This window comes from Cetorhinus maximus, chromosome 19, assembly GCF_964194155.1.
Source record: "Cetorhinus maximus chromosome 19, sCetMax3.hap1.1, whole genome shotgun sequence".
Lineage (NCBI taxonomy): Eukaryota > Metazoa > Chordata > Chondrichthyes > Lamniformes > Cetorhinidae > Cetorhinus > Cetorhinus maximus.
The window spans coordinates 36,284,274-36,511,778 of NC_135897.1; the positions used below are offsets into that span (position 1 = coordinate 36,284,274).

The following is a 227,505-nucleotide window of genomic DNA, read 5'->3' on the forward strand; positions in this document are numbered from 1 at the left end:
TGTACCAAAATGGTTTCTTTAACAATAATAATTAATATCCCTTGTAAACAATATCACCTATGAGCTTTTCCATGGCCAATTTCTTAAAGGTAATAGAGACAAATAGCATAGATACATTTAAGAGGAAGCTAGATAGGTGCATGAGAGAGAAAGGAATAGAAGGATATGCTGATAGGGTGAGATGAAGTAGGGTAGGAAGAGGCTTGTGCGGAGTATGAACATCTGCACAGGCCAGTTGGGCTGAATGGCCAGTTTCTTTGCTGTAAATTCCATGTAATTGAATACTGCTGTGAAATGGCATTTAATACCTCACTGATCACAATTGTGCAACTGGGATACATCATGCAAGGATATTTCCTGTTGGCCTTTTGCCAGGTCAAACTGGGAGAACTCACGGGGGACCTGGCAACACTCCAGCTTTGATGCCACAACAGAGGGAGTGGGGGCAGGAAAACATCTGCATGTTTCCCTATTTCTCCTCACTGCAATTTCTGAAAGTGGTTCGAAATGAGAAAAGACCCATATGAAATGGGGATACCCAAATTCCTCCACTGCTCAGTGTGTGCCTATGTCATGCCCAAATGAGGCTGGAATATCAAAGTTTTAGACTTAGTTTTTGAATTGTAACACAACTCCTACTCTTCAATGTCTTTTTAAACTGGTTTCAGACTACAACCAACCTCAAATGTCTGCCTAATAACAAGAAAGTTCTCTGATTAATTTAGCCCCATCAGTTTAGTTACATATGCTTTTAATGCTGTTCCACAAAAACAGTTCAAAAAAACCAAACTAAATTGGCATTTCTGCTGCAAGCTGTTTTAATTGGAACAAGTAAATGCAAACTCATTTTCCCAGTTCTATGTCTACACCAAAAGGTCAGAAGTCCATGCACCCTGGGAACTGATGTTTTGCTGTTACATGTCATGTTGCTGAAGAAATGACGCAATGCACAAAACATCCAGAACAATGTGAAAAATATACATCCAGCCTTGCCAGGGCCATTAAATCACCAGATTGTAATCAAATACGACTGATGAAGGCTGTGTTTAACATTGATCAGAACAGTAACCTAGAGAGACTGAGTGCACAGTGGGGTAGAATGTTCTGTTTTCGTTGCTGGGTTTGAACCTAACCCAAACTGCTGAACTGGAAGTCTAGTGCTGCAAGCTGTAAAAGTCGCCAAATTAATTTGGGAAATCTGAATTCATACCATATAAGTTATCCTTAATTGCCACTAAGTTTGTATTATCCCTTAGATGGCAAAACAAAAGAGTAGTTGATGTGGAAATGTCATAATGGGCTGGATTTTGCAGCCATAAATTGAGCAGACCAGCCCCCACGCAAACATAAAGTATGACATCGGGCTGGCATTATAAATCAAAAACAGAATTACCTGGAAAAACTCAGCAGGTCTGGCAGCATCGGCGGAGAAGAAAAGAGTTGACGTTTCGAGTCCTCATGACCCTTCAGCAGAACTGAGTATAGTTAGGAGAGGGGTGAAATATAAGCTGGTTTAAGGTGCGGAGGCGGGGCGGGGGGGGGGGGGGGGGGGGGGGGGGGGGGGGGGGGGGGGGGGGGGGGGGGGTGGAGGAGAGGTTGGGGGGTTTGGGGTTGTAGGGACAAGCAAGCAGTGATAGGAGCAGATAATCAAAACATGTCACAGACAAAAGGATCAAAGAGGTGTTGAAGGTGGTGATATTATCTAAGAAAAGTGCTAATTAAGAATGGATGGCAGGACACTCAAGGTACAGCTCTCGTGGGGGTGGGGTGGAAAGACTGACAAGGTATTAGTTGTAGATTTAAAAATAATGGAAATAGGTGGGAAAAGAAAAATCCATATAAATTATTGAAAAAAAAAACAAAAGGGAGGGGGAAGAAACGGGGTGGGGATGGGGGGGAGGGGGAGTTTAAAATCTAAAGTTGTTGAATTCAATATTCAGCCCGGAAGGCTGTAAAGTGCCTAGTCAGAAGATGAGGTGCTGTTCCTCCAGTTTGCGTTGGGCTTCACTGGAACAATGCAGCAAGCCAAGGACAGACATGTGGGCAAGAGAGCAGGGTGGAGTGTTAAAATGGCAAGCGACAGGGAGGTTTGGGTCTTTCTTGCGGACAGACCGCAGGTGTTCTGTAAAGCGGTCGCCCAGTTTGCGTTTGGTCTCTCCAATGTAGAGGAGACCGCATTGGGAGCAACGAATGCAGTAGACTAATTTAGGGGAAATGCAAGTGAAATGCTGCTTCACTTGAAAGGAGTGTTTGGGCCCTTGGACGGTGAGGAGAGAGGAAGTGAAGGGGCAGGTTATAACGTCATCATGCCAGAAATTACAGAAGGCGAGCGAGCGCTGAAATTGGAAGCCCGCCATTTTGAAATGACCAATTAACAGGCTATTAAGCTTGTTAAAGAGCCACTTGAACACAATTTTTTGTTGTCAGCTGCATTTTTCAGACATTGGATGGGAAACATTTAGCAGTGCTTTATGTCTGGCATGACAAAGCAGCACAAGGATGGAAGAAAAGGCAGCATCTGCATGATTTTTCAGTTCATTTACTGACTCTTTTGAACCTTCCACAACAAATAAAAACACATTCAGAGAGCAGGGGTCCTTTAAATTTGTAGCACTGACCAACTTCCTGTTTGCAGCATAACCCCTCTGCTGCATGAGCTAGATTGGGCCTCGACTCCTGATTGAGCAGGGAGCCCCTCCCCCCTCACTTTTACACTGCTAATTGGCCGTCTCCTACTGGGTGGCCGCTAATTGTCTGTCCCACGCTTGATTCGTCGTTCTGAAATGGTGGGGGCAGGAGCGGGCGGACCACTCACTTTCTGTTCTGCCTCCCTCACCCTGCCCAAAAATGTAAAGTTCAGCCCTATGTTGTAGAAAGGGATGGCTGTGTTTTTGAGGCTGAAGACATACTGGGGGAAGATTTTCTCTTTGTTTCAGTTTAATTTTTACTCAGGATAACACTGGTGCTGGCAAAGCCGAGTTTATTGCTCATACTTATCTTGAGGATACGGTAGGGGTCACCACAGAGGGTATTGAGAGTGAACTATATATTGTAGGATTCACAACATGTGTGGACAGACTGATTTGGGATGATGGAGGTGAAGGACATTTGTAAGCCAGTTTGAGTTTACAATAACATTTCAGCTTTTAATGGACAAATTCTCGACATTGAAACAGTATGATTGCTGATATAGAATTAGAGTTGTGGGATTGGTGGATGTTTTTGTGGAATCATCACTGAGTTCTATTATAGCCTGCTGAAGTGCACAAAGAGCCCCCTACAGTTGATAGCTCCTCTCATGTGAATTTATCCTCACACTCTCCATATCTGGCAAGCTCTTCACTCCTCCTTGCCAAGGAATAAGCGATTAAGTAGGCACGAGGAACACCTTGGCACATTCTCCTAAAAATGCATCACTTATTCACTGAATAAGAAAATAGTTCCTGTCACTGTAAATTCTTCCAAGGATTTAATTTAAAACTCAGTCAGTGCCAGTTACAGTCTTTGTAAAAATTAAATTGAAACAAGAAGAAAATCTTCTCCCAGTCTTAGCTTCAGCCTCAAGAACACAGCCACAGTTGAAAATGGCAATTGGCAATACCACATTTTCAGACCATTCTGTAGTATCTATATTGCAGAGGTCATCCTTCTGAGGAATCTCAATATATCAGATCTCAGAATTTCTTTTAAAATTGGGACATATTTCAGGATATTAATGCCCATAGGAAATAAATCCTGCATTTTTAGAAGAATGTGCCAAGGTGTTCCTCGTGGCTACTTAATCGTCTTGGTGTTCCCCCGACATCCACAGCGGAGGTGGAGGCAGCCCTGTCTGTGATGACCTTGGCGGGCGTCCTCTGATGGGCTGAGACCTGGAGGGCCCTGGCCTGCTTTTGTGGTCCTGCTGTGTGGCAGTAGCACCCTCTTTGGCCTGTGGAACCGGAGCTGCTCATGTCCCAGGAAAGGGGGATTCGGATGGGCTGGACACTCTCGGGGTCACCTGGTTGGATGGCCTCGGTGGAGGGGAGCACCTACTGATCCTCCTCCCTATGGGTGCCCAAGGGCCTCTTGCTGACTACATGAGGGGAAGTGGTAGCTGGAGTGAGATCGAGTTGCCCCACAACTCTTGCATAGACACTGTTGGAGGCCAACTATGGCATCAGCAATAGAGTTGACCCCGCACAGCAGTGCAGGAGCGACGTCCTGGACCAAGGTCTCCATGGCGCCTGCCACCCAACCAGTGTTGACCTTGGTGCGTTGGCATGCCAGCACTATTACCTCAGCCTGAAGGTGGACGGACTCCTCCATCGAATCTGAGGAGTGCAGCGGACATCCCTTCCTGATGTTCCCGAGCTTGCCTTTGCAGCTCCAGCAATTGTGACACGACCGAGTCCAGAGGCTCATCATCTGACTCGGACTCAAAAGATTTCAGGCCTCCAGCAGTCCTCCGAGTGCCGGGGTCCTGGGAAGTCCTGCCACTGCCTGCTGTGGATCAGAAAATGCGATGTGTTCACCAGATTGTGATCCTAAAGCTGTTCTAAAGCTAGGCCCCACTGGGTCTGTGTTTCTGCGCTGGTGGAGGGTGTGGGTGAGCGCTGTGACGGGTCTTCAGGGAGGGTGCCTTCAGAGTCCTCTTCAGAGGTTCCTTTGGGGTTTATTTGGAAGCCCTGGGCCATGGACTCCGTCAACGGTTTCCCAGATGTGCCTGCAGAAGCAAGGAGAGATAATTAGTGCATGGAAGTGGCCTGTGAAAGAGGGCACATTACGCATGGCATGGTTGTCTGATGGATGTTGCATTGCTGGATCCTCACTTGGTAGAGCACCGCCAACCTCACCGTCAGCACAGGAATGGTCCAGATCATCGCTGGCCAGCTGGATGGCTCTATTTTCAAAGTTTGTGAGGGCGTTGATTTCAGGCACTCCTCCACCGGTCTGTGACTTCTTCCTCTTGTTGTGTGCCAGCTTGTCCTGCATGAATAGAGATGGAGAGAGTGTAAGCAGGACGCCTGCCAGGCCAGATGATAAGTAGGCCTCCCATGTGTGGGAGGTGAGTGGTCCCATGGATGGGACGAGGTCAATGAACATCTGTATGAGACAGTGAATGGTGATGTCCCCTGAGTTGGCAGGGAGTGAGATCCCTGTGGATGTGTGATGGGTTTGTGAGTGTGTGAGTTGAGAGTGATGAGAAGAGTGACTTACCCTGGCGGAATGGAAATCATTCATCCTCGTGCTGTGCTCTTTTGAAGGGCGTTGGCACTGACCACCGCCTCCCAAGCCTAGTTGGTCACACCCATCCTGCCCATCCTGCAGCTAGAGCGGGGGTAGACTACATCGTGGCGGGCCTCCACGGCATCCAAAAGCTGTTCCAGTGACACGTTAATAAACCTGGGGGCTGCAGTCTTTTTGCCTTTTGTGGACATCTTTCCTGCAGCAGCCGTGGGCTGGAAGCACTGAGATGAGTGCACACGGCTGGACTTTAAATATGGCACCCGGCGTGCTAAAGCAGAGGGGTGATGGTGTGGCAGGCGAATGAGAGCCCGCCCGCCTGCCATGGAAACGGCGTGTTTCCCGGGAATGCATAAGTAACGCGGCATGTTATTGACAATATGGCGTGAAAACACTGGGACAATTTTTCCCCCTCTCTCTCTCTCTCCTTTTGTCCCTCCCTCTCTGGCTTAAAGCTGACAGGATTTTATATCCTTCTTTGCTTCAGGGTTCCTTTCTTCATGTCGGCAGGATTTTGAGTGACCAAAGTGATCTAATTAGTTGTTGGGTGACCGCGCCCATTGTGACCACCATTCACTGTGATCTAATTAGTTCAGTGCTTCAGCAACTTATGCACTGGCCTTTATATTTGGGGAAAATCGATTATTTATGGTAATTGGGCTCAGTAACGGCTGAAACAATACAAATATCAATGTTTGATAATGCTAAATGATTCAGCAATGCCCTTTTGTTCTGGGGTCAAAGTTCCTTCTGCAATTTGCTGAGGCTAGCTAAATTGTACCCAGATTTAAATAGTTCATAAACGTCGGTGTAAGTTCATTGAAAATACAATGGTCTCCTGCATCACTTGTCTGACATAGAAAACATTAGGATGTTAATAAGGGAAGTATTTTGTAGGCCTGGGTGTGTAGCTGAGTCCTAAGAATACTGAAATTGAGTGGCTTTTGATCAAATGTGATTCTTCTGGTTAAGATAATCCTCTGTCAGCACTTTGTGATAACAGAGAACTAAACATAACCACAACAATTTGCAAGTTGAGGTAAGTTGGTTTTAAGAAGTAGCACAAAATGGGTGATAGTGAATCGACTGCCTGTTTTACACCCTGTCCAATTTTCTTAATGGGGTGAGACAGAGGAGTGGGGGGAGGTGCAGGTGTAAAACTGGATACCGATTCACTATCAAACAAATTTCGCCACCAATGTGTTTGTGTGCTGCACAATTTAGAAAACCTGCTCTTGCTTTATCAATTCAGTCAAGGGATAAAAATGCCATAGCTTTAACAGCTTTTACTTTGCTAAGTACCAATGTATTTAATCAGCTTTAATCCATAACTCCAAACTACCTTAAAACATAGCACTGAGAATCATTGATTCACCAATCTCTGGTTACCATCTCGGGTTAAAAATTAAAGTGGGTACTAGCAAAGTTGTACACAATCTGAAAGAAGACCTAAGCGTTAAAGATAAGGACACATAGATAAATCATATTAATAAGGTTGATAAAGGGCCAACTCCTGTCAGTAGATGTCCAGCATGCTGATTGCCTCTTCTGAGTTGATTGGAATTCACAGGTTAGCAGGCCTGATTTTAACTTGATGGATTTACAGCCCCTCATCCACACTGAACAGTCATTTCTTCTATGCACTAGACACAAGTTAGTTAATTAGTCTGGGCCTCTATTGCAGTTTGCCGTTACGCATGTGACAAAACTAATAGTTTCTGCTGTCGAGATTTCAATTATAAAAGTCACAGGCACAGTAGAAGCATCTCTCCTGAATATTCCGAATATTGTCCCTATTATTGATATTTCAGGGACTAATCAGGTGCTTCAGGATACATTGTAAATGAAAGCAGCAGCCTTCTGTATCCTCCAAACTTTTAAAGTTGGCTTTGTCCAGCGTCTCCTGTGCATTTGCAGTGCCCTCTTTTGCTGCATCTATGAGATACTCAGCAATGCGTGACATTGGGCAGAAAGCACTATTGTATCATTTATTTCTTTTCTGCTCTATGAAGTGCATAAATATGAGAACTGTTCTGGAGTTCAATATGCACTTTTTTGTTCATCATTACAATAGTGTAATTGCTCACAAATATTTTCTTGGTTTACTTTAATTAAACATTCATGCTTTTCTGGTGCTTGCTTCAATTTTGAATCTGAGACCTTACCCAGAGATTGGTTAATAAGTGTGATGCCATTTTTGGAGGGATAGCAATCAGAGTTGCAATAAATGCATATATACCAACATGTCAGGTGAATTTTCTGTTCCTGCCAGTAACAGGCATCGTGGCGGGCAGGACCAGAACATTTAGAGTGCGGCCAAGTGTCAGTTTCCCACTGGCGTGTGAAATAGATTGCAATTTTCATGGAGGGTTGGGTTGCCTGCTGCAACATGTCGGGGACCGCATTTACATGCCTTTATATGTCCTGAATGCTCATTATAAACCCAACTTGCTGGAATCACGCCCCCCACTTGAAAAATCCAATGGCCATGCTGGCGGCTAATTAAACCGGCGTGAATTATGACCAGATTAACTGACTTGTATCTGGTAAGCAGCACTTCACTCGTGACTTTGAGGTTTGTGTGTGCAATGGCCACCTACCTTTCACTGCGTTGTGTTCATGGTTGCTCCGACTCTGTGCCAAGGCTGCATAGCCTTGTGATCTTAGACTGTAAGGCACACGTTTGACTGGGGGTGGGGGGAGGGGGCTGGTGGCGGTGCTGGGTGAGACTAGATAGAGGCAAGGGAAGGTGCTGGAAGGTACACACTAGACTGGCGGGTTGCCTGACTGGAGCACATGAGAGAAGGGGTAGACAGAGATACATGACAGTTGGGGGAGGGTGAAAGGAAGAGGGGACATAAGTCTGAGGCATTCCTGGGGCAGTGCGCACTATGCTAAAAGGCTGTGCCTGGCATGCATGTCCTGGTCTCAGCCATGGAGGAGAAGAGCCCAGCCATCCTGTGTCAGCCGTGCATTGCATGGTGTGCCTCATGCATTTTGGTCCTGGGGGTAGGTGGCTTGGTGCTGGGCCGCAGATAGCACAATCACAGTCAGGAGTGGCATCTGCAGCCTGTAAATGGGGAACTGGTAACAAAGAGGGGGGCACTCAATGGTTTCATGGGGGAGGAGTCTCAGTAAGTCACAGTGCATAGAACCTCAAGATGGAGAGGGGTCAGGTCGACATGGGGTATGCGTACATCAACAGAAAATGGTTTTAGGGAGGACAGGGATATCAACCAGAATTACGATAGGCTCTAGGGTTAGAAGGGGAGGAAGGAGAGTGATCGGGGAAGGGAATTTGCACATGATGCTCTTCCAGGGTGATAGGAAGAACTTGGATGGTCACAGGGAGGTGTTGGAAGCTGGTCTCATAATAGAAGGGGAGCAGCACCATTTCGCCAGCTGATGGAATGACGCAGTTGAAAAATAACCTTGGAAAAAATCGCCAGGGGTTGGGTCTGAGGGTTTGTGGGAGGAAGTGACTGCTGCACTTTTGGGCCGATTGAAGAAGCACCCAATTAATTTCCACTTCAGGACATGGAGAGCAAGACGCAGGTGAGACATGTTAGGAATAATCAATTGAAGGATTCGGGCACTTTAACTCATGTTGCCTATTCTGGCGAAAACCCATAGCAGCTTGGGGCCAAATGTTGACGTGTTTGAACATAAGAATATTTAGAAATAGGAACAGGAGTAGACCATTCGGCCCTTCGAGCCTGCTCCACCATTCAATAAGATCATGGCTGATCTTCGTGTGCTTTGGTTCCCATCTATCCCCGGTAATCTTTGATTCCCTTGCCTAACAAGAATCTATCTAGCTCTGCCTTAAAAATATTCAATGACCCTGTCTCCGCCACCTCCTGAGTTCTAAAGTCGTACAACCCTTTGAAAGAAAAAATTTCTCCTCATCTCTGTCCTATAAGGGCGACCCCCAATTTTAAAACAGTGCCCCTAGTTCTGAACTCACCCACAAGAGGAAACATCCTTTCGACGCCCACCTTGTCAAGGCTGTTCAGGATCTTATTTCTTTCGATCAAATCACCCCTCACTCTTCTAAACTCCAGTGGAAACAAGCCCAGTCAGTCCAACATTTCCTCATAAGACAACCCACTCATTCCAGGTATCAATCTAGTAAACCCCCTTTGAACCACCTCCAATGCATTTACATCCTTCCATAAATAAGGAGACCAAAACTGCACACATTATTCGAGGTGCATTCTCACCAATGCCCTGTATAACTGAAGTATAACATCCTTACTTTTATGTTCAATCCCTCTTGTAATAAAGGACAGCATTTCATTAGCCTTCTTAATTACTTGCTGTAGCTACATACTAACTTTTTGTGACTCATGTACTAGATCCCTAGATCCCTCTGCACCTCAGAATTATGCAGCTGTTCTCCATTTAAGTAATACTCTGCTTTTTTTGTTCTTCCTGCCAACTTCATATTTTCCCACATTAAACTCCATTTGCCAGATCTTTGTCCACTCACTCAACCTATCTATATCCATCTGTTCAGGATCTGCGATCTAATTGCAACGCCATGGCATACAAGGCTATGTGCCTAGTGCTGGAAAATTGAATTAGAATAGTTAGGTACTTGTTTGACCAGCGCAGACTCAATGGGCCTTTTCCTGTGCTGTAGACCACTATGACTCTATGACTCTATCTGCAACCTACTCATCTCCTCTTCACAACATACTTTCCTACCTATCTTTGTGTCATCTGCAAATTTAGCTACCATGTCTTCACTCCACTCATCTAAGTCATTGATGTAAATCGTAAAAAGTTGAGGCCCCAGCACAGACCCCTGTGGGACTCCAATTGTCACATCCTGCCAATCCGAAAAAGATCCATCCATGCATATTCTCTGCTTTCTGCCAGCCAGCCAATCTTCTATCCATGCTAATATGTTACCCCCTACACCATGATCTTTTATTTTCCACAATGATGTGGCACCTTATCAAATGCCTTCTGGAAATCTAAGTACAGTATGTCTACAGGCTCCCCTTTATCCACTGCGCATGTTGCCCCTTCAAAAAAACAACAATAAATTGGTGAAACTTGATTTCCCTTTCACAAAACCATGCTGACTCTTCCCGATTGCCTTGAGCTCTTCTAAGTGCCCAGCTATGACCTCCTTAATGATTGATTCTAACAGCTTCCCCACGACAGATGTCAATCTAACTGGCCTATAGTTTCCTATTTTCTGCCTCCCTCCTTTCTTGATTAGAGAGGTTATATTTGCTACTTTCCAGTCTGATGGAGCCTTTCCAGAGTCTAGCGAATTTTGGAAAATTACCTCGGCTACTTCATTAGCCACCTCTTTTAAGACCTTAGGACGTAGTCCACTGGGACCCGGAGACTTGCCAGCCCGCAGCTCTATCAATTTGCTCAGTACCATTTTCCTAGTGATTTCAATTTCACCAAGTTCCTCTCTCCCGTTCACATCCTGATTTGCAGCTATTACTGGAATGTTTTTTGTATCATCTATAGTGAACACAGAAACAAAATATTTGTTCACTTCTTCCACCATTTCCTTATTATCTACTATTAACTCCCCACTGTCACTCTCTAAAGGACCAATACTCGCTTTACTTACTCTTATCCTTTTTAAACACCTGTAGAAAATCTTGCTATCTGTTTTTACATTTCCAGCTAGCTTCCTTTCATACTCTAATTTCTTTCTCCTAGTTAACCTTTTGGTCATTCTCTGCTGTTCTTTATATTCTGACTAATCATCTGTCCTGCCACTCATCTTTGTGGAGTTGTATGCCTTTTCCTTAAGTTTGATGCTTTCCTTAACTTCTTTAGTTAACCACAGATGGTGGGTCCTCCCCTTAGAATTTTTCTTTATGCTAGAAATGTACTTATTCTGAATACTCTGAAATATCCCCTTAAATGTCTGCTACTGCTTCTTTATTGATCTATCCTTTAGCCTAGTTTCCCAGTTCACTTCAGCTAGCTCAGCTTTCATCCTCACTTAAGTTGCCGTTATTTAAATTTAATATATTAGTCTTAGACCCACTCTTCTCCCTTTCAATCTGGATGTAAAATTCAATCACATTGTGGTCGCTGCTACCTAGGAGTCCCTTTACTCTGAGGCCATTAATTAATCCTATCACATTACACAACACCAAGTCTAATATAACCTGCTCTCTGGTTGGTTCCAGATCATGCTGCTGTAAGAAACTACCTCGAAAACATTCTTAGAGCTCCTCATCCAGGCTACCACTGCCAATCTGATTTTTCCAGTTTATGTGCAGATTAATATCACCCATGATTATTGCCATCCCTTTATCACAAGTACACAATATTTTCTCTTGAATATTTGAATATTTGTCCCTCTCAGAGGAATGTGCAAAGGTTTGAAGGATCCAAATGTAAAGGGCAATGGCTAAAGAGCCTATGCAAAATTCTACAAAGATGCCTGCACATTGCAGCTGAGAGGTTCAGGCTTTACACTCTTCAATGATTACAGTCATTTCATTAGTCCAGGGCTAGGCACTAGTCTAATCCAAAGGAGGCAGCCTGACAGTGCCCAGACTGAGGTTGATAGCATCTAACTGTACTCATCCAGATCCAACCCCCTTTCTGAAAATGCTGTCATGCCTGGGGCATTTGGGTGGGTGGGGTGGAGGGAGGGGGTGGGTGGGTTGGGGAGGGGGGGGGGGGTGGGTGGGTGGGGGGGTTGGGGGGGGGTGGGTGGGCAGTGGTGGTGATTCTTAAGGCTGTGTGACAGCTGCAAGGGAGGACTTGGGGATGGAATGCTTGGAATGAGGGCAACTCAAGGGCTTCATAATGACTTCCTGGCTTAGCAATGGAAGGTGATCATTGCAGGGTTATGTTAAATCATGTCTCTGATCAATTTTCCCACAGAGATGAGGAGAAGTGCACAATGGAGGCAGCAGACAATGCTGCCTTTTTCATGGGTCTCATGCAACTGAGGAGGAGAAGAAGGGCTCGTTGCCATCAGGCTGGGCAAAGTGAAGAGCCACACTCTGAGGAACATGGGACAGTGGAGCCCCATGAAGACCCATTCCTTGGAGGTGTTTGGTGCGACCCAGGGTGTATAGAAGATGCCGCTCATACATGCAGATGAGCGAGCATCAGTGCAGTAGACGCTGTTGTGGAGTATCTAAAGACACTCAACACAGCAAGGTAAAGCAAGCAGCAGTTTATTCAATACAAGCATAGTCATTTGGTAGTATAGAACTTGAGTATTGCTAAAAAAAAAACCTTTTTTATCAAAGCTTTTTGTCTTGCACTCATCAGGACAATTCGCAAGAAAATACCACTGTCATGACACTGGTTCATTGTCATGACAAATACCATGACATTAGTACTTTCTTGCAAATTGTCCTGATGAGTGCAAGGTGAAACACTTCGACAAAAAAAACCTCTTTTCTCAGCAATACTCAATACAAGTATGCATACAGGGGAATGCTCTCTCAGAGTGCTCTAAGAGGCAATTCAAAGATATACAGTTTCCGTCAGTTGTTTATACCATCTGTTTGCTACCTCATCATTAACTCACAATGCTCTTATCTTGTACATATAGTTCGGTATGTCTGCAATTACAGATAAGTTTACAAAATAACTATGGAATTACCTGACCTTTAGCACAAATGATGCCCAAGGTTTATTCCAAAACACAAACTTTGCTTATCTATCCTGATGTTTGACTGCAATGCCCAGTCATCTGTCATCTGCATATCTTAGCTTGACCCTGAAGTCAGGCAATCAGTTTTATCACAGTAAAACTCATAGACCATTCATCAACTTATTCTATCCTGACCCAAAGGCCACATTCCTTAGCTTATCATGGACTGTCCCATAGGCTAGACATCAACTTTCTGGTCTGACCAAAGGTCACATTCCCTACTCCATCCACTCTAGTGATTTTTTACTGCAAACATTTTGAAAACTTGGCCAAGCCTGGGTGATCACACGATACATCATGATGCACTACTTCAGTCCCCCCTTTTGGCCCTTGGCTACTAATCCCTAAGATAGCCAACTAACACTAAACTATCCTGTTCTCCTCACTTCATCACTGCTGGCCAGGCAGGCGGTTAGATTTGCATCGTTGTATCTTCCTAAACTATATGTAGCATGCTCTATTTCTCCCTAGGCTTGCGCACTGCTTCGGTTACTACAGTAAAGGCTTGGTTCTTGTGTTGCCGGCACTGGGTACAATGTTCAATCATGAGTCTGATAGCAATTCGCTATTGCATTACCATCAAGGTTGAATGTCCACCCTAATACCCCAGTACCAAATCATCTGCCACCATGGTGCATCCTCCAGTTTGGTTTTCACATCCTTTCTCAGTTGCTTGATTTGCTGTTGAATTTGGTGACACTGCTTCATTGCGGCCAAGGCCTCTTTCCTCAACTTCAATAGATGTTCTGGCAACTTTTAGATTCGCTTGCCCTCAGGAAGCAGCTATCTCAGTAGGTCTTCCTTCAGATCATCTTTATATCCGTCCACTCCTTACGAGAAGGCCAGATGTGGGTTATTGCTGAATGTCTAATTGTTGTTGGTGTCCAGGAGTGGAAGCAGAAACTAGAGTTGATCACTGGGCAGTAGATGCTACTGTACTTGTATTGAGGTTCACTGGTGGTCACAAAATTTTCCCCTTCTGTATGATGCCCCTTGTGTCAGTTCATGGCGGGTGCTGGAAATTTCAAGGGGACAGTTTAGGGTGGTGTTAAATCCACACATGGCTCTCGTCCCCATGCTTACAGGGTGTGGGCAGACAATCCCCTCTGAGTTGCACAGATTAGTACATATGATTAAAGTGATAGATTATGCATGGACTTAAAAATTTCTCCAGCTCTCTCTTCACCTGTATCCACCTTGTGGATAATGTTATTAAGTATTATTTCTTGCTAGCCTTCAATTGTCCCAATACAAAATTTATTTTACTTTTACACTCTCTGACCATTACCATCTCAATTGTTCTTAAAGTCAATTTTTCTATAGAGTATGTGTCAATACCTTGATCATTTAAAAATGTTTTCTTACTCTTCAGGCCATATTAGCAAGTCTGGGACCCATTCTACAGTGCAGCTGCACCATGTCAGTTTGCTTCACACATTACCAATCACTTCTGAACACTCACTACTGGTGTCCCAATTCCTTCGTCTGCTGGAATTTCACATTCATAAGTCATCTTCACATGTATCCCTATCTGTTGGATGTGGTCTTCAGTGCTTTTTTTCCTGTCCCAAATTCCCTATTCGGGCAGTGTTCCTTCCGCTACTCGTCACTTCATAGCGTTTGTGATAATAAAGCTGCCCTTTCCCACAAAGCCTTGTTTTGCTTTTGTGAAAGATTTATCAGGTCCTTAGAGATCATGCTGTGTATTTTGCCAATCAACTTCATCATTCGGGATTTCACTGTCTTTAAAAGGACACCATTCGATAATTCTTCCTGACTTTCAGGTAATCTTCTCATAGGATCGAAGAGAGGTCTCATTCCCAGGATCTTTGCTTGTTTCCCCCATGCAGTCCCAATGTCTCAGGCGGTGGCCAGATTATCAGATTGAGTTTTCTTTAAAAGCTCAGAGGCAAAGACACAAATATCTCTAAGAGAAAGCTGCCACCTTATTCATCTCATCTACACTTTCACTAGAATGTACATCAATACCAGATTGATATATTCAATTGAAATACACCCACGGTGAGTTATTCCCATCCCCATTTACTGTTGTGTCCTTTTTTTCCTAATCCTGTCTCCTTCCCTCAATCATTTCTTCATATTGTCTTACACATGCAATAGTTGTGATCTTGTCTCAAACATGAGCCCTGGAGAAACTTTACAGTCCAATAACCACAACAATGTTTATCTTTTTCTTTTATAAATCAAACATTCCATCTCATTCCAGGCCTTAACATGTCCTATTCACTTGTTCATTTAATTCCTTAGATAATAATTCTTTCTTTTGTCTTTGTCGCAGCTGTGGAGATCCAAGCTGATTTAAAACGGAAGCTGGACTCCCTCATAGTCCAATTAACTCTTACCCCATCTTTGCACATTCATACTGTAGAGGAATGTTTAACTCTCACGAGGATTACTTTAACCATTCAAAAAAAAAACATTCTTAGAAGCTCTAGTTTCCTGCAGGACAAGATCTTAGTCCTCCATCGTCTTGTCATTATTGTTGACAACTCTTTCTTTTCTCTAGTTCCTGAGTAGTGTGATCTGCACAAACTTTACATTTCTATTTTTTTCAAAAAATGAACTCGGTCTGCATACTATAATCCCAGGCCCAACCTCACTGCAAATCACCTCACTCAACAACATCCCTTATTCTTACAGGAATACTAATTGCTAATTCCCAAGCTATTACCATATAAGTACATAAAATTAAAACAACAGATTATACATGTTTGCCTGTTCTTTACCTGAGATAACATTTTACTAGGTAACGCACCAAATCACACTGGTTACAATATATTGCTTCTATGTAACTTGTCCCAAATTTAAACAATAATATCGTTGTCTAACAATATGTTCAATTTATTTCTCTTCAAATAAAAAGATTCTTCCTTGAACCACTGAGACATTTTTATTAACTTTTCCTTTAAAATTAGAAATTCCATTTATCCCTTTAAGCTCAAATAAATTCCCTTTTCCTTTGATTGCATGGAACAGCAACTCATGTCAATTTACATTTCAAAAATGACCAGGCTTGGTGGTTTTAAAATCAACTTATCAGAGACAAATCTTTCTACAGTTGCAGGGAAGTTAACTACAACTGATTTACAAACACTTTAAATCTCGAAAGATAACAAATAGTAACAAATCTGAATGATTTTGAAGCCAACTCGTTTTTTTTAAAGAAAGGCAAAGCCTTCAGTTCAAACTATCACAAAACTGTCATAAAGTTCTTTGATCTTTACAGATGTTACAGTTGCTTGCTGTGCTGATTGCAGTTAACCTGGTAAAAAACAAATGCAAGATCCATTTGGCTTGAGGCCAAATCAATTAGTTCAGTCCAAATATATCTTATCAATTTAAAAAGTTAAAATTCTATATATCCCATGCAGCAGGTGAACTCTGCACTGTTAATGGGGCTGGAGCTATTCAACTCAGACAATTTTCAAATTGTCTTTTTTTCAACTTATAAACCTTTTTTGTAAATTATCCATTTTGGCAGCTTGAGCTTAAAACAATCTGGGGTTGTCCTTTTTTTCAATTTGAAAACCCTTTTTTTTAATCAAATTATCATTTTCTTGTCAGTCTGAGCTTAAAACAAATAGTTTATTTTAAAGTTCCAATTAACCACCCCCAAACTTAAAACTAACTCACATGTGTGAACCTATGTCTGGATTAAGCTTCCCACATGTTTAACAAAATAAATTTTGAATTGTAACCTTGATCAGAAATGTCAACTTGAATTTATAACTTTAAACGTTTACTTTGTTTCAATTGCTTCTTCCTTAACAATTCCCATTGTGAAATTCCTTTAAAACTCAAAAGTGCTGAAACAAAACCTAAAATACACATCATCCACAGAAAATCTTTTCTTTTTTACATACGCACATTCTCTCTGGAAGCTTTCCACTCTGTACCTGGTATTCTCCATTCACACACTTTAACACCTGAAAACTAAATCTAAACAGTAGAAATAGCATGTGCTCTTTTTCAAAAAGAAAGCAAAGGAATAACTTAAACCCTGAGTCTCAGTTCTTTCTCCTTTAACTCTTCTTTCTTCGAGGTATCTTTTCAAACAACTCTGAGTAAAAACTCAGAAGAAGTGACTTTAACAGCAGCCTCACACAGCATAGGGGAGACAAAGGGAAACTTAAAGAGTTTACTTACAGAACAATCAAAGCGACAAAGTTTACAATAACAGCCACACTGCCCCAAGTGCCATTGCTCACTAAACCCCTAGTGGAGTCCCATCTCTCTCTCTCTCAGAAAAAACAATTGAATTCATTCCTTAACCAACAACTGAAAACAACATACAGAACCAGACAATGTAGAAAACCAGACAGACGCAAGAATTACAAATATCCCTACAGCAGACGCACACACAATTTCCCTTTTTTCATTTTCACATGCACAAAACTCACCGTGGGTTGTTCCCAACTCAACTTACTCTAACCATTATCTTTAACTTCAAAGTTTACTTTATTTTCTCACTTTCTCTGTGTACACAAAAAATACCTACAGCTGCAAAACTAATCAGTTTAAAGTTAAAAACATTAAACTGTAACACCCGTTTTACGTGTTTACTGAATGAGTAACTACTGATAACTATAATCATTCTTTTTTCTTCCTTGTTCTGGCATCTCACCACCCCTTCTGCTTAGCCCGAGGGGGTCTTCTGGATTCTATCCTTTCTTACTCATCTTCTGTATTAGTTTCTCATGTTTATCTGTTATAAATTTGGTTATCGACTCTTCCGGTCCCCACTCATTCTCATCTACTCCGGACATAGTTATATGTTACCTCGCCTCTGGCCTGCGCTTCAGTGTTTCTGATTTGCCTGTCTCCTGGTGTGGCTCTCCCAGGCCCGTTGCCTAGGGATGGTTCTGACCTACCTACAGGCGGCTCACAGCTAATGGTACTCGCCTCTGGCCTGCGCTGTGGTGGTTCTGACCCGCCTGTTTCCAGAACCAACCCCAACCCTCATGTTTGGGTCTCCACGAATTGTATCACATGATTGTTGGACTTACACCCTAACTATGGGTGGCAAAATAAAAGTTCTCGCCCGCCTGGTACATCCAACTGATTGGTTCCTCATTGCTGATGGAGACCCTGCTCATAGTGCCAATTGTTGTGCAGTATCTAAAGACACTTGACACAGAGCCAGCTTCAAGTAAAGCAAGCAGCAGTTTATTCAATGTAAGTGTGCATACAGGGGAATGCTCTCTCAGAATGCTCTAAAGAGACAATTCAAAGATATACAGTTTCCATCAGTTATTTATACCATTTTTGTGATGCCTCATCATTAACTCACAATGCTTTTATCTCATATGTCTAGATTGGTACCTTTGCATTACAGATGAGTTTACAAAATCATCACAGAATGACCTGACGTTTGGCACAAACGATGCCTAAGGTTTATTCCAAATCACGAAATTTGCTTATCTATCCTGACATTTTACTGCAGTGCCCAGTCATCTACATATCTTAGCCTGACCCTGAGGTCAGGCAATCAGTTTTATCACAATATAACTTATAGATCATTCATCAACTTATCCTATCCTGACCCAAAGGTTGCATTCCTTACCTTATCATGGACTGACCCATAGGCTAGTCAATAACTTCCTGGCCTGACCAAAAGTTCACATTCCCTACTACATCCACTCTAATGTTTTTTTTATTGCAAACACTTTGAAAACTTATATCCACAGCTTGGCCAAGCCTGGGTGATCCAATGATACACCACTTCAACATCTTGGCTTATCAAGGCACATGGTGGCCACGTTCTTTGGGAGGATCTGATGCCGCACGGTCCGGGAGGCCATCCATTGCCAAAGGCTGTAAAGGTGACTGTCACACTCAACTATTTTTGCAAGTGGCTCGTTCCAGGGCTCCACTGGGGTCCTCTGGAGGATATTGCAACCTTCCGCTCATAAATCCATCTAAGAGTTAATGACACCCTATTCAGTAAGGCACATAATTACGTCGAGCTTTCCCTGGATGAAGCCAGCAAGGCTGTCAGTGCAGTGGGGTTTGCAGCGATCTCCGGCTTCCCACAGGTGCAGGGTGGCATCGACTGCTCACGTGTGGCATTAAGAGCTCCCTGGCAGCAGGCACTATTCATCAATAGAAAAGGCTCTCTCAACGTGCAGCTGATCTGTTGCCACCAGAAGTAGATTATGCAGGTCTGTGCGTGATACCCTGGGAACTCACACGTCTCTTACATCTTGAGACACCCAAAAGTGCCACAGATCTTTGAGGGCCCTCAATGCATTCAGGGTTGACCGATTGGTGACAAAGGCTACCCCCAAAAGGTGTGGCTAATGAAACCATTTTGGAGGCCACAAAGTACTTCAGAGGAGAGGTACAATGCGGCTCACTCCGCAACATGCTCCTTGATTGAGCAAACCATTGGCATGTTGAAGATGTGTCTCAGATGCCTAGACTGGTCAGGCAGTGCTCCCCAGTACTCTCACAAGATGGTGTCCTGCATCATCGTGGTTTTCTGAGTTCTATACAACCTGGCACTCCAAAGGGGGATGAGCTGCCAGAGAGGGCTGGGCTCAATGAGGGTAAGGATGGTGAGGCTCCAGAGGAAGAGGCCATAGCATTGGCTAATTGTGGCAGATGTGCCCATGAGATCCTTATAGCCACAAGTTTCCAGTATAATGAAGACAAGTTGCTCATATGAGCCTCTTTCACCTGTGCCCTGCATGCAGGCTCAACATTAACACCTTCTTTCCTGTCCTCAGCGCCTCAATGAAGGAAATCAATCTCAGAATGAGTAGTCACAGTCTTGCCTGATGAAGGCCTCATCCTTGGAAGACTAGGCAGCCTCTGGAACACGTGACCATTCTGTTATTGGATCAGAGCTCCATCAGCACGCACTATGAAGAAAATAGACATGCTGCTGTCTTTTCAAGCATCCTGCCAACATTTCACTGCATATAGCATCCTTCAAGAAGCAGGAGCAGCACTGCAAACCTCAGTGCACTCATGGCAATATGTCTGGAGCGTTGCAAGACACCTCAATGAGGACAATCATCAATCACTGGTTCTCGCGTGAACATCTGAGGACTGATCTGAATCTGGACAGTGGCATCTCTCTCCAAAGGCTATCCATCATGCAGGAATAATATTCTGGCCTCATCCTCACACTGAGTTCTCAGCATTAGATCATTCTTTAGGATGTAGTGACCTCAATTATGGATGCAAGCCTGTGAGTCAGAGTACTTTTGTCTGCGCAGAGAGAACTTCAGCAGCATCATTGTCTGATCATTGACAAGCACTCATGACCCAGCCTTCGTATGTAGCTTTCCAAGTTCACGGCCAGCATTGCCTTAGCTACTGTGGTCCAGAAAATGTTGACACTGCATTTAGGCATTACTTAGCAACTTTGTTAATATAGAACAGCACACATCAGATGCACTTGAGCTTCATCCTGCTCCTGTTTGCGTCTTCAACATTTTCATTCCAGCAGTTTCAGATATACACAAGGAAACCTGGGACACTGATGACATTGTCACGATCAGATTACCATGTCGATTGCCCATTGCAGAGCTGGCTCAGGGATTATGTCAAGCCACGCTTGCCAGACTTTCAGATCCAAAGCAACACCTTCCCATTTAATAGTCTGGCATCTGGGGCATAGGTATACACCTCTGCATTACATAGTCATAGCCATCTAGCAGACATTTCAGGAGTCACCAAGTGCTATCTAGGTCCATAGCTCTGCATCATGTAGGTGGAGATTGGGAACTACTACAGGGGTGATGTCTAGCTGTACATGTGGTCATGACATCACGCTTATTCCAGGCATTCCATCCCCAGATCCTCCCTTGCAGCTATCGCACAGCCTTAAGGATCACTGGAAGCTGATCCCCACCCCCCAAACGCACCAGGTATGATGCTTTCACAAAGGGGGCTGGATGTGAATGAGTACAGCCAGGCACTATCAGCCTCAGTCAGGGCACTGTCAGGCTGTCTCCTTTGGAGTAGACTCGAGCCCAGCCTTGCACTGATGTAATGACTGTAATCATTGAGGTGTGTAAAGCCTGAACCTCTCAGATGCAGTGTGTAGAGGTCTTTGGAGCTTTTTGCATATTTACTTTAGCCATTGTGCCTTTATAGTTGGATCCTTGTAACCTTTGTGCATTCCTATGAGAGGGACAAATGGTCATCCATACCCAATCAACATTTGGTCCCAAGCTGCAACGGATTCTCGCAAAAATGTGTACCATGAGTTAAAGTGCTCAAGTCCTTCAATTGGCATGAGTGTTACTAACATGTCTCAGCTAAGCCTTGTTCTCCATGTCCTGAAGTAGAAATTATTAGGGTGCCGCTTCAATCAGCCTAAAAGTGCAGTCATCGACTCTTCCCACAAGCCCTCAGACCGCTCCCCTGGTGATTCTTTTCCCAAGATTATTTTTCAATTTGATCATTCCATCAGCTGTCGCATTGGCACTGCTCCGCTTCTATTATGAGACCAATTTTAAACAACCCCGCACCCCATGACCCTCCAAGCCCCTCCCATCATCCCAGAAGAGCATCATGTGCAAGTTTCCCTCCTTCTGACCACTCTCCTTCTTCCCCCTCTAATCCTTGAGCCTATAATAATTCTGGTTGATATCCCTGTCTTCCCCCAGAACCATTTTCTATTGATGTCCTGATGCCACATGTTGACCTGAGCCCTCCCCAGCTGGAGGGCCTATGCACTGTGACCTACCGAGACCCCTCCTGCCCATGAGACCACCGTGTGCCCCTCTCTTAGTTACCAGTTCTCCATTTATAGGCTGCAGATGCCACCCCTGGTGTGATTATGCCACTTGCAGCCCAGTACCAAGCCACCAATCCTCAGGACCAAAATGTGTGAGGGGCTGACCACACCCTGCACACCATACTGTACGCAACTGACACAGCTCGGCCGGCCCTCCCCTCACTGGCTGGGACCAGGACATGCATGCCAGGCACAGCCTTTTAGCATGGTACGCAGTGCCCCAGGACCATCTCTGCTTTCTGGCCCTGACTACATGTTGTGCCCTGCCCCAGGACTACCCAGAGCTATGTCCCCTCTTCCTTTCACCCTCCCCCGTCTCCCCCAGTCATGTGTCTCTGTCTACCCCTTCCTCTTGTACTCCAGTCAGACACACTCCAAGTCAAGTGTGTGCCTTCCACCCCCTTTCCTTGCCTCTGTCTAGTCCCCCACTCAAGCGTGTGCCTCACAGACGCCCACCCCTTGGCTTTCCGCTGATCTTGCCTGAGCAACCTTGGCAATGAGTCGGAGTGGCCACAAACACCAAGCAGTGAAAGGTAGGTGACCACCGCATGCACAGTCGCGAATGAAGTGCGGTTCACCAGGTCCAAGTAAGTTATATTTGGTCATGATTCATGCCAGTCTAATTAGCCGACAGTGTGGCGATCTGATTTGTGGGGGCAGCGGGGAGGTCATGATTCTGGCAAATTTGGTTTTTAATGAGCATTCATGACATGCAAATGCATTCGCCGACATGGCACGGCCCAACCTGCCATGAATGTGGGGAATGGAAAATTAGAATCCATTTCGCATGCCAGCAGGAAACAGACTTTTGGCCGCAGTCTGAATTTTCCAGTCTCGCCTGCCACGATGCCCGCTGCTGGCAGGGCAGGAAATTCGCCTGTTATGTTGGTATTGAGACATTTATTGCAACTCTGTTTGCTATCCCTCCAAAAATGGCATCACACCTAATCTCTGGGTAAGATCTCAGATTCAAAATTGAAGCAAGCACCAGCAAAGTATAAATGTTTAATTAAAGTGAACCATGAAAATATTTGTGAGCAATTATACTATTGTAATGATTAACAAAAAAGTGCATATTGAACTCTAGAACAGTTCTCATATTGATGCACTTCATAGAGCAGAACATTTTGAAGTGTAAGTACACCAGTAAAATAAATAAATGATATAATAGTGCTTTCTGCCCAATGTCACTGGGTACCTCATAGCAAAAAAGGACTCTGGGCAAAGCCAACTTTAAAAGTTTGGAGGATACAGAAGGCTGCTGCTTTCATTTATAACATATCCTGATGCACCTGATTAGTCCCTGAAATATCAATAATAGGGACAGTATTCAGGACATTCAGGAGAGATGCTTCTACTGTGCCTGTGAGTTTTATAATTGAAATCTCGACAGCAGAAACTATTAGTTTTGTCACACGCGTAATGGCAAACTGCAATAGAGGCCCAGACTAATTAACTACCTTATGTCTAGTGCATAGAAGAAATGACTGTTCAGTATGGATGAGGGGCTGTAAATCCATCAAGTTAAAATCAGGCCTGCTAACCTGTGAATTCCAATCAACTCAGAAGAGGCAATCAGCATGCTGGACATCCACTGACAGGAGTTGGCCCTTTATCAACCTTATTAATATGATTTATCTATGTGTCCTTATCTTTAACGCTTAGGTCTTCTCTCAGATTGTGTACAACTTTACTAGTACCCACTTTAATTTTTAACCCAAGATGGTAACCAGAGATTGGTGAATCAATGATTCTCAGTGCTATGTTTTAAGGTAGTTTGGAGTTATGGATTAAAGCTGATTAAATACATTGGTACTTAGCAAAGTAAAAGCTGTTAAAGCTATGACATTTTTATCCCTTGACTGAATTGATAAAGCAAGAGCAGATTTTCTAAATTGTGCAGCACACAAACACATTGGTGGTGAAATTCGTTTGATAGTGAATCGGTATCCAGTTTTACACCTGCACCTCCCCCACCACTCCTCTGTCTCACCCCATTAAGAAAATTGGACAGGGTGTAAAACAGGCAGTCGATTCACTATCACCCATTTTGTGCTACTTCTTAAGACCAACTTACCTCAACTTGCAAATTGTTGTGGTTATGTTTAGTTCTCTGTTATCACAAAGTGCTGACAGAGGATTATCTTAACCAGAAGAATAACATTTAATCGAAAGCCACTTAATTTCAGCATTCTTAGAACTCAGCTACACACCCAGGCCTACTAAATACTTCCCTTATTAACATCCTAATGTTTTCTATTTAGAGCGAGTGACTAATATGGTATTTACTACATTACCTAAAATATAACCGTAAAGGTCGCATCACACATGTACAATAATATGACCGCAAAAAATATGTAGGTTTTCAGTAATTATCTTGCTCCCTTGAAATTATTCCCGACAGCACAGAACACCATTAAGAAGTAAGCCTATAAAGCAATACTGTACAAAATGTTTGCTTCAATACAAGACCTGCAAATGCTTTATTTCTGAAATTATACTGGACAAATAACCCATCACGTAATCGTTATCTCATTTGGGTACCAGGATTATGTAGCTGCTGCTGAGTTGTATTATAGCCTGCTGAAGTACACAAAGAGTTCCCTGTAGTTGATAGCTCCGCTCATGTTAAGTTAAAGAGAGAATAAAGAGAAAAGATAATTAGTGATTGACTGGATAGTCACCTTCATTAAAGAGCACTTGCACAGTTTCGGCAGGTGGGTGAAGACTGGTGGATGGACCCTCACTGGCTTGTTGGGAGATGCCGATCTCACCTTTGGTGAGGGAATGGTTCCTGTCCTCCCCGGCCAGCTCTGCCACGTGCTCTTCAAAAGGGGTGAGTGACCTGAGCTCCGGCAGCCACTCTCCACCTGGAATCTCTCCTTGTTGTGAGCAATCTTTTCCTGCATAAAGATGGACAGACAGTGAGCAGGACGGATGCCAAAGCAGACGATAAGCATGCCAGCCTTCTGTGTGTGCTGAGTAGACATATGTAAGGGCTGAAGACGTGACTTGTGCAGGATGTAAAAAGAGATGAAGATGTGACAATGTGTGTGAGAGAATCATTGGTGATTTCCCTTGCGCTGGTAGTGTGTGAGATCCCTGTGGAATGTAACCCTGTGAATGCCTGATGGCCTTATGAGAGCATGAGTAGACTGAGGAGTTGACTGACCCTGGCGGAGCGGATGAGATCATCCATCCTCTTTCTGTACTAAATAGCAATACTCTTCTGCTGACTGCCCTGGTGACCTCCTGCCAATCCTTGGTAGTGAGGTTGGTGGACCGCTGGCTCCCATCACAGGGGTAATGGACCTCCTACCAGTCGTCGACTGCCTGGACGAGTGCCGCCAGTGCCTTGTCGCTGTTCTTCAGGGTACAGCGCTGGTCTCGGGGGCCGTCACTCATCACAAACAAGTCCTGGGCTGCAGAGAGTGAATGTGTGCGTGGGTGCTGTTTAAATATAACACCCGAGAATATGAGCTGATGAAGTAACGGTGGGGCAGATGAATCCCAGCCCTCCCCGCCATGAAATACATGCTGCTCGTTTATGCATACATAATGAGGTGCAAAGCAAATAATCTGGAGTGGAGACCCACCACACTGGCTGGCGGGAAGCACATCAACTTTCCCGCCTGCCACCGCACTTAGTCTCTGGAGCAGAAAATTCCACCTGACATCTTGCTTCACTTCCCTTTTCGGTAAAACAAGCAGGGAAAGGAAAATATGGGATCCGCTTACAACTGTACCTGGCACTGTTAGATTTTACTATATATCCTAATTAAACTCAATTATATGATCCTTCTGGTTATTGTTCACCATGCTAATTGACATTCCCCAGGAGTCTGCAAATATCTGTCTTTGTTACATTTTTGTTTGCAGTTGGAATGACATATAGTTGACTGGATAAATTAGTTTTGAGTATAATTATTGACCTAAACAAGGCACTTAAATCTTCTTCTATTATATAAAGAAACAGAATGCAGCATCACTCTGGTTTACAAAATGAAAGCTCATTCTTCCACTGAACTGGTTAAAAGGCAAAACGATTCAGAATATTCATGATTTTTTGAGTATATTATCTTCAATCTAAAATAAAAAGTCAAATACATAAAAACCTAGTAAATAATGCTTGATATTCATTACCTGTCAGAGTTTACCAGTGACCCTCTGTAAGGATGTGCAGTTTTATTATCTCTTATAATGTGATATAATTTAATATATTGCACCATTAAACCTCAACTAAAAATGAACAGCTGAGCCAATTTGGTTTCGGCCGCAGTGCTGTCCTCTGCATTTATGTCTCCCCTCAATTTATCTCAGTTTTGGGTGATACACTCTTACATTCGCTCACACAAAACAGAGGAAACAGGGGCCTGAATTTTCAGGTCAGTGGGCAGGCACAATCGGCGGGCCTGGGATCGGCCGGGTAATGGGCCACCACCCACGATTGGCCCACGATTGTGATTTCATGCTGGCTGGCCAATTAAGGTCCACCCAACGTGAAACATGGCTTCCCAATGGCTGAGAAGGGCCAGGCGTGGGAGGGGCGTGTTGTGCGCCGGGCCCAATGGTGACGCGGTGGGCAGTTTAAAAACGGTGCAGGCAGCTCCTTGAAGGCTGCTGGTGAAGAAACATACAGTCTGTGTTGCAGAGACGGTACCTATGGCCTCGACAGTGGCTGGAGACACCGGGCGGAGGCAGGTCGGGTGGGCACTCGGCTCCCCGCTTTTTGGACGAATGCCTCGCCGTGCTCCTGGAGGAGTTGGCTGCCAGGAGGGACACCCTTGTACCAAGGGACGGAAGGAGGAGGCCACCACACCTGATGAAGAAAGCCTGGGAGGAGGTGGCAGCCCAGGTCAGCAGCCATGATGTGGTGCGGCGCACATGGGTGCAGTGCCATAAGAGGTTCAATGACCCATTGCACTCAGGATGGGTGAGACCCACGTTGGTATGGATCAGTGTGCAGAAGTGTTAAGGGCTGGCTGTACCACCTGTGGAGCTCAGGGGTGTTAGAGTCTGAGTGCCAACTGTCAATGACGCTGGAGCTGGCCAAGGGGGTGAGCCCTGGCTGCTTGGACTGAGTGCCTTGCAGCTCGAGGGCCATGACTTGGATGTGCCCTGGGAGGTGTTCCTCAGCTGGGGTTGGCCAGGTTGCAATGGCGCTGCAAGTAGAGAGTAAACTAATCAATGCTCCTCTGTACTTTCAGGAGAAGACAAGCCATAACCAATTGGAGAGGTTATGGACAGGCGGAGATCTGTCCAACCTACTGCTGCTCACCAGGTTTGAGCAGAACGCCTTGAGCTGGAGAGCCGACATGCTCCACGTGCAACCGGGTGTGGAGAGGCTGGGGTGTCTGAAGAAGGTAAGAGCGCAGTGCACAGAGGTGAGAGTTTCGGATTGTGCAACCATTCTAGTGTAGTCTCTTCATTGATGTGAGCCTCAAACCTGGAGTCCTCATTGATCATTGAAAGACGATGGCACCGTGATGCAGATCCCCATTGTCTCACCAAGGTACCTGGTATGTGCAGTGACAGTGTGATGACTTTAACTAATGACATGTCCTTGTTCTCCCTTAGATTCGCCAGCATGAGCTCGATCGCATGACCCTGAAGGGCCACCCCTGACGCCAGAGAGGCTGCCGGGCTTCATCTGCACCTGCATCATGCCCGCTCTCTGAATTAGATGCTTGTGCCTGCACCTCTCCTCCCACAGGTTGGTCCCTTGCACTGGGGCACTTGGCCTCCTCTCCCTTCTGTCCCTCACTTCCTCCTTAGACGAGGAGCCACCAGCGGAGACCACAATCCCCATTACCAGGCTGCCTGATACCTGGAAGTGTCCACACGGTCAAAATCCTTCGGGGGTCTTGGAGACACCAATAAATCCTGAAATGAAGCCTAGAAATGCTAAGAATGAAACTCAGAACAGAGATCAAGCTGTCAAGTTCAAATAAGCAACCAGCAGCAAACTATCTCCTAAACTGCTCACTATTCACACTGGCAATGCTGCTGACCCTTTTTATTCCGTCCTTAGATGAGGTTTTGCAAATGTGGGCTGCCCACCTGCCCATTTTGCCCGTGCGATGAGCGGGAAATTGCACAGGCATCATAAAATCGGGATCAATTGGGTTTTAATGGCCTTAATTAGCCTATTAACTGATGGCGAGTGCGGCTCTGACACTCGCGCGCCTGGTGACCTGAAGATTGCACGCATGTGGGATGATGTTGGAACACGTGCCCGGTGTCTTCTCGTGCTATTTTACGCCCGATCAGGTCAGGCGTGTGCCTGCCTGCGAGACGTTAAATTCTGCCCATAGGGCCAGAAGCAGGACAGAAGGTGTAACGCCAATGGTTGGCAGCCGCTAAATTTGTAATTTTAAAAGTATTTTACAAACAAAATCAATATTCATCCCAGCTTGTCAAGTTCAGGATATCGTGTGAGGTACAGGCCTCTACTATTACTATCACTCAACCTGAGTGACTCAGCTAAACCACATATTGGTCACTGGTTCTTCCCTCATGCTTTGTGAATTCATCTCAACTCCCTGCAGCTTTGCCAACTATCCATTTGATACCATTTCTATCACCTCTTCCAACATGCTAACCACCATTCATTTTTTTTCGACTTTCAATTCTATGCCCTCCAAACAACTTTCGCCCTTAATATGGAATAAAACTCCATTCAGAGCCACCATATCTTTCAGGCTCTAGTATTTCAGCTGCTTTCTACGTGCTAACATTATTTCAGATTTTCACAGCACAGTCAGCACCACCTAGTGGACTTATTTCAGTGTTTATGATGAGAAACAACATTCAAGTTATTCTCTGCCATTGTCACCTATCCACATCAGATGCAATTTTTCAGTCTTTAGAAGACTTTATAATTTGCCTACTCCTCTGTTCCGTTCACATTATATTCTTCATGACCCTGATGTCAAAAACCTAACTGGGAACAAATTATTTTCCTTTACGCTTTTAGCAGCTGCAACTTGGGCCGGAATTTCCCGGCCCAGTTGGCATCGGACGTCATGGTGGGTGGTGTGGGGGGAAAACAATATGGCAAGAAGGCCAAATATTGGTTTTATGCCGTTGTGAAACCACTTTGCGATTGTCCACTCCACCTGTCAATGGCGGACCTCGTTTCCTGCTGTCCAATGTCGGGAACATCATTTTAATACATTTGCATCTATTTATAAGCCCTGCTTGGAAGAATCACCCCCCCTCCACACCACGTCAAATTTACCGCTCATGTCGGCGTGACTTCAGAACGGCGTGCTTCACAACGTGTGCACCTGGTGACCTGAACTTCGAGGGGAACTCGGAGGTGAGTGCACGCAACCTTGTGCAGTGCACGTGAACATCACCCGTAGGACATCAAGGAAGAGGAGCCACACATTCATGGAGGCACAGGCAAGTTGCTTTTACCCGGCTGGCTTTCAATGCGGTGCCGGGACAAGGGCTCCAGTGTGGCTCAGACTGGGAGGTGAGGGGGCGTGGGGTTGCCTGTGGGAGCAAGGCAGCACAGACTGGAGGAAATACTCAAGCATATGCCGGGGGGTTTGGTGTGAAAGGGGGTGAGGGAGACAGCCACACACTTGGAAAAGCTTGTCAAAAGTGAGCATTCCTCTGCAGCTGAGACCGTTCAGCTGCAGCTTTATTGACATGCTTGGAGTGGGGCCTCTGACGTTTTTCTGCCCTCTCAAGCAATGCAAAAGCTTGAAAGTGACACCAAATGCTCCAAAAACTTTCACCCCTCTGGCGCCCCTCTCTCTGATCCTGCAAATTAATTTGCATTTTAGGGGGCAGCAGAACAACTGGCTAACTGATCAAGCTGTACAATCCCCTTGTGAAATGTGGCCATGGCACAGTCGCTGGTGGAGGCGCTCAGAGCCTCTTGCAATGTCTTTATTAAGATTTGGACCAGTATCCACTATGGTTCAGGCTAACAGCACAGCCTTGCAGTGTGGCTTAGGAGAATGCCAGCGCCAGGGCCAAGAACACAGCATGCAGTCCAGCGGCTGAAGCTGCCGCCAATCGGTCAACTGGAGGGAGGTGGAGGCGGGTGGGGGTTCGGACAGCCAATGAGCGCAGTACACACTCGCTATCCAAATAGTGTTCAGCACTCTCCAGCATGTGTGAAGGGGCCTTCAGACTTAACCAAGAAAGGTTCTTAGCACACCCATGCTAACCCACGTGCCTCTTTCTCTGATCCTGCAGGAGGAGAACATCAGGATCATGGAGCCTGGTGATTTAGCGGTATGCCTCATGGCTTACAGAGAGCAGAGAAGAAGAAGAAGAGAGGAGCCGAGGACCCTGACTCGGCAAAGGGAGGAGCACCTCCCTCAAGATGAAGGGGCGGCAGGGCCTGCTGCACACACAGCTGCAGATTCACAGTGAGCCGTTGTTTGTAGGCACATTGCTAGACCCGCGGTCTATAGATGGTGCCTGTCATTCCTGCAGATGACCGAGAACCAGTGTTGCCGAAGACTGCACATGTCTAGGGAATTGGTTGGCCACATATGCTACCAGCTGTGGGATTTGGTGCCACGGGGACATGGAGGGCATCCACTGCCAGTGGCCGTGAAAGTAACTGTGGCGCTCAATTTTTACGCTAATGACTCCTTCCAGGGCTCCACAAGTGACCTGTGTGGGATCTCACAAGCCTCCATGCACAAGTGTATCCAGGCAATCATGGACACCATCTTTGCAAAGGCACAGAACTTTGTGCATTTCGCCTGGGATCAGGGAAGCCAGGAAGCAACAACGCTGGGATTTGAACAGATCTCTGGTTTTCCACAGGTGCAGGGTGCCATCGACTGCACTCAGGTGGAGCTTAGATCTCCATGACAACACACAGTCAACTACATTAACCGCAAGGGCTTCCAGTCATTGAATGTTCAGCTGGTGTGCGACCACCACAAACACATTCAGCAGGTCTGCGCATGATTCCCTGGGAGCGTTGACGACTCCTACATCCTTAGCAGGTCTCAGGCATTTTGAAAATGAGGTTCTGGTGCCTCGACAGATCTGGTGGATTACTGCGATACAGTCTCCAGAGGGTGTTACGCATCATTGTCACTTGCTGCGCACTCCACAACTTGTGCTGCAATAGTGGAAGAACCTGGCTGAGGAGGGGATGGAGGAGATGCATGTATCTTCTGATGAGGGGGATGGCAATAATGAAGTCCTTGAAGGCGAGGATGCCAGCGATAAGTACATTGCACTAGCTAGACAAGGCAGGCGTGCTCGGGAGGCCCTCATATCTGCAAGATGAGGATGATGATGAGATGCAGTGAAGAAAGTCCTGACATCCTCACCTTGCCTCTGTGAACATTTGACTCCTGTGTGGCCGATGGCAGCGCACAACCCTCAGTGTTCAGGCTCATGTCATGGAGACGCAGCAGAGGCCCTAATAGCCACTAGATTCCAGGAGGATGATGACAACATGCAGTGAGAACACTCCATAGATCTTCACATTGCCTCTGTGAATGTCTGACTCCTATCTGGCTGAGGGAAGCTCGCTCGTGCTCTGTGATCAGGGTCATATCATGGAGACACAGCTGTGAAACTTTAAATGCACCTGATCCTTCATCAACCTTTAGCACCTGACTCCTTCAGGAGCACACCATCACCAGTCGCAGATGTTGGGGGCCACACAGATGTTGAGAGCACACAGAGAAAATGATGGAACTCTGTGACTCCTGCCTACGACATTCTGGCAACAATGATGAGCACCATCGAGGTGCAGGCATCACTAATGTGTCCAGGGAGTGTGAAGCCGGACCAGCACTTTGGGCTGAAGGTTACACACTGCACGGGGAAGAGGCTCTGAACTGACTTATCTTGTGCAGGAACCAAGGTTTCACTTTTGAGTGACACAAACACTGCTCATCATAACAAAGAGCTATTAACAAGGAGACATTCTTGGGAGTTTATTTACAACAGTGAACATTATGTATAAGTGATTAACACCCATGCCCAGGCTGTGCAACTAATTCTTCTTAACCGTGCCCGGTGGGCACCATGGGGGCTGGGGTGGCTTTATCAACCCCCTTAATCACATTTTGATTTAATGTTTGTAAGTTTCCTTTAAACTTTGTCTTTGGTTTTACAGCTACCCTAATTTAGGGGCTGTGTTTATTTTATCTCTCATTTTGTTAATTTAGTTTATTTGGTTGGCTTTAAAAGAGCTAATTCTTCTTAACCGTGCCCGGTGGGCACCATTGGGGCTGGGGTGCTTTATCGACACCCTTAATCACATTTTGATTTAATGTTTGTAAGTTTCCTTTAAACTTTGTCTTTGGTTTTGCAGTTCCCTAATTTAGGGGCTGTGTTTGTTTTGTCCCTGATTTTGTTAATTAGTTTATTTGGTTGACTCCAAAAGATTTAATTCTTCTTAGCCTTCCTAACCCTGCTGCTACGTCTTGGTGCTCCCCCGACATCCACAGTGGAGGTGGAGGCAGCCTGCTGACTGAAATGCCCTGCCTGCGATGACCTTGATGCGCATCCTCTGGAGGGCTGAGACCTGGAGGCCCCCGGCCTGCTTTTGGGGTCCTGCTGCGTGGCAGTGGCACCCCCTTCAGCCCATGGAGCTGGTGCTGCTGGGGTCACAGGAAGAGGGAATTTAGATGGGCCGGACACTCCCGGAGTCACCTGGGTGGATGGCTCTGGGGTGTAGAGCTGCTGATCCTCCTCCCTATGTGTGCCCGATGGCCCTTGGCTGACTCCTTGAGGAGAAGGTCAAGCTGGAGTGAGATCGAGATGCCCAGCACCCCTCTTGCATTGACACTGTTGGAGGCTGTCTATGGCATCAGTGATGGAGTTTAGCCCACGCAGCAGTGCAGGACGACATCCAGGACCAAGGTCTCCATGGCGGCCGCCATCCTACCAGTGTTGCCCTCTGACTGTTGGCATGCCGGCGCTATCACCTCAGGCTGATGGTGAATGGACTCCTCCATTGTGCCCTGCAATCTAAGGAGTGCAGTGGACATCCCTTCCTGGTGTTCCTGAGCTTGCCTTTACAGCTCCAGCAACTGAGGTATGACCGAGTTCAAAGGCTCCTCATCTGATTCGGACTTGGCAGGTTTCTGGGCCCCAGCAGTCTTCCGAGTGCTGGAAACCTGGCAGTTCCCTGTTGCCATCTGCTGTGGATCAGACAGTGCGATGTGCTCACCAGATTGTGATCCCGAGGCTACACTAGAACTAGGTCCCACTGAAGTGTGTAGTAAGGGGTGTGGGTGAGCGCTGTGGTGGGTCATCAGTGAGGGCATCATTAGATTCTTCTTCCAAGGTGTCTTCAGGGCTTGAGTTGAGCACCTGGCCTGTGGACACCCTCAGCTGCTTCCCAGATGTGCCTGCGAAAGCAAGGGGAGATCATTAGTGCATGGCAGGGGACTGCGGAACAGGGGAACTGACTCACAGCATGGTTGTGTGATGGAAGTTGCACTGCTGGATCCTCACTTGGTTGAGCACCGCCGACCTCACCAGTGGAACAGGAACGGCCCAGAATGTCGCTGGCCAGTTGGATGGCTCTGTTTTCAAAGTCCGTGAGGACCTTGATGTCAGACATTCCTCCACCAGTCTGTGGTCGCGCCCTTTTGTTGTGTGCCAGTTTGTCCTACATGAAGCAGATGGAGCGTGTAAGCTGGACACCTGCCAGGCCAGATGAGAAGGATGCCTGGCATATGTGGGCGGTGACTGGTGCCATGGACGGGATGAGGACATGATCCGCAGGGCAGATAAATGTGTGTGTGAGAGAGTGAATGGTGATGTTCCTTGAACTGGCAGTGAGTGAGATCCCTGTGGATGTGTGATGGGTTTTTGAGTGCGTGAGCTGAGAGTGATGAGAAGAGTGAATTATCTTGGCAGAATGGAGGAGATCATTCACTCTCTTTTGCAGTGCATTGGCACTGACCACCACCTCCCATGCTGGATGGTGACCTTGCTTGCTGGCCTTCACCCAGAACAGGGATAGAGGACTTCACAGCGGCCTCCACTGAGCCCAGTAGGTGCCCGAGGGAGCTGTCACTAAATTTGGGGACAGCATGTTTCTTCCCTTTGGCAGCCATGAATTTACAGCAACTTCTGATCCCTTAGAGAGTGCTAGCTCAGTGCAGGGGCACCCTTTAAATATGGTGCCTGGATTACCGAAGGTCTGAGGTGACGGCAGGGCAGGTGAATCAGAGAGTGCCCCACCAGCGATCCGACATGTTTCCTGGAAATGAACTGTTAATGAGGGGAGATGTGCCAGGAATGGGACAATATAGTGCAAAAACCCGCTATTGCGCCCAGTGGGTAAAATATCCTTTTTCCCGCCCGGTACTGCACTTTGCCCAAATCTGGGATGATTCCCCCCTTGGTTTTATTTAAGTTCTTCCAGCACACACGGTTGTGGCTCAAATTTAGCGAAGATAAACTTTGCATTTTGTGTTTGTGTTTATAATCTAAGAGGCCCTGTTTTATCATGTCATTTATCTTCCTGTCTCTCAAACTCTCTCTCCTCCTTTAAGATGCTCCTAAAAACCTTCTCTTTTTATCCAAGCTTTTGCTTACCTGTCCTAATATCCCCTTATCTGGTTTGGTGTTAAAATTTTGTTTGGTAATGTTGATTTGAATTATTTTAGCGTATTAAACTGTGTTAAAGGTGCTATATAAATGCAAGATATTGTTATTGTAAGTGTTGACAAAACAAGGCAAAGCTTGATAGAGTTAACCTCACCCTGCCCGACCTCATGTTACAGGATGCCAGTCAGTTCACTGCCTACTATAAATTGTTGTCAAAGACTATGGCAGAATTGTCTGATCCTGTTGGCAGTGGGTGTCATGGCGGGCATGGGCAGACAATATGGTGAGAAGGCCAAAAATCGGGTTTCACGCCATTGCGAAACCAGTTTGCGATCGTCCGCTCTGCCCATCAATGACGGTCCACATTTCCCGCTGTCCAATGTCGGGAATTTAATTTTAATGCATTTGCATCTCATTATTGTGCCCTCACGCCAGAATTATCCCCTCAGGTCAAACTTACCACCCACGTTGTAGGGACTTTATAATGGCGGGCTTCAAGACTGCCTTTAAAAGGCGTGCACCTGGCGAGCTGAACTTTGAGAGGAACTCGGAGGTGAGTGTACACAACCTTGCACAGTACTAGTGGACATCGCCCGTAGGACATCAAGGAAGAGGAGCTGTGCATTCGGGGGGTGGGGGGCACAGGCAAGTTGCTTTTTCCTGGCTGGCTTTCAGTGCAGTGACAGGGCAAGGGCTGCAGTCCAGCTCAGGTCGGGTGGGGAGATGAGCGGGTGGGCAAGACAGTACAGACTGAAGGAAGGGGACATGCTGGAGGGGACGTTGAGGGGCAGGTGGGAGGGGGGGGTGTGGCAGTGGTGAGGGAAGCGGCCACACACTTGGAAAAGCTTGTCAAAGGTGAGCATTCTTTCTCAGCTGAGACCGTACACCAGCAGCTCCATTGATATGCTTTGAGTCAGGCCTCTGAAACATTTCTGCTCACTCAAGCAACACAAGAGTATGAAAATGCCACAAAATGCTCCAGAGATTTTCACCCCTCGGGTGCAGAGTACAAATTAATGTGTGTTTCAGGGGGCAGCAGAATAATTGGACGACTGGGCAAGATGTAGAATCTCTTTGCGAAAGATAGCAATGGCTCAGCCACTGATGGAGGTGCTCAGAGTCCCTTGCAATGTATTTATTAAGGTTTGGACCAGTATCCCCCATGGTTCAGGCTAACAGTACAGCTTTGCAGTGTGGGTTAGGAGAATGCCTGCGCCTGAGCTGAGAGCACAGAATTGCAGTCCTGTGGCCAAAACTGCCGCCAATCGGTCAAGTAGAGTGGGGCAGAGGTGGGTAGGGTTTCGGACAGCCATGAAGTGCGCTACCACTGGCCATCCAAGTGGTTGCCTGCACTCTCCTGCATGCATGAAGGGGCCTTCAGACTTGACCAGGAGAGGTCCTTAGGGCACATATGCTAAGCCATCCTCTCTGATACTGCAGGAGGAGAACATAAGGATCATGGAGCCTGGTGATTTAGTGGTATGCCTCATGGCTTACAGGGAGCAGAGAAGAAGAAGAAGTGTGGCGGAGGCTCTAGGTTTGGCAAAGGGAGGAGCATTTCCCTCAAGATGAAGGGATGGTGGGTCCTGCTGTGCACGCAGCTGTAGATTCACAGAGAGCTGTCGCTCGTAGGCACCTCACTAGACCCAGTGCCTATAGACAGCGCTTGTCATTCCTGCAGATGACTGATAACCAGTGTCACCGAAGACTGCGCATGTCTAGGGGACTGGTTGGTCAGATATGCCACCTGCTGCAGGATTTGGCGCCAAGGGGACATGGAGGGTATCCACTGCCATTGGTCATGAAAGCGACCATGGAGCTCAATTTTTACACCAGTGGCTCTTTCCAGGGCTCCACAGGTGACCTGTGTGGGATCTCACAAGCCTCCACGCACAAGTGTATCCAGGAGGTCATGGACACCTTCATGAAGGCACGGAACTTTGTGCATTTTGGGATCAGAAAAGCCAGGAAGCAAGAGCGCTGGGATTTGCACAGATCTCAGGTTTTCCACAGGTGCAGGGTGCCATCGACTGCACTCACTTACCACTTAGATCTCCATGGAAACAAGCCATCACACTGGCCAGGCAAGGCAAGCACACTTGGGAGGCTCTCTTAGCTGCACGATTCGTGGAGGATGATGACAAGATACTGTGAAGACAGTCCTGACACCCTTACCTTGCATCTGTGAACATTTGACTCCTGTGTGGCTGATGGCAGCGCACATATCCTCAGTGCTCAGGCTCATGTTGTGGAGATGCAGAAGAGGCTTTAATAGTCGCTAGATTCCGGGAGGATGATGACGACATGCAGCGAGGAGACACCATAGATTCTCACATTGCATCTATGAACGTTTGACTCCAGTCTGGTTTAAGGCAGCACACGTACCCTCCGTGATTTTCTCCAGTCATGGAGAGACAGTGGACACTCCATAGATCTTCACATTGCCTCTGTGAATGTCTCTCTCCTGTCTTGCTGAGGGCAGCTCATTTGCACCAGAGATCCCTTCTTGATGTTCCTGTGATTGTCTTTGAAGCTCCACCAGTTGATTGAGGACCAAGTCCGGGGACTCATCATCTGACTCGGACTCAGCAGATTTCTTGCCTCCAGAAGTCTTCCAAGTGCCAGTGACCAAGGATGTCCCTGCCTCTGCCTATTGTGGAACAGATTGTGTGGTATGCTCACCAGATTGTGATCCCAAGGCTGCTCTATATCTAGGTCCCACTGCACTGTGACGGGTCTTCAATAGCGCTGCCCTCAAGGTCCTCATCCGAAGTGCTCTTGGCGCTGGAGTCGGGGTCAAGGTTGCCTGAGGGCAATGTGGTAAATGTGCCTAGGACAGATAGTGGAGATTATTGATGCTTGGCAGCTGCATTGAACACAGAACAGTCGACTTAGAGTAGAGTTGACAGAGGGACGATGTGGTGCAGAATCCTCAGGTGGGTGTTCACTGCCGAACTCACCATCGTCACAGGAATGGTCCACGTCTTCTCCGGCCAGCCCCAACACGCGACTCTCAAATGGAGTGAAGGCCGTGATGTCCGGCACTCCACTCCCAGTCTGGGACCTCTCCCGTTGATTTTGCGTGACCTTGTCCTGCATTAAGACAAATGGAGAGGCGGTGAGCAAGGCACATGCCAGGCCAAATGAGAAGGATTCCAGGCATGCGTGTGTGCTGAGTGGAGCCATGGATGGGATGAGGAGGCGATCTCCAGAGGAGATGAGGTCAGATGGAGATGTGAGGGTGTGTGTGAGAGAGTGAATAGTGATGACCCTTGAGCTGGCAGTGAGCAAGATGCCTGTAAATGTGTGATGGGCTTGTGAGTGTGTGAGTTGAGATTGATAAGATGGTTCACTTGCCCTGGCAACACATATGAGATCATTCATCTTTTTCTGCACTTGATGGCTGCCCTCTTGTGTGCAGCATTGGCACTGACCACCTCTGCCACCACCTCCCAAGCCGGAGTGGTGAGACTGATGGGCCTCCTGCAGGCAGAGCGGGGATAGAGGACATCATGATGGGCCTCCACATTGCCCAGATGGCGTCCCAAGGATGTGTCACTGAATCAGGGGGCTGCAGTCTTCCTGGCTTTTGGGGCCTTGTCTTCACCGGAGCAGTCCTGGGCTGCAGGCATTGAGAAGTGTGCGTGTGGCTGCAGTTTAAATACGGCACCCGGTGTGAGGAAGTGGCAAGGTAATGGGCGGCGAGCAAATCAGAGGCCACCCACCAGTGATTCAGCATGATTCCCGTGAACGCATAATTGAGGCTGGCAGGTAAAACGTCTCTTTTCATGCCCGCTACCGCACTTAATGAAAATCTAGGACAATTCCACCCTATGACCAAGAAATCTTCCATATGCAACTTTTTCTTTCTATACCCAAGCATTCTCTTAAGACTGATACCATTTTGTAACTTAAATTTAATCCTTCAAAAGCTTTGGCTCTTCAATAGCTGGATATTCCCTTTCTGTTGCATTCCCATACTTCACACATTTTGGACTTTGTTCTTGCTTGTGATCTAATCAGCTCTTGCTTCATTTTCCTTTAGTTGAGCATTTCCAACAAGAGGGGCAGGTGATTGAATTGACATCACAATTGAACAAATCTTGTATTTTTTCCAGCAATTCACAAAATCACCCTTGGCATCACTGCAGGTACAATAACACTTTATTCCAATTACATAGTGCAACATTTCAGTTCAAATCGTGAGCTTCAATAGGAACAGCTTGCTGTCTGTATCTGCCCCTCTGATACCTGCTGTCAGCAAAATCTCACCAAGAACAATAAATGCCATTTACCTATATCATGAGCAACAGAGCTAACTGAAGTATGTTACAATTAGAAAAATATTTGGAATTCAGAATGATAAGTCATTGGAGTTTTGGCCTTCTAGTTTGTCCCCAAGATGTTTTACTCCTTTAACCTCTGTAAGCTACTAAAGCATTTCTGCAAATTACCTTCTCAGACTTTTGGGGGAATGAGTCAATTTTTTTCCATTCTAATAACAGGTAGTTAATAGATTCAGTGATTAGTCTTCCTGTTTCCTATTCTAACACACTGCCTCAATTGCTTTATTTACCTTGTTTTTATTTAGCAATACTGCTCGTAACCCTAGCAACCAAAGACCTGCAATGCTACTTCTGTGAATTTTCAAAATTATGTTGCCATAGCAATGAGATGTTGGTTTGCACCAGCTGTGTTGCAGAGCTAAGCTTTTGTGTATTTTCTACAATTATCTACAATAGTATTAACACAGTGTAGTAGGCCCTTGTGTTAGTACATAGTTGTGAGTTTAATTCTGAGCAATAATTGGTGATTGTAGATGATGAAGCAGTTAGTGAACTGACTGGCACCCTATAACATGAAGTCGTGGGTGGATGGGTGGGGGGAGGTGGGGTGGTGGGGAGCGTTAACCTCTATCATTTAAATTTTGCAATATTGATTTCCGCCCTAAACTAGTGAGAGTTATGTGGGTGGGACTCAAAACTTGCGGAGGTTTAGTCCATTGTCAGGGACTGACAAAGTAATCTCCAGCAAGGTAGCTGAGGAATGGGTAGTTGCGATGGTGGAGTGGTGGAGAGGATTGTCATCCTAAGTCATTCATCTCACCTGCATCAAAATATCATTTTTCACTTTATATTGTAGATTGGGTAGAAATTTACCAGATGGAAACTATTCTCCCAAGGTTAAAACTGGATGAACATGAACTGAACTTTCACACAATGTGAGAGAGTTTCACTTTATAATGAAAAGAATGGAGGATTCACACCTTCCATGACCTCAGGATTTTCCAAAGAGTTTTGCAGACAATGAAGCACTTTTGAAATGTAGTTGCTGTTGGAATGTAATAAATATACCATCCAATTTTCACACAGCAAGCTCCCTCAAACAGCAAATTCAATAAGTATGGTTGAGGGATAAGTGTTTACTGGGACCCTGGGACAATTCCTCTGCTCTCCTTCAACTGAACTGAATTGGGAGAACAAAGAGATGTCTCATAGAGCAGGACAAGCAGCAAGAGAGAGGAGGAGGAAGGGAAGCAGGGCATTTGGTAGGAGTATTGGAAAGGATGGGATCCAAGCTACGGGCAAAGATCCATACCCAGTTGGAGATGGACTCCTCCATGCCACTTTCCGTTGTATCAAACCTTTGGTTGTGTACACCCTTCAGCCTTCTTATGTAGCCTGGGCCATTGAAGTCCTCATTTGAGTCCCCTGCCATGGAACTAATATGCAACATTACTCACTGGTGAGCTGGCACCTGCACTATCCTTTCCTCCTGTCCTGGCAAATTCAAACTGCTACCTTGCAACCCAATGAGTGGATGCAGGCCAACCATGTACCACAATTCTTGAGCCCATTTTCAGGGGTTAGCCAATTAAATCACCTTCGCCTGTGACTGGGGTGAAAGGAAAAGTATCTGACCCATGGGGGGAGAGGTTAGAGGGGCAAGTGTGAGAACTGAGATAGCATTTGAAGAAGTGATTGTTCTGTTTAAAACTCAAATACTACTTTTTCCTTTTTAATGAAAAACCTATTAATCAAAATGTAAAACAATGTTTAAAATGAGCCAGAATACAGCACTTTTAATGTAAAAATTCTCAATTTTCCAAGGGAGAATGCTTTGAGAAACCCATTGAAAAATACAGCATTCTTTGTTGGCGGAGGGGTTAACAGTATTTGGAAGGAATGTGTAAATTCAAAGTTTCCTATCAATAGTAAGACTGGATTTGAACTCCACGTTTGCTATTAGGAATTTCTTTTTCACAAAAAAGATGAAACTATACTTTTTTCTGGGAAAAGGTTATCTGAGAGAAAAATGTTTTAAAATAGAAAGAACAAGAATGCATTGTCAAGTCATGAATAGTACTTAATTTGCAAAAAAAATCAGAAAATCCTCCCCTTTTTAGATTAAAAGAAAACAATGGCAAATGCACCCGGTTAAAAGGTTGTTCTTTAGCTGCTCCACTGCCTGCTGAAATAGTCACTCGCTGGCCCTCTCTCCACCTGTCACATGTAAATGCCAGTGGCTAGGTGGTTTTAAGACAAAATGTATCATTTTCCTGCTTCCTGTTGAATGCTTGGGTTGTTGAGTTTAATGCCAGTGGCAGTGGCCTCGACAGCAGGCTGGAAAGCCAGGGGCGACCCCACCATGGCCATTTCCAGGAGCCCAAGTTAACTGCCTGGCATCAGGAATTCAGTCCCTTTAAGGGTGAAGATCCCACTTCCAAGAGCCAACCAGGACTCTTCAGCTCCAGCAATGCTATCAGGATTAACCAACCGGGAGCAGCATCATGGAGCATGCCCCGGAACAGAAGTGACTGGGATCGGGCTCACTGGGGCCAGTCAGGCAGGCCTTGGCGAGTGGCGGTGGGTGGATGGTCATTGGTGAGGGCAAGGGGGTGTTTCTGTGGGAGTGGCCCACTGCTAATGGGCCTTCCATGGGCCACGGTGTGCCCGATCAGGCTGGGCCTCCCCTCCACTTCCCTCCGCAGGCCCACAGGCAGATTGCTAGCTTTTACTGGGTTATGTCCTCACTTGGTGGAGAAACTCCTCTGTTGCTAATGGAATGTCAGCAATGGCAAAAAGAGGCCCTCAAGTGGCTCTTAATTAGGCACTTAATGGCCTCAATTAGTCTCTGAGTGGAAATGGCACTCTCAACTTTCCCTGCTACTGACTGAATTGGAAGGAGTTGGGAAAGTGATGGGCGCTCCACGATTCACCTTTCCTCCCAATTTTGTGGCACAGCCCACCACCCCTAACTCCCAGCCCACTCCCGTGAACCTTTGGACCTTGAATGCTGTCCCTGCTAACTCCAGAGACAGCCAGAAAAAAGGTGATTATAGGAGTTTTGGGGCAGTGTTGGGAGTCACTCAATGCATGGAAAGGAAGAGGTTCTATGTCCCACTGCACTTTCAGGGTAGAATTTAATCTGGCCCTCAGGAGCAGGTAGTGAGATGAGGGGGTGGAGGGGCGTTGGTGGCTGTAGAATTGGGAGGGAAGCAGAGACAGAGTGGGGGTGGTGGGAGTGACCGTGGCCTTCCTGACACTGTCCATTTCAGTCAGCGGCAAGGATGGCTGAGGGCTTGGTGGGGATGGGGCCCTTTTGATCAGACACACTGTGGCAATACCTGTGGAAACAACGCCCACCCCAAATGCTCTCAGAAGCAAACAACCCTCCTCACAATCTTGCTAGAGCCTGCCTGCCTGACTCCAGCAATCCTTACCCCACTCACCTCCATTCCAAGGCCTACTCCATGATGTAAATCCTGGCCGATTGCAGTTCCAGAAGTGATCACCATGCCTGGTTGTGCTGCTGGAACTGAAGACCTGCTGGCCCTCCAATGGCCCTCCAATTGGCTGGCAGCTCCAGGGGGCAGGATCTCCATTTTAAAGGGAAAAGCTCCGGCGCTAGGCAGCTAATTGCCTGATTGCCACCGAGTTTTGTTGAGGCTTCTGGAAATGGCCAAGGTGGGGCTTCCACTGGCTTTCTGGCCCACGGTCAGGGCCACTGTCATTGGTATTAAATTCAGTCCACTATGTAATTACTTTTTTTGATATGTTACAGGTTTAGTTTCAGAGCTGTTTGAGCATGATGAGCTGTTTTTCCCTCCAGCATTTTGAAGTTGATCAACTTTTGCTAGTATTCCAGAGTGGCATATATGTATAAATTTGTACCTGTTAGGTTTGAAAGCAATAAACTCCAAGCAGATGGACTATTAATCAATTTTAAATAGATCAAACAGTCATTTAAATAAATAGAATATGACATTCCAAAATTTCATTGCTGCAATTGGGGCTTAATAAAATAAATTGCAATTGAACAACTAAATCAGTCTTGGTATACAAATGCTGGATGATGATTTGCTTAAAAGATATAACATTACCTTGAACTTTATAGGTAGCTCACTGGAAATTCAATAGTATAATGTTACTTAATTTATCACAGCCACATTGTTGATATAATTTCCTATTTTTAGCAAAAACCCAGAGATTTATTTTCAGAATCTAGATTGATCTCCCTACTCTGACAAGTGACTCCTGAGCCTGACCAACTCTGACAATTGATCCACAAGCAGGATGAGTTTTGGTTCTGATGAAAGTCACAGACATGAAATGTTGGGCCAGATTTTTGATGAGTCGTGGAGACGCTGGAGACTTTTAAAAATGGTGGATGAAACCTGGACCCAGAAGTCCCAACCCCATTTCTGAAAGATTCTATTTTCCTTGGGGGTGGGAGGAATGGGGCAGGAACTCAGTGCTCAGTTCAAACATACCCCATTTTTGTTGGAGCAAGGGCCTTACCCTGCAGTGTGTGAGTTATGAATCTTTAGAGAGGTTATAAATGCTCACGACGTGTGGTTAAGGTCTGCAGAACTGTCAACCTGTCAAGTTATTTAAATAGCCAGCCCTTTAAAAATTGAAAAAAATCTGCCTCCTCGTGTCTGAGAGTTGAAAAATATCTGTTCTAACAGTTTCAATACCTGCTTGTTGACATAATCTTAAGTGTTATCATTATAGCATTATTAAGACTTGGCTGCTTTCCACAACCTATCATTATCACTGTTTGCAAGTTCACGGTTTGATTGACAGCTCAAAGAGGTGTTATGATGTGGCAGGTGATATGTTCCAGGTGGACCAAATCCACAAGGGAAACTTAGCCATGCTATTAAAACAGTTTTGCAATTTGTATTTATTATGAGAAGATTTGTGCACTGAATCCAGAAATAATGAGTCTACTAAAAACTTTAGTTATTTTAAAAATTAAATTAAAACATTTATTAATAAAACAGAAGAATTCAAACACATACTTAAGATTACATTTACTTAATATTATAATGAATCTCAAAATTCCTAATTGACTCCCAACTATACACCCCCTTTAAGGCAATAGTCCAAAATAGATTTTAAATTTAAATAGACAACCGAGCCAGGTTACCACAGAGCCCACTCGACAGTAGAATTCCAAAGGCTTTTTAACACAGCTTTAGTCTCACTTATTTTCCCAGTTGTAAACATTACATCGTCCCTTTGAAAGTCAAACAATCCCTTCACTTATCTAAAAATGCAAATTTACTTCACACTCTATCTGTGGAACCCTCATCCTAGCTTATCCATCACCATTTCAAAAGTTTGCTTTACACCTAACTTTTTTGAAAATTTCAACCTTGTAGTCTAAGCATCTGTAGCCTAATTAAATTAGTCACACAGACAGAATGATCCATACTCACACCCATAAGCCTACAATAATATTATGAAAAATATGATAGTTTTGTGACAATGGTGTAGGCAGGATGAGGAAAGAGGCTGTGCATAGTCAGTATGATGAGCTAGGCACCAAATTAAGAAGCAGAACCTAAAAGGAAATAGTTTCTGTATTATTACCTGAGCCACGTGCAAATTGGCACAGGACAAGTAAGATTAGAGAAATGAATGCACGGCTCAAAGACTGGTGCGGGAGGAGTGGATTCCAGTTTGTGGGGCACTGGCACCAGTATTGGGGAAAGTGGTATCCATGCCATTGGGATGGTCTACACCTGAACCATGCTGGGGCTTGTGTTCTCGTGAGCCACCTACCTTGGGGAGTAGAGAGGGTTTTAGACTGAATAATGGGAACAAGGGATCAAACTTGGGCAGATGTGGTAAACCAATGAGTAGACACAAGGTAAGAGAGACAGGTATTAATATGGGAAATGATAAACAGACCATGACAGGAAGGGACAAAGAGTACAAATCTAAGAGTAAATCAGCAGATAAGGCTAGATGCTTCAAAAATAACAAAAGGACAAAACCAAAGGCTCTGTATCTAAACATATGTGAAACAAAACAGATGAACTGATGGCGCAAATAGAAAAAATAAGTACGATCTGATAGGCATTACAGAGACATGGCTACAGGATGACATATATTGGGTCCTGAATATTGAAAGGTATGTGACATTTAGGAAGGACAGAAAGTTAGGAACAGGTAGAGGGGTGGCTCTGTTAATTAATGATTGCATTAGCACATTAGAGAGGGATGACCTAAGTTCAGGAAACCAGGATGTAGTAGTTTGGGTTGAGATGAGGAATGATTAATGCAAGAAGTCACTTGTGGGAGTGGTGTACAGGCCCCTAATTGTAACTACATGGCAGGACAGAATATAAAAGAAGAGATAATGGGAGTTTGCCAGAAAGGTACAGCAATAATCATGGCAGATTTTAATCCACATATAGACTGGAAAAATCAGATGGGCAAAGGTAGCTTAGATGAAGAGTTCATGGAATGTTTTTGGGATAGTTTCTTAGGACAGCATGTTCTGGAGCCACCAGAGAGCAGACTATACTAGACCTGGTATTGAGCAACGAGATAGGATAATTGATAATCTCCTAGTGAAGGCACCCCTAGATAGCAGCGATTATTATATGATTGAAGTTTACATTCATTTTGAGGGAGAAATGAATGCGTCCAAGGCTAGTATTTTAAACCTAAATAGGGGTGATTATGAAGGCATGAAAGCAGAGCTAGCTAAAATGAATTGGCAAATAAGGTTAAGGGATATGTTAATAGAAGTTCAGTTGCAGACATTTAAAGGGATATTTCAGAATACACACATTCCAATGAGAATGAAAATTTCCAAGGGGAGGACTCATTATCCGTGGTTAACTAAAAAAGTTAAAGACAGTATCAAACTTAAAGAAAAAGCATATAATTATGCTAAGGCGGGTGGCAGGTCGGAAGATTGTAAAGAATATAAAGAACAGCAAAGAATGACAAAAAGATTAATAAGGAGGGAAAAATTAAATATGAGAGAAAGCCAGCTAGTAATATAAAGATGGATAGTAAGAGTTTCTATAGATATTTAAATAAGAAAAGAGTTGACAAAGTGAGCATTGATCCTATAGAAAGTGGGTGTGGGGAATTGATAATGGAAAGTAGGGAGATGGCGGATGAATTTAACAGGTGTTTTGCTTCAGTCTTCATCATAGAGGACACAAGTAACATTCCAGAAATAGCTGTAAATCAGGAAATCGAAGGGAGGAAGGAACTCAGGAAAATTACAATCACCGGGGATGTGATATTGAGCAAATTGTTGGGGCTGTGGGCTGACAAGTCCCCGGGTCCAGATGGACTTCACCCTGAGGTCTTGAAATAAGTGGCTAGTGAGATAGTTGATGCACAGGTTTTCATTATCCAAAATTCACTAGATTCGGGGAATGTTCCATTAGATTGGGAAATAGAAAATATAATTCCTTTATTCAAAAAGGGAGGAGACAGAAAGCAGGAAACTATAGGCCAGTTAACCTAACATCTGTCACAGGGAAAATGTTAGAAGCTATTATTAAATATGTTATGGCAGGGCATTTAGAAAAATTCAAGACATGGGGAAGAACTTTCCCGTCGGCGAGTGGGGGCAGGGCCCGCTCGCCAATGTGTGAAATGACGGGCAGTGACGTCGGGGTGTATCCCAAAGTCACCGCGTGTCATTTAGATTGTCAGTTTGGTGGGCGTGCAGCTGCATCGGCTGCGACCCTACCGAACTGTCAAAGGCTTATTAAGGCCATTAAGAAACTAATTAAAATTGTTAAGAATGCTGCCCGTCTAACCTTAAGGTTGGCGGGCAGGCAAGGAGCCCAGGCGGCCTTCGCATTTTTCATGGAACCTCATCTACGGGCGGGAAGAGGTTTCATGAAGGGTTTATTAATAAACTAAAAAATTTTGAAAAAATTAATGGACACGTCCCAGCTCATGTGACAGTTTCACATGAGGGGACATGTCCTTAAAAAATTTTTCTCCTTTATTAAATTTTCCAGAACTTAAACTAATCTCCCTGAGACACCTCCGTGCATCAGGGAGATTTCTGCGCTCTTTCGTGCGCATGTGCGAAAGGGTACAGGCCCCGACTCAGGGAATCCCCCCTCGCCCGCACAGAGCACTTTCGGGTGTGCGTCACACTGGGCGGGCCTTAATTGGCCTGCCCACATAAAATGGCGGTGTGCGCCCGATTGGGGGTGCTGATCGGGTTTGCGCTCGCTCCCGCCCGCCCCCTCACAACCCCCCCAATGGGGGGAAAATTCAGCCCATGGTTTTGTAAAAGGGAAATTGTGTTTAACCAATTTATTGGAGTTCTTTTAAGGAGTCACATGTGCTGTGTTTAAAAGGGAACTGGTGGATGTACTGTACTTAAATTTCTAGGAGGCATTTGATAAGGTTCCACGTCAAAGGTTATTGCAGAAAATAAAAGCTCATCGTGCGTAACATATCAGCATGGATAGAAGATTGGCTAGCTAACATGAAGCAGAGAATTAGCATATCTGGATCTTCTTCTGGTTGGCAGGATGTGATGAGTGGTGTGTCATAGGGATCACTGTTGGGGTCTCAACTTTTTACAATTTATATAAATGACTTGGCTTAAGGGACCAAAGGGATGGTTGCTAAATTTGCTGATGACACAAAGATAGGTAGGAAAGTAAATTATGATGAGGATGTAAGGAGGCTACAAAATGACATAGGTAGGTTAAGTGAGTGGGCAAAGACCTGGCAAACAGACTATAATGTGGACAAATGTGAAATCATTCATTTTGGCATGAGGAATAAAAGAGAAGCTTATTATCTAAATGGTGAGAGATTGCAGAGCTCTGAGATTCAGAGGGATCTGGGTGTCCTAGTGCATGAATCGCAAAAGGTTAGTATGCAGGTACAGCAGATAATTAGGAAAGCTAATAGAATGTTATCATTCATTGTGAGGGGAGTTGAGCAAGAATGTCTTCCTGCAGCTGTACAGGGCATTGGTGAGACCACATCTGGAATATTGTGTTCAGTACTGGTCTCCTTATTTAAAGAAAGATATAAATGCATTAGAAGCAGTTCAGAGAAGGTTTACTAGACTTATAACAGGAATGGGTGAATTGTCTTATGAGGAAAGGCTGGACAGGTTAGGCTGGCATCCAGTGGAATTTAAAAGAGTAAGAGGTGACTTAATTGAAACCTTTAAGATTCTGAGGGGTCTTGACAAGGTGGGTGTGGAGAGGATGATTCCTCTTGTGGGAGAATCTGGAACTAGGCGTCACTGGTTAAAAATAAGCGGTCACTCATTTAAGACAAAGATGAGTAAAAAAAAATTTCTCTCAAGATGGTTGTGAGTCTTTGGAACTCTCTCCCTCAAAAGGTTTGGAAGCAGAGTCTTTGAATATTTTTAAGGCAGAGCTAGATAGATTCTTGATTAACAAGGGGGTGAAAGGTTATTGGGGATAGGCAGGAATGTGGGGTTGAGGTTACATTCAGATCAGCCATGATCTTATTAAATGGCAGAGCAGGCTCTAGGGGGCGAGTAACCTATTCCTGCTCCTAGTTCATATGTTTGTATGACAGAGGTTATTAAAGGATTAGTTGTTTTTGATGTGGGGTTATGAATACAAATGTTGTTTCTATAAGGGATTAACTATTTGAGGGATTTAAATATATTGAATGGGCTTTCATGAATGGGAATTTTTTTTAATATAGTGAACTGTGCAATAGATATTTAGAACTTTATTTTGTTCCACCTCATCATAGCTCCTGAGGCCTGCCTTTGGTGGATACTGGGTGAGTTGGCCTGGAGGGTATAAGGGAAAAGGGTGGTGGGTGGGGGGGCATAGGTTGGCATGTGTTGGCACTAAGTTGTTATAGGGACTATAAGGTGCCATGGGGATGGGTGAGGGGGTCATGAGCTGGAATGTATAGGCACGCAGAGCGGGTGGATGTAAGGGGTCAAGGGTTATATGGCCGAATGTTTAACAAAGCAACTTGGATGAAATTGCAGAGAACCAAAGTGGACATTTTAAAGAGCCTGCCTTGGCACTCAGCAGCTTCTGTGGCTGCCTCTGATCTGCATTGGGCGGTGGACCCAACTCCATTCCACACCCGACTCCCAGGAATGAAAAATGCGCCATTTGAGGCACTTTTTTCTGAGCTGGGAAATTTCCCAACTCTAGGTACTCACCTTGGGCCGTTAACTCTGTTTTGTTTCTCTCTCTACAGATGCTGCTCTACCTGTTGAATATTTCTAGCATTTTCTATATTTTGTTCCTATTTCCCCATCCACAGTATTTTGCTTTTGCTTTTTAATTTTAATCACGTTGATTCAGAGCGGAATGTTGGACATTTTCAAATGTGCCTTGAGATGATTTATTCCCAACTGACGTAGCCGAACATTAACTAAATGTTTCATCTGCAGGGGGCACCTCTGAGGCCTCCTTCAGTACTGCATCGTAATGCCATCTTAGATTATGAATTCACCATTGGCAGGAATTGAACCCTTTCACATAAGGCGTTGGTGAAAGCGAATACACATCAGCCCAGTGTGGGATTTTTCATGCTGAATATTTGTTTGAAAAATCCTGTCCTAGACAATGAAGGAAACAAATGGCAGGAATTGCTTACCTTGAATTGACTTGAATACAATTTAGAGACTTGTTGGATAAGGCTGGTAGCATGGCAATTATATTCCCAATTTAAACAAAATGTCCACAGCAGCCTTAACCTCATACAGTTAATATTGCCAATCGTCTGCAATGGTAATTTTCATATCTAATGTTAGAGTTATTGCAAAATTAGCAGACTCATTGCCCCAGTGTTAACGGGGAAGGTGCAGGCTGATATTGTGCTATGGGGTCAATCTGACAAGGCTGGAGACATGAAGGCCCTGCATTTAAATGACCTGTTGCAGATTCCGTCCGACAGCCGGCCAAATTGACAGTGGGTGAGTGCGTAAAAATGGGTGGGAGACTGCAGCTGGGAAGCCAGGAACACCGGTGGTGGGGGGCTGTGGAACATCGGAGCCACCATTGGAGCTAGGGGTCGAGGCCAACGGCTTCCTTGTGAGATCTCAGTGGAGGACTTCTGGCCCAGAAGGAGCATTTAATAAAAGGCTGATTTTCAGCACTTACCTCAGCCAGTTGGCCCCTCCAGTCTGAGATCTACTACCAGGAATCCCACAGCTCAGGCCTCCCTCTCACTCACTATTAAATTTAAGCTGTGGCACTGAAAATTGTGAGTTAATTTAGCCCCACCTGCCCTTGCCGATGGCTTGACTTCTGTTTGTTAAATTTTAAATAGGTGGGAAATATGGTCGTATCGGGGTCAGGTTGCTCTATCTTCATATCTTAACTCCCTCCGACCCTTTCTCGCTCATTGGGGATTGGGGTTGTTGTGGTTAAATTAGAGGCCATAGTTTTTAATAATATAAAATCATAACCATGATATCTAAAAGAATTTTACAAGTGCTTGAAGAATTGCAATAATTTGTACATTTTATCCAATTTTAACATAACCATTTATACTTAGCTAGTTTTCAACACAGCTTAAAATCAATTCTAATTCTAATAGCCTACGACTGCAAAATGCAGCCATTGCTTTAGTTGATGAAACGATGTATCTTTATAATATTACATAGTTAATTTGGCAACTGTAAGATTCCATTATCAAGAAGAAACACAGTTAAAATCAAAAATTGCTGAGCAAATTCAATTGCAAGAAGTAAACACTTTCTAACTTTTAGTAATTTTAGCCACTTTATTGTCCTCTCCATATTCAGATTAAAGATCGAATTCTGCTAGTTTTTGCTTGGGAGGGATTCTGTACCTTATTTGATAGTTGTCATATAAGAGATTTCATTATGCTTACATAAAGGGGAAAAGCTAGTAATTATTTGTATTGCAATATTGATTACATTTGGTATTACAGCTTTATTTCTTAAGTCTTGGTTTCATTAAAACTTGTGAAAAATGACCTGTAATTCACAAATAAATCATCTGATGCAGCACTCATTAGCGGTTGTAACCTTTCTAGAAAATTAGGCAATCTGATAACTCCTCAGGACAGTGAAGATGTCTCTTTAGTCTTCAGATAAACTGGATATAACAATTTCTATCATCCAGGTACTAATCTTTATAGCCTGCCTTACGCTAGAATTTGCTAATTGTTTTTAGATTTATTACAGCTACTTCTTATCTGTTTCCATCCTTAATCCTAACAAAAGGTAATCTGGTAGAAAGGGAAAAAAATGTTCAAACTGAACGAGATACATTGTGAGGATATATTAGGAACAGTGGACCCTGATACCTCATGGGGACCTTGATGTGTGATTAATTAGGGTAATGCGGGCAGCAAACAAACTTTGTGCTTCCTGCTAATTTAAATGACAGTGTTGTGCAGCTCAATGCTGGACATGCTGTTGAGCTGCCTGCCTCAGCAGATGTCTCAAGTTCATGTGAGGCTAGCATCAATTAAAGCTAGTTTGCACTACTTAAAACCAGCCTGCAGCTCATAATTGACGGGTGCATTTTGGCTGCAGCAGGTGCTGGAGGTCATTGTAAAAGAATGTCAGACCTACAGGAAGTGTGAAAATGGTGCACTATGGCAGATGCTATGTATTCGCTGGTTTGCGGTATACCTTATTTATCTCAGAGCAATGCAGAGATGACGCTAGTTCTAAATCCATACAGTTTATTTACAGAATTATAGGACACCTCAGAACTTACAGGTTTCCAACACACTCATGCTCACAGCTCAGAGCCCAGATCATTTCTAGAACTTTCTCAGATTCTCTTAACCTTCTAGCTCCACCTACAGGCTTAAGCAGCTGGGCAAGTGTACATGGATCAGCTACCAGACTAGCATGATCAAACACAGCTGAAACAAACCATTGAACACTGCAGCAAAGAGTGGGCTCCCAGATTTCCTGATGTAGCATTCGAGGCCCTCATGCAGGAAGCCCTCCATTGTTTAGAAGGGAATGGGTGCAGATAACCATGGAGGTCAACATGAACAGTGTCGTCCTGAAGATCTAAATGCACTGCTGCAGACCTCACACCAATGGTTAATCTGATTGAATTTATCTTCAAGTGCCATATCCTTACAAATGAACCACTAGCCTCACACACTGCTCGATTCACCAGCTGCCCTTCACCCACCAACACTCTTTATCAAGCATGATTAAATCTCACATTCATAGCATCACCTCACTCTCACAGACTTAACACTGCAGTTCACAGACTCACATGCACATCCCTCAGCTTGCACACACTGCCACCTATTGAACCATGACAGGCACATCACCCAAACACATTGTACCACACTCACTAATACACCTCACTCTCTCTTGCAGAACAAGGTGGCACATAACCACAGGCAGTAGCACCCAACTGCTGGGGAAGAGGCATGGATGATGTCCTAACCCCATGGAGGAGATGGTGGTCAACAGCATTGGAGCTGCCTTTGCTGAGGTGATGGTCAGCGACAGGGCTGAGACTATGGAAGATGATGGTATGTTCACCTAATGCAACTTCTCACATCCCACTTCCCACTCATCCCATAATCTCTTCCGAAGTACAAGTTGCAGATGGTGTAAGTAAGCAGCTCTTTTCCCTCCCCTCCCTCACCACAACCCAATCCTTGTGCCTTTCTCCTTTCAGATACTCAAGTACTGCCACCTGGTCAAACACTGGTGTGGGAGCATGAAGCCTAAGAGGAGCAGGGACTGATGATAAAGATCACTCAGTCTCACACTCATAACCACCAGCTCAGGTAATGGCACTGCAAATTGTTTAGAAGGGGACACAGAGGTGGAGTATTCATGTGGAGTCATTAGGCATGGGTGGCCTGTTGGGGGAAAGTACAGTGAAGGTACCAGCTCACCAGAGGGCAAGATGGCATAGGTATTCTGCTGTAGGGGACTCAGATGAGAACTCTGATTGGGCATTGCACAGAGGAAGGCTGATGGGCATACATCATGAAATGCTTGGTGTGCATTGACAGGCCTGCCAGGAAGCCTGCTATCATTGTCAAGGACCATTAAAGTCTGGCTCTATCTTGACACATGGCTTTACATGGAGCTTGAAGCCTAACTTTTCCAGAGTGGTAATATTCCATACACTCCTGACTTGGGCCTTGTAGATGGTGGACTGGCTTTGGGGAATCTGGAGGTGAATTGCTCTTGTAGAATTCCCAGCCTTTGTTCTGCTCTTTTAGCCATAGGATTTATTTGGCTAGACAAGCTCAGTTTCTGGTCAATGGTTACCCCCAGGATGTTGACAGTGGGGGATTCAGCGATGATAATGTCATTGAATGTCAAGGGGAGATGATTAGATTCTCTCTTGTTGGAGATAGTCATTATCTGGCACTTGAGTGTTACTTGCCACTTAGCAGCCCAAGCCTGAATATTGTGCAGGGCCCGAATCTTCTGGTCGGCTTGCGGGGGTGGGCCCCACTCACCGACATGCAAAATGATGCACAGTGACATCGGGCGTGCGTCCCGACATCATCCCACGTCATTCCGATCCTCAGTTCGGCAGGCACGCAGCGGAGTTGGCTGCGTGCCCGCCGAACTGTCAAAGGCCTATTAAGGCCATTAATTAACTAATTACACTGATTCTCAGGGCTGTCCGTCCAACCTTAAGGTTGGCGAGCAGGTGAAGAAGAGTCCAGGCGGCCTTTGCATTTTTCATGGAACCTCATCCATGAGTGGGATGAGGTTTCATGAAGGATTTATAAATGTAATAACATTTTTTATTAAAATTCATTGACATGTGCCACTGTCGCATGATGGGACATATCTGAATAATTTTTTTTTCAAGCTTTCATGTTCAAATTAATCTCCCTGAAGCAGCTCCGTGCCTCAGGGAGATTTCTGCGCTCTTTCGCGCGCATACGCAAAAGAGTGCACACCCCAACTCTCTCTCCTCCCCCCACCCGCACAGGGAGTGCTCAGCGCTTCCGGGTGCGCGTCATGCTGGGTGGGCCTTAATAGGCCCGCCCACGCAAAATGGCGGCGCACAGCCAATCGCGGGCAGCAATTGGCTACGTGCCCACCTGTGCCCGCCCCCGAACTGCCCACCCGACGGAGAGAAAATTCTCCTCCAGGTCTTCCTGCATACAGGCACGTTTCTTACTAAAAGTGAGGCATATTGTAGTGATAGTGTGGAAAGATTTAGCAGAGATGCATTAACAAAACCTAAAAAGTACACTTACTGAGGATATAAGTGAAATCATCTTAAAGGAGATGATAGGAGAGTTATTTACTATTGCAAATGGTAAAAAAAAACCTCTGTTCCATTGAATTAGCTGTTATAAATCAATCCAAAAAATGAAAACTGTGCTGCTCTGAATCATCACTTAGTAACAAAAACATCTCTGTTTTCAAGGGCACATCTGTATCAAGAGAATAGGCCATGAATCATAAAACAAGCATTTCAGGAAGCAATTGCTGAAAGGCCAGCTCAAATTTCAAAATTGTGGGGAGATGGAATATGTATCATTCAGGGCTATGAGTCACAGCATTGTGACCTATAGTTCCCTGAGGGGTACTTTCTCAATTTTGGATGTTCTTCTCTTTTACCCATCCTGAGTTTTCAATCTGTCTGACCTGGCTGCTGTTTGGGTGGCCATATCTGATGTGTTCTTACAAGCATGCCACCCCTTCCTCAAGTACTTAATTGAGCCATGGTTTACGATGGGATCCAAAGGAGGATGAAATTTTGACCCCATGATATTGAGGTACCTACATTGGGCTGGACATTCTAAATTTAGCTTTTAAATACAAATTCTTTACTTATTTTTAAATTGTGTGCGCACGTATGTGTGTTTTGAGGAAAGGGGACCATCTCAAAAGCAGGCCATATTATCCATTACATTTCCCTCTTGACTGGTTTCCTAAATAACAAAGCAGTTTCTCCAAAAATAGTGGAGCCAGCAACATTAGAATGCCTGTGCAGTCATATCAGTTGTTGTTGTCACTTATGGCTCCACTATGTTCCTCCAGGATTCTGATATTGAAATTTTCTCTTCTGACCTCTCACCCCTAATCTAAAATTGGAGATAAATCCAATGGAGAAAAAGAAATTTTGACATCAATAGTGTGAGTTAGGGCCAAAATTGCAATGAGAGAGTCACCACCTAAAAATAATTTTTGGTTATCACTCTTTCTTTCATGTGGATAACATTTTTATCCATTGTCCTATGGCAGCTACATTTCTGAAATAAACATAATCGTGAAAACATATGGCAGTAAAATCATCAAGTCTGAGTTTGAGGTAAGCAGGGTATTCTTGGCACCGAGACTCATTCACGATCCACAGATAAATATGTTTAGTACACTAACTTCATCTAATGTTTATTTATTTAGACTTAGTGGCTCCCATGTCTAGAGATGTATGAGGCTGACAAAGCACTCCAGTTTCTCCTGTCAATGTTCTTGTGTTATCGCTCCAGCGTCTGTTGACCAGCTGTAGATTTCTATTGACAGCCTGGCACCAGTTAATTTCATGGGTCACCCTCTTCTTCTATGTCCAGTTTGAAGCCAATGCATGAATTGGTGGGCAGGCCGCAGTGACAGAAGTCAGGTGGCATGGCCAAGCCAGCTGAGCTATCTTTTGCAGATGATGGATGAAACTGGAGGCTGTTCGGAGTGTTTCCTTCCTTCAGCGTTAGGTATAAAATTGCATCAGTGTATGTCTAGAATCCTTCAACAACATCTGGTATCCAAGGCATCCAGTTTCTTTGCTTGGCAGGTTTTCAGGTTCCAAGTTTCACAATGATCTATTAATTGCATGAAGTGTAAAAGCCTTCTGAATATCTATTATACACCATTAAATTTGGTAAGTACTTGGTCGGAATCGTCCCAGATTTGCACAAAGTGTGGTAGTGGGCGGGGAAGAAGGTTGTTTTACCCACCGGCCGCAAAGGCAGGCTTTCGCGCCCTATCATCCCATTCCCGGCGCGTCCTGCCTCATTAACAATGCATTCCTGGGAATCATGCTGGATCGCTGGTGTGGCAGCCTCAGGTTTGTCAGTTCCACTGTCACCTCAGGTCGTCAGTAATCTAGGCGCCATATTTAAAGGGTGCTCCTGACAGACCTAGCACTCTCTAAGGGATCGGAAGCTGCTACAAAGTCGTGACTGCCAAAGGGAGAAAATATGCTGCCACCAAATTAAGCAACGCCTCCCCCGGGTGCCTACTGGGCACAGTGGAGGCCTGCGTGAAGTCCTCTAATCCCACACTGAGCAAAGGCCAGCAAGCTGGGTCACCAATACAGCTGCAAAAGAGGACAACACCCAGTGTCGAAAGAGGATGAATGATCCCCTCCGTTCTGCTAGGGTTCTTCTCATCACTCTCAACTCACACACTCACAAACCCATCACATATCCACTGGGATCTCATTCACTGACAGTTCAAAGGATATCACCAGTCATTGTCTCACACACACCTTCATCCGCTCTGCAGATCATGTCCTTATCTCATCCATGGCACCACTCACCGCCCACACATACCAGGCATCCTTATCATCTGGTCTGGCAGGTATCCTGCTTACACTTTCTTCATCTGTCTTCATGCAGGACAAGCTGGCACAACAAAAGGGGGAGGCCGCAGACCAGTGGAGGAATGTCTAACATCAAGATCCTCACATGCTTTGAAACCAAGCCGTCCAGCTGGCCGGCGAAGATCTGGACCATTCCTGGGCTGATGGTGAGGTTAGCAAGTGAGGTTTCAAGGAGTGCAACATTCACCGGACAACTATGCTGTGAGTCAGTTCCCCTGTTCCGCAGTCCTCTGCCGTGCACTAATTATCGCTCCTTGATCTTGCTGGCACATCTGGGAAGCAGCCAAGGGGGTCCACATGACAAGTCCTGGACTCAAGCTCCGAAGACACCTCAAAAGAAACTGATCACATCCCCGTTGAAGACCCATCACAATGCTCACCCAAACACCAGCGCAAAGACTCACACCTCGGTGGGACCTAGTTCTAGAGTAGCCTCGGGGTCATAATCTGGTGAGCACATCGCACTGTTTGATCCAGAGCATGTGGTGGCAGGGATTTCCCAGGTTTCCAGCACTCAGAGACTGCTGTAGGCCAGAAACCTGCTGAGTCTGAGGCAGATGAGGAGCCTCTGGACTCGGTCATACCTCAGTTGCCGGAGCTGCAAAGGCAAGCTCAGGAACATCAGGAAGGGATGTCCGCTGCATTCCTCAGATTGAAAGGCATGATGGAGGATTCCATCCAACTTCAATCTAAGGTGATAGCACCAGCATGCACCAAGGTCAACACTGGTAGGATGGTGGCTGCCATGGAGACCTTGGTTCAGGACATCACTCCTGCACTGCTGCGTGGGGTTAACTCCATCGCTGATGCCATAGTTCGCCTCTAACAGTGTCAACGTGAGAGGAGTGCAGGGCAGCTCGATCTCACTCCAGCTTTCCCTTTTCCTCAAGGAGTCAGCCAAGGACCCTCGGGCACCCATAGTGAGGAGGATCAGCAGGTGCTCACTCCAGGGCTTTGCACCCAGGTGACTCCGGGAGTGTCCAGCCCATCTGAATCCCCTCATGCTGTGACCCCAGTAGCTCTGACTTCAGAGGCTGAAGAGGGTGCCCCTGCCACACAGCAGGACCCCAATAGCAGACTGGGGCCCTCCAGGTCTAGGTGATCCAGACAGGGCCCTCCAAGGTCATCACAGACAGGACGTAGCAGTCAGCAGGCTGCCTCCACCTCCTGGGGTTGTCTGGGGAGCACCAAGACGTAGCGGCGGGGTTAGGAAGGTTAAGAAGATGTAGTTGCAAAGCTTGGGCATGGGTGTTAATTACTTTTACTTAATGTTCACTATTGCAAATAAACTCCCCAGAATGTTTCCCTGCCTATGGCTCCTTGTTCTGATGAGCAGTGTTCGTGTCACTCAGATGTGAAACCTTTCGGCACAAGATAAAGGCAGGTGTCTCAGTCCAGGGTCTCTTCCCTGTGCTTTGTGCAGCCTTCAGACTAAAGTGATGGTCCAGCCTCACACTCCCTGGACACATTACTGATTACTGCACCTCGGTGGTTCTTGTTATTGCTGCCAGAATGTCGTGGGCAGGAGTGACAGAGTTTCGTCATTCTCTCTGTGTGCTCTCGGCACCTGTGAGGTCAGGCTGACCCCAAATCTCTTCAGCATCTGTGACCGGTGATGCTGTGCTCCTGAACAGGTCAGATGGTGAAGGCTGACAAAGGATCAGGTGGATTTAAAGTTTCACAGCTGTGTCTCCATCATATGCCCCTGATCACAGAGCGGAAGTGAGCTGCCCTCAACCAGACAGGAGTCAGACATTCACAGAGGCAATATGAAGATCTATAAAGTGTCCTCACTGCATGTCGTCATCACCCTCCTGGAATCTAGAGGCTATTAGGGCCTCTGCTGCGTCTCCTTGACATGAGCCTGAACACTCAGCGTATGTGTGCTGCCATCAGCCACACAGGGGTCAAGCATTCACAGATGCAAGGTGAGGATGTCAGGACTGTCCTCACTGCATCTCATCATCATCCTCCACGAATCTTGCGGCTATGAGGGCCTCCCGAGTGCACCTGTCTCATCTGGCCAGTGCGATGGCCTCATCGCTGGCATCCTCGCCTTCGAGGGCCTCATCATCGTCATCCCCTTTGATGTCCTCATTGGAGGATACGTGCAGCTCTTCCATCTCCTCCTCAGCCAGGTCCTCCCCCTTTTACAGCACCAGGTTGTGTAGCGCGCAGCAAGCTACGATGATGTGAAACACCCTCTGGGGACTGTATTGCAGGGCCCCATCTGTTGCTGCACCAAAACATCATTTTCAAGGTGCCTATCATTTGGTCCACCAAAGTCCAGGCTGCAGAATGAGCCTCGTTATATGGTCGCTCTGCTGCAGTCTGAGGCCGCCCGGCCAGCGGGTAGCCCATGTCTCCAAGGAGTCAACCCTGCAGCCTTTCTGGACCCTGGGAGATATGGATGGATCTGACACCTACTAAGGATGTAAAAGATGTGGACGATCACTGGGAATCGTGCGCAGGCCTGTAGGATATGTTTGTGGTGGTCGGTGAGCTGAACATTCAACCCTTTGGTTGACATAGTTGGCAACTTGTTGCCACGGAAATCTAAGCGGCACATGAGTGCAGTCGATGGCACCCTGCAACTGTGGGAAACCAGAGATCTGTGCACTCGAGAGTGCTCTCACTTCCCGGCTTGCCTGATCCGGGGTGAAAGAGAAAGATGCGTGAGTTAGCATATGTGTCCTAAGAACCTCCCTTGTCTGAAGGCCCCTTCATGCGTGCAGAAGAGTGCTGGCCACTACTTGGATGGCCAGTGTGTAGTGCACACATTGGCTGCCTGAAACCCCACCCGTCTCCACCTTACTTCATTTGACCGATTGGTGGTCAGGTTCTGTGCCTTTGTGAAGATGCCATCCATGACGTCTTGAGTACACTTGTGTGTGGAGGCTTGTGAGGTCCCACACAGGTCACCTGAAGTGCCCTGGAAGAAGCCACTGGTGTAAAAATTGAGCACCGCAGTCACTTGAATGGCAGTGGATCGCCTCCATGTCCCCGTTGTGCCAAATCCTGCAGTAGTTGGCAGATGTGACCAACCAGTTCCCTGGCATGCGCAGTCTTCGGCAACACTGGTTCTCGGTCATCTGCAGGAATGACAGGCATCCTCTATAGCCCCTGGGTCTAGAGAGTTATCTATGAGGGAGGGCTCACTGTGAGTCTAAGCTGTGTGCACAGCAGGCCCTACTGCCCCTTCATCTTGAGGGAGATACTCCTCTCTTTGCCGAGCCAGGCGCCTCCACCACTCTCTTCAGATGCTCTCTGTAAGCCATGAGGCATATCATTAAATCAACAGGTTCCAGGATCCTGATATTCTCCTCCTGCAGGAGCAAAGGGAGAAACTCATGGGTTAGCATGTGTCCTAAGATCCTCTCTTGGTTATATCTGAAGGCCCTTTTACGCATGCAGGAGAGTGTTGGCCACCACCAGAATGGCCAGCCTGTAGTGCGCTCATTGGCTGTCTGAAACCCCACCCACATCCGCCCCACTCCACCCGACCGATTGGCGGCAGCTTTGCCCATTGGACTGCATGCTGTGCTCTCAGCTCAGACGCAGGCATTCTCTTAACTCGCGCTGCAAGACTGCGTTGTTAGCTTATTTTTTAAATCATTTTTTACAGGATGTGGACATCACTGGCTAGGTCAGCATTTATTGCCCATCCCTAATTGCCCTTGAGAAGGTGGTGGTGAGCTGCCTTCTTGAACCGCTGCAGTCCCTGTGGTGTAGATACCCTCGCAGTGCTGATAGGGAGGGAGTTCCAGGATTTTGACGCAGCCACAGTGAAGGAACAGAGATGTGTTTCCAAGTCAGGATGGTGAGTGGCTTGGAGGGGAACCTCCAGGAGGTAGTGTTCCCATCTATCTGCTGCCCTTGTCCTTCTAGATAATAGCGGTCATGGGTTTTGAAGGTGCTGCCTAAGGAGCCTTGGTGAGTTCATGCAGTGTATCTTGTAGATGGTACACATTGCTGCCACTCTTTGCCGGTGATGGAGGAAGTGAATGTTTGTGGTGCCAGTCAAGTGGGCTGCCTTGTCCTGGATGGTGTTGAGCTCCTTGAGTGTTGTTAGAGCTGCACTAATTCAGGCAAGTGGAGAGTATTCCATCACACTCCTGACTTCTGCCTTGTAGATTGTGGACAGGCTTTGGGGAGTCATGAGGTGAGTTACTTGCCATAGGATTCGTAGCCTCTGACCTGCTCTTGTAGCGACAGTATTTATATGGCAAGTCCAATTCAGTTTCTGGTCAATGGTAACTCCCAGGATATCAATAGCTGGGGATTCAGCGATGGCAATGACATTGAATGTCAAGGGGCAATGATTAGATTCTTTCTTGTTGGAGATGGTCATTACCTGGCACTTGTGTAGAGCGAATGTTACTTGCCACTTGTCAGCCCAAGCCAGGTCTTGCTGCATTTGAACATGGACTGCTTCAGTAACTGAGGAGTTGTGAATGGTGCTGAACATTGCACAATCATCAGCAAACATCCCCACTTCTGAACTTGTGATAGAAGGAAGGGCATTGATAAAGCAGCTGAATATGGTTGGGCCTAGGACGCTACCCTGAGGAACTCCTGCAGTGATGCCCTGGAACTGAGATGATTGACCTCCAACAACCACAACCTTTGTGCTAAGTATGACTCCAACCAGTGAAGTGCTTTCCCCCTGATTCCCATTGACTCCAGTTTTGCTAGGGCTCCTTGATGCCACACTCGGTCAAATGCTGCCTTGATGTCAAGGGCTGTCACTCTCACCTCACCTCAGGAGTTCAGCTCTTTTGTTCATGTTTGAACCAAGGCTGTAATGAGGTCAGGAGCTGTGTGAAGCTGGCAGAACACAAACTGAGCATCAAAGAGCAGGATATTGCCAAGCAAGTGCCGCTTGATGGCAATGTTGATGACCCCTTCCATCACTTTACTGATCATTGAGAGTAGACTGATGGGACAGTAATTGGCTGGGTTGGATTTGTCCTGCTTTTTGTGTGCAGGAAATACCTGGGCAATTTCCCTATTGCTGGGTTGTTGCCAATGTTGTAGCTGTACTAGAACAGCTTGGTCAGGGGTGTGGCAAGTTCCAGCGCATATGCCTTTAGTACTATTGCCGGAATATTGTCAGGTCCCATTGCCTTTACACTATCCAGTGCCTTCAGCCATTTTTGATATCATGTGGAGTGAATTGAATTGGAGTGAAAACTGTCACCTGTGATGCTGGGGACCTCCAGAGGAGGTCAAAATGGATAATCCACTTGGCAGTTCTGGCTGAAGGTTGTTCCAATGCTTCAGCCTTATCTTTTGCACTGATGTGCTGGGCTCTTCCATCATTGAGGATGGGATATTTGTGGAGCCTCCTCCTCCAGTGAGTTGTTTAATTGTCCACCAGTATTCATGACTGGATGTGGCAGGATTGCAGAGGTTAGAACTGACCCATTGGTTGTGGAATCGCTTAGCTTTGTCTATCACTTACTGCTTATGCTGTTTGGCACGCAAGTAGTTCTGTGCTGTAGCTTCACCAGGTTGACACCTTATTTTTAGGTATTCCTGGTGCAGCTCCTGGCATTGCCCTCCTGCACTCTTCATTGAGCTGGTGACTTGATGGTAATGGTAGAGTGGGGGATGTGCCGGGCCATGAGGTTACAGATTGTGTTTGAGTACAATTCTGCTGCTGCTGATGGCCCACAGAGCCTCATGGATGCCCAGTCTTGAGTTGCTAGATCTATTTGAAGCCTAATCCATATAGCACAGTGGTAGTTCTACACAAAATGATGGAGGGTATCCTCAATGTAAAGGCAGGACTTTGTCTCCACAAGGACTATGCGATTGTCACTCCAACTGATACTTCATGGACAAATGCATCTGCGGCATGCAGGTTGGTGAGTATGAGGTCAAGTATGCTTTTCCCTCATGTTCGTTCCTTCACCACCTGCTGCAGACCCAGTCTAGTAGCTATGTCCTTTAAGTCTTGGCCAGCTCGGTCTGTAGTGCTGCTATCGAGCCACACTTGGTGATGGACATTGAAGCCCCCACCCAGAGTACATTCTGCATCCTTGCCACCCTCAGTGCTTCCTCCAAGTGGTGTCCAACATTGAGGAGCACTGATTCATCAGCTGAAGGTGCGGGGGGCGGGTGGTGGGGTGGGGGTGGTACGTGGTAGTAAGCTGGAGGTTTCCTTGCCCATGTTTGGCCTGATACCATGAGACTTCATGAGGTCAGGAGTCAATGTTAAGGATTCCCAGATCTACTCCCTCCTGACTGTATACCACTGTGCTGCCATCTCTGCTGGGTCTGTCCTTCTGGTGGGACAGGGCGCATCCAGGATAGTGACGGTGGTGTCTGGGACACGATCTGTAATATATGATTCCATGACTAATACTATATCAGGCTGTTGCTTGACTAGTCTGTGGGACAGCTCTCCCAGCTTTGGCACAAGCCCCCAGATGTCAGTAAGGAGGACTTTGCTGGGCCAAAAGAGCTGGGTTTGCCGTCGTCATTTCTGGTGCGTAAGTTGATGCCGGGTTCTCCATCCGGTTTCATTCCCTTTTAATGACGATTTAGCCTGAATCATAATGGATACTGGTCTAAACATTAGTAAAGACATTGCAAGGGGCTCTTAGGGTTTCCATCAGTGACTGCACCATGGCCACCTTTCACAAGGGGATTGTACACATTGCCCAGTTGGCCAATTGCTCTGCTGCCCCCTAAAACACACAGTAATTTGCAGTTTGTGCCCAAGGGGTGAAAAGTTCTGGTGCATTTTGTGGCACTTCTATGCTTTTGAGTTGCTTGAGGGGGCAGAAAAGCTTCAGAGGCCCACTCCAATCATATCAATGGAGCTGCTGCTGAACGGTCTTAGCTGCAGAAGAATGCTCACTTTTGACAAACTTTTCCAAGTGCATGGCTGCTTCCCTCACCCCAGCCAGAGAAAACATCATCCCTGCATCCAGTCAGTCCATCCCTGTCAGAATTTTCTATGTTTCAATGAGATCCCCTCTCATTCTTCTAAACTCTAGGGACTACAGGCCTACTTGGCCCAATCTCTCCTCAATCGACAATCCTGCCATCCCAGGAATCAGTCTGGTGAACCTTTGCTGCAATCCCTCTATGGCAAGTATATCCTTTCTTAGGTAAGGAGACAAAAACTGTACACAATATTCCAGGTGTGATCTCACCAAGGCCCAGTATAGCTGCAGCAAGACATCCTTGCTCCTGTACTGAAGTCCTCTCATAATGAAGGCCAACATACCATTTGCTTTCTTAACTACTTGCTACACTGCATGCTTGCTTTCAGTGATTGGTGCACAAGGACATCCAGGTCCCTTTGTACATCAACGTTTCCCAATCCATCACCATTCAAATAATACTCTGCCAAAGAGAGACAGAGAGAGAAACACAGAAAGGGGGAGAGAGAGAGAGAGAGGCACGCACACACGGATAATACACTGAGGGAGGGCTCTCCCCACCCCAGCGTAAATGTTGGGGGTAAGCTCACCTTCACTTGGCCAGTTTTTGCTCCGCTTTAATTTTTCAGCTGACAGGCCTTTAATCGTTATGAAGTGAAACCTCCCCAACTCTCCAGGAGGAAGTCCTGTTTCACCGGACTGCTGGCCAATTGGAGGCCATTCTTTTTCCTACTGAAGCGGATAACTTCACAATTATCCATGTTATACTGCATCTGCCATGCATTTGGCCACTCACTCAATCCGTCTAAATCGCTTTGAAGTCTCTTAATATCCTCCTCACCACTCACGTTCCCAGCAAGTTTTGTGTCGTCAGCAAACTTGGAAATATTAGTTTTGGTCCCCTGTTCTAAATCATTGATATATATTATGATTATGGGACCCAAGCACTGATCCCTGCGGTACCCCACAAGTCAATGCCTGCCACTCCGAAAAAGATCCACTTATTCCTACTCCCTGCTTCCTGTCTGCTAACCAATTCTCAATCCATGCCAATATTTTACACCCAATCCCATGCGCTTTAATTTTACACACTGACATCTTATGTGGCACTTTATCAAAAGCTTTCTGAAAATCCAAATAAGCCACATCCACTGGTTCTCCCTTATCTATTCTGCTAGTTAAGTCCTCAAAAACTCCAGTAGGTTTGTCAAACATGATTTCCCTTTCATAAATCCATGTTGACTTTGTCTAATCCTGTCGATATTTTTTAAGTGTCCTGTTATCACATCCTTTATAATAAACTCTAGCATTTTCCCTACTACTGATGTTAGGCTAACTGGTCTGTAATTCACTGTTTTCTCCCTCCCTCCTTTTTTAAATAATGGGGTTACATTTGTCACCCTCCAATCTACCAGGACTGTTCCAGAATCTATAGAAGTTTGGAAGATTAGAACCAATGCATCCACTATTTCCATGGCCACCTCCTTTAGTACCCTTGGCCGTAGATTATGAGGCCCTGGGTATTTATCAGGTTTCAGTCCCATTAACTTCTCCAGCTTTTTTTTTCAGTAATACTAATTTCCTTCAATTCCTCTTTCTCACTAGACCCTTGGTTTGCTAGTTATTTCTGGGAAGTTATTTCTGTCTTCCTCCGTGAAGACAGAACTAAGTAGCTGTTTAATTGCTTTGCCATATCCTTATAAATTCTCCTGTTTCGGACTGTAAGGGACCTACATTTGTCTTCACTAATATTTTTCTTTTTAGACACATATAGAAGCTTTTAAAGTCCTCTTTTATGTTCCTTGCAAGTTTACTCTCATACTCTATTTTTCCCCTCTTAATCAATCTCTTGGTCCCCCTTTGCTGAATTCTAATCTGCTCCCAATCCTCAGGCTTGCTACTTTTTTTACCACCTTTATATGACTTCTCTTTGGATCTTATACTATTCTTAATTTCTTTTGTTAGCTATAAATTTATTTTGTTAGCCATAATTTCTTCTGTTAGCCAATTGAGAGGAGGCTGATGGGGGTGTGGTTGTGTAAGTGGTAAATGGTCGGATTGGATTTGTCCTGCTTTTTGTGGACAGAGCACACCTGGGCAATTGTACCTATATAGCTATATTGGAACAGCTTGGCTAGGGCTGTGGCTAGTTCTGGAGCATCAGTTTTCAGTACTATTACTGGGATATTGTCAGGGCCCAAACTCTTTGTGGTGCCCAGTGCCTTCAGCCGTTTCTTTATATCAGGTGGAGTGAACCAAATTGGCTAAATGCTAGCATCTCTGATGCTGGGAACCTCAGGAGGAAGGAGAGCTGGTTCATCCACTTGGCATGTCTGGCTGAAGATGGTTGCAAGTGCTTTAGGCTGGTCTTTTGCACTGGCATACTGGACTCCCCCATCATTGAGGGTGGGGCTATTTCTAGACCTTTCATCTCCCATTAGTTGTTTAGTCATCCCCACTGTTCACGAATTGATGTGGCAGGACTGCAGAGCTTTGATCTCATCCGTTCATTGTGGGACTGCTTAGCTCTGCCAATCGCATGCTGCTTCCACTCTGTGGCATGAAATTAATCCTGTGTTGTCAGTTCACCAGATTGACACCTCATTTATAGATATGCCAGGCTGCTCCTGGCATGCTCTCCAGCCAATTGAACTGGGGTTGATCCCTTGTCTTGATGGTAATGGAAGAGTCAGGGATGTGCCGGGGTATGAGGTCACAGATTGGTTGAATACAATTTTGCTGCTGCTGATGACACACAGCACCTCATGGATTACCAGTTTTGAACTGATCAGTTCTGAATCTATCCCATTTAGTTGGGAATAGTAAGAGTATCTCACTCTTATCTCCTCACTGAGAAGGGTATAATAGCCAGCGCTAGCTCAGCACAAAGTGAGATAAAAGCAAAAAACTGCGGACGCTGGAAATCCTGCTGAGTTTTTCCAGGTATTTTTATTTTTGTGCAGCACAAAGTGAGTCTTGGCTATTTTCAAACATTTGCCAATAGGCAGAAACATAGGCTTGGATGAAAGTCTCTCACTTGTCACTTTTTGCGAAAGGCCAGTAGGCTATTATGGCCTCTGGCGCTCCCTTGCAGTGACCAATGATAAATGTTTTCAGCATGAAAATACATTCACAATTTCTCTTTCTTTTGAGAAAAGCATTCCAACACAACCTTAAAAAACAGCCCTCAGAAGCCTGGAGCCCAACAAGAGTTGAATGGCTCAACCCTTAGCCCTGAACCATGTCCAGGCTATCTCAGATTCCCACTCCCAGATGTGCATAACCCACCCCATTGAGCAGGGAAACCGCTCTCACAACCAAGGAGCACAGTAAGAGTATTTTACTCTTCTCCGCCCAGTGAGAAGGGTATAAAAGCCAGGGCCAGCTCAGCAAAAAGTGGGACTTGGCTATTTCCAAACATTTCTGAATAGGCACAAACATAGATTTGGTTAAAGGTTTTTCACTTGCCACTTAATGCAGTAGACCAGAATTTCACACCACTCATTGCATTGGGAAGTATATGAAAGCCTTGCAAATTGGAAGATATGTTTAGCAAAAGGGATACTTAAATATCTTACGTACTGATTCCATCTTTATTGATTTCTGTATATTTATATTATCTGTGTCTTGCTATGTTTTTGCATAATCTCACATAAAAGATCTGATTATAGCCATGCTATGCATTAAAATGGGAAAATAAAATTCATACTGCAGATATTGGAAATCAAACAAGAACAGAAAATGCTAGAAACACTCAGCAGGTCAGGCACAGCATCTGTAGTGAAAAGCAATAAGTCAATTTTCCAGTCATAACACTGCCTGAAATATTAAATTGCTAGATCTCTTCACAGATACTGTGCTTGATTGTTTCCAGCATTTTCTATTTTTGTTTCAGTCTTATGTATTGGCCTGACATACTGTTGGAGTAGACAGGAGAATATGTCAGCATCTTATGTTCTCCCTGGGGTGTTCTATCATAATTATGGAATTATGGGATAGTCCCATGGTATCCTATTCCACTCATGCAATGCATAAGGGTTGCAGTTTTCACTTCAAGGAGACTTGATCTGTTTATGAAAGTTCCCTTTCTGTACATGTTTGAAAAAAGCTCAAACCATAAAAAGACTTCACATAAAATTCTAGACACAAGGCAACATTTTTAATCTCAGCAAATCAAATCAAAGTCATGTGTTATTCATGAAAGCAATCTTTCAGTATTACATAGTAACACCAGTCCATGGATGTGCACAGTTTTACTTATTAAAAACAACGTGAATAAGTACAAAGTATCACTGATTTATACCAATCATGGGGTAATTCAATACTTCCAATTTAATTGTCATTGTTCCCTCAATCATATGTGAGACAGATGCTTCCTTGACTACTCCCTAGATGCACAGATAATTTACAGTCAGTTAAAGCCCACGACAGTTCTTGTTAGATTTCATTGGATTATTAGTCAGTCAAAAGAGTGAAATTATTATTAGTATTCAAACAGTTTAGGTTTAATTCAAAGCTTCCTATTATAAGGAGTTGCTCGGGAGAAAATGGAGAATGCCCGAATAATATTCACTGCAGAATGTTGTTGCTTGGATACATACATGCACACCAGTCTAGTTACCATGGTGGCCATCCTGCACTGATGCTGATCAAAGTGTCCATGTACTTCTCAAAGGAATAATGCATTCTCACAGAAACCCTCTGTTCTGTTTCTAGTTATTTACTTAAAACCTACTTATACCACATGAATATATTTCCTGTGGGAACCAGCCATTGTGATGCAATATGAGAGACGTTTCTGTGGGAATGTGGTGTTGCTCAAATATAAACTTCTGGTAAATTAAATAAGTAAGTGCTGCAGAGATTTCATAACAAAGATAACAAGCTCCTCGATATCTCACTAAAACAAACTAAAATTGGGCTAATCAGAAAGCCTTTCATATTTTTAGTTTATCCAATGCACTTTGGAGGTTAGAAAGTTTGCATCTTCATTAAAAAAATAGTCTTTATTTCTGCTTTGTGTCCCAATTTAATGGCATAGCTATCTCTGGTGAATATTTGGAGTTGGCCATATATTTCAAACTGATCAAATTGTTTCCGCTTAAATACAATAGTAAGGAATATCTTTTAATGGCTCAGTAAGTTTATGGAAAGGCACAAAAGGGTGGGAAGATTCCATGTTTTATTCCCAGCCTGTGCTGTGTTAGCTGATTCAATTTGGGCATGGAGGGAACACTGAAGTTGCACTCAGCTCCCTGGATTTAGGAAAGAGAAAATTGTCTAGTGTTTCTATTTCTGAATGCTGTCCTTGTTAGAATTGTAACGTGCGTGTGTTGGATGATGAGAGGATTGTCCTTGGTTCTGATGTTTCTTGTCATCAAATAACCCATTTGTGTTGGCCGTCAAGGTTCATATATGAATAATGGCCACTTGGATGAGGTACTGGAGGAGCACTAATGACCCTGAGCAATGAGTGGACCCCATTAACTGTCTGTGAAACTACCTCAGCAAAGAGTCAATGCCTTTGTGAGAGGGCAGAACCGTCAAAAATTAGCAACAAAAAGAAAGGGGGTGAAATTGGATAGATCAGTCATCATTGTTTTAATAAAGGTAAGTTTAAATAATAGTATTTTCCTTGCTTTAGATTGGAAATGTACAAAATGGATGCCTTAGTGATGCCTGATATACAGGAAAAAAAAGCAAAATTGTGTTTTGAAGGTATGGCTACTCTCTATAGTCCTATAGTTCAGGGCACCGCTATGCAATGACACACACAGCTTCTAACCACAGATCTGATGAGGTAGACTCATTGCTCAGGGTCAATTTTGAATGAACCAGATGAATGTTGAAGCAGAGATGTCTAGACAGATCAGTGAGAGTAGGTGCTACAATACAGCCCAACCAAAGACTGCTGCACGATGCACAACTTTGCAGTGCAATTAGAAATCATCAAGGAGCATCCTGGAAGAAGACAATAAACAGCAGCAAAGAGACAAGGTATCTTGAACTTAAGGGCTTGAAGCTATACACAATACCACTTTCACTAGAAGCATTCAATAGACTCTCACTGATAATGTCTTCTCCCATTTATCTCTTTGACCCTTGGCAGAAGCTGAGCTCCTTTCTTCGAAATGCCCTCAATAAATAATTCTATACCTACATTGCCTTAACTTCATGTTGAACAATCAAATATCACCTGCTAACATGATATGCAACAACTTAACAAGAACACGCTCTGCATATGGTATAACTTAAGGATAACCAGTTTTTAATTACACTACCTATGGACTGTGTGCCTCATTACTGTGATCTAGCTTAAATCTTTTGACACAGTGACAATATTGTGTGGTTGAATTTAATCTTGTACTGCTTCAATGTGCTCTGCCGATGGCAAGAATATGTGAGATGGCAGGTTGCTGCATGCTGAAGAGACGCTCCAGTGATTGGCCTGTGTAAACAGGGTCCTGAAGTTCCCCTGCAACTGGAGGGGCAGCAAAGCTGCCAGTTCTTCTCAAATGTGCAGTGGGAGGGGAGTTGATAATGGGTCTGGAGTTGTTGTCATTTTGGGGGACAGTAGTATCACCCATGCCCATTCCATACATTTTGAGCTTCTGAACACAACCTTGCAATTTCCACTGATCTGCATAACAACATGACAGATTGAGACTGTTGAAACCCCTATGAAGTGTTCCCTCTATCTGATCAGCAAGCCTGTTGAAAGAAGGGAAGAACATGTTGCACGTTGAAGCCTGAGGTCTCTTTGGCAGCAGTCTGATTCATTTGAGATGCAATGATTGATTGTATGGCCTAGGCCTTGGAGGGCTGTGCTAGAGATGTTCCTGGTGTTGCCAGATGCTCTCAGTGAATTTCAGTGATTTCATATTTTACAGCAATATACCTTTGAGATGGGTCTCTACTCCTCCACACTATGGGGTTGAAATTTATGCTGGGGGTGTTTCTCCTGACAGGAAAGTTGAGTTGTCATTCCTGCCCTTCTTTAAACCACATTTCAATCGTATCTATGATATCAAATTTCCAAGTGTCTATCTGTGCCCTCAGCTTATTTGCCTTATTCACTAGATTCCTTGCACTAGAGTATATGCCAGTAAGCACGGCCAAGCTCCTTTGTTGTTTAGTTACTAGCCTTTGTTTCCTATACTTCTTACAATTGTTCACTAATTTTCTGCCTTTCATTTCAGGTAGCTCTAAAATGAACAAAGGACTTTTCTTTAAATAGTCGCTTGGTAGTACAGATCTTGCATATTCTTGAAAAAAGAGACATGCTGTTGAAGGCTTTTGTCTTGCATTCATCAGGACAGACACAAGAATGTCAAATTTCAAAGGGAGCAACATTTTATATTCCATGAGCAGTGTGAGCATCAGTACCCTGTCTGTCTGTCTCTTTTATCTTTCTTTCTCTCTTAACTCCATCTGTCTTTCCCAATCTTTATTCTGCTTTCTTGTACACGATTTAAATCTAATTTAAACTTTCTGCTTTATACTGCCTGTCTTAGACTCTGCATGGCTCAGTGAGGATTCGTCAATCTGATTGGTCAAAGACACATTGTTTCTTTCTTGCTGATGGATGCTGCTGCTGTCCTGTGGCAAGTGCTGCACTGAAACAGATGCCAGATTAGCGTAAGTCTTCAACTCTAAAGCCTGAAAAACCTTTTGGACAGCTGTCAGTGAGGAAACTGGCAAGCGCCATTCCTTCACTGCTGATTACAAAATCACAGAATCACAGAATCACACAGTGCAGAAGAGGCCCTTCGGCCCATCGAGTCTGCACCGACACGTGAGAAACACCTGACCTACCTACCTAATCCCATTTACCAGCACTTGGCCCATCGCCTTGAATGTTATGATGTGCCAAGTGCTCATCCAGGTACTTTTTAAAGGATGTGAGGCAACCCGCCTCCATCACCCTCCCAGGCAGCGCATTCCAGACCGTCACCACCCTCTGGGTAAAAAAGTTTTTCCTCACATCCCCCTAAACCTCCTGCCCCTCACCTTGAACTTGTGTCCCCTCGTGACTGACCCTTCAACTAAGGGGAACAGCTGCTCCCTATCCACCCTGTCCATGCCCCTTATAATTTTGTACACCTCGATCAGGTCGCTCCTCAGTCTTCTCTGCTCCAACGAAAACAACCCAAGTCTATCCAACCTCTCTTCATAACTTAAGTGTTGCATTCCAGGCAACATCCTGGTGAATCACCTCTGCACCCCCTCCAGTGCAATCACATCCTTCCCATAATGTGGCGACCAGAACTGCACACAGTACTCCAGCTGTGGCCTCACCAAGGTTCTATACAACTCCAACATGACCTCCCTACTTTTGTAATCTATGCCTCGAATGATAAAGGGAAGTGTCCCATATGCCTTTTTCACCGCCCCTCTAACATGCCCCTCTGCTTCCAGAGATCGATGGACACACACACCAAGGTCCCTTTGTATACCCAGGCATATTATTGCAAGAACAATAGTCAGAATTTGAACGCAGACACAAAGCAGTTCATGGGTTTACCAGATGATCATGGAATAAACTACTGACAACTTGAAGTAGTGTTGCAGATACCCAGCCAGAAGAGCAGGCATCTTTAATTGTGGGTGTCTTGCTTTACTGGGGTCTCCAAGGTTATATCCATTTGCAAGATGCTTGAAATTTTACTACTTTAAAAGCCATAAATGTACGGAGGAGGTTTAGGATTAGGCTCATCTAAAAGCAAGGCCAAAAGTGAACATTACATTCAACGCTGAGTGAGATGGATTTCTGATCTACAAAGGAGTCAAGGGTTATGGAGGGCAGGCAGGAAAGTGGATTTGAGGCCATGATCAGACCAGCCATGATCTTATTGAATGGTGTAACAGGCTCAAGGGGCTGATTGGCCTATTCCTGTTCCTATTTCCTGGGCAGAATCTTCTGGTTGGCGTGCGGGGGTGGGCCCCGCATACCGACGCGTAAAATGACACCTGGTGACTTCAGGCGTATGTCCCGACATCACCGCGCGTCATTCCGATCTTCAGTTCGGCGGATGCGCACCGGAGTTGGCTGCGCGCCCGCCGAACTGTCAAAGGCCTATTAAGGCCATTAATCAACTAATTGAAGTACTTGTCAGGGCTGCTTGTCCAACCTTAATGTTGGTGGGCAGGCGAAGAGCCCAGGCGGCCTTTGCATTTTTCATGGAACCTCATCCACGGGTGGGGTGAGGTTTCATGAAGGGTTTCTAACTTTAATAAAAATTTTTATTAAAATTTGTAGACATGTCCCAGCTTATGTGACACTGTCACATGAGGGGACATGTCTGAATATTTTCAAAAAGTCTTTTTTACAATTTTTCATAATCAAATTAATCTCCCTGAGGCTGCTCTGTGTCTCAGGGAGATTTCTGTGCTCTTCTGCTTGCGTGCGCAAAAGAGCACAGGACCCGACTCTTCCTCCTCCTCCCACCTGCACAGGTAATGCTGAGCCTTAATTGGCCCACCCACATAAAATGGCGGCACGCAATTGATCACAGGCGGCAATCAGCTGCACGCCCGCCCGCACCCACTCCTGCTCAGCCCGCCCAGCGGGAAGAAAATTCTCCCCCATGTGTTCTTATGCTCATTACTTATGCTAGCAGAAGTAACTCCCTGGGCAGTGTGAGAAGACATCTGGGCAGCAAATGGGGAAGTCTGGCTCATCAAATGGCTTTTTCTGAAGCAGAGATAAGAACCTCTTGTAAATTGGTGCTGAAGATCTTTCATGATAGCAATATAAGCACATGCGTGAGATTCAGTATTAGTTTGAAGAACCTATTTTGGTAGATCCACTACATATTTCCAAGAAATTTCTATATTGGAGATTGCATTTTAGATAGATGGCTATGCATAATTGGGTTGTGGATTTCTCCATAAAGGAAAATGCACTTGGGTTTTGTTATGACTTCCTATAACAAATCCTTCGATCAAGATGTCAATGGACCAAAAGGTTCAGTCACAGTAGAATTGGTTTCCTACTGGATATGGACATGCACAGTAAGCATTCAAAAGGCTTTACAATAGCCTAACTAATTACGCAGAGCAGCAGTCAATTTGCAATGGAAGCATTCTGTGACACATTTACTTTGCCAAACTACTTGTATAAGGTAGGTAGCATTATCTTAGCTGACTCCACTGAATGGTTCAGATTGCACTGAGACTTTGTGCCACCTCTGTATCATTTCCCCATAGGAAAGATACCCTGGAATGTCAAAAGGCACAAAGCAGCAGTGCAGACTTGGAAAATTAGGGGACTTGCCAGTGCTCCATTATAAATCTGTACTGAAAATAATCTTCTTCCCAAAGTTTGCCCGGAATAATGAATTCTCGCCCCCCAGAAACAAATCTAAGAGATCCCAGTAATTGCTAAATAAAATGACATTAGATCAAGTGAATATATAATTAAGTCCAACTTTGGAAGGTGCATCAAGATTGGACATGTCTTGGGGATGAGCGCAAAGTCTGTACCACACTTTTTCGCCATCATAAACACTATGGAAAATCTCCTCTTTTATTTGTCAGCTAGCCACATATGCTGTAAATCTGATAGAATTTGCAGGATTCTTATCTGAATATTCCTCTATTAAAATGTGAATTAATGCAGTTTCCTGGATGTCCAATTACTGGAGAGGCAGGTCCACTAGGGTGCAGCTGCTAATGCTTGCAGTAGTTGTAAACCATTTTCCTGATGGTTTATGTTTCTGTTGCCCATGGTAACAATTTGTTCCTTTGGACTTGTTTTGCACTGGCCTGTAGCTCCTGAAATTTTCCTGGAGAAGCTAGTTGCTGTTGTTCATTTGTCTTGGCTTCTTGTTGTTAGTGGCTTCTTTCTTAGCTTTCGCTGTCGTGCATGTCAGCTGGTTAGGTATGTCACCCTGTATGAGGACATGAAAAGGAACAAAGCTTTTTCAGTTAATGCTGCTAATGAGAGTGCCAGTGATTATTCCAAATTCCATAAAAGACCTGCTGTGCTTTTGGGCTGGATTTTACTCAGCCCCCCTGGAAGGAAAGTCAACCGGCCCCTACACACCCAAAAGAAGCCCATCCCGCAGCCATAACGTGCTCCGGGCAGGCTAAGCAAAGCGATAGTGGGACTTCCACCCCGCAGAGGGAGAAAGTCCCGCCCTTGAGAGCTGTCAGTCAATCGGTTTGACTGGCAGCTCCAGCAGTCCTGGCAGTGCCAGAGCTCAGTAGTGGGCACTGCCAAGGGACTGCAAGCAGGTCGAAGCAGAGAGATGATGGATGCAGGAGCCAGTGACAGGCTTTTTTGGGTGGGAAGGGATCAGGCAGTTTAGGGAGGAGCCAAAAGGGTTTGGGGACACTGGTTTTGGAGAACAGGTGGGAGGGAATAAAAGGGGGGAGGTAAAGCTTTGGGGGTGGTGCCCCTGCTGTACAAAGGACATCCCCCCCAAAGGACCTCTCTGCCTTCCCACCTTTTAAATACTTGTGTTTAAAAAACAGCCTGCCAACTCCGGCCTGCCTGCCCACGCCAACCATATTAGGGAGTGGGCAGGTATATTATCCTGGTCAATTGACTTGTTATCAAGCTCAACTGGCCCTTAATTATTTATTTTAAAATGATGGGCGGGCTGCCAGTGTTAGCGCCGCACATCTACCATGTTATAGGAGACAGCTCAGGGATGGGTGTGAAGGTGTGAAAGGTGTGATTGGCTTGCCACCCAATGCATTTTATATGCCACCCCCCAACTCCCTGCCAAAAACACACCCAGGCATACAATCCAGCCCCTGGAATAGAATGTACCACCTGATAAATTTAATTGGGAAAACTGGCATGTTGTAGAATTACTGACCAGTTGGCTTTCTACAATCTAATCACAAAAATGGGAGAAGAATTGTTCTGGTTGCCAAGCGCAACAACATATTCTTTTTGATTGCACTTACAATTTCATGACACATTGGTCCCTGATTTCCTCAGGAGTTCCAGCACTGTAACTTTGAAGAGAATTTTCCACTGAGAATGCAGAATCTCTGCTTCTTGCAAGGCCAGTGACATCTCTCCAGTGTAGAGCCAGGATGTGAGCAGCATGCCTCATCCAAAACAAATTGCACGCACATTTTATGTATATATTGATGGCAGCTCTTACATGTAGGAGGGTCTTCTAGTGGAAGCAAAGAGTTTCTGTGCGTTGAGGTCATCCTCTAACTGGCACTGCCACTGATCAGAGGCTAAGGGTTCACTTAGGATTCCTGAATGAGTCAGGAACACATGCAATTGACTGGAATGAATGCCGTCCCAGGTACAGAGCATCATACAGTTACAATTATGAGGTTTTTAAATTGTTACGATCTGGGACTGTGTCTTTAAGTTTAAGGTAAAATAAAGGAGGTCATGTGACCTGTTCTGAAGTCTGCCTGACAGTAAACCTGGCTGGTTTGATTGGTAGTGATCATAGGAAGGCTTATGTTATTCTACTAGGAAGAAGGTGCAAGGTACTTATGCTTAGAGATAATGGCAGATAAAACAGGTGTGGACAGAGAAGTGTGAGATTAGAAACCTAAACCTCATTTGCTAGGAGAAGCATTTGAGTCCAGCATCTGATTGATCCCTGCTAATAGGATGTACTAATCAGAGCAATATTTTTATTAAATGTCTAGGTATCTTTATTATATAATATAAATTATGATCTCGGTAGAGACCAGTAATGCTTTTTTCTTAGATCTGAAAACCTAGGTATTTATTGCAAGAATGAAGCCACAAGGTTCAAAGTTTAAAACAAAAACATTTTACTACACCAAATATCAAAGAGCATGATTACTAACAACTACAGTCTATCTTAAGTAGCCTGTTATATAAAATATATTGAAAGCACAATGAACACAGATACTTATACTTTACACCAAACCTTAACTCAAATTTCCTTCTACACCCATTTGACTTACACCCCAATAACTCAAGTCAGATACTTATCAAACATTGGAAGATTGCCCACTTGGTCTGAGTACTATTTCCAAAGATTCGTATAAGGGCTGAGATTTCTCAGGCCTTTTGCTTACTTCTGGCAATGTTGTCCATTCAACTCTCCATCCAAATCTCTTAGATTCCCAGTTCAACACAGCTGTTGTTAACATCTTAAGCATAAACACCGCAGATCAGAACTCTCCTTGGCCTAATATTCTTCTGCTCTGGAGTCTTGCATCTGAAGCTCTCTCTTCTCAGCTTCACGATCCCAGAAGTTCACCTCAATGTTAGCAGAGTCCCTCAGTTACCAAGATTTATACACCCTTTTAGCCAGCATACACAGAATTTCAATGGAACTCTGCTTGAAAGACATGTTTCCTGCACTCAGCTTGTTTTAAAACAAAAACTCTACTTGGAACCTGAGCCACACCCACAATCTACTCTCCCTACAATTGACTTCTTGTTGACCCTTTCTCTACTGTTTATCTCCCAGGCCACATGATCACTTACTGGAAGCCCGGTGCTTTACCTAGAGAAACATAGTTCTTAAAGCGACCATGATTCCAACCTAAAATATAGGGTTTTTTCCCCCAAAAGCACATGGATCATCACAAAATGTGTTAATTAATCTTATAAATGCCTGGTATCATTGAATGATGTAGGACACTTGAAGTAATGAGGCTCATATGAATTGAGAAATGTTTCTGACACCTTATTTTTATTGAATTAAAGCAAGGGGAAATGTTTATTTCAGTTGGCTATCATGGTCATTGTTATTTCGCAGGAATGTAATTGACTGCAGTGAAGGTGAGTGATTCTGAACTTTAGTTGGTTTTCAATTACTAGCCTATACCTTTTGACTGATTCCTCACCACATTAAAAAAGAAAGCTGCATTTTAAGTGAATAGCTCAGGATCAGTATTGAATGGATTTTGTTGACTTCTTTGAGGCTTTTTACATGTTATTCACATCTGTGATGATAATGACTTGTGACTTTCCACAAACACAGAAACAGGCTCTTACTGCTTCAATACAAGTGTAATACACTTAGTAGCACCAAGACTCTGTAATACATATTGTAGCAGGATTAATTTTTAATCACTTTTTTTGAAATAGGGAACAAAATGGCAAAAGTAATCTGAAGATAATTTGAATTAATGCTATCAACTAGACCAATTTTGTATGAATTAATTCACAAGAGAACCCTCCTGACAAGTATAGATGCAATAATTATGTAGGGTTACATAGGAAGTGATATGAAATACATCAAATACATCATGAGTTAAGACTGCACTTTAATCAAGGATTCAACCTATGTTGTAAAGCACTGAGTGGTTTATGGGCATCATGTTGAACCTTGATTAAATCACATTCAGGAATCTATGATTTTTAAAAATACCAAAGAAATTCAATTGGTTGTTGTGCCTGAAAATTTCAGGTGCTGACCTCTTGCGCCCCATCTACTGCAAGTAATTGGGTCTTGATATTAGAAGCAAACTCTTTGCATGTGTCCACATCATCTACCTGAAAGAGACATTAGATCCCTTATATATAAAAATCAAGGCCATAGAACCCTGGTATAAAATTTGAGTACAAATGATCAGAGCTTGCCTCATGCATGTTGTACTCTGACTGAGCAAACTAACCGTAATTCTTAAATGGATGACCGAAAGCTGCAATGGCCAAAAAACCTTTAAAAAGTTACATTCCTGCAGAACCAGAAGGAGCAAGAAGCCACTTCGACTTCCCACCTCTACTTTACCTCCTCTTCCCAGAACCTACCTACGGGTTGGTTTGGAGTGGAAATAGAGGGAACTCATCTTCTACCATTTGGTGAGCAATATTTTTATTATTCATTTTAGGGATGTGGGTGGCAAAACCAGCCCATCCCTAATTACCCTTGAGGAAGTTGTGGTGAGCTGCTTTCTTGAATTGCTGCCATCCATGTGGTGCAGGGACACCCATAGTGCTGTTAGGGAGGGATTTCCAAGATTTTGACCCAACAGCAGTGAGAGAATGGTGATATGGCTCTAAGTCAGAATGGAGAGTGATGTGGAAGGGAACTTGCATGTAATGGTGTTGCCATGCATCTCCTGCCCTTGTTCTTCTAAGATGGTAAATTTTGCGGGTTTGGAAGGTGCTATCGAAGAAGCCTTGGCGAGTAGCTGCAGTGCATCTTGTAGATAGTATACACTGCTGCCACTGTGTGTCAGTGGCCAAGTGAGTGAATGTTTAAGATGCTGATCAGGCAGGCTGCTTTGTCTTGGAAGGTGTTGAGTTCAGAGTACTGCTGAGTTGCATTCATTCAGGTAAGTGGAGAGTATTCCAACATATTTCTGACTTGTGCCTTGTAGTTAATGGACACGCTTTAGGGAGTCAGCAGGTGCTTGGCACAGAATTCTTAGCCTTTCACTTGCTCTTGTAGCTACAGTATATATATGGCTGGTCCAGTTCAGTTTCTAGTCAATGGTAACTCCCAGAATATTAATAGTAGGGGATCCCGTCATGGTAATGCTGCTGAACATACAGGGCAGATGGTTAGTATGTCGTCATTGTCTGGCACTTGTGTGGTGTGAATTTTACTTGCTATTTATCAGCCCAAGTCTGAATGCTGTCCAGTCTTGCTGCCCATGGACACAGACTGCTTCAGTGTTTGAGGAGTTGCGAATGGTACTGAAAACTGTGCAAGTCATCGCCAACCATCCTCACTTCTGACCTTATGATGGAAGGAAGGTCATTGATGAAGCAGCTGAAGATGGTTGGGCCTAGGACACTACCCTGAGGAACTCCTGCAGTGAAATCATGGGCTGCTAATAATGTGCCATACTAATTGACTTCAGAAATGTTACCTTCTGAAAGTAAACTCAAAGTTCATCAGTTTTTCCTAATTACCTTTCTCAAAACATGCCTATCTATTTAAAGTAACAGTTCCTCTATTGAATCCCTTTTAGATTTATGAACATATGAACATACAAATTAGGTACAGGAGGAGGCCACTCGGCCCCTTGAGCCTGCTCCGCCATTCAATAAGATCATGGCTGATCTATTGTGACCTCCCACCTACCCCCGATAACCTTTCACTCCCTTAGTTACCAAGAATCTATCTACCTCTGTCTTAAAAATATTCAAAGACTCTGCTTCCACTGCTTTTGAGGAAGAGAATTCCAAAGACTCGCTACCCTCTAAGAGAAAAAAATTATCTTCATCTCTCTTTTAAATGAGCAATCCCTTATTTTTTAAACAGTGACCCTTAGTTCAAGATTCTCCCACAAGAGGAAACATCCTTTCCACATACACACTACCAAGACCCCTCAGGATCTTATATGTTTCAATCAAGTTGCCTCTTACTCTTCTAAGCTCCAGTGAATACAAGTCTAGCCTTACCAACCTTCCCTCATAAAATAACCTGCCCAGGTAGTAGTCTGGTAAACCTTCTCTGAACTGCTTCTAACACATTTACATCATTCCTTAAATAGGGAGACTACTACTGTACACAGTACTCACCAGTATTCTGTACAACTGAAGCATAACCTCCCTACTTTTATATTCAATTCCCCTTGCAATAAACAATAATATTCTATTAGCTTTCCTAATTACCTGCTGTACCTGCATACTAGCCTTTTGTGATTCATGGATGAGGATACCTAGATCCCTCTAAGTCCCAGAGCTCTGCAATCTTTCACCATTTAGATAAAATGCTTTTTTATTCTTCCTGCCAAAATGAACAACTACATATTTGCCCACATTATACTCCATTTGCCAGATCTTTGCCCATTTGCTGACTTCTCTCCCCAAACTAAAGTTGGGCAGGATTTTCCGTTCGTCAGGTGGACCCAGCAGGCAGGCTGGCCTGGGAGCAGCCGGGAAAAGGTCCACTGCCCGCGATCGGCCCCCGACCGTGAATTCACACTGGCTGGCCAATTAATGGCCAGCTAGCCATTAGTAAAAGGCGAGCTGAAATGCCCAGCGCTGCCAGGATGGGGTTGGGAGGAGTGTGAGCGCTGAAGCCTGCGCATGCACAGGGACCGCGTGCTGAAAGCTTCCTGAGGGCATAGGGCTGCCTCAGGGAACTGAAGAATTGTGTAAAGGAAAATAAAGATTTTAGAAATGATATAAACATATCCCCACATGTGACTCAGTCACATTAAGAGAGACATGTTTAAAATGAAGTTGAACATTTTTTTCTGGCTTTTTATTTACCGTTGGAAACCTTATCGTGCCCATGGATGAAGTTTCATGAAAAATGCAAAGGCCACCTGGCCAACTCGCCTGCCCACCAACCGAACGGGCAGTGAAAAGTACAAATTAGAGTAGGGCCCATAAGGGACCATGGGGGCAATCTATGGATAGAGCCAGATGACATCGCTAGAGTGTTGAATGAATACTTCACATCCATCTTCACCCAAGAGAATGAGGATGAAGGTATCAAACTCGGGAAGAGAGACTGCGAGGTTCTTGAGCAAATTGATATAGGGAGTGACAAGGTATTGGAGGTGTTGGCAGGCTTAAAAGTGGACAAATCTCCAGGTCCGGGTGATTTGTGTCCCAGATTGCTGAGGGTGGCAAGGGAGGAGATCGCAGGGGTACTGACCCAAATTTTTAATTCCTCTCTGGCCATGGGGGAGGTGCCAGAGGACTGGAGAACAGCTAATGTGGTTCCGCTATTTAAGAAGGGTTGTAGAGATAGGCCAGGGAACTACAGGCCAATGAGTCTCACGTCAGTGGTAGGGAAACTATCGGAGAAAATTCTGAAGGAGAGAATCTACCTCCACTTGGAGAGGCAAGGTTTGATCAGGGATAGTCAGCATGGCTTTGTCACAGGGAGGTCATGCCTAACAAATTTGATTGAACTTTTTGAGGAGGTGACCAGGTGTGTAGATGAGGGTAGTACACCTGATGTAGTTTATATGGATTTCAGCAAAACCTTTGACAAGGTCCCACATGGGAGACTTATAAAGAAGTCAAATGCACATGGGATACAGGGTAAGGTGGATTCAAAATTGGCTTAGTCGTAGGAGACAGGGGGTGATGACAGAAGGATACTTTAGTGACCGGAAGCCAGTGTCCTGTGGCGTACCACAGGGATCTGTGCTCGGTCCCCTATTATTTGTCATCTATATAAACGACATAGTTGACTATGTGGGGGATAGGCTTAGTAAGTTTGTAGATGACACAAAGATTGGCCGGGTGGTTAACAGTGAGGTTGAGTGTCTTGGGCTACAGGAAGATATAGACGGGATGGTCAAATGGGCAGATAAGTGGCAGATGCAATTTAACCCTGAAAAGTGTGAGGTGATACACTTTGGAAGGAGTAATTTGAAAAGGAAGTATTCAATGAATGGCATGACACTAGGAAATTCTGAGGAATAAAGGGACCTTGGCGTGTGTGTCCATAGATCTCTGAAGGTAGAGGGGCATGTTAGATAGGTGCTGAAAAAACCATATGGGACACTTCCCTTTATCAATCGAGGCATAGATTACAATAGTAGGGAGGTCATACTGGAGTTGTATAGAACCTTGGTGAGGCCACAGCTGGAGTACTGTGTGCAGTTCTGGTCGCCACATTATAGGAAGGATGTGATTGCACTGGAGGGGGTGCAGAGGAGATTCACCAGGATGTTGCCTGGGATGAAACATTTAAGTTATGAAGAGAGGTTGGATAGATTTGGGTTATTTTCGTTGGAGCAGAGAAGACTGAGGGGTGACCTGATCGAGGTGTACAAAATTATGGGAGCAGCTGTTCCCCTTAGTTGAAGGGTCAGTCACAAGGGGATATAAGTTCAAGGTGAGGGGCAGGAGGTTTAGTGGGGATATGAGGAAAAACGTTTTTACTCAGAGGGTGGTGACGGTCTGCAATGCACTGCCTGGGAGGGTGGTGGAGGCGGGTTAGCCTCACATCCTTTAAAAAGTACCTGGATGAGCACTTGGCACATCATAACATTCAAGGCTATGGGCCAAGTGCTGGTAAATGGGATTAGGTAGGTAGGTCAGATGTTTCTCAAGTGTTGGTGCAAACCCGATGGGCTGAAGGGCCTATTCTGCACTGTGTGATTCTGTAATTCTGCGAATTACTTGCCTAAGGGCCTTAATAGGCCTCTGAATTGTTGGCGGATGCGCTGACAACTCTTGCACGTGCCTGCTGACCGAAATGTTGCAGGAGTGCACAATGACATCAGGATGTGTGATTTTATGCCCAACTGGGTTGGGTGCACTCCCGCCCTGGGACGTAAAACCCCCCTTGGTTTTTCCACAACACAGCAGATGGCAGTTTTAAGATGACATCAATAAGAATTCACTGGACTCTTGTTTAAAACTGAAGAAAATTTTCTGACTTTTATTCAATAGCATTCTCACCGGTATGTTGTAGATAGCATGTTTTAATCCATGCTGATACAATAAGATGCTGTGTTGGCTGAGCATGAAGTTCAGATTAAAAATTGAGATAAACTGCTGGACCTTTTGGTACTGATGATAATGGGTAGTCTTTTTCCTGCTTTATGATGTGTACCCTAGTCCTACACCAAGATCCTGGATGGCAGCTCACTGGTCTCTTGCAATATTCACCACTTACAATTATTGTTACCGTTGTTGTCATTGCCAGTGCCACTCAAGTCTCCTATTCCCTAGGTCACTGGCCCCCACAGTCATAGCTATGTTTTCCCTTTTTCCCCACAATCTCATTTGGCCAGGAGCAGCCAGAAATGATTCAGAAAGCAAAGGAGGCAAATACAATGTGCTATCAAGTCACATAAAGCTTTTTAATATGGGACAATGCAAATGGATCAACACAATACCAAACTCCAGAATTTGATTTGAATTTGGTAATGTGATTTATTTTTTGAAAATAATCAATGACATCTGTTTATAATCTATATTATAACATAACCTGTTTGATTCTGGAGATCCTCAAAAAATTCTCGTGTACCAAAGGATAAGTGTCAGATTAACATCACCCGCAAAATGAGATGTTTTTCTCACTGCTAACCTGAACATCATTCGATTGCCTCTCTTGTTGAAAATTCCTTTCCCCGAACTTGATACTGCTCTGCATCAGAGATGTTCACACAAAGCCCTGGGCAGCAGGGGAATTGCCCATCAGAAGTTGAAATTTTCCAGGCAACCCCCATGTGGGTCAACACATCAGGACTTCCATAGGTTCCCGACGCACATCTCAGTCGTATGCCCGATTTCTGACGATCCTGAGGCCAGAAGGTTTGGGCCATGATAATATATCCGCTTCCTAGTATTTGTACACTCATTTCTTACTAAATTATATACAGGCTCCTCTCAGGGCGCTCTGAATGATGGCTGCTAACCAACCCTGCCACCTCCTCCCATGCCCTCTTAGTGAAGTGTGGTGGCCTTCTCCTCCCATCTCTGCAGACAAGGGTGTCCCTCCTGGCAGCCACCTCCTCCAGCAGGATGGTGAGGCACTGACCTGAAAAGCGGGAGGCCGAGTGCCCACCCGACCTGCCCTCCCGCCCGGCGTCTCAAGCCACACTAGACTCCATTGAGACAACGCAGAACAGGCGTCCTTCTGTTGTAGCCTTTCTGGGCTGCCTGGGCCGTTTTTAAACCGGCTTCTGGGTCACCATTGTACCCGGTGGCCAACAACTATCTGTCCCCGCTCAGCCGTTCCCGACCAGTGAAGTGCCGTGTTTCACACTGGGCAGGCCTTAATTGGGCCGCCAGCGTGAAATCGCAGTCGGAGGCTGAGCGCGGGAGGCGGACGGTTTCCTGGCTGCTCCCGGGCGCACTCACCACGCCCACCCAACGACTTCAAAATTCTGCCCTATGTATCTATATTAAAATGTTACTTGTGAGGGGTCTCACCAAATGGCTTCTTGAAATTGGATTACATAACACACAATCCATTTTCCTATTCTACAGTCATGACAACCTTTTAAAAATCTAATACTTTTGACAGGCATGACTCATACTTCCTAAATCTTTGCAAATGCTCATCTATCATGTTCAATTTAGGCAAATGTCCCTGAATTGCATCACTTATTATTGGCCTCCAATATCTTCCCTACAACTAATATAAAGTTAACAGGTACATACCAGTGAGGGTCATGCTTCAGTTCTTTCATTAGCAGCGAACCTATAAACACTATTTTCCCTGATGGAAATCTCTGAGCCCCCCCATCTCTGAGATTACTGGCAACTCTCCCACTGTTTCCACCTTCATATGTTTTTTTACATCTTTTGATGTACTGTGTGAGTTCTAAGGGCTTAATTCTTTCTTAATTTCTGTAATTAATCATGTGCCATCTGTGACTTTAGATTCAGTCAGTAAATCTGACAGGCATCGCCCAATTTTTTATTGGAGGAGTTGAAATAATAATTTTTTTGTGAAGACTGGAAAAACAATATATTCCATTCTCAGGTACATGCCCTGTTTGCTGTTTTTTTTAACTGTAAGAGGTTTGATCACCTATTTAAGCCTTGGTATACAGTATTTCATTGTCAACTTGCAGATTTTAATTAAATTTCTAACGGTGGCTTTAAGGGGATTTCAGAAAGACTGCTTCAACTTTTAGAAGATGATGCAATCCGTAATTGTTGTTTATATGCAATAGAATTACATTACATTCACCAAATATATAATGTAAGACCTCTTTTAGTCCCTAATAGCAGCACAATGAATTACCTTTTCTGCTTTACTGTTTTCTTTGTTAATTAAATTATTTACCAATTTTACATATTCCAAACCCCATCACTTCCTGATTTCTTAATATTTTCTTTCTTTTGCTGAAGTTCAGGTCTAGAAGTTATCCACTTGATTCTTGTGGATTTGCCCACAGCAAATGTTCTAATTTTCCATATTTTATTAACTGTTACCTGGCTAATGTAATTACCCAGAATCTCAATTATTGTATGGCTACTCTTCCCATTTTGAAAGTGGATCGTTCACATTTATTAATTGGGTGGATACATTCCATCTTGTATAACTTTATCAATATAGACAACTCATTAAAAAAATCTAATAATGTACACAATGCTGTATGCATTTGAACTTTTAAGTACAAACTAGTAAATCTCCTGTTGTGTGGCTCACAGGTATCCTGAGACCTGAAGTGCAGTTTCCGATGTTTAACATGCTCCCCTGCAGGAACTTTTGCATGTGACTACCTTGAGGTAAAATGTTACATTTCTAACACTAAAAAATACACGGATACCTTTCTCTAGTTTCTCTCCCAACATCCCTCATCTTGTCCATGAAACTCACCTCATGCTCCCTCAACCCAATTCCCACGAAACTACTGACCAACTTAACTCCTCTCCTGGCTCTCATGTTAGCTGATACTGCTAATGGTCCTTTCTCCTCAGGTGCTGTCCACCCTTCCTTCAAATTTGCTGTCATCACCTCACCCCTCGAAAAAGAAACCTTGACCCTTTTTCTTATTAAACTACCGCCCACTTGCAATCTCCCATTTTGCTCCAAAGTTCTCAAATGTGCTGTTGTCTGCAAAATCTGTTCCCATTTTCCCAGAACTCCGTGTTTGAATCCCTTCAATCAAGTTTCCATCCCAGCCACAATTCTGAAATGGTTCTTGTCAAAGTCAGAAATGACATCCTCCTTGACTGTGACAAGGCTAACCTAGTTGTCCTTGTCATTTTTGACCTGTATTCAGCCTTTGACATGGCTGATCACACCATCCACTTACAAAATCTCTCCATTATTACCCAGTTGGGTGAATTTGCCTCGTTTCATTTTTACCTATTTAATCATAGCTAAAGAATCGCTTGCACTGGCTTCTCTTTCCCCTCTCACACTGTTACCTCTGGTATCTCCAATGAACTACTCTTGCTCCCCTTCTATTTATCATATACATGCGGCCCTTCAGTGACATCATCTGTAAACACATGGTCAGTTTCCATGCATGAAGACCCCCAGCCCTACCTCACCACCACCTTTCTCAAACCCCTCTACTGTCTCTATATTGGCTGATTTGTTTGACTTTTGTCCAACATCCAATACTGGATGAATAGAAATTTCCTCAACAAAATATTGGAAAGACCAAAGCCGTTGTCTTCAGTTACCACTACAAACTCTGGTTCCTAACTACCGAATCAAGACCTCTTCCTGGCAACTGTCTGAGGCTGAACCCAACTCTTTACAACCTTGGTATCATATTTGACCCTGAAATGAGCTTCTGGCCACATAGTTGCACCATCAGTAAGATTGCCTACCTCTTCCCCTATAATGTTGCATGACTCCACCCCTGCATCAGCTCATCTGTTTCTGAAACTCTCAATCATACCTTTGTTACCTCCACACTTGATGATTCCAATGTACTCCTGGCTGGCCTCCCATTTTCTGCCATCCCTTTTTGAGGTCATCCGAATCTTTGCTGTCTGTGTCCAACTTGCATCAATTCTCATTTACCCATCAACTCTGTGCCTGCTGACCACATTGGCTCCCAGTTAAGTAATACCTTGCTTTTAAAATTCTTATCCTTGTTTGCAAATCCCTCCACGGCCTGGCTCCTGCCTATCTCCGTACTCTCCTCAACCCCACAACCCTCCCAGATGTGTGCTCTCCTCCAGTTATGTCTCTTAAGCATCCCTGATTTTAATTACTCCAGCTTTTATCAGCTGCCAAGTCTCTAAGCTCCGAATCCTTCCCTAAATCTCTCTGCCTTACTTTCTTCCTTTAAAACATTCTTTAAAACCTACCTCCTCAACTCCTGTGAAGCACATTGAGAAATTTCACTGTGGTAATGGCAGTTTGTTGATATTATGACCCTGATATTTACAAGGGTTTGGGTGAGAGTGAAAACAAGCAAGGAATGCTTGAAGGCTGAGGATACAGAGGTCCCGCCCAAGAGGCTGAGGATACAGAAATCCAAGAAGCTGAGGATACGGTGTTCCTGCCCAAGAGGCTGAGGAGACAGAGGTCCAAGGGACTGAGGATGTAGAGGTCCTGTCCAAGAGGCTGAGGGTACTGAGGTCCTATCCAAGAAGCTGAGGGTACAAAGCTCCTGCCCAAGAAGCTGAGGGTACAAAGCTCCTGCCCAAGAGGCTGATGATGCAGATGTCCTTCCCAAGAGGTTGAGGATGCAGAGGTCCTATCGATTTTAATGGAAGGATCTCATTATCATTTTGCTTTCCTGCCACCTTGATAGGCACTGTTATGACCCATGTGGCAGTTGGTAAAGCGGAGTTATTTAAAAATTCTGGAGAGAAACTTTAAACAACTACCATAACCAATAATTCTGAGTGTTATGTTTGAGATGCAACTCTAAACTCAGGAATCAGACTATTAGTTCCTGAGGCTTTACATTAACTAATTGAAACATTTTATTAATTTACACGAGTTAAAATATATACACATGGCTACAAATTACTACTATCATAACTTTTAACAAATTCCCAAACTAATCTCCATTAAGGCAACAATAATCCATGGACTAAATCAAACACCAGGCAAAGCATTTTCACCTTACAAATTCAAAATGAGGTTCTTTTCACTGTGGAGCCAATTGGACCATTTGGAAGCTTAGAGCTGCCTTTTGATCTTACATTGCCTCTGCCTGCACACCCAAAAACGACTGAAGTTATACCTACCACCACTGATTGAATTCAAATTCTCATTGTCTCACCAGCCTCTTTGAACTTTATCTTTTAACAATGAAACCCCTTTCATTGTACCAATTTTATTAGTAATATGGCTTGATAGCTGCCAGAAAAGCATCAAGTTTTCACCCCACTTCTTGAATGCTCTTTTCAAAAAATGCAAATGCACGCTATCTTTCTTACATATCTCAAACTAGCACATATCAAAGTACCCAGACTAGCTGGCTTTAATCCAATTAAGACATACCCACAGACCAAACCTCTATTTTAAAATAAAAATATTTTTCAAAACATTATATATATATTAATAGTTTCATGACAGGCACATGTACATTTTTTGACATTATCAAATCTTTCAATGACCATTTATTCAGTCTTATCTAGGTTATTATAGTATCTTTAATCTTATTGACTGTTAACAACAATATTAAAAATGAAACAAATGCAGATATCTGTAGAACAAATTTCAAATGATGAAGTGATTAAGAAGTGCTGCCTACTAGTTTTTAAGCTTTTTTTGCCACTAGGTATATAATTACCAAATATATCTGGATGACATTCCAAAGCCCTGACCGCCCTCCAAAACATTTTGGATGTAGCAACATTATACCTGTCACAGTATTTGGTCATTTGTCTTGGAAGTTACTTGTATGGTTAAATTTCTGAAATGATGAGGAAAAATAAATTGCGTGCAGTAATGTTGAACAAAACATGTGGTTGCCAAGGTTATGTGGTCACAGGATGAATTTTGCACTGTAAGTTAAAGAGATTCATGTCTTGTTTATGTGAGTCACTGGACCAAATAAAGGTTATTTAGTTTAAACAACCGAGCTATGGCTTATTAACAATGTATAAGGATGAGTTTTTTTCTGGTTGGCAAGAGTGGTGTGCCACAGGGATCAGTGCTGAAGGCTCAACTTTTTACAGTTTATATAAATGACTTGGATGAAGGAACCAAACGTATGGTGCTAAATTTGCTGATGACACAAAAATAGGTAGGATAGTAAGATGTGAAGAGGACACAAGGAGGTTACAAAGGGATATAGATAGGTTAAGTGAGTGGGCAAAGACCTGGCAAATGGGGTATAAAGTGGGAAAGTGTGAAATTGTCCAGTTGGCAGGAAAAATAGAAAAGAAGCTTATTATCTAAATGGTGAGAGATTGCAGAGCTCTGAAATACAAAGGGATTTGGCTGTCCTAGTGCATGAATCGCAAAAGGCTAGTATGCAGGTACAGCAAGTAATTAGGAAAGCTCGTATAATGTTATCATTTATTGCAAAGGGAATTGAATACAAAAGTAAGGAGGCTATGCTTCAGTTATACAAGGTATTGGTGAGGCCACATCTTGAGCACGTGTATGTTATTGGTCTCCTTATTTAAGGAAGGATTGTAAATGCATTGGAGAGAAGGTTTACTAAACTAATACCTGGAATGGGTGGGTTGTCTTATGAGGAAAGTTTGGTCAGGCTAGGTTGCATCTGCTGGAGTTAGAAGAGTTAGAGGTGAGTTGATTAAAACATATAAGATCCTGAGGGGTCTTGACAGGATGGATGTGGAGAGGATGTTTCCTCTTCTGGGAGGATCTCGTACTAGGGGGCCACTGTTTAAAAATAAGGGGTTGCCCATTTAGGACAGAGACGAGGAGAATTTTTTTTTCTCAGAGGGCCATGAGTCTTTGAAACTCTTCCTCAAAGGCGGTGGAAGCAGTCTTTGAAGATTTTTAAAGCAGAGGTAGATAGGTTCTTGATAAGGAAGGAGGTGAAAGGTTGTTGGGGGCAGGCGCGAATGTGGAGTTGAGGTTACAATAAAATTAGTCATGCTCTCATTGAATGGCGGAGCAGGCTCAAAGAGCTGAGTGGCCTACTCCTGCTCCTAATTCATATGTTCATATGAATTAAGATGAACTAATAATTACAGACCAATTCCCTGGAAGAACACACACATTATTCAGGATGTAGTTCCTTCACACAATACATGCATAATTAATAAATGGATAAAGGAGCTCCATTAATTGTTTAAAAAATGTATTACTACTGGGAGGATGGTGCTGCAAGATTTCACATCTTCAATGCACTAAAGCTCCTCTCCATGGGATATTTGCTAATATTGCAGCGTTAAAAGCATCTATTATCTCACAGAAAATTTCACTTTACTGACAAAAGCAGATTGCCTCACTTTATCACCAACACTAATACAGCACAATATTGAAAAATTGTGGTTATGTAGTGAAAGGTCAGGATGATAGAGAACATGGGAAATGCTTCATGTTAATAGCATGATAAATATGATTCATTCCTTAAATCAGCTGCCTTTACTATCATGAATGTGGGGCTCAGTTAGCTCAGTTGGCTGGAGTGTGGTGTGATATGATGCAAATGGCTTGAATTCAATCCCTGCACTGGCTTATGGTAATTCATGGAGAACAAAAATAAAATACCTGGAAAAACTCAGCAGGTCTGGCATCATCCGTAGAGAGGAACACAGTTAACGTTTCGAGTCCGTATGACTCTTCAACAGAACTCATGGAGAACAGAACAGAATTCATGGAGGCCTGCCTTTTTGCCTTGTCCCAGGCTTGGTGTGAAGTGGTGCTCCTCAAGCTGTATAACCACTTGCCTTTCCCTAACAGTGAGAGATGCCCATTGTCCCTCAAGGAATATGGCCAATTGCCATAACTTGCTACCTTCAGTGGATATCTCCCACATTTTAAAGGACTGTTCAGCTTTTAAGGAATATCTATGTGCCTAGTATCAGTTCATTGTATGCATTCACTTTTTTTTATATTTGTGGAAATATCCACAGAGAAATAGTGCAATATTCTCAGTAAACAATTAAAACAGCATCTGCAAAAGTAATGGCTGGGGAGCTGTTTGTTTCTCATAAGGATAATCTCCCTTAAACAAGTGCTACACACCAGATACTTCCAGAACACATTTCGGATACAAAGATTTCAATAAGTATTTTGTGGCTTCCAATTTTCCCCAATAAATCAGAGTATCCTGATAGAAACCTCTAGTGCCCATCTTATGTGGTTTCTTAGCTAATCTAGTGCTCTTATGAGGTGCTGGGCCAATGGCAGCAGCACAAGCAGTTGCTGTACCTCAGTTGAGGGCTCTTGAGATGTCTGTGGTTGGTGTCCTCTAGGGGCTGAAGCCTGAGCAGGCTCAGCTACAGATGGCAGAACCTTGGCAGTTGCCAGGGCAATCTAAACCAGTGAGCTGGAATTCCAGCCCCCTCGGGGGTGAGCCTCCTATCGATAACACGAATAGTGTGGACTGCCCATTGTTAGAAGAAGACTTTTACTCATGATCAAATATTCTATCTACTTCTCAAGTCAATAAACTTCCTACTTGGTCAACATTCGTAGTTTGTTAGGCATTTAGCACATGCTTAAACATACATTAAAAAGGTTGTACTGACAAGCACATCAGGTCATGGATGAGTTGGAGACTCAAACAAGTTGCACTTCTGAGTTCAGCATCTTAAGTCTTTACAAATCCAAGTATTTACTACAGTCTGCCACATTCTATACATTTCTCTCAATCCAACCGTGTGATAATTCTGCATGTGACAATAAAAACGTCAAAATACAACTCCTTATGAGGAGAATGTAATTGAAGTTGTCCCACCAATAATTTTAATCAATAAACTGGTTTCTTTCTCCATTGGACTAACAGGATCTACTCCCTGATTTTGTTATCAATAGTTTTGCATGTTACTTATAATTACCATCATCCCAATAATAAATGTGTCTTTGATTCTGTATGATTCTAAATATCCTTATTTTATAGAAAAATATGATGAAGTCTAAACAGGGAATGCTATTGTAGGATTGCAATTCCTCAAAGTAGGGGCTCCAATTCCTCTCATTGCAAAGGATGAATATTTTATTATTCACACAGCACTTCAGAGTGACAGGGCAATGACAGGAAAATAAAGATCTAACCAACAGTGTCTATGTTATCAATACTAATATGTCTAATCCTCTCCCCAGTTTTCTTCCTCTGTTCTTCCAAAGCTACAAATATATTGTCCTACATACTCTTCCTGCTCCCTGAATCATCACAGTATTGAAAACAAGTCTTACCCATTTCCTTCCAAAATAATTCTTTCCAAAGAGTTCATCCCCCACCCATTCCCCCCTCTCCTTCAGTCTCATAAAACTCCAAGCTTGGTTTTACTTACTTACTAGTCCTTGAATTATCCTGTCTTCTCATCTGTTTTCAATTTCAAGTGTCCTGCACTTCTTGTTTTTGCCTTTCTCTGATTAGAAAAAGCAAGACTCCTCAGCAGTGTCGAAGTTGCCCATTCTCTCAATTCAGAAATTAGCACTCGCAATTCTGTTTAAAATTGCATCTGTTGGAGTTCTGGGCCACATTTCATAAGGGTATTATATATTCTGTCGTTGAATATAATGTGTAGCATCAATCCAATTTGGATTGCAGCATACCTGTAAAAGATTACACTTTTTTGCTGTGCTGTGCCAAGCCTCTTCTCTATTCTATTAATTCTGAGAGCCATTTTCTATGCCCCATTTAATAACATCTTTGCAACCTCTCAAGTTTCTACAAACCTTTCAAGAATTATCTGAAAAGTTTTCACTACCATTTTTATTACTTCTATCAAAAGTACTAAATGCATTAGAATTGATCAGTGCTTTGTCTTGCACAATGCTAAGTTTTATCTGTGTCCTGATATAGTGATCAAGGCTACCACCACAGTGGTCGCCCATTATCTAAGAAGAAAAATGTTTCACCTGAAACATAGTGCAAACCTGGGACAATTCCGCCCTAAGTGTGGTAACGGGTGGGAAAAAGGAGGTTTTACCCACCAACCGCAGTGGTGGTTTCTCGCGCCGTAACGTCCCTTTCCTGGCACCTCATTAATAATGCATTCCCGGGAAATACGTCTTCGAGGACCTATGTACCCTCAACCCGTTGATGTCCTCCTCATCGGAAGACACCTCCAGCTACTCCATCTCCTCCTCAGGCAGCTCCTCCTCCAATTGCAGCTCCAAGTTGTGAAGGGCACAGCAGGCAACAATGATGTGTGAGGCCCTCTGTGGTCTTTATTGCAGGGCTCCACTAGACCCAATGGTTTGCTCCACCAAAGTGCGAGTTGCAGCATGAGCCTTGTTATACCTTTGCTTTTCTGCAGTCTGAGGCTGCCGCACGGGTGTCATCAGCCCTGGTAGACGTCAGGGATCTGAGACCTTCTGAGACTGTAGGCAGTGTGGGCACTCCAAGGGAATCGCACACAGACCTGCAGGATGCGTTTGTAGTGGTTGCATACCAGCTGAACATTCAGCGAGTGGAAGACCTTGCAGTTGATGTAGTTGACCGCTTGCTGCCACCGAGGTCTAAGTACCACACGAGTGCAATTGAAGGCACCCTGCACCTGTGGAAAACCAGAGATCTGGGAAAATCCCAGTGCCCTTCCCCCCTGGCTTGCCTGATGCTCGGCAAAATGTACAAAGTTGTGTGCCTTTGTGATGATGACGTCCATGACCACCTAGATACGCTCATGTGGAGGCTTGCAAGATCCCGCACATGTCACCTGTAGAGCCCTGGAAGGACCCACTGGCATAAAAATTGAATGCCACAATCACTTTTACAGCCACTGGCAGTGGATGCCCTCCAAGTCCCCGTGGCCCAAAATCCTGCAGCACATGGTATATGTGACCGACCAGTTCCCTGGATGTGTGCAGTCTTTGGCGACACTGGGTCTTGGTCATCTGCAAGAATGACAAGCGCCATCTGTAGACCTTGGGTCTAGCTAGGGGTCAACCCTTGAGGGCTCGTTGTGGCCCTTTAGCATTGTGTGCAGGATGCCCCGCTGCCCCTTCATCTTGAGGGTGCTGCTCCTCCTTCTGCCTAACCAGGCACCTCCATTACTCTCTTCTCCTTCGTCTCTGCTCCCTGTAAGCCATGAGGCACACAGCTAGGTCACCAGGCTCCATGCTCCTGGTGTACTCCTCCTGCAGGGTGAAAGTTAGGGACGTGTGGGTTAGCATGGGTGTACTAAGAACCTCTCTTGGTTAAGTCTGAAGGTCCCTTAATGCATGCTGCAGTGTGCTGGCCACCAGTTGGATGGCTAGAGTTTAGTGCACTGCATGGCTGCCCAAGACCCCACCCATCTCCGTCCCACTCCACCGGACCAATTGGTGGCAGCTTCAGTCACTCAACTGCTTGCTGTGCTCTCAGCTCAGGCGCAGGCATTTTCCTAACTCGCACTACAAGGCTGCATTGTTAGCTTCAATTATGGGGGAGACTGGCCCAAACCTGAATGAAGACATTGCAAGGGGCTGTGAGCACCTCCACCAGTGACTGCTCCATGGCAGCTTTCACAAGGAGATTGTACAACTTGCCCAGTTGTCCAATTGTTCTGCAGTCCACTAAAATGCTCATTAGTTTGCAGTCTGTGCTTGAGGGACGCAAAGTTCAGGAGCATTTGGTGGCACTTTCATGCCTCTGCGTTGCTCAAGTGGGCAGATAAGCTAGAGGTCGACTCCAAGCATGTCAATGTAGCAGCGCCTGAACTGTCTCAGCTACACAAGAATGCACACTTAATACAAGGTTTCCCTAATGCGTGGCTGCTTTCCTCTGACCCAACCGGCATGTGCTTGTGTACTACTGTCAGTCAATGCTGCCTTGCCCCCCAACCCTTGCCCCAACCGCAGCACAGCCCTTGCCCTGGCATCGCACTGTCAGCCAGCCAGGCAAAAGTGACTTGCCTATGCCCTTGCTTGAATGCGCGGCGCCTCTTCCTTGAACTTGAACGGATGACCCTCACAAACGCTGCGCGGAGTTAGTGGGCACTCACCTCCGAGTTCCCCTTGAAGTTCAGCTCGCCAGGTGCATGCCTTTTAAATGCTGTTGTGAAACACTGACGTGCCCAGATGACCCAGTGTAGGGGGGATGATTCTGGCGGGCAGACAAGATGATGGGATGCAAATGCATTGAAATTCGGTTCCCGGCGTTGGATGGCAGGAAAGATGGCTCACCATTGATGGGTGGAGCAGACAATCGCAAACTGGTTTCACGATGGCGAAAAACCAATTTTTGGCCTTCTCGCCATATTGTCCGCTCACGCCCACCATGATGCTTGACGTCAATAGTGGCAGAAAATTCTAGCCATATGTTCACACTGTCCTGTTGGAACTATCAAGGGATACAACAATGAGTCATTATTCCCCAGCCAGAACCATTTCTATTTGGCATTGTAAAAATGTTGATATTCCCTCTGGGCACAAAGCTCTCTAACCTTAGCTTAGAATTGGCTTACATTACTTGACCATTGGTGCATGGTGTCAAAATATTTTTTGACTTTGCAATTCAGTTTATGTATCAAATCTAACCTGGTATTAGAAAGAGAACAGTGATCAATATCTTTGAAAGTAATTCGTGCATCTTGGCTACAAAATATTTAATGCAGTTCATTAGGATAAGATCTCTTATTAAAAGAATAATTCATCATGGCTAGCAATTCAGACACAATTGAGCAACATGTATCAGTTATGACAGGAATTGAGTATCTTAAATTGCCTGCCTACAGTAAGCTTGTTAAATGCTATCCATAAAATGTCACAACTTAACAGGAGATGAAGTCTGGAGTTTTCATGAGATCCAACCATTACTTACTTGTGCAACATCATTAAAAATAATACATGGGTGAAACTAAAGGTCTTGATTTACACATCTTTTTTGCTCAAGAACATGAGTGAGCCAATGCTTATTTAATGCTCTATTTGCGTCATTTTCCAATCTAACTATTGTAACTTTTTAAAATTACCACCGGAGTAAAAATTTAAAAGCATTTTCTAATATATTCATGCTTTAAATAAATCTAAATTCTTACATTGTAAAAAAAAAATCATTTGTATGTCTAGGACAATCTATTTTTTTCCACAGTTACATTAGTCTTTATAACTAGAATTCTGAAACATTAAATATGAAATTAAAATAAATTTTCCATGAAATCCTATGTACTCACTGAAGATTATGCACCTGGTTTGTTGCTAGTGTACCTATGCCATTGTAGGCAGATGACAAGACAGAACTAATTTTTTCACACAAAGTTGGAAGGAATATTAGAATTAATCTCTCACATCTCATACAGAGCAACGATAGAGCATCTCAGCCTGCAGTTGGGAAATGTCTTTGCTGAGGAATGCAAGCCTTTTATCCTCTTTTGCTACTTGGTGTGAACACACGGCATTCTAAAGTTCGTTTGGTATGGCATAGCCTGCTCAAAAACAATGTCTCAGTTTCAATCCATAAAGAGCATTCTCCCCATCCCACCAGTATGAATTTCATAGGAACAAGGGAACAGAAGTGTGGCCATTTAGCTCCTCAAGTTTATTCTTCCATTCAATGAGAACATGGTTAATCTGTGAGCCAACTCCATACGCCTGTCTTTGCCCATGTTCCTAAAAACCTATTAATCTCAGATTTAAGATTAACAATTGATCTAGCATCAATTACTGCTTACAGAAGAGAGTTGTAAACTTTTAGCATTCTTTGTGTGCAGAAATGTCTCCTAATTTCACTACTGAAAGACCTTTCTCTATTTTTAGACTATGCATTCCAGTCCTAGGCTTCCCAACAAGCAGGAATAGTTTCTCTCAGTCTAGCTAGGGGTGATGGTGGTGCAGTAGTAATGTTATTAGACCAGAGGCCCAGGATAATGTTCTGGGGTGAAGGTTCAAATCCCACCATAACAGCTGCTCAATTTAAATTCAATTAACAAAATTTTGGAATTATAAAGCTAGTCTCAGTAATGGTGACCATGAAACTAGCATCAGCCATTGTAAAAACCCATTTGGTTCACTAATGTCCTATAGGGAAGGAAATCTGCACCTTTACTTGGTCTGGCCCATATGTGACTCCAGACCTACAGCAATGTGGTTGACTCTTAACTACCCTCTGAAATGGCCCAGCAAGCCACTCATTTCAAGGGCAATTTGGGATGGGCAACGAATGCTGGCCTTGCCAGTGATGCGCACATCCAATCAAAGAATAAAGAAAAAAATACCCTAATTGTCACCCTTAATATTTTGAAAATTTTGATCAAATCACCCTTGAACTTCTAAATTCCAGGGAATACAACCCTAGTTTGTGTATAATCTCTCCTTATAATTTAACCCTTGGAGTCCAGGTATCATCTACTCTGCACTCCCTCCATGCCAGGTGCTAAAATATGTACTCAATGTAAACATCAGGAGCGTTGGCCTGAATTTTCAGCCAATTAACAGCCAGCCAGCGTGAAGCATGCGCTGATACGATCAGCGCTGCCTGGGTTGGGAGCAGGAGGGGTGTGAGCGCTGAAGTCAGCCGGGGCGAGGGGGAGCGCAGAATGAAAGCTCCCTGAAGGCAGAGAGCTGCCTCAGGGAGCTGACGAATTTGAATACAAAAAATAAAGATTTTAAAAACCAGGAAAAAATGCCCACACGTCAGAATCAGTCACCGCAACATATACAACATGCAAATTCTGCCCAAACATTTTTTTAAAATTTTTTAATTTAACGATGGAAACCTCATCCCGCCCTTGGATGAGGCTTCCTGAAAAATGCAAAGGCCGATTTGCCTGCCCACCAACCGTAAGGTTGGACGGGCAGTGAAAAATCCCAGTTAATTGCACCGGTAACGGGTTTAATAGCCCTCTTAATTGTCGGCGGATGCGCTTCCGACTTTAGCATGTGTCCGCCAACTGAAATATCGCGCGAGTGTGCTATTTTACACTCGAGTGTGGTGGGCACGTGCCCACATGCCGAGTGAAAAATTCTGCCCCTTATTTGTAGAAAAAAACAGCAGTTTTACAGGATGGCAATTTTTTTGAACATTGGGCTTTTCAAAGGGAAGTCCGAAGGCACTTGTGGCGATTTTCAGTTTAATTAGAAACCCGACATAAATTCAGCTTTGAGTAGCAATCTGGCCCAGTGCTGAGCCTGTTCTGGTAATTGTTCTGGTGTTGGGTCTCAAGAATAAATCTGTTGAGCTTCGAGTGGGATTTCATTTAACCTTAGTCAGTCAACCCATGGGAGGGAAGAAAATTGCTGTTAAAGGCTTCAGGTACTTTCAGCTATGGGTCATGGATGGCTTTTTCCTGAGAACAGGAACTGCGTTCAATATATGTGAACCCCTATGAGGGCTGGATGCTAAATTTTAAAGCCATATTTTCTAGCTAATTTTTCATAGCAGCACTATGGGCTGAATTTTCCCCTCGTTGAGGGGGCTGTGCGGGGGCAGGCGGGAGCGAGCGCGAACCCGATCGGCCAATTAAGACCCACCCAGCGTGACGCGTGCCTGGAAGCGCTGTGCACTCCCTGTGCGGGCGAGGTGGGATTCTCTGAGTCGGGGCCTGCGCTCTTTCGTGCGCATGTGTGTTAAAGAGTGCGGAAATCTCCCTGAGGCACCTCTGTGCCTCAGGGAGATCAGTTTAAGGTTTTAAAATTTAAATAAAGGAAAAAAAAACTTTTAAAACATGTCCCATGAGCTGGGACATATCAATGAATTTTTAAAATAATTTTTATTGAGTTTTAAAGCACTTCATGAAACCTCATCCAGGAGTAGATGAGATTTCGTGAAAAATGCAAAGGCCGCCTGGCCCATTCACCTGCCCGCCAACCTTAAAGTTGGACGGCAGCTCATTTAACTGTTTTAATTAGTTTTTAACAGGCCTTTGACAGTTCGGTGGGTGCGCAGCCTACTCGGCTGCGCGCCCGCTGAACTGAAAATCTAAATGACACGCGATGATGTCGGGACACCTGCCCGATGTCACCGCGCATCATTTTATGTGTTGGTGAGTGGGCCCCGCCCCTGGTCAGTGACCGGAAAATTTTTCTCTATAAGCCAATACCATTGAGATCTCTCTTAATTGTTGATGTGGTTGATGGCATCCCAACATTACCTCCTACTTTGAATATATCCAGCCATATTTAGGTAGGTGAATTTAATAGACATTGTCTCTTCTAGCAGAAAATCCCTGAAGTGGTCCCCATCAGCAAGGGACTGGCAGAATGGATCTCCAAAGATTGCCACCCACCTGCACAAACTGTCACATTGGGAGGGTTGGGACTATTGACTTTTAGCCAACATACCACGTTAAAAGCCAGCTACAACCCTAGCTCTGCATCTATAGTTACATGTGGCAAGCTGTTATTAAACTTTCTTGTGATAAAAAGATTATGGTCTGGATTTTATGGGGTACCATACTCCTTGCCACCCCTGACTGAAAAGCCAGCCCACACACCCAAAAGCCAACTGCCCTGGAGTCATTTGACGCTGGGAATAGACTTAATTGTTTCAGGGTAAGACCTCCACCCCCATCTGCGAGCTATCCCCACCTTAGAGAACTGTCGGCAAATCTGATTGGTTGGCAGCCCTGTAGTCCCAGCAACACCAGGTTCAAGCAGTGGTTGCTGCTACAAGTACAGGCTGTCCCCAGGTAGAAACAATGGAGCTGGACTTCAAGGTAAGCCTGGGCTTTTGGATGGGCCTGGCTGGCAGACCCCAGTGAGATGGCTGCGAGGTGTGGGGGACCAGGTTTGAGAGGCCAGGGGAGGGAGGGCTAAAGTAATGGATGATCTTGGGGAGGGTGCCTTCAATGGACAAATGGAACCCCACAAAGAAAGCCCTCGCTCCTTGCCCAACAGCAGTCCATGCAGCAAGAGTTGCTGGGCTACCAGCCTGGCCTCCGTCTTTCCCTGCAGAGGGTAAAATAGCAGCGGAGTTGGAATGGGGCCCAAGGGTGGGAGGTCTGCATGACGCCTTCCTCATCCACCGTAATATGGGTGACAGGTCAGAGGTGGGGTGGGAAGGCGATGGAAAGGCTGTAAAATCCAGCCCTAACTGAGCTAAATGGTCAAGTACCATATTGCAGGATTCCACAGAACTGTTTTTTCCTATCTTTTTAAAAATTTTGACCAAAGTTGCTGATAACTTTGTGTTTATCTATAGTTGAGCCATTTGCACAGTGATTGATTACACCACTACTGCAATTTTAACTTGTAACTGAGCCGGGTTTGAAATTTGTATTTCTTGGCAGCTTCATCCTTTTGCATTATATTTATGGTTGTTGAGAAAAAAACAGGATCCAAGATGTCACCCTTCTTCTTGCGCTCTTTCCCCTTGCCTCCTCTCGCCTGTCCCATCTCCCTCTCTTGCCACCCACTTCTGTTTCTCCCATCTTCCTACCAATTATCCCGCCTTCTAAATCTGCTTGGCCCATATCGTACAATTGGAACTTCAATACACTCACCCAGTTGGAACAAGGTTTGATGCCATTTAAAATGGAAAATTCAACTTTACCATCCCATTCATGCTGGACCCCATTGACTACTATTTAAATTTCACCCTGCAGTCCGATGGCTGAAGAACCTGCTGGAAACAGGCGTGAGTCTCATAAATCAATAAAAATCAGGGTACCATTATGTCAATGGGACCTCAGTTGCATTTTAATTAGGGCTTAACAGGGGAATGCACTGTGCAGCTCTTGTTGGGTGAAGGCAGGTTGGCAGCTGTCAAGAAAATGAGGAAGTTCTCCCCTGAGGAAATTTGTGGCCTCTCCTGCCCCAGACTCTTGCTCCCCACCAACCCCAACCTGCAGCCACCCCCCCACCCCCACCTTCCCTATCATGAGACCCTCTCCCCACAACTTAGCATTTTGCTGGTGTGCCTACTTTTGGTGGTCTGCCAGATTCTTGCAGGCTGCCACAGGAGGTATTAGCAACATCAATTATTTTGCACGTCCACGTGACTCATGCTGCTTGTTAGAGCAAACAGTTTTAATGCTTTCCTCATGAACATTCAGAAGTAACAAGAGAAAGCCTTTCAATTTGCATAGATTTGACACCCCAGCCCCCCACCCCCATCCAAGTCCAGAGTGTCATTATTTGCATATTGCCCTGTGGGCTCTTTCATATGACCCCATACCAATCATGAAGAGCAACAGCTTCCACTCCAGTAGTGTATCCTTTTTCTTAAATGCATTCACGGAATGTGGGCTTTGCTGGCTGGGCCAACATTTATTGTCCATACCTAGTTGGCCTTGAGAAGGTGCTAGTGAACTGCCTTCTTGAACCACTGCAGTCCATGTGGTGCAGGTACAGCCACAGATCCAGAAGCACTGCAACTGCTGCCCTCATACCTATTGCAACCTCTGCATGGTCAGGTTACCAAATCCTTTTCCCCCACCGTGAGGATGCAGAACTCCCAGCCAAATCCAGGAACTCAGCACAACACCTCCTAAAATAATCCACCAGTGCATTTAGAATTTAGTGTAAATCACCTTACCTTCCAGATGGGTACCTGGCCCTTTAAATGGCACTAGTGGTGGGTCTCACTTGCAGCCGTATCATGCTCTTTCATAAGTGACAGGTGTTATGGTCCCCACTGAGGCCAATAATGTGAAAGAACCAAAATTTCCAACAGAAGAAACCACTGGATAAGATTTCACGTTTTAAAACTTTTACTGTAGCAATCAAACCAAAATCAACAAAAATTAAACATGAACAAGCAAATTGTATTTAGTAGAAACTAAACATCACACTCTAAATAGCTGATATAACAAAAATAAGTCTCATAAATTTCTTATGTAGCACTCTTAGCACATATGTGGTAGGTACTACATGCTGTCCCAATGTCTCTCACAACTCTATCTTCCTCTTGTAGATGTCAATCACTCTTCATCACACAGGACCTGATCTATAAGTAGCCATCCGAATTCCATGGATACAATTATTACCAACAAGGCACATTTCTGTGGAACTTCCTTCACTTGGGTCATGACAGTTCTGATGGCATAGCTTTCCCAATGTGATCTTCTTCCAACCACTTAGTAACACCCTGATACATGGTATGGTCGGCTCTGGTAAATACCACCCAGCTCTTCAGCATGTCTGGATGGCCCACACAGCTTTTTTAGCATTCAGTCCTTTCAGCTGGCTAATACACACTGTTTCATTGTCACACTCCTGTTCTGACCCAAGCTGAAATCTGATCTCCCTGCCTGGTTTATTCTTTCCAATTACCTTCTGTTTCTTTAGCAACCAAATGCACAGGCTCATTTGTCAGAAGCCTGATGTCACTGCCAAGTTTCAAATCCCTCTCCCCAGAAACATGTACCTGGATTCTATTTCAGTTAGGGACAGTCTTAAAAAATACATGCTTTGAAACTATTTCATCACACAGGTCAGTAGGTTCGATGGGACTCCGTGTTTGTAAATCATGTGTCAAATCAGACAGTAGGGTTGTTCGACATCAAATTTTGGCCCGTTAGGAAGCTTCTGCAGTATTCACAACTTGCCAGGGCAAGCGCCCTTCCTCGAAAGGGACAGAATGCAGGCCGTGCCAGATGTAGTTGGATGCGCTGCATGCCCCATTCAGAAGACCTGTGGCTTCCTTTGCACCAGCTCTAGCTGCATTATGGATCTGAATTTCACGCCCCGTAAGCTTGAAGAAGTCAAGGCAATTTACATTGAATCACACTTGCCAATTATTGTAGCGTCATAAGAATGGATTAATTTTTCAATAAATGAACTAGTGTTAACAGTGTTAACTAAAGTTAGAAAGCCCACCAGCACCATTCTCCAATGATCCAATTTGCAGTGGTGATTTAATTGACATTTGTTTATCAAAATTGTGATTGACATTGATTTAAATTGGAGCAGAGTTATCGTAATTAACTGCTCACTGTGCAGAGAGGGTAACAGTGGAGTAGGAGAGAAACCCCAGAAATTATGGCATGGTGTAAGTAATAGTGTAAATAACTTATGCCCCCATTTCCTGGGACTTTGGTGCCATTCTATGTTGTATGACACCGTGTCATACTGGCATGAGTCTCCAGGAAATTCTGAGCCATGATAATGAACAAAACTATTGCGGCTTTTATTTTGAAAGCCCTTACAGTGCAAAGATGAAGCCCATGTTGGAAATTAAGAATATTTGTATAGAAAATTAAAAAGATTTTTATCATTTTAGTCACAGCACTGAAATCTTATTTTTATAGATTTTAAAATATACCTTTTCACTCATGCAAAAAAAAATTTCTATGAATTGTCAACAAGTTAAAGAGAAATATTATTGATGTACTGACAAAAGGTTGATCTGGTCTTGATTTATTTTTGGCTCCTACTGTAGACAGCAATGCTGTGCACTTTGTACAAGCCTGCTGAGAAAGACATTTCATATTGAAAGGTCAAACAAACAGTATCACTGCAGATTTCCAGAGTGAAGTTGTGTAAATCTGTGCCTTTAGCTTTTTGAAGTACAATTACCTCTTAGTATCCCTTTCCATCACAATTATCCTCACATTTTTCAATAAACATGTTATTTCCCAGAATTCTGATTTAAAGGAAGAGATTTGGAATTTCACTACACATACATTGCTGTTGATTATAATATTTCATACAAATTTACAAATGGCAACAGTAATGGATAACAGTGCAGAAATGAAAATCAAAATGCTAGACTAGGTCACATGTTTTAATATATGATACATTACAAAACATATTTGTTTGAGTAGTACATGACTTGTGCAATGGGGAGCTGCTAACAAGCTGAAGTCAACTGTTACATCTCAGTTCTAATGCCAACTCTAGCTAGAGATTTGACATGAGCAAGTGAAGTAACTGATCTAATATTGTGCCAACGCATCTCTCAGTATGAAGCTTCCTAAATTCAAATTTTATATATTTTCATTCCTTTCTTACCAATAGCTCATCTTCTCTCCTGTCTTAAAATAATTGATTTCTTGCTAGGGCACCATTACACTGATGGGGATAGCTTCTGGTATTATGCTCTGTTGCCTGTCATTCCTGGATGAACATCACAGGCTCTTTGAATGTAGAGGGTACCGTAGCTGGGATTGGCCCAGTGCTCATTGATGCCCACTCCAGCAGGAACCAGATGCAGGAACCCTGAACAGTTTTTCTCTTCAGAACCCCAGGGTGCTAAACCCAATCATGCCTTGACTGCTACTGTGGCTGAGATCAGTTAACAGTTTTTGGCTTTGGCCTTTAATATTCAGATACACCCTGAAATGGCTGAGCTATCAGCAGAAAGATGCACTTTCTGTTTTTCCTAATATGACAGTGTTGAGATAATTTGACCAATTGATTGTTGTTGCATATCGCAGTGATACTTTTTGATGACTCTGAGATTGGTGCAATCTGCCGCACATAATTCCCCTTCCACAATCACCAAAACTGCTTTCATTTTTCCTTATGAAAGAGAAGACATAAGGTGGAATTTTCCATCCCCGTTGGCGTCGGGCGTCATGGCGGGTGAGAACGGACAATATGGGAGAAAGGCCAAAAATCAGTTTCACACCGTCATGAAACCAGTTTGCGATCGTCCACTCCGCCCGTCAATGGCGAGCTGCACTTCCCGCTGCTGCACATCGGGAACCTAATTTTAATACATCTGCATCTCGTTATAACCCTTGCTTGCTGGAATAATCCCCCATGCTGGATCATCCGGGCACATCGACGTGATTACATCCCGACATGTTTTACAACTGTACATAAGTGACGTGCACCTGCGAGCTGTACTTCGCTCAGGACTTTGAGGCTTGTTTGCCTACATTTCTTTGGGTAGAACTTGCGGTCATTAGCGGCAGGCTTAGCAGGCAGCACAACATCACTTTTAGGGGGGCTTACAGGCAGGTCTCTACCTACCAGACCAGCTGTAACGCAGGGGTGGTTTTTCAACAGCTGCAGGGCTAGGGCTTGCTTGGGGAAGGGCGAGAAGTGACCTAAGGCAAAGAAGAGGCTGCAGGGCGAGGGCTGTACTGGGGAAGGGGGGTATCCCATGGTGTGTGCGGGTGCATGTTGATCTGTGCAAGTGGCCTCAAGATGGTGAGAGCTGAGGAAGTGGTCTCCAGAGGAGATGAGGCCAGATGGAGATGTGAGGGTGTGTGTGAGAGAGTAAGTGGTGATGTCTCTTGAGCTGGCAGTGAGTGAGATGCCACTGAATGTGTGATGGCCTTGTGAGTGTGAGTTTAGAGTAATAAGGTTGTCTTATCCTGGCAGCATGATTGAGATCATTCATCCGTTTTCTACACTGGATGGCTGACCGCTTTTGAGCACGTTGGCACTGACCACCTCTGCCACCCTCCCAAGCCAGACTGGTGAGACTGATGGGTCTCGTCTGGCCAGAGTGGAGGTACAGGACATCATGGTGGGCCTCCACAGTGTCCAGAAGGCGTCCCAGGGATGCGTCACTGAATCGTGGGGCTGCATTCTTCTTGGCTCTTGGGGCCATGTCTTCACCAGTGCCATCCTGGGCTGCAAGCATTGAGAAGTGTGCACGCAGATGCAGTTTAAATATGATGTCCTGCATGAGGAAGCAGTGAGGTAACAGTGTGGTGGGCAAATCAGAGGCCACCTACCAGTGAGACAGCGTGTTTCCTGTGGCTGCATAATTAATAAGGTGGGAATACGACAACACGGCACGGAATCCTGCCATTGTGGCCAATGGGTAAAAGATTTTCTTCCTGCTCACTACTGCAATTTGTGCAAATCTGTGACGATTCATCCCATAACGAAAAATAATTTGCAGAATCCTAAATAGTACACAATATAAAGAGTAAAATTGATTGACACTGGTGTCAGCTGCCCAATCTCACTGGTTCGAAAAAGAACATTGGTTACAAGCAGTCCTGGAAACAAAATTTGGAGCAAATGGGTAAAAATGTAATTATTTCACCTTTAAATATATTATTCAGTGCCAATAAACATTCAGATCGTGTTATCTGAAAATACAAACAACAGTACTGAATGACACTAATATGAATGGACATACAAGAATAATTACATGTGATAAAGTGCCATCAATTTAAAACTCCAAAAGAATGTGGCAAGCGGTTAGGAGAAATGTATTTTTGCAGTGTGATAGGACCATAGCATGTTGTGCCACGGCAGGTAGTTGTGTCAGAGATCATTACATCTTTTAAGGGAAAAGTAGATAAACGTTCAAAGCAGAAAATGTGCAGAGCTATGGGGAGAGAACAGGGCAGTGATATTAGTTTTAGTTTTACATTGCTCTAGCAAACAGTTGGCACAGACACGATGGACCTCCTTCAGTGCAGTAAACTTTAATGGTACAATGGTCCATTTTATTAATGAGAAATCTAGTTTAGAAAGGAACATACTAAAGTATTGAAGCATTCAAGAAGATCATGATCTCTAAAAGAAATACTGGTTATCATGTGATTAAAAAATCTTACCTTTTAATATAAAAATCAAATCTTAACTTTTAATGTTTTTTAAATTATTTTAATGTATTATGCCAGTTTAAGTGTATACTGTTTAAATTTAAAGCATAAATATCTATTTTTCACATACATTGATGTGCAAATTTTTATATCAATGTCAATAGGAAACAGCATATAGGATGCTATCAAATTCTCATTCCCTGTGATGTTTGAGATGATTTAGAATGCTTCTCCAATAAATGTGAAAATATTTAATTGAAATGTTAGCCATCATACTTACCCAAGATTCTGCCTGGCTCAAGAAATATTTAATTATGGGCAGTCTTGTCTTTAGTTGCGGTACATTTCAACATCTTTGCTCAAACCCATGTAGTTCAACTTTGCAATGTTACATTAGATCATCAGTGAAAGAATACCAGTGCTGTGATTTGCTATTGCAGCAAACTCCCAGTACACAATCATAAAATTACATTGAGAGTAATTTATTCTCAACTGCAGATGTAATCTCTTATGGTGATGTTCTGCATGGCAATTAAACCCCAATGATAACAGATAATTAGTTAAAATACACTTAGCACTGAAAGAGCAAATGGAATGATCCTGTTTTGTACTACACCTAGGGCTCTGGGCTGGTTGATTTCAACAGTAACATTTAAATATAATACAACCGTGAGTAACATTTCTTTCTACCATTGTCATTATTGTACAAAAAGTCATTGCCAAAATCATTTCTTTCTATGATGTGAAGAATCTACTTGCTAACGTATTATGGGTAATTTTCTAGCCTTAAATGTCCTTTATTAGCTGGTGGTGAATGACAATAAATAATCAGTGCATAATTATAATTTTTTAATAATGTAAATAAATCAATGCACTCTTATAAAGGTTTTATCACAATGTGTAGTAAGTGCTAAACATATATTTGAAAAAATATCAATATAGTACAATCAATGGTAATAAAACTAACAATTTGCGAATTGCAGGGATGCGAGCCTTCAGATTCTGGGTCAGGATTGGCTTTGTGCAATCTTTTGAACTATTTTTTCCCCCAATTAAGAAACCCCAAAAATTTGATTACGAATCCATGGCTTCAAGGATAGGGTGGCAAAAGCCTATTAATCCAAAGTGTTCTAGGGTTCCTGAATGTGTGTCTAACATTTTATTAAAGCTCTATCAAATTATAATTTGTTCAGCAGTACATTGATGGAGATCTGCTGAGAGGAACTCAAATGTGAGAAAGACATTTTGCAACCAAATCAATTGATTGACATAAATTGGAAACATCAGGGAGACAAAAAAAACTGGTTGCAGCTGTTCACTGTAATCGAAAAGTCTGCCAATAATGGCTCAGAAAAAGAAAATTTGTCCCCAGGCAGATGGTCTAAATTTCTTGTGGAGTGGATAGTTTGAAAGACAAGTTGTTAATTTGCCATTCTTAAAGATTTCAGACACTCGAACTAACACCATGATAGCCATTAATGTTGTGTTTGCTCACTTAACGCTAGAAAGCCTGCACTGAAAGCTAATCTAAAATAAAAGCAAAAAACTGCGGATGCTGGAAACTGAAAACTAATCAGCTGCAGGATTAACACTACCACTGCTGTTATCTTGTCCCTTGTAGGATGTTCAGATGATATACATGATATCAATTAGAAGGAAGTGTGGGATGTAACAAATCTATCTGGAATAAATAATTTGGCAAAATCCTGTGAAGTTACTGAGTGGAAATTTTTTACTCAGACTAGATTTTATGGATACATAATCCCAACACTACTTTGAAGCCTCCAAACCAAATTACTGAGAAATCCACATCCTGACATTTCTGTTAGACTGATATGGAATATGTACTGCCTGAGGAGGGACACATGCCATTTACTTAAATTCAGAAGGCTTAGGTGCAGATTGATGAGGTAGCCCAAACATTCTTAAAAGTAAGGCTGGAGGTTAATCAAAGGCAACTTTCCAGTTTACCAGTACAGTTAAGCTTCCTGCTGCTTGTCTAGATAAGCACATCTAATCTATTTGGACATTGGCAAGTCTTTCATTGTATACGAACATACGAATTAGAAGGCTGACCTATTTGTGGCCTCAACTTTACTTTCTTGTTTACCCCCAATATGCTTTGACTCCCTTGTTAATCAAGAATCCATCTAACTCAGCCTTACAAATATTCAATGACCATGCCCCCATTGCTCTCTGGGGAAGAGAATTCCACAGACTAACAAACCTCTGAGTGAAAAATGTTCTCCTCACCTCCGTCTTAAATGGGAAATCCCTTACTTTTAAATTGTCCCCTAGTTTTAGTCTCTCTCATAAGGGAAAACATCCTCTCAGCATCTACTCTGTCAAGTCCCCTCAGGATTTTATGTTTCAATAAGATCACCTCTCATTCTTCTGAACTCCAATGGATACAAGCTCAACCTGTCAAACCTTTCCTCATAAGATAACCCTTTTATTCCATGATCAGTCATAATTGCTTCTATTGCAATTATATCCTTTCTTAAGCAACGTGATCAAAATTGTACACAGTAGTATACTCCAGTTGTGGTACAAATGTAGCAATACTTCCCTACTTTCATATTCCATTCCCCTTGCAATAAACAACAGCATTCGATTTGCCTTCCTAATCACTTGCTGTTCCTGCATACTAAATTTTTGTTATTCATGCTCCAGGACACCCAGATCCCACTGTACTGCAGAGTTCTACATTCTCTCACCACTTAAGTAATGTGCTGCTTTTCTATTCTTCCTGCCAAAGTGGACAAGTTCACATTTTCCCACATTATACCAACTGATAATTTTTTGCCCACTCATTTAACTCATTTATCTAAGTGTTGACTTAGGCCTGAGTCAAGTTGACTAAACTCGACCCTTCTTCCAACTGCAGCCCAAAGCCTTCAGGCCAATATCACCACAATATGGCTGAAAACACTTACAATCCCCAGCATGGCTGGTCTGTCTGCTGTAAAATGTAGGCCTGAGTCAAGGTGCCCAGCCCTAACCCTCGTTCCAACTGCAGCCCAGATACTCAGATCTGCTCTTCTTTTATAATAATTTAACTCAGACATGTCAAAACATATTTCCTGTTGTTTCAATATCCATTTAGTTGTATCCACGCAAAGTCCAGACAAATGTCATCAACTCCTACTGATTGAAACAATAAAGGGTCTTCTATGGAAGATGCATCTAGACGTGTATTATCAGTTCTGATTTTGTGAGCAATTCTCCTGCTGTTTGTGGTGGCACAGTAACAGCACCTGGCTCCAAAGTTAATGAGTGTTTGAATGATCTTATTCCAGTACTATTGTCTGTGGTGCAGACCTTAGTTTCATAATTCCTTGAGTGTATTGTACTGATAATATGTCATTTGTACTATTGTATTGTGTAATCAGGCCTCTTGATTGCACTAGTCAATGTCCAAGACCTTTTGATTAGTCACTGCCCAGCTCTCTACTGATGACTGCATTACATTACAAAAGATAAGCATCTTTTGTAATGTACAGTTCTAATCATGAGGTCAAAACATGTCTGGGAGTTTGAAATTATGTTCCATAAATTTCCAGTTGGAGAGAGGATTCCAATCCTACACAGTCTATGTAATCTGGTATCTAAACTAGGCATGTCTGTAATACTCCAGACTACTATGGATGATTGACCACTCGGTCTGCCTTCTAAAAGGGAGCTGCAAAGAAGTGGCTGCAGAGATGGTAGATGCATTGGTTGTAATTTTCCAAAATTCCCTAGATTCTGGGAAAGGCCCCGTCAGATTGGAAAATAACAAATGTATCTCCACTATTCAAGAAAGTAGGGAGACAGAAAGCAGGAAACTATGGGCCAGTTAGCCATATCTGTCATAGGGAAAATACTAGAATCTACTATTAAAGAGTTTATAGCAGGGCACTTAGATAATCTTAATGAAATCAGGCAGAGTCAACATGGCTTTGCGAAAAGGAAATCACATTTCACTAATTTATTAGAGTTCTTTGAGGAAGTAACAAATAACATTGATAAAGAGAAACCTGGGCTTGGATTTCCAAAAGGTGATCCTGAGGTGCCACATCAAAGGTTACTACACAAAATAAGAGCTCATAGTGTAGGGGGTAACAGATTATTATAGATAGAGCATTGGTTAGCTAACAGGAAGCAGAGAGTGGGGATAAATGGGTCATTTTCGGGTTTGTAGGCTGTAACTAGTAGAGTGCCACAGGGGTCAGTTCTGGGGCCTCAACTGTTTACAATCTATAGAGATGACTTGGATGAAGGAACTGGATGTATGGTTGCTAAATTTGCTGATGACACAAAGATAGGTAGGGAAGTAAATTGTGAGGAGGACATAAAGAGTCCACAAAGGGACTCCACAGATGCTGTCAGACCTGCTGAGTTTTTCCAGCATTTTCTGTTTTTGTTTCAGATTTCCAGCATCCGCAGTATTTTGCTTTTGTCTCCCTGGTCATTCTGTTCAAGCCATACACTGCGAATCTGGTGTTATGAACTTGAATGTGAGGAGGGTTTCTGAGGGAAAAGGGAAACCCATACAACTGCCTTGAACGATTGATCCAGTTCCAATTTTCCATCACAGGGTGTGTCATGAAAACAACTCGATCCCGAAGGGATCCCACCTACCTCCTCCCACACTGAGGATAGTCACTAATTGATCATTAGAGATGTAACAGATTGAGATTTCATTAGGTGATCTGCAGATATCAGGAATTTCTTATGGATGGTTTGGTACACAACACAACTCACCATAAATTGAACAAACGCATTAACACCAACAATAGCTAGGGCACACCTAACTGAACCATTTTTTGGAGTCCATGCCAAGCGTGTTTATGGGCCTCATTATCCCTTTTTGATTTAAGTAAGCCCGATGACAAATTCCACAATTTGCTGTCTTCTTCGATCCCACCTGTAGCACTCACTTAACATCATCAGTCGGCTATCATTGGAGCTCTAATGATTGTCCTCCACACCTCGTTAGGCTTGGATTCTGGTGTCATGTTTGGACTGCCCATTGCTATTTTTCATTAACTCATATACTGCAGCTACATCATAGCTTATAGGTTCCATAGTACAACTCACCAATATTACAAGAACTCTTTTGCGTTTTAGGTGTGCCTACACCAGATGTACTGTAGTGGTTCAAGGAGGCAGCTTACCACCATGTCCTCAAAGGCAATTACGGATGATTAACAGCAATGATCATGTCTTATGAAAAAAACAAAAATAGAGCAACTACACTTCAAAGTATTTCATTGTCTATAAAGTGCTTTGGATGTCCAGGGGTTATGAAAAGTGGTATATCAATGCAAGTTCTTTCTTTATATGTAAAGAATGCTTTTGTGCTTTCATGCTCTAAACTTTAGATATTACATTCTTAAAGCTGCCATTGATAGTTTGGGATATTGTTGCAAGTTTGAACAATTTTAGTGCAGTATGCTGACTCTTCCTGCAAAGGTCTTTTCCAATGACATTGTTGTTGTTTCCTCAGCTTTGCGCACAATGACCAGTCTATATTCCCCTTGTGTGAACGGATGGCTATACAGTGCACAAATACTTGGAATTTGCATTTTGGTCTGTTGGCACAAAATGAAAAATTTTACATTCAAACCCTTTCTCTCTGGCATGTGCAAAGTAAAGAAAGAGTTATGGAACACCTTTCATAACCTCAGGTCATAAAGCACTTACAGCCAGGTAAATATTTTTTTGAAATTTAGTCACTCTTGTTTGAATGGAATTTTGTGCATAGCAAGATCCCACAAACAACAGTGTGATAATGACTAGATAATCTATTTTAGTGATGTTCGTTGAGGGGCAAATATTGGTGAGGAAAACTCTTTGAATAGTACCATGGGATATTTTACATCCACCAGACTGGACAGACATGGCTTCGGTTGAAGATCTCATCTGAAAGGCAGCACCTCCGACAGTTTAGCACTCCGACCATCAGCCTGGATTATGTATTCAAGTCTCTAGAATGGGAATTGAATCAACACCCTTCTGACTCAGAAGTAGGAGTACTACCTACTGAGTCAAGGCTGAGGCATTAAGTATAAGAAGAAGCATTGCAGATATAGAAAATTATGTGTGCAAGAGACACGTAATTATATTTTCATGCCCTGCTGTTGGAGGCTCGGTGCTAGTGACATGCATATTAATTTGAGTTTGAAAACTAGAAGCAGCCTTACCATGCCACTTTTCCTCTGTCAGAAAATGTTTTTCTTATCTGCTTCCACAATCTATGAACATGGAATACAGCATTCATTTTCTTCACTACCTCCTGCCATACATGTTGCATGTTGTTTGAAGAGGAACACACCCTCTATCTCAAAGATAGATACCCTCCTCAGTCTCACTTTTACCAGAATGTTGAATTTCTCCTCAGCAGAAGAGTGTATTTCTGCCCATTGTTTAAGTTCCCTGAATTAGTCAGGTAAAACAAGCAGCATACTTTGAAAAGAGCAGCAGCCCTTTAGGAACTGATATTGTCCCTTTTTCAACCACAAGCAGGCTTAGCATTCCCTGCACTCATGAAAAAAAGGGATGTGTGTGAATTATTTTAATTTATTGACCCTGCCAAAGATGATTAAGTTTAAAAGAAAAGTTTGACTTTCACAATTAGAAGTCTCAGCAAATGGACACATTATAACCAATGCATCTACTTCTACTATCTTAAAAGTAAATCTCTTCCCAGAAGGAAAAATTGCTAAAACTTGGGGAGTGACTGGTACTGGTCCAAACTGGAGTTTCATTTTAAGGTATACAAGTCCAGTTTGGGCCAGTACCTGTCATTTCCCAAGTTTTACTGGTTTTCCTTTCTCAATTGTGTTGCCAAGATAGAAATGATAGTCAAAAATGAGGATCAAGACCGTGATCATAATACCTAACAGTGCATTGTGTATTGCACTGAGTAAGGCTAACACATGCTCAACTGAAGGCAGCCATTGGGTGGAATCGTCTGGTCCCACTGGCGGTGGGCATCATGGCAGGGTGGGGAGGGACAATTCAGCGTGAGGGGCAGAAATCGGATGCACGCTTGCATGAAGTCACAGCGGGATTATCCGATGGTGTCCGCCGTGGTGGGAATGCCAATCCTGCTGGAGGCCGGTGTGAACCCGATTTGCATCCTGGTAATGGGATGCAAAGTAAGGCCCAATCAGAATTGTCCCCCATGCCTGATTTACCGTTACACTGGCGGGAAGATACACCGGCCCAGGACTCATCTGGACAAGTGTGACATGCAGAAGTTGGGACTTATTCTTAGGGCCTTGCTCAGATTGCAGACATCCGAAGAGAAGAAGATGCTGTGGCCCTACAGCTACTGGACCCCGGAGGAACATGTGCATCGCATGCTGGGTGGATCCTCATGCAGATGGCTCCACTGTGAAGCAGTTCTCAGAAGATTGGAGGTCTCCGCTGATGCTTTGGGCCTGCCTCAGGAGATCAAGGTCTTGGCCATGGGCTGCTTTGGATGATTGGTGAAGGAGGGGGGAGAGGAAGGTCTAGCTGTGAGTGAGAGATCAAGGTGTACTGGGGAGGGGGCAGTGGTGTGGAAAAGGAAGGTCTGGGTGTCACTTGGAGAGGAAGGTGTACCAGGTGAGTGGGGGGGTGGGGTTGAGGTTGGGTGGGGGGAATGAAGGTGTCGGGGGGCAGTGAGGTTGGGGGGGACTAAGGTGTTGGGGGGGTGAGGTTGGGAGGGGGAACTAAGGTGTGGGGGAGGTGAGGTTGGGGGGGGTGCGGATGGAGGTGTCAGGGGAGTGAGGTTGGGAGGGAGGGTTGAAGGTGTCAGGGAGGGGATGAGGTTGGGAGGGGTGAGGGAATATGGGGGGGGTGGAGAAGGGTGTAAGGGGGGGAGGAAAGTGTATAGGAGGGAGTTTGGAGAAGGGAAAGTGCCCATGGGGAGGAGGCAGTTCAGAGGGGGGAAAGTGTCCAGGGGGAGGAGGGAGTTTGGAGAGGGGAAGGTGTTCGGGTGGAGGAGGGAGTAAGGGTGGAAGAGGGAATAAGGGGGTAGGATGTCCAGGTAAATGTGCAAGGGACGGGGTCTGTGGAATCAATGACTGCCTCCTGGGGAGTGAACTGAGGATGGGCAGGGTAGGAGGGAATGATGCGTATGTGAGGGGCCAGAGGAAGAGGTGGGAGGGTGAGTGTGCGTCGGTAGCGGTAGAAGGGACGGCAAGCGTGATTGGCGGGGACTCGGAGGCAGACACAGATCCTGGGGGTGGGAATGAGGAGGTTATGTAGGTCAATAAGGATGGGGGTGGGATTCTCAGGGAGGTAGAGAACATGCACATTCACCTGGACATCCTGGAAAAACAACAGTTCGAGTTGGTAGGTGATAATAGGAAGGTGAAAGGTGATGCCGGGGGGGCCGACAACGATGGTGGAAAGGACTTAGGTAACTGGAGGAGGGGAAAGGATGGGGGAGTTGATGATATACTTGACCACAATCATCATTGTCCAAATTGAAAGCGAGTGGAGCCTCGTGTCGGACAGGCACAGGTGCTGCATGGGAGTGCATTCAGTGTGTGGGCGGAGGTGCAGGTCAGCTCCGATGAAAGACAACCCCAGCCGGCAGCACTGAAAATTCTCGGGACAGTGAGATGAGTGTGATGGATGAACGCTCCATGTGCATGGGACAGTGCTTGCACGAGGCTCTGAAAGGCCCTGTCACACACACACTTCTCCCTCCAGAATCACTTGTTTCAGATTATGAAGTGACAAAATGTGTTCACCCATGCAGCCAATGAACAGAATTTCTTAACTTTTCTATGCCTACCACTTCTTCTAGGTGCTGCCCAGACATCTGCAACAGGGGAGGAGGCAGCCTGTGCAATGGTTGGCCCTGTTGCTTCTGATGACTTTGGTGTGCGTCCTCTGGAGATCTGAGGCCTTGAGGGCCCCAGCTTGATTTGGCTGTCCTCCTGTCGGCCAGCTGCTGCTCTGCAGTAACAGAGGACGAGGTTGAGCTGGTCACAGGCAAAGAGGACTCGGAGGGAGCGACCAGCCTCTGAGATTCTTGGATGACCCAGAGGTGTCCAGCTGCTGCTCCTCCTCCCTTCGGGTGCCTGAGGGCCCCGGCCTGACTATTTGAGGGGAAGGAGCACTGGAGGGACATCGAGGTGCCCCATTTCCCTCTCGCGTTGCCACTGCAGGAACTCACCAATGGCTACCATGATGGAATGCAGGTCTGCACGCATTTCCACATTGTGCTGGACCATGTCGTCCACCATCCTTCCCATGGACGCCTCCATAAGCGCACATGTGGGCACCACTTCATTAAAGAGTAGACAGACGCACTCCTGCAACTCACATGCCACTCTGCTGAGGGCTTCCAACAGCTCTGCATGATGTTCCCCCACCTTCTGCTGACTCTGCACGATGAGTTGGAAGGCCGAATCCAGAGGCTCGTCATCTGACTTAGACCTCACAGATGCCTCTTCCCCAGCAGTCCTCTGAGTGCTGGGGAGCTCGGCTGAACCTGCCTCCTCCTGCTGCAAACAGTGTAGTGACCCACAGATTGTGAACCTGACCCTGCTCTAGATCTAGGTCCGACCAAGAGGTGTGTCTTACCACCTGGTGGAGGGTGTGGGTAAACACTGTGATGGGTCTTCCAGGCTGCTTATTTCCAGCTCTTCAATGGAGGAGGTGTCCTCTTGGCTCGAGGTGAGGACCTGGATGGAGCTGAAGGACTGACTGGCTGAGGGTGTCGGTTGCTTAGCAGAGTTCTCTGTGAACCAAAGTAGAGATAATTAATGCAAAGCAACAGAGTCAAAAGCAGGAGAGAGAGAGCATTCACAGTTGTGTTGAAAGAGGGACAATGTGGTGCAGGATCCTCACGTGGGTGCTCGCTACCGACCTCACTGTCGCCGCAGGTACGGTCCATGTCCTTACCAGTCAGCACAATGGCACGCTCCTCAAAGTGATTGAGGGGCCTAATGTGGGCCACTCCACCCCTGTTCTGGGATCTCTCCCTGCTGATGTGAGCCAGCTGCTTCTGCATGAAAACAGATGGACAGAGTGTGAGCAGGATGCATGGCATTGCGTGGAATGTTTCTGCAATGAGTGGAGTCATGGATGGGATGAGGATGTGAGCTCTAGAGGATATGAGCCTGATGGAGATGTGAGGGTGTGTGTGAGAGTTAGTGGTGTTGTCCCTTGAGGTGTGAGACCTCTGGATAGCTGATGGGTTTGTGAGTGTGTGAGTTGAGAGGTGATGAGGTGGTTGACTTACCCTGGCAGAATGGATGAGAGCATTCATCCTTTTCTTGCACTGTATGGGTGACCTCTTCTGTGCTCCGGTGGCCGCATTGGTAACTGTGGTGGACCTTCTGTGGCCAGAGTGGGGGTGGAGGACATCACGGTGGCCTTCCACTGCGTCCAGCAGGTGCTCCGGAGAGGTGTCATTCAATTTGGTGGCTGCCGTCTTCTTTGTTTTCAGGACCATCTGTCGCCTGGAGCAGTCCTGATCTGTAGACATGAAGTCAGCTGAGCTCTGGTGCGCTTTAAATATGGCGCCGGGGTGAGGAGGCACTGAGTCCACAGCGTGGCGGGCAAATCTGAGGCCGCCCGCCAGCGATCCGGAGTGTTTCCTGTAAATGCATTAATAATGAGGCGGGATGCGCCCGGAAGGGGACGGTATGGTGCCAATGCGTTTCACGCCCATGACCACACTCAGTGCAAATCTGGGACGATTCCGCCCATTATTGAACTAACTTCATTTACACCTCCCCAACAGAGAGGGCAGCTCTAAAAATATACTGCACACCCCTGCTGCTGCTAAGGATGGTTCTCCCTTCTTTGAACCAAATATGATTATAAAAGCTTGGTGGTCAGTTAATAAAGTCAACTTCCTATGATACTGGTAATTGTGGGACTTTGTAACACTATATATAGTAACACCCCTTTCTCAGCTTGTGAGTAATTTTGCTCTGACTATGTTAAAGTACCTGAAGAAAATGCTACAGGTTTCTCCCACACTGTCTTATAACATCACACCTAATAACTGTGGTGAGGCATCCACACTAAAACAAGTTTTTTTGGGATTATAGTGGGTCAAAACAGCATCACTGGTCAGCACTTTCCTCATATGATGCTTTCTGAGACTCTGTACAGTCCACTCCCAATCTATTCCATCTTTGAGCAGTTGATACAGCGAAGTGAATGTAAGCTAAATTAGGGATGAACTTGGAATAATACACAACAATACCTATAAATGTTCTAAGCTTTTCTTTGTTCTCTGGTCTCTTTGCTTTCAAAATCCCTTCTGCTCCATTGGGTGCATACCTTCACTATCTATCTGGTGACCCAGCTATGTTACACTTGACACTATGAAGCAACATTTGTGCTTTTTGGCTTTGATGCCACACTCTTGAAATCAACCGAGGACTTTGTTCAACCTTACAATGTGCTCTTTCTCTGTCTTACTGATAATTAGAATGTCATCTAAGAAGCAGCACACTCCTTTCATCTCACTTAGTACCTGATCCATGACACTCTGGAACACTGTGGGAGCAGTAGATACTCCAAATGTACTGGTACAAACCTGTGTCTGTATGAATGGTCAACAGTTCTTTGCTCTTGTAAGTTAATTCTAATTGTAACTATGCATTTGACAAATCTATTTTATTGAACATCTATCCATGGGCTAAATTAGGAAACAAATCTTCACTATCAGGCAGTGGGTAAGTATCATTCTCAATCACCTTATGTACCGTTTGCTTATAATTTCCACAAAACTGAATGGACCCGTCTGCTTTTTGAACTACCACAATGATTGTGGCCCAATCATTGCCCTTCACCTTCTTAACAGCCCCTATTCTTTCTAATATATTCAGCTCTTTACTTACTGCTTCTGACTGTACATAAGGCACTGACCTAGCCTTGCAAAATGTCGGCTCTACAGTTTTCTTTATCTTAACTTTGGTCTTGTGATGCCTAATTTTATCATTTAGTTTTCCTTAATCAAAGACCACTTTGTGCTTTCTTATCACTCTCTTAATGTCAGGCGTATTCTTCCTGATCCTTACCTCAAATAACTCAGCCAGTTTAACCATATTGTCAAGGAGCTAAGACCTCACACTCTGGGCAGAATTTTCTGCCTACCGGGCGGGCGGGCCCGACCCAATCTCCTACGGGCAGGGAGACGATCCCCACCGGAGAGGCAGGCCCCGACGCCATTTTAAGTGGGTGGGCCAGTGAAAAGTGATGCCTGGCGGATAGCGCTATGCGCTTCCTGTGCGGGTGGGGGGGATTCCCCAAATGTGAGAGTGCGCTCTTTCACGCATGCGCACGAAAGAGCACACATCTCCTTGAGGCTAAGTGCTGCCTTAGGGAGATCGCTGAAAGGCAGTGAAACATTAAAAATAGAAAAATAAAAAAATCCTTAACATGTCCCCCTCATGTGACAATGAGATAAATTTCACTAAAACTTTATTAAAGTTTTTTAAACCCTACACGAAACCTCATCCCGCCCGTGGATGAGGTTTCATGTTTTTTCAGAAGCCCGCCAGGGCTCCTGGCCTGCCCACCAACCTTAAGGTTGGACGGGCAGGTCCTTTAATTATTTTAATTATCCTGTCAATGGCCTCAATTGGCCAATGACAGGTTGGCGAGCGCACAGCTGATTTTGCTGTGCCCCCGCCTTCTTGAAAATTTAAATGGGGCAGGGTGACGTTGGGGGTTCTGCCCGATGTCATCCCGCATCATTTTGCGCGTCGGCGAGCGGGCCCCGCCCCCTGCTCATTGACGGCAAAATCCAGCCCTCTATATTTTTATAAAATATATATAGATATCCTCATAGCTAATTTCTAAAATTTAAAAAACTGGACAAAGACTTCTTTAAAATGGCTGAAGCTATATCTGTCTGTGACCCTCAAACAATAGGAGCTAATATAGCAGTTTCACAGAAACTGACACTTCATTATCTCTGGAGACCCAAGCGACCTTTCGGCTGTAGTCACCAAATTCAAAGGGAACTATACAAAGGCCAGCTACATTTCATAAGCCAGGTCTGGCCAATTGGAACTGATATGTCTGCTAGGACAAAGGACCCCGCAAACTCCTGTTCAAGACTTAATGGTTGGCAGATTAACAATCTCAGGGACCCAGACAAAGGGATGCACACCCTTTGTCAAAGCCAGAGTGGAGAGATGGGAGTCATGTGACATGGACCCTTACCTTGTGGAACCAGCCTTGTGGTACTAAGAAACATCAGTCTGCCGTTTTACCATCTACAAGCAACAGCATAGAAAAGGGGTTCTGCCCAGGTTTAATACCTGGCCCCATTTACACTGTTTCTACTCAAACTTCTGTAACATCTTCTACAAGACTCATTTATCTTTGTATGCCTACCTCATTGTAGAAGTGAACTCTACTGGAAAAAATAATTATACAGCATTGGCATTTAGCCTGCAGACCTCCGCGAAGGGATACCTCATTGGACTTTGATTCTGGACTCTGGACACATGTGAAATAATAATTCTTTTCTCTGTGGTCTTTTCCCTGTAAATCTTTCTTTCTCTATCCCTCTTTTACTGTATGAATGCACAGGGGACTACGTAGCCACCTCCCTCCCATGTTTTGAGTGTTTGCAAATAAGCTAGCCCTCTGAGTTCACCCTATCTCAAGTTTGCTGTGGGGTTATGAATAGAACATTGGATCTCACCAAAATTAAGAGGTTGGGAAACACACCACTGCTTATAAAACGGGGAGCAAATCAAAACACATTTCTGTTTATGGACGGGCAGTAAGAGGAGGAATCAGAGCTGTTTAAATTGATCCCCCTCCTGTCTGCAATGGTGTCTTCTTAAGCCAATTTCTTCCCACCAGGGAGACTTCATTCCTTTTTATTACTACTAATAGCAAGTAATAACATCATATTCCACTCTAACACTAATTTCATTTAACATTGGAATATTGTTATTAGATTAACAGGTCAATTTCACACCAGTTTTGCATGAAGTAATGTGGCTTAGGGACTTCTTGTACTCTCCTTCCAAGATAATAGACAATGCTGCAGCTGTATCAATGATGAGAGTAAGTTGTGAATCTCTGACTTTCATTTTTTTTATGGGTGCTGGCGTTATATCTTCAGCCCTTTTACTCTTATCTTCCATGTGCTGTTTTTCTTGTTCTCTGACTGAATCCAACTCCTGAGCTTCCTGCTCCATGACATCAACTTCTGTTTTCACATCTATCAGATACACATTCAAGGATTTCCAGACTCCTGAACTAGCTTTAGATCCACCATGACCTCAACCTGGTGCATGGCTGCAACCTGGAGCTTCACCATGACCTGGAGCATTATTGTTTCTTCTACTCCTGCATGCTGTCTGAATATGACTGACTTTCCCACAGGCATAGCACTTTGACTGGAAATGGGAGCATTTAAATGTTTGATGGCTACCATCGCAATGGTAGCATATACATTTCTGACTCTGAAACTGTGAACTTAGCGGCAGTGGCCTGCATCATTCTGAAATCAGGTGGACCCTTCCCACCTTCCCATCCCTGCCAGTGCAGGAAAAGAACTCACTTGCAATTTGCAACTATCTCTTTCTGTCACTTCAATGGCTGTGGCCTCATCTCAGGCTTCCTTCCACATCAGCTTATTGTCTTTTCTCAAAAGCTTGGCTTGGATTGTATTGTTCTTTAAGCCTCCTTTGAACACAACTCTAAAGTTGATTTCTAAGTTTGTGCCATACCCATAGTGATGAGAGAGTTTCTTTAATTTGAGAATATAGTCTGCAACGTTCTCGCTTAATAAATGTTTCTTTTCATGGAATGCAACTCTCAGTGCAACTTCATTCTTGGTTGTGCCATAATATGAGTCCAGAATCTCATTCATTTCAGAATACTATATAGTACTGGGGTCTCATGAACAACAAGGGTCAGACATACCTCTAAAGCATCTGGCCTCATCGTGGTGAGGAAAATATTTACTTTATCCTCATCTCTTAATTTATTTGTTTTCAGCTAAATGTGTAACCTTTGTTTGTGATTATGCCAGTCCTTTTTGTTTGGGTTGAACTCCCCCATTGTCCCCAAATATGCCTTCAGTACCATTTTTTCATTACGTACCGTGCTGACTCACTATATATCTGAACACGATTTGCACATACAGCAATCTTTCTAGTGGCTCAAACTTCCTCAAAATCAACTCTAGAAATTCCAAAAATGTGACACTATGTTCTTTAGCCCTTAATTTCTCAAATGAAATGTAAAATAAAACTCCACCCCAGCATCATCGCCATCTTTCTGTTATGTATTGCACTGAGTAATACTAATGCATGCTCAACTGCAGGCAGCCATTATTGAACTAACTTTATTTACTCTTCCCCAACAGACAGAGCAGCAGAGAGGGCAGCTCTTCTAATATATGGCAGTCTAAATGCATACGCTCATTTCTTCAACAATTAAAAATGAAAACAGGCTTGTTTCTTAAAAATGATCACATTCTGTATGTTGATGCTCTGAAAACTACATTTCTGTTCCCTTTCCTTACAGAGAGCACTACCATTACAGGATGACTGAACAACATTGGCTGAACATTTGTTTGAAATTCATACCAATGATATGCTATTTCTTTTAGCGTGTGGTTGATGGGGAAAAGGGGAGGACACACTAGCAGACTTCTTACACTTTCCAAGAGGTGCACTTGTTACAAAAGCAACTTTCTGCAAAGATTTAATGTTTGTTTGAAGGAGGCAGTAGAATTAGGCATCATATTTATGATAAAGGCAACATGGATAAGTGATGCAATGGGTGTTATTTCAGTATTTTCTTCTGCTTGCTATTCACTCTCTCTTCAGGTACCATACCCTAAGAGGGCATCGGCAACCACTGACTTCCATGTGTTGATCCATAGTTAAGTTCGCCAAGGCACTGCAGTGGTTTGCCATTGCCTTCTGTAGATTCTAGCTGACCAGAAGACTCTCCGGCTCTTACTGCCTGATATGTCAATCATCACGGAGCCCCGTCTTTCCATGGCTTTTCAATGTGCCCTGGTTTGGACTTTTGAAAGTCTGGTCACCCTATCAATATGGTGTGCATTCTGTTTGATTACTCAAGGAATAATTGAAACAACTAATTTACAGGTTCGAAAATAAATTGTCAGAATCGGGCAATTTAATACTTTTTTAAAAATAGCAGAATCTATGTACATAAAACACAGTCAGTGGCCATTATACATAGCTCAATATTTGACATCCTGGCATTATAACCGTATCAATATGAAAGTCTCCACCGGGAAGGGCGGTGCCACGGGCCGCCACCTGTGTTGTTTGCGTGGCATTCTTCGATATCAACAGAGGAAAGCCAGGCACCAGCTCACATTGCTGCCTGCACCCGGGGATCAGCTTGAAGTGATGCTATGCAAAATAATTTCACCGCTTCCACCTTCCAAATCACCATTATTGATGCCATGGCAGATCCATTCATCTAAAATAAAGGAAAACACTAAATTTGAAGTGCTCCCCAACTAAAATATCTGTGCCCTGTGCTTTTGTGCTGCCTTTCTCTGAATTGGAAGGGTCAAGATCACAGCACATAGAATACTCTGCAGTATACTTCTCTGAGAATATCCCACTGGGGGCCATAGCACCAGAGACATTCTTAAGGACTCTAACTCCACCCCTTAGAAAAAATTTGGCGAGTCTAATATTGATGGGTGCTGTGTGGCTTACAAACTAGATGTTGTATCACGCTCTGTGAATGGCCAGTAGTATTCATGAGATTTTTTTCATGCTTTAATGCCAGCACCACAATTTTCTAGTAGGCAAATATTTTTCTCCCACATAATGCCTTTTGATTGAAAATCAATTGCAGGGTCTCTCTTCATAGTTTCTCCCTCCCTGATCCCAGACAAGCCCTACTCTTGAAAGCACAGCAGTTTTTGTTTTAAAATGCTGCTCTTGGTATTCAAACCAAAATCCATACTTTACTCTACCAAGTTTCCTTCTGTGCACCGTTCCCTATAGCCATCCCAATAAGCCCTGTTGTTTCTGCTGCAGCACAGCGTGGGAGTCATATTAAATACCAATAGCTGCACTCCAGATGTCAGACTGCCTGTGAGTAATACCATGGGAAATCAACTAGTGCATTTGAAATCTGAGTTCACACATTGACTGTACATCAGTTATGCTGGTCATTGAAAGTCTAGTTATTTACATCTGAATATTGTCAATGGGGTCATGTCAGTCCCTGTTGGACCTTTTAGATCTGAGCCAATTTCTGAGTACATTAATGAGTTAAAAATTATGTTCATTACTAAAAATAATTGTTAGAAACTAAAGTGTCACTAATTGAAAGTAGAATCCATTTTATTATTAATGATGCAGAATGGAAATTAACTTGACTAGTTTAGCATTTCATGACACAGTAAGTTTTAAGGAGCTTGGTCATCCTACCTACAATGCATAAAAGTCTTGTTCTTCAATGTGCTTTTAAATTTTTAATAAATCACCTTGAAAGCAAAGGTCGCTATAATATAAATTGTAATAGCTCTTGTAATATAAATTGATCACCACTTTCGAAACTTTGCTTACATCCTTATGTTTAGTTTCCTTTAGTAAGCAGTTTATCATCATTGTTTTTTAGAAGTTCAGAAATTGTTGCAATATTATTTCCTGCTTAATCAAATTTTCTGGGGAAACTGTATTTCTATCAGGATTCAGATTTTTTTTAAAAAGATAAAAACATAAAACGCTGAAAACACTCAAGAACTGATGAAATATCATTGACTTGGAATGCTGACCCAGATTTTACTGTGAATAATGAAGCATTGGTCTTTGCCATTCAACATTCACCTTCTGTACAGTTACCCAGAGACTTTGTGCAGTATGTCAGTAGCGATTTCTAGTAATCAGGCATCTCATCAAGTGTTATGTTCTCTAGAGGAGATCTGTGGCATTTCTGGACAAATCGGAGGCTCTTCAGCTAAACAGGCTGAAGAATCCTCACTGAGGCACCATTAAAACAGGAAGTAAAACAGGAAATATTTACATTTAAACCATTAATCAAGAAATACAGTAAAGATTGGGACATCCATGTGGGACTAAGGGGGACATAAAAGAGAAAAACAGAAAAATAAAAAATGTATATTTTTTAAAAAACTGCAGCATTAATGTTCTTTTGATGAAATGAGATTCCACACTTGCAATTTTTTTCAGGGCCAGAGAGGATGTTCAGCTATAGTTATCACTTATTATGGCATTAAAATCTCAGTTACTTCTGATTGCACAAGTCCTAACTTGATCTGTCTTTAGTGCAAGACCAGTGAGTAATTACACTAAGTTCTCACGATTACAGTGATGTCTGTACAGATTCATGGGTGAAGACCACAGCAGTGCAGTCTGTGGAGAAGTAGGGTATCACCTACACCTTACTGACATCTGTGTTAAACTGCATATGTGTGGGCGCCTGAGGTTGCTTTCAGTTTTACCCTGTAATAATGAGCAACACTGACAGCATCACTGTTATTAGTACTGCAAAATCTGAGTCATTAATTCTGTTTCCCTTTCCAAGATGCTGTTTGACCTGTTGAGTGATTCCAGCATTTTCTATTTTATTTCAGATTTATTCTTCTCTTTTTTTCTCTGCTATCTTATTTGCCTTTTTCCAGTCCAGCATCCATGCCTTTGACTCTTTATTATTCTTTTCAATTCTTACATGAATCTAACAATGTTATGGGGCAGAATAATGCCAGGTTTGCACCATCCTTCCCATGGAGACCTCCTTACACGCACACGTGGGCACCACTTCATCAGAGAGCAGGCAGACGCACTCCTCCAACTCGTGTGCCACTCTGTTGAGGGCTTCCAACAGCTCTGCATGATGTTCCCCCGCCTTCTGTTGTCTCTTCACAATGAGTTGGAAGGCCAAACCCAGAGTTCGTCATCTGACTCAGACCTCATAGATGACTCTTCCCCCCTGACACCCTTGTTCCTCCCCCGCAACCTCACCCCCGACACCTTCGTTCCCCCGCTCCCAACCTTACCTCCCCCGACACCTTTGTTCCCCCACTTCCAACTTCACCCACTGACACCTTTGTTCCCCCAGTCCTAACCTCACCCCCTGACACCTTTGTTCCCCCACTCCTAACCTCACCCCCAACTCCTCTTCCTCTCTCCCAGTTTATCCTGACCTTCCTCTCCAACCCCCAGTACACCTTCCTCTCCCAAACACAGTCGGACCTTCCTCTCCACTCCCTCAACCATCATCCATTATGAGCAGACCCTCAACTGTGTTTTTCCACCTTCTGTGAGCTGCTGCACAGCAGAGCCATGTCCATGAGAATCCACCCAGCATGCCATGGATGTTCCTCCAGTGCACCAATGCTGTTGGGCTCCAGCATCTTCTGCTCCTCGGATGTCCGCGATGTGAGCAAGGCCCTGACTTCTGCACATCACAAATGTCAAGACGTGTTCTGCACCAGCGTGTTTTCCCGCCGAGGTGGGCGGACGATCCAGCAGTGGGGGCCTTTTAATGATTATGCAGATATAATACAATGAGGTTCCCGACATCCAGCAGACACGGAAATGGCCGTCCATGGTTGCTATTTTTCAGCAGTTCTCATTGAAACCCTGCCAGTTATTTGATAACCCTGTCATCTAGGGGTTTTTTATACAAAATAAAAATACTGTAGATGCTGGAAATCAGGAATAAAATAGAAAATGCTAGAATCACATAACAGGTCAGGCAGCAGCTGTGGAAAATATAATCTTGAAAAATTCTGATTACCTAAAAGTAGAGGGAAACTGTGAGCAGGGCTGTAAAAAAACTTCAGGAAGACCTTGATCAGTTAGTAGATTGTCAGGTGGCTTGAAGAGACAATTTCATGTGAATAAATGAGATAAAACACTTTGGATAGTAACTACAGGAATTCAGAATATCAGCTTCATAAAAAGAAGCTGAAGGGTGTGGATGAACTGAGATAACTAGAGGTTCAAATACATAATTCCATGAAAGTACAAGGAGATAAATCCATAAAAGAGTCAGCAATTTTTTGTGTTTTACCAACAAGGTATAGAGTAAAACATTAAAGAAGTAGTGATGAATTTGTCATTGATTAAGCTACGGTCAGAATACTACACACATTATGGGTTCCCTAATATAGTAAGGAGCCGAAAGATATGGAAAGCATATAATGTAGATTCAACAGAAAAGATGCCAGAGATAGAAAAATATCATTAGGAGTAGAGACTTGAGATACTCTGAATATCTTCACTAGTGCCAAGAAGGCAAAAAGCAGATTTAACAGAGATTTGTGTGTATATAAATATAACATTTAATTGTGAGTCTCTGTTCTTATGCTCAGTGAAAACAAGTTTAATAAGTATATGCATCATAAATGATAAAGTTGGGGATTAAGTGGAAGGTGGGGGATTGGTGTTTGTCATGAAAATGTGTATCTGGCGGTGCCATGAGCAGATGAGGGTATATTAAGGGGTTTAAAGGCTGGTAGGTATGGACGTTTAGGGGAGGCACTGATCAATGGGATAGAGGGTGGTGGTGGTAGTAGATGACAAGTGTTGAGATGTGGTACAGGTTTGGGAAGGAGAGGAAGAGGAAGAAAGTTAGCAATTCAGGGGAACTCAAAGACAATGAATAGTGAAGTGAGCGCAGAAAATTTGGTAGGGATGAGTTATGAATGGAGTAGATGGCTGCAGATGGTGATTGAAAAAGAGTGAAGCAGAGTTTGAAATGGATATATTTATAAATAATGGCAAGGAGGGTCTTGAGAGTTTGGAGTTTTGTGGAAAGCAGTGGGGCGGGGGTTCCCACCAGGAGCCTGACTAAAAAAGAACACAAATTTTGGGAGAGAGATTAAACACAACTCTACAAATGGGACTTATCAAAAGAACACACATAACATGAATGGGAGTTAAAAGACATCAGAATTGGAGTGGAACTGAAAGAAACACAAACATGTAGAGTGGAATTTTACACTATCCTGCCAGCAGGTTTGAAGGCGGAGGGGAGGGGGGCGCATAAAAAGTAGCGGTGGCCTGCCCACAACCTACCTGCCCATCCTGACCTGTCCCTCATTTTACAAGTCATTATTTTACCCACAGCAGAGGAGGCCCACAACAAGTGGGTAGCCCGGCAGTTTTAGCTGCGTAGGCTGGTATCAGGCATGGGGGGGGGTGCCTCTTTCGGGGGTCCCCTGTGCCCATTGGAGGCACCCATCTTCAAGATCATATCCCCCCCTTTAACCCTCCCCCAACTGGCCTCTCATACTCGGACCCCCACCCTACCACCCCCCTCACCTCCTTGCTTGGGTCTGCCAGCCAGGCCCGGCCGGAATCCCAGGCTTACCTTCAGTCTGTCTCCATTTCCTCCTCTTCTTCGGGGAATGCCTGTAGCGGCCACCACTCAACTCTGGCACTGCTGGGGCTACAGAGCTGTCGGCCATCCAATTGGCCGGCAGCTCTGTCAGATGGGACTTGCTCCCCAAATGGGGGTGAAATTCACATCTTTAGCCAATTAATGCCCCGCTGATCGTTAAATGGCTGTGAGGTTGGCAGGCTGTGTTCCCACCAACTCTATGCCAGGAAACCCAGCCTTTGGGGAAAAATAAGGAAATGGTTGGGCTCTGGAGAGCGTCAATAAATTTATATTTTAATAAAACCAATTTTCAGGATATGGTTGTTGCGAGCAAGGCCAGTATTTGTTGCCTAACCCAGGTTGCAAATTGAATGGTTAAGAGTGAAACATGTTGGTGTGGTACCGGGGTTCAATATAGGCCAGATTGGGTAAGGACAGCATGTTTCCTTCCCTAACAGGTATAAGTAAAGCAGTTGGGTTTTTATAACTTCACAGTTACTTTAACTGGCTTTTCATTTTCAGAGTCTTGAAATTAAATTCAAATCCTCAAACTGCCATGATGGCATTTGAATTCACATTTTATGAACTATTAGGCCAGGCCAAGGGATTACTAGTCCAATAACATAATCATGACATTACCATACACCTTGTTGATTGGTAAGTGCTAAAGAGATTTGGAAGGAACGTTGGAATGTCTCGGAAAATTTGTTGCTGGTGAGTTCATGTTCGTGCCATGAAGTCTCTGCAGAAAAACAAAGTGTTCAGAGTTCAGTTTGGAGCTCTAATGTAATGTTAAATGATCCAACATTTTATTAACATCTATCATGCAACATTATACTTACAGGGTCACCTTCAGGCTAAATGCCATTGGCACCTTGATGTCAAAATGCCAAATTCGATAGATGAAGTTGACATACCAAATTGATGTTTTTAATTTCTGTGAGAAAAACCTCTACCAGTTTGTTTGGCAGATTGTTTTTAAGAATGATAGAAGAAGCAACTGAAGGTTAATTAGCAATAAGCTGAAATAAACAAAAAAAGCGCCACTCCAATATAACTAGATGTGAATGAATAGAAGTATTGTTCCTTAAAACCCCATCTGTTTGTCGAAAGGAAGCCAATTTCAACATTTTTTAAAATCAAGAGACAGAATGTGTCCAACAGTGTTGCCAAATTAGCTAAAAAGTGACTAACTACAGTAGAATAATTCAAAAAAGCACTAAATCCTACATCATAAATTAACCTTTATCTTAAGATTTCCATTTCTCTTTGTATACATGTCCTCATCCTAGTAAGTGCTGTATCATTTATATCCAGTGATACAATAGATGTGCCCAACTTGGAGTGAAATAGAATAAGCTTTATGTTATCTTGTGTTACGGACCATGATGGGAGGAGTGCACAGTTAATTTTATCTCCACAGGTTGAAACAATAGTTTAAATGTTTAATTCACCCATAAAGCTGGCCAATTGTTTACCCTTTGATACTGTTATTTCCAGCATAAAAATATTCTAACCAGACTTCTTTCACTAAACACAAAAAAATTAATATATTAGAAGATAAACTACTTTTTAAAACAAGTTAATAAACTGGTTAACATAAGAGTTGTAGTTTAGGAGTGTAACTATTTTCCCCTTTAAAAAAAACCAGATATTCAAACCCCACACACTCACACACAAACACAAAACAGGACAAAACAAACAGTCCCCTGCAGAGGCTGGAGTATGGGAAAGTTTCTTTTAAAAGGATAAAATTCGAAGAGATCTCGATGCTGTTGACCTAACAGAATTCTGGTCACAATAGGTCTGGAAGTTCCTTCAGATGATTTTTTTTTGGTGAAACTATCTTTACTGACTCTTAATTATCACAACTTTGCAGACTTTCAAATAAAACAGGTGACTTATTCCGATGAGACGTTTCTGAGGGAAGTTTAACACAAAGGTGGGGCAGAGAGAGGGAAAGAGAGAATGGCATATTCACAGCCTGGATTAATATTGCAAACTTTTAAAAACAAAAGAGGAAGAATGTCCAAAATACAATGATCTTCAATTTTTTCAAAAACAGGTTCCTCACAGTCGCCCTTAGATTGTATCCTTCTCATATTCAAGGCTATTTACTATTATGCTAGTCATTATTTCATAGATTTAAACAGAATTATTAATGAGAAGAAATGAAGTAGCATTAAGCAGGCTTTTTTCTGCCACACTTCAATCAATTGCTTTTGTAAACAAACATCTTTTTAAAAATTTGTTCATGGGATGTGGCAAGACCAGCATTTGTTGCCTATCCCTAATTAGAGCAGCTAAGAGTCAACCAACATTGCTGTGGGTCTGGAGTCATATTTAGGTCAGACCAGGTAAGGATGACAGATTTCTTCTCTAAAGGACATTAGTGAACGATTAGTGATGGGTTTTCTCAACAGAAAATGCCAGTTTCTTGACCATTACTGAGACTAGCTTTCAATTCCAGATTTTTTTTAATTTTGAAATTTTAATTTCACAATCTGCCACAGTGTGATTTAAACCCATGTCTTCAGAATATTACATGTCCAGTGACATTATTACAAGGCCACCATCTCCCCATTAATGCTGCCTGCTATGACTAACTCTCCTACTTTGAAAGCTGGGATTCGGGCAGGTCATGTCAGTATTTGAAAAATTTGGGCACTCAAGACTATTGCTGCTTAACTATCCCAATCAGGATTTCCCTAGGATCACAGCTACTCCCTCCTTCTCTGCCCACTGCTTGCAATTGGCCATGAGGGAAGGTCCAGGCCAACACTTATTTGTTGAACATGTGTGCCTCAGATGATGCCTTCAGTGGGATAATTGGTTTGATCTTCAATGTGTGATGTAATGCAATTGTCCATAGTCCACAAAGGGCTATGATTACCTCTCTCTATTAGAGCGAGAAACAATTGGTTATACAGGACATTCAGGGTGGGTATGGCGACGAGGCCTCCATGAACTACCACAGCTAGTACAGGGATTGAACCCATATTATTGGTGTTATTCTGCACCACACTCTAGTCATCTAGCCAACTGAGCTAACTGACCCCCTGATTAAAAGTCCTTGCTGGCACTTCTGATAATGCAGTGACCTCTTGCTGCACTACAGTGTACAATTCTGATGTGCTAGCTGGCCTCCTCTTGTAGGCACCATTCCTCAAACTGAGGCCATTTTGAATCACAAATGAGCATGCAGCAGAATTAAGAAAAGGCTCATTGGGCTGCAGATCCACACACACTTGATAAACATGAAAAGGAGGTTGTTGTGGAGGAAGGTGATGTACAGACTGATGATTGGTGCAGCATTCAGTGATTGAAAACCACTTACAGTGACTGATACTTACTGCCACTGAACAACCTTGTCATTGCTGCAAAAATTCACACATTGTTGCCCCAAAGATGAGCCTGCACTTTACTGAAGCTGATGGGCCATCTTTCAATCCTCTGTCATTTCCATGGTCCAAACATGGCCTGCACTAAGATACAATATAAAGATCATTATTTGGTCATTGTTTTTACGAAAATTTAATCCTCTACATCCTATCGTCATTACCCTTAAGGATGCTTATCCAACCACCTAATCTAAGATGATGGGCCGATTCTTCACAGAGTCAGGAAGATTGCACGGACCTTTAAAACTGTGGAGCAAGATCTGGATGCAAAAATCCTGCCCCCATTTCCAACAGATCTATCTTTTGTCGGCAGGGGGAAGAGAGTGGAGGATTCACACAGGAAGGAAACCCAGATTCAGCAGCACCATTTCAACTTAGTTCAAACAGACATTTTGGTTAGTCAAAGGGTCTTAATCCGCAGTTTAGGAGTCACAAGTTGACAGAGTAGAGGTAAACACTCTTGAAAGGCAGATAAGATCTGTTTAAGTGTCATGACCTGAAGTTTTTTAAATCCCCTGCTCTTTAAACTTGAAAAGGGGGAATGGGGAGGTGGATGGGGGGGCTTCAGCTGGCAAGGAGGGGCCATGGGGGTTATGGGTTTGGGTGTGAAGGTGTGTGAGGGTTAGGGCTAGAAAGCCTAATGCACCTTGGCTCTCGCCTGCCCTCATGGCCACCTAGAATTTGCTTCCGTGGTCAGCAATCTCGACTCATCCCTGAATCCAGCTCCCCAGAACGAAGATTGGGTCCCCCAGACCATTAATACAGGCAATGAGACTCACACAAGTGGATATCCAAGATTTTAAGAACATAGAAATATAGGAAATAGGAGCAGGAGTGGGAATAAATTCTCTTTTTCAGAATGGCAGGCAGTGCCTAGTGGGGTACTGCAGGGATCAGTGCTTGGGCCCCAGCTATTCACAATACATATCAATGGTTTAGATTGGGGAACCAAATACAATATTTCCAAGTTTGCTGACGACGCAAAACTTGGTGGGAATGTGAGTGCTGAGGATGTTAAGAGGCTTCAAGGCAATTTAGACAGATTGAGTGAGTGGGCTAATGCATGGCAAATGCAGAATAACGTGGATAAGGGTGAAGTTATCCACTTCTGTAGGAAAAACAGAATGGCAGAGTATTATTTAAATGGTGATAGATTGGGAAATGTTGATGTAAAAAGGGAGCTCGGTGTCCTTGTAAACCAAGCAAGCATTCAGGAGCAGCAAGCAGTTAAGAAGGCAAATGGTATGTTGGCCTTCATTGCGAGAGGACTTGAGTACAGGAACAAGGATGTCTTACTGCAGCTGTATGGGGCCTTGGTGAGACAACAACTGGAGTATTATGTACAGTTTGGTCTCCTTACTTAAGAAAGGATATACTTGCCATAGCAGGAGTGCAGCAAAGGTTCACCAGACTGATTCCTGGAATGGCAGGGTTGTCATATGAGGAGATGTTGGGTCGATTAGGCTTGCATTCATTGGAGTTTAGAAGAATGAGAGGGAATCTCATTGACATGTATAAAATTCTGATGGGGCTGGATGGACTGGATGCAGGGATGATTTTTCCTTTGGCTGGAGGTTCTAGAACAGGTGGATCACAGTCTCAGGATATGCGGTAGGCTATTTAGGACTAGAAGACGAGAAACCTCTTCACTCAGAGAGTGGTGAACCTGTGGAATTCTCTACCACAGAAGGCTGTGGAGGCCAAGTCACTGAATATATTTAAGAAGGAAATAGATTTCTAGACTCTGAAGGCATCAAGGTGTATGGGGAGAGAGTGAGAGTACAGCGTTGAGATAGAGGATCAGCCGTGATCATATTGGATGGCGGAGCAGGCTCGAAAGGCCGAATGATCTACTCTTATTTTCTATGGGCAGGATTTTTAGGTCTGCTTGCAGGTGCAATCGGTAGGCCCGGGAGCAGCCGGAGAATGGACCGCCGACCGCGATTGGCCCCTGACCGCGATTTCATGCTGGCTGGCCAATTAAATGCTCAGCGCTGCCGGGGTGGGGGCAGGAGGAGGGCGGGTGCTAATGTAGGCGCGGGCATGGGCGAGCGCGGAATGAAAGCGCCTTGAAGGCAGACAGCTGCCTCAGGGTGCTGAAGACTTCAAAAGTTTTAAATAAAGATTTTAAAATCAGGACAAAAATGTCCAAGCATCAAAAACAGTTACCTGAACATATGCATTATAAAAATTCTGTTCATAGATTTTATTTTTATTTAATAACGGCAAACCTCATCCCACCCTTGGATGAGGTTCCATGAAAAATGTAAAGGCTGCCTGGCCAATTCGCCCATCTGCCAACCGTAAGGTTGGGTGGACCATGAAAATTTGGAGACAATGGGCTGAATTTTCCGGTCGGCATGCAGGAGCAGGCCTGACACGCTGACGCGTGATGACATCGGGCATGCGTCCCGCCGTCAAGTCGATATTTCATTCGGCAGGTGCGTGCCAGAGGTGGCTGTGTGCCGGCCGGACTGTCAACAGCCTATTAAAGCCATTAAAAAAATAATTAAGCTAGTTAAGTACACAATGACAGCCTCTACAGACCTCTGGAGTAGAGAATTCTAAGGATTTCCCACCCTTTACATTAACCTTTATCTTTATGAGAAAATCAAATTGTGCTTGTTTACTTTGTGCTTTGGGATTTCCTTGCAGTTTTCTGTGTAGATGCCACTCATTACGTGGTACTCTGTACTTGTCTAAACCCTTCACATACGGTCACAATGATTTCAAAAATAGACATCCTCCATCAGCTGCTGTTTGCTGCTCATGATGGACCGAAAGGGCCTCATAAAGGCCTTTTGTTTCTGCACTGCTGCTTATGAAATTTGCTTGAAAGGATCAGTAGCAATTCAAGGCTTTAGTCTCCTTAGCAACCAATAGCAGCATGACCCCATTCATGGAACTCAGCTGAAAGCTGCTGGCTTAAGGGGATTGGATATTTCTCTGTAAGATGACTTCCTGGGATATGTCCAGTCACCTTGGCCTGTGGACAGTGATGATTGGATGGGTAGAGTGCAGCAAATCCACCTTGCATATAAACACATCTTTCTCTTGCCGCTCCTCAGATTTTCCTCTAAACAAAACAAATTGAACACCAATGGGAATGCCCACCTTCAGAATTGTGTTTGAGGTATTTTACATTGCAGCTGCTGGAACAAGCCACTGTTGGAAATTCAAGAACCACTGAAAAAAATCTAAAATATGCGATAGCTTAGGTCACAACCAAAACTAGCTACGCCTGCGAGTAAAAGCTAGCCGAATGAACAGGAAGTGCTATAGGAAAGTTTACAGGTAATAAATACTGCTTCAATAGTCTTGTGCCCAAAATGGCTAAAAGAGCTCTAGTAAGTAAGAACAACTGCTGTACATTCCTGGTGCTGAAAATGTGAAATGGCACCAAGAGATATTTTCAGTTTATTTGCATAATTTTTCTAAGCTAAATGAAGGGAATGGAAAATTGTCCCTCATTCTCCTGACCGTTGTGGATTACTATTGGTGTATCTGTTCACATTATCTGCTCTAATGTCTCCAAGATTTACAAGAATGTTGCCAGGGCTTGAAAATTGCAGCAATGAGGAAAGATCGGATAGGCTGGGGTTGTTTTCCTTGAAGCTGAGGAGGCTGAGGGGTGATCTGATTGAGGTGTACAAGATTATGAGGGGCTTAGATAGAGTAGACAGGAATGCCTTGTTGCCCCTAACAGAGGTCAATTACCAGGGGGCACAGATTTAAGGTGATTGGTAGAAGGATTAGAGGGGACATGAGTGGTGGGTGTTTGGAATTCACTGCCTGGCATGCTGGTGGAGGCAGAAACCCTCAACTCATCTAAAAGGCACCTGGATCTGCACTGAAAGCACTGTAACCTGCAAGGCTACAGATCAGGCGCTGGAAGATAGGATTAAAATGGGCAGCTAGTTATTTTCCTTTTTTCTTTTTTGGCCGGCGCAGACATGATGGACCAAATGGCCTCTCTCTTTGCTGTAGCTTTTCTATGATTCAATGGTTCTATATTCCCTCTGGATCACATAAATAAAAATTACATTTTGACATTATTTCAGATTGTAGTTTCATCAAAGCTACATGTGTGGTACGAGCTGTGTAGCATTATAAATTATTACAATACTATGAATTAAGTAAGATTTCTCCAGATATCAGGGTTAATAATTTTTCAGTGAAGTATTGGGGTTTTTGAAAAAGTCTATTCCATGTACTTTTGTTTGGACACAAGCTATCTTGATTGTTTCTCAAAGCGTCATTTTATAATTATTCCTGAAGAACATGCAGTTGAAATGAAAATGAATGCTTTAAGCCAGCACAGTTAACTAACCTATAAACAGTGACATTTTAAATGAAAGGGTCTAATTAAAAATTCTTTGTTTTTAAATCATTGTCTTTTCAAGTCTTAAAGAATGTAATATCTTAGAGGAACAGAAGGAACAGAATGTTTTGTTAAGTGGGAATCAATAATGATAACTTCGTAAGTTTCTTGAGGGCATGGACATCGACATGTACTTCATTGGAAAGCTTGGTGGAAAATGAACTGCCTGCAGTCTGTACAGCCGGAGCAGACAGAGCAAAGCCACTGGGACAGAAAGGATCATTTAGCTGTCCAATTGAGAACAAACGCCTACAGAGAAAGACAAATGCTACAATGCATGGTTGTCCTTTACTTCAAAAAGTTAGAGGAAAATTGTTTAATTTCATCTTGTTCATCATTTCTCCAGTTTCCATGTTGAAGCGTGATCCATGATCTTATTGCATAGCGGAGCAGGCTCGAAGGGCTGAATGACCTACTCCTGCTCCGAAGTCCTATGTTCCTATGTTTCACTTCCAGCAAACCTGTTGACCATCTTAAAACTTTAGGTTCGGCCTGCAAATCTATATTTTTTCCCACTCATCTCCTTTCTGCAGTTTTGCTTCAGGCCCTGAGCAATTAGTTCCAACCTTTAAAAAAAATGGAGGCAGAGCTATATTGGGAGGACAAGGCTGTGGAGTGGAGCTGCTCACAGTGGTCACTTCTCATAGGCTAAGTCACCCATATTATATAGCAAGTATATATCCAATTACCTTTTGAAAATTACTATTGAATCTGATTCCACCACCCTTTCAAGTTTATTATTGAATCATATGGTCTGACTGTTTTATCTGGTGGACACAAAGGTTGCCTGTGTTGCCATTCTGCTGTCCACAAAAGAACATTAGAAATAGGAGCAGGACTAGGCCATATGGCCTCTCAAGCCTCTCTCCCATTCAGTAAATCATGGCTGATCTGATCTTGCCCTCAACTCCACTTTCCTGTCTGTTGCCCATAACCCTTGACTCCCCTATAGTCAGGAGTTTAGTGCTGCCAGAGCACACTGGACCGCTGCTCTGGCACCTCCTATTTAATGGTTTTAATATTCGCCGCTGGATGGTAAACTCTCCTTTACTAATTGCCACCCGTTATACGTCCCGTTTGATTTTTCTTACCACTGATCTCAGTGGAATCCACTCCATTAATTGTCTGACTGGATTTTAATCCTCGCTGCCCACAATATTGAAGTTACTTGTTTCCGGGAGTAACACATGCAGGGGGATTTGGCTCATTGATGGCAACAATCAGAACTGGAGGGAAATCCTCTCACAGCCACGTGGAGCTGTGTCACTTGTGATGCAGAAACGGTTGGCGTGGGGACCATGTGGAGTGATTTCTACCTGCGTTATTATATGGGGCACAAGGGCAAGTTTGGCCACAAGTTCCTGGAGTTTGAGTTCAGGCTGGATGCCAAGAGTTAACCGAAATGTCCCAAGCTCATGGTGGCTGTGAATCCAGAGCCTGGAGAAATTAAAGGTGGCGGAGGGAAGGCCAGGCCCAGGGTTCTGGACCTCACACTGCCACTGCTGAATGTTTCTGAGTCACTGTACAGCAGCAGCAACAGCTGTAACCCTCTTGTACAGCTCCCTGACTGTAAAAGAACAGACACCTTACAACTGCCTGCACACAGCTTTGTCACAGACAGACATTTCAGGATCTTTGAAGCTCATGGTTGCTAGAATCTAAAGCAGCATCAATATACCCAAACACCCCGCTGCATTTGCCTATTGAATATTAATTCCTTGACTGTGCTGGCCTGAGGATGTGAAATGCAGTATAGCGTTTGTATTCCCTGCTGGCAGCTTTACATGGAATTTACAGCACAGAAACAGGCCATTGGGCCTACCTAATCTATGTTGGTGTGTATGTTCCACACAAGACTCCTCCCACCCTTCTTTATTACACTATCAGGGTTAACTTTCAGCTTCTTTCTTTCTCATGTGTTTATCAACTTACTTGAATTATACAAGAATCATAGAATGGTTACAGCACAGAAGGAGGCTATTCGGCACATTGTCTCTGCATCAGTTCTCTGCAAAGGCAACTCAGCTAGTCCCACTCCTCGACCTTTTCCCTGTAGCCCTGTAAAATCTTTTCCATTCAGGTAATTATCCAGTTCCCTTTTGAAAACCGCAGTTGAATCTGTCTCCACCACACGCTCAGGCAGTGCATTCCAGATCCAAACCATTTGTTGCATAAAGAAGTTTTTCCTCTTGTTACCTCTGGTTCTTTTGTTAATCACCTTCGGCTGCTCAACCTTCTGCTGTTGGGAGTAGTTCTTCCCCCTTTATGCTATCTAGACCCCTCATGATTTTGAACATGTCAAACAAATCTCCTCTTGACCTCTTCTGCAAGGTGAACAGCCCCAGCTTCGCCAATCTATCCACATAACTGAAGCCTCTCATCCTAGGAACCATTCTTGTAAATCTTTCCTGCACCCTTTCTAAAACCTTCACATCCTTCCTGTTGAGGCCGGACCAGTATTTTATGAAGGTTCGTAGTTTGCTTTTGTACTCTGTGCTCCTATTTATAAAACCCAGGATTCAGTATAATTTATTAACTGCTTTCTCAACCTGCCCTGCCACCTTCAATGATTTATGCACATGCACAACCAGGTCCCTCTACTCCTACATTTCCTTTAGAATTGTACCCTTTATTTTATGTCACCTCTCCTCGCTCTTCTGGCCAAAATGTATCACTTCATGCTTCTCTACATTAAATTTCATCTTCCATGTGCCTGTCCATTCCATATCCTCCTGAAGTCTATCACTATCCTCCTCGCAGTTCACAATACTTCCAAGTCTTGCATCATTTTAAATTTTGAAATTGTACCCTGTACACCCAGGTCTAGGTTATAAATATAAATCAAGAAAAGCAGTTTCCTCTCTGTATACCATCCCCCAGTCAGAAGTAAGTAAAGTTTTCTGTAATTCATGTTTTTAATAGGTTTGAATTAAATAAACTGTTGCATAATGAAATTCTAGCTATGCTAAAGACTAATGATTCAAAATGTCACATGGTTTGAAACAAACTGCCTACTAACACTAAGATAAAAACAAAAAACTACTGCGGATGCTGGAAATCCAAAACAAAAACAGAATTACCTGGAAAAACTCAGCAGGTCTGGCAGCATCGGTGGAGAAAAAAAGAGTTGACGTTTCGAGTCCTCATAGTGCCTACTAACACTAATATTTTCACATAAAAAGCATAGTTTACTGATGTTTGGGGGCTCAAATGATTAATACATAATAAAACATAATAGTAGATTTAAAAATGAAATAGCACATTTTCTTAGAGCTCCTGCACCTCCAAATTTGGCACTACACACCTGCCTATATAGTTCAAGAAGCTATCTATCTCAACCCTAAATATATTTGATGACTCAGCCCCCACAGCACGCTGGAGCACTGAATTCCAAAGATTTATGACCATCTGAGAGAAGAAATTCCTTCTCATCTCCATTTTAAATGGGGGACCCCTGATTCTGAAACTGGGCCCCCTAGTTATAAATTCCCACACAAAGGAAAGCATTTTCTCAGCATCTACCCTGTCAAGCTCCCTCAGAATCGTATATGTTTCAATAAGATTACCTCTCATTCTTCTAAACTCCAATGATTATGGGCCCAGCCCGTTCAATCCTTCCTGTTAAGACACCCTTTCATCTGAGAAATCAACCTAGTGAACCTTCTGTGAATTGCCTTCAATGTAAATATGTCCCTCCTTAAACAAGACGACCAAAACTGTGCACAGTGCAGGAAAAAAGTGTAGTCTTGGCAGTGCCCTGTAATTAAAACGAGATTCCTCTAATTTTATATTCCATCCCCCTAAAGGCCACATTCCATTGCCTTCCTAATTATTTGCTGTACTTGCACGCTAACTTTTTGGCCAGGATTTTATGGGCCCCCCAGCCCGGTGGGATATTACAGTCTCTCTGAACTGAATGGAGATTTAAATGGCTCGCCACAACCACCAGTTGGAGACATGCCGTGGCGGGGCTGGAAAGTACTGGCCTTTGTGTTTCATATACGTAGACACCCAGATCTCTCTGTATGGCAGCATTCTGTAGTCTGTCTCCATTTAAGTGATATTCTGCTTTTCTATTCTACAAAAGTGGATAACCTCACATTTTCCCACATTATACTTCATCTACTAATTTTTTGCTCACTCACCTGACCTATTTATATCCTTTTGCAGACTCTCTGTATCCTCCCCACAACTTGCTTTTCACCTATATTTGTATCATCAGCAAATTTTGCTACAGTATAGCCAGTCCCTTCATCTAAATCATTAATATAGAGTGTAAATAGTTGAGGGCCTAGCTCTGATCCCTATGGTACCCACATGTTACAGTTTGCCAGCTTGAAAATGACATTTATACTGACGCTGGTTAACGAAAAGGAAACAATGCTAATATATTACCTCCAACACCATGAGCTTTGGTGTTGTACAGTAACTTTTTATGAGGCACCTTATCAAGTGCATTTTGGAAATCCAAATATACTGTATCTATTGGTTCCTCTTTATCCATCCTGATTGTTACATCCTTAGAGGGTGGTGAGAATGTGGAAATTATATGGAACGGTTGAACTGAATGGTATGGATCCATTTAAAGATCAAGAAGCTGGATAAGTACGTGAAGGAGAAAGCAAAAGTAATAGAGCTGAAGTAAAGCGGGAGGAGGATCATGTGAAGTCACAGTAATAGACCTTTTGGGCTGACTGGTTTACATCTTTGCTGTAACTTCTATGCAATAAAAACATGGATTATAGATGTCATGGCACACTTTGAGCAGAACTGAGAAATACTCACAGGGTTGTGCTGAAGACAGGAGTTTTGTGGGTAGTTAGCTGCTTACACTGCTAATTAACTCACCCTGGAAATTTCCAGCACCCCCAAACCCCCATGCTGGTGCATAGTGTAATTTTCCAGCCTAAAAATGATTAAATATGATAGAGCTTATATCAAGGAAATCCAGGGGCATGGTGTTTGAGCTGTGGGCCAGTGAATTGATGGTTAAGCATTTCTAAGGAAAATTGAGGAAAGAAACTAGCAAAATATATTAGAAAGTTAAGTAAATATAAATACATTTAATGGAAGCAAATACTAAACCGATTGAATTAATGAACCAGTTTAAGGCCAAAAATGCATTGCAAAGCGTGTAAAATGCAATTTTAATTTCTACTCCTGAGACAGCAGGTTGTCAGGTCTGTCTTATTTGCTGAAATAAAAATTATAACTTAAATGGACAGAAAGGTATGCATCTGGCAACGCAGGCCCACACTTTCACAAACATTGCTCCCTGTGAGAGCTGCTCTTTACCAGGAGAATACCATTAAATAATCTGATCAAACATCTTGTCATCTTTAGTTCTTTTCTCTGTGCTTCAGTTCATTTCAAACCGTTTCCATGTTGGAACTGTAATCTACAGGTCAAAGTATAATAACACTAAGATAAAACTGCACTTAATGGATGTTTCCATCACTGCAAGTTAAATATTTGTGCTTGCTAAGTTGGACTTTATAATCAATTTATGACTACATAAACACAATTCTCATTAAATGAAATGGTAAATCATTGCTATATAAACAAAGTGGGACATCTTATTCCATTTGTGTCCTGACAAAATGGCTTTGCCTTCCATTTTATAGTGCTAGCAAGACTCTCCTATTCTTTCTACCCCATTTTTCACTGTTCTTCCATAAGGTAACCATTAAGGAATAAGTTAGATACCTAATTAATGTAGCGATTGGGCATCCATAATTCAATTTTATCGAACTTAAGCTTGCAATGCATGATACAATCACTATCAGAGGAAAAAAAGATTGAAGACAGAAATGGCAGGAGACCATGTCAAGTGCTAACATTAGAGATGGCCAGATGTTTGATGTAGAAGAAAACACAGTTGTACAGGGATGAGTTTTTGGGCGGATTTTTTTGTACCCGCTGGCGCCTGTTGTGTTCGGCAGCGTGAGTGGACAATATGATGAGAAGGCCAAAAATCTGTTTCGTGTCGTCGGGAAACCTGTTTGCGATTGTCAGCTCAGCCTGCCAATGGTGGGCCGCATTTCCCACCATCAGACATCAGGAACCTCATTGTAATACTTCTGCATATCATTATAAGGCCATCCAACCGGAATCATCCCCCAACGCTGGATCGTCCAAACACATTGGCATGATTGCACACCAATGTGTTCATAACAGCATTTATAAGGCGTGCACTTGGGGCCTACACTTCGCCTGGGACTTCAAGGTTTGTTTGCCTACTTTGCTTCGTCAGCACTGACAGTCATCAGCGCCAGGCTTCACAGACATCACCACATCACTTTTAAGGGGGGCCAAATTCACCCACCATCGAAACAGCGTGTTCCCCAGGAGTGCATAATTAAAATGTCATTTTTCCAACCCGCCACTGCACTTAAAGCAAATCTGGGATGATTCCACCTTTTGTATGAAAACTTAGAATCTAAGGATTCAACAGATTACATCGATATTTATCTATCTAACTATCTATCTATCTATCTCTCTTTCTGCCTCTCTGTCTGTCTCTCTGTGTCTGTCAGTCTGCTTATCTATCTATCTATCTATCTATCTATCTATCTATCTATCTATCTATCTATCTATCTATCTATCTATCTATCTATCTATCTATCTATCTATCTATCTATCTATCTATCTATCTATCTATCTATCTATCTATCTATCTATCTATCTATCTATCTATCTAATCTATCTTATCCATCTTTCTTATGTATCTATCTCATCCATCTATCTTATCTAATCAGCAGGCAGGTTTTTCTAATGGTAGTTGGGTTCAATAAAAAGCCAGGAAGTTCCCATGCTAGCCCCCAGTATCTTTTTGAGGAAATGTCAGCTCCATAGTGCCCAAAGATTTGGTGGTACCAAAATGACATCCGTCCTGCAAGTACACACTTCCGCTGTGCCTCCCACCCAACATTATTATGGTGATGGTGTTATCGTGGGATGTTAGGAGTGTGCACCAGGAATATGCAGAGTAGGCAGATCCTGATATCAGTGTGTAATGCTGATTTGGCCCCAGCCCTGCCATTTTCGACATCACCACTCCAGCTAATGTCCTTTTTTTAAACTTGCACAGCTGAACTAGCAGAGGGAAGGACACCCCATCAGCCTGTCATCAACTACATCCAGGTTAGTTACTATTTGATTTCTACTAACTCAGCCTGTGTTTGTAGAAACGCTGTAAGTTTTCTACTGCTGTTTAAAATTAGCGAAGTAACAGGGTGTGGTGCTATCCATGGAGAAGGCCTTGGTTCTGATTTCAAGAGTTCAGGTCAGACCATTTTCTCCCAGTTATGGATCTGTAGTTACCATTCACCTTGACATGCAGCATGAATGGGAGATTGAGCAGAGGAGGCACAGCAGAGTACAAACTGCTCAGAGAGTGGGAAGGGGGTGGGGGAGGGCTTTAGCAGGAAGCCTTATCCATCGAAGGTCTTCAGGGAACATTTCTTTCTGCTCAGTCTAAGCCAGGAACATGTGTGCGTCATCTCTGTTTTATGAAGGAGATGCTCACCGAATTCTGCCATCACTTAGACAGACCTGCAAACTCAAGGAAGGGCAGGAATGTTGTTTCCAGTCCTGCAAAGCCGGAATGAGTTACTTGCATTGTCCATGGAGCAACAAACTGCTGAAACGGAAGCTCAGGCAGCTGCCATGGTGGCTCAAGGTTCCTTGGTTGAAAGCAATTTGTGGAATGTCTCCAATAACCAGAGATCTGTCCACAACCAGGTCAATGGGTTATTACTCATTCATGGGATGTGGGTGTCACTGGCTCAGCCAGTATTTATTGTCCATCCCTAATTGCCCTTGTTCAGAGGCTATTTAAGAGTCAATCACATTGCTGTCTGGAGTCACATGTAGGCCAGACCGGGTAAAAATGGCAGATTTCTTTCCCTAGTGAATCAGAGGGTTTTATGACAATTGGCAATGGTTTTATGGTCATCAGACTTTTTAATTCCAGATTCAAATTTCACCATCTGCCATGGTAAGATTCGAATCTGGATCCCCAGAGGATTACCCTGGGCTCCTGGAATACTATTCCAGTGACAATACCACTACACCTCCACCTCCCCTGAACAGAGGCCCTGAGGTATTGGCATAGAAATCATGGAGCAGGAACCTACTGTTTTTTCTCTGGATTCCAGCATTGTTGCTCCCTTCCTCACCACTTCACCATTGCTCTTGTCAGGCCTGACAGCCAGGTGGCCCAGCTTGCTGAAGTCCATGCTGAGACCATGCTGCTTGAGGCAGGGTCTCAACAGCCCACAGCCTCTGAAAGGGATCCCAGGAGGGCATTTGAATTTCCCTCCAGTTTCTCAGCAGCCAGCTGTGCTGCTGGCAGTATGTGGTTACACTTCATAGAAATAATGGATTATACAAGAACACTTACAGGTAGCCACTAAGGATAAGCACCAGGTGAATAGTTAAATACTTGTAAGTCCTTTTTCCATTGTCATGTCATGTTTCCATTGCTGGATTTTTGTGTAGATAAAGGTGGGAATTGAGTAGTGAAGGAATTGATGCTTTTCATTATGATCTTCACGGGGAAATGGCTGAAAGGATTGAAGTGCAGGTGATGCATTGCCTAATGGATCCTAAGTCCAGAAAGATATGTCACAGGCATCAGCACACAGGAGTCTAGTGCTGGAGCATGTCTCTCAAATGTGCTTTTCAGTCAGATGGCAGCAGAGGTTCTGACCCAGTTATAGGCCATCTAACTGGAAGCCACTGGTGCTCCCCCTGATCCCTTTTCTCTTCCTCTTCCTCCTCTTGTGGCTCCTCAGCTTGACTCTTTAGCATAATTGTCAGTTTGTGGAGCATGCAGTAAGTCACCATGAATCTGGACACTTTCTAGGCTGAGCACTGCAGGACACCTGTTGACCAGCCAAGGCATCTAAACCTCAATTTTCTGCTCAATGATATTCCTGTTGGCTGAGTGACTCTCATTACATTCAGCTGGTGTCAGGAGAAAGTGGGGAGTGGGAGCAGGTGTGGTTTAGGAGATTCCTAAGCCATGACATCAGAGGGTATGCCTTGTAGCTAGGGGTTCACATTATGTTTGTGCTGAAAGATCAATGGGGTAGATGGCTGTTTTATCATGAATACAGCAGAGCAGCACCCTGGATAACAGGCATGATACACTGCTGCTGGCTGCAAGCAAGCTGTTCACTGAGGGAATGGAATCCCTTCCTGTTCCAGAAACCTGAGTTTAAATGAGGGGCTGACAATGGTTTCCTGGACCATAAGGGATCCCTCAACCCTGTTGAATCTGAGAGCTCTCCACCTCTGATCATCACTGACAATGGAAAACAATATGTATTCATTCCTCACAGAACTCCCTTATGCAGAAGTGCACAGAGGATTGTGAGGTATAATTTATATCAACTGTGGCAACCTGGAAGGGTCCAGTAGCATAAAGATTAAGTACTACTGTGACCTTGACTGGCACAGATGGTGCAATCCTGGTGGTACTGTGACACCTGAGTCTTTGTTCCATGGACTACAGATTTCTATGACAACCTCCATGGCAAAGCACAGCCTCCTCATGCATTGGTCTTGGGTCATGTAGGATTAATTGAACAGGACTTTTGGGAAGAATTCGGAAACTTTCTGAAACACTTTTGTCAAAGACAAACTGGTGGATTGGACCTCCTGCTGAGAGGTCTCCTGTTCCTCTCTCCTGCAACAGCTGGTGCCGGTTTGCCTGACCTCATTTCTTCCTCCAGTTCCTCATGCAGAGCAAGGCATCTCCTAGTGAGATGCCCATGACCAAGCACTCCCTTTCTCCTGGTGAATCCTATAAGGCGTCCAAAGTGACAGGGGAGCACAGCATTTACCCTCTTTAAGCAAAGTTCTGAGGGAATTTCTGGAAAAAATATTGACAGTGTTGCTGGAGTCTTGACAAAGTGTTTCAGAAAGTTTCCTCATGCTTCCCAAAAGTCCTGTTCAAACAAAGTGTTACCAGTCGATCTCAATCAATAAGTGAACAATGAAAACTGAGCATTGCTTTAAGTAGCACTCGAAATCTTCAACAATGACTTGTTTGCTCTTGTTCAGCTGGCCACTGTTATGAGAGATTGTTAAGTGTAGTGTTATCCACCAAAATGCTGTGCAGCCTCTTTACTGAGTGCCAGCAGGTACTTTAATTGCCAATCAGCCCCTTAATGGTCTCTGGGGCACCCGTTCCTAGCGTATGCTTCAACTCCTTTATCAAGGTGTTGTCTTGTGCTACAGTTGAACTAAACCCACATTGCAGTTTAAGTGCCCTTCATGGTCACATCAGAGTCTCTATAGTGCATAATGTGTTTGGAGAAAATCACCCCACTGTTCCTTAGATTGCATTAGCTACTGTAAATTTGTACTGCCTCCTTTGGTTCTTCATTCAGTGAAAATGTGTACCATTTCAAATAAGCTATTATATAATTTTGTAAAACAAAATAAAGGAATATAAACATGTGGCGTTCTGTAGTCACATGCGGAAAAGACCCTAGAATAACAAATGAAGAAGACCTAATAGTAGATAATGTCTTGGTACCAACTTTCTAGTCCAACTGCAACCCTGCCCAATGCACACGATAGTGTGAATTTTTTTTAAATGAGCATTTCAAAAAAGTATTCAGAACTAAACAAAGCCGATTGACACTCAATAAACGAAATGCATTATTAGAGTGAGAAAGCATTTCAGGCAATTTTTATAGACTGACTAAAGATGGTGATTTTTGAAAGGCCAAGATAACAGATACATGAGCTGAATCAAATGATACTGAAAAGGGATCCTGAGCTCATTCTTGTATCTCATTAATGTAAAATCCCAGCATGCACCATGACCAGTATAAATGAAGCAGATTTCAGAACAATAATTTCCCATTGATTCAACTGAAAAATAAAATGATTGTAGCAAGAGGAGATTTGTCTTTCTGCTTAAGTAAATTAAATGTAGTGAGATATTATTTTATGATTCACCTTTTTTAAATGTGGCTGTAGAATAATAATGAACATTGGCTTTTAGTTTCAAGGTATCAATTCTTCCAACAAAAATTGATCATCTTTTCATCACATTAGTTCAATCAGAAAATTATTTCTTCCCACTGACTACAACTCAACAAAATACTTTACATCTTTATTAAATACAATGCTTTATCCTGTAAAGGCAGGAAAACTTTAGCTCTATACAAACAAGGCTACTCATTACATTTAACACTACTGTCTTATACATCACAGCTGCTTAATCTAAGAACAGGATGACTCAGGTTTTTAAATTGTTTTATTATCCATTACTAGATGTGCCTTGACTTCAAAGTGAATTGCCTGACGCACAACAAATTGACAAGTGTGGTATTTTAAGCTGAAGAAGCTATGTCAAGAGATGGATGAATATTTTTGGTCATTGAGTAATCTTATGAGAATAGACAGAGCATCGATTGTCAGCAATGACATACATTTGCTTCTGAACCTCCTCATATTCATTGCTTCACAGTGATGCACTGTATGAGTCTGGTGTTACAATAAATGTTCATTTTATTGATGGCTTTATTTCCAAAACATTGTAAACTACGGTCTCTTTTGAAGCCATTTGCTTTAACATAGATAATAATGAGCTTACATTATTCTTCAAAAATAATCTGCACATTTATATTGTATATTACTGCTGGCATAAGTAAAATCACAGTGCAGAAGGAAGCCATTTAGCCTGTCGTGTCCGTGTCAGCTCTCTGCAAGAGCAACTCAGCTAGCTCCATCCTCCTGTCCTTTCTATGTAGCCTTGCAATTTTTTTCTCTTCAGGCACTTATCCAAATTTCTTTTGAAAGCCATGACGGAATCTGTCTCCACCATACTCTCGAGCAGTCAATTCCAGATCCTAACCTTGCTGCATCAAAAAAATTCCTCATGTTGCCATTTGTTCTTTTGCCATTCCCTTTACATAGATGACCACTGGTTCTCGAGCATCCAACAAATGGGAACAGTTTTGCTCTATGCACCCTGTCTAGACCGCTTATGATTTTGAACATCTCTATCAAATCTCTTCTAGGCAGCGGGGACTCATTTTGTAGAGGGATCTGGGAGCCCACCCTGCTTAAATAGTTGATTCATGGTTATGGTGGAGTTTGGCCAGCAAGCAACGTGCAACCGACATCGAACAAGAGTGGAAAATCCAGGCCATAGTCCTTTTATGGGAAGTACAGTCTACTGAACTGGCTCCTAATGCTAAATGTTGGTATCATGGAAGGAATGTGTATGCTTAGATTTGCCAATTATCTGCTTCTTGCCGAAAGTAATTTATGTTAATATCCAAACTAATAGCTAAATATGTACTTTAATAACAGAATATGTGTACAATGGCGCAAATAGCATAATTGCCATTACTTCTCTCCACAGAGAAAAGGTTTAAGAGAATGACCTTTAATGCACTTTCTAAAAGATTGTTCAGCAGCTAAGCATCTGTTAAACCTGGTTGCCATAGCAATTTCAATATTTTTTTCTCCTTTTATGACATTGGTGAAACTAAAGATAAATAATGGGCACAAATCAAACAGTAATGTAAGGTTGAACATTGTGCAAAGGAAGGAAGCAAACAAATTAGTTGATACCGAAAATTGTCACTGCAGAATGTTTTGTTCTGCATTCTCTAATTAGTTTTTACTCTACTTTTTATTTGTTCTCAGGGTGTGGGTGACTCTGACAGTGCTGCATTTATTATCCATTCCTGTTTGCCCTAAGAAGATAATGATGGCCCTTCTTGAATCACTGAAATCCTTGTGGTAATGATACTCTCACAGCCTCTCTGTCATCTATTATCCATTGCCTCCCTTGATGTTTTTATCTCTGCCTCTGACTCTTTCTCATTCTTTCTCTATCCTTCATTTTGTAAGTTTCTCATTGCCTTTTCACTTTCTTCTGTTAATCTGCCAGTCTTCTCCATGCATCCTATTCAATACACCTCATATCGCTGGGCTGAATTCTGAATTGTTGCTTTTTCTTCTCTTTAAAGCCCAGGGCATGCAACAAATATACAGTCAAGGGTTATTGCAATTGCCAGAATTCTGCCAATCTCAAGCCCCAAAATATCTTGTTTATTTCAAAAATTATTTGAGGTGTTTGTAAATCAAATCATTAAAGCATCAGGGTTTTCTCTTGTGTTTAAATGAATGGACATTCTCCAAATATATCACAATGTTCTATCTGGGAGCTGGTAAGTGGGCAGAACTGCTGTGCCAAGCATTCAGTAGAGGAACATACAAAACAATGTGCTTATGAGGAGTGGGAATAGCTGGAATGAGTCATATAAGCCTTATGCATTTACCTTATTGTTACAACCTTAATGCTATTCCAACATTATTGCTATTACAATACTAGCAGTAACAATATTCTCAGTACTCCATCTACCCCTTTAAGTCCTTGAGGTTAGAGGTTCAGGCAGTCTGGAGGCCTTATAACCCTTCCACATCTCATTTGGCATTCTGTCGGGAGAGTGCTAGGCTCTGTTGGTTCTGGTTCTTGTTATTGGCTTGGAGGTCCAAGCATTTGGATATCCTCATTAATAGTCCTCCACCGTGCAATGGAGGGAGCCTGTTTAGGGAGAGCGTGGAGACTCCTGTTGCGTCTGACTGTGCCCTCTAGCGTGCCAATCTGGTAGGACCAGTGTCGGTCCTCATTCCATCAGAAGAACATTCCCTGTCTTGGGTCAGGGATCCAGACCTTGTCACCCTACTGCAGTTGTGGCAAGTGTCTCATGCAGTGCTCTCTGTTGTAGGCAGAAAATTGCTTCTGTTTGTAGGACTGCTGTCTTGCTTGGACATCCTGGTAGCCCTTGGTTACCAATCCTGGCAGGAGTTTCTTTGGCAGAATCAGGAGTTGTATACAAAGCTTCCTGCCCATCAGGAGCTCAGATGGGAACAGGCCACACTCTAAGTGGTTGGGCATGTAAGTGAACAGTGTGGTGAGGAAGTCCACATTTTCCTTCAGGAGGGCCTTTACTGTACGGACCCCTCGTTTTGCTTCACAGTTTGACTGTGGGTATCTTGGGGAGCTGATGTAGTGACGGAAGTCGGCTATGGCTGTGAAGTGTGCAAAGCATTCATTAGCGAATTTGGGGCATTATCAGATCAGAGCTCATCTGGGATGCCATGGCTTGCAACCATCTCTCTGAATGCCTTGATGACTGTCTCCTTGATGGTTGTATGAAGTTGCTTTACCTCCACCCATCTGGAGAAGTAGCCTACAGCAATGAGGAAGGGTTTGCTGTTGCAGACAAACAGGCCCACGGCCAGCCTTTCCCATGGCCTGTTGGGGAATTACATGGGAATGAGTGAGTCCCTTTAGTCCTGGCAGTGCAACGCATAAACCTGGCAATACGCGATGGTCTCCTCTATTGCTTTGGAGATATCCAGTCACCAGACAGCAGATTGGGCCCATGCCCTGCACTTAGTGATGCCCAGATGATCCTAGTGTATCTTCTGAAGGACATCTGCCTGCAGAGAGGAGGGATTGACCAGCCGTTTGTCATAGACCAGGTGGTTATCTATGATTGTAAAATGTCTCTGTTGTTTGAACCATGTTTTGGCTGAACTTCCACTTAGTCTCTGATGAGGCCACCCTTGTTGGCAGTCGGTGTGGATGCAGGCACACTCTTCATCGTGGAGCTGCTCTTGGCAGATCTGTTGGAGCCTGGTCATGGTTGCTGGCAGGTTTCTGGTAGCAGTTTGGGAGAAGGCCTCCAGCTTAGTGACAAAGTTGATGTCCTGTTTGGACAGAAGGCCCATGGTGGACCTTAAAAGTGCATCTGCCATTGTCTGATTTTTTTTCCCCTGGACATAGATGGTTTCATAGGCGAATCTTATAAGGCGTAGGCGAAACCCCTGGATCTGAGGGGGCATCTTTGCGAGCTCCTTTTCATTTAACAAGGAGACCAGTGGTTTATGTGCTGCCTCGATTGTGATCTTGAGGCTGATGATGCAGTTGGAAAACTTCTCACAGGTCCATGCGACTGTCGGAGCTTCCTTCTCAGTAATGGCATACCTGGTTTCCATGTCTGACAGCCCTCTAGAAGCATAATAGACGGGTCCCAACTGCTATCCAATTGCTCCTGAAAGAGTACTGCCCGAGGCCTGTGGATGAAGCATCAGACACTCTATGATGGTGGGCAGGGCTGGGTCATAGCGGGCCACAATGTCACTGCAGAGCAACACGACGCGAACAAATACATGTTCTTGCTGGGACTCCCAGTACCATGCTTGGTCTTTCTTGAGCAGGTGTCTCAACTTGTGCCAAGTGAAGTAAAAACTTTGCCAGCTGGTTCACCATCCCTAGGAGATGCTGGAGGTGGGGGACAGGGGAGGGTGGGGAAGTCGGTGATTGCCTTGGTTTTGTGTGGGTCTGCTGTGATGCCTTTGTTGCTGATAACATGGCCCAGGAACTGAATGGAGGTCTTGGTAAACTCACATTTATCATTCAGCATCAGCCCCACCTCTTGCAGTCACTCCAAGACTGCCATGAGCCTTTCATTGTGCTGTTCCACCATGACCCCATGAACCAAGACATTGTCCATATGGCAAATGACCCCCAGAAGACCCTGCAGGATGTCCAACATTGTGCATTGAAATATCTTTGGTGCCGACATAATTCCAAAGGGAAGACAGTTGAAGCAAAATCTGCCAAAGGAGATAATGAATGTAGCTAGGAGCAGGGAGTCCACATCGAGGGGGAGGTGCCAGAAACCACTGTTAGCATCTTGTTTGGAAAACATTGTGCTCCATGAAAGCCTGGTCAGTCTCTCATTCACTGAGGACATGGGATGGATTTCCCTAGCTATGGCCTTGTTAAGGAATGTGAGCTCTATCCAGATGCGGAGAGACCTGTTCGGTTTTCGGACTGGGACCATCCCCAAGCATCATGCAGTAGGTTGTTTAACTGTTCACCATCTCATCCAACTGTTTCTGTACTTCTTCCATGAGGAGGTAGGAAACCTATCGTGGAGTGAAAAGGCATACCAGCTTGGCGTCACTCCTGAGCATAATCCCATAGGCATTTTCAGGTGGCCAAGTACAACAGCAGCAAAATTTTATTTCATTATTCAAAAAGTCAAAGGATATTTCTTGATTAAGGAAAAAGCAGACTGTCTGTTAAGAAAGGACCAAAACAACAATTCAGTAAGGTACAGCACTAGCTGTCTGGGAGCAGTTTGTCCCTGGACTGTACCTAGTGCTATTAAAGAAAATCCATGCACAAAGACCTATGACATTCATTTAAATGAATTCTCTTTTGCTGAACTTTCTTTCAGTATAGTCATCAGAGAAGCCATAATGAAAGTTTGATGTGGTGCTAATCAGGAGCGGAACATCGGAAGAAGATTTGCATTCATTTTCTCCTGCCTTACAACCAATTTTCAAGCATAATTTGTGTAATCGTCTTTGGGTCTGTGAAAGTGCACACACAGACTTCTAGGTCCACATTTTCATGTGGGTTCAGGACAATCCAACATGTGTACTTTTGCAATTCACTCCCAACCCATGTGTGACTTTTTCAAGGATTTTTGTCTGCATTCGCAGTGCATTTTGTGAGCCAAAATAGAGTGCGGGATGATTGTGAGTGCGAGGTGGGCTGGTTGGAAAGCCTGCCTTGGTTCTCCAACAAAGCAGCCCAGCTCCCAACATCATTTGTAGGAATCCTATACCCCACCTCTCATCCCCTTCAATCCCCACCCACCCCTCATGCCACCCCATTCCCTCTTAGGTCCCCTATACCACCCCATGCACCCATTCTCCCACCCACCTCCAATGCCAACTCCATTCCCCCTCAAATCCCCCATGCCACCTCAACGCACCCTCATATGTTCCATACCACCTCATGCACCCTCAGATCACCATGCCATGTCATACCACCGCAAAGCCCCCATGTATCCTACATAGCCACTCACCCAGTATGCACTATATACAGTCCTCAGGAGCCATGTAATAGCAATAGGAATTATTTTAAAATCATTGGGGAAAAAATAAACTTCTAACAATGTTATAAAACCCTGAATTCAAGCATGCTATCATTGATAGTAGAAAAAAAACCTACTCCTGTTTAAAATTTGTCATCCTTTAAGTGCCTATTAGGTTTGTAATCAAAGAAGAAACCAAATCAAAAGCATTTTCTGTTATACCTTAAAAACTTAAAAGTTTCATTTTTTCTGTTTAATTTCACCCCCTTCCTAAGCAAGGGGGTGAAAGGTTATCAGGGGTAGGTGAGAATGTAGAGTTCAGGTTAAAATCAGATCAGCCCTGATCTTACTGAATGGCAGAGCAGGCTAAGGGACCGAGAGGTGTACTCCTGTTCCGAATTCATAAATTCATATGCTCTTGGATCAATAGACCAGTTGTTGAGCGAGAACAATTATCAGAGTTTGAAACACAGACAAGCATTCATAACAGCTACAGCTGTCATAATAAAAGTTTCATGCTACATAGCTTGAAAATGACAGAACAGAATTGTGTGCCATTTCCATTTCAAAGCAGAGTGGCTGTCAATCAATGGAGGGGAGCAAATGCAGAGATATTTTTCAACTTTCAAATGCTCTTTTTTTTAACCGCTAGAGCTGTCACTCGATTTAAATCACAACACAAAACATGACAGCAGAGGCTGACAGAACCTTTTATTTTTCCATTTTTTTCATGTATTATGGCATGCTTGACAATTGGAAAAGTGCTATCATTCATGGCAATTATTACACAATGCTGGGCAATATAAGGGTAAATTTACCTTTGCAGGACAGATCCTTATCATGAATCACTGAATTAAAAACACATCAACATTACAGTACAGCATCTAGTGAAGGTGTCAAATCATTTACACTTACGTTTCACAATGTTCCTGACTCCTCAGCAGGTTTCCCCCAGTGGTCACAAACTCTCCAAGGATGTGCTTTTTTTGGGGCTTAAAAAATCCACACCAGCCCACAAAAATAGTAAGTGGGAGGAAATACAATGTTCCTGTTGACCTCACAATGAGGTCCCCGACCTCAGAAGAGGTGCACGTGCATTTTTCACCCAAGGCCTTCCAGACCCTCCAAAAAGCCACATGAAAATGGCATGGGTTCAGGAAGGCACAGGAAAGTTGATTTTCCAGCAAAAAAAAAACTAAGTTCAATGTTTCATGGCCCAATTCACACCTCCATTGGGAGATGAAAATCTGGCCCCTGGATGGTCAATTGGTTGATCCTCATCATTTCCATACTAATGCAGAGCCCCTGAAAAATATTGGTAGGTAAACAACTGAAGTTCCAGAAATGTGTCAGACCTCAAGTTTCAGGCCACAAAAAGAGAGGTAGGTCTGGAAGAGTGGAAGTTGCAAAATACAATAGTTAAATTTTTATTTTTATCTTTTGCACCATGCTTTAATCTTAGGGGCTTAGAACTGGAGCTGGTGAAGAAGCACCAGGAGTGGTTGTTCATCACTTGTGAATGCAGAATTAGAGATACTGGGAACAGTTTTACTGACAATAGGGCTGAAAATCACAATGTGCATCCCAGTGTAATTGTCTGTGTGATTATGCCTGCCAGGGACTTTCAGCACTGCCTGTCAATGTTGATGGCATTAGGGTGAGTTCCCTTAAGTATATTGCTACTGGTGAGTTCCCACATAGCTTGGGCACCCACATGCCCACCAGGCCAGAAAATTGGCTATACATTTAACAGGTTCAGAGGGTAGCACCCAGAAACAAATCTCACCATGTCCATCAACTCCCTTTAATAGGGAAGCCAAAATAGTTCTACCATTTGCAATATCTTTGAGGCTCTAGGCAACATTCTAGGTCTGGATTTCCATACACAATAGTGAACACCTAATGTATGGCACCTCTGTCTATATTTTAATAGGCTCTCATTACCCCATCTAGATTAATTACCCGTGGGCTGTCCAGGCAACCTTTGGGCTGCCTGATATCAAAAGGTGTAACCTGATGAGCCGCCTGTGAGATAAATCAAATTAGGGGAAATTGTTCCTTGAGCATGCATGTAGCTGTCATGTGACTAGGGCAAGTACCCATGAAGCTTAATGCTCATAACTCTGAGTCCTTGGCCACCCTCTAATCAGATTCCGTGCAGAAACATTCAAATATTCAAACTTCCCAATCTTCCAGATCCCCCAAACTCCTGAATACAGCTAACTAGCTCGCTGCCATTCACTCTTCCAATCTCTGTACTGGTGCCTGAGATAGGTGAATTGAGGTATGCAGGTGTTAAGACGGTGATGGGTATGGGGTATATGTGGATGGTACACCCTCGGGGAAGGAGAGATGAATAGAGAAATAGTTTTCTATCTCCTCCTCATCATCATTCTTTTCTTCTGGGCCTTCAGAAGAGCAGAGCCATTGGCTCTCTTTTACTTCTTCCCCTTAAGCTGCTCCCCCTCCTCTTGCTTCTCTCCAAGTACCTCCTGCTGCTGTGCTTGACTGCAAGGAGAAAAAAGTGTAAGGTCAGGATGGTTTGAACACATCTCCCTTTGAGTGCAGGACATACGCAATGGGAATGAAATGTTGGTCATATGCAATGGTGTAGATGGCTGCCATGGAGAAATAACAGGTGCTTACACACTTATCTGGAGGTGACAGGATGCTGCTAATCTCAGCGAGCATAACAGTCACAGCAACTTTGCAGCCCAGGAGCTGTATGGCCTTGCCTTTGAAGTGGATCAGGATTTTCAGAGCAAGCATTCCCCACACTCTGATGCTCTGCATCTGGTGTGTATTATGCACCAACTTACATTGCAAAGGAAAAGGAATATGTAGGTATGGCTTCAGTATGTCGGGTGTTATTACAGAGATGGTTTCTGAGTGGTGCAAATATGAGGATACCAAATTATAGACCATGCTTGAGGATTGTGGTAGTCTGTTACTGTGTTTAGAGAGCTGTACAGGCATGTATATTGTAGCATTGGGTATTAGAGGTGCTCTTAAGCTGAGTGCAGTGTGAAGTGTAAGTTGTAGCTGTTCTCTCCACAGAGGCTGAAAACCCTGATGAATGTAACCAGTGTTTAGTTTCAGAATTCTAGGATGTCAGTCCAGCATTAAAAATAGTTATTCAACCCTGACCAGGTATATTTCCCCTGTGGACCCAAAAACAGAAGAAATCTTGTGTCTCTGAGAGTACCTGATCATCTATCTCCATTTATATCCTTAAAACCTTCAATCATGTTTTTGTTATCCAGCATCATTGAACAGTAATTGATCAACTTAATTCTTTTGCTGGGAGCCATTCTCATATACCTAACACTCAGTGAGGAAAGAATTTTTTACAATTTGTAGTGTTGCTTGAAGGTAATTGATATTGTGCCCATGTCCTCTAATCCTGCAGCCATGAACTAAACTGAATAATTTGTTTATGTCTACGTTTGTTTATGGGCATTTCAAATTCTAAAGAGTTGGATCATGTCTCCTCTCAAACGCCAATGATAAACATGTTCAGTTTGAGTACCAGTCTGCACAGCTGAGGAAGCGAAGTCATGGAATAAAGCTTGTCACTATTCTCTCAACTTTCTCCAAGAAATCAATCTTAACTTGTAGATATGCATTATACTAATGTAAAATAAATTGAATGGAAAGTTAGATGTCAAATAAAATAGAATTTTCAAAGAAAAGTTTTCAATGTTGCGTGCATTCTGAAAAACAACTGCACATATAGGTCTTAAAAAACAAGTATGTTTGAACCAAAGGAAGGCTCATATGCTGTTCAAGGAACCATAAATTACATTAAACCCTGTAAACTAAGAGCAGGCACGAGGAAGGGAGAGATAAATCTGATCCACTTTCACTTCCCTGTTGATGCATTATTTAGAACATCCAAGTGAAAGGGCTCCTGAAAAAGAAAATTGCTAAGTGGAAAATATCTTGTTCCTCTCAAATTAAAGCTATGCTAAACTCAAAACTGTTTTCTTATGTCTGCAGCATAAGAAATTTCACTAAAATTAACTGATAGCACAGTTCTATACATTCTCCTGCCTATGTCTGATTATATTTTAGGCCTGGAATTTCCTTGATCAAATTTACACCATAAAAGCAGTTACATTGTTGCATTCGCCAATTGTTCTAACGTCAAGTTAAGCACCAATTTCCTGCAGAAATTGTTTTCTGAAGCTGGAATGCAACTACTCGCATAAAACACATGCAACTTTGTAGTTTACTTTATTCTTTCGAGAGATAACCACCCTAGTGTCTTCTGTGCATGGTGGACAGAAAAACAAGGCAACTAGGGGGAAGTTCTACAATTTCTCTAATGAAAGATGGAGTGAGGAGACACTGAATTCTGGGCAACAAGATGACCAGGACAACTAGGATCATGAGCAGCGGTACCTGGATGAAGGTTGTACTATTTGTAAGAGTTAACACTCTCACTCCCAGGATCCCAGAATAGTGCAAGAGGAACTTGGCTGACAAAGTAAGACACCCACCTGGGCATTGACACATTCTAAACTCTCATAAAGGCAGCATGTGTGTGATTTCTCATAGGCTGGACTAAAGGAACACCAAATATAAAGGCCTTCAGATAGGCCAAAGTATGTCATCTACTTACCCCTTTGAGCAATTTGAGCAGATTTTGAAAGTAAAAATGCCGGCTACTCTCCCAATCCCTCTTCCTCTTTATCTTCTTCTAACTCAATTACTCCTTCCAACTCACCCCTTGCTGTCTTCACTATCCCCATGACCTTCTCACCTCTGAACCAAAATGATATGACCTCACCAAAAACTTCAGCTTCATCCCCTTACACCCTCACCTCAACAAATTCTGAACTTGTCATTATACTGAATTCTTCATCTGCCGCCTCTGCCTCTGCAACTATTATTTTGGCTAAGAGGCTTCTTCTTGCACATCCGGCTATTTCTTTTCTTCTCAACCTTCCTGATCCATATGAACCCTCCTTGTGTTCTGTAACCTCTTTGTATGTTATTGAGAACTGGTGGCATATGAACATAGGAACATATGGCTTAGGAGCTGGCGTAGGTCATTCGGCCCTTGGAGCATGCACAGCCATTCGATAAGACCATGGCTGATCTAATTGTGGTCTCAACTCCACTTTCCTGACATTGACTGTGCCAGTTACTTCCTTCCCTCATTCTAATCAAGTTCTCCCCATAGTTCTCTCACTCCATTTCCGACATCATCAACAACACTGCTAAGAAAGGTGATGCTGTTGTTGTGTGGTGAAAGGACCTTTACCATTTTACAGATGAAGGGGAACTCTCTGATGACTCCTCCAACCTCTGCCAGACCACAACTAAACAACCTGCCACATTTTCCATCTGTTTTCATGCTTCCCTTTCTATCCCTTTAACTATTCACACTCTCTCCGTGTCTCATTTTCTATTTCTTCGATTTCTTTCATTATGACTCCTTTACTTCCTGCTAATTTCACTTCAGCCATATAACAATCTCTTGTTCTCACTCAGACACAGCACAGGTGTTTAATTTCCATAGTATGTTTTTTTTATTTTCTTCCTTTCCCTTGTTCTAGTCTGTTTAAATGCTGTTCATCTATAAGATCGTCCAGTCTTGAGAAGGGAAAAACATGGTCCCTCTCTGTTAATTGTGTTAATAGTTGGTAATAGTGACCAGAAACTTTATCTGTTGTCTCCCTCTCTTTGTTTCATCTGTGCTGTTACGGAGTTTGACCACACACCCTTATCAGTTTTGAAGATTTCTACCTAAACAATTGACCTGACTTTTCATTTTTACAGATGATGCGGAGGACTGTTGTGTCTTTGGTGCTTTTTCTGCTCTTAATTTTAATTTTGCATTCTTAATATCTTTGTTTAATTTATACAAACTAATCCAGATTCCTCATGTCAATGAAACATTACAAGAGAAAGGTGACAACAAACAAAACATGTAATTTTATAGCTGCAGAATATTTTCAAAAGAATTATTCTTACCCTTATTTTTTTCCTTCTTTATTCATTTGTTCAATCCCAATAGTTTCTTTGTTGTTGTTAATGCAACTGTAGATTGTGACACATTGGTATTTAACATCTAATCAATCTACTGCAAAAAAATCAACCATTTTTAATTTGAAATATATTTAAATCTTTAGTGAGCTCCATTCAACCTTCCATTTCTGGCATTTGCTCCTTAGCATTGCTTGATCTTCAACACCAAATTGCTAATAAAGGAATTTGAAAATGCTGGTCTCGTACCTCTGAGAGGTCCTACAGATTGGGAGAATGGGGCTATGTTCATGAATCATCCACTAACAGTGTTCACCAGGCATGAAGGCTTAGCAAAATAACAATACAAATAATATTTGGTAAAAATGGTCATTCAAATAAATATGCATGTTTTTGATTCCCATTGGGTACAGAATACAACACTTCAATTTGAAGTGTAAAAATGCTTTCAGGGCTTGGCAAAACTCTGTTGATGCATTAAATGCAGTAAACATTGAATGCTACTCAACAAATTGTGACTAGTATTAATCTTTCTTATGACTTGTGTAGTTTGTTATTCCCAAGCCTGTCATTCTGCAATTCTTTGTGACAGCCCAAGTTTTGCAAATAAAAACAAAAAATGCTGGAAATGCTCAGCAGGTCAGGTAATATCTATGGAGATGTTATGATCCTCATATAGGAACTGTAAACCAAATTAACCAAATTTATTGAATGACCCTCAAATGAAGAAATTACCAACATGATTCCACTTTTGTAGCTTTCACTTTGACATGAATCACAGCCAACATAAATTAAACATTTATGATCAGGAAAATGATACTTCAAATAAAAATTTAATTTCTCTTTAAATAGTTGATACACAAAGATGTGTCTCACACAACCACAAGCACTCATATCACTTCCGGCACAAATATGGCACTATGTTGCTACATAGTTCTACAATATGCCATTCTTTATTCACGAGTGTCGGTCAGGAGACGGACCTGACAATAACTTTCATCTTTGAGTTTCATGGGTATGATTATTATCAGCAAGGCACACTTCCTCAAACCCTCTCTCCCTTGAGCCAATAAAGTCCTGATGGTGTGGCTTTCCAGGGTTCCTTTTCAACCAACCGATGAGTAACACCTCAGTGCATGGTTTTGTCACTTCTGGAAAAACACCCAGCTTTTTAACATCTCCAAACTATTTCACAGTTTTCCAGGTTTTAGACCTTTTTAGCCATCTCACACAGTACCTCCAAGAGTTCCTATCACCTTTTCTGCCAAACATAAAAAACTGGCTTCTTTCTGAGAGTGATTTTTCTCCTCACAAGAATTCTTTATGTTCCTCTTTTCTGTCTTTGTCTGCTCTCTCTTTGTGTCTGCACCTGTGTGCTGATCTCATTCACCCTCCAGCTCCTCCGCTTATAGTTATCTTTCCTGTCTGCTAGCCACACAGCTTCCTTCTTAACTTCTTTCCTGTTGGTACTGCATCCAGGTTAAAGGTCGCCAGGGCACATGGACCAGTATTTCTTATTATCCAAGCAGATTGCAACTGATCCATTTACAATTGATGCTAACTCTTAAAATTCCTTTTCAAACATTCCTAAAACTCATTACAGATTCCACAGACATTTAAAGGAAATTACACATTTTCCTTACTGTACTACTCCTGGGTCAAAGTTCATCATAAGAGAGAAAGAAAGTCAACATTTCAGGTTGGTGACCTTTCATCAGGACAGTTTTGGACTGTCTTTCTTTCTTTCTTTCTTTCTTTGTATCTTTGTGTACATGGGTTCTATTCTGAGTTGGCCCTTCTTATCTATGGACTCTAGGCATGGTACTTGGTTACTGGGCAGACTGTAGTCATACTCTGGTATCTACTTAGCATTTGTTTATTAAACAAAATTAAACAGGTCACAGAGTAGGCATGTTGCTCCTGGGCATTGTGTTCCAACCTCTCTCTCAAGAGTCTAACACATGTCAGTAGTACATCATCATCTACATCATACTTTAGTATATCCCAATGTTAACCCTTTATACTACACCTCCCCAAAGTATACTATCCCATTTTCAACAGCAATATTAAACTATGGGCACAATTTTGCCCTTGATGGGCATGCTCGACGGAGATGGGCATGAGGGGCCGGGAAGCCAACCACCACCCACGATTGGCACCGGACCGCAATTTCACACTGGCAGGCTAATTAAGGCCCACCCAGCGTGAAATGCAAGTGGCAGCAGGTGCGGGTGGGGGGAGGAGGGCGAGCGGGCCAAGTGCGAACTTCATGAATGCGCATGAATGAGCACTTCATAATCTCCCTGAGGCACAGAGCTCAGAGAGATGAAGCATTGTTAAAGAAAGAAAATAAAGAAAATAAAAATGTAATGAAACATGTCCCCTCAAGTGACTCTTGTCATGAGCAGGGACATGTTATTAATTCAAAGTGAAACTTTCATTTTATTTTTATTTACTTTTGGAAACCTCATCCCGCCCGTGGATGAGGTTTCCAAAAAAATGCAAAGGCTGCTTGGCCTTTTCGCCTGTCCGTCAGCCATTAGATTGGACGGGTAGCGAAAAATTTAGGTTAATTGATTATTTAATGGCCTTAACAGGCCTTTTAATTGCTGGTGGGCACCCTGCACGTACCTGCCGAATGAACTATCACGCGACTGTGTATTGACGTCAGCATGCTCGACCGACATCAATGCGCGTCATTTCACGCTCGAGTGGTTATTTAACTATTTACATTGGATTTCTGTAACTCCCTTTTTATGACTACAGATTATGCCCAACTCCAACTCCTACTCTTCCCCACCCCCCTCAAAGTCACAATTCTGAGGGATTCAATCTTCCACAGAATTCTCGGCCCTTAGGGAAGATGTATTGGAGACGTGGGCTTTCTTCATTGTCTTGGATGTCAGAAAGATATAATAATTCTCATAATGTTATTGGAATTTATTGTAAAATAGTGGTATCTGTGTCTGTATGTACCTGTGTGTGTGTCAGAGACTTAATTGGATTAAAGGCAGCTGGTCTGAAGGCTTTTGTAAACGGGAAGTTTAGAATGTAAGGAGTAAGAGGACATTTGCATTTTTTAAATAAACTAGATTATATTCTTTTCAAAGGAGGGGTGAAATGTGTCACCTAACCAGGTGAAGTTTAGAAACAGTTTGTTTATTTTTCTCAAAGATTACTTGTAAAACTTAGTGCAATGAGAGATTTTTATTTTCAGAAAGATAAAGTCCAAAGACAGCAAAACAATGGGAATTTGCATTAAAAGGGGAAAATATGTATAAAGGAGTGAAGGCTGTTTGTAAGGGTAAGCATTTTTAAGATCTAACAAGAGTGGAAAGCCTTCAGCATCTATACCTCAAGCTGCTGTTTTCAAAGAACTGAAATTAAGAAAACTCACTTTGAATTTGACTGGTTCAGGATATTGTGTGTCATCTTGCCTGGGTCTTTTAAAACCTATGTGTCTTACTGTTGCCTTAACGAAAGTGTAACTGGGAGTCAGATTAAGTAGGGGATTTAGAGGTTATCATAGTAATTTGTAGATCTATGTATTTTAAAGCTTAATTTCTCTTATTATTAAACATTGAATCTAGTTTTGTAAAACCTATAAGACTTGGTGGTGTTATTACTACTGAATTCAAGGCACGCATCTCAAAATTTATACAAATTGCAAAACAAGTTGTGGCAGTTGTTTCAAGTCCCCCTTTGGGATTTTAACAATTCAGCATTTACCATCAGCTGTGCCATAATATGGAGGACATCATCGTCATTAGAATGGGGCAGCAATTTAGCAACATTTCTGACAATCAGAGTGTAGGTTTCAGAACTACTTGAACTACAAGGACAATGAGGACTTTTCAACAAAAGACTGATCCAAGAGAGAAGGCTGAAGAGCATCAACCTTTGGACTTGATGGGACTAGAAGGGAAGAACCCAGGATACTCTGAGGAACTTGTTGCTTCTCAAAGCACACAAGGAAAGACCTTCAGAAACGGAATGATCCCCAACTCCAGGGAAGACTGTCACAGCCGTATCATTCACTGCTGCATTGAAGACTGAAAAGGCGTTGAAGATCGGAGATTTCAATTAACTTAAACAATGAAGGGAAAAAATGACAAAATTCCTGTAAGCCTTTCAAGAAAAGATGAAGAGATGATTTCCCAATAATATTTTGGGAGGACTATCTAATTTCTGAGGGCAGTGGTAAGGAAGCCATACTTCTCTCTGTGTGAGGTTGTTCCACTCCAGACAATGGGAAGAATTGCTGAGGGTATGGAGACAAGACAGCATCATTTTCTGTAATGATATGAACTTCCTGTAGTTGATTAACTTGGGGTCAAGATTGCTGTACAGGATTCTGCCACAGTTTCTGTGCTGACAACCAGCTCTAGAGGGAAGGAGATTTTCAGCTGGAACTGAAGTATGAGTGTCAATTGACTTTCACCCCTGGAAGCTACCAGCTCTTTAGCAGTGTGATCCTTTATGGACTCCAAAATGGACTCAGGCAAGGCATCCTACCTGGAAGACTCTTCATGGACAACAAGAGATAAACTAGGCAATACATTGGTAAGTTCAGTGGGACAAAGATCTGCATGCTGCTCAGCCACTAGAAACACAGCTCACTCCTCTAAAAAGACAACAGAGATCTATATGGTTTGTCCATCAACTGAAAAGGCGAATCATCCTCTAGGACTTCAACCTCCAACAGATCGCACAGTGCAGCAAGGACTTCTTCGTCATCCCTTTTTTCTAGGAAAAAAGTTCAGGTCCAGCAGGTCTTCAAGGGATGGTGACTATCTGCTGCAGTGCCTTCCGTATCTACCAACACTGACCTTACTTCATGAAGAACTGAGAGATTCATAACTTCAATCTCCACCCGGGGCCTAGTGGATGGTGTCCCTGTGAAAGAAAGGACCTTATTGCTAATTAGATAAACTTACTCAGCTGCTGAAGGCTGAAGTTTCGCTGGTTCTAAGTAAAAGGTTGAAGATTGTTCCATGAAAGGCAATGAGTCATTCAAATGCTGGGCATCATCTGGTTTTTCTAGGATTCCTAGAAGTATGCTGACATTGCCATTCAATATGGATGTACGTTTATTGTGGATAACAGAGAGGGTCAACGAAGAGGAGCAACAATCCTACCTTTAATTGGAAGGTCAGTGCAACATGGACCCTGTCATTTTATGTCTGATGGATGAAGGGTTATTGGCTGCAGCCAGTTAAGAACATCTGTTAATATATTAACAGCAGCTCGAGTATCAACTTTAAAGGTAGTATCAAAGCCTTGATCTTGGATCAAGTAGGACTAAGTCTGGACTAAGACCATCAACTTCTCCTAGGGACTCTGTATTTTTGTCTTTACCTTGATTTCCAATTTCTTAGATGGAGTATGTTTCTTGTCTTCCACCTTGATTAAAGTTGTTGGATTTGCAGAAATGCTTGAAATGTCCAGTTTTGCCGCATTGGAAGCATCCTACACCCCCTGCTGGGCAGTCCTGGCATCTATGTTGGTCTCTCGCTTCACGATGCAAGCATCTCAAAATGATTGTCAGTGTGGAGTTTCCTGTGCTTTCATCTGGCTTGGTGGGCTTTCCTGTGGATAGGGACGCTGCCCATGGGCCTACCCAGTCATCAGAGTCATGTGAAGCCTCGGAGTTGCGCCGAATTGTGTCCCGGTTAAATGCTCTAAGCTTGGCCTGCCTCGCATACTGGATCGATTGATCTAAAGTAAAGTCAGCTTTGGTCTGCAGAAAAGCAGAGAGTTTTTCATCCCAGACACCCACAACTATGCGATCATGGATTAGCTCGTCCTTCAGCACCCTGTACCTGCAAGAACTAGCTAGGCAATAGAGATCCGTTGGAAATAATTCAATTGATTCTCCAGATCATAGCGACCTTTGGTTAAAATGTGCTCATTCCATAACTAAGTTTTGCTTCAAGCTAAAATAGGTGTCAATAGCTTTGGGAATGGTCTCAAAGACCCTGGTGGACTCCTCCAATCCCTGCCTCAGGAAAAAGTTGTCGCTGCTACTGGACACACAGCATAAAGAAAGGAATAAAACAGAAAATGCTGGAAAAACTCAGCAAGCCTGGCAACACCTGGAGAGAGAAACAGAGCTTTGAGTCCTTATGACTTTTCTTCAGAAGCTGCTTGTTAGACTGAAGACCTGATGCTCCTTGATACTGGAGGAAATGGTATCTCCATAACTCCCACTGCTGGCCCCTTTGCGTAGCCTCAAGGCGGTTAAATGGGTAGGGTAGGGGCAGGAACTGCTCACCAGGAACAGCCATCATTATCTCTCTCCAGTGTGCCTCTTCCTTACGCCGATTTGTTATGCGTTCTCCTTCACTCTGTGGCTCCTTCGATAACACCGACGTATTTTTTACATTGATGTCTCCACTCTTGCCACCAAGTCTGAGGTAGTCCTTCTTACCTATGGTCTCTAGGCATGGTATGTTACTAGACACACTGCAGTCATCCTCAGGTATCTGTTTAACGCTTGTTTATTAGTACTACATCTAAACAGGTCATAGAGTAGGCATGTCACTCCTGGGCATTGTGTTGCAACCTCTTGAGAGAGAGTCTAACACATGACTGACTGATGTCAGTGGTACATTGTCATCTACATCATATATTAGCATATTCCATCTGTTAACCCTTTAAACTACAGGTTCCACAATTGTTACATGCAGAGCAATAATATTGTAATTAGGCTAATAGTGGTATCTAGTGGCTTCAATGCGCAGTGAGTAAAATACACCAAAGTTTGACTGGCACATGTGTAATGACAATGGTGCTCTGATGACATTCTGCGGCACCTATGTAGAGTTCTGTTCCCCAGCAATAAACTTTATTTTATGTCTGGAACAAAGGGTGAGGTTAAAACACATCATTGGAGATTCTTAACAATCTAGCAATGTGCAAATGACCACCAGGGCAGCCTCTGTGAAGCCCTAGTGCTGTGCGAGCCCTCTTTAAGGAGATGATAAACTGTGTAATCTTAATACACTTCAGTGTGAGATGATGACTTGACACCTGAGTTAGATTGCTAACTTTCAAGTCAGTGGACAGCCAAATCCACTTCATTGCACCAGAAGGTGTCAATTGTAGTCTAAAGTATATGTTTGTTCAACCTGCTTACAACAGCAGAGTATTACATCTATTTTGTCTTCAATCTTGGGGTACAAATGATTTATGTACATAAGCCAAATTTCCTGTGGCCCCCACTGTGCCAGCACTTGTTCATTTTTTACAACCCAGATCCACTTGCATTGGAGCACTTAAACATTTACAGCTTGCCTCAGGTGGGAGGTGGGGGTGAGAGCACCTTGCCAAAATACAAACATGTCCATGAACCTGAGGGAATGTATATTAAACATTCTTAAAGTTACTGATTTTCCATTATGCCAGTTTCTATAATGCAATCAATCATTCTGCCTTTTAAAATGGAAACATTCCTCTTTCCACAGCCCTTTGCTATGATGAGTGCCAGAGATGTACAGCCATCCCTTGCAGTCAGTATTGCTAGGGTATAAATGATGGAAAATACATTGTATCATGCATTTCTTTGTTTTTCTGGGACTACTCTTATATATGTTTACTCTTATTTGGGTAGAAATATTCTAATCATAGGCAAGTCAGATATGTACCTACAACAGGTGAACCACTGTCACTTAGGTAGTGCAGGAAATGCTGTTGGGTGCAGAGAACTGGTAGAATGGCTCCTACCTAAGTTCCCTCTTCCACTTCTGGCAACAGTTGCATTGGAACACCAAAACTTGCAAGTTCTTCTTCAAGTCACACATGATCCTGACATAGAAACCTTCATTGCTGCTAGGTCAAAATCCTGGAACTCTCTTCCTAACAGCACAGTGGGAGTGCATGTGATTCAAGAAGGCAACTCACCACCATCTTCTCGAGGGTAATTCAGAGTGGACAAAAAATGTTGATATGCGAGTGATGCCCATATCCCATGAACAAATAAAGAAATGCTATTTTGGAAAACTTAGCAGATAAAAGTTAATAAAATTTTATTTGGTGGAGCATATTCTTCATCAAATGCAACACATTTTCAACAGTTAGGAGTGTTATCAAAAGAACTAAGTGGTACTCTTAGTGCTTGGAGCAATGATATCTTCACACCAAATAAGCTTTTCTCTCTTTGCTACTTGTAGCAAAATCATAAAGAAGAGTATGAACAACACTATTAACAATACTATTACCAACAAGAAAAATTCAGCCCTTCCCCAATTTGATTACTTCACCCAATAATCCTTGCAATACACATTCTACTTTCTAATACGCAGGACTACAGCTATGTTATTATTTTATTTAAATAATATACAACTACTACTTCCCATATGATGCTGTGAAATATCAACATCATAGAGGCTGAAATCTAGGATATAATATGAGTTCAAATGATTAAATATTTATGGTATCACACGCTTCGGTCCTAAACCTTCCATTAATATTGGAGAATCTCTTTCATGTCTCAGCCTTAGGTCCATTACTGAAACCACTCCATTTATATTGTAGGGTAACTTTTATAACAGTTGAATTAACTCCACAGTTGGGTTGCAAAACAGGAAGTAGCAGTTTGAAGTGCATGGAAATGATATGTGGTGGGGTGTATATTGGGCAGCTGATCCATTACCACCTGTTTTGAGTTCCACTCTGCCCCCTGAAATTCAATTTCATCCCATTGTTTTCATCTATTTTGCCAGTGCTAATACTTCCTTCCACAAAGGCTGGGAATGGTATAGGGCAGGAGTGGCTGAACTTCTCAGCTGTCCATACAGAGGTGGGCATAAGTTTCCAATGGCTCAGGTTGCTGATCGCCATGTTAATTGGTTACCTCTCCCTCTGATGGCTGTGGTTGCAGCTTGCAGTGGTAGCTTCAAGAAATTTGATATTACCTAAAACCACCTCATTTCCTATGATGGAATCAGTTGATGACAAACTCCTAATACAAAAGTATTGCAAGATACTAAATGAAGAGATTTCTTACATGTTGTCATTGTCATTCAATGGAGCAGAGTGAGCTTTTCTTTTTTAATTCTTCAAGGACACAGGGATAGAAGTTCAGCTTGGGTAATAGTGCAGAAGAGGAAGTGTCACATTGTCCACCAATTTTACACCCCACTCAATATTTAGTTCCATAGACCTCAATAGAATTAAATATCAGGTGTACCAGGTGACCAATGTTGATGCTGCCTGTTTTGTATGACCACTCAAGATGAATTTCTACCTCACAAGTCCCACCAACAACTGCCATTTAGGAACCTTAAGGAACCTTTTGAAGTTTCCATCCATATATTTAGTGATTAATATTCTTATGCTGACTATCGCCTCTGGACTCAGGTGAAACTTCTTTTGTTGTTAAAGCTGGTTCAAATGAATTTGGTTTTGGCTTGGTATTGAATAATTTTATTCTTCAAAAAAATTTAACTCTCTACAAATTCCAAGTTGGTAGAATACAGTTTGGATATCGACAGAGCCATCTGAGCTGACAATTAATTTCACTCTTACCTCAAGATTTCAATCTCGGATTTTCTATCACAATATTCCTTGTGTCACTGGAGACATTTCACAGTTTGGGCTTGCGATAGTTGCAGGAGGGGTGCAAACTGGAATTAGTGGACTTAGCAGTTTTGCACTAGCCCTGGGGTAACTGATAGGGCTATGTAGGGGTGGAGCACATACAAGGCTTGCGCTAATTCATTAAGCAACACTCATTAATGTGCAATTGGTGAATTTTGTGAGTTGTCCAAAGGACTTGTAATTTCCAAATACTTTGCACCATTGGCATATCACCGAGGTGTGCCATGAAAAGTTGGAGTGGAGGGTGTGCCTGTTGGTGCACAGTTATCAGAAATACCCCCCTGCATCTCTTAAAGTTGCATCACTCTCAGATTGGTAAATATGTGAATATATTTTGCTACTTTGTGCCTTTCTTCTGATAGATTGATCTTGAAGCAGAAGTTTTTCAGCCCTTTAAGTTGCTGTTCATGTTTTATGTCTCATGTCTCTTGTTACTTGAATAGAAAATTTCAAATTGCAGGTGACTACGACACGTGGCTTAAACTGGTGGGCTCCACTCTAAATATACAGAACGGATTCCAGTGATATCATCAGAGCCCGCTCTGCTACTTTAACCTGAAATCCAAGTGGTGTCTTCCCAGCCAGGCTGAAGCTGCCAGAAACAGAAGGGCCAAAGAGGCCGGGCAAAGCAAATGATTGTTTTTGTTTAGTTTCCTTCTAGGCCAGGAGTGCGCCTCTAGGCTATACTATAGTAGAGAACCATGGATTTCCTCTCCTCTAGGATTTCACCATCCTAATCCTCCTCCCAACCCCCAGGGCTTTTTCTCTCTATCCATTTAACATAGTGGCAGGAACTGTTCCCTCTGCTCCATGATGATAGCCTGGAAGCAGTACCATTTTAACAGCTGGGAAACCCTTTCCCGCTGATTTCCCCACCTGATTTCACCTGAAACATCTATTTCTCACAAAAATTAGGGAGAACTAGTTAGCTTCAGGGAATTTGAGAGAGAAGTGTAATGCAAGAAGTGTGAGGTGACAAAAAGTAAATGCACACATGCACACAACTTTAATATTATCATAAATAGTTGTGCATTAGGGACAAAGGTAAAAATGCTGCAAATGCATATGAGCCCAGGTCAGCATTTGAAAGCGAAAGTGAACATTTCCAATGGGCCTCATGGTCAAACTGTTAACTTATCTTTCTCTTTCAGATGCTGACCAATGGGTATGCAACTGTTAGTGTAATTCCAGTGCATACGATAAAAGGTGCACAGTGCTGTACCATCACTTGGTACAATTGCATTTGCAAAAGAACGTGAATAGTGATGGATGATAAAAGTACACAAAATCACAGATAATGTACATACATTAAAATCTCATCCCTACAGTCGTATTGCACTTTACCTGAAAAAGCACATTAGCTTACTAAACCTAGCCGAATTTCTGATCAAAGGTGCAAGTGAAGGATTGGAAAAGAAAATCCGGTAAGAACTATTCAAATTCGTGCGAAGTTCATCTCAGAATTGCAGTAAGCTTTCTTGAATCCCAGTGGTCTTCGTATTTGTGTGTACATGTTACAGACATGTCGTACTTAATGCTGTTATCCCCGATCACTATGCGACCTCACAGTGATGGCTGCACTGTGTTCTCATTTCCCATTGCATTTAGTGATAAGGCTGTGCCGGCGTCAGAGCTTGGGTGACGCAGGGTCAGGTGCTTCTGACTTGTTGCGGGGCTGCTTTATAAATAGGGAGCTGTCCGGCTGCTGAAATTTTCAGTCCCACTTGCTCCAGACCTTCTCAAACCGGGGGAGGGGGAGGGAAAATGTTCTCAGCTGAACGGGCTTCATTTTAAAGCGCAGGTAAACCTTTTACGACAGGTTTTGAGAAATTCAATCTGCCTTAGAGAATGTGGTCGAGGCTGCTAATCCTTTTAACCGCGTGTATCTTTAATAGCAACCTGATGCGCTCTGTATTGTACTCCCTATTTATAGATAAAATCTTTGGCATGTTTGCGTTCACACACTTAGCTGAACTGTGTATTTTGCTTTTTTTAAAGCCTTTTTATCGTGATTTCTGGACAACTGACAGACGGTAGGGAGCAACACCCCTGAACTGAAGTTGGTAAAGTAAGGCTTTAATGTGTGCTGAGTGAAGTGGAATAAACGCTCTGGACTATTTCTCCAAACTTAGTGAAAATAAGTCTAGAATTGGAATATGCTAACATAAACTGATTTCAGTAATAGCGTTTCCTTTTTTGCGATTGTTGCGCATAAGAAATGTCTTTTTCCAGCTTTCAGAGATGCCAGACAAATAAATTGTATGTTACCGTGGCAACAAATACTGCAGCGTTTCGAGACCCAGTGAAGTCTGTGATCAAAACAACATGCCGGGTGAATTTAGCATTTACGCAAATAAAATGAGCAGGCAACGGATGCCAAAAACCGTTTTAAACCTCTAACGGGAAATGGCCAATTGCCGAAATGTGTGCAATGCTTCTCGATTAGAGGAAAACCTTAGCTGGTTGTGAAACCGCACGTTAAATCGGCTCAACATAATTTCAGTTAATATCCATTGATCGTTGTTTCTTAGTAAATCTCTTTCAAGTACAAAGAAGCGATTAAAGTGCTGGGAAGGCTCGTACTAATCAGTATATGGAATATTCAGCGAGTTATATCAGAAATACCCAGAGTGAAAGGCATTGAAGTTTGAATTTCCAAATTAAAATGTGAATATTTTTGATGTCATCATTTTGTTTTTTTTTTATTTCACCAGTTGTGAGCTACATAATAAAGATGGCGGTGATAAAAACCTTCACGAGCGGCACAATATTGACCCTCAGCATCCTACTTTATTCCGATTGCCTTAAGGCTGCTTCTTTGGTGTCGAACAGATACGATCCGAGTACTTTTAAAGAAAGCACGTACAACTATCCGAACCCGGATATGATTAAAGCCCTAGAGTTTATTGAGAATTTAAGGCAAAACAGTGAAGACACATCCATCCCAGACTATGATGCGAGAGGCGCTTTCCGTCCAGCTGAAGAGCCCCTCTTTAAAAAGTTAGAGGAAGGTGATCAAGAGAATCAGCCGTGGGACACCATCAGGGAATCTCCAGGTGAGGGCAGGGCTGAATGGGCCAAACTTCTCCTGCAAGCACTAATGCAAGCAGAAAGCAATGACAGGGCCAACGACAATCCTCACCTTTCAGCTCGGTATCATGGTCAGGAAGGGTTCGAAGGTAACCAGCAAGACTATGATGGATACGAGTTCCCTGAAAACGACAAAGTGTCGAGGAAGCAGCATGCCGCCTATCCAGAGGACGGTTCCAGAGTCAATCCCTATAAACGCACCAATGAAATAGTGGAGGAAGAGTACACCCCTCAGAGTCTTGCAACTCTGGAGTCTGCCTTCCGTGAACTAGGGAAACATCCAGGCACCCGCAAGGAACAAGGGAGACTGGAGGAAGAGAACTTCCGCAAAGAGGAGGAAGACGATATCTCCCGGGACAGTGATTTTGCCTATGAGGATGTGGCAGAGGGAGAGGACTGGAACTCGGTTGAGACGAAGGACAGGCATCAGCACAAGGAAGTGCAGTTTCAAGATGAGGAAGCCGAGGTGGACAGAGACTCAGAGCGAGCAGGAACCGACGTGAAGAATTCGTTAGCTGGTTTCAATGAGGTCGATTTGGACCAGCTCGATTCCCAAGAGAAAGTGACAGTGGAGAAAGAAAGCGAGGATGAGATGCCGGATGCGGCGGCAGATTTGATGCTGCGGTATTACAAGCGGCTGCAAGGCAGAATGGAGGAGGGCCAATCGAGAGGGAACATCGGGAAAACAGGTGGAGACAGGAATGTGGGAAATGAGAAAATGCCAAGCAGGCAGTCCCGAGGGTCCGAGGGCGAAATTGACCCAGAGGTCGTGAACCAGTTGGTGGAACTGTCCAGCAGACTCCAAATACCCCCGGATGACATCGTCAAAATGCTGAAAGACACCGAGCAAAAGAAGCAAGCGGAGATCGAGGCTGATCTCCGCAACCCGCCTGCAGAGACCTTGGAAACTGCTCGAGAAGACAAGAGGTTCAGAGACAGTTACACCAGAGACCACAATGTACCAGACAGCGGAGCTGAAGATCTCGCTACAGAAGACATTCTGAGTATCCTGGGGGTGGATGATAGACTGCGGGAAAACCCCGTGTATTTCCGAAAAGATCAGTCCAAGCCCCATTTGTCAGGAATTCGCGACCCATTCGGAAGGTTGAAAGGGAATCGCAACCAGGAATTGTTCGGCCTCGGCGGTGGTATTGGCCATGGACCAGCACACGAACAGGGCATCAACATTGACCATGAAGAACTGGCCAGGTACCTGGAAGAGATGCTGCCCAAGAACCCCGACTTTCTGAACTCAGCCGACATCCCGCGGGCTAGAGTGGCTTTATCGGGCAGACAGCAGGACCCCGTCAAAGAGTTACTGCGTGGCATTGACCCGCGGAGAGCCACAGAAATTATGTCAGTAATAAATAATCTTCCGAGCTTTGCAGGAAACGCTTACCAGGCCCCTCGAAGAGAGCAGAATGGGGAAAATTCTTCCGCAGTGATGCAGAAGCTGATGGAATTGGTAAATGAACAGAATGAGGAGCGGGATCGCTCGGTAAAGGAATTAAACAGGAGAATGTTTGGTAGCGATGTCTAAATCGTGTTAATGAAGAATAAAGGTTTGTTTATATTTGTAACCAGGAGAAACGGTAGATTGCACACAAATCATCAGTTGGCACTCTTAGTTAGGATTTCCATAGTTAACATGGACAATGACATGAGGGTGAAACCTCTTTATTGTGTACAGTAGGTCGCCGCAATGATTCTTTCATCACAAGCTTTTCGGCATTATTTTAGCTGTGAAAATATTTACTTCTCACGATGAAGCAGCTTTTCAAGTTATGAAATGCTGAGACACTTCTTGGCTGAAACATTTGCCCATCGTGCATTGTTAGACTGTTAGCAGAATCGCGTCGTTGTTTGATTTTTTTTTTAAATAAAGTTTTTTTTTTCTTAATTAACCGAAATGAGCTCGTTATTATCTATGGTTTCTTGTGAAAAGCTGAGAATAAAGTAGCATTAAGAAACTAAAGAAGCATTAGTTCTTGTACATGTTGCTCGTATTGTTGTATGACTTAAAATACCACTGGGTTCCTGCCATTCAGTTTCCTGTAAACACAAACTGATTATTACTTCCCTAGTTGGGGGTGACATTTAAAGCTGCAAAAATAAAAAGCACAAGGGGGCTAGATTTTCACCCCCTCAAACCCCATTCGCACGCACAGAGTTAAAATTATACCGAACAAAACACAAACGACTTGTCTGTTAATTTGCAACTTGCTTTCTCTCGGGTGCACAGTCAAATCAGAACTTAAAGCGATCTTTAAGGTTGAGTAAAACATTTTTATGACAACACCTGAGTGGGGCTGTATTACTTCAACATACAACACGCATTTCACAAGGAGTACGCTCAGTCTAATTGATAAGGTCGCGCTGTAAACCAGTAAAAGTGAAAGGCGCACATTACGCAGCAGGAAGAAGAGCTGGAGAATAAAGGGAAGCATCAAAAGATGGAATAACCAACAAGGACAAACTTAAACCCTTGTCGCTTCACGAGTTTATTTAACGTTGGGCATTTGTCCCTGGGATTGAATTAACAGGGTCTTTCCTCAATAAAGGGGCATGCAAATTTGGGATAGGGATTAATCTTGGGTAGCAGCACAACATGAACAATAGCGAACCAGCAGACTCTTTCCCAATCCAGCTACCGGTTCGCTTTCGCCCATTCTGTATCACAGATCAAGGCGGATTTCTACTTCAATGTTTCACATTTTAGAGTGACCAGCCTCGATATTCAATAGCGCCCGTACCACCACCGTACCACCGTAGCACCACCTCACATGGGCACAAGGAATACGTGGAAGTCTGTCTGGGAGATCATTAAACAAGGCAGAGTGTGCAGGGTGATATGCAAGTGAGATGTGGGGAAAAAAAGACGGTAATGCCAAGAAACCATTTGGAAAGGCTCCTCCAGTATCACTTGTTGAATGCAGCCTGTTTGGGGTCGGAAGAAATCCGGAGATGGGCCGGACACGGTTGAGGGCCTGGCCCCCTCCCACAACTCTTTCTCCGGTACATCGATGATTACTGCGGTCCCCCTTGTCCTCACTTATCACCCCACCAGCCTCCGCATTCAAAGGATCATCCTCCGCCATTTCCGCCAACTCCAGCATGATGCCACCACCAAACACATCTTCCCTTCACCCCCCCCCCCGGCGGCATTCCGTAGGGATCGTTCCCTCCGGGACACCCTGGTCCACTCCTCCATCACCCCCTACTCCTCAACCCCCACCTATGGCACCTCCCCATGCCCACGCAGAAGATGCAACACCTGCCCCTTCACTTCCGCTCTCCTTACCGTCCAAGGGCCCAAACACTCCTTTCAAGTGAAGCAGCATTTCACTTGCATTTCCCCTAACTTAGTCTACTGCATTCGTTGCTCCCAATGCAGTCTCCCCTACATTGGAGAGACCAAATGCAAACTGGGCGACCACTTTGCAGAACATCTGCGGTCTGTCCGCAAGAAAGACCCAAACCTCCCTGTCGCTTGCCATTTTAACACTCCACCCTGCTCTCTTGCCCACATGTCTGTCCTTGGCTTGCTGCATTGTTCCAGTGAAGCCCAACGCAAACTGGAGGAACAGCACCTCATCTTCCGACTAGGCACTTTACAGCCTTCCGGGCTGAATATTGAATTCAACAACTTTAGATCTTAAACTCCCTCCCCCCATCCCCACCCCGTTTCTTCCCCCTCCCTTTTGTTTTTTTCAATAATTTATATAGATTTTTCTTTTCCCACCTATTTCCATTATTTTTAAATCTACAACTAATACCTTGTCAGTCTTTCCACCCCACCCCCACTAGAGCTGTACCTTGAGTGTCCTGCCATCCATTCTTAATTAGCACTTTTCTTAGATAATATCACCACCTTCAACACCTCTTTGATCCTTTTGTCTGTGACATGTTTTGATTATCTGCTCCTATCACTGCTTGCTTGTCCCTACAACCACCCCACCCTCAACTTCTCTCCCCCGCCCCCCACCTTAAACCAGCTTATATTTCTCCCCTCTCCTAACTACACTCAGTTCTGTTGAAGGGTCATGTGGACTCTAAATGTCAACTCTTTTCTTCTCCACCGATGCTGCCAGACCTGCTGAGTTTTTCCAGGTAATTCTGTTTTTGTATAGTATTTTTATTGTTGATCCAGTTTTGTGGTTGATCGAGTCAAGGATGGCCATCAGAATGTTGATGGTGGGGGATTCAATAATGGTAATGCCCTCGAATGTCAAGAGAAGTTTAGATGCATCTTGTTGGAGATGATCATTGTCTGGCACTTGTGTGGTGCAAATGTCACTGTCACTTATCAGAACGATCTCTAGATCTGCCTGCAGAGGAATTGCAAATGGGACTGAACACTGTGCAATCATCAATAAACTTACTTAATTCTAACCTTCTGATGGAGGGAAGGTCACTGATGCAGCAGCTGCAAATGGTTCGGCCTAGGTCACTGACCTGAGAGACTCCTGCAGTGATGTCCGGGGACTGAGATAATTGGCCTCCAACAGGTACAACCATCTCGCTTTTTGTTAGGAATGACTCCACTTGTCCTGACCTTAGGAAACACCAGCTGACACCTACTTTAGGGGGTAGGTTAGAGAAGGTGTCATCTCATGGTGAAACGCTGGGAACAGGTGGGCAGGAACTAGGGTGGGAATAGGATGCCACAGATGCCAACACATCAAAGGGTGAAATGATATATTAACTCAGATTCTGACTTTGAGAGCCCAGGCTACTGATTAGTGTAGATACATCAGAAAATAGTAGATTTACTGGTCAGCCAGCCTGTGAGCTTGCACACAATGGCTGAGAACATGGAGGAGTCCAACTCTACAATGTCAGGCGTTCGCATAGACCATCAATGCCATTCTGTCAAACAATGAGTGAATGGTCAGCTGCATGGGGCCCACCATTTTGGAACCTCTGGTGACAGCTCTGATAGCTTCTATCTCTGCTCTCACTGCTGCTATTGAAGTTCAGACTGCTCCCATCTTTGCGCTGGGGTCCATAATCATGGGAAGTTTATAAAGCATCATATTACCTCTGCATACCATTCTTATGTAAAACATTAGTAGGTGGTTTTGACCCAGGAGAGTTGACATTGGCTGAATGGGAGAGGCAACTGCTATTCTCTCTCAGGACAACAGCATGCTTGTTACATTCTGCCTGTGCTACTTTCAGTGCTATGCTCAAGTTTGCTATCACATGCTTAAAGCCTATAGCTACTCAAGATCAACAACCACTTCCATCTGAAATATCCTTATTGGAAACTCATCAGCCTTCCAGCTCACAAGCTGGAGTTACTGGCATATGCTATATGGGAGCACAAGGATAGGTAAACAAGCACACAAGCCCAGCCCTAGTGGTTTGCACAAAAGATGTTCTGATTGACTGTTAGCCAATTATGAAATGAATTCTTGTAGTGCTAGTTGTAATATTTGTAGCCACGTGAAAGTAACATGCATGAGGCTGAACTGCAGGAGAATAATTAGATGATGGAGATGGGGACAATGGTTATAAGGATAGGGGAGTGCTAGGGAAGGGACGTTGGTTCAGGTGAAACTCGTGTATGATGTTTTTGAACAGCTCTAGCAGCTTGGGAGCACATGGACAATGCTTCACCTGCTCTTCTTCCTGCCCACAGGGCTGACCCTTCTGTATTGCAAAATTATACAGCATGCAGAGCTAATTTGGAGATAAGGTAAGGCAAACCTCTGCCAGAAAGATCCAGGCAATGGAACCATTGTTTGAACATGTTGCTGGTCTGCTCAATATGATAGGGTGGTGGCATGATTCTCATTGCAGGCCAGCCACAAGTCTGTGCCCAGGTCCTTGACATGTGTCAGGGCCATTTCTTGAAGGAATACCCCCTGCCGCTGATAACCAGCCTCCGATTTGATGGCCTGGTTGGAATAGAGGCGAGACAGGGAACTGGTTCAAGATGAAGGTATCCTGGAAATTCGACACAGGCAACAACCACACCAGCTTGTATTTATCTTACACCTTTAATGTAACAAAATGCTCCAAGGTACTTCACTAGAGCATTATAATGCAAAATTTGACATCAATCCAAATAAGGAGATATTAGGACAAGGAGGTAGGTGATACAAAGTGTCTTAAAGGAGGAAAGCAAAGTAGAGAGGTGTCAGGTGGAATTCCAGAAATTAGGTCCTCGGCAGCCACCAATTAAAATTGGGATTCTCAAGAGGCCAGAATTAGAGGAGTACTGAAACCTTGAGGGTTGTGGGACTGGAGGAGATTACATAGATAAGGCAGGGCAAGGCCGTGGAGAGATTGAAAACAAAGGATAGAAATTTTAAAATCAAACCTAGCTTAACCAGGAGCCAGTGTAGCTTAGCGAGCATGTAATCAGGACTCGGTGCAAATAAGCACATGAGTCGTGGCGTTCTGGATAACCTCAATTTGATGGGGAGGTAGCAAATGGGAAGCCAACCAGGAGTGACATGAGGAAAAACTTTATCGCACGGTGAATGGTTAAGGTCTAAAATGCACTGCCTGAGAGTATGGTGGAGGCAGGCTCAATCGAGGCATTAGTGAAAGGAAGGATTTGCAGGGTTACCTGGAGAAGGAGGGTAATGGCACTAGGTAAATTGCTCATTTGGAGAGCTGGCGGAGACACAATGGGCTCAAACGGCCTCCTTCTTTGCTATAACAATTCTGTGATTCTGAGTGCATTGGATTGTCAAGTCTAATGGGAACAGAAGCATCAATGAGAGCTTCAGCAGAAGATAAGATAATGCAGGGGCAGAGTAAAGTGATGTTGTGGAATTGGAAATAGGTGGGCTTAGTGATGATGCAAATTTGTAGTCAGAAGTTCATTTCAAGATTAAGTATAACATTGAGATTGCAAAGAGTCTAATTCATTCTCAGACTGTGCCAGAGAGAGGGGTGGAATTTGTAGCAGAGACCAAGGACAATGACTTCGATCTTCTCAATATTTAATTGGAGGAAATTTTTGTTCATCCAGTACTGGATATCAGACAAGCAGTGTGACAATTTAGAAACAGTAGTGAAGTTGAGAGAGCTGGTGATGAGGTAGAGCTGGGTGTTTTCAGCATACATGTGAAAAATGATGCTGTTTTTCTGGATGATGTCACAGGAGGCATCATGTAGATGAGAAACAGGATGGGGCCAAGGATAGATCCTTGGGGGCAGCAAAGAGAACAGTGTGGGAATGGGAAGAGATACCATTTCAGGTCATACTCTGGCTATGATTGGATAAGAATAGAATGAGGAAAGTGCAGTTCCATCCAACTGGATGACAGTGGAGAGGCTTTGGAGAAGGATCGTATGGCCAACCATGTCAAAAGCTGTAGACAGGCCAAGAAGGACAAGGGGGTAATGTTTGCCTTTGACACAGTCACATATCAAAGTCAAAAATTCCATTCTAAGGGTGGTTTTGGTATTGTGGTGGAGTGGATTCAAACATTCAAAGATGGGCACAGATTTGGGAGGCAACAACACATTTAAGGACTTTGGAGATGAAAGGACGGTTGAAGATGGGGCAGTAACTTGCAAGGATGGTGGTGTCAATGTTTGGTTTTGTGAGGACAATGGTGATGACAGCAGATTTGAGAGGAACAACACCTGAAGAGACCGAATTATTAACAATGCATAAAACACTGCCCAAAGTTTGCACATCAGCTGGATGTTGGGGGGAATGATATTCCTTTCTGTTGAGGAAGATTCCAGGCTGATGAAGGGAAGCACACAAGGCAACGTGAATGCAGTCTATGATCTTTTGAATCCTGTAGAAACCTACACTGCATGTAAAGCTGAATGCTGTTGTCCCATTGAGTAGGAGATACAGGTGGTCCTGCTGAAGTTCAAGGTAGACAGCCTAAGAGCAGTGGTTTACCTTGCACTGGGAGATGCCACTGATATCACTGATATGAAGTGTGGAGGCAACCACAGAGGCTGCTGGGTGTGGAGTGGGCTGTTTAAAAGGCCTGCCTCAATGTCGTGGGACTGTGTCCCAGTGAACTAAGACACAAAGGCCCCCAGCCCTCACCCTCCAAACACTCCCCATGCCCCAATCATGCCACTTCATGGGTCCCACCCACCTACCCCTATGTCTCCTTATGCCCCCTATCTCCAGTTCTGCCCTACCACCCACCATGTCCTCGCATGCCCCTATGCCAAACTTTGCCATTCCACCCACCCCGTGTCCCCTCATGTCCCTTATGACAAACTCTGCCCTTCCATCCATCCCCTATGTTCCCTCATGCAGAGGTCAGACAGCCTGGGCTATTAATCAAACAATATTTTCCCTGGGGAACAGCGGTTCTCATATTTTAATAGCTGTCTGGGCTTTCAGCCAATCCAGCTATTACAATATGAGAACACCTGTTCCCCAGGCTCTCTGATCTCTGCAGTCAACTTCACAATGCTGTTTGACATAAGTTAAGTGGTTTCAAGGGTTTGTGGCTCTTGAAACTTCAAAGTGGCTTGATGATTGACACTTTTATTAGCTTGGTCCAGAAATTTACCAATGTAATTAATTTTTCAAAGCTCTTTTTAAACATATCTCACTATACATAGTGGTGTTCATTGGTTCTAGAAAGTATACAGTGGGTCAATGGGCATAGAAGTGCCAGACCTTGGCATAGGTGGCATGAGAGGACATGGAGGTGGGTGGGTGCATGTAACTTGTTCAAGGCAGCATACCTTTTAAAAGGCCCCCTCATGCACACTAGGGTTAACAACTCCTCTGAGTGGCAGTGAACCAGGACTCTTTTAAAAACCTGTCCTGACTCCATGAATATTGCGGAGGAGTGGGACATGCCTATCTCCACAATGGAGCCGGTCAGGTCAGGCTTGCCGGATGCGGGCTTCTGACGGGAAGCAGCCTATACTCTTTAAAGGTGCTCCCAAAAATTAGACAGCCCAGGAATACGGTCGGGTATCCCTTAAATGGGACCTGCGTGCCATGTTTAAAGGGCTCTCTAGTCAACCCAACTTGGTGAAAATCCTGGCCATTAACACTGTTTTTGTGAGAACAGATGCTGCCCAACCCGAGTATTTTCAGCATTTTCTGTTCTAGTTTATTTCATAGCATGTCAGGTGTTGAGGCAGACCCATTTCGTAAATGAGCTGCCCAACTACTGGAGGACCCTTATTTCAGTATTATAAGGAAATCTACAAATACTTCTGACACCTGCTTGATCAAATGTAGCGGATAGCACACAGGATGGGCACGAGTTGCCTGCCATACTGGCCCCTTAGGTGCCTGTTTCACGTATTGATAAAAGGCACAGCATGATCCATTCTCTAGTCCAAAATCTCTCACTTTAATGGGGAAGGGATCAAGAGAAAATAGTTCTTAAATATTATTCACATATTTAACTACTAAAATTATCCGAGATTTATTTCTGTTGTCTGTGACAAGGGACAATCCTCCCAGACTACCCAATGTAAGGATAGCACAGCCTGAATAAGAGGTCTCTCCAAAAACCGCAACAACCTCTTTTGTAACAAAATCTGATACTTACCTTGGTTCTGAATCAGCAGTCGCAGTCCAGGAACTACAGTTCCCGGCAAGCCTCGGGACTCCTGCGCATGTGTTAGCCGGGAAAGGGCTGCACGTGCGCAGTTAGTCTTTTTTTCCATTCTTTAGGTGAGGAACAGGCCCTGCACGGAGTTAAAAACAAAAAACTACTGCGGATGCTGGAAATCCAAAACAAAAACAGAATTACCTGGAAAAACTCAGCAGGTCTGGCAGCATCGGTGGAGAAGAAAAGAGTCGACGTTTCGGGTCCACACGACCCTTCAACAGAACTGAAGTATAGTTAGGAGAGGGGTGAAATATAAGCTGGTTTAAGGTGGGGGGCGGGGGGAGAGAAGTTGAGGGTGGGGTGGGCGGAGGCTGAGCGTCAACTCGCAGACATTTCCTCCTACCTCTCCCTGGACCATGACCCCACCACAGAACATCAAGCCATTGTTTCCAGGACTGTCACTGACCTCATCTCCTCTGGAGATCTTCCTCCCACAGCTTCCAACCTGATAGTCACCTAACCTCGGACGGCCTGCTTCTGCCTCCTACCCAAAATCCACAAACGGAACTGTCCTGGCAGACCGATCGTGTCAGCCTGTTCCTGCCCCACGGAACTCATTTCTCGTTATCTTGACTCCCTTCTCTCTCCCCTTGTACAGTCCCTTCCCACCTACATCCGTGATTCCTCTGACACCTTACGTCACATCAACAATTGCCAGTTCCCTGGCCCCAACCGCTTCCTCTTCAACATGGATGTCCAATCCCTCTACACCTCCATCCCCCACCAGGATGGTCTGATTAGCTTCTTCCTTGAACAGAGGCCCGAACAATCCCCATCCACTACTACTCTCCTCTGGCTGAACTTGTTCTCACACTGAACAATTTCTCCTTTAACTCCTCTCACTTCCTCCAAATAAAAGGTGTGGCTATGGGTATCCGCATGGGCCCCAGCTATGCCTGTCTCTTTATGGGGTATGTGGAACATTCCTTGTTCCAGTCCTATTCCGGCCCCCTCCCACAACTCTTTCTCCGGTACATCGATGATTATTTCGGTGCTGCTTCATGTTCTCGTCGGGACCTGGAAAAATTTATTAATTTTGCTTCCAATCTCCACCCCTCCATCATTTTCACATGGTCCGTCTCTGACACTTCTCTTCCCTTCCTTGACCTCTCTGTCTCAATTTCTGATGATAGACTGTCCACCAATATCCATTACAAGCCTACCGACTCCCACAGCTACCTCGACTACAGCTCCTCACACCCCGCTTCCTGTAAGGACTCCATCCCATTCTCTCAGTTCCTTCGCTTCCGTCGCATCTGTTCTGTTGACGCTACCTTCAAAAACAGTTCCTCTGACATGTCCTCCTTCTTCCTTAACCGAGGTTTTCCACCCACGGTCGTTGACAGGGCCCTCAACCGTGTCCGGCCCATCTCCCACGCATCCACCCTCACGCCTTCTCCTCCCTCCCAGAAACATGATAGGGTCCCCCTTGTCCTCACTTATCACCCCACCAGCCTCCGCATTCAAAGGATCATCCTCCGCCATTTCCCCCAACTCCAGCATGATGCCACCACCAAACACATCTTCCCTTCACCCCCCCGGCGGCATTCCGTAGGGATTGTTCCCTCCGGGACACCCTGGTCCACTCCTCCATCACCCCCTACTCCTCAACCCCCACCTATGGCACCTCCCCATGCCCACGCAGAAGATGCAACACCTGCCCCTTCACTTCCTCTCTCCTCACTGTCCAAGGGCCCAAACACTCCTTTCAAGTGAAGCAGCATTTCACTTGCATTTCCCTTAACTTAGTCTACTGCATTCGTTGCTCCCAATGCGGTCTCCTCTACATTGGAGAGACCAAACGCAAACTGGGTGACCGCTTTGCAGAACACCTGCGGTCTGTCCGCAAGAAAGACCCAAACCTCCCTGTCGCTTGCCATTTTAACACTCCACCCTGCTCTCTTGCCCACATGTCTGTCCTTGGCTTGCTGCATTGTTCCAGTGAAGCCCAACGCAAACTGGAGGAACAGCACCTCATCTTCCGACTAGACACTTTACAGCCTTCCGGGCTGAATATTGAATTCAACAACTTTAGATCTTAAACTCCCCCTCCCCCCATCCCCACCCCGTTTCCTCCCCCTCCCTTTTGTTTTTTTTTGTTTTCAATAATTTATATAGATTTTTCTTTTCCCACCTATTTCCATTATTTTTAAATCTACAACTAATACCTTGTCAGTCTTTCCACCCCACCCCCACTAGAGCTGTACCTTGAGTGTCCTGCCATCCATTCTTAATTAGCACTTTTCTTAGATAATATCACCACCTTCAACACCTCTTTGATCATTTTGTCTGTGACATCTTTTGATTATCTGCTCCTATCACTGCTTGCTTGTCCCTACAACCACCCCACCCTCAACTTCTCTCCCCCGCCCCCCACCTTAAACCAGCTTATATTTCACCCTTCTCCTAACTATACTTCAGTTCTGTTGAAGGGTCGAGTGGACTCGAAACGTCGACTCTTTTCTTCCCCACCGATGCTGCCAGACCTGCTGAGTTTTTCCAGGTAATTCTGTTTTTGTACAGGCCCTGCACGCCTGTGCAGGAGGAAAAGCAGCAAAGAAGTGAAAGGGCAGAGAGCTGCAGGTCAGCTGACCTGGAACTGGTACGCCATTCGAGAGAAGGTGGCCCAGGGAGCAGGACACGGGGAGGGGGGCAGGGAGAAGGCCGCAAACCAAGAAGGCGGACCCAAACTAGAGACTGGGGCAGAAACTGGTCCTGGAAGACAGTCCCAGGTAAGGGACAAGGACAGATCAGAAACAGATCCTGGGAAATAAAGTTGAAAGGAGCAGAGAAATAGGCTCTAAAGGACTGCCCTGGAGGTGGCATTGAGCTGCTACCTTGAACTGCTTCAGTTCATGTGGTAAAGGTACACCCACAATACTTTGCCAAATGTTGCCTTCATCTAGTTAAGCATCAATTGTTGCCACCAGTCATTTTCCTCATTTTATTACAATAGATTCACCAAGGCATGCTAGGGATGAGAAACAATAGTTATACAACAACATTTGAGATGTTGGCACTATTTCTACTGGAGCAGAGAAGGCTGAAAGGAAATTCGATAGAAATCTTAATATATGGACGTTTATAATAGTGAATAGGGCAAGACCATTTCCTCCGATTGAAGATTCAGTTGTCCTCAATTTGAAATTGCAACTAAGATAGTGTGGAGAGAGGTTGATAAAGATTACTTTACACAGTGATGCTTGGCCACAGAATGGTTGATGCGAAAATCATTGCAACTTTTAGAGAAAAATTACTAAGGCCAGGATTTCCCGGTTGGCGAGTGGGGGCGGAGCCCGCTCGCCGACGCATAAAATGACGCGGGATGACCGCGGGCGGAACTCCCGACGTCACCTCGCCTCATTTCAATTTTCAGGTCGGCGGGGGCTCAGCTGAATCAGCTGTGCGCCCGCCAGCCTGTCAATGGCCAATTGAGGTCATTGACAAAGTAATTAATGTAATTAGTGGACCTGCCCCGTCCAACCTTAAGGTTGTCGGGCATTGGAAAAAGCATGAAACGTCATCCATGGGCGGGATGGGGTTTCGTGTAGGTTTTTAAAAATTTAATAAAAGTGTATTTAAAAGTGATGCATATGTCCCAACTCATGTGACAGTGTCACATGAAGGGACATGTCAGGGAAATTTTTTTTTTCTGTTTTTAAGATTTTTTATTGTGGAGCTGATCTCCCTGATGCAGCACTAGCCTCAGGAAGATGAGTGCGCTCTTTCGCACGCATGCACGAAAGAGCACACTCTCGGCTTAGGGAATCCCCCCCCACCGCCCGAACAGGGAGCACATCGCGCTTCCTTGCGGACGTCACCCTGGACAGGCCTTAATTTGCCCGCACACGTAAAATGGCAGTGCCCAGTCGGGGGCAGATCAGAGGCGAGCCTCTACGCGCCCGCTCCTGAACTTCCCCACCGACGGGTGGAAAATTCTGCCCTAAATGTTTGAAAAGGAGGAACGAGCAATAGAGTGGATTGTAGTATGAGTTCATTTAGCACGAGATAGCACAGCCACAATAGACATTAGTGTCCAATAGTACAACACTACAATAAGCTTGCTCTAATTTTCTAATAAATAAGCGTTTCAACAATTTGTGCATTGGTGCTTATGGAACCTGTGTGCAAGAATAAATGTGGTTAAATTGACTCACTGCATTAGCTGTGGAAGATTAATTACAATTCTTTATTTTTAAATCCATGTTTAAATGATACAAGTAAAATATATGCAACTATTATTGCTAAATTCTTCATAGACCCTTTTTAAAAAATTTGAACTAAATTAATTTTTCTGGATTATGATTGGAGAACATACACCTTTCTAAATTAAAGCAAAATTTTTGAGAATAGGATCGTTGTGAAAGATTTTAGAAAAATACATATAATTGGTTGTTTCTTTAAGTGGCAAATTGCTAAAATGAAATCAAAAATGGAGATTTTGATATTCATCAGGGAGAAAAATCTTTATAAAGTTAAATAATCAATAATAAATCTAAGTTGGGATGTCAACACAGATAGCTTACAGAAACCACAATGCTGCTCAAAAACCATAGGGAGTGACTAAGCATATTGCAACTTGCTAATCTAAGAATGTTAACAATATATAAGGCCAACTTTTTATCATTTGCATTGGGCTCCTACCGTAGTTTCCACATAGACGGATAACCTCATTGTACATTTCCAACAGATGTATTGTTTCGGTAAAAATTGCCTCCACATTCAAATTCCATAGGCTCAAAAGATGATCTTACTAGTCCTCAATTACCTATAGCCAGGTTCCTCTATTGAGCAGTGGTCACAGTTACCTGCCAAGAGCTTTGCACTAGTTCATGTTTCAAACCAGAATTTAAGTGGGTTTCAGGGCTTCAGAAGGGGCCAGAATCTTAAATCGACATCAGGTTTGGCTGCTTTAGATTGCAAATAATTTTAGTTTTGCAATGATGTAAAATGATCAATTAATCTGGTTTTTGGTAATGTTGGCCGAAGCACACCGAGATAATTTCCTAACTCTTCTTCGGATGGTGCTATAAATCTTTTACATCCAGCTGAATGAACAGATGGAACATACGTTCAAAGTCCGCACCTCTGAAAATTCGGTTCTCCCTCTGTACTATATGGTAGTGCCAGCCTAGACTGTGTGCTCAATGCTCTTAAGTTCTTATAGCTTCAAACTATTTCAAATATTTGAATGTAATATTCTTTTGTCTTGTGAGGTTATCACAGAATCACACAGCGTAGAAGAGGCCCTTCGGCCCATCGAATCTGCACCGACACGTGAGAAACACTTCTATCAAAAAGAAAAAGCTTAACGGAGATGATAATTTTCAGAATAAATTACCATTAAATTAATTGACAACTTCAGTCCCCTACCTGAATTTGGTACACAAATTTCAGAATTAATGTTTTATTAATTATAATGATTAGAAGCATATTTTGCAGATTTGATTGATTTTTATATAAATAGAATATTTTGAGTGACAATAGAAGAGCTACAATATTAACTAGTTAGAGATTTGTAATAAATGCATTTTTTTTTAAAGTAGTGAAGCTTCATACCTACTACATAACAGCGAACAAAAGCTTAGAATGAACAATACAACACACAGATATACATACAAAAACATTATAAACAAGCTATGCCTGAGCATTGCACAGTGCTAATTTGCTATTGCATTTTGGGTGTCATCCTTCTACTTTCTTCTAGATACAGCTGCAAAATGTATCTAATTTTTAAGTCACTGTAGGTTTATGTGCATGGTTTAGAAATTCAGCCTGTCATCCAGTTCTTCAAAAGCCCAAGTTAGAATGTTGGCTTTGCCATATATTCTTCCATGGTCTGGAACAAACATGTTGCAATATTAGTTAAATCAACTCAACTCAATGTTAAGGTTATTTCATTAATTTTTTTGTTAATAAGGCTATGCAAAGCATGTAATATGGCACTGATTTACTTAGAATGATTCGATAAAAATTCTTTGCAAGAAACTCTGAAGTCTGCAAACTGATCAACAATTCCTCACAGAAACTAATTCATAGCAAAGCAATTGCCCAAATGAAATGAGTGAATGTGACCAAGGGATCAAAATAGAGTTGAGAAACATTTAAATGGTGAGAATAATCAATACAAGTGCAAGGAATAACTTCAGTACTAGGGCTTAGGCCTTTCAGAAAAATAAATATATAGGCCTGGAAATTCAAATGTCTTTATGCCTAGAGGCTTGTGCTTACTATGATGGTCAGTCAGCCACAAAATTCTCTGCAGATTTTCCTAAACAATAAACAAGGTTTGGATAATATAAATAAATTCTTTGAAAATCCTAAACAGGCATTACAATCTAATTGGTATTTGTTTAAAATAAATCAACGTAAAGTTTTATTGCAACAGTAAAGACAGTTATTTGGCATAAAATGGAATATCGGGAATTATTAAATGAAAACAAGATTTCAAAACTGAATCTACACCAAAAATCTTTTTAAAAACCCATGCAACAACTGAGTAGTATTTTTAAAGCCAAAGCAAACTTTTCCGTTTTCTGGCAGTGAAAATATCAAACTCCCACAATGACTCAAATACGCCTTAAAATTGTTGCAAAAGAAAATACAATCTTTTCTTCCATTTCCCCGCTCCCAATTTTCTTCCTTTGAAGCCATTGCTTCTTTGCTAGAGTACAGTTTTACAGGATCAGCCAGCTCCCATTCTTCATGTATGAACCTGAACAGTGAGGGCTGTTAGACTACAAAGAGACATCAGTGCTGAACATAATCTGCTTTCAGCCAACATCCATGAACATTTTACAAAAAGTACAACCAACCAGTCTTTTGGATTCATTAAAAAGAAACCAATAGTAAGTTTTCCAACAAAGGTCGATGGGTAGCTAGAACTGTGGCTGCTAATCTAGCACCCTACACTGGGAAATGAAAATTTTTCCAACCCAATCATTATGGTTCATTATTTGCTGTCTTAATCAACTGAACCATTAGGAGAGTTAGAGAAAATACTTTGCACACGGTACAAGATCTAATTATTTAAAAGAACTACGAGTACTTAAGGAAGTGGCCCTAGAAATAATGGATGCATTGGTGGTCATCTTCCAAGATTCTATGGACTCTGGAACAGTTCCTACAGATTGGAAGGTAGCTAATGTAACCCCACTATTTAAAAAGGGAGGTGGAGAGAAAGAAAGGAATTATAGGCCAGTCAGGCTGACGTTGGTAGTGGGAAAATTTCTAGAGTCCATTATAAAAGATTTAATAGCTGAGCACTTGGAAAACAGTGGCAGAATCGGACAGAGTCAGCATGGATTTAAGAAAGGGAAATCATGCTTGACAAATCTACTGGAATTTTTTGAGAATGTAACTCGTAGAATTGATGATGGGGAGCCAATGGATGTGGTTCATTTGGACTTTCAGAAGGCTTTCGACAAAGTCCCACATAAGAGATTAGCGTGTAAAATTAAAGCACATGGGATTGGGGGTAGTGTACTGAGATGGATAGAAAACTGGTTGGCAGACAGGAAACAAAGAGTAGGAATAAACGGGTCTTTTTCCAAATGGCAGGCAGTGACTAGTGGGGTATCGCAGGGATTGGTGCTGGGCCCCAGCTATTCACAATATATATTAATGATTTAGATGAGGGAACTAAATATAATATCTCCAAATTTGCAGATGACACAAAACTGGGTGGGAGAGTGAGCTGTGAGGAGGATGCAGAAATGCTTCATTGTGATTTGGACAAGCTGAGTGAGTGGGCAAATGCATGGCAGATGCAGTATAATGTGGATAAATGTGAGGTTATCCACTTTGGTAGCAAAAACAGGAAGGCAGATTATCATCTGAATGGCTAGAAATTGAGAGAGGGGAATGTGCAATGAGACCTGGGTGTCCTCGTACAACTGTTGCTGAAGGTAAGCATGCAGCAGGCGGTAAAGAAGGCAAATGGTATGTTGGCCTTCATAGCAAGAGGATTCAAGTACAGGAGCAGGGATGTCTTGCTGCAATTATACAGGGCCTTGGTGAGACCACACCTGGAATATTGTGCGCAGTTTTGGTCTCCTTATCTGAGGAAGGATGTTCTTGCTTAGAGGGAGTGCAGCAAAGGTTTACCAGACTGATTCCTGGGATGGCAGGACTGACATATGAGGAGAGATTGAGTCAGTTAGGATTATATTTGCTGGAATTCAGAAGAATGAGGAGTGATCTCATAGAAACCTATAAAATTCTAACAGGACTAGACAAGGTGGATGCAGGAAGGATGTTCCCAATGGTGGGGGAGTTCAGAACCAGGAGTCACAATCTGAGGATACAGGGTAGACCATTTAGGAATGAGATGAGAAGAAATTTCTTCACCTAGAGAGTGGTGAGCCTGTGGAATTCGCTACCACAGAAAGTAGTTGAGGCCAAAATATTGTATGTTTTCAAGAAGGAGTTAAATATAGCTCTTGGGGCGAAAGGGATCAAAGGATATGGGGAGAAAGCGGGAACAGGCTATTGCATTGAACGATCAGCCATGATCATAATGAATGGCGGAGCAGGCTTGAAGGGCCGAATGGCCTACTCCTGCTCCCATTTTCTATGTTTCTATGTAACTGCAACGGCCACATTTAACACAGTATAGAATAACATGCAAACATTTGTATGAACACTAATATAAACACAAGTTTTTTGCTTCAGATATCAGCAAATCTATGCCTTACCTCTTGAAGCATATCTGCTTCTTCTATCGCTTTTGGTATACTTTGCTTTGAGGTGTCCTGCAATTCTCCTCCAATTAGAAATTCATCCAGTATGAAATAGGCCTTCTCAAAATTAAAGATGATGTCTAGTTCACAGACCTAAGAAAAAGCACCAAAATTGCCAGTTGCTGAACCCACAGTGAATTTGTTAATATAGAGAATTAAACAAATAATTGTGTAGATGTGTAGTCCTCAAAATATTCTGATTACATATTTAGTGCAGTTGAATGCTAAGTATCCTATCTGCTATTGAATTTTAGATACAATATTTATGCCATGTGATTTTTCTTTGTTCGCATTATATCCTCAGTTCCTTGAAGCACGACAGAACCAGGAATTATGTTCAGTTTACAAGTTTTTCATTTTACAATTTATTTTAAAAAGCACCTGAGGGTTAATTGGCAAAGCAGTTATTATCTTTCCATTCTAGGATGGAAGTTTAAATCCAATCCAAACTAATATGATCAAGTCTATTCTCTCTCTCTCTGATTCTTAAGTGAAATTAATTCAGTCTCATCCTTGCAGCTGGTGGTCCAGACACAGTCAGTATTTATTTCTGATTGGGTATATTCCAGTGCAGTACGAGATGTGCTTTGAATTTATAGCTGAGGGACATTGCTGGGATGTTTACCTTATCTGTATTTACAATCCACAACCTGCATATTATGCAAAAATGAAAAATTACACAATTTTCTAACACATCATTCTGACAACCACAAAATTCAGTAAAAAAAATTTTAAATTCATAATTAGAGATTGTATCTTTTAGAGGAAACTAAAGATCCAATACCAGGGAGATTCCCAAGCTTTGTCTTTTATAGATGCTGACTGTCCCGCTTAGTATTTTCATACAAATTTAAAGTGAGTGAGTGATGTATGCTCTGCCTGAAAGCAGGTTCTTGGCTCATCGTCTGCTGATGTTTCATCGTGAGCTGTTTTCTTGACTGATTTTTTTCTCTGGCAGTTTGCCATTACCTTCCACTTATGATGTGGCATTGGTGAGGAGACAGGCCCCACTCTGCCTCAGCCAGAACGGGGATCATACCTGCACGGTTGGCATTATTCTGAACCACAAGCTAACCATCTATTGAACTAAGCTGCATGGCCCCAAATCTAAAGTAAGTTTGTATAAAATAATTCTTGGATGGCACACATAACAGCTCCACATAAAGGAGCAGGAGGTTTTAGAGTCTATTCCGTAAGTAAGAACAGCATTAAGCATTAACTAATATGGCTATGTAGCAGTTTTAGGAATATTACACACCAACCCTTAAACTTAATTATTTCACAGAAAAGAATTCAGAAAAATAACTAGTACTATATTAAAACAGGTAAATATTTACTGAGTACACATCAACACCTTAAAGATATTCTTAACTTTTAAAACAAGTGGTATTCAATGAATGTTACTATTCCACAGTGGAACAGCAAACTCAGAAAAGAATCTCAAAATATTTTCCTAAATTTCTTGCAGTACCCTATGTTTACCATTCGTCTCACTGAGAGGAGTAGGCCTTTTTCACAAACCCAATGAGCATTGTGCTCTCTAAACAGACTTGATGCACACACTTCTGATCCTCCTCACCCCTGCCGTCTCTCTTGAGAGTCTACTGTCAACTCTACTGCTGCCTCCCCATAGATTTATCACTGAGATCTGAAATTCACTAAGGAGGAAATGTGACCCATCAATTGAGTTCTACTACCTCAGTGAAACTTACCAGTTCCCTAACCCACTGTACTAAAGAAAATAATGTTTAATTTACACGTTATTCCTGAGTTAGACTCAAATTTCAAATAATTTTAACTGAGAATTAAAATCTCCACAAGGAGCCCTCTAATCTAAAAGTAACGTGATGCAGGAATCATGGAAAGAGGTGTGAATTCTAAAATAATTTATTTTTAAAAATTCATTTACGGGATGTGAGCATCACTAGCTAGGCCAGTATTTATTGCCCATCCCTAATTGCCCTTGAGAAGGTGGTGGTGAGCTGCCTTCTTGTAGTCCACGAGGTGTGGGTACAGCCACAGTGCTGTTAGGGAGGGAGTTCCAGGATTTTGGCCTATTGACAGTGAAGGAACGACAATATATTTCAAGTCAGGATGGCGAGTGGCTTGGAGGGGAACTTCCAGGTGGTGGTGTTCCCATCTATCTGCTGCCCTTGTCCTTCTAGATGGTAGCGGTCATGGGTTTGGAAGGTGCTGCCTAATGAGCCTTGGTGAGTTTTGTAGTGCATCTTATAGATGGTACATGCTGTTGCCAATGTTCTTCGGTGGTGGAGAGAGTGAATGTTAGTGAATGGGGTACCAATCAAGCGGGCTGCTTTGTCCTGGATGGTCAAGCTTAGAGTCATTGGAGCTGCACTCATCCAGGCAAGTGGAGAGTACTCCATCACACTCCTGACGTGCCTCGTCGGCAGGCTTTGGGGACTCAGGAGGTGAGTTACTCGCAACAGGATTCCTAGCCTCTGACCTGCTCTTGTAGTATTTATATGGCTAATCCAGTTGAGTTTCTGGTCAATGGTAACCCCCAGGATGTTGATAATGGGGGATTCAGCGATGGTAATGCCATTGAATGTAAAGGGGTGATGATTAGTTTCTCTCTTGTTGGAGATGGTCATTGCCTGGCACTTGTGTGGTGTGAATGTTACTTGCCACTTATCAGCCCAAGCCTGGATATTGCCCAGGTCTTGCTGCAATTGGACATGGACTGCTTCAGTATCTGAGGAATCACAAATGGTGCTGAACGTTTGCGAACATTCCCACTTCTCACCTTATGATGGAAGGAAGGTCACTGATAAAGCAGCTGATGATGGTTGGACCGAGGACACTGCCCTAGGGACCTCCTGCAGTGATGCCCTGGAACTGCGATGACTGACCTCCAACATACATACCTTTGTGCTAGGTATGAGTCCAACCAGCAGAGCGTTTTCCCCCTGATTTCCATTGACTCCAGTTTTGCCTGATGCCACATCGATCAAATGCAGCCTTGATGTCGAGGGCAGTCTCTCACCTCACCTCTGGAGTTCAGCTCTTTCGCTCATGTTTGAGCCAAGGCTGTAATGTGGTCAGAAGCTGAGTGACCCTGGCAGAATCCAAACTGAGTGTCAGTTAGCTGGTTAATGCTAAGCAAGTGCCACTTGATAGCACTGTTGATGACTTCTTCCATCACTTTTCTGATGATCGAGAGTAGACTGATGGGGAGGTGATTGGCCAGATTGGATTTGTCCTGCATTTTGTCTACAGGCCAAACCTGGGCAATTTTCCACATTGCTGGCTAGATGCCAGTGTTGCAGCTGTACTGGAACAGCTTGGCTAGGGATGCAGCAAGCTCTGGAGCACAAGTCTCCAGTACTATTGCTGGAATATTGTCAGGGCCCATAGCCTTTGTACTATCCAGTGCCTTCAGCTTTTTCTTGATATCACGTGGAATGAATCAAATCGGCTGAAGATTAGCATCTGGGATGCTGGGGACCTCCAGAGGAGGCCGAGATGGATCATCCACTCAGCACTTCTGGCTGAAGACTGTGGTGAATGCTTCAGCCGCATCTTTTGCACTGATGTGCTGGGCTCCTCCATCATTGAGGTTGCGGATATTTGTGGAGCCACCTCCTCCAGTGAGTTGTTTAATTGTCTATCACATAGAAAATAGAAGGTGTAGGTCATTCAGCCTTTTGAGCCTGCTCTGCCATTCAATATGATCATGGCTGATCCTCTGTCTCAACACCACATTCCTGCTCTCTCCCCATACCCCTTGATGCCTTCAGAGTCTAGAAATCTATTGCCTCCTTAAATATATTCAATGGCTTGGCCTCCACAGACTTCTGTGGTAGAGAATTCCACAGGTTCACCACGTTCTGAGTGAAGAGGTTTCTCCTCATCTCAGGCTTAAATGGCCTACCCCGTATCCTGAGACTGTGACCCCTTGTTCTAGATTCCCCAGCCAGAGGAAACAGCATCCCTACATCCAGGCTGTCCAGCCCAGTCAGAATGTTATATGTTTTAATGAGATCCTCTCTCATTCTTCTAAACGCCAGTGAATACAGGCCTAGTCAGCCTAATCTCTCCTCAAACAACAATCCTGCCATCTCAGGAATCAGTCTGGTGAACCTTCGCTTCACTCCCTTTATGGAAAGTATATTCTTTATTAGGTAAGGAGGCCAAAACTGCATACAATACTCCAGGTGTGGTCTCATCAAGGCCCTGTACAGCTGCAGTAAGACATCCTTGCTCCTGTACATAAGTCCTCTTGCAATGAAAGCCAACATACCATTTGCCTTCTTAACTGCTTGCTGCATCTGCATGCTTGCTTTCAGTGATTGGTGTACAAGGACACCCAGGTCTCTTTGTACATCAGCATTTCCCAGTCTATCACCATTCAAATAATACTCTGCCATTCTGTTTTTCCGACCAAAGTGGATAACTTCACCCTTATCCACATTATACTGCATCTGCCATGTATTTGCCCACTCACTCAACCTGTTTAAATCATCTTGAGGAGAATCTTTGGCTCGGTGAGCGAGTGTGTGCCTCAGGAAGATTTCTGCGCTCTTTCGCATGCATGCGCGAAACAGCGCACTCCCGGCTCAGGGAAATCCCTTCCCCCACCATGCTCACAGGGAGCGCAGAGTGCTTCTGGGTGCGCGTTGCACTGGGCAGGCCTTAATTGGCCCGTTCACGCACAACACCCCCCGACAGGGGGAAAATTCTAGCCCTTGAAGCCTCTTAACACCCTCTTCACCACTCACATTCCCATCAAGTTTTGTGTCGTCAGCAAGCTTGGAAATATTAGATTTGGTTCCCTCATCCAAAATCATTGATATATATTGTGAATAGCTGGGACCTAAGCACTGATCCCTGCAGTACCCCATTAGTCACTGCCTGCCATTCTGAAAAAGACCCATGTATTCCTATTCTGTTTCCTGTCTGCTAACCAATTCTCACTCCCTGCCAATATATTACCCCCAATCCCATGTGCTTTAATTTTGCACACTAACCTCTTTTGTGGGACTTTATCAAAAGCTTTCTGAAAATCCAAATACACCACATCCACTGGTTCTCCCTCATCTATTCTGCTAGTTACATCCTCAAAAAACTCCAGTAGGTTTGTCACACATGATTTCCCTTTCATAAACCCATGTTGACTCTGTCCAATCCCGTTGATATTTTCTAAGTGTCCCGTTATCACATCCTTTCTAATGGATTCTAGCATTTTCCCTACCACTGATGTTAGACTAGCCGGTCTGTAATTCTCTGCTTTTTCCCTCCCTCCTTTTTTAAATAGTGGGGTGACATTTGCCACCTTCCAATCTGCTGGGATTGTTCCAGAATCTACAGAATTTTGGAACGTGAGAATCAAGGCCTCCACTATTTCCATGGCCACCTCCTTTAGTACCCTGGGACATAGATTGAGGCCCTGGGTATTCATCAGCTTTCAGTCCCATTAATTTCTCCAGCACTGTTTTTTTAATAATACTAATTTCCTTCAATTCCTCCTCTTCACTAGACCATTGGTTCCCTAGTATTTCTGGGAAGTTATTTGTGACTTCCACCATGATGACAGAACTAAAGTAGTTGTTTAATTGCTCTGCCGTATTCTTGTTCTCTATTATAAATTCTCCTGTTTCGGACTGTAAGGGACGTACATTTGTCTTCACTAATCCTTTTCTTCTTACATACTTATAGAAGCATTAACAGTCCCTTTATGTTCCTTGCAAGTTTACTCTCAAGGTCTATTTTTCCCCTCTTAATCAATCTCTTGGTCCTCCTTTGCTGAATTCTAAACTGCTCCCAATCCTCAGGCTTGCTACTTTTTCCAGCAACTTTGTATGACTTCTCTTTTGATCTAATACTATCCTTAATTTCTTTTGTTAGCCATTGATGGGCCACTTTTCCTGTTGTGTTTTTGTACCAAAAAGGAATATAAAACTGTTCCACGCATACAGTCATTCCTTAAATATTAGCCATTTTATCCTTTTAATGAAGTTCCCCAATCTATCTTAGTCAACTCATGCCTCATACCTTTGTAGTTTTGTTTGTTTAGATTTAGGATCCTAGTTTCAGATTGGGCCTCTTCACTTTCCAACCTAAGGAAGAATTCTATCACATTATGGTCACTGTCCCCCAAAGCACAAGATTATTAATTAACCCCTTCTCATTGCACAAAACCACATCTAGGATAGCCTGTTCCCTAGTCAGTTCCTCAACATAATGGTCTAAAAAACCATCTCATACACACTCCAGGTATTATTGCTAATTTGATTTGCCCAGTCTATATGTAGATTAAAGTCACCCATGATTACTATAGCATCCTTGTTACATGCATCTCTAATTTCCTGTTTAATACTATCCCCTACCTTACCACGAATGTTTGGAGGCCTATAGACAACTCTCACTCATATTTTCTGCCCCTTGTTGCTTCTTAGCTCCACCTAGACTGATTCTACATCTAGATTTTCTGAGGTAATATCCTCTCTCACTATTGCACTGATTTCATTCTTAACTAACAATGCTACCTCCTTTCCATTTTTGCCTGTCCTTCCTAAATATCGAATACCCTTGGATATTCAGTTTCCAGCCTTGGTCACCCTGCAGCCATGTCTCTGTAATCGCAAACATATCGTACCCGTTTATATCTATTTGCGCTGTTGATTCATCTACCTTATTGTGAATGCTCCATGCATTCAGATACAATGCCTTCAGACTTGTCTTTTTACACATTTTTTTGTACTCTGACTCTATTTGCTGCGAGCCCCTGTTTCCTCTACCTTCCACTTTTGCTTTTTACTTTTCTGCCTTTTATTTCTATCTTTGTTTCCCTCTCGTGTCCTCTCACTCAGGTTCCCAACCTCCTGCTTTTAAACCCTCCAGAAAGTACTATCAAATACGCCTACGAGGATATTGGCCCCGATCCTGCTGGGGTGCAACCCGTCCAGCTTCTACAAGTCCCATCTTCCCCAGAATTGGTCCCAATGCCTCAGGAATCTAAATCCACCCCTCCTACACCATCTCTCCAGCCACGCATTCATCCGGTCTATTCTCCTATTCCTGATCTCACTAACTCGTAGCACTGGGAGTAATCCTGAGACTACTACCTTGGAGGTCCTGCTTTTTAATTTATTTCCTAGTTCCCTATATTCTGCTTGCAGGACCTCATCCCTTTTTCTATCTATGTTGTTGGTACCGATATGGACCACGACCTCTGGCTGCTCACCCTCCCCAGTCAGAATGTCCTGCAGCTGCACTGTGGCATCCTTGACCCTGGCACCAGGGAGGCAACATACCATCCTGGTGTCACATCTGCAGCTACAGAAGTTCCCCTTACAATAGAATCCACTAAAACTATTGCTCTCTCACTCTTTTTTTCTTCCCCTGTGCAGCTGAGCTATCTGGTGCCACGGACTTGGCTCTTGCTACATTCCCCTGAGAAACCATCTCCCCAGCAGTATCCAAAACGGAAAATTTGTTAGAGAGGGAGATGGACCGAGGGGCCTCCTGCACTACCTGCCCAGTGGCTTTGCTCTGTCCGGTGGTCACCCACTCCCTTTCTGCCTGTGCACTCTTTACCTGCGGTGTGACCACCTCACTGTACGTGTTATCCATGAAGATCTCAGCCCTGTGGATGCTCCACAGTGACTCCAGCCACTGCTCCAGATCCGAAATGCAGATTTCAAGTAGCTGCAGCTGGAGACACTTTCTGCACACATGGTCACCATGGACACTGGAAGTGTCCCTGACTTCAAACTTCGCACAGGAGGAACATTCCACATGACCGAGTTGCCTTGCCATGACTTACCCTTAAATTACTCCCTTTAATTTGACCTCCTCTAGTTTAGAGGATTTTAAGGACAGTAGGAATACTCACCAAGTCCTACTTACCAAGGCTGCTGCTCTTCTTTCTGAGGAAAGGTAGAAAATGAAAGGATCCTTACCTCTTCACCGAATGACCTCACTCACCGAAGTCCAACTGAAGCATTCAAATTCAGCCCAAAGCAGCACACCAGTGCAGACAAAAGCAGCACTATAGATGGCTTGCTTTTACGCTGTCTGAATCTAGCTTCTGAAAACCTGTTTAAGCCAGTTAAACAGGTTTTAAAACTGGTTTAAGCCAGTTACTAATTAAGTAGTTGCAAGCAGAGCCACGTACCGCCCTCCCACAGCTGATGAATCAGTGGTTTTCTATGTTGAACACCACTTGGAGGAAGTACTGAAGGTGGCAAGGGTGCAGAGTGTAGGTTGTGGAATCCCTTAACTCTTATCAATTGCTGCTTATGCTGTTTGGCACACAAGTAGTCCTGTGCTGTAGCTTCATCAGGCCGACACCTCATTTTTGGGTATGCTTGGTGCTGCTCCTGGCATGCCCTCCTGCACTCTTCATTGAACTAGGGTTGATCCCCTGGCTTAGTGGTAAAGTGCGGGATATGCCGGGCCATGAGGTTACAGATTGCTGTTGAGTACAATTCTGCTGATGCTGATGGCCCACAGCACCTCATCGATGCTCAGTCTTGAGCTGCTAGATCTGTTCGAAATCTATCCCATTTAGCATGGTGGCAACACTACACAGCAAAATGGTGGGTATCCTCAATGTGAAGGCAAGGTGGTCACTCCTACCAATACTGTCATGGACAGATGCATCTGCAGCAGGCAGGTTGATGAAGATGAGGTCAAGCATGTTTTTCCCTCTTGTTGGTTCCCTCACCACCTGCCGCAGACCCAGTCCAGCAGCTATGTCATTTAGGACTCAGCCAGCTCGGTCTGTGGTGGTGCTACCAAGCCAATCTTGGTGATGAACATTGAGGTCCCCCACCCAGAGTACATTCCATGCACTTGCCACCCTCAGTGCTTCCTCCAAGTGGTGTTCAACATGGAGGAGTGCTGATTCATCAGCTGAGTGTGGTGGTGGAGTGGGGGGGGGGGGGGGGGGGGGAAGAGAAGGGGTATGTGGTATGTGGTAATCAGGAGGAGTTTTCCTTACCCATGTTTGACCTGATGGTATGAGACTTCATGACGGCTGGAGTCGATATTGAGGACTCCCAGGGTAACTCACTACCAACATACCACTGTACCACCACCTCTGCTGGGTCTGTCCTATCAGTGGGACAGGACATACCCAGGGATGGTGATGTCTGGGACACGATCCATAAGATATGATTCCGTGAGTATGACTATGTCAGGCTGTTGCTTGACTAGTCTGTGACACAGTTCTCCCAATTTTGGCACAAGACTCCAGGTGTTAGTAAGGAGAACTTTGCAGGGTAGACATGGCTGGGTTTGCCATTGTCATTTCTGGTGCCCAGGTTGATGCCAGCTGGTCTGTCCAGTTTCATTCCTTTTTATTAACTTTTTAGCAGTTTGATACAACTGAGTGGCTTGTTAGGCCATTTCACAGGGCATTTAAGAATCAATGACATTACTGCAGATCTGGAGTCACATGTTGGCCAGACCAGGTGAGGATGGCAGATTTCCTTTCCTAAAGGACATTAGTGAACCAGATGGGTTATTTTTTACGACAATCGACAATGGCTTCATGGTCATCGTTAGACTTTTAATTCCAGGTTTTTATTGAATTCAAATTCCACCATCTGCTGTGGTGGAATTCTAACCTGGGTCTGCAGAGTATTACCCTGGGTCTTGGGGTTACCAGTCCAGTGACAATACCACTACGCTTTAAAATCAAATGGTCTCCAAAGAAAGAAGGATTGATTTCCATTTTTGACTCCTCGTTGAGGCAATAGTACTACAACCGCATGCAATAAAATAGATTAGAAGATTCTAACCTATAGGTGGTTATTGATTTTTATCGTATCATCGTCAGAAACCTATATAGAATTGCGTTAGCATTGTGGAAGAAATTAAAATAACAAACATAACTTTATGGTCAATCAGAACCTGAAGACTGGATGGTGCAATTAGTTATGCACCATACTTTCATTTTTAGGCCTTGTCTTATAAGCCAATTATCTCTTTATGTTGGCTGCAAAATGAGTTTAGGCAGTCCTCCAGTTCTTACAACAGAACACTTTCCCCTAGGCTGCTATGAAAAATATTACCTGGTTCAGTTGGAGTATCCTTGTAAGACTGGGGCTGATACAAATTGCTGAGACAGAGCTAAATGAGCTTTACACATTTAGCAGCTAACCATGGTATACTTATACTTGACCAAGTAGTTTTTGTTCCATTCCAAAGCGCTAATAAGCCTCACCTTGAGTAAAACCTCAAGTTGTTTTTTAAAGCAGAATTTAATCAGATATACAATTCCAACCAGCACAGTGGGGCGATTAAGTGATAAAATTAAGCTATTTTAAATGCATTTACACAGAAAACATACATTTCCAAAATACCTATCCAGCAGTTCCACGTAGCGATGGATGATTTCTAGAGTCAGAAGCTCATTGTCTTGTTCTTCTATTGCACAACAGAAAAATAAACTAGCAAACCTGAGGGACGGACAAAAACAAAAGCCCAGAAATATGCATTTATATGCAGCACCTGAATTATTGACAGTACAGTTTTATAAGCTTTATAATATTCTTCAATTTACGTAACAGTTTTTCAGATATTCCAATGCGAACTACTGATTTTTCTATTTGTGAACATTTAATGATCAGTGAATTAGAGATCTTTGTTAATAAAGGAAACAATCCTTTGAAATAACTTTACAATAACTGAAAAAATCCAACAGCAATTTTACTGAATTGTGTATTAAATAAATTGTATGCAAAGATCACATCTGTTAAGTATTAGAAATTCACATAGATATTATTTATGACAAAACCTCAAAATTGCATAGATGTGGCTTAAAAGAACTCTAGAAGCCATTAATATACTTGGAAACATGCCTTAATGGTTATTACATACATGGATAGAGTAATCAAAATAGAGTCAGCAGAACAGCTCTCATCTGAGTAGTTCATGGATATGGCTTTTGTATGCCTATTTTTGATTCATGTGATCCAATACCAATTTTGTGAAGTCTCTCTGTCCAGCAGCCAGGCAAACACTTCTGCTGATCCAAATCAGAGTTATGCAAATCAGAATGCAAAAGCAGACCTGATCAAATTACTGGGCATTTCTCCAATATTTTGTTTTGCCAGTCATCTTCCACGTGAATGGAAAAAGCTTGCCATATGGTTACAAGAAAATGTGTATTTTGAATTATATTTTGGCATAGGGTGATAATGTTGGTGATTTTTTTTTTAAGTGGCTTGCATTTGAGTACGACATCGCCATTCTCTTGACACCAACATGCAACATTTCTCCTATGCACCATTTTAGTGAAAAAATAAATGCTATTGCACTTAAAATTTTGCTACAAAAGGAAATTTTCCCCCATAAATGATAGTCAGGGAATACATCCCATGAATAAACACTTTGCCTCATCTTTGAGGGAGGGAGAGAAATAAAAACAGGAATCAATTAAAAGAAGCTCATCATTATTCTTCCTGAGGGCAAAAATATCATTCTTCAAATCTCATTTCTCCCTTTATGGCACCAAATCCTTTCCTGGATTCTGACTATGGGTGAAGCATTCTGGCTGATGTCTGACAGTTTCCCCTCGAGCTGAAGCTTCAGCTTGTTATCTTTGTTAAGCCATTCGAAAATTAATTCTGCCACCACAGAATACTTCAATTTTATGGTTCTCTGATCAAATATAAAGCACTTAGTGAAACTATACTCTAAACAGAGACTACACAAAATAGAAAAAAACTTGAACTGAGTGAAGTATTGCCAGAATCTAGATGAAATCTACCAAATTACTGCATGATATAGTATCCATATTATTAGTAAGAATCCCTTAAATATACATGTTCCAAAATATAAATAGAAAACAGATGTGTGGAACTTCTATTAAGAATCAACAATATAGAGAGAACTAATTTTCACTGAGTTTCTAAATTTACATCATTAATGAAAAGTGATCAGATTCACAGATGATACCAAATTGAGGAGGGAATAGGAATAGATGAATCCAAGGAGACACCTGGAGACAATGCATAAATAGATAGAAAAGTGGGAAATTAAATTTAATGCGGATAAGTGTGAATGAAAATGGTTACTAGGTGAATGCTGTCAAAATAGCAAAGTTTAAGACTGAAATGAATATAGGAGCAATCGGTGATGGACCAAGTCCTCAAATGTGCCTAAGGACCGCATGGCAGCGATAAACAAAGCAAATAGAATGGTGAATGCTTCAGCTAAAGCAACTGAGTACAAGTCTGAGAAATTTATGTTTAAATTGTGCAGGGCTCTGGGCAGACCACACCTTCAGTAACATGGTCATTCAGATCAGTGAGACCCAAAAGAGATGTGTTACACATTAAACAGTATGGTAAAGGTAAATCTCAACACTACAGGCAGACAAAAGACATTGGGGCTCAGTTTGATTTTGTACAATAGTTTAAATAGGCAATAGCCAATCAGTAGCCTGTTTTACATCTTAGCTAACTTTGATTTCAATTGAACTCATAAACATTGGTTGTTAATTATTGTCTAACAACTGAAAAATGGATGACATTCCAACCTAACTAATCAAAATATTTATGCCAGAAAGTGGATGAGTACTTGCTGAAAAGTGAAATGGCGTAAAAATGGGAGCAGAACGGTGGAGCTGGTCCAGACTCATTTCCCACCACTGAAATTAGAAGAAGAATTGGCAGAGGGATGAGAAAAGATCCAGCTGCAAAGTCTGCACATATGATATATCGCTGGTATGGACTGGTGACGTAATGAGGGAGTGCTGCACTGATAGAGGAGCCATATTTTGGATGAGATGTTAAATCAAGGCCCAATCTGCTTGCTCAGATGGATGTACAAGATTCCATGGCACCATTTTGAAGAAGAGCAGGACAGTTGTCCTCTGAGCCTTTAATATTTATCTTCTCTGAACACCACAAAACCAAATTATCTGGTCACTATCACACTGCTCTGCTCAAAGTGGCTGCTGTGTATCCTATATTACAACAGTGACTACACTTTAAAATCACTTCAATGGCTCTGGCAGGAGGCAGAGATTGGGGATAAGGGGGTCCTTCTCAGGATGGCGGCCGGTGACTAGTGGAGTTCCGCAGGGGTCAGTGTTGGGACCACAACTTTTCACTTTATACATTAATGCTTCAATAAAGCACTTTTTATTCCTTCATGGGATGTGGGCATCACTGGCATGGCCAGTATCTGTTGCCCATCCCTCATTGTCCTTGAACTGAGCAGCTTGCTAGGCCATTTCAGAGGGCATTTAAGAGTCAACCACATTGCTGTGGGTCTGGAGACACATGTAGGCCAGGCCATGTAAGGACAGCAGATTTCCTTCCCTAAAAGGACATTGGTGAACGAGATGGGCTTTTACGACGATTGGTGGTAGTTTCATCACTGAGACTAGCTTTTCATTCCAGATTTGTTATTGACGGAATTCAAATTCCACCAGCTGCCATGATGGGATTTAAACCCATGTCGCAGAACATTAATCTGGGTCCTGGATTACTAGACCAGTGACATTCCCACTAACTCATCATCTCTAGTGACATTCCCACTATACCATCATCTGCCTCTTTGTTTATATGTTATGATTTGGTTGAATCCCAGAATTGACTGGGAGATGAGCCTAGCAGGAAAGACAGTGGAACAGCAATGGCAAGAGTTTCTGGGAGTAATTTGGGAGACACAGCAAAAATTCATCCCTAGGAAGAAGAAGCATACTAAAGGGAGGACGAGACAACCATGGCTGACAAGGGAAGTCAGGGACAGCATAAAAGCTAAAGAGAAAGCATACAATGCGGCGAAGAGCAGTGGGAAACCAGGGGATTGGGAAGCCTACAAAGACCAACAGAGGACAACTAAAAAAGAAATAAGGAGGGAGAAGGTAAATATGAGGGTGAACTAGCCAGTAATATAAAAGAAGATTGCAAGAGTTTTTTTTAGATATATAAAGGGTAAGAGAGAGGCAAAAGTGGACATTGGGCTGCTGGAAGATGACGCTGGAGAAGCAGTAGTGGGGAACAAAGAAATGGCGGAGGAACTGATTAGGTACTTTGCGTCAGTCTTCATGGTGGAAGACACGCGTAACATCCCCAAAGTGCAAGAGAGTCGGGGGCAGAGGTGAGTATGGTGGCCATTACCAAGGAGAAGGTGCTAGGAAAACTGAAAGGTCTGAAGGTGGATAAATCACCTGGGCCAGATGAATTACACCCCAGAGTTCTGAAGGAGATAGCTGAAGAGATAGTGGAGGCGTTAGTGGTGATCTTTCAGGAATCACTGGAGTCAGGGAGGGTCCCAGAGGACTGGAAAATTGCTAATGTAACTCCCCTGTTTAAGAAGGGAGTGAGGCAAAAGACAGGAAATTACAGACCGATTAGCCTGACCTTGGTTGTTGGTAAGATTTTAGAGTCCATTATTAAGGATAAGATTTCAGAATACTTGGAAGTGCATGATAAAATAGGGCAAAGTCAGCATGGTTTCATCAAGGGGAGGTCATGCCTGACAAATCTGTTAGCATTCTTTGAGGAGGTAACAAGTAGGTTAGACAAAGGAGAGCCAATGGATGTTATCTACTTGGACTTCCAGAAGGCCTTTGACAAGGTGCCGCACAGGAGGCTGCTCAGTAGGATAAGAGCCCTTGGTGTTAGAGGCAAGGATAGAAGATTGGCTGTCTGGCAGGAGGTAGAGAGTGGGGATAAGGGGGTCCTTCTCAGGATGGCGGCCGGTGACTAGTGGAGTTCCACAGGGGTCAGTGTTGGGACCACAACTTTTCACTTTATACATTAATGATCTAGATGAAGGAACTGAGGGCATCCTGGCTAAGTTTGTAGATGATACAAAGATAGGTGGAGGGACAGGTAGTATTGAGGAGGCGGGGAGGCTGCAGAAGGATTTGGACAGGTTAGGAGAATGGGCAAAGAAGTGGCAGATGGAATATAACGTGGGGAAGTGTGAGGTCATGCACTTTGGTAGGAAGAATAGAGGCATAGACTATTTTCTAAATGGGGAAAGAATTCAGAATTCTGGAGTGCAAAGGGACTTGAGAGTCCTAGTCCAGGATTCTCTTAAGGTTAACTTGCAGGTTGAGTCAGTAGTTAGGAAGGCAAATGCAATGTTAGCATTTATTTCGAGAGGACTAGAATATAAAAGCAGGGATATGCTGCTGAGGCTTTATAAGGCTCTGGTCAGACCACATTTAGAATATTGTGAGAAATTTTGGGCCATGTATCTCAGGAAGGATGTGCTGGCCCTGGAGAGGGTCCAGAGGAGGTTCACGAGAACGATCCCAGGAATGAAAGGCTTAACATATGAGGAACGTTTGAGGACTCTGGATCTATAGTCGATGGAGTTTAGAAGGATGAGGGAGGATCTGATTGAAACTTACAGAATACTGAAAGGCCTGGATAGAGTGGACGTGGGGAAGATGTTTCCATTAGTGGGAGAGACTAGGACCCGAGGGCACAGCCTCAGAGTAAAGGGAAGACCTTTTCGAACAGAGATGAGGAGAAACTTCTTTAGTCAGAGAGTGGTGAATCTATGGAATTCATTGCCACAGAAGGCTGTAGAGGCCAGGTCATTGAGTGCATTTAAGACCGAGATAGATAGGTTCTTGATTGGTAAGGGGATCAAAGGTTACGGGGAGAAGGCGGGAGAATGGGGTTGAAAAACTTATCAGCCATGATTGAATGGCGGAGCAGACTTGATGGGCTGAATGGCCTAATTTCTGCTCCTATGTCTTATGGTGATTAGGGATTTTTAAAATTCTTTCATGGGATGTGAGCATCGCTGGCAAGGTCAGTGTTTGTTGGCCATCCTTAATTGGCCTTGAACTGATCTTTCTAGGTCATTTCAGAGGCCAGTTAAGAGTCAACCACATTGTTGTGAGTCTAGAGTTACATGTAGGCCAGGCCAGGTAAGGGTGGCAGATCTCCTTCCCTAAAGGGCATTAGTGAACTAGGTGGGCTTTTGCGACAATCGATAGTTTCATGGTCACTATCACTGAGACTAGCTTTCAATTCCAAATTTATTAACCGAATTCAAATTCCACCAGCTGCCATGGTGGGATTCGAACCCATGTCCCCAGAGCATTAGCCTGGGACTCTGGATTACTAGTCCCGTGACATCACCGCTGAGTTTAGTGTTGAGGGAACAGGGGCAAGTTTCATCACCTTTGGTTTGAGCTGCTGAAAATCCTAATCATGATTTGTATTGGAATAGGCTGTGGTTTAAGTGATTCCTTTTTTTGGATTCATTGAGAGGAAAGCAATCAAGGCAGATTAAATTAACACCAACCTTTCAACTCGAATACTGGCATCACAGAACAACAGATGGAATGGGACAGAATAAAAATTCAATAAGATGGCAAAGAAAATTACTGAAGGAAAGAGAGGAACTGTAAATTCTTTGTTTTGCAATAGTCATTCTAAACTAAGCGCCTGCTAATAAAATTCAATTAAAACGAAAATGGAAGCTTCTTCTTATTCTAAAGAATCAACAGCTCTGAGACAGACGTGTCAGAAACAGCTGGTGCCAGTTCTAGATGATCAATCATCTGAATTGAAACTGGGTTTTGTTTTCTATAGTGCAGTCACAGCTATATTAAAGTTCAATAATCTATACCCAGTTACTAATTTGAGTAAAAAGTGAAATGTTGTATAGATCTGCATTATTAAGAGATAATTCAAACCTTTTATAAATAATTTTGAGATCCCGCCATTCCACAAAACTACACATTCTGGGTTGTCGAGTCAGCACAATTTGAACAAGTTCCCGAGTAATCTTTTTCTTCTCTTTTTCAAGCATTGTAGTATACCACTTCTGGAGCCTCAATTTGCCTTGACGGCTGAAAAGCAGCATAAAACGCATCTGTGAAAACAAATATTTATTCTTAAGTACTCAATATAGAGGGAGTTCTCGTGTCATACTGGGTAGCACCCCTGCCTCTGACCCAGAAGCTCTAGTTTCATGTCCCACTCCCAGCACTTGATAGCTGAGGAAGGTGTGTTCATAATGCAGCCAGCCAGGTTACTTATCAACCTGAAAATCCTTCCAACACATGCCAATGGCAGGTTGTAAGAGCAGGAGAGATTCCTGGTCAGCCATGTGATAGAAAGGAAGTTGAAACCTCTACCATCACTATCCATAACTCTCCAGACTGCACAACATGCATGTAAAAGTGCATGTTGCCATAACAACTCAGACTCAGAGTGATCTGTAACACACCACCTTCACTCAATATTGTACCTTGATTTGCTCCTAGCCCCATTGTGCCAGTGCTTCCACTAGAGTTGGAGGCAAGATGATCGTGCAAAAGTAGCTCAGTGTGACAAAATCAAAGACTAAACATGGAAATAAATAAGCTGCAAGTATAGGAAGTAATGAAAGCACACACCAGGTCAGTTAGAATCTGTGGAGAGAACAGGTAAATTAACACAACATTGTTCAGTTCTGATGGAGGACTTATTTGAAGTCTTCATGCTTAGTTGCGTTCCATAAAAAACAGAAAATGTTGGAAATATTCAGCAGTGCTGACAGCATTTGTGGATACAGAGCAGAATGAAATGTTTCAGGTCAAAGATCTTTCATATAATCTGGGAAAAAGGTTTCTCCGTGGTGCAGGTGCTGTTTTGTGCTAGCCTCGCTGGTTGCCATTTTGGTGAGGTTGTTAGCACAAGCACAGGGAACCCCCACTAGAGGTCTGCAGAATAGCCACATTGTGAAGTCAATTAGCATGTAACGGTGATTTGATGCCAGCGCTGCTATGTTGCAGCTCAACACTCCAGGTGATGATCTCACACAGCTGAACACACTTTCAACAGCAGGAGGGATCACCCCACCAGTACTATTTAAAAGGGATCATCTGCTACTTTCAAGTTAATTGCTAACTGATTTCTACTGATCTGGCTGAGTTTGTAGAACTGCTTGGTGGCTTCCAGAGTTGTTTAAAGCTGCTGACATCTAAAAGGGAAAGGTATGGTACGTGCTGTAGGAGTTTATCCTGACTTCAAGGATTCTGCAAAACCCACTTACTCCCAAATATGAGTTCAGAAGAATGTAGCCCCCTTGGACTACTTCATGATAGGGAAAATACTCACCAGGCTCCTTAGACAGCACCTTCCAAACCCATGACCACTACCATCTAGAAGGACAAGGGCAGCAGATAGATGGGAACACCACCACCTGGAAGTTCCCCTCCAAGCCACTCACCATCCTTACTTGGAAATATATCTCCGTTCCTTCAGTGTCGCTGGGTCAAAACCTTGGAACTCCCTTCCTAACAGCACTGTGGGTGAACCTACAGCACATGGACTGTAAAACTTCAAGACAACAGTGCCCCACTACCATCTCAAGGGCAATTAGGGATGGACAATAAATGCTGGCCTAGTCAGTGATGCTCACATCCCATGAACAGATTTTTAAAAAAGAGCTCTTAGAAGGAGGCTATACCCACCCATGGTGTTCAGAGGGCAACTGTCCTCCCTGAACCTCAGCAAGCAATAATCTATCTGGTGTCTCCACATCGCTAAGAATGGGTGCACACTGAACACTGCAGACACAACTGCAGCCTCAGAGCAGGGCTCAAACAGCATTGCCAATGACTGTGAAGGTTACTATGGCCCTGAACTTCAATGCAGCAGGCTCCTTCCAGACTGCAGAAAGCAATTTTTGCAAAGTCTCCCAGTTTGCAGTCCATTGGTGTTTAAATGAGGTTATGGAGGCTCTGTATTGAAGACAGTTAAACGCATTTCATTCTCTCTTGCCAGAGGGGAGCAGTTGGAGCTAGCATGCAGCTTTGAGATTACCAACTTTGCCATGATGCAGGATGACATTGCACACATGTTAACTTTGAAATGTACACAACTAAAAGGGATTTCACTCCCTTGATGCCCATCTGGTGTGTGTTCATATACAGCATATAATGCAAGTCAATGACCAGTAACCTGGCAGCAGTTAAGCTATCTTCATTTTGCACCGGTCTGCTGCACCAACTGCCTTCAAGCCACTATAACGAACCAGAGGCTGATTAATGGATGATAACGCTTGCTGCTGACCACATGGCATAACTCCAGTTTACCAACCCACGTACATATGGGCAGCAAGCACATAACAAAAGCCATATTACTATACAAACCATTGGGATGCTTAAACAATGCACCAGTTGCCTGGATGAGCCTTGCAAAACTAGGAAGAGGAAGGAAGAGAAGGAGGCAACCCCTCTCTGTCTGAACTGATTGTGAATGACTCAACTTACTATGGTACCAGTAAGAGTAACCACAAATTCCCCATTCACCAACAGTCCCACACCTTGCCTTCTGTCTGTCACTGACCATCACAGCATCTCCTTGGCCACAAGTTAAAATAAAAGTCCCCACAAAATAAACAATTCAAACCAAATTTATAAAATCAGACCAATGCCATGTTGCATACAAATTTCAACCAATCACCCTTGTTCATTCCCTTAATGCCAGCTTCCCTGTGCCTCTGCCTGTCCTGGTGCTCCGATACAGTGCTACCCCAGTGACTGCAACATGCTAGTGGAAGGCTGTTGACTTTCAGCAAGAGATTGTAAATGGCTTTTGATGACCACTTGTGGCAGCTCAGACCCTAGAAGGCCCTGCTTTGGACTGCACCATCTTGACATGGGCAGCAGTAATCTGGGCTGATTGGCTGACAGGCAAGTGGAAGAGCACAGGTGGAGTAGCAGTGTTGGGAGGATGAATGCGATCGTCCTGACAGAGGGCAACAGGTTCATGCTCCATGGTGCCACTGCCATTAGCGCAGCACTGCGATATCTGCACATTTTCGTACTTCATCCAATTTCACAGTCGTCATTAAGGCTGACACATCAGTGAAATACCAAGGGAATGAAGCATCATTTTTCAGTTGAGATGTTAAACTGAGCTCCCCCCTGCTTTCTCAGGTGGATATGAAAAATCTATGGCTATTTTGAAAAGAGCATGGGAGAAAACAACAGACCGATGTCAAAGACAGTTTCTGATTCAGGAATGACAGTTAAGATTATGGAACATAAAATGTATAGACCTTATGCTCCTGAGTGAACAGGAACCTGATTATATTCAGAACATGTGGCACCTGGAAAAACCACAGGTTTACAACTTACCTTAGAAAAGTGTTTCTTAAACTGGGGTCCACGGATGAACAGTGGTTGGAGGTGGATTTGTTGTGGATGGCAGCTGAGTGCAGCCATCATATGTGCAGCACAGACTAGGCTGGCTGTCTCACCTGGGAAGGGGATGTGCATAGAGGGGAGCGCTGAGACTGACAGAAGATGGTCAAGTAGGCCTTCAGTTACCAAGGCTGGTGGCGGGTGCCAGGAGAGTCCAGCCTTGTTTGAGGGAGAGGAACTTTTAAGTACTACCTACTAACTAAAACTCAAAAGATAGGGCACCTAAACACGAATGAAATCAGGTATTTAGTATTCTAATTTCCATGGGGGATGGTCTGTGATAACTAATCCATTTGAAAAGGGGCCCTTCAACCAAAAAAATTTTGGAGAACCACTGTCTAAGAAAAAGACAGTAACTGTAGAGTAACACAACCTTAATGAAATAACAGGCAGACTTGTATAGCATAATTAATACATAATTGTTCTAAAAAATAAAACTCGCTATATAAACAAGTATACTAATAATATGCATACGATGCATTGTTACATTATAAAAATTATTTGAAATACTGCGAATCATACTACTTAATGGCAATTTTACCTCTGGAATTTAACTCGTGCATATTTAAAGGCATGTTTTCTCATATTTAAGAAAATGACAAAGTATTTTACAACAACATTGCTGAACCTGTTCAACCTGTTCCCAGGTTTGCACTATCCTCTAGGGATTCTTTTGAAGTGTTTTGTAATATGAAAACACAAGCTTCTTACCAAACATCCTCAAATAGACACAGCAATATCCCTAACACAGAAAAGAGAGAGCGAGAGGGAGGTGGGGTGTGGGCGGGGGGAAAGGTGTTGGGAATGAGAGAGAGAGAGAGAGAGAGAGAGGGAGGGTGGGGGGGGGAGGGAGAGAGAGACAAGTGCACAGACTTCGAATGAAGAACTAGTAAAGACACCTTTCCAGATATGTCAGGTGTGTACCTACTCACCTAGTCAGCCAGAATTTTATTGATTTTGAGCAAACCTAATTACCAGTATGAAATTTCAATATACCTACCATTCTGAACTGATATGTTAGAAATGTGTTCACATCTTTACATTCAAGAAATTGTAATTACTTTCCCAGAATTCCTCAAGGTAAAAGCTCCTCCCTATTTCGCAATGTCTTCAGAACCCACATGCAAATTAGTTTGTGACCTTTGACTTCAACTGCAAAAATGGCAACATTCATAGTTTCTTTAATATTCACTTCCCCTTCTGTTCCTTTTCTTTATCTGTAGCTTCCTTTCTCCACGCAGCTTTATTTATTTTTTTGGAAGATGATGATTCTGCTGTTTGAAATATGATAATTAACCCCAGTGAGAATTATTGATTACACCTCATTTACTAAAATACAGGACATTGTACACATGTACAAGGTGACTTTTATAATACAATTCAAAACATTTTGCCTGTAATTCCTTCACTTATTCATTAATTCATTCATAAAAAAGTTCAATCCTTCAGCTTGACTCACTGGCAAATCATAGGATAACATAGTACAAGGATATATGGCACAGAAATAGTACATTCTGCCCAATCAGTCCATGCTGGCATTTTATACTCCACTTCAGTCTCTTCCTATCTTTCCTCATCTAAATCCTCATCAAATCCCTTCTTCCTCATATGCTTATCTTGCTTAAATGCATCAATGCAATTCGCAATGGTAACGAGCTCTACATTCTCACCACTCTTCTGAATTTCCTATTGGGTCTTTTGATGGCTCTCTTATAATAAAAGCCTCTAGTTGTGTTCTTCCCCATGAGAGGAAACATTTCCTCTATCCATTCTTTCAAAATCTTTCATGATTTTAAAGGCCTTAATGATGTCACCTCTCAGCATTTTTCCAACAGAAAAGAGACCCAGCCTGTCAATAATTTCCTGATATGTATACCCACACATTTCTGGCCTCATCCTTATAAATCTTTTCTGCATCCTCTCTGGTGCCTTTATCCTTTTTTTATAATAATGGCAAATAGAACTACATGCAGCACTCTTAAGTGTGGTCTAACCAAGGTTCAATTCAGCCTTAGCTTAGCTTCCCTACTTTTCAATTCTCTCTCTCTAATCCTAGTGCTTTGTCAATTCTGCTAGCTTATTAATATTCTCTAGCAATTTATTCAAGTCTTCCACAGTATGGACTATTCCTCCCATTTTGTGCAAATTTAGAAATTGTGCTTTGGGTTCTGAAGTACAAATTGTTAATGTCAATTGTGAACAGCAGTGGTCCCTGCACTGATCCTGTGGAACACCACTTCCTACCTTCTGCCACTCTGAATAACTATCCCACTCTCTGCTTTCTGTCTTGAGGCAATCCATTCTGCCACTTATCCTCTGACTTTACATTCTCTGGCTATATTCATTATTCTATTATGGGGCACTTTATTGAAAGCCTTTTGAAAATCCAGGTAAATTACGTTGGTAATGCAGTCATTGTCTACTCTGTTGCCTCCGAAAATAAGGGGCGGAATTTTACGGCCCTGCTGTGGTGGGCTGGGGCCGGAAAATGCGGCAAGTCATTCAAATGTCCATTGACTTCGGCGGGGCTGGAAAATCCTGCCAGCAGGAGGGGCCGTAAAATTCCACCCAAGGTTGGCCAAGCAAGATTTCGCTTTTTGAAATCCATGCTGAATACTCATTATTCTAAGTATAAAACATGAAGCTTTAAATTCATTAATATAATTTATAAATTGTGAATAATTACTGTAAGTTTACCCAACAGCATTGCATCCATTTTGCCCATTTTCTTTTTGGCCTGCTATTCCATGCTGCTGCAGTACAATAGTGACTACTTTAAAAGTACTTAATTAGCTGTGAAACACTTTGGCATGTACTAAGTTATGAAATGCTTAAGCAAATCTAAATTCTCTCTTTCGTTCATCAACTACACGAAAGAGAGCACACAGGCAACTGTCAAATACTTCTCAAGCCAGATCTCTGGCCTAAAAGGTGACTCTTCTGTAGGTTTTGATGTGCCCCTTGGTTCCTCTTTACTGTAACACTGTCGAGATCAGGAACTGATGAAATGGAAGATCAAAAATGGTACTGGAGAAAACGATTCTTCACAGTTGTTGTCTTTGTTCCGTTTTTTTTTATTTTTCCCCATCCTTGAAATATTGGTATAAATCATAATTATCATGGGGAAAGTCATTTATATTCTACAAGGCTCAACCTACACAAAAGGAACATGACTTTCTGCCATTTTGACTTCACACACACTAAGTGAGAAACCGAGGATAATGAGGTTGAAATATTACTATTTTTATGTGCACAATAGAGAATTCCCAGGCGGTTACAAAATATATATTCTGATTTGAAATTCCATGAACAATTCTGTAATGAAAGAATTTGACATTTATGAAAGATTCTTGCAATGAACTTTGATGGGTGCACAGTCCTCTTTATACTAAAAGTACAATTAGTAATTTCACTGACAAAACTAATTAACACCAAAATTGTACCAACTTTAAAAATAATTACATTTTACAATACACTATTCCAACACCTAACATATTTAAATACTCTGAATTGTTCAGACCAGTCATGCATATAATTCTTTTAAAACTATCAATATAATGTTTTGTAGATAAATAATTTTGTAACTTTAAGTTGTACTGACTGGCAGCAGGAGGATGATGGGGAGGTTGTTTGATATTTCTAAGTTAGTGTTGACAGATTTGTCCTCTGAAAAACTGTTCTCATGGAAAACAATAGGAAATTGGCACCATAAAGCTCTAACATCCATCCGTTCCCTAACAACATACATTCTTCATCAATCTTCATTTTTCAACACAATACCGAAGACTGAACAAACTGTTAACATGTAATGCCTATCAATATTCATGCATCACTCATTACCCAAGAATTCTTGAGGGTTGTGAGATAACCTTGATAAATAATACCACTCAGCTTGAACAATAACAGTTAATGCAGAGACAAAGTGCGTTATAAATATCTATTATTTTTTTAACCCTTTTTTTAAGTTTAAATCTATGAAGAACAAGTATGAAAATTGACCACAAATAGTAGAAAGTTCTACAGAATGCAAGTCATTTTTCAAAGGGAGTATGATGAATCACCTTGGCAATGGAACTAGTCAGAGTTATGAATGGCTTAAATTTGGTTTGATACTCCAGTGTTTTGCTTGGCTATCTTTACAAGTCAGTGTGATTCCTACCCATGGACATTGCCTCTCCCAGCAGACTTTTTAAGCATCACATCTGATCAAAATCCATTAGTACTATGTCTGACTAAATCAATTAATTTTCTTTTCTTTAATTCCCTCTTCTATTAGATTATTTTACTTATTACTTTTTAATGTCATAGGCATTTAAAAAAATTATCAATCAAATTTTATGATGTCTGATTTCTTGCTGCTTGTCAGCAAATTTCAAGTACCAGCATTTTATTTCATCCAATAGCTATATTTATAAATAAAGGGTCATAAAAAGTCAGGTGTGTTGACTATTTAAAAATCTGCTTTAAGGTTACAATTTTAGGGAATTTAAAAAATGAAAAAAAATGGGTAGGAAAAAATGACCCAAAAAGACTAGTCAAATATCACTGAAATACAACAAATCAAGGGAGGGATTTAAATAAAAATGCAGTCACACTGAAAGACAACCCAAAATTATATACAGCTCATGAGTGTATCACTAGATCCTCATTTAGTCCCTAGGTAGCTTTTTTATTTTAAAAAAGGAAAAGGAGGAACCTATGGTTATTGTTGTGGCTCCTGCCACTTTTAATGGTGGAATAATTCTTGGAGATTACAAAAGAGGAACAAATATGTGTGATCTTGCAATTAGTAAACAATACCTTGGTGTGTGTTCCAGGGCAGCCTTTGACTTGATTGTTGGCTTTTTCAAAACTATCTTTCTAAATCATAATTTAGCAGCTGGCATTATTATTTTAACAAAAATAATGAATTAACTGATGATCATAGGGACCAAACTGACATAGTCTGCACTTCTCAAAGAATGAAGCAGAAAATTTATGCGACAGGTACCATAAAATCAACGCTTTTAACAATCAGGTTCAGAAATTTTGCCTTTCACATTTTCCCATGCAGTAAACAGTACTGGTATGAAAATAGCTCTTTTTAAATAATCTTCAAGGACTTATCAAGGTCACTTCACTGGTTTACAGTGATTAGATGGATCAATTTTGTTTTTTTTTGAGGAATCACATTCTGCAATTCTGTCAATTTCTGTCATGACAAATACAATAACCATTGGTTTTGATATATAGATAGGTTAAGTGAGTGGGCAAAGATCTGGCAAATGGAGCATAATGCGAGAAAATGTGGAATTGCCCTTTTTGGAAGGAAGAATAAAATAAGAAGCATATTATCTAAATAGTGAGAGATTGCACAGCCCTGAGATGCAAAGGAATCTAGATGTCCTGGTGCATGAATCACAAAAGGTTAGTATGCAGGTAAAACAAATAATTAGGAAAGCTAATAGAATGTTATTGTTTATTGCGAGGGGAATTGATTACAAAAGTAGGGAGGTTATGCTTCACTTATACGGGTACTGGTGAGATCACATCTGGAGTGCTGTGCACAGTATTGGTCCCCTTAGTTAAGGGAGATATAAATGCACTGGAAGCAGTTCAGAGAAGGTTTACTTGACTGATACCTGGAATGGGAGAGTTGTCTTATGAGGAAAGGTTGGACAGGTTAGGCTTGTATCCACTGGAGTTCAGAAGAGGAAGAGGCAACTTGATTGAAACGTACAAGATCTTGAGGGGTCTTGACAGGGTGGATGTGGAAAGGAGGTTTCCTCTTGTGGGAGAATCTAGAACAAGGGGCTCTCTCAGACGGTAATGAGTCTTTGGAACTCTCTTCCTCAAAAGGTGATGGAAGCAGAGTATTTGAATAATTTTAAGGCAGAGGTAGATAGGTTCTTGATAGGCAAGAGGGTTGAAAGGTTATTGGGGGTAGGTGGGAATGAGGAGTTGAGGTTACAATCAGATCTGTCATGGTCTTACTGAATGGAGGAGCAGTATCGACGGGCCGATTGGCCTACTCCTGCTCCTAATTCATATATTGCTTATGATTCTCATGGAAACTCTCTTACAAACTTCAGTGTGAATTTTATATTAATTTGACCAACAAATGGATTCCCTGTTTTTAACATGAGATACACGATTATTTCTACTTAGATTTGAAAGCATTGAAAAATAGTACAAATTCTGGAAAATATGGACCAATACTTTCTCAGTGCTCATCTGCTGATTAATGCAAGGCTACTAACATTTTAAATGTGTCAGTAAGATTATTGCCAAACATCAGCTGAATTGGAACTTGCGACAGTCAGAATGTCCTGATATCCAGCAATGGAATCCGATTACCATGGGTGAGTTCCTGCAGTGGCAACGTGAGAGGGACGTCTCTCCAGGTGCTCCTTCCCCTCAAGGAGTCAGGCCGGGACCCTCGGGCACCCAAAGGGAGGAGGAGTGGCAGCTGGACACCCCTGGGTCATCCACTCAGGAATCTCAGAGGCTGTCCTCTCGCTCTGAGTCCTTTTTTGCCTGTGGCCCCCTCAATCTCGTCCTCTGTCACTGTAGAGGGAGCAGCTGGCCCACAGGAGGACAGCCAAAGCAAGCCAGGGCCCTCAAGGCCTCGGCTCTCCAGAGAATGCACGCCAAAGTCATCAGAGGCAACAGGGCCAACCATTGCACAGGTTGTCTCCACCCCTGCTGTGGATGTCAGGGCAGCACCTGGAAGAAGTGGTAGACCTAGAAAAGTTAAGAAATTCTGATCACAAGTGGTTGCACGGGTGAACACATTTTGTCACTTTATAATCTGAAAATATATTCGCTTTCACTGAATAATGTGTAATGTTGTCTTTCAGATTCATTGACAGGCTTCACGAGTCCTCCCCCTGCATCTGCCCCCACCCCACTAGCAGTTCAGCTGCATACAGTTGGACGAGTGAATCTGGAGGGAGAAGTGTGTGTGGAAGGGCCTTTCAGAGCCTCGTGTAAGCACTCTCCCACGTATGCGGAGTCTTCCTCAATCACACCCATCTCACTGTCCCGAGCATTTTCAATGCTGTCAGCTGGGGTTCTCTTTCAGTTGTCCATCTGAGCTGACCTGCATCTCCGCTCACCCACTGATCACACTCCCATGCAGCACCTGTGCCTGTCCAACATGAGGCTCTGCTGCTTTCGATTTGAAAAACATGGTTGTAGTCAAGTTTCTCGTAAGCTCCACCGTCCTTTCCCCTCCCCCAGTCACGTATGTCCTTTCTCCCATCACAGTGTACCCCCTGGCATCACCTTCTACCCGCCCACCATCACCTACCAACCCGGACCCTTTTCTTTCCAGGATGTCCAGGTGAACAAGCACATTCCCTAACTTCCTGAAGATCCCATCCCCATCCACATTGCCCTCCCTGACCTCCTCTTCTCACCCCCGGCATCTGTGTCTGCCTCGGAGAGTCCCCACCAACCACCCTCGCTGTCCCTTCTACTGCTACCATCGTACCCTCACACCCTCGCCCTTCCACCTTTCCAGCTCACTCTGCCCCCTCACATACTCACCATTCCCTTCTACCACGCACACCCTCAGTTCACTCCCCAGGAGGCAGTCATTGACTCTACAGTACCATTCCTTGCATGTTCACCTGGACATCAGCCCTCCCCGCCACGCCACTTACTCCCTAGCTCACACTTACTCCTTACCCCCCGCCCTGACTCTTCCCTTTACACCTACATCCCCACTTGCCAATGAGAATGCCTTCATTCTCCCCTGTTACTCCCTCCCCCCACCCCCCTCCCCTCTCAACCTCCTCCCCCACCACCACGGTACACCTTCCTCTCCCACTACCCCTCTCCCCCTCAAACCCCACCACCCCCCCCCCCCCCCCACCACCCCCCACAGTGCACCGTCTCCCACTCACATCTGGACCTTCCTCTCCCCCCACCCCCTCATCGATCATCCATAGCAGCCCATGGCCAAGGCCGTGATGCTCCAAAGCAGACCTGAGACATCAACAGAGACCTGCCACCTTCTGCAAGCTGCTTCATGGTGGAGCCAACCCCATGAGAATCCACCCAGCATGCGATGTATGTATTTCCCAGGGTCCAGTAGCTGTAGGGCTCCAGCATATTCTTCTCCTCGGGTGTCTGCGATCTGAGCAAGGCCCTAACAGTAAGTCCCAACTCCTGCACATCATGCTTGTCCAGACGTGTTCTGGGCCAGTGTACTTTCCTGCTGGTGTAACGGAAAATCTGGTGTGGGGGGCCGATTCCGCAGAATGCAAAGTGGGTTCACGCTGGCTTCCAGCGGGATTGGCGTTCTGCTATGACGCACACCATCAGATGATTCCCTGTGATTTCACACTGGCATGAAACCAATTTTTGGCCTTCTTGCCATATTGTCCCCCGCCACCACACCCCCCCTCCACAACCTCCCGCCCCCGCCGCCCACATGACGCCCAATGCCAGAAAATTCCAGCCATGGTGTCAAATCTTATGTTCATTAACAAATGGATAAAGGTTTGGCAAACACTTCAAGATCCCCGAAATGTAAATGCAGTGTGCCTCCATTATAAAGAAAGTGCAGGATAGCAAGTGGCACTCTTGCCTTATCATCAGGTCTGAGCTGAAAGCAGGTAGAGGGCGGGTTAAGCAGTGCTACAGGATCTTTAAATAAATGAATACAGGTCACAAAGGTCCGATATTTAGAGAAAACATTACATTGCACCATAGAATGCAGTAGTAATTCAATTATTTGTAAAATGTTTTCAGTATAAGAGATATACTGTATTGCAGAATGGATGAATGCATTCCCACTGAGCTCACTAGATGGTGCCAAACTGTACTATTTAAGAGTCCTCACATGATACTCAAGGCCCAAACTCAGATCAGTTGCCAATGGTTTGAGATCCTGAAGAACCAAGTACAAACCTACTACTTCACTGAAAGGCATCCAGGAAAATAGCAGGTAGTGGTAATAACCTGCCAAGAACTAGCATATATTGCTGCAAATCTGCACTTCATATAGTGAATATCTGTTGGACTCAAAAGGTTTGGGCATTGTTGCTGATTTAAATGAATCCTACATTTAAGGTTTAAAGTTTTACTTCCTGGGAATGAAACTGGTACAAAGAGCACAGATCTATACAAATATAGTCCAAGACATCTTTGCAATGCGGTGGCTATCCATTGTTGTTGGTTGACTTACGCACCAGTTGTAGTGCAGTATATTTTGGCCCAGGTTCTCCTGGGGTTGGGGGTGGGGTGTGGGGGAGATGACAGTAAACTTATCAGCTTTCACCATCGTTACCCCTTTAGAGCTGACTGCAACTTCAGGATAAAAACAGAAAATGCTAGAAAAACTCAGCAGGTCTGACAGTATCTGTGGAGAGAGAAACAGTTAATGCTTCAAGTCTGTAGGACTCTTCTTCAGAACTGAAGAGAAGTCATACGGACTCAAGACATTAACTCTGTTTTTCTCTCTCCACAGATGCTGTCAGACCTGCTGAGTTTTTCCAGCATTTTCAGCTTTTATTTCAGATTTCCAGCATCCACAGCATTTTGCTTTTCTTTTATGCAACTTCAGGATGTCAGGCATGCACAGATTAACAAAGAAATCCTGAAGTTGTGGTCTGCCATTCGGGGCTCTGACACTGGCTGCACAGTGTGTCAACCTCGCAGCCCCTCACTCCGACCCCAGAGCCATAATCATGAAATCAGCAAGAATTTCAACTTGCCTGCTCCCACATTGCTGTTGGAAACCCCCTGCAAAGTGACATGTATTTCAATCAGATGAATCTTGGTTTTTAAAACAGTGATATGATTAACGAAATTTGATGAACAGAACTGACCCTGAAGAAAATAATTTTACAATTGGAGTCTGTTAAATGATTAATCTACATTGTTTATTTTCCAGAATGTTTTACCTTCTGCCTTCACCCCATGTGTATGTCCCAATCTTTAATTTGCTCCGTATAAAAAAAGATTAAAAATGATTTCATTTTAGTGTTTTTTGTCTCTTTCTGTAAAAACCCTATAATGAGATTGGCAATGATAAAGCAAGCCATTTTCACTGCTGACCTTGAAGTATGTCTCACTGTGAGATCCGGCAAGAATATTACCTACATCAGTGCCACTGCAGCATTCTTATTGTTATTCTCAACGTGGCACGCAGTGATATCATCAGGCTTTCCAGCAAACTCTGAAGCCTGTATGTCCAGTGCCACTTCATCTATTGTTACATACTGGGATATTTTTGCAAGTTTTTTTTTCCTATCTCCACTATAAAGGATTTTGGGATTGAGTTATGTTTAAAGGTTCAGTATAAAACAAAGTGAATTTCTGCATGATTTAAAATAGGTATTGAATAACATACATTAAAACCAGAATAACCAGTGCCATTAAACCATTAATTACTTTGCCTTGCGTGACCACATAAAATCCACACCCAATGTGATGAGGAAAATTATTGTCATGCGGGCACAGTTTGAGGTGTCTGCAAAAGTGATGTAAACAGGCCTCTTAGTGAATCCTTGTCTGAGGAGGTGTCAGGCACATTGCCTCTTCAGGCCAGAATTAACAGAGTAAAGGTACACAGAGGGAGTGAGTTTTCAAACAGAGGCAATAGTCCTTGGCCAAAATCTGGAAGCTAAAAGTTCAGGAGGCCAGTTGAGAATGGGCTGAATCTTCAGAGGAGGGGCAATCACAGCAACTACTGCATTGCCACTCCGCTCCTATTTACTTACCTTGCACCAGGGCTCCGCATTTCTCCCCCAGACGTCTGAACTGGGCCTCCTTAAAAATACAGAATGTACCCGTCCTGGGAGTCCTTCCTTCGTGGGGCAGGATTGTTGGGGGAAGCCAAGCCACATCCCTTTTTTATGGCATTAGCTGCCATGTTCCAGTAAGTAGAGAGTTTAAAGGTCCCACAGCCACTTTGAAAAGCTACAGAGAATTGGTAAGTATGCAAGTAAATGGGTGAGGGGCTAGGGTGGCAGGTGGTTGGGTGAAGGGGTAGGGTGAATTGGAGCGGGTAGTCACTAGGTGGTCAGATGGGGTAATCGGGTGGTCCAGTGGGGAGTCAGCGAGGTCAGTAATATACTGATAGGAGTTAAAACTGGTTTTAATCCTTCTAACATTTCCTGGGTAACTATTATGATAAGTGAGTCAGAAACATCCAAAGTCTCCAACTCAGAGTATCGGAGGGTTCCAAATGCAGGTGAATTGCCCATCCGAAGTCCAAACTTCCCAGGCAATTCCTGCATAGTCAGTGTGTCAGGACTCTCGGGGGGGCCCCCCCGCCACATCTTGGGGGTACCTCCTGCGTACAATCATCTGGCGATTGGACGTTCTCAGCCAACATTAAACAAAGGTAATACCAAAAACAACTAAGTCAGCCCATGAGATGAACCAGACATGTGGTTTATTTTTCCACCTTCCCCCCACAGTTAGTTATGAAGCATTTTTGATGGCAACGTAACATCCTAAAGTGCTTTACAGGTAACGGAGTTGTCACTGCTGAAATGCCGTAAGTGGAATTTTTTGACTGTTACAATTTATCTCTGGTCTCTTCTCACAAGTATTTCAGGCCATCTTCAAACAGATTGGAAAAATGCATGTGAGAGCACTTGTGAGAGACATGCTATCCAGTTTGAATCAAAAGGTGATAACCTGGGTTATTTTAGTTTACAGTTAGATATTGAGTATCACAGGCACACCGTTAAATGCAAGGCATTCAGAGTATTCACAGGAATACTGTACCACAGTACCCAAGAGAATATCTATGGCATACTTTCAACATGTAACATTTATAAACAACAGTACCAGTGAAAAATGTTCTGTAATATGCATTCAGAATAAGAGAATAGAGGCTTGCCTTGAACAGGGGGCCTTTATAGGAAGTACAGAAATAGGCACTTTTAGGTTTGAAGTCCACATTAGATCTTTCCGTATTTGGAAAGACAATATTCTTAATCTCTTAATAACAACTACTGTTTTCCATTCATGTTTCAGATTGACATAAAAGAGCAAAGATCCTTTCCATGACTCCATGTATATTTAAAGCGGGTACATTATGACCTTCATCAGGGTTGTTCGTACAATTGTCGCCTGATGTGTGATTTAATTGGGTGCTACACTTTTTGGTGTGATGTCACATCATGTCAATGAAAACCCAGTTTGCATTCTGAGACTGAGCTCAATTTTACAATTTTTTAAAAAACAAGTAACTTATGTAAATAAAACAGGCAGGAACATTTTATACATATGAGTTGACCACATAAAAGCTAAGTGACAGTTTATCAAATGTCAAAACCTTATGTATATAACTACATTTTGAAATGATTATAGTTTTACCTACTATTAAAATAATACACATTATTTAAGTCCCATGTTTGTGTCTCACTTTCATGTCACTTTAAGTCCTCCTCCCCTTTCTGACCTAAATATCTCAGCCATATGAGATTGCTAAACAAAAATCAAAGCAAGTGTTTGGTCCTAGTAAATTTAAGATTAGATTATCTTAATCCATGGATGTAGTAGTACTGCTCTGTTTATTTTGGAGAGCAGCTTTGTTCCGTTCTTTATATTATTGTACATTGAGTTATATATCACAAAGAATTTTTTTCTTTTACAGACTTAGTTATTTCTTTGCTGTGGCAGGTAATGAAGGAGACGCCAACTAAGTAATATGAGGAAAGAAGAAAGATTTGCATTTATATAGAACCTTTCATGGCTTCAAATCATCAGTGCTTTAGAACCAATGAAATACTTCTGAAATGTAATCTTTATTATAATGGAAATGTGGCAGCCAATTTGTGCACAGCAAGCTCCCATAAACAGCAAAATGATAATGACCAGATAATCTGTTTGAGCAGTGTTAATGGAGGGATAAGCATTGGCCAGGACACTGGGAATATCTAGGGTTGCCAACCCTCCCGGAATGGCCAGGAGCCTCCTGCAATCAACATCAATTTCCTGGTGGCCAAAGAAAATTCTGGGAGATTTTAAAACACTGTTTTAAGCAAATCAGTCACATCATCCAAACATAGCTTGACCCAGCACAGCACTACCCAATCAAATTCAACTCTTAAACCAGAAAAAAAAGCCAGGAGCACCCAATTGGCTGGCAATTTTGGCGGGCTGCGATGGGATTGGTGGGGGTTCGAATTTCACTGAAGGATGAGGCCCTGCTTTGAGCTTCAGTGTGCTGGGTCACACTTAATGCCACCCTGCATTCCCAGGTAGGAAACATTCTTAAACTGAAAAGGAAATAGCCCCTCAAAGGGAGCAGGTTTCATCTTTAAATGGGCAGTAAAATGTTTAAGTCCAGAAGCGGGCTATCAGTCTGATTAACTTCAGCAACTGTTAAGAGCGATAGACAAGTGCAGAGAGAAGTCTGTGCAGTGTTCCTGAACTTCTACGATAGGGATGGATTGGGACCGCATGTAATCAGTGAGTGAAGTTGGCTGATGCAACAGCAGCAAGGGAAAAGGACAGTGAGTGGGAGATATTTTGTAGCTGTCTTTATGTACACATGCAGAAGGAATGAGCAGTGAAATTACTGCAGACCTCGAATCGCCCTTATTGTCGCCAGACAAGTCAGAACCACAATGGTTTCCAGCAGGATTTTGACGGGCTCAGATGATGAGACAGAGTCGCACACAGGAGTGGAGACACCGGGAGAGAACCAGCAAATCCACCGCCCCTACCCCTGTTCCAGAAGCACCAACCGACAGGTTGCCGAGGAGCAGGGAGAAATTCAGATCTATGATACTGGGTATCAATGGCGGTGGTGGTTCATCCTGGGCATTGGCCAAGAATGAATCCCGCTCCACTTTTATGGCAGGGAGCTGCTGCCCCATCATTGCTGAGCTGCAGCTGATGAAGGAGGCTGCCTCAGGGAGGAGAGGCAGACAGGAGTGCGTGCCTGGAATCCTCTGGCTCCAGCTCAGGAAGTGGCACTGAGTCACCAGATGATAAAAAAGGCAAAATCCCGTGCCCGTGATAACCTGCTAATTAAAAAAAATGTCTTTAATTCTTGCTTTAAAAAATCCCATTTTCACTCAGAAATCCTTCTCTCAGAATACAACCAGCCAGAGTTGGTAGCCCGAGGACTATCTCCCTGTTCTTCTTCAAAATAGTGTCCTGGGATCTTTTACATCCACCTCAAAGAGCTGATAAGGCCTTAATTTAATGCTGCATGCAAAAGACAACACCTGTAACAGTACAGCACACCCTCACTACTACAATGGAGTGCGGCTGCTTAGATTTTAGTGCTCGAGTCCCTGGAGTGGGACTCAAAGGAGAGAGTGCTACTGATTGTGGCTCAGTTGACCTGTGTGGAATAGGAGAAGGTGGCAAACACTCAGGATAGTGGAAGTGTTGGGAATTCAGATTGCAAGCCTGGCTGACCAGGCATCTAAAACCCACCTGTTCCTTAGGTGGGTGTTCAAAATATTGATGGACATTCTTCAAGGTGATTTCAAATTGAATGTTTTCCACTCAACATCAAAACAACAGCTTTATATAATAAAATTAAATGAAGGTATTCAATTTGGAAGATAGTAAAGAATTGAATTGATTCATGTTTGGGTATTTTTAAGCATTTGATACGTTTTTATGGAGTTTTAAAAATGTTCTGTATATTATACAAAATTCACTTTTACACCGATTGCTGTTTCTAAAATATTTTCTTCTCAAATGTAAACCTGGGATCAAAACAAGAGATGCCTATTTTCAGGTGCTCTCAGACCCTGTTGTCTATTTTCTATTTTTGTTCCAGATTTCCCAGCATTTTTTTTTAAGATATGTAATATCTGAATCATGGGTCATTTGCAATTAGCATAAAGCACAAAATCTGCCATAAATTTTATCATTTGCAGGACATTATATTTTTCAAAATCTGTATTTTTTTGAGTAATGATTTTGATTCAAATAAATTCACAGACATCCTAATCTCAGCAATGCCATCAAACCTGATTTGTTAGGTATAAGGTACCTAGTACTGTAATGGGGTACTGCTAAACAATTGATTTTAACACTTTTAACATGTAGCCTTCATATTACCTATAGTATAATTCCTAACCTAGTTCTTTAAAACACGTCAAGCACTCATAATCACAGTCTTAATCTAATAGTAAACTCTCTCTTTCAACATAGGCCAGGTGTGTACTTGTACTTTCACCTGCACAACCAGGTGAAGGAACTGAAAACTATACTTGACAATATAACTCTGTACTTAGATCTTTGAGACGCGCCCAAGGAATGAAATATGTTTTTTAAAAAAACACTTACCATTCTGCCTTAAAGCAAAAGGTGGAGGGGTTTAACCTCTCTCAAAATCTGAGCACAAAACATTTCCTGTGAAGCTTCAGGAACCCATGGCAGTTATCCCAGAATTCTTTGAGTTAAAGGCTCCTCCCTGCCTGTGGATTACACATTAACCTGCAGTATAGCAGCAGGCTAGGGAAACCCCTAATACCTTATTGTGTTCATTAGCCTCATCTGTGGATCTTATTATCCAGATCCTTAACATTTCATGTGTTATACAGGTAGGATAGGCAAAAGCTTATCAATTTTGCAAATAAATACTCATTGATTTAATGCTATTTCTGTGGCTGTGAGCAGGATAAGTTTTGGAATGATGAAGTTTTTGAATTCTATTGTTCATTAATAGTTTTTAGTGATCCAATGCCAGGCAAGTGAATGTAAATTATAATAAATATGAAATAATAAAGAGTGTTATTTGCATTATAAAATATATTAATATATCTTTGAATTATTCTTGTTGAGCAACACCCTCAATCATAAAATTTCATCTTTGTTTTCAAATCGCTCCATGAACTCACCCTCTCCATCTCTGTGATCTCATCCAACCTCAGAGCCCCCAAGATCGCTGCACTCCACCAATTCAGGCCTCATAAGCCCATCTTAATTTTAATTGGCTCACCACTAGTGGCTATGCCATAGCTGCAAAGGCCCTAAGCTCTAGAATTTCCTTTCTGATTCTCTCCTCCTCTCCACTTCTTCTTCCTCCATTAAGATACTCCTTTAAAATTACCTTTTTGACCAAGCTTTCAGTGCAGTATGCTGTCACTTGAAGTCTGCAGATTCTTAGTATCCAAAATGCAATAACTTATCCATTCAAGGCAGCCCATATTAACGGGCTAAGAAATACCACAGGGACCTTCCACTAACCTCTGCCCTCTTATCCACAAGATGGACGAACCTTTTGCAGTGCTGGGAAGGGGAACAGCACAGTGAAAGTTGGAGATAGTAAAATAGGAAGGCAATTGCCATTAATGCAAGCTATCATTTGCATGTTGCACTTCTGCTAGTTCCAAACAAGCCGGATATTGAAAGAGTGAAATCTTTTCCTGTTTCATAGCTGGTGGCATTGGTGAAGGGCATGCATGGCAACAAGGGTATAACCTATGAATCTTACTGCACTTTGAAAATAGGCGACAAAAAACACTTTCCAGGAGCTGTATTCGGCCTAGTTTGCACTAGTGTTCCCATTTAGATGTTGACAATTAAGTTAAGTACTAGCGTTGATAGGGGCCCTAAAGAGCTCAGTAACTTGTTCTACATTCAACTTAATTTTAAGGGAATTTTGACAAATATATAGAACTAAATGTGGTAAGGACATTTCTTCTGGGATTTGGTCGAAAATATGAATTTCACCAATCCTGTATGACTCCCAATTGAAACATTCTGGGTTTTTTTCCCCTCTCTGTTTTCAGGCATTGATGGTCCTGCTGTGTACTTTGAGTTTTCTTATTTCAAATTTTCAGTATTTGCAATTTTTGTTGATCAGATTTCTCTTTTGAAAACTGGCACAATAATTTATAATTCTATGACCAAATTAGACAAGTGTCATGCTATCCTTCAATTTGGTCTTCTTTTGAAAATGGGAAAGCTGAGAACTGTTTGTCTAGCAATGCACACAGCCATTAATGAAGAAGGATATCAGACTGATTAGAGTTAGTTAAATTTAACTGTCTGCTGTTCTTCTCTACCCCCTCATTCTCAACTAACTTTGACGAATCCATTTGATCGCCTTAAAATTGACTCTACAGAATCTGTTTTAAGCGGACTTTGGATTATCAGACTGTTTGATTACCTTTTAGGAACCGCCCATGTGACGGTCAGATCTCGTGCCTGTGTTTCTTTTTGCCAAAAAATGCGGAGAGATTTCCACAGGCGAATATTTCTCTGTATAGAAAGATGTTTTAGCTATTAGATTTCCCTGCTTGTTCTTTTGATTTCTGTAGGGCTGCATTCTGAATAATGTAAAACCACTTTCTACATTCTGTTTTCTCTGGAAGGTACTTGTCAATGTTATTCCCTTCTCCTGATTGATTTACATTTCCTTACACAAGGTGTCTGGCCTCAGTAAGCCTCTCTAATTCCTGTATATCGCACAAACATCCTTACAAGTTTTTAAAATCAATTATCCTAGCAACTGAGTTAGTAATCATATTACTATATTATAGCATTTTAAATGGTAGATTTGGCAAATAAATCTGGAGTCCTTGTCCCAGTTTTGAAACCATTGGTGACAATTCCTGGGACTGTTTATGTTCCCATTCCTGTGGCATGCACCTCATTTCACTTTTCCTACTTAAACTAACTATTATAAGGGTTGTGGCAGCAGCTGAGATAACCTGCAAGAAAAACATCTGTACTAGTGTTCTGCTTAGCATTTTTTTTACATATAAACTGAAGCTGCCCATAGAAGGAATTTCACTCCTGCAATAGGAGCTTTCTGTCATTTCTCCCAGGTGCGCAAAGACATGGCTCTAATCCCATAGTATAGATTTAACAAGGTTCACATTTCGCATCTCGAACAATTTATTTTCAATCTGCTGTACTTGAAAATCTTATATAATCTGAAACTGGTATCACAGGAAATCTTTATTCCAAACATATGTTTTGAGCTTTATACAACCCTATAGGTGCAAGAAATATTTCCCCTCTAGAAACCCATAAATTATATAAGACTTTGATAAAAAAATGACTTGTTCCAACAATGTTCCCAATCTAGAAACTGCTAAATGGTGTAATTTGCATAATTTCATTATACCCGTCACTTTGTAAGTATTTTTAAATATTAGTAAATCTGTCATGGTGTTTTCTATAGTAAGGGATTTTTATCTCTTTCCTGCCTTTGTGTTCCTACATGTCAGTCTGCCTCTTCTGTGTTTCTCTCTATATGGTATTTTGGTTTGCCTTGCTGTTCTCTTCTGCATCTGTGTCTGCATTTTTATTTTCTGAAGGGCGGGAGGCAGTGTAAGGTGTGGTGAGGAAATGAGATCCCGAGGGTTGGAAGCTGCATTTTTGGTGGTAGTTTATTTGGCATTCCCTTCTCATCCCCTCCCTCTGTTACTCTTTCCATACCCTCACCCACCCCACCCAGTCACTTGCTCATCTTTGGTCCCCTATCCTTTAACATCCCAATACCACCTTCATTCCTGTCACTTCTACAAGGGAGGTAAATCCCAAAGGTGACTTTAAATTGCAAGAGTAGAACAAAGACTAGTTTCAAACTGGTAAACACAAGATTTAGAACCAATAAAAACATTTTCATGTAAAGATGAGACATGATCTGGCCCTGTAATGATAGTAATAGCAATTATTCCAAATCAATCCTTCCATTTTGT

General features: G+C 43.3%; 2 protein-coding genes across 6 annotated transcripts; one reads left to right on the top strand and one right to left on the bottom strand.

Moving 5' to 3' along the window:
- Positions 1 to 70,696: 70,696 nt before the first annotated feature.
- On the bottom strand, positions 70,697 to 224,238 carry ap1s3a (adaptor related protein complex 1 subunit sigma 3a). Of its 2 annotated transcripts, XR_013579592.1 has the most exons (6): positions 224,138 to 224,238; positions 205,376 to 205,554; positions 199,046 to 199,154; positions 188,683 to 188,820; positions 185,273 to 185,825; positions 70,697 to 70,757 (listed from the first exon to the last, which is right to left on the bottom strand). XR_013579592.1 is itself a non-coding variant. In XM_078563723.1 (5 exons), exons 1-5 carry the CDS (start codon positions 224,138 to 224,140, stop codon positions 185,790 to 185,792), a joined length of 465 nt encoding a protein of 154 aa, XP_078419849.1. In that variant the 5' UTR covers positions 224,141 to 224,238; the 3' UTR covers positions 184,161 to 185,789. The 2 variants fall into 2 exon arrangements, 1 of the variants encoding a protein (XP_078419849.1); XM_078563723.1 differs by lacking the exon at positions 70,697 to 70,757 and having other exon boundaries at positions 184,161 to 185,825.
- On the top strand, positions 168,984 to 172,389 carry scg2a (secretogranin II a). 4 transcript variants are annotated; one of them, XM_078563719.1, is made up of 3 exons: positions 168,984 to 169,122; positions 169,320 to 169,389; positions 170,036 to 172,389. In XM_078563719.1, exon 3 carries the CDS (start codon positions 170,056 to 170,058, stop codon positions 171,949 to 171,951), a length of 1,896 nt encoding a protein of 631 aa, XP_078419845.1. In that variant the 5' UTR covers positions 168,984 to 169,122; positions 169,320 to 169,389; positions 170,036 to 170,055; the 3' UTR covers positions 171,952 to 172,389. The 4 variants fall into 4 exon arrangements, with proteins under 4 accessions (XP_078419845.1, XP_078419846.1, XP_078419847.1 ...); XM_078563720.1 differs by having other exon boundaries at positions 169,320 to 169,384; XM_078563721.1 differs by having other exon boundaries at positions 169,320 to 169,380.
- Positions 224,239 to 227,505: the final 3,267 nt, after the last annotated feature.

Excerpts from the sequence above, each read along its gene's own strand:
- scg2a (XM_078563719.1), top strand. The coding sequence starts at position 170,056 with ATGGCGGTGATAAAAACCTTCACGAGCGGCACAATATTGACCCTCAGC.
- ap1s3a (XM_078563723.1), bottom strand. Across the intron at positions 199,155-205,375 it reads CTCAAAATTATTTATAAAAG|GTTTGCTAGTTTATTTTTCT; the intron begins GTTTGAATTATC and ends TCCGTCCCTCAG. Across the intron at positions 185,826-188,682 it reads AAGCAGATATGCTTCAAGAG|ACCATGGAAGAATATATGGC; the intron begins GTAAGGCATAGA and ends TGTTTGTTCCAG.